This window comes from Euleptes europaea, chromosome 3 (genome assembly GCF_029931775.1).
Source record: "Euleptes europaea isolate rEulEur1 chromosome 3, rEulEur1.hap1, whole genome shotgun sequence".
Taxonomy (NCBI): domain Eukaryota; kingdom Metazoa; phylum Chordata; class Lepidosauria; order Squamata; family Sphaerodactylidae; genus Euleptes; species Euleptes europaea.
Genome location: NC_079314.1, coordinates 27,788,681 through 28,053,923, shown reverse-complemented (window position 1 = coordinate 28,053,923; position 265,243 = coordinate 27,788,681). Strand labels below are relative to the sequence as shown.

The following is a 265,243-nucleotide window of genomic DNA, read 5'->3' as shown; positions in this document are numbered from 1 at the left end:
CACACACAAACACACACCAGTTCCCTTCCCTTCCTCCCTCTTTATTATTATTATTATTAATTTTTTAAAAAATTGGAACTGATGTTTAGGAAGGCTGGTTCAGCCAGAAGTCTGGAAGGAAAGGAGGGCAAGGATTCTGTTGTCTTAGGGGAGAACCTGGTGGGGGTGGGGGCTGCAAAATTCCCACCGCTTTTCAAAACGGTGGCTCCGTTGGGCCTTTCACCGGGCAGCTGCTGCAAGCCAAGCTGATCGTTTTATTGGAAGGTTGGTGATTCCAGAGTGTGTACACACACACACAAACTGTTTGCCACCAAATTTCCTCCTCTACCCACCCACCCCGGCCCACTGTCACATGCTAAGATGCGCATACGCATAGTTCGAGGTGTCCTTTTTTCTCACTGGCAGCTTAAATCCCCCCCAATCCTGTCTGGAATTCTTTCTTAATACCTGTACACTGCTGTAAAGGACGGAAGGGCCCTTCTGGCTTTAGCCAAAATTAATTTCAAAGCTCTCTTTTTTTGTTTGGAAAAAAAAGGCTACTGTTCCTCTCTCCTCTCCCCCTTTCCCTCTATCCATGCTATTTGCCCTCCAAAGACATGGAAAATGAAATGTCCAAATCTGAAAAGAGAACTGTCAACGGAATAGCTGTTACCCTCCCTTCCCCCCTTATCACCTGTTCTCCTCTCCCCAGGTGGAAATCCCCTCCCCTCATCCTTTACCCAGTTAAATGCATTTCACCAGGTTCTCAAATATAAGTTTTGGGTTTTTTTTTTTTTACGTCTCAGTGATAACTTGTAAGTTCAGGCTATTTTTAAAAAGCAGTGAACTGTATATAACGGCAGTTTTGTCCAAGCATCAACTTTCTAAAACCGAGTCTTGTTTTTCTTAAGAAACAAAACAAAACAAAAAAACCTCTGGCTGAAAAATCTCAACAGCTTTGAACAAAACCTCCTTTTGTGTGTGCGTGTGTGTGCGCATTTTGGGGTTTTCTTTTTAGCAGTAACAAAAGTAACAATAAAAGCAGAACATTTAGAGTTCCTCTCGCCATTGTGTCCTTGGTAGTACTGTTCCTGCCTGTAATGAAATTCACTAATGTATTTTTTAAATACAGAAGATTGTGTGAAATAAGTTTGGGTTTTTTTGTATTCCCATCTTTGTTTTCTATTTCTGTACAATCTCTGTCTCTTTCCTCCCACTTCACCCCAACGTTGATAATTTCTGAGCACAGATCCCCTTGTTTAATTTTATATCCTGAGTGAAAAAAATAATTTGAAAGAGAAGGAAGAGTTGGAACTGGGCCATAAATTCTCAAGCAAACATCCTAGATTTTGAAGTCCATTAATTTCCCCCCCTAAGTGTTTTTAATGCTAATTTCCCCCACCCTGGTTCCCCCCTTCTCCCCCCCTTCCCATTGTAGCTGTATGAATATGTAGCTAAATAGCAAACACGCTGTTACTGGTTTTTGACAGCAAATATGGTTTTCTCGGAGTTTAAAAAAAATGTCCCTCACGATTTTTTCTTTTCTAAACCCAACTTTTTTTTTAACGACAGATACGATCCATTTATTGTACGGCTATTAAAAAAAAAGAGAGAAAATTTTTAAAAAGTGGTGTCTTGGTTGCATGTGAGTTTGCCCAGAGTCCTTATACTAATCTGTAATTGAGAAAGCCCCCACAGTAGGTGGGGAATTCCCTCAGAAGTGCAGCTATTTATGTCTGTCAGATTGTTTCTTTATTTTTTTTCCCTTAGAAATTGTGTGAATTAATTTTTTTTCTTCTTCAGGGAATTAATAAGCAAGGGAACTATCCAAACCATCTTGTTGAATTCTTAAATGACAAAAAAAAAACTTTTCGTGGGTTTTCCCTTGATAGAAGTTAACAGACAGATTCCCGTAGAATAAAGCAGTATATTTGTATATGACGGATGAGTTCAGTTTTCTTTCTGCCTGTAGAGCACTGCTTGTTTCCTCTTCACTTGCGGGGGTGGAGGGGGCTGGTGTCTGGTATTTTTAAGAAGCTGAGGTGAGATGAGGGCTCTTACTGAACTGAGAGGGAGAGGCGTGCGGCCCATCTTGTGTCGCTATGGCTTTTTACATTGATTTGCAAGCTATCCGTCCCCTCTGGCAGACTGAAGTCCCCGGAGCAAATGCATAAAGTCAACAATGGCATTTGATAGGCTGAAAAACAAGAGTTTTTCAAATCTAAATCTCATAAAGAAAACTTATTCAGCTCAGGCAATTGTGGTCACGCGGATGAGGGAGAGTTTGATTGTAAGGCATATACTGATGTTTTGTCAATTAAGAAGAAGAGTTGGTTTTTATACCCCTGCTTTTCTCTACCTTTAAGGAGTCTCAAACCAACTTACAATCTCCTTCCCTTCCTCTCCCCACATCAGGCACCTTGTGAGGCATAGGTGGGACTGAGAGAGTTCTGAAAGAACTGTGACTAGCCCAAGTTCACCCAGAAGGCTTCATGTGTAGGAGTGGGGAATCAAACCCAGTTCCCCAGATTAGAATCCACCGCTCTTGTGAAGGAGTGGGGAATCAGACCTGGTTCTCCAGATTAGAGTCTGCCTCTCATGTGGAGGAGTGGGGAAACAAACCCGGTGCTACTGGACTCTTACCCTTTTTGACCGGTTCTCCAGATTAGAGTCCACTGCTCAACCACTACATCACACCGGTAGTGTAGAATGTAACTGCCCTGTTGAATTGGACTGAAGGTACCTTCTAGATTACTGCCTCTTCATGATTATGGGCAGGATGGTTAGGGTACCAGGTAAGGGGCTACCTACGTTCCCAGTTGGTCCTGCCTGCCTGGTGGTGGAAAGTGCTGTCAAGTCATGGCTGACTTATGGCGACCCCGTTAGGGTTTTCAAGGCAAGAGAAGTTCGGAGGTGGTTTGCCATTGCCGGCCTCCACGTGGGCTGAGAGAGTTCTAAGAGAACTGTGACTGGCCCAAGGTCACCCAGCAGGTTTCACGTGGAGGAGTGGGTAATTGAACCTAGTTCACCGCTCTTGACCACACCACCATGCTGGCTCTCACGCTGCCTGCTAGCAAACAGCGTTTTGTTGGAGCTGGCTGGAATGAATTTTATTTTGCTTTTTCTTTAGTTCAAGGGCTTGCAGAAGAAGAATCTTCCCTGGAAAGAAAGGAAGCAGAGTAAAATTGATGAGCTAACAAAATACGTAATTTATATATGTAATAAAGAGACACCCTCCCTCACCGACATCTCTAGAGGATCAACAAGCAAATGTAGACAGAGTTGACCTGATAGACATTGTTCATGCCTGGATTTCCCAAAAGCAGCTGACAAGGTTAACATAAGAACATAAGAAAAGCCATGGTGGATCAGACCAAGGCCCATCAAGTCCAGCAGTCTGTTCGCACAGTGGCCAACCACGTGCCTCTAGGAAGCCCCCAAACAAGACGACTGCAGCAGCATTGTTTTGCCTGTGTTCCACGGCACCTGATATATTAGGCATGCTACTCTGATCCTGGAGAGAATAGGTATGCATCATGACTAGTATCCATTTTGACTAGTAGCTATGTAGTGTCTCACCAAAGGCTTCCAAGTATCCTGGGATAAGATGATGTGTCCTTGTGTAGGTTGGTAATTGGTTAAAAAAAGAGGAAGCAAGCAGAGGGAATAGATTGGTCTGGTGTTCATAGTGGAGGGGAAATGAACAGCAGGGTCCCCCAGGGATCTCTGTTGGGACTGGTGCCATTTAGTTTATTCCCGAGTTACCTGGAATGGGGGGTGAAACCATGAGCAAAATTTGCAGCTGATAACATTGCTCAGAAGGGTGAAATACAAATAGATTGTGAGTAGCTATGAAAGGACCTTTCTAATCGGGGTGAACAGGCAAAAATGGGTGAAATTCATTGTAAGTGCAAAGTGGATCATGCTGGGCCAGAAAGAACCCTCATTACATACACTGATGGGGTCTGAACCGGCAGTGATGGTTTATGCCATGCTGGCGCTCATGTGATGGATGGTGTGTTCTGAAGTCCAGAATAATTCTCGAAGAGAGATGATTGACAAGGGGTTGAATAAAAACGATTAAGGGTTAGAAAGGGCAAATCAGATGCAGTTTGCAGCTTTCCAGCAATTCCTTTCAAATCTGAAAGATCTGAGATACCAATGCTAAGCCTTCCAAAACCTATCAACAGCTTTGTAAAAACCCGGTAACTGCCTCAGTTCATACTAAAACACTAATTTGAGAAACTGATTTTGGTTGAGTGACATTCTTGCTCCCCCCCCCCCCCCAGGCAGGCAAGTCTAGCTTGACGGTGCACCCCTGAAACTGCAGGGACCAAGTGTGTGGTAACTTGGTCCTTGCATAGTGAGCCATAGTGGTGTAGTGGTTAAGAGCGGTGGTTTGGAGTGGTGGCCTCTGATCTGGAGAACCGGGTTTGATTCCCCACTCCTCCCCATGAGTGGCGGAGGCTAATCTGGTGAACCGGGTTGGTTTCCCCACTCCTACACATAAGGCCAGCTGGGTGACCTTGGGCTAGTCACACTCTCTCAGCCCCATCTACCTCACAGGGTGTCTTTTGTGGGGAGGGGAAGGGAAGGTGATTGTAAGCCGGTTTGAGTCTTCCTTAAGTGGTAGAGAAAGTCGGTATATAAAAACCAATCCTCCTCCTTCTAGCTGATAATGTACAAACCAGAGAAAGGTCTGGATTCCGATCCCTTCTTGAGGAGGTAGCTGGCTTGGTCCAGATTCCACATGGTGGTTCCAGAGTCTCCTCATGCTCTGTGGCAGCAAAGCAAATACATCTGCAAAGTAAGATTCGAAAGGATGTTTTTGGCCTACAAGCAGGAATGGCCATGGCTTAGTGGTAGAGCATCCCGGGTTCAATGCTTGGCATCTCCAGTTAAAAGGATCCGGTAGGTCATGTGCAAGACCTCAACCTGAGACCCTGGAGAGCTGCTGCCGGTCTGAGTACATAATACTAACCTTGATAGTCTAGCTCAGTATAAGACAGCTTCATGGGTACAGTAATAACTGTTTCTAACCAGATTTAGTGGAGGCATGCCCTTGAGAGCCAGCGTGGTGTAGTGGTTAAGAGCAGTGGTTTGGAGCAGTGGACTCTGATCTTGAGAACTGGGTTTCATTCCCCACTCCTGCACATGAAGCCAGCTGGGTGACCTTGGGCAGCTCTGTTAGTGCTCTCTCAGCCCCATCTATCTCACAGGGTGTCTTTTGTGGGGAGGGGAAGGGAAGGTGATTGTAAGCCAGTTTGAGTCTCCCTTAAGTGGTAGAGAAAGTCGGCATATAAAAACCAACTCTTCTTGAGGGACTCACAGAGATGTCTGATACAAGATGGCTTCCTTTTTAGGGAAGGAGCCCAATTTGAGGGGTGGACTCCTTAGATGATCTTATCTGCAGTTATAGCTAAGAAAGCATCCAGAATTATATGTCATGGCTGACACACAAAGGCCATGGGTGTGCGTGTGTGAAATGTTCTCAAAGGCGTACATTGGTTGCCAGAGAGATGCAAGATGATTCATTCTCCAGTAAAGCCAGCAAGATCATCAAGGGTATATTTAGCTGGCTTTCAAGCAATCCACATATCAGAAACGAAACTGCCTCCGCATGTGTACCCCCTTTGTCATTCAAAACGGAATGGTTCGGACGGTGTTGGGTTTTAAAAGGGCTCAGCACAAAACCTCTATATGCCAGATGCTGGGTTGGATCCCAGGAATCTATTCTGCAAATGGCACTCCTGGGGCAAGGCGTCACACGCTGCCGCAAGAGGGTTCTGCATTGAGAAAATGGCCTTGGGCGGGGGTAAAGTCATGTTTCAGCCTTCCTCGTCATTCCCAAACAAGGGGTTTGGGGTTGGGACTGACTTTCCATGCATCCCTTTTGAGAGCATGCCTCAACCACTCCTAAGCCTTCGTGGAATCTGCCTTGAATCCTTAGCAGCCATAGCTTCTGCCTGTAGGTTGGTGCTTCGTCAGCATGTGGTCGGCATGTGTGCCTTCCATAAGAATTGGGGGGAGTTCTAATCCCTATCTCTTTCTTCATGCTCACCACATGCTCCCAGATATTTTATGTCTTTGCATAGTTTACTCCAGCTGGTACAGTTTAGATATGGGGTGAAAACGCATGGTCGCTTTATCCTCCTTTAATCCCTGTTTCAGCCAGGATTCAGCCGGGATCGAACACATGTGTTTCGCCTAATTTGCATTCGATCCTGGCTAAAACAGGGATTAAAGGAGGATAAAGCGACCATGCGTTTTCGCCCATGGACGCGTGGAAAAGGCACAGATTTTAAAGCCCTGACGGGGAAAAAAGATGGCTCCCAGAAGTAGCTCCCAGAAATAAAACCCAACACAAGCAACAAGATCAATGCAAAATGATGTCTTAAGAAACAGGTTCTCAACTGAGCTAGATTCAGATTCAGTGGAAGATTACAAGGTTGCCCTCTTAATGGCCCTCGGTGGTGGTAGTTTGGAGGAGGAAGGAAAGGGCCTTTCCACAGGAGACATCCAGGTAGGCGGGGAGGGGACGGTGTACTTGGCTGCAGATTCCTGCCCTTCTTCTGAAGGCCCCTCATTTGGGAATTGGAGTTAGGAGGGTGCTAATCTGGAGAGATCAGAGGGCTTTTTGCTTTCACAAAGCCCCCAAATGGCAGTTTCTGGAAGCCTTAATGGTGTTCTTAGGGCGGGTTGTTCCTCAGGAAGCCAACGGCCACTCATCAAGAGGAGTGGATGCCTCTGACGTTCTGGTGGCAGTAACTTGATGGACCACTGGACTTGATGGACCACTGGTCTGATCCAGCAGGGTTCAAAGAGAGCTCAAAGATACAGGATTCTCCTTTAATGCTTTTATTATCACGACAACCGTGTGAGGCAGAACAAGCCGAAAGAGGTGGCCCGCATAAGCTTCATGGCAGAAGTGTGACTAGAAGATCTGTGTCTAACTGCTATACCACACTGTCTTTCATCTAAACTACTGCAGTAATTTCGCTGGACAGGCAATTCCACAAGTTAATGACACCTTATACGAAGGAAAAAAATTTCCTGCAGAAACTCAATCTACTACCAAGCAGATGATCTGCCCACCCACCCTCTGGTATTATAACAGAGGCAGGCAATTTTCTGTCTAGTTCCAAGGAAGCAGGAGTGTGCCTTTGGCTTGGTTGGATTGCAGATGGATTTTTGTGTGCATCTTGATAGCAAGTCCAATTTAGAGCCTCTTGTGCAAGATCCTGTTTTACTTTTGGGGCGTGGGGGAAGAGTTTTCCTGGCTTTCCAGACTGGCACAAAACCACTAAATCTGCAACAGGAGAAAGCCACATATAAGCTCGCTATATAATGGAAACCTCTCATCTAGCAGGGGTCATTGTGGGTATGGGCTATACTTTCCTGTTCACCCTACCTGTGTTGTTCTGGCATAGGAGGCAGAGTGCCAGATTAGGATCTGGAAGACCCAGGTTTGAATCCCTGCTCTGCCATGGAAGCTTGCTGGTCACTCTCAACCCAGTCTACCTCACAGGGTTGTTGTGATGATAAAATGGGGGCGAGGAGAATTGTTGGTTCTTGTAGGTTATCCGGGCTGTGTAACCGTGGTCTTGGTATTTTCTTTCCTGATGCCAGGAAAGAAAATACCAAGACTACGGTTACACAGCCCGGATAACCTACAAGAACCAATGAACTCTGACCGTGAAAGCCTTCGACAATATTTTGAGGAGAATTGTGTTGGCGGCTTTGGGTCCCCACGGGGGAGAAAGGCAGGGTCCATAAATGAAGTCAATAAATAAAGGTCTCATCAAAGCTTTATTGGGTTTTGTATAGCGGAAGCATGGGAGAGAACAGACTTAAGCAGAGTGCATCTTGGGAGTGTTGCTAAGGTAAATCAAGCACTGAGTATTTCTGTGCAGCGGGTAGGAAAGATTCAACGTCGGTCTTACAAGTGCTGCTCCTCTGACAGAGGGCATAGAGAGACCTGGCTCCCTTTGCACCTTTCATTTTCTAATAGCACCCAGCAGTGCCCCTCCAGCCGTTATTGCAGTTGTCTGAGCGGCAGACAGACCCACCACACCTGGGAAGAAAGAAGATCAAGGGACACCGTTACCATAATGCAGTGATCCCTAACATGGTGCAAGCTAGGGTTACCAACTCTGGCTTGGGAAATTCCTGAAGATTTGGGGGCAGTGTCTGGGGACGGTGGGGTTTTTTTGGGGGGGGGAGGGGGAGACCTCAGCAGGGACATGGTGCCAGAGGTTCCGCCCTCCAAATCAGCCATTTTCTCCAGGGCAACTGATCTCTGTAGTTGGGAAATCAGTTGTAATTCCTGGCAAACCCCAGGCCCCAACTGGAGGCGGGCAATATTTGTGCCTACTGATGGACTTCCTGGTGCCCATTGGTTACTTCAGCAAAACATCACTTTCCTACAGAAAGGAGCCAATCCTGGCTTTTCTCCACCTCACCATAGCAGAAGTCTCTGCAGAAGAGCTCAGAAGACCTCTAGGTCTGCATGGACGGTACCCATTCAGAAAGGTTCCTTCATCATAGGAAGATGCTTGGTTTGCAAATTCCTAATGTTTTGGGCAACATAGCAATGGTTTATGGTTGGCCACAGCCCCCCCCCCCATGGCAGCCATTTTGTGATTAGCCCCAGTGTTCTCATGCCAGCCATCTTGAACACATGTGCAGCCATCTTGAACAAATGAAACTGCCAAATACTGAATCGGACCCTTGGTCCATCAAAGTCAGTATTGTCTACTCAGATCAGCAGTGGGTCTCCAGGGTCTCAGGCAGAGGTCTTTGACATCACCTACTTGCCTGGTCCCTTTAACTGGAGATGGCAGGGATTGAACCTGGGACCTTCTGCACGTCAAGCAGATGCTCTAACACTAAGCCACAGCTCCTCCCCATCTTGCAGTGACGCCTGCTCCGTTCTCAAAATTCCAAATGTGCCCACATGCTCAGCCCCTTCTGGCCTGGAAGTCTTCAGAGGCCTAATTCCACCTCCTTCTTAAGAGAGGCAGATAGGGCTGCCAGGTCCCCCCTCGCCCCCGGTGTGGGATGGGGGTAGGGTTGCCAGATCCTGGTTGGGAAACTCCTGGAAATTTAGGGGGTGGAACCTGGGGAGGACAGGGACCTCAGTGGGGTAGAACACCATAGAGTCCACCCTCCAAAGCATCCATTTTTCTCCAGGGAAACTGATCTCTGTGGTCTGGAGATGAGCTGTAATTCCAGGGGAACCCCCATACCCCACCTGGAAGCTGGCATCCGAAGGGGCAGACATACCAATTGACTGCAAAGTGGCCACGGCACCCCCAGCAGCCACTCCTCCGCCGTTGGCGATGGCAGCTGCCGACATCATCTTTGCAGCTGCCGATCCGGCCAGAATTCCTGCTCCCTTGAAACCCAGTATTCCAACTGCCGCAGGGATCCCAACAGTGGCAACCACTACATTGTAAAAAAAAAAAAAAAAAAACCACCACAGTAGCTCTGCATTACAGAAACCTCAAAAAGCAATCCCTGTGATACTATCCTTTAGATAGGTTGTATTCAGCTGCTTACCCTGATCTGGATGGCCCAGGCTAGCCCGATCTTGTCAGAAGCTAAGCAGGGTTGGCCCTGGTTACTACTTGGATGGGAGATCACAAGAAAGTCCAGGGTTGAACACATGAAACTGCCTTATAGTGAACCGAACTGGAAACTTACCTAGGCCAGCTGCAGCCCCGACACCAATTTTGCCTAAGGAAAGAGAGATTTGTGTTAATAAATGGAGCTCGTGCGAAGCACTTAAGAGTCTGAGCTGGCAAGACAAAAACAGTTACCCTAAGGTAGCTAAAAGCCAGTTTATCTGAAACATACAACTAGGGCTGTTGAACTAAAAAAAATTAGGTATAGTTCGGATTCGGCTGGATTCGGCCCGTTTAGATTCGGGATATGCCGAAGTCCGAACTCCCCCACTTCGGGTCCGTGCAATTCGGCAGGAATTCAAAGTTCAGGGGAAAAAATTCGGCCGAATAAAGCCATTAAAAACACAACCGCGCCTTTCCGCGGCCCTGGGGAGGGGCATTTTTTCAGCAGAGCTTCAAAGGACCCTTCTTGCCAGACCCCCCAAGTTTTGTAAAGATTGGGTCAGGGGGGGCTGAGATATGGGCCCTGAAAGGGGTCTCCCACCTTAATGTGCATCTCTGAGCAGAGCTTGCAGCCCAGGCACAAAGCTCCCAGCCCCGACAAACAGCTGATGAGAGCAAGGGCGGGGCAGGTGCTAAGAAGTTTGCAAAGCAACACAACTGCAAAGGAACACCTTTGCAAACATGCAAAGGGCAGGGCAGGTGCTAAGAAGTTTGCAAAGCAACACAACCCTGCAAAGCAACACCTTTGCAACCGTGCAAAGCATGGAAAGGGACAGAGGCAGCTAGCTATGCATAAGGAGCAGGAGGGGGTGGAATTTCCCCTTTCGCATCGGACTGGGGCCAGGCAAATGCATTCTTTAAGTCACCATTTGAAAACCAGTTTTGAGCAAGTATCAAAATAGACCTAACCGATCTTATGAATGAGGTAAAACCTGAGGACACACTGAAGCCCCCCCCTCAAACCAGGGAGAGAGAGACTCGAGGGGGCACACACACACCCAGGCAGAAGGGGCAAAAGCCCCCTTTGGCTTCCCCACCACCACCTACAGAAACTGCTCCCTCCCCACACACACACAGACTCTGCTTTCCCCCCCACACACACACACAGGAGAAAAAGTATAGATTAAAGCCCCCAAAAGGGGTCTTACTGTGGCTGTCTTCTGTTCCATCAGGAGGGGTGGGAGGAGGACTGGGTAATCCAAGACGATTCCATTTAAGCACGGGACGTTTTGCTCTGGAGATGCATACAGGATCGGGTGATCCATTCATCCCAATAGGGAAAAGGGGAAAGCCCATATCTCGGGACCCCCTGACCCAAAGTCTACAAAACTTGGGGGGTCTCTTAATAAGGCTTGTCTAAAGCTCCGTTGAAAGTTTGGGGTCTGTACCCCCAGAAATGCGCCCCCTGCAGCCACGGAAAGAGAAAAGGGGGGAGCCCATATCTCGGGACCCCCTGACCCAATGTTTACAAAACTTGGGGGGTCTCTTAAGAAGGCTTGTCTGAAGATATCCTGAAGGTTTGGGGGCTGCACCCCCAAAAAAGCACCCCCTGCAGCCATGGAAATGGAAAAGGGGGGAGGGAAAAGGGGGGAGCCCATATCTCGGGACCCCCTGACCCAAAGTCTACAAAGCTTGGGGGGTCTCTTAAGAAGGCTTGTCTAAAGCGCCTCTGAAAGTTTGGGGTCTTTACCCCCAAAAATGCACCCCCTGCAGCCACGGAAAGGAGAGAATGTGCACAAGCACACCCCCCCAACACACACACATGAGGATTTCTCTCACTCTCTCTCCCCGGCCCGACCGCGCATCAGCTGATTCCTCCAGTACTCAATCCTGACTGGGCCAGAAGAAGACCCAGCTTGGCCACCGATTGGCCGGGGGAGGAGAATGCTGCTTACTGACGGTTATGCTGCTTACTGACGGCCCCAAATTTGCCGGATTTATTCATGAACTCCCGAATTCGCTGAATTCGGCTCCCCCGGTTTCCTGCCATTTTTGAGTTCGGTTCGTCCCGAACTAAAAACCGCCGAAACAGGGGAAATTCGGCTGTTTTTCAGTTCGGGACGAACCGAATCGACAGCCCTACATACAACAACTAAGCCAGCCATAACTTTCTATTATTTATATTTTTTTATTATTAAAGGTTAATGAAGATGCAGCAAAAGACATTCAACAGCTGTCAACAATGGCTAAAGGCTGCAATTCTAAGAATGCTTTCCTGGGAGTAAGCACCAGTGAATAAAATAGGGCTGACTTCTCAGTAGACCACATTAGGATGGCTCTTCAAGACATCTACTAAGCTGGTGTACTCAGGTCTATTCAATGACGCTTACTCCCACAAATGGGACCTTAGGATTGCACTGTCAAGAGTCCTGAGGCTAAGATTGTTTGAAGAATAGGATACTTAAGAGATTCCGGGTTACCAGTCAAGGTACAGACTATTTGCTTAGAGGTGAGGTGCTTAGCGTAGTGCCAGTGGTTAAGAGCGGTGGGCTCTAACCTGGAGAACCGGGTTTGATTTCCCACTCCTCCACATGAGTGGCAGACTCTAATCTGGTGAACTGGGTTGGTTTCCCCACTCCTACACATGAAGCCAACCTGGGGCTAGTCACAGTTCTCTGAACTCTTTCACCCCCACCTACCTCACAAGGTGTCTGTTGTGGGGAGAGGAAGGGAAGGAGACTGTAAGCTGGTTAGATTCTCCTTAAAAGGTAGAGAAAGTTGGCATATAAAAACCAACTCTTCTTCTTCTTCTTCATACCTGGATAGCCCCAGCTAGCCTGATCTCATCAGATCTCAGAAGCTAAGCAGGGTCGACCCTGGCAAGTATTTGGATGGGAGACCTCCAAGGAATATCAGGGTCAGGACACAGAGGCAGGCAATGGCAAACCACCTCTGAACGTCTTTTGCCTTGAAAACCCCGCTAGGGGTTGCCATAAGACAGACGTGAGTTGATGTCAAAAAAAATAAGTACCGTATTTTTGCTCCATAAGACGCACTTTTTTTCTCCTCAAAAGTGAGGGGAAATGTCTGTGCGTCTTCTGGAGTGAATGTGCGTCTTATGGACCCTAGGCCGGTCCATCCGGGACTCCCAGAGCCGGGCGGAGGGACCCCCGCCCCTCCCGCCAGCCGGCTGGGTGCGCCAGAAAAACGCGAGCCGGCGTTCCCCGCCCCGATGGCCAGCTGGGAGGTGGGCCGGGCTCACAGAGCTGGGCGCGTCGGGACGGCGAGTTGGGAGGCAAGCGGGGCATACAGAGCTGAGTGCGTGGGGACGGCGCAAGAAGGTACAGAATGTACTGGCTGACCATTTACAGGACCAAACTGGAAACTTACCTAGCCCAGCTGCAGCCCCGACACCCATTTTGCCTAAGGAAAGAAAGACTTTTGTTAATTAATGGACCCCGTGTGAAGCCCTCAAGAGTCTGAGCTGGCAAGACAAAAATAGTTACCCTAAGGCAGGGGTCGGTAAACTCATTAGTCAAAAGAGCCAAATATCAACAGTACAATGATTGAGATTTCTTTTGAGAGCCAAATTTCTCAAACTTAAACTATATAGGTAGGTACACTGTTTATTAACTTAATAAACTTTAATTAAAGTTTTAAGTCTTAATTAAACTATAGTTACACTGAATAAAACTTGATATCTTATTTAATAGTGATCTTATTTATTGATAAAAATTAAATTGTAAGTCCCTGCCATTTCCCCCTCCCCGTCCGGAGACCTCGTCTGGAGGCCTGGTCTACCGCCATAAAAGCCTATCGGTAGACCTGGCCTCCGGAGGCCCATAGAAGCCAATTGGTAGACCTGGCCTCTGAAGGGGGACTTTTCCCCCTCCTCGGAGTCCAGGTCTACCGCCAAGAAAGCCAGTGGGTAGACATGGCCTTTGAGGAGGGAAAAACGTAAGTAAGGTATCCATAAAATTAAATCATGACAATGACTGACAAACACTTAATGTGAACAATGTGAGCAAACTTTTCTCCAGATTCAGACACAGTAAACACATGAGAACATAAGAAGAAAGGCCATGCTGGATCAGGCCAAGGCCCTTCAAGTCCAGCAGTCTGTTCCCACAGTGGCCAACCAGGTGCCTCCAGGAAGCCCACCAGCAAGACCAGTGCAGCATCATTGTCCTGCCTGCATTCCATAGCACCTGATATAATAGGCCTGCTCCTCTGATCCTGGAGAGAATAGGTATGCATCATGACTAGTATCCATTTTGATTAGTAGCCATGGATAGCCCTCTCCTCCATGAACAGGTCCACTCCCCTCTTAAAGCCCTCCAAGTTGGAAGCCATCACCACCTCCTGGGGCAGGGAGTCCCACCACTAAACCACACGTTGTGTGAAGAACTATATAGGTAGGTACACTGTTTATTAACTTAATAAACTTTAATTAAAGTTTTAAGTCTTAATTAAACTATAGGTACACTGAATAAAACTTGATATACTTAATAATGATCTTATTTATTGATAAAAAATAAATTGTAAGTAAGGTATCCATAAAATTAAATCATGACAATGACTGACACTTAATGTGAACAATGGCCTTGCAACTCCCCGAACCCCACTGACTTCTTGGTGGCCGCCCTGGCGCATCCTGGCAGCCTCGGCCTCCCGCGCTCGTCTCTCGGCCTCCTCCTCCTTGCCGCCTGGGCTCTTTACTTCCTTCCCTCCCCGGCCAGCCTGCTGTCCGCCCGTCCACCCCTCCTCAGCGCCTCGGCCTCTGAGGAGGAGGAGGAGGGAGGAGGAGGAAGGCAGAGGGGTGTCCTCCCTCCTCCCCTCTTGCTGGCGTTCTCCAGCAGCGGAATGGAAGGGAAGCATTACAGAAACCTCAAAAAAGCAATCCCTGTGATACTATCCTTTAGATAGGTTGTATTCAGCTGCTTACCCTGATCTGGATGGCCCAGGCTAGCCCGATCTTGTCAGAAGCTAAGCAGGGTTGGCCCTGGTTACTACTTGGATGGGAGACCACAAGAAAGTCCAGGGTTGAACACATGAAACTGCCTTATAGTGAACCGAACTGGAAACTTACCTAGGCCACTGGAGTCTTCATAAGTGGCAGTTCAATTTCTTAAGGGAGAGGGAAGGAACAACAATGCTCCTTGATGCAGAGCTTTGCTATGACTAATAGGTGTGGAGAAATCCCGGAGGCATCAGGGCCCTTCCCGGGATGACGGGACAAAGGGGAGAGGGCGCAAAAAGAGGCAAGAAATGACTGGATAGGAGAGAGCGCAAAAAGAGGCAAAAATGACTGGCTACCCTGCCATTCCAAAGTGGGTGCTCCCTTTTGGTTCTGACTTTAAAAAAACAAAACATGCATGCATCTTTCTGGATAGGAGGCTTGTCTCCAGTTTTAATGAAGGACCAACAGTGTCATGAACCATCTGGGAAGCATGGCGGTGGGCCCACGAGAAGGTACAGAATGTACTGCTGACCATTTACAGGACCGAACTGGAAACTTACCTAGCCCAGCTGCAGCCCCGACACCCATTTTGCCTAAGGAAAGAAAGACTTGTGTTAATAAATGGAGCCCGTGTGAAGCCCTTAAGAGCCTGAGCTGGCATGACAAAAACAGTTACCCTAAGGTAGCTAAAAGCCAGTTTATCTAAAACATAAGACAACTAAGCCAGCTTTCTATTATTTATATTTTTTTATTATTAAAGGTTAATGAAGATGCAGCAAAAGACATTCACAGCTGTCAACAATGGCTAAAGGCTGCAATTCTAAGAATGCTTTCCTGGGAGTAAGCACCAGTGAATAAAATAGGGCTGACTTCTCAGTAGACCACGTTAGGATGGCTCTCCAAGACATCTATTAAGCTGGTGTACTCAGGTCTATTCAATGAGGCTTACAAATGGGACCTTAGGATTGCACTGTCAAGAGTACTGAGGCTAAGATTGGTTGAAGAATAGGATACTTAGAGATTCCGGGTTACCAGTCAAGGTACAGACTATTTGCTTAGAGGTGAGGTGCTTAGCGTAGTGCCAGTGGTTAAGAGCGGTGGGCTCTAACCTGGAGAACCGGGTTTGATTTCCCACTCCTCCACATGAGTGGCAGACTCTAATCTGGGTTGGTTTCCCCACTCCTACACATGAAGCCAACTGGGGGACCTGGGGCTAGTCACAGTTCTCTGAACTCTTTCACCCCCACCTACCTCACAAGGTGTCTGTTGTGGGGAGAGGAAGGGAAGGAGATTGTAAGCTGGTTAGATTCTCCTTAAAAGGTAGAGAAACCTGGCATATAAAAACCCAGCTAGCCTGATCTCATCAGATCTCAGAAGCTAAGCAGGGTCGACCCTGGCAAGTATTTGGATGGGAGACCTCCAAGGAATATCAGGGTCGGGACACAGAGGCAGGCAATGGCAAACCACCTCTGAACGTCTTTTGCCTTGAAAACCCCATTAGGGGTCGCCATAAGACAGACGTGAGTTGATGGCAAAAAAATAAGTACCGTATTTTTCGCTCCATAAGACGCACTTTTTTCCTCCTCAAAAGTGAGGGGAAATGTCTGTGCATCTTCTGGAGTGAATGTGCGTCTTATAGACCCTAGGCCGGTCCATCCGGGACTCCCAGAGCCAGGCGGAGGGACCCCCGCCCCTCCCGCCAGCCGGCTGGGCGCGCCGGAACAACACGAGCCAGCGTTCCCTGCCCCAACGGCCAGCTGTGAGGCGGGCGGGGCGCACAGAGCTGGGCGCATCGGGACGCCGCGTTGGGAGGAGGGCGGGGCGGACAGAGCTGAGAGTGTGGGGACGGCGCAAGCCGGCGTTCCCCACCCTGACGGCCAACTGGGAGGCAGGCGGGGAGCACAGAGCTGGGCGCGTTGGGACGGTGTGCTGGGCGGCGGGTGGGCGCACAGAGCTGGGCGCATGGGGACGGCGCGACCCGGCATTCCATGGCAGCCTCGGCCAGCTGGGGGGTGGCGTCTTATGGTCAGGTGCGTCTTATGGAGCGAAAAATACGGTAATTAGGCTGGGGTCACATCTTTCTAAAAGTTACTGACAGGAGGAGAAGATTGTGCCCTCCCCCCACCCCCACCCAGCAGCCCTATACTGAATCAGACCATCGGTCCATCAAAGTCCCAAGTCTTTCACATCCTCTACTACCTGATATCTTTATTGGAGATGCCAGGTATTGAACCTGGCAAGCCAAGCAGATGCTCTGCGACTAAGCTATGGCCTGTCCCCTCCCCACACTGGAGTCTTCATAAGTGTCAGTTCAATTTCTTAAGGGAGAGGGAGGGAACAACAATGCTCCAGTGCCTCTTGATGCAGCACCTTGCTATGACTCATAGGTGTGGAGAAATCCCGGAGGCATCAGGGCCCTTCCCGGGATGACGGGACAAAGGGGAGAGGGCGCAAAAAGAGGCAAGTGACTGGATAGGAGAGAGCGCAAAAAGAGGCAAAAATGACTGGCTACCCTGCCATTCCAAAGTGGGTGCTCCCTTTTGGTTCTGACTTTAAAAAAACAAAACATGCATGCATCTTTCTGGATAGGAGGCTTGTCTCCAGTTTTAATGAAGGACCAACAGTGTCATGAACCATCTGGGAAGCATGGCGGTGGGCCCACGAGAAGGTACAGAATGTACTGCTGACCATTTACAGGACCGAACTGGAAACTTACCTAGCCCAGCTGCAGCCCCGACACCCATTTTGCCTAAGGAAAGAAAGACTTGTGTTAATAAATGGAGCCCGTGTGAAGCCCTTAAGAGCCTGAGCTGGCATGACAAAAACAGTTACCCTAAGGTAGCTAAAAGCCAGTTTATCTAAAACATACGACAACTAAGCCAGCTTTCTATTATTTATATTTTTTTATTATTAAAGGTTAATGAAGATGCAGCAAAAGACATTCACAGCTGTCAACAATGGCTAAAGGCTGCAATTCTAAGAATGCTTTCCTGGGAGTAAGCACCAGTGAATAAAATAGGGCTGACTTCTCAGTAGACCACGTTAGGATGGCTCTCCAAGACATCTACTAAGCTGGTGTACTCAGGTCTATTCAATGAGGCTTACAAATGGGACCTTAGGATTGCACTGTCAAGAGTACTGAGGCTAAGATTGGTTGAAGAATAGGATACTTAGAGATTCCGGGTTACCAGTCAAGGTACAGACTATTTGCTTAGAGGTGAGGTGCTTAGCGTAGTGCCAGTGGTTAAGAGCGGTGGGCTCTAACCTGGAGAACCGGGTTTGATTTCCCACTCCTCCACATGAGTGGCAGACTCTAATCTGGGTTGGTTTCCCCACTCCTACACATGAAGCCAACTGGGGGACCTGGGGCTAGTCACAGTTCTCTGAACTCTTTCACCCCCACCTACCTCACAAGGTGTCTGTTGTGGGGAGAGGAAGGGAAGGAGATTGTAAGCTGGTTAGATTCTCCTTAAAAGGTAGAGAAACCTGGCATATAAAAACCCAGCTAGCCTGATCTCATCAGATCTCAGAAGCTAAGCAGGGTCGACCCTGGCAAGTATTTGGATGGGAGACCTCCAAGGAATATCAGGGTCGGGACACAGAGGCAGGCAATGGCAAACCACCTCTGAACGTCTTTTGCCTTGAAAACCCCATTAGGGGTCGCCATAAGACAGACGTGAGTTGATGGCAAAAAAATAAGTACCGTATTTTTCGCTCCATAAGACGCACTTTTTTCCTCCTCAAAAGTGAGGGGAAATGTCTGTGCATCTTCTGGAGTGAATGTGTGTCTTATAGACCCTAGGCCGGTCCATCCGGGACTCCCAGAGCCGGGCGGAGGGACCCCCGCCCCTCCCGCCAGCCGGTTGGGCGCGCCGGAACAACACGAGCCAGCGTTCCCTGCCCCAACGGCCAGCTGTGAGGCGGGCGGGGCGCACAGAGCTGGGCGCATCGGGACGCCGCGTTGGGAGGAGGGCGGGGCGGACAGAGCTGAGAGCGTGGGGACGGCGCAAGCCGGCGTTCCCCACCCTGACGGCCAACTGGGAGGCAGGCGGGGAGCACAGAGCTGGGCGCGTCGGGACGGTGTGCTGGGCGGCGGGTGGGCGCACAGAGCTGGGTGCGTGGGGACGGCGCGACCCGGCATTCCATGGCAGCCTCGGCCAGCTGGGGGGTGGCGTCTTATGGTCAGGTGCGTCTTATGGAGCGAAAAATACGGTAATTAGGCTGGGGTCACATCTTTCTAAAAGTTACTGACAGGAGGAGAAGATTGTGCCCTCCCCCCACCCCCACCCAGCAGCCCTATACTGAATCAGACCATCGGTCCATCAAAGTCCCAAGTCTTTCACATCCTCTACTACCTGATATCTTTATTGGAGATGCCAGGTATTGAACCTGGCAAGCCAAGCAGATGCTCTGCGACTAAGCTATGGCCTGTCCCCTCCCCACACTGGAGTCTTCATAAGTGTCAGTTCAATTTCTTAAGGGAGAGGGAGGGAACAACAATGCTCCAGTGCCTCTTGATGCAGCACCTTGCTATGACTCATAGGTGTGGAGAAATCCCGGAGGCATCAGGGCCCTTCCCGGGATGACGGGACAAAGGGGAGAGGGCGCAAAAAGAGGCAAGTGACTGGATAGGAGAGAGCGCAAAAAGAGGCAAAAATGACTGGCTACCCTGCCATTCCAAAGTGGGTGCTCCCTTTTGGTTCTGACTTTAAAAAAACAAAACATGCATGCATCTTTCTGGATAGGAGGCTTGTCTCCAGTTTTAATGAAGGACCAACAGTGTCATGAACCATCTGGGAAGCATGGCGGTGGGCCCACGAGAAGGTACAGAATGTACTGCTGACCATTTACAGGACCGAACTGGAAACTTACCTAGCCCAGCTGCAGCCCCGACACCCATTTTGCCTAAGGAAAGAAAGACTTGTGTTAATAAATGGAGCCCGTGTGAAGCCCTTAAGAGCCTGAGCTGGCATGACAAAAACAGTTACCCTAAGGTAGCTAAAAGCCAGTTTATCTAAAACAGACAACAACTAAGCCAGCTTTCTATTATTTATATTTTTTTATTATTAAAGGTTAATGAAGATGCAGCAAAAGACATTCACAGCTGTCAACAATGGCTAAAGGCTGCAATTCTAAGAATGCTTTCCTGGGAGTAAGCACCAGTGAATAAAATAGGGCTGACTTCTCAGTAGACCACGTTAGGATGGCTCTCCAAGACATCTACTAAGCTGGTGTACTCAGGTCTATTGAACCTGGCAAGCCAAGCAGATGCTCTGCGACTAAACTATGGCCTGTCCCCTCCCCACACTGGAGTCTTCATAAGTGTCAGTTCAATTTCTTAAGGGGGAGGGAGGGAACAACAATGCTCCCTGATGCAGCACCTTGCTATGACTCATAGGTGTGGCAAAATCCCGGAGGCATCAGGGCCCTTCCCGGGATGCCGGGACAAAGGGGAGAGGGCGCAAAAAGAGGCAAGAAATGACTGGATAGGAGAGAGCGCAAAAAGAGGCAAAAATGACTGGCTACCCTGCCATTCCAAAGTGGGTGCTCCCTTTTGGTTCTGACTTTAAAAAAACAAAACATGCATGCATCTTTCTGGATAGGAGGCTTGTCTCCAGTTTTAATGACAGACCAATGGTGTTATAAGCCATCTGTGAAGCTCGGCGGTGGGCCCACGAGAAGGTACAGACAGGCGATCTTACGCAGCATTGTCGCTTTTGTTGTACGAGGCTGTCAGTCGGAGTCGGCTGTGCCTTGTGTGTGCCGCCAAGTCAAACGACCTGCTTAGAGACATCAGAGACGTGGTTAGACTAACCCAGTAGGAACACTGGGCCTACAGCTACACCTGCAACTCCCTGATTTAATTACTCTGCCTGCCATTGCAAAGGGGCAGCCGTGTTCCAGATAGGGTTGCCTGGTCCCACTAGCGGGAGGTTTTGGGGTGCAGCCTGAGGAGGGCGGGGTCTGGGAGAGGGAGGTACTTCATTGCCATAGAGTTCAATTGCCAAAGTGGCCATTTTTCTGCAGGGGAACTGATCTCTATCGGCTGGAGATCAGTTGTAATAGCAGGAGATCTCCAGCTAGTACCTGGAGGTTGGCAACCCTAGTTCCAGAACAATCCTGTGCAGAGTTATTCAGCCCGTTGATTTCACTGAGCTTAGGCTGCACTAACTGTACAGGAGTGAGCAGTTTCTTGCAGAAAATCCAAAAGGCGTCTTATCTTGTAGCACCTTAAAGAGTAACACATTTATATTGGATAGAAGGTTCAGAGGGTAACCGTGCTGGTCTGCAGTAGAACAGCTAGATCTGAGACCAGTAGCACCTTAGAGACCAACAAGATTTTCAGGGTGTAAGCTTTTAAGACCAAGGAATGAAAAGTTGCGAAGAAGCTATATATATAAATGTATATTATCAAAAGTGAATACAAAACCTCTCTGTCTACATAAAATACCAAGACAAATTGGAAATATATGACCAGATGTGTTTCGACCATGACTTCTTCAGTAGTAGGGTTGCCAGGTCCCTCTTTGGCACCGGCGGGAGGTTTTTAGGGCAGAGCCTGAGGGGAGCAGGGTTTGGGGAGGAACTTCAATGCCATAGAGTCCAGTTGCCCAAGCAGCCATTTTCTCCAGGTGAACTGATCTCTACTGGCTGGAGATCAGTTGTAATAGAAGATCTCCAGCTAGTACCTGGAGGTTAGTAAATCCCTAAGGAAATAATCTCAGTACACAGCCACTAATTTTCTTTAACATATGCACCTTTACTAATATACTACTGCAATATGCACACTGTATATGCTTAACACTATATAACTAAATTCTAAATTACAAAAAGCCTGAAATTAATGTCAAATAGGCTTCTATGCATTTACACAGTTTTCTTCTTTATAATACAATCATCCCAGCAATATTTCACCTACTATGATCCCATTTTTGGATACAGAAGTGTTTATTAATACAGAAGGTAAAATAGTTGTACGTGCTTATAGGAAAAATACTGACAAAAGTGCACTTTTGAATTATGGCTCTTTCCATCCTTCTCACTTAAAAAATAGCCTTCCATACAGCCAATTTATCCGTCTCAAAAGAAATTCATCAAGAGAGCAAGACTTTATAACAGCTTCTAAAGAATTAAAGGGCTCATTGATGATCAAGGGATATCCTGAACAAATTGTAGAAAAAGCATTTCATAGGGCCAAAATGACAAACCGGGAGCAGCTTCTACAAGATAAAAAAATCAATAAAAATAAATCAATATCTTTTTCCTTAACATATACACATTTGGCTCCAGCAATAAAAGCCATAATATATAAAAATTGGCACATAATTAGTGACATCTCTGGATGCAATTCTTTACCCAAAATAGGTTTAAAAAAAACTCCAGCAATCAAGGATCATCTTATACGGTCTGACTTTAGTATAAAAAAGCATGTTCAACCAATTATTAAGGGTCATTTTTCATGTGGACATTGTGTCCAATGCCATCTATCATTACCTGTGAAAGAATTTGTTTGCCAACAGACAGGCTTTAGATTTGTGCTCAAATCCTTTACAAATTGTGATTCAAAGGGGACAATTTACATCATTAAATGTGCCTGTAATTTAATTTACATTGGCAAAACTCTTAGGGCATTAAAATATAGAATAGGGGAGCACAGGTCCAGAATTCGGAATAAGGTATTAGAGGCTCCCATGGTTCCCCATTTTATAGAAAAAGGACACAGAGATGTAGATTTACAATTTTTTGCCATCTGGCAAATACAAAAAGGCCCTTATATTAATGCTGAAAGAATTTTATGTCAGCAGGAGGCACGGTTCATTCATTTATTTCAATCAATTCATCCTCAAGGATTAAATTCTGCTTTGGATCTGTCCAGTTATCTATAAATAGCAACAAATATTAAGCATTATTCTTATGTAATTATCCACAGGAATCATGTTTTCAGTATCCTTTTAACACTCTCAAAATTCTTAAAATTCAATAAATTAATTATAAATCTTAAAACTTTTAAAATTCTTAAAAGCATTAACAAAATCTTAAAAATATTTAAAAACAAATTTAAAAATGTATTTATACAAGTATTTAAAAATGTATTTAAAATAATTATAACAAAATAAGTTTATACAGAATACTTACCACAGTAGATTTTAGCATTCACACCTGGTAAAGACTATTTAAAGTCAGGTGAATTGCACTAACAAAAGAAAAAAAAAAAAGTGACTATGGGTCATTCTCATGAACAGCAAGTCTGCAGTCAGGTAGGATAAAATTACTTTGATTTATTATATTAAATGCACAAGGGTGGGTTTCAGAGGAAATTGTATTCCATTGATATGTAATTGTAATGTTGTTAATATTTTAGAGATATTATCGCACAGTCTGAGGAAGCACATTGCACTTTTATGCGAAACAAGGAAATATAACCGGGAACTTGTCATCATTTATGTGCCATATATATCACAACAACCAAAACGCATAGCCATAGAAGCTAGCGTCTAAAATCGGCTCAACCAGCAGTAAAGGGAATAGAATCATCGGATGGTCTACGCGGGATCAGCTGACCGCGATTGAGAACACTTTGAATTTGTATTGCCTGATTCGTGGCGAAGTATAATACATCTTAAGGACTTTGTGGACCTTGCTGCTGGTCGTAAGAAATATTCCCCCTGGGGGCATCATGATCTGGGATGATTGTATTATAAAGAAGAAAACTGTGTAAATGCATAGAAGCCTATTTGACATTAATTTCAGGCTTTTTGTAATTTAGAATTTAGTTATATAGTGTTAAGCATATACAGTGTGCATATTGCAGTAGTATATTAGTAAAGGTGCATATGTTAAAGAAAATTAGTGGTTGTGTACTGAGATTATTTCCTTAGGGATTTACTAACCTTATATCAGTACACCTCCAGTTTATAGTACCTGGAGGTTGGCAACCATATTCAGTGGTCATCAAATATAAACAGTATAGCACAATGAAACTTTACTAGGATCCAAGAAATATGTATTAAGTAAGGAGCCAGGGCTGCCCAGTATAGCTATGCTGCTTCTAAAGCAGGGCCACCATTTGCCTGCTTTTTCCTGAATTGCGTGCAGGGCTTCTTTTGCTATATCTTCAGATCTTTGGAAATCATTCTTCAAAGTGCGCAAGTGTTCCGCTAACGTTTGATATAGGTCTGCGCATGTTATCAAATCTAATTATTTTTCTTGGCAAGCTTGACTCGTGCAGTGAAAATGTTGTAAAATTTCATTCCACACGGTCAACAAGAATACAAACTAATTCTTACATCTTGTTTGCAACATTTTCTGCCTCTCGTATAGTCTCTCCCTTTTGGGATTGGTCTTCAGCTATACTTTCCAATGCATCCACAGTCTTTGAGTAGGACTCTGGAATTGCACTTCTTTGCACATGCCTCCCAGTGAGTATTAGAGATTTCAACACATGATCATTGCCCAAATATGTTTTAAGAACTGCACATCAGTGTGTTGAGGCAGAGAAAAATGTATAAAGTGACTGGACTATTGAAGAAAAGCTTACTGCCACCGGACAACAATTAACAGCACTGCAGCAGACAAGATCAAGAGAAGCGCAGCACATGGTATGAATGTGGCACATTTGTTCTGTTCTAAAACCTTCTTCTGCATCCCGTGATAATGCCCTGACAGGTTGGCAGTGTCGTCATAAGACTGACCTCAGCACTTTGAGAAACTTATTTTGCAAACTTGGCACAGATAATGTAGTTAGGGGATGCCAGCCTCCAGGTAGGACCTGGGTATCAATTACAGCTCATCTTCAGACTACAAGGATCAGTTCCCCTGGAGAAAATGGATGCTTTGGAGGGTGGACTCTATGGCATTGTACCCCACTGAGGTCCCTGTCCTCCCCAGGCTCCATCCTCAAATCTCCAGGAGTTTCCCCAACCTGGATCTGGCAACCATACCCCCCCCCCATCCCCAGCCGGTGGCCAGAGGGGGAACCTGACAACCCTAAATGCGGTAGTTGATTTGCCATTTCTTCATCAGTTTGGCTTTTCAAATTGAGGAATGTTATAAATCGTTCAATTGGTTTTTGTCTGTGGGAGACACCTATCTCAGTACAATACTTGATCAGTGAACGAGCAGGTGCAGAGGTGACAGATAAGCTGAAGTCCTTATGTCATCTACCAGAGCTGAATGAACTTTGTCACTCATTAAACCAATCCATTCATACAGAACTGTTGGTTTTTAAATTAGTATTTCATTGTATTTTGTATATTTTTATTGTATTTTATGATATTTGATGGAGCTGCCCTGAGCCTGGCTTCAGCTGGGATAGAGGGCGGGGTTGAAGTCCAATGAATGAATGAATGAGTCCAGGCGGCAACAAGGTGTCCTTTGGCCATATGAATTCAAAAACAAGGACTGCCACAGTGGCTGGTTCCAAGGAAAACAGACCCTAAAGACTGACTCAGCAAACGTGGCCATCTCGCAGGGCTGCCAACCTCCAGGTGTTGCCTGGAGATCTCCCGGAGTTACAGCTGCTCTCCAGCCTACAGAGATCAGTTCCCTAGACTTAAAACTTTAATTAAAGTTTATTAAGTTAATAAACAGTGTACCTACCTATATAGTTTAAGAAATTTGGCTCTCAAAAGAAATCTCAATCGTTGTACTGTTGATATTTAGCTCTTTTGACTAATGAGTTTGCCGACTCCTGCCCTAGAGAAAGTGGCTGCATGGATCTTCCCCTCCCTTCCCTTCCCTTCGCCTCCCCGCGGCCCTCCCCACGAACAAAAGGAAGGGACGGAGAAGACACACCAACAACTCTCCCAGCTTGCAAGCCCACTTCAGCAGGGAGCTGCCCCCCACCCCGTACATGCACAGCCCCAAAAGCGAGGCGGGGGGGCTCAACAGCCTGGCCCAGTGGGGCTGGAGAGGGGGCTGCTGCTCAGGTCTCCCCTCTCCCTCCCATCGCTGCAAACGCCGTCTTACCTTCAGCTGAGCTGACTCTTCTGCAGCTGCGGGGGCGGGGGAGGAAAGTCTGGGGGGGAGGAAAGTCTGGGGGGGGGGGCAGGCAGCACCAACAGCCAGCAGCCACAGCCAAGAGGACGCCGAGGATGCCGGCTGGCAGCTGTTCAGAGCCCTCCCACCAACATCAGTTTCGATTCTCCGGTTCTCTTTCAGGAAGGTTGGCCAAAGAGGGAGGGATGGGGGGAGGAGGATTGGAGAGGAGGGGGAGGAGAGGGAGAGGGAGAGGGAGAGGGAGGGGGAGGGGGAGGAGGGGAGGGTGGAGGGGGAGGGGAGGAGAGGAGAGGAGGGGGAGGGAGAGGAGAGGAGAGGAGAGGAGGGGAAGGAGGGGGAGAGGGGAGAGGGGGGAGGGGGAGAGGGGGAGAGGGGAGGAGGGGGGAGGAGGAGAGGAGGGGAGAGGAGGGGAGGAGGGGGAGGAGGAGGAGAGGGGGGAGGAGGATTGGAGAGGAGGGGGGAGGGGGAGAGGAGGAGGAGGAGAGGGGAGAGGAGTGGATGGGGGAGGAGAGGAGAGGAGGGGGGAGGAGGATTGGAGAGGAGGGGGAGGGGGGAGAAGGGGGGAGGAGTGGGAGGGGAGGAGAGGAGAGGGGGAGGAGAGGAGGGAGGAGGAGGAAAGGGGGAGGATTGGAGAGGAGGGGGGAGGAGGAGAGGGGAGAGGAGTGGGAGGGGAGAGGGAGAGGGAGAGGAGGGGGGAGGAGAGGAGAGGGGGGAGGAGGATTGGAGAGGAGGGGGAGGGGGAGAGGGAGAAGAGGAGTGGGAGGGGAGAGGGAGAGGAGGAGGGAGGGGAGAGGAGAGTTGGGGGAGAGGAGAAGAGGAAAATCTTCACTATATTTTCCAGGATCTCAGTGTTGGCAGATGGATGCGAACCCTGGCGGACACGCCGAAGGGAAAAGCCGCCATTCCGAAGCTTTCCGACAAGGACCCTTGCTCTAACCGCTACGCCACACAGGTGATGCGGACACATAGACCGGTTTTGCAAGCAAGTTACACGTGTGCGGTATTTTTCAGGCTAGTGCAGATATGTAGATGGATACTAGGATGGATACTTGGACTATTTAGGACTATTAGTACTTTCACTGATATATAATGTTGTGTTACTGTGTATTGTTGTGTTACTCTGTATTGTATAGATGATACTTGTTTGCTGTGTGTGTGTAAAGTGCCTTCAAGTGGCAGCCGACTTAGATGATTTAATGATTATTGTGGTTTCCCAACTTTAAGATGGGACTTTGTTAATCTCATACATATGGGTACTAGTGTTGTCTACTGAGGAGGGGGGAAAAACAGATGATTTTTTAAAAGAAATAAAAAGAAATTTTTTAAAAGAAATAAATACTCTCTAGGCTTTCTCTTGACAGAATACCAAGATTTTGAGTCCGGTAGCCCCGTGGCGCAGAGTGTTAAGCTGCAGTACTGCAGTCCAAAGCTCTGCTCATGACCTGAGTTCGATCCCGACGGAAGTCGGTTTCAGGTAGCCGGCTCAAGGTTGACTCAGCCTTCCATCCTTCCGAGGTGGGTAAAATGAGTACCGAGCTTGGTGGGGGTAAAGGGAAGACGACTGGGGAAGGCACTGGCAAACCACCCCACAAACAAAGTCTGCCTAGAAAACGTCGGGATGTGACATCTCCCCATGGGTCAGGAATGACCCGGTGCTTGCACAGGGGACCTTTACTTTACCTTTAGCATCTTCAACGACAACAAGATTTCCAGAGGATAAGCTTTGGAGAGTCAAAGCTTGACTCATCAGATACAGGGTAAGGGAGTGTCGACTCTCAAAAGCTTATAACCTGTTCTCGAAGGTGCTACTGGGCTTGAATTTTTCTTTTGTACTGCAGACCAACACAGCTGCCTTCCTGAAGCTATCTTGACATAAGAACATAAGAAAGGCCCTGCTGGATCAGACTAAGGGTCCGTCAAGCCCAGCAGCCTGTTCACACCGTGGCCGACCAGGTGCCTCTAGGAAGCCCACAAACAAGACAACCGCAGCAGCAGCACCCTGCCTGTGCTCCACAGCACCCAGTACAATAGGCATTGACAGAATTGTTCCCTCAGAATAAAGCAGTATGTTTCTACAGGATGACTTGAGTTCCGTTTTTTTCTCTCTGCGAAGCACTTCGACAAAGGTTTTTTGTTACCTGCACTGTGTAGTACCTGGTTTAGCCGAGCAATTCAGAGTTCTTCTGGATGTCCAGGGTATCTTTACTGTGCATTTCCCCCCCAAGCTGTGTGTGAAATGTTATATTTGTAATATTAAAGGCGGGGGGGGGGGGAGAAAAAGAAGGCTGGGAAGAGCCCAAAGGGTTATCATCCAGTTGAGAAGAGCTACAAACAAAGTTCTGCGAAGCTTCAGACCCCAATGCAGGGAATTCCATGAGTGGAGTTCCCAGGGTTCCCTCCCCGCTCACCATATAAATAGCAGGTGTGTAGGGGCCTGATTCAGAACAGGACCAGAACCCAAGGGATTTAGCCTTCCCTGCTTGTCACCATTTTTTCTTCCCCAAATTGGCCCAGCAGGTAGGGTTGCCAACATCCAGGTGAGGCCTGGAGTTCTCCTGGAATGACACCTGATCACCTGACCATCATCCCCCCCTCAAGAAATGGCAGTCTCAGGTGGGCTCTGTGACATCACATCTCTGCTGAGCATCCTGCCCTCCCCAAACTCCACCCTCCCCAGGCTCTACCCACAAGCCCACAGCAGTTTCCCCACCTGGAGCTTGCAAGCCTACCCACAGAACTGCTACTTTTGAAATATGATACAGGAATGGAACGAGTAAAGACCAATATGATTAAGTGGATGCAGAATTTTGGAGAAACGATTACAATAGAAAAATGGGAATCTCTATGTACCAAAGAATTAAATGTTTACTTGCCAGCCAGGGTATACGTGAAAATTGGTACAAGATGTTTTATAGATGGCACTTCACTCCAAAAGTGCTACAAAAGATATTTAGTATAAATGAAGCTGTTTGTAGGAAATGTAACGCATTAGATGGATCTGATTTTCATGTATGGTGGACTTGTCCGAAGCTGCAATTGTATTGGAAGAATATACACCATGAACTTCAAAAGATGTTCCAACAACAATTTCCTTGGCTAAGTCCTAGAACTGGACTTGCCACGAAATTTAGTCTCAAGGGAACTTTTGAGGCTACTTTTGAGGTTCCTCGCAAGAATAAAATATCTGTGGAGATCCAGAAGAAGCCAAAATAAGCACTGGTAGTTCCAGCAACATTTCTCAACTGGGAAGCGGGGTGCATACAGGTGCACGGTGACAACCATTGGGAACAAAATTTCAGAAGGCTCAGACACAAACCTCACAGCCGGGGGTGGGGGGCTGTCCCAACCTACTTCAAGATTCTTTTGGCTTCTCTCAAAGTTGTTCGGGTCTTTTCCCCACAAAAAAAACCTTTGGGTTCGCTTCCAATTTTCAATATTGAGCGGAAAGGCTAAGGCCAAGCATGCGTTCCTCTGTGAGTCAGGATTACACGAGAGACCACGAAACTTGGTTACTGGTTCCAGACACAAGAATTGAACGGTATTATGTCTTTGCTTTTTGCAGTGAGAGTTAAACGGAGTAAAAAAATTAAGAGAGAAAAAATTAATCGGTAATCTGTCATAGAGGAGCCCCGTGGCGCAGTGTTAAGCTGCAGTACTGCAGTCCAAGCTCTGCTCAAGGCCTGAGTTCGATCCCAATGGAAGTCAGTTTCAGGTAGCTGGCTCGAGGTTGACTCAGCCTCCCATCCTTCCGAGGTTGGTAAAATGAGTACCCAGCTTGCTGGGGGTAAAGGGAAGATGACTGGGGAAGGCACTGGCAAACCACCCCGTAAACAAAGTCTGCCTAGTAAGCGTCAGGATGTGACGTCACCCCATGGGTCAGGAATGACCTGGTGCTTGCACAGGGGACCTTTACCTTTTAATCTTTCATAGAGGGGAACTAAATTTGGTAAGATGTTTTAGGATGAATTTGCCAAATTAGCAGTCGCAAAAGTGGTAAACATACTCCTGGATACTACTACTTTGAGCTGCAGGATAGTTCACGTGTTTGAATTCCCCGCCCCCCCGAAAACCCCCTGTACACAAATCACGTCAAAGAAAAAGGCCCCCATCTTCTCCACTCATCTTTCTAACACCTGGATCCCTCACATTCAAAAGTTACAATTGGTCCCAACTCGGGTTGCCAACTCAGGGTTGGGAGATTTGGGGATGGATCCTGGGGAGGATCATCAGTGGGTTATAATGCCATAGAGTCACCCTTCAAAGCAGCCGTTTCCTCCAGGGGGACTGATCGCTGTAGTCTGGAGATCAGCTGTAATTCCAGGAGATCTCCAGGCCCCACCTGGAGCCTGGCAACCCTAGTCCCAACTGTCCTGGGACTGGAAGCTTTAAAACTACCCCACAGCCCCAAAGGATGGGGGTGAGGGACTGACATGGGGAGAACGGGGGTTGAAGAGGAAGGAAATGGACAAAGAGGCAGCCACGGTCATTTGTTATCTTTATTGTCCATAAAAGGTTGTTCAGATGTATAATACTGTCACAATGAACACCCAGTGCGACGTTGTCCCAGCCATCACACACACGCAGACACACACACACACACACACGCAGAAACAGCAGCACCCAATAAAAGCACAGTGTGTTGGGCAACGGCAGTCGAGTGGCTTATGGTGCACACGGACACACAAAACTCTCCAGGCATCCTGGCTGAGACAAAACACCGAGAGTTTAAGTTACAGCTCCAGACTCGCCTCCTTTTGCACTGGCTGTAACAGATGCACACGCACGGCCCACGGCTCCGTGCTGAGATCCCGTCTCCCCCCAGCTATGACCCAGCCCACATCTGAAACAAAACAAAAAAGAAAAAGTCCCAAAGGAATCTCCTGTGAACACACGTGGTGAGGGGCAGCGAGGCCCCGCCGGCGATGCTGCTGGCGCAATCCGTGTTAACACTGATCTTTATGTACATTATTCACATCCTTTTATAACCCAGCCAGTTAAATAACTATGCGATTATATAGTCTTGTGGGATGAAGTATGAGTAGGGGTCAGTCTGATAAGGTGCATGTTAAAAAATAATAATACAAACAAGAAAAGAATGAGAGAGAGAATGAGAGAGAGAGAGAGTCTGTGGGGCTGGGCCGTCCCGATCCAGCCTGGCTCCCCGCGCCTCATCGATCCTTGTAGGTGGGGAAGCTGCTGGCTGATCTTCTGGTTGGATGTAAGCCTGCAGTTGGCACATGGTTGCACCCGTCCTTTTGGGGGAGGGAGAGGGGGCATCGTTGCTTACAGAACCTCTGGAAACGGAGGAGAGATTAAAAAATTATCAGAGACATGAAGGCCATTTATGCAGGGTCAATTTTGAAGCTAGCTCAAAGCTCTTTTTTTAAATGCAACCTTTAAAATGACTATTCACTGTCCCGATGTAAAAGGAGAAATTCCACCACCACCCCACTCGCCTGCTCGTTTGCATAGCCATTAGCAATCGCCGGTTGCATAGCTAACGCGCCACTGTGATTTTGAATGTTTCCTTGAGGGGATTCTTCGCTGCTGTGGCGGAGCAAACACAAAAGGTTGCGTTAACGGGGCTCTTAAGAAATGCGAAGCAGGTATGCGCTGGCTTCACAGTCACTTCCTGAATGATGGTTCACCATGAAAAACTCAAAAAAGATATGTGGGGCAATTCAGCCTGGAACACTCTGCTAATTACCAAGCATAAATGGCCAAAGGGCTGCAGATAGAATGAATCTAGACTGTGAAGGAGGTCAGGCTGATAATGTGAATAGTATCCTGCCATGACTAATTTCAGGTGTTAGCCTTAAAAAAAAACACACACACACACACACAAAGACAACTCAGGGCAATGTTTTCCATGGGAACATACTCATAGGAGACCCTCTATTCTTGGAGATCTGTTGGGAAGGCCTTGCCTCTGCTCGAATCAATGCCTGTTACCAAAAATCACACAGGGCTCAGGGCAGGCTCTGCTTGGTGGTGGCACCATGAGCTTTAGAATCAATTTCTTGCCCCCTCACAGGGAGTATTCCAGTGAAGGTTTTTTTTTCATATTGCCTAATTGCATTTTGAAACGGAACTGCTGAAATAACAGGTTTTGCCTTCTATTTATATTTTTTTCCTCTATTGTATGTCTGCCCTGACCTGGATGGCCCAGGCTAGCCTGATCTCGTCAGATCTCAGAAGCTAAGCAGGGTCAGCCCTGGTTAGTATTTGGATGGGAGACTACCAAGGAATACCAGGGTTGCTGTGCAGACGAAGGCACTGGCAAACCACCTCTGTTAGTCTCTTGCCATGAAAACCCCAAAAAGAGGTCGCCATAAGTCGGCTATGACTTGACGGCACTTTACACACACACACACACACACACACACACACACACAGATTGTCTGGTAAATTGTAGAGAAATTGCCTTGGGTGCCCTTTTAGGTCTATAGATGTTTGCCGTTTATGTTATCCTGTTGTGCCATTTCTCTGATTTTGTTCTCCAGTTCTCATTCATTGTTGTATGAATTATACTGTTTATGCAGTTTTTTAGTGTGGTGGCGGAAAGTATCATCAAGTCCCAGCTGACTTAAGGCGATCCCGCAGGGTTTCCAAGGCGAGAGATGAATAGAGGTGGTTTGCCACTGCCTGCCTCTGGTAAGTACCCTGGAATTCCTTGGTGGTCTCCCATCCAAGTCATAACCAGAGCGGACCCTGCTTAGTTTCCGCGGTCTGACGAGATTGGGCTAGCCTGGGCCATCCAGGTCAGGGCAGTTTCTAGTGTACTACTCTCTGATTTTATTGCATAGTTTATGGTGGTCTTTTGCTGCTCCGATTGCATGGCTTTAATCACATAATCCGCCTCAAGTCTCACCGAGAAAGGCAGATAAGAACATAAGAAGAGCCCTGGTCGATCACACCAGTGGTCCGTCTAGTCCAGCATCCTGTCTCACACAGTGGCCAAATAGCTGCCCTGGAGAGCCAACAAACACAAAGGCCAAGGCCTTCCCTTTGACACTGCCTCCTAGCTGACACTGGTATTTCAGAGGTTTGCTGCCTCTGGATATGGAAATTCCCTTTAGTCACCATGGCTGGTACCCATTGAAGGAACCTCCCCTCCATGAATCTGCCTAATCCCCTTTTAAAGCCATCTAAGCTCATAGCCATCTCTGCCCACGGGTAGCAAATTCCAAAATTCAATTAGAAGAAGTGGTGTTGGTTTTTTATATGCCGACTTTCTCTGCCACTTAAGGGAGCCTCAAATTGCCTTACAATCACCTTCCCTTCCCCTCCCCACAACAGACACCATGTGAGGGAGGTGGGGCTGAGAGAATGTGACTGGCCCAAGGTCACCCAGCTGGCTTCGTGTGTAGGAGTGGGGAAACAAACCCAGTTCACCAGATTAGCGTCCGCTGCTCATGTGGAGGAGTGGGGAATCAAACCCGGTTCTCCAGATCAGAGTCCACCGCTCCAAACCACCACTCTTAACCATTACACCACACTGGCTCTCAGTGGCGTAGTGGTTGAGTACTTGTTGAGCAAAGAAGCACCTTCTTTTGTACATTCTGAATTGATTGCCCACCAACTTCATTGAATGACCCCGAGTTCCAATATTCTGGGAGAGGGAGAAAAAAAAAACTCCCTCTATCTACTTTTTCCACCCTATGTATAATTTTATAAACCTCTCTCCCCTTAGCTGTCTTTTTTTTCTAGACGGCAAATGATAAATAAACAAATAAAATAAGCAAACACAGCTTGAACCTGGAGCACCAGTTCATGTGTTGCTGGGACTCCTGATCAGAGGGGACCTGCATGTGTTCAAGCTAGACTACTAGAAGAAGATGAAGAGTTGGTTTTTTATATGCTGACTTTCTCTACCACTTAAGGCAGAATCAAACCGGCTTACAACCACCTTCCCTTCCCCTCCCCACAACAGACATCCTGTGAGGTAGGTGGGGCTGAGAGAGCTCTTAATAGAACTGTGACTGGCTCAAGGTCACCCATCTGGCTTCCTGTATAGGAGTGGGGAAACCAATCTGGTTCACTAGATTTGCGTCTGCCGCTCATGTGGAGGAGTGGGGAACTGAACTCTGTTCTCCAGATCAGAGTCCACTGCTCCCAACCACTGCTCTTAACCACTACACCATGCTGGCTCTCCTAGAACTAGAGACCAGCATCCTCCTAATTGTGGAGACCTGGTGATCCCAAGAAGCTGGTCCCACTGCTTGCTAGACAACGCCACGGTCAGAAGGGAGGGGGATATAGCTTAGCGGCCGAATTCACGCTTTGCATTCAGGTCTTGGAATGGACACGGGGCAGCATCTTACCTGTGACTTGTGGGGCCTTGGCGAGGAAGGGCTCCTTGCCCTTGTTGGCAAAAGGCAGGATGGTCTCTCCAGCCATGCTCAGCCCGGGGCTTGCGGAGTGCTCCCGGCTGCCGGGCTCCTTGGTGGAAGAAAACCCGTTCTCGTGCTTGCTGGTCTGCAGGCCGTTCACCAGGGAGAGAGCAGGGGTCACGGGGGAGCTGCAGGGGAGAAGTGGGAAAAGGGTCTTGTGGTCACATCAATCATGGATGAGAGCTCTGAATTCCAGGCCTGCATCTAAGCAATGAGAAGGCGAGGCTGTGTGAACCTCTGCACGGCAATTTAATGTTCTTCGCCAGTGATGGCGGGTAGTATAAATTTGCCACATTTGCACATAGGATAGAGCAAAGGTGTTGGGAATTCGTCTATGAGTTTTGTCTCTGCCAGGATTAAAAAAAGAGTCCAATGTTTGTGTTTCGTTTACACTGACTCAGGGGGATGGCGCTAGCCACTTGGCAAGTGTCGACTGGTCCGATCAAGAGCTATTGGTCTTGTGATGTTCTGGCACGATCCTAGAAGCTTCAGTTGAACTGCTGTTTTGGTTAAGAAGAGACTTACTTCTTTTCACTTCTTCTTCCTCGAGTAGATAACGTTAACTATATTCTTTACGGTGTTTTAAGCCTTAGAGCCCTTTAGCCATGTGCTGGCATGAGTTTAGGAAACAAATTGTAGATATGAGTTATTAATTTATATTCCAAGTTTATCCTCTTTTTTATATATAGCAAACCTCTATATTTACTGAAAGAAAGCAATGTGTCTTGAACTTTGTGTGTGTCTAATTTATGACCCACAAGATCACGATTTATCGCAATCTATCTCAACAAATGGGCTATGCAAGGTTCTCCTGACCACTCAAAATCTCCACAAACACACATACAAACACACACACTTTCAGGCCTGTCTAAAACCACAGGGACTGGCGACTTGCTTTTCTGAGGACAAAGGACTGAAATCTGTAACCAACATGAAATTCCATGCTTGTGTATAAGAAAAGAAGAGAATAGAGAGTTGGTTTTTTTATACCCTCCTTTTCTCTACCAAAAGGAGTTTCAAAGCGGCTTACAATCGTCTCCCCTCCCCCACCCCATAATAGACACCTTGTGAGGCAGGTGGGGTTGAGAGGGTTCTGAGAGAACTGTGACTAGCCCAAGGTCACCCAGTAGGCCTCACATGGAGGAGTGGGGAAACCAACCCGGTTCTCCGGGTTAGAATCCACCGCTCTTAACTACTACACCACTGGCTTTCAAACAGTCCTGGGGAAAAGGGCCTAAGAAAACCCTACTGATTCCCTTCTGTCTTCTCCTTCCCAAATGAGAGAAAAGCAATCTCCGTTTTTCATCATTTCCAGTCCTAAGCTGAGCAACACCCTTTTAAATCCACTGAGTGGGCTTGCAAATGTTTAACGTTGCTCGGGATTACCCTGTCAATATCCCATTATGCCTTTCTCAATCTTTACGGAGACTCTATACTTTATCCACCTGAAATTGGCCTTGGGTCTTGGGATGCCTGGGAGAAAGGTGGGTATATAAATGTTTTAAATAAATGTTAAATTAAAAACTCATTCCCCCACACACACACTTCTTACGCCTTGAAAAATTACAAGACGACCTCTGAACTGCAGCCCCCATGTCTGCCCATGAGCTCTCAGCAAAGGGACTCATCTCGCCGGCACCTGAAGCCCACCCCACCGCCCTTCCATCATCTATGGGCAGATTCTTCTGCTATAGGAACAGTGCAGCGGCCGTTCCCCTCCGGAGCATCTCCAGAGATCTGGATCTGGGACCTTCGTATTTTCGGGACCACCTCTCCTGGTATGTTCCCCAGATAAACTTACGTTTGCAGAATAACAACTTATTGGTGGTCCCCGGCCCAAGGAGTCCGGCTGGCCTTGACCAGGGCTTTTTCCGTCCTGGCCCCTGCCCGGTGAAATAGCCTCTGGAGTGAGATCAGGGCCCTGAGGGACCTTCAAGAATTCTGCAGGGCCTGTAAGACAGATCTATTCCGCCAGGCTTATGGTTGAGGCCAGCAACGGTTTCTCTCTATACATTCTGGCCTCCCTCATCCTTTTTCCTTCTCCTGCTGCTGAGCCCTTTCCCCCCATACTGGGGGGAGGTCAGTTCCATCTATCGTACTGCAGACAACGTTTTGTGATTTTAGCACCATCGGGGGGAGTACTACTCCCCTATTTATTGAATCTGATATGGGTTATTTTAAATGGATTGAAATTATATTTTAAGGTTTTAGTGATTTTATTTCTGAGTTTGAAAGCTGAGTTTTATTTCTGAGTTTGAAAGCTTCGGGCTGGGGAGGGTGGGGTAAAAATGTCACTGTGTGTGTGTGGGGGGGGGGAGGTAGCTGTGAATGTCCTGCATTGTGCAGGGAGTTGGACTAGATGACCCTGGTGGTCCCTTCCAACTCTATGATTCTATGAAATAAGATCACGGAAACTCAAGAACAGCCAACCTTAACACATGTCAGGAAATGGCAGCTGGAGAGATATAATCATAGACTGAGAGATTTGGAAGGGGCCATACAGGCCATCTAGTCCTACCTTCAGCTCATGCCCCCCCCCCCCCTGCTAATCTTGTTCTGACCCAAGGAGACGGCATGAACTGGCTAAAACAAGGGAGCTGATCCATGACAAGGGTTGAGACTCAAAGCAAGTTGAGCTTTGGTATTTGTTGGGGGATCCTCTTCACCCCCCCAGGACTTTGTGCCACCGACACCAATCCCCCCTCCCCACACACACACCCCTCTCTTGCCTCTGAGGGCCTTTGCTGCACGATCTCCTACCCCACACGATTTGAGCACTCCTACATTATGGGAGTGGTGTGGGAGCGGGCCCTGGCCAAGTGCAGAGCCACGCTGCTCCTGTACCATTTGTGCCATGGCCCCCTTTCCATTTGGAGCAGGCTGTCTCCCCCAGACATGATACCTGTGCAGTGTTCCCTCAGGAGGCGGCACTTTGCGAGTAGCTGGGCTTAAGGCCTGCATTTCTGGCAGCTCTTCTTCCTTGGGGAGGCTTCCGGGCCGCTTTTCACCATCTGAGAACACAGAAAAAGGAGCCTGTCACATGCCATCGAAGACTTCTGCATCCATAGTAGTACCTGTTTTAGGGGGTCTCAGATTCAGCCCCTCCTCTCTGTCCATCTCAGAGTTCTTTGGGGTTTCTCAGAAACACACAGCCTTATAGTCACCTGGGAGGTCACGTCAGGCGAAACTAATTCATTTACGCCATCTATCTCCTATTACCAGAAGTCAGATTTTCGTACCCTTTGAAGAAGAAGAGTTGGTTTTTATATGCTGACTTTCTCCACCACTTAAGGAAGAATCAAACCGGCTTACAATCACCTTCCCCTCCCCCACAACAGACACCCTGTGAGGTAGGTGGGGCTGGGAGAGTGTGACTAGCCCAAGATCACCCAGGTGGCTTCGTGTGTAGGAGGGGGGAAACAAATCCAGTTCACTAGATTAGCCTCCGCCGCTCATGCGGAGGAATGGGGCATCAAACCTGGTTCTCCAGATCAGAGTCCACCGCTCCAAATCACCGCTCCTAACCATTACATCACGCTGGCAGTTTTAGTTTTAAGCAAAAATTTGTCGAAAGAGGTAAATTGGGAGGGGGGGAACAGGTAGCTGTCGCTTCTTCTGTCTGGGATAATGACCCAAGTTGGTGGGGCCTATAGAACCCTGCGGAAACAGCTTCACTCCAAAATACGTACCGCCATCATCCTGCCAGGCCTCGCTCTCCCCCTGCGTTTCCCCGCATTTTGCCCTTGTTTTCAAATTTGAGATAAAACAGGTCTCTGAAAATGAGGGCAAAACGCGGGGAAATGCAGGGGGAGAGCGAGGCGACCTTTGTCGGTCAGAAACGACATGCATAATCAACACAAAGACCCGAAGTCGTGGGAGGGGTGACGGCGAGTGACGCAGCCGTGCATAAAACACCCCAGTGAGCCATGGTTTTGTTTCAAAGATTATTACAATCGATACTGTTGCAAAGAGCAACCAGGTGTGACGGGGCAACCCTTACCTATACTGAGTTCGGCCTCTTGTTTCCCTTCCTTCCCATTCACCAGTTTCTTATCTTCCTTCTTCTGCAAAAAAAACCCCCACAAGCCCCCCATAAGTACATCCACCTGGCAACCAACCCCACAGACCATGGAGGGAGCAGGTTTGGAACTAGCGCATCAGGGAGCTCAGGGCACAGCCTAGCCTGTGCTCGAGAAAGAGGAGGGACCCTGCCTTCCACGCCAGAGGGCTGCCAAGATCTCCAACGCACCACCTCGCCACAAGGCAAGATAAGGCTGTTACCTCAAATTGCATTTTGGGTGCCAATAAAAGTAGCAGTGCGGAAGATTGGCCAATCTGATCCCAGGGCACAACCCACCAGGAAGCACGCCTTAGAGGAATGCCTGGGAACTGCATATAAACACTAGGAAGGTTTGCACCCTGCTACAATTGGTGAGGAGGGGCACCAAAATGCCTTCCACGATGTCAAAACAAACGACTTCAGATGAAGTCCTTTACCACATCTTTGTGGATGCTGCGCTACAGGAACAGAATGGTGATGGGATAAGAACGTAAGAAAGGCCCTGCTGGATCAGACTAAGGGTCCATCAAGTCCAGCAGTCTGTTCACACAGTGGCCAGCCAGGTGCCTCGAGGAAGCCCTCAAACAAGATGACTGCAGCAGCAGCATCCTGCCTGTGGGATGGGGTGGGGAGTCCTCACCTTGGCATCAGCTCCGTCTGCTTTCCGCGTCCTCTTCATGATCTCCTCCAACCGCTGTACAAAGAAGGAAAATTGCCATGTCTAAAGGGCACGCCACATGCAATTGGTACTAGTTTAAGACCTCCAGGAGTAATAACTGGAGGTATATCAAGCCCCAAACTTCAGACTATTTTACCATTATCAAGTTGAACTTGCCAGATGAAGTTCAGCACCACAGTAGCTGTTCTTCAGCAAGTCAATCTATACAAATGGTTGTCCTTGTTCTGCTTCTCTCTGGGCATTGTCTACTTAAACTGGATTATTAATTACTCCCTCTTCACAGGTAATCATGGGAATTTTTGTTCAGGGAAAATGGACAAGAGAAAGAGAGGCTGAGGATCTCTTAAAGATTCCTCAGGACTTCCTCAGACTACACTTCCCAGGATGCTCGGGAGAAGCTATGAGTCAGAAGTGGTATAAACCCAATATAAGTGGGTAGTGAGGCTATACCCAGATGTCTGCCTGGCAACCAGTGGGAGCTTTGAAGGTGGGGATATGGAGGGCCACATCATCTTCTGCACCATGATATTGGGTACTTCTGTGAATTACTAGAAGCTCTATGGTAAAACCACAGAGTTTCCAGTGATGCCTAGAGCTACCCGATATCACTTTTCTATAGATGTGATATTGAAGTGCAGACAACGCCAGCTTTCTAAAAATAATTCTCTCTTGGGCTCTTCTACATTTAATTTGCTGTCTTCCCTCTGCTTCATCTATCCATCCAATAAAAACTCTTCCTGGACTTTTCGGGTTTAACTGCCCACTCCCAGTTCCTCGTATACCAGGGTGACCCAACCCGCTTACCTTCTTCCGCTCGAGCCTCTCTTGCTCCTCCCGCTGGAAATGCTTCTCGCGCTCCACCCGCTGGCGCTCTGCCTCCTCCCGTGCTCGGGCTTCGGCTTCCTCTCTCTGCAAGCAACAGGAGGAGAGATTAATGCTGCAGCTGCATTCAAGGCGCACATCCAGCCCCGGCAGAGCCAGCCAAGAAAAAGTTGCTTCAGGTCCCCTCCAGGATTAGGGACCCTCAAGCTTAAGATTCATTAGTTCCATAGTAGATCCACCACTGCCCACAGGTTCAACAAGATTGGGAACCCTACCCCACCCCCCTCAGAGACCAACAGTTATGCCAGAATAAAGTTTTGTGGCACCTTAAAAGGTTTCACAAAACTCCCGTTTGTTTGAAGGAAATTCAGACACGCACCATTTCCAGCTCAGGAAGCATAACCCATTTCAACCACTGGATGGCAGTGACACCCCATCCTGTCTCCTACCTTCTGGACATTAAGAAGGAACTCATGACCCACATAGGGCTGCCAACGCCAGCTCAGGAAATTCCTGGAGATATGGGGGTAGTACTTGGGGAGGGTGATGCCAAGGGGAGGGGGGGCTGTGGTTCAGTTTGTAGAGCGTCTGCTTGGCATGCAGAAGGTCCCAGGTTCAATCCCCAGCATCTCCAGTTAAAGGGACTAGGCAAGTAGGTGACGTGAAAGACCCCTACCTGAGACCCTGGAGAGCCACTTCTGGTCTGAGTAGACAATACTGACTTTGATGGACCGAGGGTCTGATTCAGTATATGGCAGCTTCATGTGTTCATGAGAGCCAGCGTGGTGTAGTGGTTAAGAGCGGTGGTTTGGAGCAGTGGACTCTAATCTGGAGAACCAGGTTAGATTCCTCACTCCTCCACATGAGTGGCAGATGCTAATCTTGTGAAACAGGTTGGTTTCCCCACTCCTCCACATGAGGCCAGCTGGGTGACCTTGGGCTAGTCACAGCTCTCTTACAGCTCTCTCAGCCCCACCTACCTCACAGGGTGTCTGTTGGGGGAGGTGATTGTAAGCCAGTTTGATGTTCCCTTACGTGGTAGAGAGCATATAAAAACCAACTCTTCTTCTTCATGTGTTCATCTGCCCTCACAAGTTGTCGTTTTCCTCCAGGGGACCTAGCCCCACCTACCTCACAGGGTGTCTGTTGGGGGAGGGGGAGGTGATTGTAAGCCAGTTTGATGTTCCCTTACGTGGTAGAGAGCATATAAAAACCAACTCTTCTTCTTCATGTGTTCATCTGCCCTCACAAGTTGTCGTTTTCCTCCAGGGGACCTATTCTCTGTAGTCTGGAGATCAGTTGTAATCCCAGGAGATCTCCAGGCCCCACTTGAAGGTTGGCAACCCAAACCACCCCCGCGGTCCCTGGAAGGTGCTCCTGGCAGGCCTTCAGACATCCCTGGTGGATGCATTTGGCTTGGCAGACTGTTCATTGTACATTGACAGAAACCCCAACCCAACCCAACACCAATCTTTCCCCCTCTCCCACCAGCCCCTGTGCTTCCGGTCACTCCCTCCCAGCAAACGCACCTGTTTCTGCATCCGCTCTTGCTCTTCCTGCTCCGCTCGGGCCCGCTCCTGGGCTTCGCGCTCCTCTTGCCGGGCACGCTCCTCCTCTTCCCGCCGCCGCTCCTCCTCTAGCCGGGCTAGCTCTGCCTGCTGCTGGAGCCGTTCCTTGGCTTCTTGCTGGGCCTGTTCCTCCGCCAGCCGCCTGCCGAGTAGCAAACAACACCCTTCACACAAACAGCTTCATCCCAAACAGAGGGTGAGAACAGAGGGCACACAGAAGAGTTGGTTATTATACTCCGACTTTCTCTACCACTTAAGGGAGAATCAAACTGACTTACAATCACCTTCCCTTCCTCTCCCCACAACAGACACCCTGGGAGGTAGGTGGGGCTGAGAGAGTATGACTAGCCTAAGGTCACCCAGCTGGCTTCATGTGTAGGAGCGGGGAAACACATCCAGTTCACCAGATTAGCCTCTGCCGATTGTGAGGGGAATCAAACCTGGTTCTCTAGATCAGAGCCCACTGCCCCAAACCACCGCTCTTAACCACTACACCACGCTGGCACCAGCAGGCAAGAGAGATGGGGCTGGTTCCACCGGGGTGGGAGAAATCTGTACCGTGGTAAATCTGCTAAGGAGAAAGCACCCTGACTGTGATGGGCCAGGCTAGCCTGATTTCATCAGATCTCAAAAACTAAGCAGGGTTGGCCCTGGTTAGTACTTGGATGGGAGACCACCAAGGAAGGCCAGAGTTGCTACGCAGAGCCAAAAAAGGGCAAACCACCTCTGTTTCTCTCTTGCCTTGAAAACCCTATGGAGTTGCCATACATCGCCAGAGATTTGACAGCACTTTCCCACCATCTAGGAAGAAGCTGACCAGACAGGGTCTCACCCTCTGCTCTGGAAGCCCTTGGCTCAAGTTCAGAGTCCTGGTTGTGGTTCCTCCACATTGGGAGAATGTCCATTCTGAACATGTACAGAAACACTGTCATCACTTCCTGGGTTTCAGACCCTGAAAGCAGGTTTATGAGCCCGCCTAAGACCAACTTGCTACCCTCGACTCGCTAGCTGCAGTTACTAAAAGCAATCTGAGTTCTCCACCAAAATGTCAGGCCACGTTTTGCAAGTGGAAGCTGTTTGCACTTTTTATTTATTTTTTAAGCAGAGTAAAAATATCATGGTAATATGCAGACATGGTAAGAACCCACAGTTAGTGTTTCGCCATGCAGGAGACACTGAACATGAGTCAGCAGTGTGATGCCGTAGCTAAAAAGGCAAATGCGATCTTGGGCTGCATCAACAGAAGTATAGTGTCCAGATCATGTGAAGTGATGGTATCACTTTGCTCTGGTTAGACCTCACCTAGAGTATTATGTTCAGTTTTGGGCACCACAAGGTTTCCTATCCCCTTTGCCCACACACTTGGTGCCGCCATGAGGACTAGAACCTTGTGGAATCTCCTGCCCGAGGACTCACCGTTCCCGCTCATCCTGCTCCCGGCGTTCTTGTTCCTCTCGTTCCCGCTGCTCCCGTGCTTGGCGCCGTTTCTCAGCAAGGAGCCGGGCGGCCTCTTCTCGGTCCGTGGTGCCTGCCATGGGTTTGCCTGGCGTGGTGACAGGAGCAGCAGGGACGGGACTGGCCGTTCCAGAGGGGCTAGCGGTATCTGCAGTATACCCCAAACATAGAGATTAGACTACCCCACAAAGAAGGAAAGGGGAATCCCAGAAGGTCAGATTCAAACATCCTTTCCGGTATCTTCGATTCCCTCCCAGGATGTAGAAGAAGAAAAGTTGGTTTTTATTCGCTGACTTTCTCTACCCCCTTATGGGAGAATCAAACCAGCTTACAATCACCTTTCCCTCCCCACAACAGGCACCCTGTGAGGGAGGTGGGGCTGAGAGCTGTGACTAGCCCAAGGTCACCCAGCTGGCTTCATGTGGAGGAGTGGGGAAACAAATCCAGTTCACCAGATTAGCCTCCGCCACTCATGTGGAGGAGTGGGGGATCAAACCCGGTTCTCCAGATCAGAGTCCGCCGCTCCAAACCACCGCTCTCAACCACATCACCACGCTGGCTCCTTGGGTAATCCTGGGGTTCTAAGCTATCAGTGATCTCCTTCAGAAAAACACAAAGGCCCCACCCCCTGTAGTCCAAAGGGCCTCACCTGGTGCCACTTCGCTGCCGGCTGTGGCCTTGGGGGTCTCACTTGGAGCAGGAGAGGATACTCTTCGTTCCTTCTCTTCACCCTTTGGGACCTTCGGCTGCCTGTTGTGCTCCTTGCGGGGTCGCACCTTGGGCGAAGAGTGGGCGCTGCGGGTCAGGCCTGGCCGGTGCGGAGAACTGGGGCCTGTGCTAGGCGAGGCTGGGCGCTGCTTGGCAATTGCTGGAGAGGCGGGTCTCGGCCTGGGGCCCGGGCTGCCAGAGGACAAGCACAAAAACGTCAGGAGGAGGGAGAGGAGAAGGGGCCTGGCCTCAAAAGCCAAGCAGCTCTACCCTATTCCAGGCTGCAGCCCAGACCACTAAACATAAGACCAGAAGAAAGATCATGCTGGATCAGACCAAGGTCCATCAAGTCCAGCAGTCTGTTCACACAGTGGCCCAACCAGGTGCCTCTAGGAAGCCCCCAAACAAGACGACTGCAGCAGCAGCATCCTGCCTGTGTTCCACAGCACCCAATATAATAGGCATAGCTCCTCTGATCCTGGAGAGAACGGGTATGCAGCATGACATTATGGGATCTTCAGCATGCAAAGCAGATAATCTATCATTGAGCCATGGCCCCCCCTTCTGGGGGCATATATGAGACTATTTCCAGATTTTCCAAACAGTGGGCTTTGACACCCTCCTTCCAAAGTAGTCACTGGTTGAAATGGTCACTGCTGCTATGGCAGGAAACCTTCTTCGATGTGGGGCAGGAGAGAGGCTGTTTTGCTCTTACCTGCTCTCAGGTGTGCGCAGCTGGCGAGCCTGCCCAGCGGGCATAGACTGGCGTTTGCGTAGGGCAAGGGCACTCTTCTCTTGGGCATTCTCCCGCTCCTTGTCTTTCTTCTCTTTCTTTTTCTGAAGATGAAGTGAGAGGGAGACAAAGGAACTGAAACGGACTTGGCCGCTAAAATGGAACCTCCATGTTCAGAGGCAGCGACGCCACAATATTAGAAAGAGAGCAGTGAGAGAGAGAGACCATAATACCTCTGACCAATAATCACTCTACCTTGGGTCACCTGTCATCTTTTATTTGTCTCTGGCTTGTGTGACCTTTCCTTCCTATTATCGGATATATATTCTAATGATGATTTTGTACTTGCATTTTAATATTTTATGGAAAATATTTGATTCTTCAAATTATGTTAAATTATATTGTCGAAGGCTTTCACGGTCAGAGTTCATTGGTTCTTGTAGGTTATCCGGGCTGTGTAACCGTGGTCTTGGAATTTTCTTTCCTGACGTTTCGCCAGCAGCTGTGGCAGGCATCTTCAGAGTAGTAACACTGAAGGACACTGTCCTTCAGTGTTACTACTCTGAAGATGCCTGCCACAGCTGCTGGCGAAACGTCAGGAAAGAAAATTCCAAGACCACGGTTACACAGCCCGGATAACCTACAAGAACCTATGTTAAATTATGTTACTAATTTTAATGCTATCGATTTTATTTTGACAGAATTTCCACCTCGTTCTGTACTGTTGCTATGGCTTTTTTTGCTAATGCAATAAAGACTTGATAATGATGATGATGATGATGAGAGCAAGGAGAACCTCAAAGAGGGCTGTTCCCATCATGCTCTGCTTGTCAACATCATCATCATCATTCCTTTATTGGCATACAAACACAATTCAAAAGGTTACGAAAGGAATGGAAATGTTAAAAGGCGCCCTTTATAATATGGTTAAAAGGCGGTTACATCTAGAAGTACAGTTTGTTGATACTGCCACCTAATTAGCTGTCTGGTGGGCTTTTAAAACAAACTTTTAAAAACTGTGCCACCGTCTCCAATCTTTGGAGCGAACAATTGTTCAATAAATCGAGAACGTTAAAAGAGTCTGAGACATTCAGTCTATTTACCAACAGGGAGCTTAGGAGCTCATTACGAGATTCTGTGTAGAAACTGCAATAAAATAAAATGTGAGCAACAGTTTCTATACAATTATCGTCACAAGGGCAGAGCCTGTCAGACAGAGGAAGCTCTGCTTGTCAACACTCCAGAAACCTCAGGCAGGAGAGCGTTGGGAACACAGCGGTGAACCGGAGGGCCCTTCAGCTCCTATCCCGATGGGCTTCCCTGGTGTAGAACCTGGATACGGCTGCTGTCATGGAGAAGGAGAGCTCAGAGTCACTTACGGGGGAGGCGTCGGCCTTGCGCCGGGGCGTCACGTCTGGGCTGCTGGTTGCCGGCCGCCGTCGCTCCGAGCAGCGGTGGTGCGGGCGCTGGTTGTTACAGGGGCTGATGGGGGTGGCGGAAGCTGAGCGGGGGCACACAGGCACTGTTGCATGGAGAATGGACAGACAGGGGTTGTCAGCAGGCCAACCAGGGAGCCTGGGCCTTATCTCATCAGGGATGAGGCCCAGGAGCAGACACAACATTTCAGAAGGAAGCCTAACAAGAAAATTAATTTCTCCTCCGGTATTTCTTACCCACTTTTCTCCACAACCCCAACATTACAAATCCCATTTAAATAAACTGAGAACACACAGCATAAAAAGGCAACCATTTGCTGCTGCTGCTGCAGCGGATGAGAAAGGGCACAGCAGGGAGACACAAATCCCCCCCCCCCCCGTTTAGGAAAGTGCCGGCTGAGGTGGCATCTATTGAGGGGGACAGAATGGTACCACTAGAAATTCCACAATGGACATTGTTTCAGAATGGTACCACTAGAAATTCCTGCTCTATGCAGGCACAGAGACCACCAGCATGCTGTACAGAGGCCACGAAGAAGTGAAGCCAGCTCAGTGACCTTGGGCTAGTCACAGCTCTCTTAGAGCTCTCTCAGCCCCACCTACCTCAAAGGATGTCTGTTGTGGGGAGGGGAAGGGAAAGTGATTGTAAGCTGGTTTGATTCTTCCTTAAGTGGTAGAGAAAGTCAGCATATAAAAACCAACTCTTCTTCTATTTCTAAAAGTGGCTCTTTTAGAGAGCCAGCGTGGTGTAGTAGTTAAGAGCAGTGGTTTAGAGCAGTGGACTCTGATCTGGAGAACCGGGTTTGATTCCCCACACCTCCACATGAGCGGCGGAGGCTTATCTGGTGAACTGGATTTGTTTCCCACTCCTACACATGAAGCCAGCTGGGTGACCTTGGGCAAGTCACACTCTCAGCCCCACCTACCTCACAGGGTGTCTGTTATGGGGAAGGGAAGGTGATAATAAGCCACTCTGATTCTTCCTTAAGTGGCAGAGAAAGTCGGCATATAAAAAAAACCAACTCTTCTTTTTCTCCTTTCCCCCCCGCAGTTTAAATACAGGTTTATGTATCAAGGGAGAATTCAGATGTTGGACTCGAGAGTGGCAGAAGAACAAGGATGCCGGTGAAGGTTGAATTGGGTTTGAACACTAAAAGGACTCTGGTTCAAACGCCCATTCAGCCAAGGGGGGGGGGGCTCTCCCCACACGGTTTCAGCCTTTCCACCTCACATACCCTGATCTTTGCCGTTGCCGGCAAGTGTCACGGCGCTCCGACTGCGAGCCAAGAAGGACAGCGTGGGTGTCATGAGCCGGTCAACGATGCTGCTCTCCCAGGGGCTCAGCTGGAGGCTGCGGTCTGGTGATGGAAAAAGAGAGGGGACAGTTCTAATGAGGCAGGTTGCCCAACCGGCCCTCCTTTATCGAGAGTCTCAGAGCTAATTGACATGTTGCTCCCCCACAGTTTTCGAAAGAAATTCCAAAGAAATTTAAGGCATTTAGAGGGGACGTGTTCATAGAGGAAAGGGGTATTCATGGCTACTAGTAAAAATGGATACTAGTCATGATGCATGCCTATTCTCTCCAGGATCAGAGGAGCATGCCTATGGTATTAAATGCTGTGGAACACAGGTAGGACGGTGCTGCTGCACCCATCTTGTTTGTGGGCTTCCTAGAGGCACCTGGTTGGCCACTGTGTGGTCAGATTGCTGGACTTGATGGACCGTGGTCTGATCCAGCATGGCCTTTCTTATGTTCTAAATTCTCCCAGGAACATAAGAAAGGCCATGCTGGATCAGCCCGAGGAGAAGGAGACTAATTTCCAGCCCTATCACCTTTCCATTGCAGAGTTCGTCCACAAGGCATTTTGTCTCCCCCAAACCCGCCAAGGATAGATGTCGAGGAACAAGGGACCTCTCAGGGGAGAAGGGACGTTGGTTGCGTCGGATGCAGAATCTGAGCGTGGTGGTGGAAAGCTCCATCAAGTCACAGCCATCTTATGGCGACCCTTCAAGGGGTTTTCAGGGCAAGAGACCAACAGAGGGGGTTTGTCATTGCCTGCTTCTGAGTGGCAACCCCAGACTTCCTTACTGATCTCCCATCCAAGTACTAATCTAAGGCTGACCCTACTTAGCTTCCTAGACCTGATGAGATCAGGCTAGCCTGGGCCATCCAGGTCAGGGTCCAAGCTCAGATGGCGCTAAAAAGAAGCGGCTTCTTTCCTCCTCAGTTGAGGCCCCAGAAGTGATGGGCCTCTATGGTAGTCTGGAAATGCAACGCTGACTCTCACAGGTCAGCAGACGATCTGGTCAACCGCCTTGATGCATGTCGAGATTGTGGCCCTCGGTTGCCTCAGCAAACTTCACTATGAGGGCGGGAAGCAGCAATAGGGACAGATGCGCCCGGCTCGTGGCGTAGGAGTAAAACCCAGACACTTGAAACATCCGAGGACACAGAGGGGTCAGTCGCTGCCTCACAATGGCAGGATTTCTCCTCTTGGAAGATTTGCCAGGACTAGACCATTTCACGGAAAGAATTCCTCATTTTCAGGAGCTGCCATTTTGCCATTAAAAAGGTAAAGGTCCCCTTTGCAAGCACCGGGTCATTACTGACCCATGGGGTGATGTCACATCCCGATGTTTACTAGGCAGACTTGGTTTACGGGGTGGTTTGCCAGTGGCTTCCCCAGTCATCCTCCCTTTACCCCCAGCAAGCTGGGGACTCATTTTACCAGCCTCAGAAGGATGGAAGGCTGAGACAACCTTGAGCCGGCTACCTGAAACCGACTTCCGTTGGGATCGGACTCGGGACATGAGCAGAGCTTGGACTGCAGTACTGCAGCTTACCACTCTGCGCCACGAGGCTCATAGCATTTTACCATTACCACAATTTTATTACATTTCATAGGTCCTCCCAGGTCTGCTATAAAGCCTTCATTAAAAAAAAAAGAGGATTAGATAACAAAGACAGACAGACATTCTGAACTGTGACTTGGATGACAGGAAATTGGGGGTGTGGGGAGACGGGGACGGGACGCGGCACCAACGTATCCAATCCTCGTATGAACTGTCTTTAGCCGAAATCATCCGGAAAATGTGAATGATTAAAAAAACCACAGAGAGAGAGAGAGTTATTGAGCCTTTGACAGGATGTTCTCCTTTACAAAGCAAAACACACACCCCGCAGGCATGCGCAAGGATGACTGTCGGACTTGACCCTGCCGTGGGGCAACGCCCAATTCCACTCCCATGAACAATCCCCGCTGGGGCCCGTCAGCAGGCTCAGACTCAGGCGGTTCCCTCGGCCTCCTCGGCCGTCTCGTTTAGATGCCCGGGGTATTTTTAATCGTCGCTAAGCAACCGGGAAACAAAAACAGCGACGGGAGGAAATACTATCCTGAGCAGCAGCATGAGAGAGGAGCTGAGAGAGAGATCCGGCATCGCTTGACCCCCTTAGGATGGCCAGGCCCTGAGAGCCCTGGCGGGGGCCGTGGAGAATATGCTTATACATTGGGCTGGGGAGGGGCTGTGGCTCAACGGTAGAGCATCTGCTTGGCATGCAGAAGGTCCCAGGTTCAATCCCCAGCATCTCCAGTTAAAGGGACTAGGCAAGGAGGTGATGTGAAAGACCTCCACCTGAGACTCTGGAGAGCCACTGCCAGTCTGAGTAGACAATACTGACTTTGATGGACCGAGGGTCTGATGCGGTATAAGGATGCTTCATGTGTTCATGTGAGAAGGCACTGCCTGTGAACTTCGGCATTGTAACTGCACATGGGAGGTTCTGGGTTCAATTCCTACCGTTTTCAGTTACAAGGATTGAGGAATGAGGGAGGGGGGGAATCCTCTGCCAGAATATGAGGAAAGGTTGAAGGAGCTGGGTATGTTTAGCCTGGAGAGGGGATATGATAACCAGCTTCAAGTCCTTGAAGGGCTGTCATATGGAGGACGGTGCAGAGTTGTTTTCTGTTGCCCCAGAAGGCCAAACCAGAAACAACGGGTGGAAATTAAATCAAAAGAGTTTCCGTCTAGACATTAGGAAGAACTTTCTAACAGCTAGAGAGGTTCCTCAGTGGAACAGGCTTCCTCGGGAGGTGGTGGGCTCTCCTTCCCTGGAGGTTATTAAAGAAGAGGCTAGATGGCCACCTGTCAGCAATGTGCTGATTCTATGACCTCAGGGAGATCTTGAGAGGGAGGGCGTCTTGGCCATCTTCTGGGCATGGAGTAGGGGTCACTGGGTGTGTGTGTGTGGGGGGGGTAGTTGTGAATTTCCTGCATTGTGCAGGGGGTTGGACTAGATGACCCTGGTGGTCCCTTCCAACTCTATGATTCTATGAATACAGATCTCCAGAGCTAAGGCAGACCATCAGCTTGACTTGACCGAGCACAAGTTTTTATACACATTTATTGCTGTGACCTGCCTCAAACAGGTCTGGAGAGGCACCGTTTTTATTTATTGGTTTATTTTTGCTGTCAAGTCACAGCCAACCTATGCCGCCTCTGTAAAGCAGGGTCCCCAACATTGTGCCAACACCATTCTGGGCATCCACCGAGGGTTTTTAGAAAAAGGGTAGTGCCAGGAGGAGGTCTTGCTCAGAAGGGCTTCCAATTTGCCACTGAAGATCTGATCGGCGATGCAGATTAAAATAACATTGTTTTCAGCGGCAGCTCCCTACCACAGCTTTGGTTTTATTCCCTCTCACCCCTCTTTCCAATGTATTTTGATTACCCTTCTTCTCCCCTGCACCTCGGCTTCCTATGTATGTGTGGCTCCACCTCCTGCGGCAGCCATTTTGTGGTTGGTTCCGCCTTCTGCAGCAGCCATTTTGTGGTTGTGCTCACCGCCCTATATCAGAATTCCTAAGGAATCCACAAGCTCAAAACGTTGGGGATCCCTCTTGTATGGTTTTCAAGGCAAGAGACGTTCAGAGGTGGTTTGCTATCGCCTGCCTCTGCGTAGCAACCCTGGACTTCCTTGGTGGTCCACCATCCAAGTACTAACCAGGGCCAACCCTGCTTAGCTTCCGAGATCTGATGAAATCAGGCTAGCCTGGGCTATCTGAATCAGGGCAGAGAGGCAGTATACGCATTTTCGAAATATATATACAGACAGTAGGGTTGCCAAGCCCGCGATCAGCGCAGGAAATTCCCCACCCCCTGCTCACAGCAGGGAAAAAAAATACGCCAGTTGCGATGTTACATCACTTCTGGCAAAAAAAACCCACAAAAAAACAGGAAGAACGTAGGGTAGCTCTAGGAATTGCTGGTTTCTGGCAATTCCGAGAATGACGTTACCATAGAGTTTAACATAGCAATTCCTAGAGCTACCCTATGTCACTTCCATTTTTTAAAACCGGACGTGATGTGACGAGGCAGCCAGCATCATGTCCCTACCGTATCCCCGTTTAAAGAGCTCCTGCTAGTTGGCAGGCACTGGCAATGATAGCAGAGAGCTCCATCTTGTTAGCATCTGCCCCTTTTGGGGGAGGCATGTCAACACCCCACCCAGCACTGACTCGGTGCCAAAAACCTGCCTGGAGCCCTCCAAACCTTACCCCCAAGAAGAGCAAGCAGAAGAGATTATTCTAGCAACACTGCTTCTATACATTATATAATTGTCAAGTACATTATCCTTCTCCCTTCCCCTAGCTGGAAAGAGGGGGTGCACAGCCAGTTGGATCAGGGCCTCCTGCAACATTTCCCCAGCACTAGCCACACATTCAGCTCTAGGACCCTGCTTTACAGTGGCCTTCATTTCTCTCACCCAAATCAATTCTCATTCTTGCCTGACATGAGATGGTAACACAAATCTGTGCAGAGATGGGTCTCACTTTTTCTGAGACAGCACCTAGCACCCACAGAGCATTTGCGGGTTTTTTAAGCAGTAGAACTTGACTCAGTAGGGGAGGGACGGTGGCTCAGTGGTACAGAATCAGCTTGGCATGCAGAAGGTCCCATGTTCAATCCCCAGCATCTCCAAAAGGGACTAAGCGAGTAGGTGATGTGAAAGGGACCCTGGAGAGCCGCTGCTGGTCTGAGTAGATAATACTGACTTTGATGGACCAAGGGTCGGATTCAGTATAAGGTGGCTTCACGTGTTCATGTGGTATAAAGCAGCTTCACGGGTTGGTAGCAGGAACAGCAGCGGTGCCAACACATGCCTCTCCGGGCAAGAACAGGAAAATGTCATTCCCCTTTAACTGGTTGGGAGTTAACATAAAACCTTCATACACACCTTTTGGGGACCAGGGCGGCTTGGCAGAGGGCACCGAGACTGGGTGTTTGGGCAGCTGCCAAACTTGGAATTAACTATGGGAAGCTGGGAAGGAGCAGAGACCTCTCCCCTGTCTAGGAAAAAGCTGCAAGTGTGGCAAGAATATAAAACTTTAAAGTAGCGTCCAGATAGAGGATATGGGAGCAGCTTGGCACAAGAAGTGTGGGGGAAATCCCTCCTTGGCATCAGGGCCTTTATTCTCTCCCCATAAGTAGAATAGGGGGCTGCGGGAAATGCAGGACTCGACTGTTTGCTCTTTGATGGGGGTTTATTATTTTGGATGTCCAGGGCAGGGGACATCTAAAGCCCTTAAAAAATCCCTCAATCTATCAACTTCATATGTTGCTGCTCACTTTGAGATAATACCAATCCCATCTAGAGGCAGGGATGAAAACCAGATATGAAGACATGCCATTTTAATCAGCTGATATTGAGGCCTGTGGGTATCCCCGCTGCTAAATATCCTACATGAAGATGCCTCAGAATTTGGCAGCATGGTAGTCCAGGTTGATTCATTTGAAATGGGGTGTTGGAGGAGAGTTTTACGGGCCACCGAAAAGACAAATCAAGCCTGAACTCTCCCTAGAAGCTAAAATGACTAAACTAAAGACTATATTACTTTGGTCACATTATGAGAAAACAAGAGTCACTGGAAAAGACAATAAAGCTAGAAGTTGAAGGCAGCAGGAAAAGGAGAACCAACATGAGATGGATTGACAAAACAGAGGAAGCCACGGCTCTCAGTTTGCAAGACCTGAGCTGTTAATGATAGGACATTTTGGAGGACATTAATCCACAGGGTCACCGTAAGTCGGAAGCGACTTGACAGCACTTAACACACAGACACACACACACATACACACACAGTCCAAGTTCCATGTGATGGAAACCAGAGTTTGGCACCATGAACACATGACGCAAATTAAACCAGTCTGCACAGTCTTGCCTGTTTTGCACATTTTATCATATTTCTGCTAGCTATAAAAGGCCCCTCAAAAGCTATGCAGGGGGACGAAGCCCTCCCATTGGGCACTAGAAATCCTACTGAGACTCAGCCCCAAAAACTGCAAACACACTGCCTACACATTTTTAGCCTGTCTCAGCAATCCTAAGAGCTTGAAACCTGTGTGTTTTAAAAATGGGAAACCAACACCCCCAACTGCTGAATGTCAAGTATCTCCTTAGCTTGTATGGAATGGCACCAGGCACACCCGGCCCTAGCTATATCGCATTATATGTATCTTTTAAAATCAGTTTTCTCAATTTTTAAACCAACCTGAGTTTCTCAGGTAGGAAGGGATGTGAATCCAAAATTAGTACTGCCCCCTACCCCACCCTTCTCCTTAACATTGCGGGGTGTCCCCGGGGGGGGGTGTCTCTTACTTCTACTGGGTGAGTTCCAGAGGGTGGCAGAAGATTTGGAGAGGCGCTTGTTGATTATAGAGTCCACGTGTTTGGGGAGATTTACGGCAGAGAGGGAGCACCTGCTTGTACCTACGAGAGGGAAAAGACACATGGGCGTTAAGGGCAGCGGGCCAGGATCCGGCAGACATGTGGGCATGCAGCGGCAAAGGGCAGGAGTCATGCGGTAGAGGGAGAAGCAAAGGGAAACTTGCTGGGGTATTCAGGGGTACAGGTATGCCACTTCCCGCCGGACTGTGTTGTGTCTACACTGAAGTAAAATCGTGCACCCGTACAGGTGCTGATTTATGTCACTACCCTTGCGTGTGCTTGACGGCCATGCAGCGGCTCAGATGTGCTCACGTCGCATCTAAGGCACAGCCAAGTGTGGCGGGTGAGAGCGTGGTGGAGTCACTGGCGCGTTCATCATTTGCAACACAACGCCCAGCTTAGCCAAACATAAAAGAACCCGGCTACCTTTTTTTCCTCCTTCGCCCAAGCAGACCGACAAGCCCAATCCTGTTGCATGATTTACAAAGATGCAAAGCCCACTGATTCAGTGGGGCTTACTCCTAGGGTGAGTGTGCACAAGATCAAAGCTTTAAAAGGAGGTTTTAAAAATACCAAGCTCCTGGAGTCCCTGGACACATTACAAAATGTTTACGATCATGGCAAAGACAAGGCAGAAGAGGGAGAACGGCAGGAAGCAGATTTGTATTTCCTCAAGTGTGTCACCTGTGATGCTCAGAAGCCAGACAAAAAGCCAGCCCTGGACTGTTTTTGTTGAACATAACTCACAAGGGTTTTCCCATACAAAAAATGCAAGATTTGGGGAGTCCATGACAGGGAATCCCATTCCTATTTGCCAACTGTGTGGTTTGGTCCGCTAGGATAAATGGTTGTATCCTTTCCTTTCCAATGAACATTTGTTGGTGCCACATCCATTTATCTATTTATTTCATTTATACCCCCACCTATCTCCCCAATGGGGACCCAAAGCTGCTTACATAATTCTCCATTTTATCCTTACAAGGTAGGTTAGCCTGAGGGTAGGCTGGCTATGTCGGCTGCTATGGGTGGAGACTTTCTTACCCACAGCCATTTGGTAGAGGGTACACAAAGCCCCTTTTATCGTCTCAGGTCCACGAAAGGACCCCTAGAGCATCATAGGCACAAGCGCGCCGTCCCCACACCTGAAACTCTCTGCCCCGTACGTTTTGCCCTCCGTTTACTCAGAAGGCTCTGCTTCTCCCACCAGATGGCCAGCAAAACTGACATTTCCTTCCCGAAGATGGCTCTAGAGCAAAGCTTCTTAAACTGTGGGTCGCGTAACTGAATATGGGGGTTGCGAAAAATTTGGCAACGGTAAAAGGTTTCTTTATAATTTATTATCAGTAAATGTTTGATTTGTATACCTGTTTTATATACCTATATACCTGGGGTCACGTAAAAATTTCTTGGACAAGAAGGGGTCGCGAGTGGAAAAAGTTTAAGAATCCCTGCTCTAGAGTGCCTTCCTAACAACATTGAGCTGTGCAGTCTGAGTATCAAGGACATATTGGAAGAAATTTTTTATGGCTGGCATAGTTATGGAAAGATTTTCGCCTCAAGCTTGAGAGGGTGAACTATTTTAAGTGGCAGTATTTTTCTACCGTATTTTTTAAAAAAACAGATGCTAACAAAGGGGTTGGGTTTGAGCTGAATCATTGTCCTGCAAAAAGTATCAAACCCAACCCCTTTCTGACTACATATTACTCTTCCTACACACTTGACACTGAGAGACACTGTCCTTCAGTGTTACTCCTCTGAAGATGCCTGCCACAGCTGCTGGCGAAACGTAGGGAAAGAAAATACCAAGACCATAGTCACACAGACCGGATAGCCTACAAGAACCAACGAACTCTGACCGTGAAAGCCTTCGACAATAAGTAACAAAAGATTCGTAAGGTTCCCACCATGGCACTTCTGGGCACCATGACGCCTGTGTTGTGTTTTCCTGCCCACTTCTTTCTTCCCTGAAGCAAAGAGCTGATCTTGGCTATCCTCCACCTTGGACTGCCAACTCTGGTTTGGGAAATCCACCTGACTGGACCAGGAGTTGCTTCTGAGGAGCTCAGGAAACATCTCCTTTGGGTCCGCCTGAAGCAGGCCTTTGGAAACAGCTACCTCTGCTCTCCTAAGACTCTGTGACTCCCCTCCCGGGCAGCCTTTTGTGGTATCCTGCACCCTTCTTCTCCCCTGGCAGCCATTTTAAGGTGGCACCCACTACCTGTTCTCAGAATTAACAAATGTCCCATATGCTCAACAAGGTTAGGGATCTCTGCCATCAGCCTATCAGAGGGAAAAAACTAGTCTTGCTCAGCGGTGGACTTTTGTAACCAATGGACACAACATCATTATCAACGTGCGACAGAGAAGAATCTGTGTTCCACATGGAAGGCTGAACAGTCAATGCAAGAGTTGTACAAAAACAGCCACGTTGCACACAATCAAGAGGGACAACGGAGAACAGATATTAATACAACCACATCCAAATCCGGCACCTAACGGGCAAGAGGACCAGCATCGATCTCATTTCCTCTGAGCACAATTGTTTTCTGGACAGGACATGCCGGGCATAGGTCTAGGGAGACCCAGGCTCAAATCCCTGCTCAGCCATGCAGTTCACCAACAAAGGGTATTAAAAAAGATGATCTCTGAGCATTCACGATGGGTTCTTTTATCACCACTGATTCACCAACCCACCCACCAACCCCTACACACACCTAAGACCAGGAGAACTTCCAGGTCAAAGGGCATGTTTCCAAGACATCGGCATAATTTAGGCCCTATCCTTCATTTCACAAATTTGCTGATTTACTCAGAAGCAACCAACGCAGCTACAATATCAAACTACACACACACAAAAAGAGAGAGAACAATTGAATTGTCCTATTAAACCAAAATTTGTTTAACATATCACATGCCTCAGTAGACACTTGGTAGTGAGAGGTTTTTTTCACCATCCCAAGGATCAGGGGTGTTTTGAATTTGGGGCATCCTTAGGAGACCATTCCATTTGCTACAACAAAAACATGGGATGGAGTAACCTCTGAGCCACTATCAGAGGGAGAGACCTTTTATGAGGAGAGGAGCTGTGGCTCAGTCCGTAGAGCATCTGCTTGGCATGCAGAATTCCTGGGTTCAATCCCCGGCATCTCCAGTTAAAGGCAAGGAGGTGATGCAAAAGACCTCTGCCTGAGGCCCTGGAGATCCTCTGCCGGTCTGAGTAGACAATACTGACTTTAATGGACCAAGGATCTGATTCAGTATAAGGCAGCTTCACGTGTTCATGTGAGAGGCACTCCCTGATAGTGAACTAATACCCAAACTGGGGTTCAGGTTCGTCTGCCTGGTGCTGTTTTGAACCCAAACACAACACCCACTTAGTGGAAGGAACATGAAGTTTATTCGTGGCCATGAACAGACTGACGCAAGGGAGTCATCTCCAAAGAAGACAATAGGTGTGTGCATCACATTTTCTACCTTGATGAATTTGCCATTTCATTGGTTTGACGTAACATGTTACATCTCGTTCCCAGCACACCTTTTAGTTGGTCATCAGTTCCGCTTATTTACCTGGTCTCCAATACCTGTGACTTTTCAACTTTGTTACCTGCCTAGCTGACACATTCCCTGTGAAGCACCCATTACAGTAACGGGTACTCATTTCTTCTTGGTCCCTCTCTCAGCTACCTCCTCCTCCTCCTCCTTTTTTTTCTGCTCACACAGAAAAGAATTTTTTCTGCTCACCCTAGCCTGAATATAGTTCTAGGCAATCACTAACCAATTCCATCATATATTAATAAAGCATACCATATATGCCCACAGCATTGATGTTTATAGTAATTCCTACTATTTTACTGCATAATATATATTTTCTCATACTCTCAGGTATAGCGCAGTGGTTAATGTTGTGTCCTTAATGCTAGGCATCAAAATAAAAGAGAAAGCAGAGTTTTAAACAGGAGCATAGTTTACAGTCCAGTTCTTTCTCTGTCTGGAGCTGCAGTAACAACAACTTCATTCCTCTCTGTTCCTGTCCACATCAAATCCTGCAGTGGATTAACGCAGTCTAATACACTGGCACCGATTAAAAGAACGGAGCTGTCAAACCACCGCAGTTAAGAGACCAAGCTAGGAATGAGGAAGTCCCTGGCTCAAATCCTGCATCAGTAGGGTTCCCAGGTCCCTCTTTGCTACCGGCGGGAGGTTTTTGGGGCGGAGCCTGAGGCGGGCGGGGTTTGGGGAGGGACTTCAATGCCATAGAGTCCAATTGCCGAAGTGGCCATTTTCTCCAGGTGAACTGTTGGCTGGAGATCAGTTGTAACAGCAGAAGATCTCCAGCTACTACCTGGAGGTTGGCAACCCTATGCATCAGCCATTCGATTACTCGGCGGCTTTCACGATAGCCACTGTCTCTCAGCCTTACTTCCTCCTTGGTCATATGGAGATAATGCTATTGGCCTACAGTACAGGGTTGTTTTAAGGGTTACAAGAAGATCATTCTGTGAAGTGCTTTGAATGCTGTAAAGTTCTATGCAAATGCTATTATTGTTATAACACACATATCCCTGGCTGTTCAGGGCTTTAGAAGATCAGAACTGATGTGAGTCCTGTAAATAACCCCACAGGAGTTACTAATCCACAAACAGTTTTACTGACATGTCTACTCAGAAATAGATATTTTAGTCATTTGTATTCTACAATTAACCAGGAACAACTTTTGTAAAGTTTCCGTGCTCATTCACCTGGCAGAAAGTGCTATGCACCATAGTTGACTAGGAAAATGGTTCTCTCACCCTTTGATTGCCTTTTGAAGTCCTTTTCCAGCTCCCCTCTAGTTTCTAAGCTTGTATCGGAAACTGCACGCACCCTTCTAAACTTTCCTCCACAATCACGAGGACTAGAAACCCACCCTCCAAAAAACCGGCCATAAAACCAACTTTAGATTATTGGAATGCAAAATTCCACAATGGATACTGAGCTCCTCCACGTTTGCGCAGTAAGTTGCAGATTGCTCACAACCCTACAAACATCCTGGCCTAGCACACGTTGGCAGTGTCTGTGAAGTAAATCAATCTGCCACAACAGCATGACAACTATACCCAACAGGGTCACTCTTTTGCAGATTCCAATCTTATGTGACTAGAGCTACAGACAGAGGAGAAAACAGCTGCAGGAGGTTCTGGGAGCTCACAGGTAGGGAAAGGAAAGCATTGTGGTGAATCACCACACTACAGGATCTACAGCAAAAAAGCCCGCTTACATCAATATACGTGATAAGCAGCCCATCCAGAAGAGAAAGTTACAAAGAGAAGTCCCGCCTTCCCCATGCAAATCGGCTGATCTGTGATTGATCTCCAACCGCCCACCAGGGCACAAAAGGCCCTTGCTCATCCAGGCGCATGCACGTGTTGAATTGCCCAGCAGTGCAAAAGCATTGAGGCCCACCGTGCCCACATGCGTGACTTCCAAGCGCACCTTGGCCTGCATGCGTGTAAATCTCCCCCCAGGCGCACACCCCATAAACACGGCAGACAGCCCATGCAGACATGGTCGCTCACCATCTTTGTGGGAAGGGGAGCCGTGGTGCAGCGCACCAGCCCAGGACCACCGCTGCTGCCGGATTTCCGCCCACGTTTTCTTTGTCGCGCGTTGGATGGCAGCTTCATAGCGCTCCTGACAGAGAAGGGAGGAATCAAGAAGAGGGAGAAAAACATGAGGAGAGACATTCAACCGTTACCGACAGCTCCAGACAAGGATGCAGAAGTTGGGGAAGATTGAGGGTTTAACTTGACTTGAACATCAAGAAGGACAAAAAAAAAATACCCCAGCTGTTTGTTTCAGACTTCTAATTTGCCCTATGGTGAAGTTGGACATCGTGACTAAAAGACCATAATTAAACAAAAACCAACAGAATGAATAATACACCTCCAGAGGTGCTCACAAATTGCCATGTGAGGTGATTTCCTGATTCCCTAGCTTCCAACAACTATATCTAGGGGCTACCTTTCCCACCTCCCACCTGCCATATCTAGGATCTATTCGTTTTCTTTAAATACAGCCCAGCGATAGATCCTTAAAGTTAAATCTGCTCTTACTGTCATGTATATTTATATTTATGCGCATAGTTGCAACTTTTCTCTCCCCCCCCCCAACAATTTGTTCAATATTCTGGCAGATGAGAAATGTTTCGTTCTTATCTTGCCTCCTCGCTGTGATTTTATTTTACTTTAACATGGCAAGTTAACGTCGTTGTTCTTTGTACAATGTTGCTTACACATTTTAGTCAACATGCTCCATGCTTGAAAAAAAAATACTATAGCCAAACTGAATAAAATTAGGACTCACACTAATTATGTACTCTGTACTTTTTAGTGTTACATATCAGTTGGATTGCATGCTCAGAGGCTTAGATCCAAAAGGCTCATCCACTTTGGAGGGAAGAACTGGTTTTCCATTATTCCCCTTCGCACTACAGACCCTCAAACTAGGGTTGCCAACTCTAGATTGGGAAGCTCCTAGGGATTTGGAGGTGGAGCCAGGGGAAGAACCTCAACAGAGTTACAATGCCACAGAGTCCACCCTCCAAAGCAGCTGTTTTTCCCCCCAGGCGAACTGATCTCTGCAGTATGGAGATCAGTGGTCATTCTGGGAGATCTCCAGGCCCCAGCAGGAGGTTGGCAACCCTATTCCCCCAGCACATTGCTCTCCTTGTTTCTGGGGGGAGGGGTCCTCTGACTCCTAGTGGGTGCATTTCCACTGCAAAGCAGAGGGAGATGAGACACAATTTTTTTAATTCACCTCACAGATTTCTTCTATGTGCTACTATGGAACCAAGTGAAAGTGCTGTACAACATATAACTTGCTGTCAGTCCCAAAAGTACCCCAGAAACGATGCCCTGTTTTCCTACCCTCAATCCTCAGTTCTTGATTCTTGCTATATGACTTGGAGGTATGGTTGCCAGGTCCCTCTTCACAACTGGTGGGAGGTTTTTGGGGTGGAACCTGAGAAGGGGTGTGACTTCAATGCCATAGAGTCCAATTGCCAAAGCGCTCATTTTCTCCAGGTGAACTGATCTCTATCGGCTGGAGATCAGTTTTAATAGCAGGAGATCTCCAGCTAGTACCTGGAGATTGGCAACCCTACTTGGAGGCCAAGGCTTAGGGCTTGCTCAGAGGTAACAGCAAGCCCCGGTTTGCAGCTATACAGCTGAGCCTGGGTATCCTGAGCTTGAACCCACCCCCTCCTTGCACTCCACCAGATATTTAGACATTTTCACTTCTGTGACAATATGTTTAAGCCTGCAAATTATAGCTTGCAGTTTCCAAGCATCAAAGGCTATCACATATAGCAAACCAGGATTCCAAACTCAGGTTTAACCATGGCTTGCAAGTAAAGCACAAACCCAAATTTGCCAGTCTGGACCTTAACAGCAAGTAATATGGAAATATCTCTTTATCCAGCTACATGTACCTGGGGGAGGAGCAACCCCTTAGGCTCATTCACATAGCCCCAAAACAAGGTTATGTCTGAACCAAGCTAAATGAAATTTAAACAAACACTAAATTTGAACCCAGATCTTCCAAGAACCTTTTCTCCATAACAGCAAGGCCTAGAAACTTAGCAGTTAAATTTTTTTGATGCTTTTAAATCCATATACCAAGTTCCATGCGAAATTCTCTATCAACAACCCTACACATCTCCCCACCCCCAGCAAATCCATCTCCCAGTGCTTGACCCTGCCTCCCCCATCTGTTCCAGCAACCTATAGCCCACTATCCCCCACCCCATCAGCGTGCCCACTTCCCTCTGCCCACCCACCCATTCTCTCCCGTATCACCCTCTACCCACCTTGTTCTTCTCCAGCTTCTGCCTTTGGCGCTCCTCCAGGGCAGCGCGCCGTTTCTCGGCTCGGACCCGCTGCTCTTCGAGCCGGTGTCGCCTTTCTTCCAGTTGCTTTTCGCGCAGGAGTCGCGCCTTCTCTTCCTTCTCCAGCCACACGGCTCGCTTGGCAGCTGGTGGGAAGAAGGTCAAGGCGAAAAAGTCATACATGGGCAATGGTATAGTGCCTACCCTCCACATATACACACAATCCAGGGGTGCGTGTGTGTATGCCATCATGTCACAAATGACTTAACGGCGACCCCGTAGGGTTTTTCAAACCAAGAGATGTTCAGAGGTGGTTTGCCTTTGCCTGCCTGCCTCTGTGTGGGCTTAGAGAGTTCAAAGAGAACTGTGACTGACCCAAGGTCACCCAGCAGGCTTCATGCGGAGGACTGGGGAAGCGAACCCGGTTCTCCAGATTAGAGTCCGCCACTCTTAACCACACCACGCTGGCTCTCCTGGGGCATATATATATATATATAGGCCAGAGGGATGTGGAATGGTACAGTATAGCCCGATCTCACCAGATCTTGGAAGCTAAGCTGTGTTGGTATTTGGAAGGGAAGCCTCCAAGGAAGGCTCTGCAGAGGAAGGCAATGGGAAACCACCTCTGCTTAATCACTTGCCTTGAAAGCCCCACCAGCGGTTGCTATAAGTCAGCTGCAACTTGATGGCACTTTGCACACACACACACACACACACACACACACACACACACACACACACACGCCAGGAGCTATCACAACATCCATCAATATGAGTCTGCTGTATAGCAATTTTGTTTTAATGTGTCCTTCTTTTTAATTATAAAGTTTTATAATTAATTTTATAATATACAGAAAAAGAGAAGGAGGGTGGGGAAAAGGATTATTTAACACAAATTGTCTCTTCTGAGCCTTAACAAGAATAACATTAACATAGGAAAATTACAGGTTTATCAAAGTTTCAGTTCTTTGGGGCTGCAATGTGGTAGCGGTGGCTCTTGCCCACCCTGAAGGAGCTAAGGACCACCTCTTGCTTGGCCCTGGCAGGGGGACTAGCTGTGCCTGTGGGGCCCCATCCTGGATTTTTGCCTAAAGCCCCAGAATCACTAAAACTGCCCATGCATAGGAGAGTACAATCTACATGGCAGCTTGAGACAGGCAGATGTGTTTCTATTGAGTTTGCAATGCCTTTTCTACATCCTTTGTGACGTTTTAGTATAGTTTGCAATGCCTTTTCTACGTCCTTCGTGGTCTAAACTGGAAAATCTGAGGGTTCTTTTAACAGGAGTGGATTTTAATACTACATTGGCAGTCGCCAAATTTATTTCCCAGTCAATTAAGATTAAAAAAATACCAATTTCCTTATGAGTTATTAAGATAGTTCCTTCTTTTCCTTTTCCTTTTTTATTTTGGTCTCAGTGTGACATTGTTCAGTGCTGAACTGGCCATATGAACAGCGTCATTAAAGTAAAGTATCCGGGGTCAGCAAATTAGGGAGATGCAGGACACAGAATATTTTAAAATGAAGGCATTAAATGTGTCAATAGGATCCTGCCACAAGTGAAACGCTGGGATGGGACAGCCCAGCCTCAGGAGGGAGGGCAGGATGAGGGATGAGTCTGTGTTGCCATTACTGAATCCTCAGCTGACCGTAGGTTGGAGTGGGAGAGATTCAGGGCAGCAACAAGGGGCAGGATGCTAACGGGAAGAAGGGAGGAGAGGGCTACGCTGGGTCAGGCACAAAGGGGAGAGGGAAGCTGGCTTGAAAAATACATTCAGGACAAACAATGGGGGAATGAGGGTGGAAAGTGATTTACGCTGGAGCAGCCGCAGAACATGGGGGGGGGGGCGCAAGGGTATGGGGAGAGGAAGAGCAGGAGAGAGGCCGCAGGAGCAGAGCGCAGCACACCAGGCACTTAGCAGAATTAACGACCCACCGCAGACCTCCCCCCAACCCCAGATTGAGAGAGGGAGGTTCTTCGCCAGGAAATTATCTCACGGGGCAGAAGAATACAGTATAGTGACCCAACTGGACTCAGCTTGGGTCTATTTGTCTCTGTGTGTTAAGTGCCGTCAAGTTACTTCTGACTCATGGCGACCCTATGAATCAAAGTCCTCCAAAATGTCCTATCTTTGACAGCCTTGCTCAGGTCTTGCAAATTGAGGGCTGTGGCTTTCTTTTATTGAGTCCATCCATCTCTTGTTGGGTCTTCCTCTTTTCCTGCTGCCTTCAACTTTTCCTAGCATGACTGTCTTTTCCAGTGACTCTTGTCTTCTCATAATGTGACCAAAATACGATATCTTCAGTTTAGTCATTTTAGCTTCTAGGATCAGTTCAGGCTTGATTTGATCTATAACCCACTGATTTGTTTTTTTGGCAATCCACAGTATCCGTAACAATCTCCTCCAACACCATATTTCAAAGGAATCTGCTTTCTTCCTATCAGCTTTCTTCAGTGTCCAGCTTTCACACTATTTGTCTAGACACTGGGAAAAGTAGTAAGATTTCCCTCCCGTGCCGAGTTTTCTGGATTAACTTTTTCTCAAATCAAAACTGCATCCAATAAAAATAATGTTTCTTTTTTCTTCCTCTTTTAAAAAAAATTACCCTGACTTCCACAGGAAAGGAACGGAAAAGGAGAACCCCACCTGATCTTATCTCACAGAACAGATCACTGGGGAGAAAGCTTCCCTGCCCTCGACCTGCCACTCCCATTTCCTGAAATAATGAGTTTTTTATTTATGCAAAATTGGACTGAGTGTTCCAAACAACAGAAGCCGCAAGAAAGGAGGATCTTGTCTGTGTTGCAAAGTGTTTGCATTTGAGCTGTGGGATACCCATTGAATGCCAAGAAATTGCATGAGCGCAGGGACACTTTAGTGCTGGTTTTGCTGTGAGCTACCATAATTTAGCACAGCACTTTCAAATGTCCAAAGGGCTTGGCATCTATTATCTGGTTCCTTACAACAACCCTGTATTGTTACCCTCATGTTGTAGAGTGCTGCTTGTGGTAGAATGGTGATTTGAACTTGCGACTTCCTGAATCACAGCTCATTCTCTTGACCCTGGCGATGCATTAGCACCCTCTGCGTTGTGCATTTTTGAAAAGGGAGCATAAGCATTTTTAAATGGCTGTCCTCCTCTGTGACACATACTGAAACGGTGGATCCAGAGGGTCTGGTGCCTGTATTCCATGTATTTCACAGACTGCATTGAGAAGAGTCTCTCATTAAGGTAGGGCTTGAAATTTTACTTTTTTAGCTACAGCAGCTCAGGGAAAAACCAAGAGTTGAACCAGAGCATTCCTGATTTGGAACTCTGACTCTTAAGAGAGCTTTTGGGATTTTCAGAAAGGGCAGTGGACAAAATAGCTGCCAAGACACAGGTGAATATAAAATGGCTACTATGGGAGCAGGGCCAGTATTGGGATAATTCAAGTCCAAAAACATAAAGTCTCTGTCTATGGCCAAGCACAAGATGCACAGCTATCAGGGTTGCCAGGCCTCTGCCCTCAACCCCCGGAGCTTTTCGGGGGGGGGCACAGGGAGGGGAAGCATCGACTGATGTCGCGATGACAATTCTGGGTTTTACCTGAAGTAACGTCACAACACTCTAGGAAAAGACTTCCTAGAGCGTTGTGATGTCACTTCAGGTAAAAACTGGAAGTAATATCACAATGACAATCATTGTCTCCTCTTAGGGTTGCCAGCTCTGGGCTGGGAAACACCTGGAGATTTTGGGGGTGGAGCCTGAGAAGGGCGGGGTTTGGGGAAGGGAGGGACTTCAGGGGGTTATATTGCCATAGAGTCCACCTTCCAAAGCGGCCATTTTCTCCAGGTGAACTGATTTGTGACGCCTGGAGATCAGATGTTAATAGCGGGAGATCTCCAGCCACCATCAGATGCGACTCCAGATGGATTCTACACATGTATAGTCATGTATTGGCATTAATTGCATTGGGTCGTTTATATGTTTGTGCTTGTGTTTACATTACACTTTTGGTAACAGCATACTGTGTCTGTATTTTTGCCATAAGTGCCTGTGATTTCCAATAACCACCTGGAGGTCGGCAACCCAATCTCACCCCCTCGATCATTCTTTTGAGTGAACATGGGAGCATCATTTGGAGGTAAATGGGCAGAGAAATGGCTGTGGTGTACCTGCCTCAGATGTCACTTCAGGGACCCCCTGCTCTGTACTAAAATTGGAAGGCTTCAAAATTATGGCAGCATACGTGGCTCAGGTGAGGCTAAGGTATGAAGTCCAAAAGCCAGCGGGAGAAGCCATAGGCAAGCAGAAGTCAGCAAACAACGGAGAGAAAGCTGGGTATGATCTATGAGCCGAGATATGCTGTCTGGCTCCTCAGCTGCCAACCCCAGAGAGACCAGGGTGGTGTGAATGAGCAGCATCTGGGTCCTGGCAGCAGACAGTTTTGAGGAAGGGGGGGCTTTGGGAAGAGGTGCACTAATGCGCCAGCACAGCCCTTCTGTCGGATATCTGGCTGATCGGTGCTATTAAAAATAGCTTTCAAAAATCATTCATTTTTCCCTCACAGGTAAAAACCATGGGCTATCTTTTTGAGCCATACATTAATTAAAAATTTGGTAACGGGTCAGTGAACGTGGTGCCGTACATAATTAATTCCGGGCCTTCCAGTGGCCCATGCCTGGCTCGAGATAATTTGGCAGCAGCAGGTAAGGGAGAGACCTGGCTCGAGATAATTTGGCAGCAGCAGGTAAGGGAGAGACGGGAAAAGCCAAATGGCACTTTCCCAGCATCAAAAAATAATAATAATTAGGAAACCATTAAGGACTAACAATTTCCTGCCCTGCAAAATCTGCGCTTGAGGAAGTCAAGTAGGATAGGCTAGGATCGGCCCAGATGATGGGGCCGGAAAACAGCCCCTCAACAGCACCGTCTCCAGGCACAGCAAGGAAATGCGAGCAGAAGAAGGGCAATGTCAACCTGCCGTTGCTCGTCAGCGTCAACCTTCGTCAAGATGATTTGTGTGGGATGTGGTCTTGAAAGGACTCCCTCAAAGAAACACAGACTGCTGAAAAGGATGGACAAGTGTGGACCGGTACCGCATCAGCATTAGTGCCCACTAGGGTTGCCAACCTCCAAGTACTAGCTGGAGAGCTCCTGCTATTACAACTGATCTCCAGCCGATAGAGATCAGTTCACCTGGAGAAAATGGCCGCCTTAACAATTGGACTCTATGGCAGTGAAGTCCCTCCCCTCCCCAAACCCCACCCTCCTCAGGCTCCATCCCAAAAACCTCCCGCCGGTGGCAAAGAGGGACCTGGCGACCCTAGTGTCCAAGGTCCTGGGATTTTAATCATGCTTCTGGGCCCAGCCACTTCTGTTGTGCCAACCCCCCTGCCTGTTGCATGCACCCAGAGATACACAAGCTTGATCCTCACCCAGATGCTTGGCCCTCTCTTCCCGCCGCTCCCGGGCCAACTTGTGCCGGGCTTGAGCCTTCTGGGTATCTATAACAGAGGGGGAGAGAGAAAAACGTCAAAAAAGCCAGTGTGGTGTAGTGGTTACAGCATCAGGTGGGGATCTTGGAAACCTGGGTTAAAATCTCCACTCTGCCATGGAAGCTTGCTGGGTGACCTTGGGCCAGTCACACACTCTCAGCCTAACCTAACTCACAGCATTGCTGTGAGGATAAAGCAGAGGAGAGGAGAATGATGTAAGCTTCTGTGTGTCCCCATGGGGGGAGAAAAGCAGAGTATAAATGAAGTAATTAAATATGTGTGTTTACCACTGCACAATGTCTATCAGTCTTTTTTTTTTGTGACCGATTTCAGGTTCACTGGGTTTTGCTACTGGGGGATTATACCCTAAACTAAACAAGGTTGAACCTGTGGCTGAGTGGTAGAGCATCTGCTTGGCATGTAGATCCCAGGTTCAATCCCCGGCATCTCCAGTTAAAGGAACTAGGCAAGTAGGTGATATGAAAGACCCCTTCCTGAGCCCCTGCAGAGCCGCTGCGGATCTGAGTAGACAGAACTGACTTTGATGGACCGAGGGTCTGATTCAGTAGAAGGCAGCTTCATGTGTTCATGTGAGAGTTTGTTTAGTTTGGATCAGGACATTAAGTGAAGGAGAAAGCTATAAAGAAGAAACAGTAGGGGGAAAGAGGTGGGAACATAGAGAAGAGGAGAAGAAAAACCAGACAGAGGGAAGGAAAAAAACGAGCACAAGGTTAAACACAAACAAACAAGACTCTTGTGTCATACATCAAGACTAGTGGAGGATAAATTTCAACACTCTGAAATGTATTTGACGAAGGGAGATTTGACTCCCGACAGCTCATACACTAAAAGATCTTGTTGGTCTCTAAGGTGTTACTGGATTCGAATCAAGCTGTTCTACCACAGACCAATACGGCTACCCTCTGAAAGTCTGACATGCAGAGGAGTTTGATTCTCAACCACGGAGTATGCCCACTTCCTCTCCCGCATTCAATTAGCGGATGCCTTGGGACTTTATGTCACACAGCTAGTGGTCGCACACTATGCTTTTATTTTACTTTTTCCATTTTGCCTGCAGAGATTAGATTTGAGATGGTCGACTCTCACAAGGAGATCTACGCCTATTCCAAATCCTCGCCCCTTTCCCCCACACCTAATGAACTACTTAAGAGCCCCGTGGTGCAGAGTGGTAAGCTGCAGTACTGTAGTCCAAGCTCTGCTCACGACCTGAGTTCGATCCCGACGGAAGTTGGTTTCAGGTAGCCGGCTCAAGGTTGACTCAGCCTTCCATCCTTCCGAGGTCAGTAAAATGAGTACCCAGCTTGCTGGGGGTAAAGAGAAGATGACTGGGGAAGGCACTGGCAAACCACCCCGTAAAACAAAGTCTGCCTAGGAAACGTCGGGATGTGACGTCACCCCATGGGTCAGGAAGGACCTGGTGCTTGCACAGGGGACCTTTACCTTTAATGAACTACTTGCTTCCCCCCGCCCCCCCGCAACTTGGAATAAGTGTGCTACGTTTTCCTTTGGTTGAGATACAGTCTGTTCCCCCATCCGGCAGAATGCTAGTGCTGGAATCACACCCAACTCAATCCACTCTTTCTGTACTAGGTGGCTGTTGTTCCCACACTTGGGAAGCAGTCCCCAATTCCCTTCTCCCTGATGTGAAGGAAGGGCTACTCTCTCAGGTCACTGCAGGAGAAACATGTGGAGCAAACTCTGTCAAAACCTTGGCCCTGCTCGCCTGGGGAAGAGGGAGCTCTTTGCCTACTTGGGTTGTGCCAAAACTGCACGGCGATCAGCCCAAGCTCAACTCCCAAAATGTACCCCGTTTTTTAGAAAAAACTGTGGCCAGCCAAGAGTCTGCAAACTGCACACTACATGCACTAACCTAGCAATCAAAATTAAAACATGTGCTTTCAATCCCTTTATCTGACACTGTATATTTATCCTGACTGCCCTAATTTAGAAGGGTCTTTAATTTTGGAGGGTGAGTGTGGAGGAGTACGGGGGGCCTACCCTAGTGTTTGTGATGGAATCATGCTAAAAAACCCAGAAGAGCTGTGGTAATGGGGTTGCCAATATCCAGATAGGGCCTGGAGATCTCCCGGAATTACAACTGATCTCCAGATGACAGAGATCAGTCCCCCAGGAGAAAATGGCTTCTTTGGAGGGTAGACTCTATGGCATTATACCCTGTAGTGGTCCCTTCTTTCCCCAAACCCCATCCTCCACACACTCCAAATGTCTAGGTATTTCCCAACCTAGAGTTGCCAATCCTAGGTGGCAACAGGAGGGAAGGAGGATGTGGGTGAGAAAGTCAGAGCCAACTGCAAATTCCTGGAGATTTGGGGATGGAGCCTGCAAGGGTACTCAGCAGTGATGGGGTGCCATAAAGTCTACCCTCTGAAGCGTCCATTTTCTCCAGGAGAACTGATCTCTGTTGTCTGGAGATAAGTTGTAATTCCAGGAGACCTCCAGTTTCCTGGAGGTTGGCAACTCTAGTTCCAAGCATGACATTCCCTGAGCACTTCTGGTTGATAGGACCAAGGCACATCAACGCATGAAGCTGCCTTATGCTCAATCAGACCATTGGTCCATCATGGTCAATATTGTTTACTCAGACTGGCAGTGGCTCTCCAGGGTCCCAGGAGACGGTCTTACACATCACCTACTACCTGATCCTTTCAACTGGAGATGCTAGGGATTGAACCTGGGATTGACGTTCTGCATGCCAAGCAGAGGGTCTACCACTGCGCCACAGTCCCAGACATGCCAGGGTGACACAAAGACTTTGGAAGATAAGAGTTAGGCCCCAAGCCTCCCTTTGTGGTATTTACAAATACAGGTAGCCAATAGACAGCGCGGTATTACAGGTCAGACACATCAATACCAACTGGTTGAGAACCCGAATGCCAAGACATTCAGCCCAGGTTGGGCTGTGCAAACAGAAGCAGGCTAGATTCAAATAGTAGACTTTCTAGGGGGCTGGAAGCAATCCTAGCCCATCATACCAACAGTTTCCCCCAAACCATGCCTTTTTCATTTTCTCCTACATGAGAAAGTTTTCATCTGCTAAAGGAAGTATTTCCTCACACAACACATAGTTTAATTATGAACTCTGTGCCCCAGGATGTGGTGATGGCTGCCATCTTGGAAGGCTTTAAGAGGGGAGTGAACATGTTCATGGAAGAGAGGGCTATTCATGGCTACTAGTAAAAATGGCTACTAGTCATGATGCATACCTATTCTCTCTAGGATCAAAGGAGCATGCCTTTTATATTAGGTGCTGTGGAACATAGGCAGGACAATGCTGCTGCAGTTGTCTTGTTTTGTGGGCTTCCTAGAGGCACCTGGTTGGCCACGGTGTGAACAGACTGTTGGACTTGATGGACCTTGGTCTGACCCAGCATTTCTTATGTTCGTACTCTGGGGAAAGCAAAAACGCTGCAGCTGGGACAGCCTTGTCCACCCTGAACACTGAAAAGATGGCCCTTACAGGGAGGTGCGGATGGTCACATTTCCTCCACCTGGAAGACTAAGAGCCGCAATATCACATGAGGCATTTTCAAGTGGTCTTTGATCAGGTTTGAGAGTTTGGGGCACCGCACCAGTTCCACAAATGTACCTTGTTTGGTCCGGGGGCTGGAAGGTCCCGTACCAGAGGAAGGCTGTTCGTTCTTTGATGGCGTTCGAGGAGTTCCTGGAAGGTTTGTTTCTTCTGTGGCGGGTGAGGCCTTCGCACCTACCGGTGGGAGACGATCCCTTTTGGGGGGCAGGGTCTCCTCAGCAGGAAGCGCTGGGGCAGGCTGGGAGCCACCCTGGTCGGCTTGAGGGGGGGGCCTTGGTTCAGCTGGGGACACCGCTGCACTCTCAGGGCCCACATGCCCGTTCTGGGTGGGTGTCGTCGCTGCCACAGGAACGGCCACAGAAGGAGGAGGGATGGCGGCTGGCGTGGGGGGAGTGGGAGACTGGTCACTCCGGCAACATCCAGTGTCCCCTGCTGATGCAGGAGAAGGGCTAGTCCGTTCACTTCCAAGAGGCCGTGTTATGTTCTGGAGGCTCTCCTTTGGGGCTGCAATGCAAAAGGAAACAAGAACAATTAGCATGCCCCTTCCACTCGACAGCATCTAGCAGTCTCCCCAGAAAGGGCTCCCTCCCAACCCCGTGCCCCACCTTCAGGTTGAGACGTCAACTACCTCAAAAGGTGTTGGTTTAGATCAGGGGTGTCAACCATAAGACCCGCGGGCTGGATCCAGCCCCTTGAGAGCTCTTATCTGGCCGGCAAGCCAGCCGAGGCAGCCACCCTCTCCCACTCTAACTATGGGCTGGCGAGGCATGGCCCGTCCCATCCCGGTGACATTTATGTCATATCCAGCCCTCATAATAATTAAGTTCAACACCCCTGGTTTAGATATTATACTCCGCTTTTCTCCCCGAGAGGGACCCCAAAGCAGCTTAAAACTTTGTCCTCCCCTTCTTCATTTTATTCTCCCAACAACGACCCTGTGAGGTAGGCTGGGGCACTCAACAGGCCCAAGATCATACAGGGCTTTTCTGCATAGGTTTTTTTTTTTTTTGGTCAGTTCTGGCTCCACACTGCTTGGATTTATTCCCCCCCCCCCATTTCCACACACATTTTTGTGCCTTTAGTTTCCACTTCAGTTTTTTTCTCTTTTCCTCAGTTTTTTTTTTCTGTTTCTTTTGAGACCACTTTTACCCCGATCTTTTTCTGGAAGCCAGATTTAAGTTGCCTTTTTCCTCGTCCATTATGTTTCTGTTGGGTTTCCTGTCCTGTCCACTCCCATGTCCCTCCAGCCCACTTTTCAATGATTGGACTGTCCTCAACAAACCACTCCCTCTCCTTCCCCCTGCCCTGCAGTAGGCTTGCCAGGCCCCATAGCTCCACCAGCAGAAGCTTTGTGGGGCTGTGGCGCACAATGTGCGCATGCACCTGGCGCAGCATGCACACACAACCCGCACTATGCGCCTACGTCACTTCCGGGTTTACCCGGAAGCGACATGGATACTCTAGCAATCTTTAGCAGAGGTTGCCAGAGCGTCCGCGTCGCTTCCAGGTAAACCCAAAAGAGATGTGCGTGCAGTGTGCGTGCACGTGTGCACGCATTGCCCACTGGCCCTCAGCTGGTTGGCGGGCAGCCCGGTGGATTGGCAGGATTTTACCCGCCACCACCGGGCACTTGGCAGCCCTATCCTGGAGACAAGTGGGGTTTTTAAGGCACTAAAATATAGATAGGTTTAGTAGTAGGCTCTCTGAATTCCCAGCTTTCATTTTTTTAAAAAGTAAATCTCTACCCTCTACCCTCATGAAAATATGCCCTTTTTCTTGTATCGCGAAAGCTGGGAATTCAAGAATCTGCTTAACTTATCATTACCAAGAAAAAGCAGGGGAGAATGAGAAGGTACTAAAAATGTCAATTAGACATCCCATAGTCAGATAGTACCTCCTAAAATAAAATATTACAACATAGATAGCTTATAAAAATATAATCTTTTAAATAAGTTCAACATAAGTAGGTTATAACTCACCACGAAATAGTCATCAAAAATATTTCAACACAACTAATATACAAATATAAACATAGCGGATGTAACATACAAAATCCGCTTATATAACAGTGTATGAAATAATCTTACAAATATGTATTCAACAGGTGGTAACTTCTCATTACAACAGTATATCGATATATATCAATATTTTAGTGCCATTTTTTTCAAAAAAATGCAGCTGTGATGTCAGTATATGGATATAAGCATCAGCAAAAAGTAAAAAGGGGGGTTGCTATGATGCCGCCGATAATGCCAGCACCCTCCCTTAAAAATCCGGATTATTAAAGGATCAGCAAAAAGTAAAAAGGGGAGTTGCTATGATGCCGCCAATGACGCCAGCATCCTCCCTTAAAAATCCGGATTATTAAAGGCACATCTGAAAGAAAATAAACTGACCATAACTGTAATAATGCGCAGAAGAACTATGCCCAAACTGGTTCCAATGCTTGTGGATCTACTGCCAAGAAAATCAGGAGTAAGTTAAGCATGCAGAAAAGCCCTAAGTGAGCTTCTGCAGCAAAGTGAAGATTCGAACCTTGGTCTCCCAGATCCTAGTCCGACATATTAACCACTGTAAACCATACTGGAACACACTATGGGTGTTCAGCAGCATGGCTGAGTGATTTGCCAGCTGGGCACAGAGAACTGTTCTCCCTCAGGCATGAACCACTATTTTATTACTTACTTTATTTACTTCATTTATACCCCGCCTTTCTCCCCAGTGGGGACTCAAAGCAGCTTACAACCTCCTCCTCTGTCCATTTTATCCTCACAACAACCCTGCGAGGTAGGTTAGGCTGAGGGCATACGGCTGATCCAAGATCACCTAGCAAGTTTCTGTGGCACTGCAAGCATTCAAATCTGGGCCTCCCGTATCCTAATCTAACACTCCAACCCATGCTGGCTGGAGCGAGGGACGGGGTTGCCAACTTTGTTCCTCACCCTTGCTAGGCTCCCGGGTCTCCATACCGCAGGCCAAAATTCTCATCCTGATCTTGTGAGGTTCTTTGCTTTCACAAGCGCTTCCCAGGAGCCTGTATCAGAATTTCACCACCGAAGAACAGTCATGGAAGGGCTTCAAACAAAGCTGGGCGACCTCCTTTCCCAGCCCACTACATTAATATATTATACATCCGAGACGGCATCTCGGTTATTCCTCCTCCATTATCTCTCTCTGCGTCTCTCCTTCCCCCGGCACACACATACACGCACTCTGCTTCATCACAAAAGGACTTCACGGACAACAAGTTATCTAATGCAGCAAGAATTTCCGGTGTGAGAATCAGGGAGACACCATCTATGATGTCTCACCCCACCTCGGACTGCGGGCGGGCAGGAGGTGCCTTCTTGGATTTCAGTAGGAAGCAAGGCAGCAAGGCAAAACCAAGGGCGAAAACGCATGGTCACTTTATCCTCCTTTAATCCCTGTTTCAGCCAGGATCGAATGCATATTAGGCGAAACGCATGCGTTCGATCCAGGCTGAATCCTGGCTGAAACAGAGATGAAAGGAGGATAAAGCGACCATGCGTTTTTGCCCCAAGTGAGGGAGACGTCCTGAGACCAGGGCAGGAATACTAGGACAGCAAAGGCTGCATCCTGAAAACAAATCTAAACAACCCATTGGGTGGATGGAGAAAGGTGAGGTGTCTAGTTCCTCTGCCTTTGGAAGCTGCCTAAAATAAACATTTTTAAGTAGGGTTGCCAACTCCAAGTTGGGAAATTCCTGGAGATTTGGGGGTGGAGCCTGGGAAGGGTGGGAAAGACCTCAGCGGGCTACAATGCCAGTGTGGTGTAGTGGTTAAGAGCGGTGGTTTGGAGCGGTGGACTCTAATCTGGAGAACCAGGTTTGGTTCCCCTCTCCTCCACATGAGCAGCGGACACTAATCTGGTGATCCAGGTTGGTTTCCCCACTCCTACACACGAAGCCAGCTGGGTGACCTTGGGCTAGTCACCGCCATCTCAGCCCCACCTACCTCACAGGGTGTTTGTTGTGGGGAGGGGAAGGAAAGGTGATTGTAAGTCGGTTTGATTCTTCCTGAAGTGGTAGAGCAAGTTGGCATATAAAAACCAACTCTTCTTCTTTTTCTTCTCCTTCTCCTTCTTAGCAGGATTTAGGAAGGGGGGCGTGGGCAGTGCTTGCAGTGCAACATCACTTCTTGGGAAAACTTGAAGTGATGTCACATTGCTCTAGGAATCACCCGAAACTCTGTGATAAAACCATAGAGTTCCTGGCAATTCCTAGTGCAATGTGACATCACTTTCAGGTTTTCCCTAGAAGTGACATCATGTCACATGTGATGCCAGCATCATTATTATTTTTACTTTCCTCCATCGCCTGAAGGAGCAACGTCGGGAAGAATGGGTTGCTGGCGGGAGTCTCCTGCCATAGTGGGACCTGTCAACCCTGCCCTGGATAAATGTGCGGTTTCAATCACGCGTTCATCTGTACATGGGATTCAATGTAACACGAGAATTACTCGACACATGTAAAAAGAATAACCAAGTGTACACAGTACACGGATGTTATGTGTGTTCACTGTGACTTGTGAACAGGGCTACAGTTGCTTGGAATGCCCTTCCAGAAAACCTGTGAGATGCCAGATGTAGTTCTTCCTTCAAATCCAGTCTCTATTCAGCCTTTGGGTTAAAGGCCCTTGCTCCTTAAACACACGTTATTTGCATTTTCTCAATCTGCCCTTCCCTCCCTCTGCTGTCTTTCCTCACTGCCAACATTATGACACCCCATAATCATCAGTCATTTACTCCCTACCCCCTCTGCGCTGTCATCAATTTTCATTGAGGGCCCTGACTGCTCCTTCAGGCCAACATGGTGGCCCTATGTTTGTGATGAGCACCAGTTGTTAAAATTAATTAATTAATTGATTAGAATTGGAGTTTAGATATTTTAAAGCTTATTGCATAAGGTTTAATTATATTGTATATCGTTGATGATGTGAGTCGCCCTGAGCCCAACTTTGGTCGGAGATGGAGGGCAGGATATAAATCGATAATAAATAAAATCGCAGTACTAGGGTTGCAAAAGCGCCTTGCTGCACGAATACAGAAACAACCAATGAAGAGCTGATCACCTGTCACATGAACGCAGGGATGGAGAAGCTCAGGCCCGGGGGCCATATGCGGCCCCCGAGGACATTTTTTGTGGCCCTCGGGAGCTCCGGGGCCCTGCCACGGAGGCGGGGTGCAGAGCGGCCCTCCCCGAGGGTGTTCCTGGGGCCGTGGCTTACAGAGGTGCTTCATTGCCCTTTGGACCTCCTCTCGCCGACTGTTGGCTGTTGGTTGGCGAGAGGGGAGGGACGCTTTCCCCAAGGCTGCCCCCTACAGTCGCGGCGTGCAGGAACACCGCGGCACATTGTAAGCCCCTCTCGCTGCCTGTCGGCTGTTGAGCAGCGGGGGGGGGGGGGAAGAGGCCGGCGGCTCCCGGCGGCAGAGCATGCATGCGGGAGCTGATTGGGCTTCAGGGGGGGGCTTTTATGGACTCTGGGGGGGAGGGCACGGAGACTGGGGCCCAGTCGCTCGGGGCTCCTTGCGCCGCAGGGTGTATGTGTGTGTGGGCGGGGGAGGTGGGGAGGCTGGGGCCCGGTTGCGCAGGCCAGTGTGCGCGGGTGTGTGTGTGTGTGAGGCTTTTCTCTCTTCCTCTTTTTCTGTCATTCTTTCTCCTTTCTCTCCCTCTCTTTCTCCCTCTTTTTCTGTCTCTTTCTTTGTCTCCCTCCGTCCTTTTCTTTCTTTCCCTCCGCCCTTTTCTTTCTTTCTTTCTTTCTTTCTTTCTTTCTTTCTTTCTTTCTTTCTTTCTCCCCCTCTCTCCATTTCTTTTTCTCTTTCTCCCTCTCTTCCTTCCTTTTCCTCCTTCTGTTTTCCTTCCTCCCTTGCCGATCAACTGCGGGCTGCGTCCCCCGGTGCCTCGTTTGCTGGGGCCCACCGCTGGCTGCCCTCCCGCCGGGGAGAGGGGGCACCCTGCAAGCCTTCTCTGTGTGGCCTCCCCTGGGGTTGCCAACCTCCAGGTGGTGGCTGGAGACCTGGCAACCCTAGCCTCTCCCCCCGCCCCCACCGGGAGAGCTACACCTGGTATGGGCCCTGAATGATGTTATAAATGCGCAAATGGCCCTTGGCAGGAAAAAGGTTCCCCACCCCTGCATGAACACATGAAGCCGCCTTATAATGAATTAGAGACCCTTGGTTCATCAAAGTCAGTATTGTCTACTCAGACCGGCAGCGGCTCTCCAGGGTCTCAGGCAGAGGTCTTTCACATCACCTACTTGCCTAGTCCCTTTAACTGGAGAAGCCGGGGATTGAACCTGGGACCTTCTGCAAGCCAAGCAGACGCTCTACCACTGAGCCACAGCCCCTGTCCTATTGCCTTTGCGGTGATCTCAACCCTTTAAATCTTTCACTGTCTCCTGAATCATATAATTAGCAGGCACACACTGCAGAGTCATCAGTATCGCTCTGTTGGGTAATGATGGATGATGTAGAGGGAAGCGGGAGACAAGAACCTCATAGGAAGCAGGGAGCAGGAAAGACAGAGGAAGGAGTGGCCAATGGTCGGAAGGGCGGAGTCGGCAAGGAGACCTCAGGACCAAGCCCTGAAGCTTCACAGAAACAGACTTCCAAACGGCTGCTCCTTAGCTCTGTTTTTTTGGGGGTGGGGGTAAAGACTTTCTCCTTCATGCCTGACTCAGTTAACAGTGCCATCCCAGAGTGTATAGTGGGATTGTTTAGGTTTTCTGAGCCATGTCAGTTAACCTTCTGGATTTCAGTCCATGCAAACAGGATTCGATATGCCCCATGCTGCATCTACCATCTAGTGGTTTTGGTCTTCCTGGATGTGAGGGCGATCTAGCTGTGACATCTGTCACCCCACTGATCGCCAGGGTTGATTCGGCTGATCTGGCTCGCTAGGCGGGGGTCCCCTACCTCCCTCACCACTCCATGTGCGTCCCTCCCGAAGCTGTGCGCTCGGTGGAAGAGGACGACCATCCCAGATAGACGGAGTGTACCGTTCTTCAGTCAAGGGTATATGATAGCTGCGCTCCCCTGCTAGAACCTCCAAACAAGAACAAGGTTTTGGTCTTCCAGGAGTATTTATTCAACAGATTTTTATCCCTCACTTCCTCCAAAGAGCCCAGGGTTGAGTGAACAATTCCCCCTCAGCCATTTTACAATAACCCTGTAAGGTAGGTTATGTGGAGAGCAGTTATGAGCCAAAGGTCACCCAGTGAACTTTATGGGAGGCGGAAACTTCAAATTTGGGCCTGCTCAGTCCAACACAAAACACACAAACAGCGATGACTGTCTAAAAGCGGTAGGGATGCTCGCCTCCAGGTGGGGGCTGAAGTTCTCCCGGAATTACAACAGATCTCCAGACTATGGAGATCAGTCCCCTTGGAGGAAACGGCAGCTTTGGAGAGAAAGGCTCTATGACATGGCATTCCTGCTGAGCTCCCTCCCCTCTCCGAAGTCCATCCTCCCCAGGCTCTGCAGCCAGATCTCCAGGAATTTCCAACCTGGAGTTGGCAACTCAACTAGCACAGCAAACAGAAAGAGGGTGGGGAGCGTATGAAGCTGCTTCCTTCTCCAACTTTAACTGAATGTCTGTGGGCAGACTGCTTTCAAGATCAAAGTGAAGTCCGTTTGCAAGTCCAAGCAGAGACACTGTGCGTACGTGCATATAGCTGCCATATTCACCCTTCCACACAGCATGGTCTGGTTATATGGTGCCTAAGACTAGGATACACTAGCCACTCTAGTCATGTTAGTGTCTTAATGGTGGATTTTCTACTTGAAGATAAGAATCCCACCATCTCACACACAGTGGTGAAGTTCTGTTATATTTGCTACCCGAATATGGAAATCGTTGTTGCTATGTCAAACAGCTCACTAATTGGACTATTGTACGATTGTGTACTACTGTGATTGTTTCTTTTTTTAAATTATGATTATTGTTATGCTAGCCAATGACTGTATTTAATAAATCTATCCTACCTATCCTATTTAACCAACCTATCCTATCTAACCATCTATCTAACCCACCTATCTAACCACCTATCTATCTAACCACCTATCTATCTATCTATCTATCTATCTATCTATCTATCTATCTATCTATCTACACACACCCTGAAGCACTCACCTATCTGTCCGTCCGTCCAATCCATCCATCCATCCATCCATCCATCCACACACACCCTGAAGCACCCACTTGCAAACCAAACCAAATTAAAAAAACCATTCAAACACATCTCATCCATATAATCTTCAGAAGTTAATCACCATACTTCCTCCCAATTCAGCATGGGTTTCAGAGTATGGGGGTGAAGAGAGGTCAATTTGGAACGTTTCAGTCAACTTGCAGCCAAGGATGGAGACATGGATTTCGGTGAACTGGGGAAAATGTGTGTGTGGGGGGGGAGTTGAAATAGGGGAGGGTCTGATGGCACCATGCTAGAGCATCTGCTTAGCATGCAAAGATCCGAGGTTCAATGCCCATCAACGGCAGCGTTCCTTGATAGATGAACAGCCTTACTCACTGTAAGGCACTTCATGAGTTCATGTGTTCAAAAGGTAAGAAGAGGTTCCAGCAAGGGATGGCCTGAGAACTTCCAGTAGAAGGAGAACAATTTACAGAACAGCAAATGGTCTTCAATCCAGGAGCCGCCTTGGCCTCTGCTGCTTGTTGGAAGGGCCTGCTGCTAGTATCAATGCATAGACAGCATGCTGCCACACCTCCTGCCTCTTTCTGCATGCATCCTGAGAGCAGCACATGAACACATGAAGTTGCCTTATTCTGAATCAAACCATCAGTCCATCACGGTCAGTGTTATCTACTCAGACTGCCAACGGCTCTCCAGTCTCAGGTCCAGTCTTTCACATCCCCTACCACCTGATCCTTGAAGCTGTAGATGCCGGGGATCGAACCTGGGATGTTTAGCATGCCAAACAGATGCTCTATAACTGAGCCCCAGGACCTCCCCAAGGAGGTGGTGAGGTCACTCAGCAGTGGAAAAGATTCCTCCATAGCTCTAACCCTTGATCCTCACTGTTGTACACCTCCTGGTACACTCGTCTCCAACTCTCTTGGTCTGTCCTCTACATTCCTGTCCTCTACACCAATGAGGTCAGTCATCTTCCTCTCCCATGTAGGGTTGCCAGCGGAAGGTGGATGGGGGCGGAGACACATAAGTATGCAGTGTTCCAATGCCATGACACCACATCCAGAACAACCCTGTGTAAGCAATGTTATCTCGTTGGCACGACGTTGTGGGAATCGAAGAGCGTTGAACCAACACTATGACATCACTTTCAGAGTTGCATCAGAAGGAACGTTGTCGCATCCGCATGTCTCCCTCCACCCTCGCAAACTCTACTTACCTATGGTGGGCAACCTGGGCTCCCAGCAGGACATCTCCCATCATTGTGGGAAACCAAACCTAGCAGCCCTACTACCATGGCTCTGTTGTCAAATGATCTTCTGTTCACATGCTTGCAGCTCTCCAATGTGGAGTGATTCCCAGTTCCAGGAAAGTTGAAGAGCACCAGAAACACCAAACTGGTTATTTGTAGAAGAGAGTAAACAGCGCAATGGACCAGGAGAAGGCTCTGCATTGCCAAGTGGTAGGAATAGGGTTGCCAACCTCCAGCCAAGAGAGATCAGTTCACCTGGAGAAAATGGCTGCTTTGGTAATTGGACTCTATGGCGTTGAAGTCCCTCCCCTCTCCAAGCCCCGCCCTTCTCAGGCCTCGCCCCCAAATCTCCAGGTATTTCCCAACCCGGAGCTGGCAACCCTAGGTAGGATGTAGCCCTATTGCTCTAACCACAAGATTCAGTCCGGGGGGGGGGGGGAGAAAATAAAGAAGTGAAAACAAAATTGATAGCTCAGACATTCTCTTAACGTTCTATATTCACCCATCAACCATTCTTATTCTCAAACAGAAACTATTCCTGGTGTTCAAACCTTTTCAGGTTTTCTAGAAGAAGTATAGGGGAAACAACATTTGGTTGTGCTCAGAGGGGGTTTTGTGGACCTAAAATCAGTCACAAGCCAAGCCACAATTCTGCTTTTTTTATCACACCCTCGGGAAAAAAGAAACACACAGAACGGCGCAACCTCCACCAGTACTTTTCCAATGCGCAGCATTCATTAAGAACACCTTTTTCAACAATTGGGGAAAGGCTGGGATACGGAGTTCTTCTCCACCAGTGGCAACCTATTGCTTGCGTTCGAGAAAGGGGCTGTTCTCCATCCATGCACACAAGCACTGTTGCGTTTCTCTACGAGGAGGAAGCTTGCAGGATCCCACAGTTGGCAGCGCTTTTGGCTGGTCACAAGATCTCCCTTTTCTCTGGGTATTTGTTCTGCACCCATGACTCTTTCCAGTTTGCGGAGGGGGAAGGGTGAGGGGAGGCGGAGAATAGGAAAGGGGGGAAAGATGCGAGCAGTTATTCCAAAACACAGGCACACACAGACCGACCGAGGCCAAATGAGCAAGATGGAAAAGGCACAATGGGGGGCGGAGGGGAGAAACCCAGGGAGGGAGGAAAAGGGAATCGCTCGGTGGAAAACTTCAGAGAAGTAATGGGAACGGTGAATGACTGAATTGGGGGAGGGCAGGGTGGATTCGGGAGGGTCTGCCAACATGCTAAAAAAGACTGTGAGTGACAAATGACTGCAACATTTCGGCCCAAAACACAGCCCCCCCCCCCCAAGATTATGTACATACAGATACATGTGTGTATCAACTGCAGGTAAATGCATCCATATCGAAACAAAAAACAAAATCTAATAGCAACGAGTGATACTGTAGAGATGCAAAGGCCTGGAAATATTGGAAATTGGGGGGGAATGCTGGGAAAAAATGCAACCTTTCTCTTTTGCAATGAGCTAAATGCTTTTAAAGACATGGTTTTACGCAAAATATGCAGCATGAAAATATTTATGTAAGACAATCAAGAGTGATCAATAACGCAAATTCCGACACAGGCTATAGAAATATACAAGATGTTTTCAAAGATCTGTTTCTTGCTTAAATGTGACTTATTTTGGCAACAACTGATATACGATGTGTATGATGATAATATACTATTGAAGAATTCAATATTTTTAATGTTAAGAAGTTTAACATAATGTCTGAATTTGCTGCTAGCCCTACTGTCACCGTTTCTGCCCAAATACTATTTTCTTTTCTTTACTACACAATATGGGTTTTCTATTTTCAACTTTTATTTTGTCCTACCAAATGGCAAAAACAAAGTTACATGCACTAAGGCAGCAGTTTGCCTCTCTCTCTCTCTCTCTCTCTCTCTCTCTCTCTCTCTCTCTCTCTCTCTCTCTCTCTCTCTCTTATTGGATGTATTTGCAATTTGGCCTACAGAAAACTAAAGCATTTGCACTTATAAAGTCCATATAGTACACTTTTATATGCCAAGTTATCAATAATGCATGTTATATTTTTAAAGTGGTAATATAAGTTTAGGCTTGACAAGAAAATACTGCATATATTTCCATTTTCCTTTAAAAAAAAAAAGTCTACCCCCAAAACGTTCCCCCCCTAAAGCTTCAAAGTTTTCAGAAATATTGTATCTCTAGCAATACCTTTATCAGAACCAACAAAACAGCACATTACTGTTGCCTATGAACCACAGCAACGAAGAGGTGTGCCAGAGAGACCGGGATACTCCTCAGGGCAGAGACCCAGGTTTTTCCCCCTCATGTTACATTATAATTTATTGGTCATTTAACCCAACTTTCTTCTCAGCAGGATGCTTTTCGCCTAGCAAAAACCTTCAGAGGGGCTCCAGATAAAGAGTGTGTAACTTCCTCAAGGTTATCTATCAATCTTTGTGCCTGACTGGGGGATTCCAGCCTGAATTGCTCCACCCCAAATACAGAAACCATATAATAATGATGATGATGATAATGCCACAATCAATTCATGAAGACATTAGGACCATTGGGATTTCAAAACAAGAGATGAGTAGCAATGATTTGCCATTAACTTCCCTCTGCATAGCAACCCCAGTCTTTCTTGGTGGTCTCCCATCCAAGCACTAACCACAGCCAACCCTGCTTAGCTTCTAAACTCTGACAAGATCAGTGCTGGGGGTTGAACCTGAGACCTTCGGCATGCCAAGCAGATGCTGTGCCCGAGTCACTGGGAGGGGTGGGAAAAAATCACGAACACTGCCCTGAACTCTTTAACAGCCAAGAGCAGGATAAAAATAGAATCCCTCTCCAAAGGGGAAGAAGAAAACGGAAGCCTTTGAAGAATCAGAAGGAGACTGGAGGATGGGTAAGGGTTGGGTCTCCTCTTTTCCCCCAGATTGCCTGCCTTGCTCCATTTTGAGATTCCACCTCACGCATACCCGCACACACTATTTCTCTACACTCACTCGCTTTTCTGCACAAATGCAAGGGGCTAAAGAACATCCTGCAGTTTTTAAAACGAAAGCTCAGATCCTATTCCGGGCCCGACTTGATAGTGGCGCTGCCTGCCGATTCCCCACGAGACCATGTCCAAATCAAAGGTCTGAGTCTTAAAATAGACTCTTCCACTCAGCTCCGCCATGTGGTCCTCATCTGGCAGCAAGCAGAGGCAATTTCCTGAGTGGTGGTACGCTGCTCGAGAAACCCGTCTTTCGTTCATCTCGGGGGTCCCAGGATGGATTTATGAACGGAGACGCCTTCCCTTCTTAATGGGCCTTGGCAACATGGGAATTGCAGCACTTAACTGAACTATTAAAGCAGCCGCAGAAGCATAAAACCCTGCTGCCGGAGACAATATTCCAGGGAACCTAGTCACTAAGGTTCCCATCCTCCAGGGGCAGACTGGAGATCTCCCAGAATTACAACTGAACTCTACAGCAATCAGTTCCCTTGGAGATAATGGCTGCTTTGGAGGGTGGACTCTAGCGTTATACCCTGCTGAGGTCCTCCCCTACCAAAACCCTGCCCTCCCTAGGCTCCACCCCCCCCAGTCTCAAGGAATTTCCCCAATGTAGAGTTGGCAACCCTACTAACCACCCTGGGGCTCATAGAGCTGGATCAGGGTACTTTACTTTCTCATGAGATGGGGAAGGGAGGTAAAATAATTACAACTGTATCTGATTCGTCCTTCTCACATGCTGTGCAAACCCTATGCAAAACAGACAGCCAACAAGGGTAATGGAAAGCCTGAATGGGGAAGGTCTGGGTTAAAATCCCCACTCAGCCATGAAGCTCACTGGGTGACCTTGGGCCAGACATGCTCTCAACCCACCCTACCTCACAAGGTTGTAATGTGGATGGAAATGGGGGATGAGGGGAACACCAAGATTATCCTGAGCTCCTTGGAGGAGCAGGAGGAGGAGGAGGAGGAGGAGGAGGAGGAAGAGAGTTGGTTTTTATACCCTGATTTTCTCTACCTTTTAAGCAGTCTCAAAACTGACTTACAATCACCTTCCCTTCCTCTCCCCACAACAGACACCCTGTGAGGTAGGTGGGGCTGAGAGAGTTCGGAGAGAATTGTGACTAGCCCAAGATCACCCAGCTGGCTTCATGGTTAGGAGTGGGGAAACTAACCCGGTTCTCCAGATTAGAGTCTGCCGCTCATGTGGAGGAGTGGGGGAATCAAACCCCATTCTCCAGATTAGAGTCCGCCGCTCTTAACCACTACACCACACTGGCTGGTGACCTTGTAGGGTTTTCAAGGCAAGAGATGGTGGTTCACCATTGCCTACCTCTACATGGCAGCCCATCCAAGTCTTAACCAGGGGAGACCCTGCTTAAGCCATCACCAAGAACAGATTTTTTAGGCTTCATCTACAACCACAGCAGGTTGAGGCAGCAAAATCTTCAGGCAGTAGAATGGGCTGTGGTCCAGTATTCATGCTTTTGAAGTACTGGGGGCACTGTTTGCACGGCAGAATTGTGAGCATGTTTGGCTGGCCCTCTCTGCAGATTTTCACCGGGGTCTTTCACCTGTGCAAATACGGACAAGTGCTCACACGTATCGAGGCGATTAATTTAGCCAGCAATCACGTTCTTGGGGCATTCCTGTCCTTCTGCAGACTCCTCTGTAGTTCCCTGTCCATTCTTGACAGGCGCAAAACTGTTTTCTAGACTTCGCACCACAATTTGCATGATGGCATGCTTCTCGGCACCACTCCCAAATTCCGTAAGTGACTGACGCAGAAAAAGGGGAGGGGAGCACTAAAATCCACGCCAGTTGTCAGATATAAGATACGCAAACAATTCTGCTGCATCAAGAGATAGTGTGGAGACTTCCCACATGCTTAGGGTTGCCAACCTCCAGGTGGGGCCTCCCAGAACTACAACTGATTTCCAAGCTACAGAGATCACTTGCCTTGGAGAAGAGAATATGGTAGCTTTGGAAGGTAGATGCTATGGCATCCCATCCCTTCTGCACTCCCTCCCCTCCCCAAATTCTGCCATCTATAGGCTCCACCCCTAAATCACCAGGAATTTCCTAATGCAGGACTGGCAACCTTCAAGACAGTGTTGTGTAATGGCTAGAGTGCCAGGCTAGAATCTGGGAGGCCTAGATGATGAAGATGAAGATGATGAAGGAGAGTTGGTTTTTATATGCCGACTTTCTCTACCACCTAAGGAAGAATCAAACCAGCTTACAACCACCTTCCCTTCCCCTCCCCACAACAGACACCCTGGGAGGTAGGTGGGGCTGAGAGAACTCTAAGAGAGCTGTAACTAGCCCAAGGTCACCCCAGCTGGCTTCATGCAGAGGAGTGGGGAAACCAACGTGGTTCACCAGATTAGCCTCCGCTGCTCATGTGGAGGAGTGGGGAATCAAACCTGGTTCTCCAGATCAGACTCCACCGCTCCAAACCACCGCTCTTAACCACTACACCACGCTGGCTCTCAGGACATTGGATCAGACGTTCTGTCCCTGTCAAGGGTATTTCTGAAACCCATAAGACAACCTGAATCAGGTTTTCAGAGACCTTTTTTTGAATTTCTCTACAACAGCAAGGGATATGCTCAAAGAGCTTTGGCCAAGGCTGGAGCAACTGGACTAACTAGTTTTAGAAAAAGGTCCACTCAGTTGCAATGATCCACTTTGATCCAATCTGTCAATATTATCTTGCTAGTGCCTTCGACTACCCAATGACGGGACTTTGTGTCGGAGAAACAAAACACCCTCCAACCACAGAGCAATGCAACCCCAATACTATTCACACATGTCTATGAGTAGTGACAGATACCCAACCACACAGCTCCTCCACTGGAACAGCACTGCCATATGTGGGAAAGGGGCCAATGATTCCTGACCATTTTGCCCCCCATGGTATTCCTGGGGTGTCTGCAGGAACAAAATTTCCATGGCCTCGATAGCTTGTAGCCGGAGGGGATCGCCCAATCTGCAAAGTCCGTGGATGGCTGGATACACAACTCTATGCCCAGGGCGTCATCTAAAACCAATCTCCAGTTTTTTTATTAAGACGATTGCCATGTTTTGCTTCCATTTTTGCTCTCTGCTTAAACAAGGGGCCCTGGAGAGGCATTTGAATAAGTGCTGATCTGTGTTATGTATTCAAAGGCAAAGTGCCCCGAGGCTCCTTCCAGCTTGCTTTGATGCAACCAGAGCAGGGCATATGCCAACTTAACTACTTTGCAAAAAGCAACACGAATCACCAGCCAAAAACTGCCACCCTTTGCAAATCAGCTTCCAGCACACTCTGAACTAGCAACACCTCTTCTTGTGCTTAGTATCCAGTGTGACACAGATTTCTATGAAACCTGCAAGCTGGCTTACTGCTTGGGGACCTTTCTCTGCTCCCCAAACCCTACCGTCCCAAGGCTCAACCCCCCATATTTCTAGGAATTTCCCAACCCTAAACTGTGCACCTATAGAATGCTCTGTTCTAGCTGGGATGGCTGATGCGTCTCTCTCCGTCGACACGGCACAAATTTTGGACTGTTTTTAGAGGCCAGTTCCCTCATGTGTCACTCACAAGGACCTAGGCCAGGGGTGTCGAACTCAATTGTTACGAGGGCTGGGTATGACATAAACGTTACTTGGTCGGGCCGGGCCATGCCTCACCAGCCCAGATCGAGAGGGGGGGGGCCCTGTCTCGGCTGGCTTGCGGGCCAGATAAGAGCTCTCAAGGGGCCAGATTCGGGCCCCGGGCCTTATGTTTGACACCCCTGACCTAGGCCTTCTCACCCTGGATCAGACCAAGGGACATCCACCCCCAAAATTCAGCTCCCAACAGCATGGCGTTTGCCCCCAGCATCTGGTACTTTGAGGTAGACTGCCTCCACGCATGGAGGTATGCATCCCAGCTCACCGCACAGATGGCAAAGCAGAAGGATGCCACTGGGACTGCGATCCTTTCAGGGAATGCAATTAGACATAGTCTGCGTGTTCTGCGAAACACAACAGCAGGTGCCAGGCAACAATTGGGTGTTCGCATCCTGCTGGAATTGGGAAAGCCTCTTCACTGGAACTGTTTTCCTTCCAAAGACTGAACATGCTCCAGTCACACTTGCAGGAAGGAGCTTTTGATAAATAACAGAAGCGCTTCAGTGCTACAGAGCGAGCGTAGGTGTATGTGGAAATGTTCCTCAAAGCAAAAAAAAACTTTCTTTTTTTTGGGGGGGGATTCAATATGCAGCTGACAGCAGCAACCTAAAGAGGAATCAAAAGAAACAAATTATTCCGTCTGGAGATGCAGAGCTTGAAAGGGAGAGGACGACGGCGTCGCTTCAGAAACGCAGTACCGATTCTGGTAAGCTGCCAGGCAAACCTGCCGTCCAGAAAAAAGGGTAACAGGCAGGGGTGTGGGGCAGGAAGACACATACACACATGTGGAAATGGTCTACAGTGCGCTACAGCATTAGAGCACTGTGCTCAGCACACTCTCCTCTCACTGGCAACAGTTTGATTATTCTAACCACACCGCATGCTACACATTGGGCTGGAAACAGCAAGCATCTAACTGGCAAGCTTCCAAGCGCAAAGAGCATTATTTCAGTGTTTTCTCCATTTTCATCCCACCTTTCTCCTCACCTCTTTTTTCATCCATACAACACCTGTATGAGGTAGATTAGGCGGAGAGTGTGTGACTGGCCCAGGGTCACCCAGACTCAAACCGGGGTCTCCCAGATTCCACTAGAAAGCCAGCGTGGTGTAGTGGTTAAGAGCGGTGGTTTGGAGCAGTGGAGTCTGATCTGGAGAACTGGGTTTGATTCCTCCACATGAGAGGCGGAACCTAATCTGGTGAACTGTGTTGGTTTCCCCACTCCTCCGCATGAAGCCAGCTGGGTGACCTTGGGCTAGTCACAGCTCCCTTAGAGCTCTCTCAGCCCCACCTACCTCCCAGGGTGTCTGTTGTGGGGAGGGGGAGGGAAGGCGATTGTAAGCCGGTTTGATTCTTACTTAAGTGGTAGAGAAAGTCAGCATATAAAAACCAACTCTTCTTCTTCTTACACCACCTGTAGGCTCTGTGTTCTCCTTTACTGCCTGCCTGCCTTAAAAGCTGATCTCCTGGATCTGGACCCAGGGTTAGCCTTATTAGGAAGCCTCCCTCAAAACAGAGCTTGTGGGCTAAGGGCTCTGAAGGCCATGCATGGACCACCACAGACTTATACAGCCACCTGTGAAATAGTGCAGAGGAGCTGTTCAAACATCCAGCTTACTTAAAAAAAAAAAAAAACCACTCTGGCAACCAACCCCAAATTCTGGATTTAAAAAACCCAGGGGAAAAATCTGGCAGCTGACCCAGAAGTTGGAAAAAAGGCCCACAAACAAACAGCAGCTGAGTCACTTTTCCCCCCCTACAGTCAACAACACCCATGAGGTGAAGGGTGGCCACCGGAAGAGGAAATCGCAGGCTCTGCTTCCACAGATGCTTTAAAGAGCGCGTTCACAAATTTCAACACACTCTGGCCCATTTATTGCCTCTCACCAGCCTTCCACTGCTGAGTGTAATTAAAAATCAGAAAGGCAGAAGGGCAAACTGTCCTGGCCCTTTTGAGGCATGCTTACAATTAAAACAGGAACCCTAAACCATGTGAACCAGCGACCATACCAACAGAGAATGGTTCCAGATTGAAATCTGCCTTATACTGCCCTTGGTATTTCTTCACACAATGCATACTTAAATTGTGGAACTCCCTGCCCCAGGATGTGGTGATGGCTGCCAACTTGGAAGGCTTTAAGAGGGGAGTGGACATACTCATGGAGGAGGGGGGTGTTCATGGCTACTAGTAAAAATGGATATTAGTCATGCTGCATACCTATCCTTTCCAGGATCAGAGGAGCATGCCGAATATATTAGGTGCTATGGAACACAGGCAGGACAATGCTGCTGCAGTCGTCTTGTTTGGGGGCTTCCTAGAGGCACCTGGTTGGCCCTGTGTGAACCGACTGCAGGACCTGATGGGCCTTGGTCCGATCCAGCATGGCTTTTCTTATGTTCTTAAGATCAGCATTGTCTACTCAGACTAGCAGCAGCTCTCCAGAGTCTCAGGCAGAGAGGTCTTTCACATCACCGACTACTACCTGATCCTTTTAACTGCACAATGCCAGGAATTGAACCTGGGACCTTTTGCATGCAAAGCACTTGGTCTACCACTAAGCTACGCTCTCTCTCTCTCTCCCTAAACCAATGCATTACATAAAGCTGTTTTCAACTGGCCATTGTTGGTCTATCAAGGTCAGTCTTGCCTTCTTTGACTAGCAGTGACTGTCTGAGACCTCAAGTGGAGATCTTTCACATCATCTCCTACCAGACCCTTTTAACTGGAGATGCCAAGGACTGAACCTAGGATCTTCAGCATAGAATGCTGGTCTGCTACCACTGAGCTCTGGCCGACCCCTGATTTTGCACATGTAAAGCAAGAACAGACCAGGTTAAGCATCAGACACAATTTCCACCTAAGTCAGTGACTCTCACATTTTAGGTTGGGATCCAAAAAGGGGTCGCAACTTTCTCACAAGTGGGTAGCAAAACCTAGAGGGAGGAGGAGAGGAAGCTGGGAGGGGAGACCCAGTGACAAATGTGGGTTTGCCTCTGCATAATATGGTAAATGGGCCAAGAAATGCTGTTTACTGCTCAACAGTGCTATCGGTTTATAAATATTAAAAATAAACAACATAAGCCCGATCAGTGTTAAATGAAATAGGATTCTTGCATTTTATGTTGGGAAGAAGAAAACACAGTAATTAATTTTGCAAGTGGATTCTGAGAAGTACAGGAAGCCTAGAAATGGATCAAGTTAGATTAGGCAATCTAGACAGCAGAAGAAGTGATGAAGACTGCTTCTTTTTACTCCAAGCATGTGAAGAGGGAAGAACGTGTATGTGTGTGTTAAGTGCCGTCAAGTCGCTTCAAAGTTAACATGACCCTATGAAATAATGACCTCCAACATGTCCTGTGTTAACAGCCTTTCTCAGGTCTTGCAAACTGAGGCTGTGGCTTCCTTTATTGAGTCAATGAACACATGAAGCTGCCTTATACTGAATCAGACCTTTGGTCCAACAAAGTCAGTATTGTCTACTCAGACTGGCAGCGGCTCTCCAGGGTCCCTTTCGCATCATCTACTTGCCTAGTCCCTTTAACTGGAGCTGCCGGGGATTGAACCTGGGACCTTCTGCAAGCCAAGCAGATGCTCTACCACTGAGCCAGAGCCCCTCCCAGTCAATCCATCTCATGTTAGATCTTCCTCTTTTCCTGCTGCTTTCACCTTTTCCTAGCATTATTGTCTCTTCCAGTGACTCTTGGCTTCTCATAATGTGACCAAAGTACGACAGCCTCAGTTTAGTCATTTTGGCTTCTGGGAGAGTTCAGGCTTGATTTGATCTAGAACCCACTGGTTTGTCTTTTTGGCTGTCCACAGTATCCGTAAAACTCTCCTCCAACACCACATTTCAAACGAATCAACTTTCTTCCTGTCGAGCTTTCTTCATTGTCCAACTTTCCCACCCATAATGAGTAATGGGGAATACTCCCCCCCCCACTTGCTGATCCTCAACCTAAAGATAACAACCCGTCAGCAGAGATTCTGCAAAGCAAGCGGGAAAGAAGGCCAGGCCAAGTTTCTGCTCTCTGTAGTGTCCCCCCTGCCACACCCGTCCCCACCCAGCTGCTGATTACAGGATAGGAGCACCGAGGGCCCCATCATTAGAGGGAGGTTCCAGGAGCTTAACGATGGGGTTTGCACAACCACAACTGGAGCACAAGCAGCCCCTGCCCTGCCTCTTGAATTCCAGCCCACGGAGTCACGTGCGCTGGGCGAATGGGTCAGGCTCTTAGAAGGCTCATCGGGGACTCGATCGCTCAGACCCAGCGGATCCTTCCCCCCTGCCCTGTCCCAGATGTCAAGACTCCTCTGCTGTCGCTCTGAGAGAATGGCAGAGTTTTGCTTCCAGAAAGGAGACTCAGAAAAAGAAAAATTGGCTTTTATATGCCGACTTTACAACTTAAGGAAGAATCAAACCGACTTACAATCGCCTTCCCTTCCACTCTCCACAACAGACACCCTGTGAGGTAGGTGGGGCTGAGAGAGCTCGAAAAGAGCTGTGACTAGCCCACCCAGCTGGCTTCATGTGTAGGATTGGGGAAACCAACCCAATTCACCAGATTAGCCTCCGCCGCTCATGTGGAGGAGTGGGGAATCAAACCCGGTTCTCCAGATTAGAGTCCACCACTCCCAACCACTGCTCTTAACACTACACCACACTGGCCTCGGTTGCTCTGACTCAGCGGATCCTTCCCCCCTGCCGAGCCTCCTTCGTTGTCACTCTGAGAGAATGCCAGAGTTTTGCTTCCAGAAAGGAGACTCAGAGGTTGCACTCACAAAGGGAGACATGTCCACTCAGTTGAGATGCCAAACAGACAGGCCAACCCCCTTACCCAGCCTGCCGTCTGGCCACAGCATGGGGGAGGTACCCCTGGCCACAGTGGGTGGGTGGCCAAGGGAAGCTTGCTCCTGTGATCCCTCCATTGAAAGGGGGTGAGGCAGGGCAGACCCCAACCCACCCATGCCACAGGGGCAAAGACAGCATTGCCTGGACATCAGGAGAGAGGCGGACGGGTGGCATCTTTCCACCTCCCCATAGCTCAGGGGGAGGCAAGGAGGGTAGGTGCCAGAATGCTCCACCACTGGGGGTCACCCCATGCTGGGTGGGGGAACATCTTGGGGTCCTGGGCACCCTTGCCTAGGGCATCCAAAATCTTCAGGTTAGCCCTGGCACTTATGCATCAGTTGCAAGCAGGCACCCATGCCATCCACTTAGAAATGAACCAGAATCCTGCCAAAAGACAGTGACTCCCGTACTCCACGCATATTAGTTGAAAAGGAGCTCGCGGAAATGACCATTTCCATTAAAGGTCTACATTTATAGCATGGCTGATTGGGAGAGGGGCCATAAATCAGTGGGAGGGCCCTAACCTGCATGCAGACAATCCCAGGTTCAGGTTCCTTTGTCAACTCCAGTTAGAGTACCCCAGGGAGTGGGAAAGATCCTTCTCTGTAGAAAAAGATCCTGCAGAGCTGCAGCCAGTGAGAATTGGACACACCATTATCAGTGGTCTGTAGTACACAGCAGTCCCACCGATCCAAGTGTTATTTATCTCGACTATGGCTACATTCAGGCATCACAACAAACCGTGGTTGCAGTTTGGACAAGTAACAAATCCCCATTTGTGTATCAACCACAGTTTAACTCCTTCCCACCTCCTAGCAGTGAGGACATCTTCCCTGCAAGGTCCATTGCTACAGCCAGGAAGCTGTGTTACTCAACGAACTGTGGTTTGAGAATTCAGACATCACAACAAACCACAGTTCAGCTGCGGATAACAAATCAGCAACAAACCCTAGCTTGAAATTCTGGCTTGGTGTCCATTAACAAGTCTGTGTTTGTTGAATCATCTGTTGAATCATCTTGACAATTAACTGGAGTTTGATCAAACCCAGGTTTGTTGTGTCAGAATGCCTTATCTCTTTCTAGCTACTGGAACTCAAAATAAGGGTGGAAAGGGGTCGTCTTATACATGGGGGCGTCTTGGAAAAATATGGGCAGGGAAGAGAGCGGGGCCCATGGAAAGACTTCCCACGGGCCCAGCTCTCTTCCCCACCGGTATTATTCCATGTATAAGACGACTCCCAATTTTAAAGGAAACTTTAAAAGAAAAAAAGGGCGTCTTATACACGGAAAGATACGGTATATACTTATATACACTTGCTCTCCTGACCTTTTAAATCCAGCAGATGCAACCCCTCCCTCATAAACAAGAGACACACTTTTGAGGACCATAGAAGTTAAGGAGAACCAACTGCACACACAAAAATGCTCCCATGCTCTGAGGGGCAGTAGCTGCGCCAGATTTTAAAGCCAAGGCAAATGGGATGACACCCTAATTTCATATTTAGCTTCTACCCCCATTCTTCTCGCAAAAGCGGGGCGAGCAAACTTCTTCCTCCTTTACCCTCCCAACAACCCTATAAGGTCTGTTAAGTTGAACAATAGCAAGTGGCCCTGGGGTATTCAATGAACTTCACAGCAGATTGGGGATTTGAACCCAGATTTCCGCGGCCCTGGTCCTGACATTGTAATCACCACCCCACGATGGCTCGGTCTTACCTCTGGCCCGGGAAACAGCATCTGGCTTACAGAGTGAGTCAGAGAAGACAAAGGGGAAATAGGAAGAGACAGGGAAAGGAAGAAGGGGAGTTCTTAAAGATGGCTTTCAAGCTGAGCTTGTTAATGGTATCCAACCAGCTACCGCTAAGCCCTGAAAGGTGCTAGACTGAAAGAAGCCCCCCCCCCTTTCCCCCCACAGTGCAGAGAATCCAGCCTTGGCAGAGAAACAGTATTGGCTATTTCCAATTTATCTCAGGGTGGCTTCTCCTGTGATCCCCCCCCCCCCGCCCCGGGCTGGTTTTAAGGCCCGTCTCATGATGCAGGCAAAGGCCGCTTCAAAAATTGGCTGGTACCTGTTTTAAGATTAATCAGACAAACATCTGAGTGGTTGTGCATTAGCGTTTTTCTGAAACTCACAGCCTTGCCTCCAGTCATCCCAGATGACACCTTAATCTGAAAGCAGATAAATTTATCCTAGAGCAAAACAATTGCTATAGAGCATAATATAGGATTAGATGAATTCAAAAAGAATGGGTCTACCGGTGAGATCTTAAGGCTGCAATCCCAAGAACGCTTTCCTAGGAGTAAGCCCTACTGAATAGAGTGGGACTGACTTCTGAGCAGACCTGCTTAGGATCGCTTCCTAAGGGAGCCTCCAGGTCCAGACGCAGTATACCTCTGAATACCACCGGGAGGGAGGGCTCACCTTAAGTCATGCTCTGCTGGTTTTCTTGCATGCACATGCATTTTCGTTACTCGGATTAATGCACAGAGCAGCTGATGGCAATTTGCACGTGTGAATGAGGCACAGCAAACAAAAATTAAAACCAACACAGAGTCACTTTCAGAGGACTTATGTGATGCTTCGCTTGATTGCTTGAGGTTCCTCCATGTGCGACGTAGCCTGACAGATTCCACATTAAAGCCACAACGGCTCTGAAAATGCCTCAAGATGACAGTTTGCCAAAGATCACTTGCGTGAAATGCCACTTGAGTTACAAACTGGAGGAAAAACAACGGGAATTGTTCTGGCGTCTGAAGAAACCTCTTCTGCCCTGCCTCACCTGCCTGGGACAGAAACAGTTATCTTGGATTTCCACTGCATCTCTTACACATGAGAAGGCAAAACCATAGAGACGCTCATCATATGAAGTACAGCAAAAGGTTGCAGCAACTGATCTTAGTGCAAGGTACAAACAGAAGCACGGAACTCACCATGGACGTTATTACAAGGCTTTTGGTAAAGAAAACCTTCTATTCAAAATATGTAGTGTAGTGGCTAGAGCGTGAGACTAGGATCCGCAAGTCCCAGGTTCAAATCCCCACTCTAGCATGGAAGCTTGCTGGATGACCTTGGACCAGGTCACAGGCTCCGAGCCTAATCCACCTCATAGGTCACGATGGGTAGCTGTGTTTGTCTGTAACAGTAGATGAGTCCAGTAGCACCTTAAAGACTAACAAAATTTCTGGCAGGGTATGAGCTTTCGTGAGCCACAGCTGAAAAAGTGAGAAATTTGCCAGAAATTTTGTTAAGTCTTTAAGGTGCTACTGGACTCCTGCTCTTTTCTACAACCTCACAGGGTTGTTGTAAGGATAAACTGGAGGAAGGAGGAAATGGCGTATGCCAGCTTGAGCCCATTGGCAGAAGGGCAGTATAAAAACGTATTATATAAAGTAAAATATTGAGTTAGACCCTAGGCTCCAACCGGGGAAGGTCCCTTCTGCCATAAGGAAGACCTCCAGCTAACCCAAGGGTCTGCAAACTGCGGCTCCCAAGCCCCATGTGGCTCTTTGGCCCATTGAGTGCGGCTCTCCAAACTTGGTTCGGAGCCCCTGCTCTCGAGCCCACTCACGCCGGCAGCTGGGCTGCAGAGCCGGCGCGCCTGAGAGAGAGCGAGAGAGAGAGAGCAGGTGCGCTGTCTCTTCCCCCCCCCCCGTTGGAGAATGGCCGGGTCCCCCTTTCCCTTGCCCTCAATGGTTGGGAGGCTAAAGTCTCCCCTCCCCTCTAGCCGCGCGATTGCTGGGCGAGCCGCTCAGCGGTTCCTGCCCCCCCCACCCGCCTATCAGCTGTTGGGCGGGGCGGGCTTCTTTTGGTAGACCTGGCCTCCGGCTGAGTCCCACTGGGAGGCCATGTCTACCCACTGGCTTTCTTGTCGGTAGACCGGGACTCCAAGGAGGGGGGAAAAGTCCCCCTTCAGAAGCCAGGTCTTCCAATTGGCTTCTATGGGCCTCCGGAGGCCAGGTCTACTGCCAAGAAAGCCAGTGGGTAGACCTGGCCTCCCAATGGGACTCAGCCGGAGGCCAGGTCTACCAATAGGCTTTTATGACGGTAGACCAGGCCTCCAGACGAGGACTCCGGACGGGGAGGGGGAAATGCAGGGACTTAAAAATTAAATTGTATCAATAAATAAGATCACTATTAAGTATGATATCAAGTTTTATTCAGTGTACCTATAGTTTAATTAAGACTTAATTAAGTTAATAAACAGTGTACCTACCTATATAGTTTATGGTAAGTTTAAGAAATTTGGCTCTCAAAAGAAATCTCAATCATTGTACTGTTGATATTTGGCTCTTTTAACTAATGAGTTTGCCGACCCCTGGGCTAACTGAATGGACCTGCAGGTTCAATAAAATATTATTTTATTTAATATAAAATAAAAATATTTTTCATATTCATTTTCATATTCATATTTTCATATGTTTCATATTGCCCTTCTGCCAAGGAGCCCAAGCCGGCGCACACCATTTTATGTACCCCAGGTTGCCAACTCCAGGAAAGGACAGGAGGATGGGGTTTGGGGAGGAGAGAGCTCAGCAGGGAAGTGATGCCATAGAACAGTGATGGCGAACCTTTTAGAGACCGAGTGCCCAAACTGCAACCAAAAACCCACTTATTTATTGCCGAGTGCCAATGCGGCAATTTAACCTGAATACCACCCCCAGAGGGGGCCCAGAGGGAGAGGCTAGGGTTGCCAAGTTCCTCTTCGCCATGAGTGGGAGGTTTTTGGGGTGGCGCCTGAGGAGGGCAGGGTTTGGGGAAGGACTTCAGTGCCATAGAGTCCAATTGCCAAAGTGGCAATTTTTTCCAGGGGAACTGATCTCTATTGGTTGGAGATCACCTGTAATAGCAGATCTCCAGCTAGTACCTGGAGATTGGCAACTAGTTCCTTAGTGTTTTCTCTCTACATATCAAGACAAATGGAAAGGTGTTTGGAGGATAGCTTGTGGGCACTTCAAAGGTGGAATAGGACTGCACGCCCCTCCGCCCGCACAGACCCAGAGGGTGCTGGAGAAGCCGCTGGAGGGAAAGAAGGAAGGAAGGAAAGAAGGGAAGGGAGGGGGAAAGGGAAGGAAGGGAGGGAGAGAAAGAAAGAAAGAAAAAGAGAGAGAAAGGGAGAAAGAAATGGAGCAAGGGAGAGAAAGAAAAGGACAGAGGGAGACAAAAAAAGAAAGAGGCCATTTATGCATGGGAGGTTTTGCCTTGGATTTGCCACTCGGTGGGGCGCGGCGGCAGGCTTGTGAGAGGCGAGCAGGGTGGGGCAGAGGGTGCCTCCTTCGCACCCACCGACCAGCCATGCCCCTCCGCCCGCACAGGCCCAGAGGGCGCCGGAGAAACCGCCAGCCATGCCGAGTGTGGGCGCTCGGCTTCTGTTCCCAGCTCTCCCACCCTCCTGGCTGGCCGCGCACGCTCCAGCGGCAGCAATGGCGGCAGCTTCTGTGGGAGAGTCCGGGGGCCACCGCCAATGATGTCGGAGGTTCCCCACCCCTGGGATACAGCCTCCCCCATCCGGGGTGGGGCAGAGCCGGAAAGGCCAGCGGATTGGAGGAACCGTGAGTGCCGGCAGAAAGGGCTACGCGTGCCGGAAGTGGCACCCGTGCCATAGGTTCGCCAACACGGCCATAGAATCTACCACCCTCCAAAGCTGCCATTTTCTCCAAGAGAACTGATTCCTGTGGTCTGTAGATCAGTCGTGATTCTGCGAGAACTCCAGGCCCCCCTTGGAGATTGGCAAGCCTACCCCCAAACCTGGGGACTGCAACCCAATTGTTCCCTGCCTATCTTATCTTTCCTGTTCTCACCATTTACTCTGGAATTATCTCCTCAGCACATGCCTTCCTGGTCTTTCTGACGTCCCTGAAGACCTTCTCTCAAGGTCCTGGGCCGCCATTTTCCAACACCCAAGCATTTCGTTATCACCCCTCTGATCCCTTAGCCTTCGGTTTCTCAGCCTAAACAAGCAAGGCTCTTTCGGCCTTTCTCCCTGGACCTTGGCGTATCAACCAGTTTTTGCTAGCTCAGTGCCTCCTGCCCCCAATGGCCAAGCCCTCACTGATTTACCTTCAGCCCCATTCCAGAAGAGCATGACGCACTCATCTAGACATGCGGCTGTTTGAGAGACTGAGCGACTCAAATGCTCAGTATCCCAAAAGCCGGTGGGGGAAAGGAGAGAGCAGTTTACATGTGTTCACCAAACTTTTACCCCAAACCTATTTTTAATGCTTCTTTGCAAACAGAACACAGAAGCTGAGGGGGCAGAATTGCAGGTCCCTTCACCAAACATGGATTCTCAACCATGTTTCTGCAGAACGAGGGAAGGGTGCTTAACCTTTTTCCTGCCCATCTTTCCCTCACTCTCTCCTTTCAGTTTATTGAATTCACGTGTACTCCACCTTTCTTCTCTGGCGGAGACCCAAGGCCGCTTACATCCTCCTTCTCTCCTCCAGTTTATCCTCACTGCAACCCTGTGAGGTAGGCTCAACATGTGTGACTGGCCCGAGGTCACCCGGCAAGCTTCCACGGCAGAGAGAGGAGATTCGAAGCTGGGTTTCCCAGATCCTGTTCACACCATCTAACAACAGCACCATGTTGCCTCATAAGTATTTGTGGCCTATTAATTTTCACCCAAAACTAGGCTGCAAGATTGGACATAAGTCCACTTTGCGGGGAAAGTTAAGCACCCCCTCCCACCCTCGTACCCTGGAATTCTGCCTCCTGAGTCCATCCTACATTACTTAGCAAACATAAGAACTCATGTTTGCTGAAGTAACCTGTATCTCCCCCACACACTGATGAATTCGTGAGGCAGGTGAGACTTATGCAGGTTAGGCCTGCCAACCTCCAGGTGTGTCCTGGAGTTCTCCTGGAATTACAACTGATCTCCAGACTACAGAGATCAGTTCCCCTGGAGAAAATGGCAGCTTCATAGGGCAGACTCTATGATATACCATAGATTCTAGGCAAAATCCTTCTCCAAATCCCCCTTCACCACCCTCAAATCTCCAAGCTGGAGATGGCAACCCTAGCAAGGGGGGAGCTTTACAGTTCATATTGTTAACAGCTCTGGGCTCAGCCACTGCCACTCCTGACCTCCTCCCTCTTTGGGGGGGACCAGAGAGGCTGGCTTCCTTCAGTGAAGATCCATGCCCAGAATCATGCCTGGTTTACCTGCTTCTCTCTCTAGAGCGCCTTCCCCTGAGGGCAGGCCTGTAGGCTTTGCAATAGCAGGTGTGGTCAACCAGGTGTGAAAAGATACACTTGTCGAGGTAATCTGCAGGAAATCCTCACAGATCCCAGCATTTAATGGGCCATGACGCCTCGCATTTAATGGGCCATGATGACTGTGACTCTTGGATCCCCTGACAGGGACTGTTTCGGACTGGCCAAATGGAAGACACCAAAACTTTGTTTCCAAGATGGACACAGCATAGGGTTGCCAGGTCTCTCTTCAGCACTGGCAGGTGGCTTTTGGGGCAGAGCTTGAGGAGGGCGGGGTTTGAGGAGGGGAAGGAGTTCAATGCCATCGAGTCAAGGACTTCAATGCCATAGAGAGGGGAAGGACTTCAATGCCATAAGTAGGTGATGTGAAAGACCTCTGCCTGAGACCCCGGAGAGCCGCTGCGGGTCTGAGTAGACAGTACTGACTTTGATGGACTGAGGGTCTGATTCAGTATAAAGCAGCTTCAAGTGTTCAAGTCCAATTGCCAAAGTGGCCATTTTTCTCCAGGTGAACTGATCTCTATCCGCTGGAGATCAGTTGTAATAGCAGATCTCCAGCTAGCACCTGGAGGTTGGCAACCTAAAACAGCAACTGCCCTGCTAGGCTGTTCTGTTTATGCTTAGTTCCACAAACTTCATTGTAAGGAGGATGTTGGGTCACTAGGAGGGAATCGAGGTCCCCTTTAGATTTGTCTGCAAAACCACCCTAATACTTAGGTTTCCAGAAAGGAAGTAGACTGGCCTTCACTGCACTTATTTCAAATTCCCTGAAATGGGTTTACATTTTATTTATTAAGCTATTTACACTCTGCTTTCCCCCACCGTCCATTGCTCTGGGTACCAGCTCTTCCAGTGCCATGAAGCTTTTCTCCTCCTTTGACAAACTGGAGAGTAAGGGGAATACTTACTCCATGGGAAAGCACCGGGTGAGAGGTTTGTCAACGCTATCTCCGTTATGAGCTCATCCCCCTATGCCAAATAGACTGCTTCATGGGGCACACACCAAGCAATTAATGCGCATGTGTGAATCAGCCCTTAGTACACTGTGTCAGGACTTCCATAACCTCTCCTCTGCCAAATGCGCAAGGCCACATCCTTCTGTTCTGAAATAACCAATAATTGCCTGGGGCATGGTGGAAAAGCAGGACACAAATATTTTAAAGAAATAAACCCCAGGGTTAAGTGTTCATCATTCAGACATAGGGGGTTACCGCACTTTGTATTCCCAGCAATGTATTAAGAGTTTGAAAATGTTGTAAAAAACATCGCTTTAAAAAGGTTTTTTGGATACCACGGCTTATAAATGGTTGGAAGACGTCTTCACAGCTAAAGGGGCCAAAGTGCGAACAGTATTTTTTATAACGTTTTCAAACTCTTAATACATCGGTGGGAATACCTAGAAAGTGCGAAGGTTTTTTTATAACATTTTCAAACTCTTAATACATCGGTGGGAATACAAGTGCGGTAACAGCCATAGCGCCAAACCACAGTTTGTCCCTGTGCAAAACCAGCCTCAGGCTCCCTTCCCTTTCTCCACTTAGCGCAGCAACCCCTGGTTTGCAAACAAACAGGAAGGGAATGAATCATAACATGCCAAGAGCAGAAGGCAGCATGAGCCCAAGGGATGTTTGCATCAGGGTGGATCTGATTTAAATCAAATAAAATTAAATCATGATTTAAATCACTAGTCAGTAAAACTAGATTTAAATCATTGTTTTCTATGCTCCTTTAAGACCTGCTGCCATTATAGGTTTTCTCCTCCAGGGAGAGAATAATATACACGCAAAGATCCCAAGACTTGTGGAGTGTTCTGCTCAAAAGGTTTCACTTTCATTTTTACTGCTTTCCCCTCCCTCCTCACACTTAGCTCCTTGTGCAGTTCTATTCCAATCCAAACTATCTTCTATTCATTGAATGTCTTGAAACTTAGCATCTGCCTCAAGTATATGAAAGAACGGCAGATTACATAAAGTAAAAAAAAAAAAAACATGCTTGTGTAGACCCCCCCCCCACAACACTGCTGAACTTTTATTAACTGTGTTTTATAAGAGTGAGGCAGGATTTGCCTTCCTTTGCTGACCTGACATTATACACAAGATAGAACATCATCATCAGATCATGGTTCTAAAAGAATTCCTTTCAGCCCGAAGGATCACTTTGTTAAGGAATTAATTTTTTTCTGGCCTATTTGGCAGCTCACTTGAACACATGAAACTTCCTTATACTGAATCAGACCCTTGGTCCATCCAAGTCAGTATTGTCTACTCAGACCTGCAGCAGCAGTTCCAGGGTCTCAGGCAGATAAAGGTCTTTCACATCACCTACTTGATTGGTCCCTTTAACTGGAGATGCCAGGGATTGAACCTGGGGCCTTCTGCATGCCAAGCAGATGCTCTACCACTGAGCCACAACCCCACCCCACTTGATACTAAAATTAATGATAAAATGTTTGCCCGTTTTTGTATGAAGCATGTTGACTCTTCACACACACACACACACACAGGATTTCCTTCTCAAGCTATGAAGTTGATGGCCTCTCTCTGTCTCCAACATCTTTTCATCAGAGATACTGCCTCTGAACATGGAGGTTTCACTTAGCTATCAGGGCTGCCAGCCATTGCTAGACCTATCCCCTCTGGATTTCACCTAAACTTTTACTAAAAGCCATTGATACCAGTGGCCGTCGCTGCATCATGAAGGAATCGCTTGCTCCGTAAAATTGCAGCTTCTTCCGTTTGTCCCAAAGCAACTTCCAAAAATAGCCTTAATTGGATGACTCCAAGAAGTACCATTATGGAAAGAAAAAGTAATGACTCCCCTGCCCCGACTTAAATTCCATGCAAAGTGCATATGCGCACAAAAATGTTTCCAGCCGACAGCACTTCTTTGCGAGAAAAGCATTCAAAAGAGGTACGGAGGGGCAGAATCTAATGTCTCAGAAGAACTCGAAGCGATATCGTTTTGAGACAGTGGTCCCCCCTCAGGAAATCCTGTACAAAACCCCCGAATTTGAGAGTGCCCTGCTACTGAAACGGTCTTTGTGAAGGTGCGCGTGCACACGCACGCACGGTGGAGATAAATTGGTAAAGGACAAAGGGCCTGTGGAGGGTGTGTGTGCATGCGGGCTAGAGCTGCGCTTGCACCTTGGCATGGCTTAGCAAAAGGCTTCGGCTTACATTCTGGCTAAAATATTCATGGGGAGGGGGGAGCCAGCCAAGGTAACCTGAGATGCCCTGCGACGCCTGTCATTCCCGATCGCAGTGATGAGACACTTGTGCAGCTGTATGTGAGCTGAAAGACACGGGGAGCTCAAGGAAGATAGTGCCAGGACACCTGCTACCTCTTCTGCCCTGCCAAAGCCAAGGTTGGGCTAGCTTGAGAAGGATCAGCCCCAATAAGATGCTGCAAGGTGTGCTATAGGCCTACAGCGGGGGCGGGGTTTTTCTGATTGAACACAGACAGGTGTTGGGGACACAGATGTGTTTGGCATCCGTGCCCTTTGAGGTGGAAAGCGACCCACAGGAATCCCCCGAGGTAAGAAGAGCCCTGCTGGATCAGACCAGTGGTCCATCTAGTCCAGCACCCTGTTTCACTCACTGGCCAACCAGTTGCCCTGGAGAACCAACAGGGTAGAGGAGCTGGGTGGCTGATGAAGTCAGGAAGAAGAAGAAGACCCAAGTTGAGTGCATTGCAGTAATCTAATAATTTAATCACTGTAGCTAATAGCCAGCGTGGTGTAGTGGTTAAGAGCAGTGGTTTGGAGCGGTGGAGTCTGATCTGGAGAACCGGGTTTGATTCCCAGCTCCTCCACAGGAGCGGCGGAGGCTAATCTGGTGAACTAGATTTGTTTCCCCACTCCTGCACACGAAGCCAGCTGGGTGACCTTGGGCAAGTTGCAGCTCTATTCAGAGCACTCTCAACCCCACCTACTTCACAGGTTGTCTTGTTGTGGGGAGGGGAAGGGAAGGTGATTGTAAGCCGGTTTGAGTCTCCCTTAAGTGGTAGAGAAAGTCGGCATATAAAAACCAACTCTTCTTCTTCTTCATTGGTGGACCTTTTCTCCATTAATCTATCGAACCCCTTTAGAAGACATCCATGATTGTGGCCATCACCACCTTCACAGGCAGTGAATTCCACTCATTGTATCATGGAGTACAAAAAGCATTCCCCTTTGGAAATGATGTCACACTATAGGCACAACTATATTTTTTTTCCTGCATTTCTCCCCTACTGGACCACTGGGGTGGGGGTGGGGGGTCAGGGGAGTTACAGGCACCCTAGGCCTGGCATCCAGTGCAGCAGAAGTATGTGGGGGAGGGGAACATGATCTCCTCTGTGCATGTGCAGAGGCTTTCTTGATCGGGGCCCACCAATTCATTTGCTGAACTATTATCTTTGATCTGGCAAGCAGAGTGTGGGAGAGGGGGAAGTCACCAAATTCGTGGTCACTTCCACTAAATGCCAGAGGCATGAACCCACACCTCCAGTTGGGGGATGGAAAGCCCTCAGGGGTCACCATAAGTCAGCTGCAGCTTGATGGAACCTTACATACACATACTTGCATTAGAGTGTTCAAAGCACTTCACACAATTCTCTCAGTTTTCCCTACAACAACCCTGTACAGCAGGCCACTATTATAATTCCCCATATTGCAAATGAGCGGCTGAGACAGTAGATTGCTTAAGGCCTCTGGGAGTTTGGAGGCAGAGGCAGCATAACAAACGAACTGTAATGACACAGTTCATAATTTAGACGCAACCACTGCGTAGCACTAGTTTATAGTCATATAGTACCTTTGAAAGAAGACAAACTAAAATGTTTTCTTGTCCACAACAACCTCAAAAGGGGCCTTATGCCCATTTTACAGACTGGGGAAAGAGGCCAGAGCCACTTTCTTCTGTAATTTTTGGGTCTGTACCAAGATGCAGGGAGCCCCGTGGCGCAGAGTGTTAAGCTGCAGTACTGCAGTCAAAGCTCTGCTCATGATCTGAGTTCGACCCCGACAGAAGCCGGTTTCAGGTAGCCGGCTCAAGACTGACTCCGCCTTCCATCCTTCCGAGGTCGGTCAAATGAGTACCCAAACTTGAGGGGTAAAGTGCAGACTGAGTAAATGTTGTGATGTGACATCACCCCACGGGACAGTAACAACCTAGTGCTTGCACAGGGGGACTACCTTTACCAAGAGATGGCTGAGTGGTCATTCTGGCTCTGTTTGAGAAATGCTGGCTTAGACAACTAGCCCAGCTATGACTTGGCAAGATGGCATCGGTAAAGCCCACCAAACATTGGTAAATGGATGCCACCGTGCAAACAGAGAGGGGCTGTGGCTCAGTTTTAGAGCATCTGCTTGGCATGCAGAAGGTCCCAGGTTCAATCCCAGGCATCTCCTGTTAAAGGGACTACGCAAATAGGTGATGTGAAAGACCTCTGCCTGAGACCCTGGAGAGCCGCTGCCGGTCTGAGTAGACAATACTGACATTGGCTGTTACCGCACTAGGTATTCCCAGCGATGTATCAAGAGTTTGGAAATGTTACAAAAAACATCGCTTTAAAAGGGTTTTTGGATGCCACTGTTAAAAAATGGTTGGAAGACGTCTTCACAGCTAAAGGGGCCAAACAAAAAGCGAACAGTATTTTTTTAACATTTCCAAACTCTTAATACATCGCTGGGAAAACCTAGCACGGTAACAGCCATTGATGGACCAAGGGTCCGATTCAGTATAAGGCAGCTTCGTGTGTTCAAAAGCTCCCTCTGCTGTACAAAAGCAATTGCTCTCCCTTGGGCAATTCCATGAAGCCTGCATCGCTCAGGGTGCACAAATTCCAGCCTGTGCCTCCTCATCTGGAGGAGATCAGGAGAGGAAGGAAAGGAATGTCCCGCTCTGCTCTAAACAATGGAAAGCTCAGAACTCTTCATCTGCCTGAGTAACCAGCGAGGGTGCCAGCACAAAGCCTGGGTGGCTTTGCACCATCAAAATAACACTAATGCCCAAACACAGCAGCCTAAGTCCTGCGAAAGATCGCAGAGGTCTCGAGCCTGGGGTGACTCAGCGGCCTCTGCAACCGAAAAGCAGGGAGCTGGGTTAGTCTTTTGATCCCTCCATTCCACATAAGGAGCCACGAAGCCACGCTTAGCCACATCCTGTCTGGCAGAGGAGCCGGGTGGAGCTCGCAAACAAAAGCAAAGTCAGCCTCCGCAAAGCAAAGTCAGCCTCCCCGCGCAAACCTTTGACTGTAAGTGTGTACTTTTTTGGGGGTGGGGGAGAGACCCAAGTACATTATGGCTGCTTCGGTGCCAAGCACGTCACAGGGCCTGACCATAGGCACTGGGGCCAGGGGTTAGGGGCCCTTACACCCGCATTTGCAGGACCCTTTCTTTTTGTAAAAATGAAAACCAGTGAAGGCTCTTAGTGGTTTTTACTTATGGAATGATAAGGAGAACCTCACCAACAGCACGTGACCCATTTGTTTAAAGGACATGAATGTAAACTGGTGGGTTCTTGGGGCCTGTTTTTAATTTTTATTGCAATTCAATAACTGGAAAAGTACCAGAGCATTTGCACCCAGGCGTCTGCTGTTCCACAGGGATTTCACTGCTCTTGCAATGCCTCCCATCTCTACAATTCTGGATACCAGATCAGCAAAGCGCAAGAGAATGAACCCTTCCCTAATGTCAGAATGGTAAAAATCAGCACAGTGTGTTGGCCGGAATACCAAATTAGTACGGAGGAGAGCTGGATCCAAATTTCCACTCTGCCATAAAGCTCACTGAGTCACTCTCTCTTGTACTGACCTACCTAACAGGGATGTTTTTTAAGTTGTTAGAGTACAAAAAAGAGGGTGAAACTGCAGGACTGGATCTTTTTTTTAAGTAATTATTTATTAAACCAAAAAAGGAAATACAAATGGTTAATTGGGAAACTGTTTAGGGCAAGTAAATGCATAATCTAAGTAAAGGGGACTATATGCTAATAAATACAGCAAGGAATAAACTATCTAATTACACCCGAATGTCTAAAAAGACCTAATGGCAATATCTAACTACAAAGCAAAACAAGAACTAATATAACAATAAGCTACAAAGATCTAGCCACAACAACTTGGGAAATAAATGATAGTACACAGTTGCAGGGCTGGATCTTGTGGGGGTCTGGGGAGGGCAAGCACCCCGGGTACAAGAAGTAGGGGGGCGGCAGCACAGGTATGGAGAAGAGGAGCACCGCCGCCGCAGCCTGGGTGCAGTTGCCTGCCCGCAGCCTGGCTGGTGCACGTGCCGCTGCCCAGCATGTAGCCGCCTGCCCTTCCTCGTCACCTGCGCCCATGCTGACAGCAGCTGCGTGCAAGGCCAGGGGGCGGGCGGGTGAGCACATGGTGGCACCACGGTGACCGCCCCTGGGCCACCAGCGCCTGGCTCCAGCGTGCACGTGGCACACACCCCTCCTTCCCTGCCCCACCCAGTCCACTCCTTCCCCCAGCTCCGTGCCTATGAAGTTGTGCATACCACCCTGCACTCCTTAGTGGAATGGATGGGGGTAAATAAATAAATGAACAAGTCATGACCTTAAGCAGATGATGAGAGGGAGGGCATCTAGGCCATCTTCTGGGCATGGAGTAGGGGTCACTGGGGGTGTGGGGGGGAAGGTAGTTGTGAATTTCCTGCATTGTGCAGGGGGTTGGACTAGATGACCCTGGGGCTCCCTTCCAACTCTATGATTCTATGATATACATCTCCAGTGCAGGCAGCCCCACCCCCACCAGGCTAGCGTTCCAAGCAATTCTGGGACACCAGCCCCATTACGATGCCCCAAACTTCTTATGCAAGAATCTGTTTATTTAGTTAGATATTAGTGCCCTGTCTTTTCTTCTCAGTGGGGACCCAAAGCAGCTTACAATAGCATTCACTTTTCCTTCCAGAAAAACAATGAGGGAAATCACTACTGCTGAATAGCCATATGTTGTTAGATCCTGCCCTGTAGCCACTGTGTGTAAATGAGTTGTCACATTCTATACAGGGAAATGCAAGCAGTTACCACTTGAGAGATTCAAAACAGATAAAAGGAAGTATTTCTTAACACAATGCTTAGTTAAATTGTGGAAATCCCTGCCCCAGGATGTGATGATGGCTGCCAACTTGGAAGGCTTTAGGGGAGTGGACATGTTCATGGAGGAGAGGGCTATCCATGGCTACTAGTCAAAATGGATACTAGTCATGATGCATACCTATTCTCTCCAGGAGCGGAGGAGCATGCCTTTTATATTAGGTTCTATGGAACACAGGCAGGATGGTGCTGCTGCAGTCCTCTTGTTTGGGGGCTTCCTAGAGGCACCTGGTTGGCCACTGTGTGAACAGACTGCTGGACTTGATGGGCCTTGGTCCGATCCAGCATGGCCTTTCTTACGTTCTTATGACAGTAGCACAACCTCCAGGTATGTGCGGACGAAGCTCACGAGTTGTATTTTACAGAAATGAATCCGAAGTTGCAAGAGGCAATTTTGCATATGTGGCTGGGAATGGATCTGAACTCTGGTTCAGTTCTGGCACTCTACCCACTTATCAGGCCTCCAAAGCAAACAAAGGGCCTGTTTGGAGAAGTGGGTTGGTAGATGAGGGGCAATCGCAAAACCTGTAACCGGCAGACAGAGGAAAATTGCAACTGGACAGAGGTCAGGACTGGCACAAAGATGAGTTTCGGCCCTCAAAACAAGGAAACCACAAACTCTTGTTAACTGTTTTGTTGGTTATTTTATACTTTGTAGGCATACGCCTAAAACAAACCTTAAGGGCAAGACTGACAAAAAGAGCCTGCAGCTGGATCAACCAGGAAGCTGGGAATCAACCATAGTTTGCTGAGGAGCACACACCCGGAGGAAAAGCTAGGTTAACTACTGTGTAAGTGCCGAAGCCACATTTCACAAAGGAGGAGGGTGGGCCAACAAACAGCAAGACCGTTGCCAGCTTCATATACATCGCCTCTCACCTCTTTCCTCTCAAGAGAATTCCTACTACAGGCATCCCTCGCTTTATTATGCTTTGCTTTATTGTGCTTCGCAAATATTGCATTTTCAAGCAAGTCTATCGCCACCATTTTCCCAAGAGCATGTGCTCACTTCGTGTCTCCCTGTCACGTAGGGTTGCCAGGTCCCTCTTCGTAACCGGCGGGAGGTTTTTGGGGCGGAGCCTGAGGAGGGCGTGGTTTGGGGAGGGGAGGGACTTTAATGCCATAGAGTCCAATTGCCCAAGTGGCCATTTTCTTCAGGTGAACTGATCGCTATCGGCTGGAGATCAGTTGAATTAGCAGGAGATCGCCTGCTGCTGCCTGGAGGTTGGCAACCCTACCATCACGTTTTGGTAATTCTCGCAATACTTCAAACTTTTTCATTAGTATTACAGTACATTTTTTAGACATAATGGTATTGCACCCTTAATAGACTACACAGCATATAAACATAACTTTTATATGCACTGGGAAACCACACAATTTGAGAGGCTCGCTTTATTGCGATATTCGCTTTGTTGAAGTGGTCCTGGAACCGAGCCCGCAATACCTCCGGGGTATGCTTGTATACACTGATAGAGAAGTCTGTGCTGCCCAGAGCATACACATACGTATGAAGGGAAGTCACATAGAGGAGGGTGCTGAGTTGTTTTCTGTTGCCCCAGAAGGTCGGACCAGAACCAACGGGTTGAAATTAAATCAAGAGTTTCCGTTTAGACATTAGGAAGAATTTTCTAACAGAGCGTTTTCTCAGTGGAACAGGCTTCCTCGGGAGGTGGTGAGCTCTCCTTCCCTGGATATTTTTAAGAAGAGGTTAGATGCCCATCCATTAGCAATGCTGATTCTATAACCTTAAGCAGATGATGACAGGGAGGGCATCTTGGCCATCTTCTGGGCATGGAGTACGGGTCACTGGTTGATGGGGGTGGGGGAGGTAGTTGTGAATTTCCTGCATTGTGCAGGAAGTTGGACTAGATGACTCTGGTGGTCCCTTCCGATTCTATGATACAACATCCAGACCAAGAACAGGAGCCCACAGATAGAAAAAGCTGGGGCTGTCAAATGCCGATGAGGTCTCTCCAAGGGCACAGCTGATAGCCTCTGGTACTTGAGAGAATCAAATTAGCTCCAAAAGGTTTGCCTGTCAAACAGCCTCAGGCGAGCCAGAGGAAAAGGCTCCAGGCCTGCTCTCCTAGCCATGACCTCCACATCCCAAACCTTTGCCCATGCGTCCTAACGCCTTGTGAAGGGAGTCACCCGCATGCTGCAGGTCTCCCCTCGAGGGACAAGGGCTGAAAGGTCTCTGCACTGTCAGCATAGTCTGGCCCTGATCCCCAGTGAGCAAGGGAGATTTATAGGATTGCCAGGTCCCTCTTTGCAACCGGCGGGGCCTGAGGAAGGGAGGGACTTCAAAGCCATAGAGTCCAATTGCCAAAGGGGCCATTTTCTCCAGGTGAGCTGATTTCTCTCGGCTGGAGATCAGTTGTAACAGCAGATCTCCAGCTAGTACCTGGAGGTTGGCAACCCTAGAGGTTTAGAACAGAAGACCTCAGTCTGGTGCGGTGTCCTCTTCACAAAGCCCCTCCCATTATACCTCAGAAAAAGGGAACTGACCCCTGTTCCCTCACCCCACACACAACAGAAAACGAGGAACCTACCCGGAGCCTAGAAGATGGAAGCAGGCCTAAACTAAACACCACCACCCATTGCCGATCTCCAGACAAGCCCAATGGCCAAGAACACCCATGCCGAGATTTCTGTGGGCCTGCTTCCTCTCTCTGCCTTGAGTCTTGATCACCTTTATTGATACTGGTACAGCAGCGCAGAAATAAGCTTATTTGCTAGGGGGTGGGGGTCTTTGTAATAAAGCCTCTAGAAGTCGTCTCCATAGATAAACCCATGCATTCAGTGCCAAGAAGACCCAGATGCCTGCTGAGTTCTTCCCCCGCCCCCCATTGCCACCATGTGCTCAAGAGTCACCAGTTCCACCGCAGCCCCCAAAATAAGCTGACTTGCCGGCATGTCCGTGCTGGCCAGGCCCCTGGCTTGTGGTGGAACGGCACCCTCCCCTCCCACTTGCTGATTCCATGATCCCTTCCCCACCCTCCCAGGCCACATTCTCACAGTCGGATTCTCCTCCATAGTTACACCAAAGTAGCATCTTCACTTTGCAAGCAACCCCAGAAGCACAACAACGTTCATCCAAAGGCTAAACCCACCCCAGATTGATTTCTTTTTTAGTACCACCGTTTCTCAACTTCATAAAAAGAATAATAAGAAGAATTTGGGTACTCTCATTCTGCAAAAGAATTTAAAAAAATCTAAGGCCTGTTAACAGAGTCGTCCTCTGGAGTGAAGGATGGTGAAATCCAACCCTAATGAAAGAAGGAGGGGGAGAGAGATTTAATAGCCTCTTGATAAAACACAAAACAAAAGGAAGCATTTTCAACGTGAGCTTGAAAAAGAAACCGTTTGCCTGCCTGCCACAGAAGAATCATGAGATTCTCAACATGGGGGTCCGCTGGTATGATTTTCAAACACCTGTCATGTTGTTTTTTTTTAAGTCCTTCCCACAACTGAGGACAAAGAAAACCCAGAAACCTAAGAGTTTCCACAGGAACTTTCAGTCGGGAGTCCACGAGGCCAGCAAACCGGGCTTTCTAGAGATCTCAAAAACAAAAGCACAGATCCAAAAAGCAATACTGGTGGGAAAAAAAACACACTATGAAATTTTAAATGTCCAAATTTAGAACCACCGCACACACACACACACACACACACCTCTGCCATGCGCAACCAGAGTGTGCAAGAGAATCAGGACTTGACCCTCACCGACAAGCAGAATATTTGTGTCTGGAAGGAAAATTGCCAAAATACACATGCAACTGGAAAGGCAGATAAGATTGGGACAAACTTTACTGGCAGGGACAGCAAAGTCTGGCAGGCTGCAGAAACCTTGGGGTGGGGAGGGGACTGGCGATCACCCCACCCCAGTAGCAGAAGCATGTAGCTCATGGTGGGGTTTGACCCAGCCCCTTTCCTTCGACTCTGTCCTCCCTGGCAAATCCCCAATGGCGTAGAGACGAAAGCGGGGCCAGGCCCGAGTCTCTGGCCCATCCCAAGGGCCGGCCTGGACGTGGCCCACTGTTACAGCAAAGGGGGAGATCTGACCTCACATCTCAGCCAGAAAAGGGAGCTGGGGGTCTTCATGTCTCTGTTGCCCCCACTCCAAAGCAGCTGCTAGAAGATGCCAATCTGGAATTGGGTAGGGTTTGGGAGAGAGGGTTATTTATAACCCCACCCCAAATCCAAATAAATCCAACAAATCCAAACGCCAATAACACCCCCCCCCAAAGTTAAATGCAAGGTCCCTCTTTTGCATCCACAAATCCAAGACTTCCCCCCCACAAGCCCTGTTGGTTCCAACAGCTACCACATCCCCCCCCCCGTCTACCCCACCAGCAACACACAAATGCATGCACAATGACCAAGCGATGAGTTCATACCGGGGGGGGGGGGGGGACAGAATTAAAGAGGTTGCACTTCAACTGGCTTGCCGCAGCAGACATCCCCAAACCCCCCCCCCTTCCCAGATCTGGAGGGAAGCCAGGAGAATCCCCTCCCTTCCTTTTTCTCGCTCTCCCCCCCGCAACAATTTGCAACATCATCCTCTGAAAAGACTCCTTGGCAGCAACAAATATTTACCCCGAAGATCATCCGGCTGTTGCTTCATAGCGGCGGCCTCTTCCCTCTTCTCCATGGCGCTTCCTTAGGGGAGGTGGGGTGGGGTAGGGTGGGGGGCTGTGATTTCTTCTCTCTCGCCGCCTCCTGCTTATGATTCCCCCAACCTCTGCTTTAAAACCAATTAAACTAGATGCATCAAATCTATATAGATCAGATAGATTTTTAAAATATATATAAGCATATACTATGTATCACGGCCTTTCTTCTTTTCCTTGTGGGCTCATTCTTCCGAGTTGAAGATGCTTTCCGTTTCCACGGCGGGGGGAGTCACCAATTTGCTCAGACCGAGAACACGGAGGGAAGCTTCTTCTAAAAACACGACGATGCAATTTTAAAAAATGTTTTTTCCCCCCCTAATCCCCTTCCCCAATTCAAAAATCTTGGGAGGAGGAGAGAGGCCCGCTCCCCTCTAAAAAAAAATCTTCTGTGGTTTTCTCCAGCGCTGTTGCAACCTGGAAGCAGCCAAAACTTTCCAAAGAGGAAAGAAAGAATCGAAGCAATAAATTAAAATTAAAAAAAAAAAAAAAAACCAGCCACACCGAATCATCAATCCATCCACCCCCTCCAGTTGCTTCGTTTGGAGCAGCTGATGCTGCAAAGAGACCGGGGAATCTGAACTATTGTACAGTGCCTGACTACTGGCCTAGCCTCGGAAGAGGAAGAAACCAAAACTGGGAGGGGGGAGGCTGGGATCATCCAAAGACTCCAGCCCGCCTCCCTCGCTAGGCATGAAGGAATAGGTACGATTTGCTGCCGTTGTTTTGAAAGCGCCATTTGTTGTGCAGATCTGTGATAGCGCTTGCCTATCCAAGCTTTCTTGCTTATATATATATATATATATTTACAAAAGGAAGTTTGGGAAAGTCCAGATTGGCAATCTTTCCCCCCCCCCTCTGCTTCTCCCACTTGGTCTCACCCATGGACATGGGGAGGCTATGTAGGGAAAGTTAGATTCTTTGCCTAGCAGCTGAATGGGTGACTCATTTAGCAAAAAAGAAAGGGGGGGGCTTGAACGGCCAGGGAGGAGGGGAGAAGATCCAACCCAGTTTGCTATGTGTGCTTTGCAAGAATTTGGAGGCCGGCATAACACACAGCCTTTGCTCAACGTAGCGCATCAGTTACTGGCGGCGGGGGGGACTCTTTTTCCTTCTCCTCCTCTTCTCAAAGACCCTCCAACAGGCGCTTTCCAGTGCAACAGCTGGCCTCTCCTCCCCCCCCCCCGTGTGCTTCTCTCCCACCCCCTCCGTTTCGCATGCTTCCCTCTTCCTGGTGTGATGAGTAATTTCATTTATTATAAACGCTCCCCACCTTAAAAACAAAAAAGCCCGGGGCAATTTATGACATCATCGTCAAAACACAAATCCATCAGATTTTTGTCAAAAGTTTAAATTTAAAGAAAAATGAGACCAGCCCAGCAGATGCTGTTTGTTTTATTATTATAATTTTAAAGCATTTTAAAAATCCCAGGAAAATGTGGCACAACCAAGAGCAAAAACATAAATAAAATATAGACGCTGTAACAGAATAATACAACACAGGGAAATGAGCTTCTGTGTTTATTAATGGATTTTAGAACATAGCATCTCTGAGCATGATAATAATATCTCTGAGGATATACTGAGTACTCTTGCACACAACCCAGAAGAAGTTTTTCATACCAATTGATGTAAAGCCGACTTTATCTCAACCCTTCACATTTCCCCCCTCCCCAGCAGGGTAAAACAGCTTATATTAATTGTCCACCGGCTGTTTGGTCCAGCAGATCTAGAATTTCTTTTAAATGGGGTCTTGTAGAAAAGGATGCCTTAATGTGGATAACCCAACTTAGCCTGATCTTGTCATATCTCAGTTGCTAAGGAGGATTGGCCCAGCCCCCCCCCCCCCCGCGCTAAATGGCCAGGACAGTTAACCCTAGTGATTGAAGCTGCAGTTTCCTGGAAGGAAGCCCAGTTGAATAAAATGGGACTTATTTCTGAGTAGACCTGTTAGGATTGCTTCCTGAGTCGATTCATCTACCTAATTGTATTTATAGCTTATCCTATCCAAAGACTTTGTGGGCAGTAGCATTGATATTATGAATCCTTTATACCCTATTCTGAATATAAAAAATGCTCTATGGGTTTTAAGTTGAATAACCACATTAAGTAGTGTGTCAATTGCATGGCCAAAAAAAAAAAAAGCGGCATTCTGTGATATTAAATCACAGCAAATCACTTCATAATCCTCATTTTTAGTTTTATTTCAGTTTTTCATTTATTTTGTTTATCCTCACCACTACCCTGTGGGGTAGCCTCTAAGTGTTCCTGTATTACCACAGGGAAACCAACAGTGCAGTCCTACGTAGAGTGAAATCCAAAGGACTTAGAAGGGTATAACTCTGGCACTATTAAGTTACTGCTGGAAGTAAGCCCTATTGAAAATCATGGCACTTACTTCTGAGTAGACCTGCTTAGGCTTGCTCCCTTAGAGAAATCAATTTGCCCAGTTAGTTCACTAGGGTTGCCAACCTCCAGGTAGTAGCTGGCGATCTCCTGCTATTACAACTGATCTCCAGCCGATAGAGATCAGTCCCCCTGGAGAAAATGGCTGCTTTGGCAATTGGACTCTATGGCACTGAAGTCCCTCCCCAAACCCCGCCTTCCTCAGGCTTCGCCCCTAAAACCTCCCTCAGGTAGCGAAGAAGGACCTGGCAACCTATAGTTCACAGAAGAGCTACAGTTGTGAACTAGAAGAGATGAGCCTTAACTCTGGGTGGGTCAGAGCGCAAGAGCTCTGCTGGATCAAAGATTAATGTAGCCCAGCAATCTGTTTCCAGCAATTGCTAATCAGAAGCATTCAACAGCTGTATTGACTGGTAAACTGCCTCCGATTATGGAGGCTCCATTAATCTATCACGGGTAACAGCCACCAAGAGACCTATCCTCCATGCATTCGTCTCACCCCCCTTTATGTATTTGAGCTAGCAGTAGCCAATTCTGTACGTTATTTATACGTTGCGGGAATAATTTTCCTTTCCAATGGCCAAGCAATTTCAGCTGACGATCCCCAGCTCTGTTGTTACGCAAGAAGACAAATATTTCTCACTGTACACACAATCAGCGCATGCTCTAAATACTTGGGGGGGGGGCAGATAGAGCAGGGATGGCAGCTCCAATAATTCATTTTCAGACCCAGAACAACCAGCAAGCCTGATGAGGGGAGATGATGTAAAAACAAGGCATGATGTCTTCTCCCACTCTCAGGAGTAACTTAGTCCTCCTGGAACTGATAATAGCTTCGGTTTTAAGGGGATGTTTATATCCCAGGATTTACACACGCATGCACACATAGCCTAACCTGGCCTAAGATCTGTGATCTCGACAGGAAAATTACTTTCTGCCTCAAGAAGAAAACAAACGCAAACTCTTGGAGGAGCCCAGCAAAACACCTGTGATCCAAAAGGCGCACTTGCTGTTTCCCTTCCCTTCATCCTTTCTCTTTTTTAAAACTGCCCCCCAATTTCCTCCCTTGCAGGAAAAACTGAAGGGTTTTTTTAAAGACACTTAATGTCCCTGCGTAATGGAAGAGAGAACCTCGCAGGACAATGCTTCTGGGGTATGATTAAGGGGGGATGACATGTGCTAGTGGGGCAGATAAGATTGGATAGCTTGCCTGTGCAGGGAACTGCCAGCAGCAGAAGAGGCAAACTCTAGGGCCTAGTTTAAGAAGGGCAGCCAGGAGTTCTGTGGCTGCAAAATAGGGTTGCCAACCTCCAGGTACTAGCTGGAGATCTCCTGCTATTACAACTGATCTCCAGCCGATAGAGATCAGTTCCCATGGAGAAAATGGCTGCCCCAAAACATTCTGCCAGTGGCTTAGAGGGACCTGGCAACCCTACTGCAAAACCCAAGGAGGAGTCTTGTGGCACTGTAAAGAAGAACAGAGTCCTTGTGGCGGATGCTCTTATGGGCTAAGTTAGGCCATAATACATCCATTCGTTTTTGATGTGCCACAAGAGGCCTGTCTTCTGGGTTTCATTTAATAATATCTATCTATAGACAGTTTGCCATATTTTTATCATGCCCTTCTAGAGTTGCTAGATCCCTCCTCTCCTCTGGCGGGAGGTTTTTGGGCACGGATCGTGTGCGCGCAGCCACTCTGATGTGATTGCATCACTTTCAGATTACACCCAGAAGTGCCGCATCATAAGGGGCCTTTTACCATTCAAACTCCCAGTTTGAGTGGTAAAAGGCCCCTCGCGATGCAGCACTTCCAGGTGTAAACGCATCACAATGGGCCTTTTACCACACGAATCGCGTGCGCACGGCCACGCCAACACGATCGTATCACTTCCGGTTTACTCCCAGTTTGAGTGGTAAAAGGCCCCTTGTGATGCGGCGCTTCCAGGGGTAAAGCGGAAGTGACATGCTGCGGTGGGCAGGTGCGTGTGCACGCTTGCCTGCCGACCCTCAGCTCGTCGGTGGGCAAGCAGAAATTTGAACCCAAATCTCCTCAGCGTCAAGCACAACATCCTGTCCGCTACACCACAGTCAGATTCAAGCCTGCCCAAATATCACATCCTCCAATCTGAAAGCCCTAAACAACAATAGCTCTGACCTGGCTGGCCCAGGCTAGCCTGATCTCATCAGATCTCAGAAGTTCAGCAGGGTTGGCCCTGGTCAGTATTTGGATGGGAGACCACCAAGGAGTCGTGACGTGGAGGCAGGCAATGGCAAACCACCTCTGAACGTCCCTTGCCTTGCAAACTCCATGGGTTGCAATAAGTCAGTTGTGACAGAGAAGCACAAAAACCCAAACCAACAATACATTTATATACAACAGGGGAAGTGGGAAGTGGGTGGGGCCAGGTAGGGCTTGTGCCCAGCAAGTCTTCTGATTGGCTGTGCAGGTTTTTGGAAATCTTGCTTTGGCGGCAGCTGCCACCACGGCACAAGGATCTACACTGTGTTACTGAAGTTAAGCTGTGGCAATAATTCTGCGCCTCCGCCTCCTGTGGCAACCCTTTTGTTGCTGCACCCACCATGCTGTGTCAGAATCTCAGATACGTCTACAGGCTCAAAAAGATTGGGGCGGGGGGCTGATGTACAACATTAGTGTTTCAATTAGGTACCTCCAGATGGGGCCTGGAGATCTCCCAGAATTACAACTGATATCCAAGTGACAGAGATCAGTTCCCCTGGAGAAAATGGCTGCTTTAGTGGACTCTATTAGCACGGGAGAATGGGTACAAAAAAGCACGTAGACAGGATACAAAATAGCAATGGTATCATAAGTGACAGTGATGAAAAAGACAAGGACAGGTGTACAACATGAAATCTTATCCACTACGTTGCTAAATATATACAAAAATACAAGGTAAGTGTAAAGCAATTTCTGTGGTGCAAAGTAGAAGGCAAAAGTCCTCTTCTGGATTTCAATAATAACCAGTCTCTTTAGGATATCCAATGGCAGGTATAAATCCTATCATAAGTCTTCACTGTACTCACAGCAATCATGTAAGGTAGGCCAGTACTATTACCCTCATACGGGAGATGGGAGAGCATCTGAAACGGTGAAGGTAGAGGCATGACCAAGGCCACCTGGTGAGTTTGTGGCACAGATGCCCTTTCAAAGAGCATTAGGGTTGCCAACTGCCAGGTAGTAGCAGGAGATCTGCTAATTCATCTGATCTCCAGCTGATAGAGATCAGTTCCCCTGGAGAAAAATGGCTGCTTGGGCAATTGGACTCTATGGCATTGAAGTCCCTCCCCTCCCCAAACCCCGCCCTCATCAGGCTCCGCCCCAAAAATCTCCCGCCGGTGGTGAAGAGGGACCCGGCAACCCTTGCTGGAGATCAGTTGTAACAGCAGGCAATCTCCAGCTAGGACCTGGAGGTTGGCAACCCTAAAGAGCATTATTCCCAATGTGGAAATCTCAGGGGAGTTCTCTGTCAACAGGCACTTCCTCATGGCCTGCTGGGACAATTTCCAAACACGTCAACCAAACAGGTCTTCACTACCTCCAGAAGCGGAGGTGCCCAGAAGTGATTCAGAGGAAAGGCATGGCTGAGCACAGATGAGCTGGCGCACTCTGGGAGTTCCTCTGAGCAGAAGCAGAGAGAAACAAAAAGAGTGTGTCATCCGCATGACACAGATCATTCTCCAGGTACAGAATCCACACCAACTGGGATGGGGCTAGGCAAGGAAGCCCATTTTAGGTGCCCTAGAACAGCAAGGCCTGCCTCTGCATCTCCTAGAGTCACCTGCTTTTGTGAGTAGATCTGATTGGCATATGCTGCTTTCCCTGGCATAGAGTTCAAAGCGATAGGGAAAGCTTTGCCTGTATTCTAGGGTTGCCATCTGGGGAGGGGAGGGACCTCAGTGCGGTATGAGACTAAACAGTCCACCCTCCAAAGAAACCATTTCCTCCAGGGGAACTGATCTCTGTAGTCTGTAGATCATTTGTAATTCCAGGAGATTATGGTTGCCAACCTCCAGATATTAGCTGGAGATCTCCTGCTATTACAATTGATCTCCACCCAATAGAGATCAGTTCATCTGGAGAAAATGGCAGCTTTGGCAATTGGACTCTATGGCAATGAAGTCCCTCCCCTCCCCAAACCCCTCCCTCCTCAGGTCCCACACCATAAACCTCCCGCTGATGGCAAAGAGGTTATCTGACAACCCTACAGGAGATATCCTCATCCCACCTGGAGATTGGCAACCAGACTTTTTTATCTCTGCAGTTTATTGCTTAGGATCCGGGCTACTCTCCAAAAGCTGACTGCAGTGCCTGCCTTTTCTTGGCACCTGAGCTTGAGTCTCTGGCTGTCAGAAGAGCAGCAGCTGGTTTCGGCAGGGTGGCAATAACCCCTCCCTGACTGGTGCCAGCTCACTCTAAATCAAGGCTCAAAAGCTTTGCAGACAGAGGATTTGGTTGCTGTGTAGAGTTGAGGGCTGCCATCAGTTTAGTGGTCCTTCTCTGGTCCCACTGAAATGTATTTTCAAATAAAATCTAGGGGCTAAGGCTTTCCCCATCATCAGGAAAAAGTATCACCTGTTCAATTTATTTGTCTTATGTTCTTGCTAAAGGTAGGAGAGCAGAGGTGAAAAAAAATGTGGCACTAGGGTTGCCAACCTCCAGGTACTATCTGGAGATCTCCTGCTATTACAACTGATCTCCAGCCGATAGAGATCAGTTCACCTGGAGAAAATGGCTGCTTTGGCAATTAGACTCTATGGCATTGAGGTCCCTCCCCTCTCCAAGCTATGACCTCCTCAGGCTCCGCCCCAAATACCTCCCGCCAGTGGCAAAGAGGGACCTGGCATTCCTATGTGGCACCCTACCTATGTACGATGTATCCTATACCCAGCCATGGTATACCCAACTAGAATCCCTAATATTTGGTGCTAGGCTTGTTTATTAGAGCACAAAAACTCCTGAACTGATGAGAAAGCATAAGGAGAGGCACAAAAACGGTTACATAGCTTCCCTCTTTTTTCTTTGCAGGGGTTTTGTATAAGATTGCTCGCTGTTCAGAGGGAAGAAATGTCCTGTCCCTTTAATGGAGGCTGAATGGGATGTTATTCACTAGGTGAGGTTAGTGACTTTGGTGCCCTGAAAAGCTTCAGCTGTCCATTTCCACACATTAAGTCTGTATTCAAGAGACAGGACTTTTTCTTTCTCCAGGCCTGTTGGCAACCCTACTTTGTGCCTTTAACATTTGTGTGCACTGCACAGGTGCGATTCTAAAGGTCTGCATGCACCTCTTGCGTTTTGGGGGTCAAACAATTCAAACAGTCAGTCTGCCCGGTTCCTGCTCACAGGTCGCAGGAGTCCTTCCCAATCGATGTGTGCTTTGGAGCAAAGATTTCCCGTGAAATTTTATCCGGTCTGTCTGCTTGCCTGACTCAGTGCCAGGAGAATGTTGTAGGCAGAGAAGCAGGTCAGAGTGAAACCCAATTACCCTGAAATAGATGGGCCCTACTCTACTCAGCGCACAGGTGAAAGGGATCTGTACCATTTTAAGGAGATGGGGGGAGCTCCTGACCAAAAAAAAGTCTACCCATGTTGATGGTTTCTTTTTTGGGGTTTTTTTTTTTTTTTTGCTGTGTTGCTTTGATAATGGGACTTCTCCCACATACATCCAGAGAGCAGTTTGACCCCACTGAAATTTATGTTCTAAATCCTCTTTTTAAATTACATTTATCCAAAATCTCACTACCTAAGCTCATAACATGCTAAATTCCTTACCAGCTGAATTGGTCATGTCTTAAAACCTTGTTGTGTATCAGAATGTACAACAGTTGTGTTAAAATTTAAATAAAAGGTACTCGATGTCTAGTAAAAACTTTCAATTTTTTCTGTCTCCCCCCCTTCACACAAATATAGTTGGTTATTTCACCCAATGAAGTAAGCATATTCCAGCACTTTGCCTAGCTCCTTCCTGACATCTGGAATTTTCATCTGTCTCCAATATCCAACACATACACAGTGGTTCCCTGGTATGAGTTTCACGATTCTTCAAAGTAGAAGTCTATAGCTGAAGAGCTGATTTGTTCCATGCAATGAGTGGAATTTTTCTTCTCTCTCTGTCCCCTTCCTGGCCTGGTTACCCATTTGGGATATCAAGGTCACAGTGCTTGCAAGGAGAGATGGAACTATGAACTAGCAAAGTTCCCTCACCACCGTCTAGCCTCTTGATCTGGTACCCATGTGGCCTCAGCGCCTCCATCTCTTCTCCAGCCCCTTTCTTCCTTCCCACCATGCATGGTTGGTTCCTGTTCTCTCAAAGCTCTTGATCAGTGGTTCTTTAGCTGTGGGTCGGGACCCAAAATGTGGGTCAGAGGTTGCTAGCTCTGGGTGGGGAAATACCTGGAGATTTTGGGGGGTGGAGCCTGGGGAGAGCTGGGTTTGAGGAGGGACCTCAGCAGGGTACAATGCCATAGTCTACCCTCCAAAGCAGCCATTTTCTCCAGGGGGACTAATCTGCAGAGATGAGTTGTAATACTGGGAGATCTCCAGGCACCACCTAGAGGTTGGCAACCCTAGAACCTTTTCACAGGTGGGTCGCGAGGCCAGGAGAGAGGAAAAGAGTGAAGAGAATCTGGGAGGCTTTATGGAAAGTTTGGCTTTGCCAGGGCATAAGTAGGTTGTTCAGTGTTGCTCAGTAATACTATATATAATGCTAATACAGAAAAATAAAATACAAAGTACAGTGGATTTAGAAGAGGGTCACACTTCAAGAAGTACAAGAACTAGTCCCCTAAGTGTAATTTTGCCTTATCTTCTTTCTTGGCTATTACTCCATGGAGGTCCCAGTAGTTTAACTCTCCAGGGTTTTCAGCAGAGGTCTCTCACATCAACTACTACCTGATCTGGAGATGCCAGGAATTGAACCTAGGACCTTCTATGTGCAAAGCAGATATTCTGCCATTGAGCCATGGCCACTCCCTGACTGTTGGGGAAGAGGACAGTGGGAAAACCTGCAACCATCGCCATTTTCTTCTGATGGATCACTGGATCCAACCCTTTGCATTAAAAATTGGCATCGGACTAGCCAGTAGAAATTGGTGTGTGTGTGTGATAAAACATTGTTTTCAACTTTGTATAGCTCCAGATTCTACACATTTCTCAACCTTAATGGGGTCAGTTGATCTGTGATGTGTCTCTCCCTCCCCTTGTAAATTTCTATTTAAATCAGTAGGTAGATTCTAATGGTGTTCGGGTCATTTACACCCCAACTGCATTGAATGGGAAACTGAAATGAACATACAGTACAGGGTGAAAAAGACAAAATTACATTTTCTCTCTGGTTCTATCCTTTTACTGTCAAAACGAAATACTTAATAAAGGGTTGACTTTTTTCTGTGTTATCCAGTGTCATGCTGAATGCAACTCTCAGGGCTTTCAAAAAAATTTCTTTGAGGTAAATTGGGGTCCAGTAAAGTATTTTATTTTTGGTTTGGGCAAGAGTTTAAAAATAGGGCTGTAGTAATGTTTGTGGAATTTTAAGCAGAGGTGGCATTATTCATTATATACAGTTTAGAACGCTTTGTTCTTAACTTTATAAACTGGCGTCATTGTGTTTGTTCATTGCCCTTATTGGCTTTGCTTTTAATTGTGTAATCTGCCTTTTAATTACATTATACCGCCCTTATTGCACTGTTGGTCATGGGGTAATCTGCCTTGAATCTTAGAAAGGTGGATTGTAAATAAAGCAAATAAAAAAAAACAAACATTACGACAACTAACTCCCCCAATAATATATTGAACGCCACGTACCCTGTATGCCTCTAATTGTACAGCCCATTCCTGACTTTGAGGGCTGAAAGTCTTTAGGAGGAGCGCAGGGGGCCGCGCCGGCATCCGTGCCCCTTGCGCCGGCAAGACTGGCACAGACGCCGGCGTCAGGCCTCTAACACCGCCCTCCCTGTGCTGCCCTGGGACACCAGCTCAGCCTCCTGATGGCGTCCTGATGGCGCACTCCCATGCACCATTTTCCCAGGGGGCATTTCCGGGGTGGTCTAGAAGAGGAGCCCCCTTTAGGCGGCCTCCTAAGCCGTTTCAGGCCAGGAATACCCCCTTTGCCCTCACCTTGATGTGAGGCCCTCACCAGGTCCCTCTTCACCACCGGCGGGATGTTTTTGGGGTGGAGCCTGAGGAGGGTGGGGCTTGGGGAGGGACTTCAATGCCATAGAGTCTAATTGCCAAAGCAGCCATTTTCTCCAGGCGAACTGATCTCTATCGGCTGGAGATCAGTTGTAATAGCAGGAGATCTCCAGCTACTACCTGGAGGTTGGCAACCCTAGAGGAGACTGAATCCACCAGCTCAGCCCTTCCCCTCAGGAATGGGCTGAATGTATTTCATTTAGAGAATGCTGCCAGACACACGTTCCCCTATCGCAGAGCTAAGGTGAAGTAAGAATCTACATCTGGTAAAATTCAGCGCAGCCCTTAAATGCGTTGGGGCTCTTCCTGGTTACGGTTTCTGGCCACCCTCGCTCCTGCATACCGTGCAGTATGGCTCACACACACAGGACCTGCACATTAACTTCCCACATCTCAGGCTGGGCTGACCTTGCCTCATAGCCCTGGCTCTGCCTCTCACGTGATGTCCTGGAGCTATATCATAATTAACTCATAGATTTTTCCATAAGACTCAGGAGGGCAATCGCTTCCGAGATGAGGCAGGGCAGGAACTCAATCTACAGGGGGGAAAAGAACTATTGATCAGTTCTCTGGTCATTGTATAAATCCCGTCCACCGGCTGCTTCCGGGCACTGTCCTGACACAGCCGGTGGTCATCCTACCGGTAGCTTTGACACAGACAGTGGGGGCTTGTGTGACGATTCTCTCTCTGTTTCTGCTGCTTTTAAAGGCACAGGATCAGGACTGGCTAAAAAAAAATGTGCCTTAATAGAAATCATACACTTCCCTGTTACAACATGTGCCTGGATGTGCTGAGACCCAATCAGGGCCAAAGTAGGTTGAATGACAGATGGCCCTCAAGGACATTCCCTGGCTTTAAAAAAAAAGCTAATTAGTAGCTCCATCTAGAGTGGAAACCTCCTGGTGGGGTCTGGAGATCTCCCAGAACTACATTTTGATCACCAGACTATGGAGGTCAGTTCCCCTGGAGAAAATGGTTGGTTTGAAGGGTGGACTTTATGGCATTACATCCTGCTGAGGTCCCTTCCCTCCCCAAACCTCACCCTCTTCAGGCTCCCCCCAAATCTCTAAGAACTTCGTCACTCGGACTTGGGAACCCTAGCTCCACATTTTAATAAATCCTATCAAGATCCTATTGCTGGAATTTTTTGTTTCTCCTCTAGCTTGGCCCTACAACCAGCCCCTCAGCCGAGGGGGCTGAAGAAATATCAGACTCCTCATCACAGCACTAGCAATAGGCTTTGTGCCTTACCTTGGCCAATACTAGACCACTTATTGAAGGAAATATATTTGTGGTTGCCAGCTTTCTTTCTTTCTTTCTTTCTTTCTTTCTTTCTTTCTTTCTTTCTTTCTTTCTTTCTTTCTTTCTTTCTTTCTTTCTTTCTTTCTTTCTTTCTGCATTTGCCTTTGTGCTTTTGACAGCAGCCTGACAGAAATTTAGTAGCGGGAAGATTTTCCTAGTGGGAAAAGTGTCACCTTCTAAACTGTCTGGCTATCAAGGCTGTCATTAAAGATGCATTAAATTTACGCTGTGAATTCCAGGGAAGATGTTTTATGCATACACAACTCCTTCCTAGTGGATACAGTCCACTACGCGAAACGACTGAATTCCGGGGTGTCATCTTCAGCTTGTGACCTTCACCTTCAATTCTATCTCCAATTTTCAATCAGGATCGTTGCAACCAGTGTCTTTTCACGCACGTTGGACTTGAATTAGACTATATATATGAAGGATTCATGGAGTATTCTATGTGGTTTTGAATGGCATCTGTAATGTTAACCTTAGTAGAATTTTTATAAAGTTGTGCACTGATATTTTGGGATTGCATTTTAGAATTGTTATTTAGGTTCTTCTGTATACTTGGTGGCCTCGTGGTGGTTATTTCTTTGCATTAAAGATGCAGGAGCAGAAAGGAGTAGAATCAGGACCAGTTTGTTTTTTAAGCGGCATGGAAGCTGGACATATAGAACAATAACTACCCTATGTCCAGACAGAATAATGACTAGTGACTGTGAGACGGAGACATAATTGATCCATGTGTTCCTCAACAGCATTTAGGTTGGCTCTGGTGTGTCATTTAGGGTTACCAACAGGCCTGGAGAAAAATGTCCTGACCCTTGAATGGTAGTTTAATGTGTGGAAATGGGCAGCTAAACCTTTTCTGGACATGTTCCAGCTTGTCTACATCTTTCTTAAATTGTGGTGCCCAAAACTGAGGTCTAACCAGAGCAGAGTAAAGCGATACCATCACTTCACTCACATACACACCCGTCAGCACAAAGCGCATTTTGCTAGATCATCATAATCCCTGGGGTCATGCCGCTGCCCGCACTGCGACGTCATCTCTCTTTCCACTGCTGGAGGCAAAGGTTTCTTCCCAAGGTGGTGTCTTGCATGATCCAACCTGCAAGCTCCTTGACACACACCTATCTGAGGTGAGATTCAGCCCTGAGCGTGCCCATCTTTTTGCAGCAGCACATCAATTTTCCCCTGATTCTGCATCATTATGCCCAAGCCATTATGGGAGATCGGTTGCTGTGGTGGAAACAGCTGAGCCTGACTAGACTTGGGCTGAAGAGGGAAGTTGCCTGCTCTCTCTTCCCTCCCCATCAAACCCTAATGCCATACAAAACTGGAAATCAAACTATTGCAGTCATAGCTATGACCTGTATTGGCTTTTGTCTTTGAGCAAATCCAAGGCTTTACTGTGGCTGCCTGACACCCAGGGGGTATGCAAGTTGGTGTCCTAAATTCTGCCATGGCTGTCTAGAGACAGATGCCACCACAGAAATCATTCGGGTACAGTTTTCAGTTGTATATTGCTTTTATGTGTGTGAGAAAGAGAGACAGACAGATTCTGACCTGGATAGCTCAGGCTGGCCTGATCTCATCAGATCTCAGAAGCTAAGCAGGCTGGACCCTGGTAAGTATTTGGATAGGAGACCTACGAAGAATCCCAGGGTCGTGACGCAGAGATAGGCAATGGCAAACCACCTCGAAACGTCTCTTGAAACGCCTTGAAAACCCCACCACGGGTTTCCATAAGTCAGATGTGACTTGGCGGTGGGAGGGAGAGAGGGGGAGAGAGAGAAGGAGGGAGAGAGGGAGAGGTGGACAAATCTCTCAGATTATAATAATAATAACAATAATGACTATGGTTCTTGTAGGTTATCCGGGCTGTGTGACCGTGGTCTTGGTATTTTCTTTCCTGACGTTTTGCCAGCAGCTGTGGCAGGCATCTTCAGAGGAGTAACACTGAAGGACAGTGTCTCTCAGTGTCAAGTGTGTAGGAAGAGTAATATATAGTCAGAAAGGGGTTGGGTTTGAGTTGAGTCATTGTCAGCTCAAACCCAACCCCTTTCTGACTATATATTACACTTCCTACACACTTGACACTGAGAGACACTGTCCTTCAGTGTTGCTCCTCTGAAGATGCCTGCCACAGCTGCTGGTGAAACGTCAGGAAAGAAAATACCAAGACCACGGTCACACAGCCCGGATAACCTACAAGAACCAATGAACTCTGACCGTGAAAGCCTTCGACAATAATGACTATATCTAATAGTAAAGTAGGTGGCTCATGCTGATTATGGGAACAGCAAAAAACAACAACAGGCAACCCACAGATAAGGTAGGGGTGTCTACATAATGCAAAGGGATCCAAAGTATGTGGCAAATGTGATTTTCATACATTAACTGGAAAGAATCCTCTCCCCCTTTAAAAAAGAAAATCCGATGAGGACCAATCATTCTCCAGAAGAAACAGGTTGAGTGCCACAGCAAGCAAGCAAGAATCTGTTATTAAGTTCCCAAAAACCTATAGTATCCTGGGGTTAGGTCCAATAGTTTATTTATATCCTCCTTTACCTTGCTGAAATCTTTGCAGGTGTCGTGTGTGTGATATTTCTACGACAGAATGTTGGAAAGGGCCACGTGCCCAATGCAGAACTGGATCATTCGTTGTGACATTCCTTTTGTTGTACATGGCATTTATTTATCTGCTTACAATTTGTCAACCTTAATAGCGATCTCACTATCTATTAGGGGCCTCTGGCTATTGCAGAAGCAGTATTCTGGGTGGCAGCCACCAAAATGTGGCACCTCCTACCCACCACGTTACCAGAATCAGGACTCAGGCTCTTTTCATACAGGCTTCAAAGATTTATTTGAACAAGCTTCATGTTGCAAGTGTGTTTCCGGTTTTAGTTAGTTTTGGCTGCAGCATGATTTTGACTTCTTTTTTTTTTTTTAATGGGTTTGTTCTAAGTGCATTTGGCATTAAGAATCTTAGTACTGAAAAGCAAGCTATTCATAAAAGTTAATTGGATGGTTTTCATTTACTCCATTAATCATTCTAATTTCTGCTTGTGTGTTCTCCAATATCTGGCAAAAAGCCTCATCTAGCTGCTATTAGTACATTTAAAGAATGTTGGTAAACATCCTGCCCATACTCAATTTTTAATATAATTAAGAAAATTCACCATAGTCAAATGCATCTGATGGGAGTGCTGATGCAGTAAAGCTTACTCTGGCATACATTTTGTAGTCTTTAAGGTGCCACTGGAGTCCTGTTTTATTTCATCGGCTTTAAAGGAAACAGACTATGAAACATTTCATTCATTCATTGTTGTAGAAATCTGACACTACTTTTTTTTGCTTAGGTATCTCTGCAGCCTATGAATGAGACCCTCCACCCCCTTATCCTCATCACAGAACAAATGCTTGCCGTCTACCTTTTATGAAGTTTGAATGGAGTGAAGTACTCTAAGGCTTGGCTGCTACAAGCAAACCAGAGGTGATAGAATCATGGAGTCGGAAGGGGTCATACAGGCCATCTAGTCCAACCCCCTGCTCAAGGCAGGATCAGCCTAGAGAGCATCCCTGACAAGTGATTGTCCAGCCTCTCCTTAAAGACTGCCAGTGAGGGAGAGCTCACCACCTCCCTAGGCAGTTGATTCCACTGTCAAACAACTCTTACCATAAAAACCCTTTTCCTAATATCCAGTCGGTACCTTTCCTCCCTCTGTTTAAACCCATTATCGCGAGCCCTATCCTCTGCTGCCAACAAGAACAGCTCCCTATCCTCCTGTAAGTGACAGCCCTTCAAATACTTAAAGAGAGCAATCATGTCCCCCCTCAGCCTCCTCTTCTCCAGACTAAACATTCCCAACTCCCTCAGCCTTTCCTCGTAGGGCTTGGTCTCCAGGCCCCTGATCATCCTCGTCGCTCTCCTCTGCACCCGCTCCATTCTGTCCACATCTTTTTTTAATTGAGGCCTCCAGAACTGCACCCAATACTCCAGGTGAGGCCTGTATGACATCTTGTGATTTGGATGTTATGCTCTGTTGATGCACCCCAATAGCTCTGACATCCTGCAAAATGTTGTGGCATGCTTGTCAGCATGCCCTTTGGTTGCTTGGGAGAGCAGGGTGGCCCTGATTCCTTTAGGGAAGCACCATGAAAATCCTTGCAAAATACACACACCTTCTCTAGCACCAACATGCCCATTTACCTGTCACGTTCTGCTCTCCTCGCCTTATTTCTTAGGATCTCCCAACCATAAGAAAATGCGGCCATTATTTCGTTCATTACTCTCGAGGGAACCCCAGCCCCTTTTCTCTTGATTTGGGGAAGATGAAAAGAGCCCCACTCCACTCAGAATACTTCCTGGTCTTGGTTATGCCCAGTAGCCTGGAGAGTTAAGATATTGTTTCCTCCAGCCTCACTTTATCCGATTTAACTGGGAGGATCAACTGATCTCTAGCATGGTGTAGTGGCCAGACTGTTGGACTAGGATCTGGGAGACTAGGGTGTTCTAGCCCCCATCTGCCACGGAAGATTGCTAGGTGACCTTGGGGCAGTCGTACACTCAGCCTACCAGGGGTCGGCAAACTCATTAGTCAAAAGAGCCAAACATCAACAGTACAACGATTGATATTTCTTTTGAGAGCCAAATTTCTTAAACTTAAACTATATAAGTAGGTACACTGTTTATTAACTTAATAAACTTTAATTAAAGCTTTAAGTCTTAATTAAACTATAGGTACACTGAATAAAACTTGATATCATACTTAATAGTGATCTTATTTATTGATAAAAATTAAATTGTAAGTTCCTGCCATTTCCCCCTCCCCGACCGGAGTCCTCGTCTGGAGGCCTGGTCTACCGCCATAAAAGCCTATTGGTAGACCTGGCCTCCGGCTGAGCCACTTTGGGAGGCCAGGTCTACCCATTGGCTTTCTTGGCAGTAGACCTGGCCTCCGGAGGCCCATAGAAGCCAACTGGTAGACCAGGCCTCTGAAGGGGGACTTTTTCCCCTCCTCGGAGTCCAGGTCTACCGACAAGAAAGCCAGTGGGTAGACATGGCCTCTGAGGAGGGAAAAAAGTAAGTAAGGTATCCATAAAATTAAATCATGACAATGACTGACAAACACTGTACATTTTCCCCATCTGCATTCTCAAAACTCTGCAGGGGGGCTTATTGTTGAGTTGTGCATCTGAGTGGCAAATCCAAGGTAAAACCTCCCATTCACAAATGGCCAATAACCCCCATGCAGAGTTTTGAGAATCTGGATGGGGAAAATGTGCATCTGAGTGGCAAATCCAAGGCAAAATCTCCCATTCACTGGCAGGGCGAAGGTCTCGCCTGTCCGCACCGACCCCCGAACCACGGCCCCTCCCAAGAAGCCGGCTCCGCTATCTCTCCCCCACCCCCCGGTCAGCCAAACGTCCACCCACGCTCAGCCAGGGATGAGGATTTTGTCCCGAGTCGGCAGACTTACCTGCCGACGCGGGACGACAAACCGACGACTCAGCCGACTCTTCTACCCCTTGCAGACGAGGGGAGCGGGCTCCCAGCTGAACAGCAGTCCGGGAAAGAGGCGCGGGCAGCCGGGGAAGCAGGAGGCGGGGCAGGGAAACAGCCTGGCACACCCCGCCTAACAGCTGGGCAGGTGGAGCCCCACCAGCCTCGAGACGGCCCATCGCGAGGCGGAGCCTGCCTCTCCCCCCCTTGCAGCAGCAGCCTGGGCGGGCGGCCGCCGCCTCTCCCCGCCACCTCTGATCCCTCCCCGCCGGGGGGGGGGAGAGAGAGAGAGAGAGAGAGAGAGAGAGAGAGAGAGAGGAGGTGAGGCTGGGGGAGGGGGCGCCGCCTCCCGCTCGCCTGCTGGCTCCTCCCGCCTGGGGCACGCTGAGCCCGGCGGGAGCGCAGCGCCTCTGCCTGGCTGGGCGCAGGGATGCGGAGGAGCCGCACTCAATGGGCCAAAGAGCCGCATGCGGCTCGGGAGCCGCGGTTTGCCGACCACTGGCCTAGACTACCTCACAGGGTTGTTGTGAGGATAAAATGGAAACGTGGGAAATGTAAACCACTTTGGGTCCTCACTGGGGAGAAAAATGGAGTATAAGTGAAGTAAATAAGCACATTTAATGCGGTTGCGGGGTTAATAACCAAGTAATCCTACATTCCTGAGGCAGAGCAAACTGTTCCCCCCCACACACACATTGTGACCTCCCCCAATGCAAAAAGATTGAAAATGAGATCTGGCCAATGTTGTGGGCAGGACATTTTGTGGATTTGATTCTCCACCCATGCCCTTCTTTGTCAGAGGGATCCTTCAGCAAAAAAAACCCAAAAAGTGTGTACATGTGGGAAGGTTGTAAGCATGTAGGGATAAGGCAGAAGGGTTGGGAGAAGGGCTCCTCCTTGTGAATACAAGCAAGCACTGCAAGGATATCTCACATGAACACATGAAACTGCCTTATACTGAATCAGACCCTTGGTCCATCAAAGTCAGTATTGTCTACTCAGACCGGCAGCGGCTCTCCAGGGTCTCAGGCAGAGGTCTTTCACATCACCCACTTGCCTAGTCCCTTTAACTGGAGATGCCAGAGATTGAGCCTGGGACCTTCTGAATGCATGCCAAGCAAATGCTCTACCACTGAGCCACGGCCCCTCTAACCACAAAACAGTGACAAGAGCCACCTTATATTCTTCATGGCCCTTTCCATCACCTGGGTTGAATCTACCTGGGCTCCCTCCCCTGGAAGGAGGGCTGTGGAAGCAGACGTGAGAACAATGGGGGTGGTGGTTCAGATGTGGTCTAATGCACAGTGATTTAGGAGAGCAGTCAAACTCAAAACTTCACTGCAAACTGGTATGTTTTATTTCAGTTCCTCTGGCACAACTTTCCACAAAGAATCTTGGGAACAAGAGCTTTGCAAGGCTGCTGTGCTTCTGTGTTGGGGATCTCGCTGCCATACCCCTTTCTGTCCAGCAATGGGAAAATGAATTTTGGCTGCCTTGTAGATACAGGTCGTGCCTCCAGGTACAAGCAAATCCACCCTCCTCTTTCAAGAACTCTCTTCTCACAACTACGTGAACCTTTTATTTAAAATTAAATTTTGTTAAAAGCAATCAAAGGCACGAAGAGTTTTTCAAAAATAACCCAGGTATGAATATTTCTTATCTTGGAAAACAATCTTTAATTCTCCCTGAGCCTTCTTGCCCACGTCAGGGGCAAGGATCCCAGATTCAATGACTTCTGGACCCTGCCATGACACAAACCACTGACTTTCACACTGCTCGCTTGGCCCCAAAACAAACGAACAAAAACAGCCTGAAAGCATAGATGAACGAACAGGTCCTGGAATTTGTAATGTTTCACAGTATATCTGCTTCTTCCCACGCAAAGATATCCCTGTGCTTTGCGTAATCCGAATACTTGTTTTGTACTTTTTGTTGGCCAGATGAGATACCCGACAGAATGCTCCTCCTCAGTCCCAGTTACTAGCACTGGCTGGTTCCCCGAGCGCTCCCGGATACGATAAAACTAGCTTGCAGGACGTTAGAAGAGGCAGAGGTTTCCTGGAAGGGTTGCTGCCCCCCGGCAAACAGGGTGAAGGTGCCAGGCTCCACCAGCCACTGGCCGGACCACACTGCTCTCTGCTGGTAAGATAAATGGAAGGGCACCTTCACCGCACGTCCCACTGGCACTGCCACCCGGTGAAAACCAACCAGCTGCCAGCGAGGCACCGGTACGGACGCCTTCCCCCAGCAAAGGTAGAGCTGCACCACCTGGAGAGAGAAGGAGATGTTAAGGGGGAGAAAAGGTCAAGACTCGCCTTCCTGCTTGTCTCCATGTGGCAGCCATGGCGCTATTTGGAAACCATGCCCCCTTTCTACCGGATATTAAGAATACCAAAGCCGCAGGAGGCACCACCCTTTCTAAACCCTCGCAACCAGTTCCAAAATGGCCACACCCCTTACCTTTTCCTGGCTGACCTTTTCCTTGCCCCCTCTCTGGCTTGGATCAGATGGATTTCTTATTAGTGAGGGGATAAGACTTTGCTTTGTGATGCATAAAGCGGACCCAATTACTTTTTTTACCTTTCCCAGAAGCCTTGTGGATTCTGTCAGAGCCAGTAGTGATGGAGGTGAGAACTGTGCGAGTCTTTAAATTTAGCAAATAAACGGCCTAGTTTTACCACTGCCCCATCATCCCTACCTTGTTTTTAAACCTCTATCACAGGGGTGCCAAACATAAGGGCCAAGGGCTGGATCCAGCCCCTAGAGAGCTCTTATGCAGCCCGAGAGCCAGCCACCTCTCCCACTCTCAATCTGGGCCGGCGAGGCATGGCCCGGCCCGACAAAGTGACATTTATGTCATATCTGGCCCTTGTAACGATTGAGTTTGACACTCCTGCTCTATCGGGTGTTTGGTTACATCCTGGTCTGTGTGCATTCCCTGTATGTGCTTTAAAAAAATAAATATTACAATTCTGTACACAGGAACCCATATAAATTATGCCAAATATGCCCCAAATCTCTTACTTTGCATTATTTATTCTACTTTTACTTGTCATAAAGAGAGAAAAAGGGCATGGAAACCCCTGTGCTGATTCTTGCAAGTTATATTCAGTCATCAGGTCTGTGAGTTCCTGGTATTTCACTAGGAATTACTCATTCACTTTCCAAAAGGTCTTGGTACCCATCAGAGCCAGAAGCTTATTTTTCAAAAAATAAAACAAAACAACATCAATGCTGAATTTTCCGGAAAGCTGAGTTATGGATTCAATACTGCAGTCATTGATTTAGCCACACTTGAGTAGAACAGTGGTACACAAACACACACACACACAGCCGGAGCTATCAGTGTCCTGAAACTATGTTAAAAAAAACTGAAGAATGCGAAGTTTTTGTAAGAACAGGTGGAAATTCTGACCAGTTCTCTCCTCCCACTTTAGAATCCCACCATGTTGCAAAACTAAATTTTTTGGGATCTCTGTGGGCTGGAGCTGTCGAGGGAAATCAGCAAAACTCACTGCGCACCTCCTAAGAAACTAAAGAGTACTTCAGTTTCTTGATTTTATCGACAGATACAGGCTAGTCCCCAGCTCCCTCTGCCCTCAACTGTCAAACTCTGATCTGGGTTCTGTTCCTCACTGCAGCTGTTCCCAGCATGGTGCAATGGTTAGCGTTGGACTAGGATCCGGGAGACCCAGGTTCAAATCTTTACTCTGCCGTGGATGCTTGCTGGGAGACTTGGGCCTGTCACACACTCTCAGCCTAACCTACCCCACAGGATTAAACGGAAGAGGGGAGACCGATGTTGTAAGCCCCTCTGGGTCCCCATTGCGGGGAGAAAATCAGGGGGTAAATATCTAGATGAATAAATCCCACCAATCCTGCTGTAGGTATGTATGCAAACCACCTCTGATGCCTCACCTCGTCGCCATCTCTGGTGCCGACATTTTCCACTACCACGGAGACGCTGAGGTTGCCGCAAACAGGCACAACATCGGCATCTGTGACCAGATTGCTGTAGCGGAAGTTGGTAAATGACAACCCGTAGCCGAAGGGGTACAGCGGAGCCTCATTCCCGTAGTAGCGATATGTCCGGCCAGCCATTGTGTAGTTTTCAATTGGGGGCACCTGCAGGTGGGCGTGAAAAGGTGAATGTAAGAGGCAGAGGAGAGGCCCTGGCAGGCAGGAGGGGCATGATGGGAAGGGTGCAAGATCCAGGCAACAGCCAGACCAAATCTTAAGAGCCAAACAAGAAAATACAGCGGCTCTGGGGATGCCCCACGATGTTGTAGCACTGTGGAAGACTGATCCTGGTTGGCGCCACCACAGGGCAGAGAGAGGAAGGACTCTCCCTTGTCCGTCCCCCCTCCATTTTTCCCATCCAAAACAGACCTGGGGGGCGTTCCTGTCCTATACACCCTCCCACAGGTCCGTGTCATCATTCCTACAAAATGGCAGGGCTTCCCTGGGGCCGCTGTATTGTCTAATTCAGTCCTCAGGTCTTCTGTGAAGACCCATAAATGGCGCTGTGTTTGGAGATTGGCACTGTTCCCCTCACCACTATCCCTCCCAACACAAAAGAGAAGATGGTATCGATGACCAGCCCTACTACGCCAGTGGCTTGCCCCTCATCTCCCAAAAGAAAGTGCTACACAAGAGCACGAGCTCAGGAAAGGACTCCTTCTTCGGCAAAGAATTTTTTACAGGGGGCATCTTTGAACCAAGTGTCACACTTGTGCTCAACAGCGCCTCAGGAGGCAGGGGCAACTGAGCCAGCTTGGTGTAGTGGTTAAGAGCGGTGGTTTGGAGTGGTGTAGTCTGATCTGGAGAACCGGATTTGATTCCCCACTCCTCCACATGAACGGTGGAGGCTAATCTGGTGAATCGGGTTGGTTTCCCCTCTCCTACACACGAAGCCAGCTGGGTGACCTTGGGCTAGTCACACTCTCTCAGCCCCACCAACCTCACAGGGTGTCTGTTGTGGGGGGGGGAGGGGAGGTGATTGTAAGCCGGTTTGAGTCTCCCTAAAGTGGTAGAGAAAGTCAGCATATAAAGACCAACTCTTCTTCTTCTTCTTACACACCCTTGTCATTAGCTGCTGCAAGCCCTTAATTCTTCCTTACATACATCGAGAGCTAAAGAGGTTCGGAGCCTAGTTGGTGGTCCGGCCTCACCCAGCATGCAGTTCTGCAGGCCCCTGCTCTCAGCTGCCTGGCCCTCTTGGCCTCCAGGGCCTGTCCGCTCCTTCAGAGCTGTCTCTGCTCCCCACCCTGCCCCCCGCATGAGCTGCTGGCCCATTCGCCCTTCCCTGGCAGCCCCCTTTCCTTGCCATCCTTCCTCTCCTCTCCCAGCTGGGCCCGCCTTTTTATCAGGCTCCAACCTGGGGGAGGGGAAGCTGCCCCGCCCTGCTGCAATCCTGCCCCACCCCTTCACCAGCTGTTTTAAAGCTCAGCCTGGCCAGCAACAGTGCAGGGCTCTCGTGGCCCTCCTTCCTGTCGTGGGGAGAGGCCATGACTCAGTGGTTACAGCATCTGCTTTGCACACCGGAAGCCCCCTGCCACCTTCTCTTAAAAGGACCAGGCAGTAAGGAGGTGGAACGTCAAATTAGTATTTAGCATTTGAAGCTTGTAGTCATAGTTTAATTGATACAGAAATGTGTATCTTGAAACATTATTCGATCATTAAGTGCTTCAAACCTGTTTGCTTTTTAGTGTGTAAAGAAGATTGTTAAATCAATAATTAGCATTAGAAACTAGCAATACAAGTTTAACGCTGATGAAGGATGCATGTATTATACTACTGAAACTTGGACACAGACATATTTTTTCTTCCGATTCCCCCCCTTCTTTCTTTTTTCTGTATCCCATTATATAAAAATAAAATATAATAAAATATAATAATAATAAGGACCAGGCAGCAGGTGATGTGAGAGACCTCTACCTGAAACCTTGGACAGCCATTGCTAGTCAGAGTACACAAGACTGACGTTCATGGACAAATGGTCTGACTCTGCAGAAGACAGCTAGAAAGGGGCCGTGGCTCAGGGGCAAAACATCTGGTTCACATGCAGAAGGTCCCAAGTTCAATCCTTGGTGCCTTCAGTTAGGAGTAAGAGGTGATATGAAAGACCTCTGGCCTTAGAGCCACTGCCAGTCAGAGTAGACAAGACTGACTTGGATGGACCAAGGGTTGGACTCAACAGAAAACAGCTTCATGTTTATGTGTGTGTATGTATTTGCAGAAATACATGTGTGTGTGTGTGTGTTAAGTGCCATCAAGTCGCTTCCGACTCATCGCGACCCTATGAATCAATGTCCTCCAAAACGTCCTATCTTTAACAGCCTTGCTTAGGTCAATTTGCAAAACCTAAGCAAGGCTGTTAAAGGTAGGATGTTTTGGAGGACATTGATTCATAGGGTCACCATGAGTCAGAAGCAACTTGATGTCACTTCACACACATACACACACACACACAAACACACACACACACACGTGTATTTGCAAGGGAGCAGATGGAGCTGAACGCTTTTTAACCCGTTCCCTGTTAGCTCTCCAGCTAGAAACAAAGGCCTTCTCAAAGCCCTTCCCTTATCAAGCACTTCAGCTGTTTATCTCTGATAGCCAATTTATACATCCAGAAAATTAAATGGCAAACCCTTTCCTGGCCTGCCATCCCAGCCTTACCTGATGTAGACTTGCTGGCCACGTGGCAGGGAGTCTGCCAGCCGGGTTGGCACCCTCTGCTCCCACCAGCACCTTGGCAATAGCCAAGCCAGTGGCCTGGCCAGGAAAGGAACAGGCCAAGATGGCCCCCACACCATCATGGGACTTGGCCCAGCTGATATCAAGTGGGCACCCATTGAATAGGAGCAGAATCACAGGATGTCCAGCGGCTGGAATGGAAGGAACAGAAGGCCTTTTATAAACAGTCTAGCCTTTGAAAATACTCCAGAATTGTCATTAGTTTGCTTGTTATCCCAACATTTCCCCCCACCAAAAAAATGACATTAAATATTTGTCATGAAACACTAGCATGGCAGCCAAAGAAGCATGGAGTTCAGAAGGTATGGATTGGGTACTGTATCTGGGACAGCAAGGTGGGATAAAGGGCATACCTGAGTGAACAGGTCCACATTACTAGGTTCCATAATTTCACAAATTACCTATCAGCAGGAGGCAGCTGTGAAGCAAAGCATACTGGGATTTCAGGTTCGAACCTGAAACCCTGGGTGAGAAGCTCCACCGCTCTGCTCTGCATGCTCCCTGCCTGCAGGGAGAACAATCGGCTCAGTCACTTCTGCCCCACAGCGCCATCCTGGAGATGGCCGGCAGAGGAACTGCACTCCCTGGAAGAGCCAATGAGCGCAGAGGAAATCAGCTGACTAAAGAGGCCAATGAGATTTGCCCCGGAGGTATAAAGCTGACACCTCCAGGCTGCCCTGGTCAGTCGTGGGAGGAATAGGCTACTTCCATTTGAGCCTGACACATGACCCCCGCCACCATTTGACCTTGCAAATGTGTTACAGCTTCTGTCTCCCTGTTTGACCTCAACACGTCCTCCAGACCAGTCATCAGTTTCCAGTCCTCTGGATACCTGAGCTCTGGCCTGGCTCTACTGTGTTTGAGCCACCTTGGAACATTGTGGTTGTGTTACTTTTTGCTAGAGCCCTTCTGAAAGCTATGTTGCTTACCCAGCGCTAGAACTCAGGGGACCAGAGCAACCAAAGGTCCTTGCCACCTGGCCCTTCCCCACCACTGAAAAACACATCTGAAGAAAAAAGGGAACAAAGAAACTCAACCTCAAAGTCAAAGGAAACCAAAGGGGTTGAGCTAAACACTATCTAATATAACAACCAATACATCTATTTTTATTACGTTTTGTGCACAATCGTATTTAAAAACATGGGGTCTAAAATACAGGCTTCTTAAAAAGCACAAACATAGTTACATATATTACCAACACATAACGGTTGATGTTATTACATAAAATGACCAAAATCTGACCAGACGCGTTTCGGCCTTTTACAGGCATTTGTTGATGTTACACACATCTTGAAATGCTGGACACCATATACAAGGAGTGAGCCGTAAGCCATGTCTTAAGGCACGTGGACTGACTATTTTAACCTAAAGCCCCACAGAATAAAAGGCTTTTATACATTTTTTTTTACCTTGTACGACATTTGTGTATATGTCAGGATGTGTATTGAAACATTGTGTATGTTTGGCCACTGAGGAAGGCCAGTAAAATAAACATAGATGTATTGGTTGTTGTATTAGATAGTGTTTAGCTCAACCCCTTTGGTTTCCCCTTCCCCATCTCTGCCTTCAACTCTGACACTGCTGGTCATAAAAACTGTCCCTGGTTAACAACAGCCTCACCCAAGGCCACGGCGTCTTGCAGAAGCTGAAGCTGGTGCCCAGGCAGGGCCAAGTCCTTCCGGTCATTGGCTTCCATCTCCAGGCCAGTGCCTAAGCAGAAAGAAGCACAGTGTCATACAGAGGTCCTTCCGTAACTTCCTTCCTTCTCTCTGGACAGCCTCCCTTTGCAAGCTGAAGAAAAACCTAAAGGAAGTTTCCTGGAAGGATGGAAAGTTGTCCACCAGTCTCACTAAGAAAGGAGAAGAAGAGTTGGTTTTTATATGCCGACTTTCTCTACCACTTAAGGGAGACTCAAACTGGCTTACAATCACCTTCCCTTCCCCACAACAGACACCCTGTGAGGTAGGCGGGGCTGAGAGAGCTCTAACAGAGCTGTGACTGGCCCAAGACCTCATGTGTAGGAGAGGGGAAACAAATCCAGTTCACCAGATTAGCCTCCACAGCACCAAACCGCTGCTCTTAACCACTACACCACGCTGGCTCTAAATGAGGAAGTGGTTCAAGTCTGACAACAGCCCCTGAACAGTCTTATATGGGCAAATGTCTATGCAAGGTAGGAAATCTCTGTAAGTTCTCTGTTACTCACCCTGCCCACAAAAGAGAAGAAGAAGAAGAGCTGGTTTTTATATGCCGACGTTCTCTACCACTTAAGGGAGACTCAAACCGGCTTACAATCACCTTCCCTTCCCCTCCCCTCAACAGACACCCTGTGAGGTAGGTGGGGCTGAGAGAGCTGTTACTAGCCCAAGGTCACCCAGCTGGCTTCATGTGGAGTGGGGAAACCAACCCGGTTCACCAGATGAGTCTCCGCCACTCATGTGGAGGAGTAGGGAATCAAACCTGGTTCTCCAGATCAGAGTCCACCGCTCCAAACCACCGCTCTTAACCACTACATCACACTGGCACTCAGAGAAAGAGACAGACCAAGAGGGGGGGAGACTGACTGACCCACCCATGAGGGTCTTGCTCTGTGTTTTCCTTTGTTTATCGTGTTCTCCATACTGCTCTGAGATGAACAAAACTAGGTTACCTAGGTCCTCGAGTACCCAATCCCTTTCTTTAAGCCCAGGGCTGGAACCTGGATATACACTAACAGTCAGACATCAAGAAACCTTGAGTCCGTCCATGCATGATTTGGGCTACCTGCTGGTAGCTTTCCACACTGCCACCTGGTCTCTGTTCTGTGTCAAATTGCATATTGCTTCTCAACTTTCAGACCAGGCCCTGTGGGAGGCAAAGTCTCTGACTCCAGAGAAAACTATGAGTCATTACAGACAGCCTGCATGGTATAGTGGTCAGAGCATCAGACTAGGATCTGGGAGAACAAGATTCAAATCCCCACTCAGCCACGGCAACTTGGTGGGTGGCCTTCAGCCAGTCACACTCCCTCAGCCTAACCTACCTCACAAGGTTCTTGTTGCTATGAGGCTGAAGGGAGAGTGATGTTTGTAAGCTGATTTGGATCTTCACTGGGGAGAAAAGTGGGGAATAAATAAATAAATAGAGACGTATTTGGGAAGGAATAACTTCAGGCATGTCGAAATAAATAGAACGCAGCATTTTAACGCATTGCAGTTCTTTGCATCACAGTACTTTTTCTTCTTAAAAGATCAAAATATTTCCTACCTTAAAGGTTAAAGAATTAATGTCATTTCATTTTAAGCAGAGCAAAAAGGCCTTCCAGCCCAGACTAGGCTGCTTGCTACAAACATGATATGACAAGACATTGCAATCCCTCCAGGAGCAAAGCCAACTACTTTTGAAATCTTCGCTTAATGGTGGAGCGAGAATATTCCAGGAAAGCGAAATTATATTTGAAGGACCTTTCCCCCCACAAATTAGGCAGTGCAACCATGGCTAGTGACTGTGATGGTTCTAGCAGGAACGTTCAAGCAATTGAAAGGCAAATGCACAGAACGGGTGCAAATCTTTTCAACGTTTATCAAGATCATCTCCTCTGAATGGAAGTGACTCTCCACAGTCTCAGGTAGAATTTTGCAGCACCTATTACCTAACCCTTTCAACTGGAGACAGTGGGGATTGAATCTGGGACCTTTGGGATGCAAAGAAGATGCTCTACTGCTGAGCCACAGGTCCCCTTAAAGCAAAAGGTATCATTTGTACACATTAAGTTGCCTTATACCGAGTCAGACCTGACTCAGTATAAGGTGGAGGTCTTTTGAACACATAAAGCTGCCTTATACTGAATCAGACCCTTGGTCCATCAAAGTCAGTATTGTCTACTCAGACCAGCAGCGGCTCTTCAGGGTCTCAGGCGTAGGTCTTTCACAGCACATACATGCCTGGTCCCTTTAACTGGAGATGCCGGGGATTGAACCTGGGACCTTCTGCATGCCAAGCAGAAGCTCTACAAGCTGAGCCACAGCCCCTTTTATATTACTTTCCCTTTTATATAACTGTCCGACCCCTTTAACTCAAGGTCCTGAGGGAATACCACGAGATTCTTCTAACAGACATGAGGGAGGGAAACCAGGACCCCTCACCTGTGCCTAAGCACACTACCACAATGTCCGCTCCCTCAACTGCAGATTTCACCTCGGCGAGGGAGTAGTGGTCGCATTCAGGGTAGACACATCCAGCGGCAAAGTTGACGTGAGCTGAGATTGTTGCTAGACCTCTCCTGTACCAGACAAAGACAAGAACAACTCTTAGGGAATAATCCTAAACTGGTTTACTCAGCAGTAAGTTCCATTTTATTCAATATTCTTAGGATCGCAGCCTTACTTTCTGAAGGGTGAAAGTCAGGAGTGTGTGTATTCTGAGCCAAAAGGCTCTATTACATCTGGCCCACGCAAAAGGACCCAGTAAGTCGAATGCATCCACCAGCCACGGATTGTGGCTTGTCCAATGTTGGACAAGGCTCACACAATACTAGATGCACATTATAAAGGTAAAGGTAGTCCCCTGTGAAAGCACCGGGTCATTCCTGACCCATGGGGTGACATCACATCCCGACATTTACTGGGCAGACTATGTTTACAGGATGGTTTGCCATTGCCTTCCCCAGTCATCTACACTTTACCCCCACCAAGCTGGGTACTCATTTAACCGACTTCGGAAGGATGGAAGGCTGAGTCAACCTTGAGTTGGCTACCTGAAACCAACTTCCGTCGGGATCAAACTCAGGTCGTGAGCAGAGCTTTTGACTGCAGTACTGCGGCTTATCACTCTGTGCTAAGGGGCTCCTTGTACGTCTGTGTATTTGCAAAGCCTGGGTCCCAGAAGATCTTCCCATGTTATATTCTGTTCTGCCTTGCGTACACAGAGCCCAGAAATAAATTTATCACTGAGATCCCCCCACTTATCCATCTATTAAAATTATTTGGGGGACTGTCTGCTCTGCAGGGCCTTCAGCGGCTGCTATAATCTGATTGTGTGCCATCTGTTGTAATCTAATATTATTGTACGTTTTAAGTGTTTGATGGTTGAAATCTCCTAGTGCTCCGTGAAGAGATTGGAAAGACAAATACTACTGTCATTCGGTTTAGTATACAGGCGCTAGGTGAAAATTAGTGCTCCATGATGAATTTCTCTCCTGAAAAGTGCTCCATGACTCAAAAAGCTTGGGAACCTCTGGTTTAAATTATTGTATGTTTTCAGAGTTTTAATGGTTAAATACTGTTGTTTTATTGTATCATTGTGATTGACTGTTATTACCCACCCTGAGCCTGGCCTTGGCTGGGGATTGAGGGCGAGATAGAAATCCAAATAAATAATAACAACAATAATCTTAAAAGGTATAGATTCTTCTTCTGCGGCAGAGAAACTAACTTTCCTGCTCTCGGATTCGGACCACCATGTTTCTTATAGTGTGGCCAAGAAAATACAGATCAGAGCTGTGTCTAAAGGCTGACATTGTTTATTCGTACATAGGGAAGGTGCTTATGTGTTTTTAAAAGAGTTTTTATATGCGTGTAACTTTATAACATTAGCCCTGACCTGGATGGCCCAGGCTAGCCTGATCTCGTCAGATCTCAGAAACTAAGCAGGGTCAGCCCTGGTTAGTATCTGGATGGGAGACCACTAAGGAATACCAGGGTTGCTGTGCAGAGGAAGGCACTGGGAAACAACCTCTGTTGGTCTCTTGCCATGAAAACCACCCCAAAAGGGCTGCGACTTGACGGCACTTTACACACACACACAACTTTATAACGTTACTGTTTTTCCTAAAGAAGTGAGCTGTGGCTCACAAAAGTTCATACCCTGCCAGAAATTTTGTTAGTCTTTTAAGGTGCTGCTGGACTCTTGCTCTTTTCTACTGCTTTTGCTGTGGTTTGTCTATTTTCACTTTTGTGCACAGAATAAATGCCACCTACCTATCTACTAGATGCACACACGTACACTATACTTTTGCAGAGGGCCTTCTCATGCTATCTTGCAGGACAATGCAATGGACACTTTTGAAGAGTGGCAGACAGGGCGTCTGGCGGTCTCTTCAGCCCACAGCCTTCCAGATCAGATCTTTTACAAGCTGCTCCAGAGGCTGGGTGCCAAGAAAAGCACGATTCAGTACACCCAGGCCAAGCCTGAGTGATACTTGGACCAAAATACCTCAACAGCACCAAGACTGGCTCTACACACAGTTTCCAAGCCTGGAGAAGGTCTTACACCTTTGGGTATAAATGCCTTACCTTGGGGTATAAACACCTTACATTGGGGTATAAACACCTTACCTTGGGGTATAAATGTACTGGGGTTCCGGGGCTGGAGAATAGTCCCCGAAGAGTATCATATCGTTGTCTGCAAAAGGCCCGACCACCTGCCGAGAAGAAATTAGGGATCACAGGAGGATTCAAGCTCAGTGGCCCCATGATGTCATGATGCATACCTATTCTCTCCAGGATCAGAGGAGCACGCCTATTATGTTAGGTGCTCTCGAACCCAGGCAGGACAATGCTGCTGCAGTCGTCTTGTTTGTGGGCTTCTTAGAGGCACCTGGTTGGCCACTGTGTGAACAGACTGCTGGACTTGATGGGCCTTGGTTCGATCCAGAATGGCCTTCCTTATGTTCTTATGTACACCACGCTGGCTCTCTATAAACCAATATGGTTCACCTGTTCTTAAAGTGGCAGAAGTTTCATCCACTAGTCTGCCATCAATTGCTGGCAGGCTCCTTGCAATTCAAGAGTTTACCAACAGATAGACTAACTCATCTATTAGTCCAGCCAGCTACAGTTTTTTCTGACAGCAATTCCTCAAAGTTACAGGCCCAGGTCTCCCTTAGCCCTGTTACCTGATACCCTTTCATGGAGATGCCAAAGATTGAACTAGACAGTTTCACCATACCAACCATGTACATACCGCCGACCTAGGGGCACATTTGCTACTTATCCCACCTCTGGAAGAAACAGTCACACTGTGGGTTAGAGCTCCCAAACTCAACCTTTGGAAGTTCCTTGAGGTTTTGGGTTAGTGCTTGGGGAAGGGGGCATTTGGGAGGGTTATGTTGCCGTAGAGTCCACCCTCCAAAGCTGCCGTTTCCTCCAGGGGAAATGATCTCTGCAGTCTGGAGATCTTTTGTAATTCCAGGAGAACTCCAGGCACTGCTGAGAAGCTGGCAACCTTGTTTACAACTGGAGCATCTTCAACAGGTCCCCTTTTGAGGCTTTCTCCAAGGAAAGAAGAGTTGGTTTTTATATGCCGATTTTCTCTAACTTTTAAGGAGAACCAAATCGGCTTGCAATCTCCTTCCTTTTCTCTCCCCACAACAGACACCTTGTGAGATAGGTGAGGCTGAGAGAGCTATAAAAGAACTGTGATTGGCCTAAGGGAGGGACTGTGGCTCAGTGGTAGAGCATCTGCTCGGCATGCAGAAGGTCCCAGGTTCAATCCCCAGCATATCCAGTTAAAGGGACTAGGCAAGTAGGTGACGTAAAAGACCTCTGCCTGAGACTCTGGAGAGCAGCTGCCAGTCTGAGTAGACAATACTGACTTTGATGGACCAAGGGTCTGATTGAGTATAAAGCAGCTTCATGTGTTCATGTGTTCAAGGTCACCCAGCAGGCTTCATATGTAGCAGTGGGGAAACAACCCGGTTCTCCAGATTAGAGTCTACCACACTTAACCACTACACCACGCTGGCTCTCCAAAGCAATGGCTCTGCCCCACTTAGATGTTGGCAATGCTACTGTGGTCCCGATGCTATGGGGGGAACTGTTCTCTACATGCCTTGATCACCCTGTTAAAGTGTCACCCGCAGCGAATGCCCCAACCCTGCCAGAGTCAAGGAAACCCTATCAAGAATGAAGTACCCTTCCTATCTCCCCATCCTTTGCCAAACGCTTACCGCAACCTTCTTTCCAAAGACTTCCTTGGCGTTAAGGGGCAGAGTCCCGTGGTTGTTTTTTAGCAGGACGAAGGACTGGATGGCAGCATCAAGGGCCACCTGGCGGTGGGCCTCAGTCTGAACGTCTTTAAGACTCAGGGCGTTGTAAGGGTTCATAGCCGGCGGGTCAAACTCGCCCAGACGCATCCGGGTGAGAAAGAGTGGGCGGACGCTGTCTTTGACTGTCTGTAGAGGGGGGCAAGAAGAAGGAGCACAGTTAGCTGGCAAAACCACCATGGGATCAGAAAGGGGAATCAAGTTCTCACAACCATTTAGAGCGTTTAGGGACTCTCCTAGGTGATGCCTATGGCATCTGGATCACAACATGTCAACTGATTCCCCCTCTTCTGTAGCCTGCTGGGCTATATCCCAGCCAAGGGGATACCATGTTTGCCCCAAAGTTGGCAATGAGCAGAACACTGCCCCACAGAGATGAGCAAAACTCTCCCAGAGGACTCTGGGATGCCTCTCTCTGTGTTTGCTTGACCTAAACAGGAAGAGAGTTGACAGCCTTATACTTTCCCAACTCAAGGTGTCAAATGGCCAGAGGAAGGATGGCAGTCCCTTGGCCTCACCAAAAGGTGACTTTAAGTAGCAATTCCTGGCACGGGTGTTCCTATCCACACCGCCCAACGTCTCTGCCCAACTTCTCCGGAGTCCGGAGAAGGCAGGCAGCGTGCATGTGGCTCAGCCAGCAGGTAAGTAAGCCGGGAGGGAAGGGGGGGGGGAACGGCAGCGGGGCCAAAGTAGCCTGAATAATGCTGAATAAATTTGGCATTATTCTGGCCTGCTTTTTCACCTCCCATTTATATTTATTTTTTGTTAGTAAAAAAAAATCCAAAATATACTGAAAAGGTATTTTTTGGGGTTTTGAAAAATTCAGAATATTGATATGCCCTCTCCTGTTTTTGGGTATAAATACAGGTCCTTTTTGGACTGAGGTGTGTGTGTCGAACCCAAAAGCACACCCCCACCTTGTGCGATGGGCAAGCTCTGCTTTCTCTCTCACTCGGCATCGCTTTCTTGGAAACGTCATTGCTCTAAGATTGGTAAATATCACCCACCCTTAACTTTTATACAACTTCAACTCTATTCTTTAAGCTCTTGTATGAACTCTCTCTGTGTGTGTGTCTGTGTGTTTACCAGTGTGCATAAAATTATCCCCTTATAATAAAAACACCTTTTGGTTTTAAAGGTAAAAGGTAAAGATCCCCTGTGCAAACACCGGGGTCATTCCTGACCCATGGGGTGACGTCACATCCCGACATTTACTAGCTAGACTTTGTTTACGGGGATAATTTGCCAGTGCCTTCCCCAGTCGTCTTCCTCCCTTTGCCCCCAGCAAGCTGGGTACTCATTTTTCCGACCTCGGAAGGGAGGGTGGAAGGCTGAGTCAACCTCGAGCTGGCTACGTGAAACTGACTTCTGTTGGGATTGAACTCAGGTCGTTAGCAGAGCTTGGACTGCAGTACTGCAGCTTACCACTCTGCGCCACGGGGCTCTTCCTTTTGGTTTTAATAGTCTCTTTATTGGAGAGTTTCCCTTCAAGATTATCCTGATATACACAGATCAAACAATCCTTTGTGTTATCCCTTCTTTTTTGCCTTTTGACTCCAGAGCTAACATTCCCCAACTATTAATTGGAGACTGCACCCCTAGGGTGATTAGGATAACACACCCACCATGAAATAATGGTCTTGTGGTTTTAGTTCCTGTGCTTGGTAGGTGGGTGTATATTAACTTAAAAACAAAACAGATTCACTCTCATGTGCATCCTGACTCTCTCATTTGCTAAACCTCTCCCACCTTTTGACAGGGATATAAGGGCTCATAGATCTCCATTCCTACTTGTATCTGATGAAGGGAACTCTGACTCTCAAAAGCTTACTCCCTGGAAAACTTGATGGTCTTTAAAGGTGCTACCGGACTCTAATCTTGCTAGTCTTCTGCATTGTCACTCAAATACAACTCAAAAGAAAAATGGACTCTTCAAATGTTTATTTAATCACTGTGCTTTCTCAAACTATTTTAGGGGCAAAGAAGGTAAGCGCTAGCCTGAAACAAGATGAAAAGCAGAAATGAATGAAGCACAGACATATGGGGGGTGGGGAAGAGAGGATATTTCAAAACTAGACGTTATAAAAACCAAACTGAAGTCTTACTGCACCCAATGACCCAACTGTACCAGTTCTTCCTTCCTCCGGGAAGAAGGGCAGCTTACCTCCAAGGTTATGTTCCCCTTGGCAATGGCCTCAGGTATGTGAGCGAACACATTCTTCCGAATCCCGTAGGATAGTTCCAGGTTACATCCAGCATTCACAGAAACTGCACATAGGAGGGTGAAAGTCATGAGTACAACTTCGTGAGGGAAAATCCCAAATAAAATCTGTGAACTGACCTATCGATTGAGTACATTTTACCCCATCCTTCCCCCAAAGAGCTCAGGGTGAAGAAAAAGAAGTAGGTTGAGCCAGTCTAAGGTGTCAATCTATGGTCACCCAGTGAGCACCAACGCTGAGTGAAGACTGGAACCCTGGTCTGCCAAATCCTAGTGTGACAACCTACCTACTACACTATCCTGGCTCAAGCAGCCTGTGAGCATTGGACTGGGCCACACACACATTCCTAATGGCACCACAAAGCCTACAAAGGCAGCACAGCTGTTACTGGACCATATGAGTCAACCTCAAAGGGGAGATATTTGCATGGCTGAACATTTGCCTGCGGAAAAGGTTTCCCTACCCGTACAAAATCAGTGTGTCAGGAATACAGCCAGGCAACATATGTTTCTGATTCACACAGCTGATACCAGCAGTCTTATTCTCTATTCCTCGTCTAATTATGGGCAGCATGGAATTTGCCTTTTTTACAGCAGATGCACACTGGGCTGACATCTTCATCAAGTGATCCAGTACCACCCCAAGATCCCTTTCTTGGTTGAGAATCGCATGGTTAGTGTGAAAAATTCCAGTTTTACCCTCTCATCTGCTCCTTGTAGGAAGGCAAAGGGGTGAGGAGAAACACCCTGCAGATCCTTATTACCTCCAGTGGACTTTTCCTACAACAAGGGTGTGGAGGAAGTTCCTGGATCACCAATGGGGACTCTTGACCAAAGGACTGGCTTGAATGACACCAGAAAGGGTCACAAGGAACTGAACTGGTGATGTGGGTGCATTAAGGGGACCTGCCATCACTTGGCCAAGGACTACCTTTTCTGCTCTGCCTTGCCCTGCTCACCTATAGCAGTCTCCAGGAAGCTGTGGGTGTAGAGATGTCCCACCATGATCAGCTCCACAGCTCCCTCGTCGCTCACCACATAGCCACGGAAGCCCCATTCTTTGCGCAGGATGTCCGTCAAAAGCTTCTTGTTGGCGCAAGACGGGATTCCATTAATCCTGGGAGGGAACAAGTGAGTCCTTCAGCAGTCCTCAATGTGTCTTGCAGCTGCTGCCAGCATCTTCCAGTTACCTGCTCTACCCCCTAGGGGTAATTCTTACTATAACCATGTGAGGTAGGCCAGCTATTACAAAGACATTATCCTATGTCCTTAATTGATGGTACCTGAGTATCCAGCTACAAAACAACAGCAAGATTTGAGTCCAGTAACACCATAGAGACCAACAAGGTTTTGGAAATATAAATTTTCAAGAGTCAAAGCTCCCTTCATCAAATATGTAGAAGAAGAAGAGTTGGTTTTTATATGCCGATTTTCTCTACCACTCAAGGGAGAATCAAATCAGCTTACAATCACCTTCCCTTCCCCTCCCCACAACAGACACCCTGGGAGGTAGGTGTGGCTGAGAGAGCTGTGACTAGCCCAAGGTCACCCAGCTGGCTTCATGCGTAGGGGTGGGGAAATCAACCCGGTTCACCAGATTAGTGTCCGCCGCTCATGTGGAGGAGTGGGGAATCAAACCCAGTTCTCCAGATTAAGAGTCCACCACTGCAAACCACCGCTCTTAACCACTACACCACGCTGGCTCTCATATTATTCTCCTTTCCCCATTTTATCGTCATGAAAACCCTGTGAAGTAGGTTGAGCCAGTCTAAGATATCAATCCATGGTCACCCAGTGGAGGAGTGAGGAATCAAACCCGGTTCTCCTGATTAGAGTCCATTACTCCAAGCCACCGCACTTAACCACTACAACACGCTGGCTCTCTGAAAAAGGGAGCTTTGACTCTTGAAAGTTTATACTCCAAAAACCTTATTAGTCTCTATGGTGGTACAGGACTGAAATGTAGCTTTTCCACTGCAGCCCAACATGGCTAGCCTCCAGAAACTGGCTACAAATGGAAAACTGATAAAGGGAATACAACCCAATGCAGAAGCCTCAACTCTTGAGTTTTACTCATGCTGTAAGCCCCTGGATGGGGCCAATTCCTAGTCCCTGAGAACTGAGTTGCCCAGGCTACCAGTCTATACTGCAAGCAGTCAGACCATTCCTCCCGCTAAGGGGTGCCATGAAGGCATGAGGGCCAACGACCAGCATAAGAGCAAGACACTGCTCCCCACAAAACGGATGCCTCTCGGAGGGTTCTTGGATCATTCTTGTGTGTCAAGCCTGGGCAGGAAGGCAGTTGGCCGCTGAACTTTTCCCCTGGCCCTAAGGGGTGCCTGGCTGGACAATGGGACTAGCTAATCCCCCCTGTGTCACCCTAAAATGATTTAATCAGCGCTGTGAGCAGACCATCACTTACCTTATCTGCACCCATCCCACCAATCAATCAGTATTCAAGAGAATAGTTCGGGCATTTTCTTGGGTCCTGATGACTCATCAAGCCTCTCCTATCATTTTGTTCAAACCCCAAAAGAGCAATAAATTCTTCGTCTCTGGCTTTCCTGTCAGCTTACCTCATACTACCTCAGGACCCATTTTTGGATAAATATTGGTCCTTTGGCAATTCCTAATGTGGGTGTTCTAGATCCGTGCACATACCCCCACTTGTGTGCGGGCCTTTCTCCTTTGCTCCTGGAAATGCTGTTCGTCTTTTTCCTCTGAGCGGCTTTTGCTGGACATCCCTTCAAGACTGGTAACTACTGCCCACCCCTGAAACCCTATCCAACTTCCTCCCTATTCTCCTAGTCAGCTATTATATGCTTTGTGTGCCAATAGTTCATTGCTTAAAGTATATTTTTGTTCTACTATTTTTATTCTTTAATAAAGCAATATTTTATTTATATAACTGCCTGCCCATTTTAGAGTTTTTACCCAGGACTATCCTGGTATACATAGGTTATCGATCCCAGTTACCCCCCTCTCGCTTTCTGTCTCCAGCTAATTCCCTCAACTAAAGTGAAGACTGCTTACTTAGGATAACACTACTAGACTCTCTACCCAAGAGAAGTCGGGTCAGGAGATCCACAATTAACTCTTCCACTCCCCACAGAAAAAAGAGGGGCCTATAAGCTTGCTCTCATCCACTAAATCCCCATACCCCCTCCCAAACGTATTGAAAGGATACAGAAACACATACCTGTTGTAGCTGCACATGAAGCTAAATGTTCCAGCACGTACGCAGGCCTCAAACTGGGGCAGAAAGGTCATGCGCCAGTCGTGTTCTGCCACCTGCCACAGAAACACAGAAATCAATCTCTTCTGGCACACATGGTAATGCAGGGTCCTATGGAAAAATAGCATCCCCTGGAAATCTGCAGGACAGCAGATCACTTCTGGCTTCTAACTCTTTTGTGTTGATGCACAAGAAACCTGAAATGTTCTTCCCTGGCCCAGCATAAGACACCCCTTTGGGGCAGGTGGGATGATGTTATACGTGTTTTCTATGACTTTGCCCTCAGGAGCTTCAAGAAGGCATTAGCCAAGCACCAAGAGGGAGAGAAAGGAAGAGCCACTCTATGAACGCAGACTCGAGCAGAAACAGGAAGAAGATACACACAAGATTTCTGCACACTAGAAGATGCCTCCTCCTTTGGCCCTCAGCACAACACACGCAAGAACAGCCCAGCTGCTTCAAATCAATGGTCTCTCCAGTCCAGCATCCCGTCTTATACAGTGGCCACCCAATTACTCTAGAAGGTCAACAACTAGGGCAGAGAGACTGAGGCCTTCCCTGATGTTGCCACCTGGAACTATATTCAGAGGTTGACTGCCTCTGAACATGGAGGTTAGGGGCTAGAAGCCATTGACAGACCTCTCCTCCATGAATTTGCCTAATCCCCTTTTATACCTGTGGCCATCACTACATCTTCTGGCAGCAATTTCCATATTTTAATCCCTCATTGAGTAAAGAGGTATTTCCTTTCGTCCATCCTGAATCTACCGCCCGTGACTCTCTCTTGTGCCCCGGAGTTCTAGTATTGTGGGAGAGGGAGAAAAAGTCCCACTCTGCCCACCCTGTGCATATTTTTATGAACCTCTATAGTTTCCCCATGCTCACCTTGGCATCAAAGGAAAGCCGGGACACAGGGATGTTCTCAGGGCCCCCATGGACATCAAAGTGTTTGCAGCCAGCGCTGGCCTTGACATAACGAGGATGATCGCCCTGTAACCCAGTCACAAAAGCCACGCCAAGCTGGGATGTTAGGAACGGATCCTCCCCGTAGGTTTCCTAAGGAAGAAATGGACAGGCAAACATGGGTCATCCCCCCTCTGCTCGGAGAGGGGGCTGTCTATCTCTTGGTTCTGTCACAGATCCATCTACCTAGTAACACTAGTGAGAGAGATACAGGATTCAGCACCAAGCTAGGTTTTGGCTGCTTAAGATTACTAAAAAAAGCTCAGCACCCCCCTCCCCGAGCAGCTGAGGCTTCAGAATTGCTGCAGCTTAAGCAGGTGTAGATTTGATCCATCCATCAGACGGTAGACTATGATGTTACAGCAGAATAATTAAAAAAAAACTTATTTGAACACACATGAACACATGAAGCTGCCTTATACTGAATCAGACCCTTGGTCCATCAAAGTCAGTATTGTCTACTCAGACCGGCAGCGGCTCTCCAGGATCTCAGGCAGAGGTCTTTCACATCACCTACTTGCCTAGTCCCTTTAACTGGCGATGCCGGGGATTGAACCTGGGACCTTCTGCATGCATGCCAAGCAGATGCTCTACCACTGAGCCACAGCACCCTCCCCTTCAAATCCACAGTAGCAAATAAGCTTCCAGGTGCTGCCATCTGGCAATCTGAAAGCAGACAACCTCCCCAGTCTGAAAGTTTCTGCCAAGCCATATGCTGGCCCTCAACCAGAAATGCTGGGGTGGGTGGAGAGGGGGAGGAAGGGGAAATCAATGCAGAACAGGAAATACAAGTTAATATGGATAAATGAAAGCTGTGTATTTTTAAACTCTGAAGCAAATTATTGCCCTCACCTGAATGGCCCAGCCTAGACCATTCTCCTCAGATCCTGGAAACTAAGGAGGGGCAACACTGGTTAGTACTTGGATACAACTGGCCCAAGGTTGCTGAGTGAGCTTTCATGGCAGGGTGGGGATTCGAACTCAGTCCCGCACCCTAACCCCTACACCACACTGGCAAAATACATGCAGGATTCAGATTTTTATCTCCTCACGTTCAAAAAAGTATGGTAAATTCCTTTAAAATGCATCATGTACTGCCATGTGTTTCAAGATGACCTTCACTGGTTTGAGATTATATCAGAAAAATTCTATTATGAGGCCTAAGGGACAAACCACAGGGGCCACTGTTACCTGGAGCCCTTCTCAAAAGTTTACATCAAATGAACGTACAATCCAGGTAAAGAGTACATTTGATTTTTCCTTATATGTGAGTTGAGTAATTTTCATATTGCATCCAACGTATTCCATGTTTCCCCACAGGGATCGCTCCCACCCACCCACCCCCGGCATTTTTGCATCACGGTACCTGGTTCCTGCCCCACAGCGGGTGCCTCATGATGTTTAACACAGGGCTGAAGCAGCTGAGGCCTGTATGGTCCCCATAGTAACCGAGGGAGACAAAATGGTTGTGTTTGGCTCGAACTTCTGTGGCAGTGGCATTGGCCACACGATGGATGAGTTCAGGGCTGTCAGAAGAGAAAACGAGACGAGCTGAGGGGAAAGGAAGAAAAAAGGCTCTCCAGGTCTGAAGAGAACAGTTGCCTAGGCTACGACCACATTGCTGGATGTTGCACTTAAGAAATCATTCCCTACAGGATTGGCTTGTCCACACAGGAAAATCCCATTATTAATTATTGCTATATTGCAATGGTAGCACAAGACCCAATAACGTGTGGATGTAGTTTGTACTGAAGTGGTAAACATGTGGAACTGCTAGGGTGTAAAATTTCTGGAAATTCTGCAGTTGTAAGGAGGAAAAAAAAAAACACATTTCAGCCCCCGGGGTGGGGGGGAAAGAGAATTTGAGGAAAACCCCCTATATGCATACTTTTTTTACCAACTCTAAACTTACTGTTTTAACACAAAATCCATCAATTACGTGCGTGGCTAACAAATAAAATTGTATCATTTGGCATATTTATGCAGGTTAAAATGACAAATGCCTAGTTTTCTATAAGCAAGAGTAAAATATATGTTCAATAAGAGAGAGAGCCTTTCTAACACTTTTATCATAGCTGTGGTGATCTGGAATGCAGGAAAAAATGATAAAAAGGGGGGGGAACAATTTTTGTAGTAAATAAATGCAAGTATATTATTTGGACAGAAATACTCTCATGCATTCACTTTAGGCCAGTGGTTCTCAACTTTTTTTGCTCCATTCCCCTCTATCACCATTGTTCAGAATATAATTCCCCCCTTCCCAAGATAGTCTAACTCAAAAAAATCACAATTTTACAGATTGTACATAATCTATAGGACATCACACTTTGCTGAATAGTGGTCCCAATCCCCCCCCCCGAACCCTAAAATCCCCCCCGGGGGGGGGAATTCCCCCTTGTTGAGAACTCATGCTCTAGGGCTAGCAGCATATTTCGATATCAGGGGAAATTTTATAACACACCCTTCTACAGTTGTATTACCCCGATACACATTATAGCGTATTAACTGTGGACAAAACTAATCCACATTTAAACAATACATACGATATATATTTGAAAATACATTGGGTACGACGACAGTACATGCAACAATTATCATTCTCTAATGCTGTAATTTGCCCTGACCTGGACGGCCCAGGCTAGCCTGATCTTGTCAGATCTCAGAAGCTAAGCAGGGTCAGCCCGGGTTAGTATTTGGATGGGAGACCACCAAGGAATACCAGGGTTGCTGTGCAGAGGAAGGCACTGGCAAACCACCTCTGTTAGTCTCTTGCCATGAAAACCCACAAAAAAGGGGTCGCCATAAGTCAGCTGCGACTTGAAGGCACTTTACACACACACACAATGCTGTAATTGTCTTAAAGATCTTTATGCTGCACATTTTGAATGAATAAAAACCTCATCTCAAAAAGCATTTCACTCATTCCGAATGAGAACATATTTCACTGGAGTATTTTTCAGCGCTTCTTAAAATTTCCAATCTCTCCACTGGAAAAACTGGGGGAGGGAGTCTTGGGGGTTTCTTTTCTGAAAATGTCCAGACCTTCACATCCCTAGAAGAGTAACAACCCCTAGACCAGTAATACTCAGTGGCTAGGGAGCCACAGATGGCTCTTTGACATGCCACCGGTGGCTCCTCTGACCACGGTTCCCCAATATGGCACCCACCTCATGTTTCAGGAAGCAAGCGTGGTATAGTGGATAGGAGGGGTGGACTCTAATCTGGAGAACCGGATTTGATTCCCCACTCCTCCACATGAGCGGCGGACTCTAATCTGGAGAACTGGGTTTATTTCCCCACTCCTCCACATGAAGCCTGCTGGGTGACCTTGGGCTAGTCACAGCTCTCTCAGAACTGTCAGCCCCACCCACCTCACAAGATGTCTGTTGTGGGAAGAGGAAGGGAAGGTGATTGTACGCCGGTCTGAGACTCCTTAAAGGTAGAGAAAATCGGGGTGTAAAACACCAACTCTTCTTCTTCTAAGGAAGGCCCTTGCCTGATGGGGCTTGCAGTTGGCAGCAGGTTCCCACCTTGAAACAGCCACTGATGGACACACAGGTAAGCTGCAAACACCCCCAAGGTACAGGCCTCATGCCAGGGAATGAAAGTAAATTTGGCTCTTTTGGTCGAGGGTAATTCCAAATGCGGCTCTCCACAATCCGCGAAGTGAGTACCACTGCTAGAGAAACACTGTGAGCCAGGGACGGAATGCTGTCCCACAGATAAAAATAGGTTGTAGCCTAGCCTTGTTCCTGACAGAACACTCTACATACAGGGGACTTTTCCATACAGAAGTATCTCCAAAATACACAGCCTTCATCAGAACTCTTAAAGCTCAGGCACAGATTTACCACCTCAGTGAAAACTAGACCAGAAAATAGGTTTTTGGAGAATTGGCCATGGCTTGAAGGAACCAATGCTGCTTTCCATGGCATATGCACATACACCCTTCTGTTTCCTATGACCAAGCAGACCTTTGAAACTATACCCATGTGAAAATGCAAGAAGTATGCACAACAGCAGCAACAGCAGTTCTGTGGCTCAGTGATAAGAGTATTTGACTGGCATGCAGAAGGTTCCAGTTTCAATTTCCAGTGTCTCCAGGTAAGGATTATGTAGTAAGTGATGGGAAAAACCTTTGCCTGCAACCCTGAACACATGAAGCTGCCTTCTACTGAATCAGACCCTTGATCCATCAAAGTCAGTATTGTGTGCTCAGACCGGCAGCGGCTCTCCAGGGTCTCAGGCGGAGGTCTTTTACATCACCTTCTTGTCTAGTCCCTTTAACTGGAGATGCCGGGGATTGAACCTGGGACCTTCTGCATGCCAGGCAGATGCTCTACCTCTAAGCCACAGCCCCTCCCCCTGGGAAGCTGCTGCCAGTCACAGTAGACAAGACTGCCCTTGACAGACCAAGGAACTGGTTCAGTATAAGACAGCTTCGCATGAGAGTGAAGGAACAGTATAATCAGTCTCCAGCCATAGTTATTTAAAATAGCTCAAAGAAAGGGATAATTCCTGCCACTTTTTGTTTTCTTAGCTGGGTTCCAGTGCCTTTTTCAAAAAAGCTAGAATTCAGCCAGGGTAGTTTTTCCCAGCATAAAAAAGGCAAAGGCAAAGGTCCCCTGTGCAAGCACTGGGTCATTCCTGACCCATGGGGTGACGTCACATCCCGACGTTTACTAGGCAGCCTTTGTTTACGGGGTGGTTTGCCAGTGCCTTCCCCAGTCATCTTCCCTTTACCCCCAGCAAGCTGGGTACTCAACAACAATAAACCTTTCATGGCATATCCAATGTTACAAAGAGGAAAAAACAGTATAAATACTAAAGCTGGGTACTCATTTTACCGACCTCGGAAGGATGGAAGGCTGAGTCGACCTTGAGCCGGCTACCTGAAACCAACTTCCGTTGGGATCGAACTCAGGTCGTGAGCAGAGCTTGGACTGCAGTACTGCAGCTTACCACTCTGCGCCACGGGGTTCCTTTTTTTCCTTTTCCCCAGCATAGCGATGGGGGAAATGTTCAATTTCAGTCTATCATGAAGACAATCAAACAAACAAAAAGATAGCAGCTCTTAGAGAAACTGCAGCCATGAGGAGGTTGGGGCAACAAAACAGAACAGATCTGCTGGGAACCATTCCGTGGGGAGATCAGAAAAGGGAGAGGCTGAATCCAGTTTGATTTGCCCTGGAGGGTAGAGGGCCAGGGTGGTGTCATGGTTAAGAGTGGTGGTTTGGAGCAGTGGACTCTAATCTGGAGAACCAGGTTTGATTCCCAGCTCCTCCACATGAGCGGCGGACGTTAATCTGGCGAACCGGGTTGGTTTCCCCACTCCTCCACATGAAGCCTGCTGGCTCACCTTGGGCTAGTCACAGCTCTCTCAGCCCCACCTACCTCACAGGGTGTCTGTTGAGGGGTGGGGAAGGGGATTGTAAGCTGGTTTGATTCTCCCTTAAGCGGTAGAGAAAGTCGGCATATAAAAACCCAACTCTTCTTCTTCTTCCATCTCACCCCGCCCCAGAAGCTGTCTTATTCTGAATCAGACCATTGGCCAAAGTCAATACTGTCTACTCAAGATTTGCTAGAACTCTCCAGGGTCTTAAACCCAGGTCTTCCACATCACATGCTGCTTTGTCCTTTTAACTAAAGATGCTGGGGATTGAACCTTGCAGCCTTCTGCAGGCAAAGCAGAAGCTCTTCCACAGAGCCATGGCCCCTCTCCGAAGGACATACCTGAAAGACGCGGCCAAGCCTAAGGCCTGGGGGAAGGCTGTCGCCCAGCCAAAGGCCAGCCCATCCCCATGCAGGCACTCAGTGTTCCAGTTGTAGGGCCCGATGCCCAGCCGCTCAATGGGGGGTGCTGGGCCATTGTTCTTGGCACCTCCTCGGGACATCTGGAGGAACAGAGATACCAAGGCTTCAGGGTATGAATGGGGCGGCCCCTCTGCACTCCAGACAGCAAGGAAATAGCATTCACTGCACAGAAGCTCCCCCTCCTCAAAAAGGTAAAGGTAGCACCCTGTGCAAGTACCGGGTCATTCCTGACCCATGGGGTGACGTCACATCCTGACATTTACTAGGCAGACTACATTTATGGGGTGGTTTGCCAGTGCCTTCCCCAGTTGTCTACACTTTACCCCCAGCAAGCTGGGTACTCATTTTACCAACCTCGGAAGGATGGAAGGCTGAGTTGAACTTGAGCCGGCTACCTGAAACCAACTTCCGTAGGGATCAAAATCAGGTCGTGAGCAGAGCTTGGACTGCAGTATAGTAGCTTACCACTCTGCACCACAGGGCTCAAAGGGGGGATTATTTCCACCCTCCAACCCTTCGCTATACAGCAGCCATTTTCCCTGTCCCTGAGGCCGCCAACCCTTGTCACACAAGCATACACCTGCTAGTGTGCGGCTGCTGTGAAATAGGCAAACTCCATGCTGGCCATAATTAGATGAGATATAGAGAATAAAACTGCTGCTATCGTACTGCCCTTGTACAAATCTATGGTGAGACTACACTTGGAATACTGCGTACAGTTCTGGTCACCACACCTAAAAAAGGATATTGCTGAGCTTGAGAAGGTGCAGAAAAGAGCAACCAAAATGATCAGGGGCTAAGCATCTGCCCTATGAGGAGCAGTTAAAATGCTTAGGGCTGTTTAGCTTGGAAAGAAGGCTGTTAAGGGGAGACATGATAGAGGTCGATAAAATTATGCATGGTATGGAGAGAGTGGACAGGGAGAAGCTTTTCTCCCTCTCATATAATACTAGAACACGGGGCCATCTGAAGCTGGAGGGTGAGAGATTCTAAACAGATAAAAGGAAGTATTTCTTCACACAACGCATAGTTCAATTGTGGAACTCCCTGCCCCAGGATGTGGTGATGGCTACCAACTTGGAAGTGGAGGGGAGTGGACATGTTCATGGAGGTGAGGGGTATTCATGGCTACTGGTAAAAATGTACACTAATCATGATGCATACCTATTATCTCCAGGATCAGAGGAGCATGCTTATTATATTAGGTGCTGTGTGACACAGGCAGATTGGTGCTGCTGCAGTCGTCTTGTTTGTGGGCTTCCTAGAGGCACCTGGTTGGCCACTGTGTGAACAGACTGCTGGACTTGATGGGCCTTGGTCTAATCCACCATGGCCTTTCTTATGTTCTTATGCCTGCCAGCAGAGGCTTTTTTGTTTTTTAACCAGCAATTGGGATATTGATATAATAGAGCAGAATGAGCATCAAAAGCACAGGACAACACCTCCCCCCCAAAAAAAAATTAGACAAGGGTGGTGAAGAACAGCTCAGGCACAATTTGGACCAACAGGGAGCAGTTTCCAGGATGCTGCAGAGGCCCAATTCCAAGCTCACCTACTTGGCCACTTCAGTGTACAGTTTCAATGCCTTCTCCAGGGCGATCTTCAGTCTAGGGTTGCCAGCCTCCAGGCGGGGCCTGGAGATCTCCTGGAATTACAACTGATCTCCAGACAACAGAGATGTTTATTTATTTAATGTCAAGAGTCAGAAGGGACCACCAGGGTCATCTAGTCCAGTCACCTGCTACTGCAGGAAGTATAGGTATAATATCCCGGATGAGGAGGCATCCAATCGATGCTTACAAACCTTCCTCTCCTCAATTCAGCTGGAGGAAATGGCTTCATGGCATTATACCTGCTGAGGTCTCTCCCCTCCCCAAACCTCTCCCTCTCCCTCCCCCACCCCACACCCCCAAGTCTCCAGGAATTTCCCAACCCAGAGTTGGCAACCCTACCTCAGTGCCACCCAGTGCCTGCCCGCTTGGCTGAATTGCCTTTTCCTACCTGTAAGACCATCTCTTCCAGCGTCAGCCGGTTCACCAGGTCATCCAGCCGCTTCTCCCAAGGCAAGGTTGGGTCCCTGAAGGGGAAATCCTCCCCTCTGCTCAGCCCAGCCAATAGAAAAAGGGCAGCGATCCGGAGGAGAGCCATGACTTCTGGTGCATCAGAGAGAAGAGGGAATGAGGTTTGTTATGCAAGGCAATGCATCTCCACCAGAGAACAATGTCCCACCCACCCAATTGTGGACCCCCCTTCTTTATTATTTTATTTTAGACATTTATATCCCACTTCTCTTTGCAATGGGGATGCAAAAGGGCTTGCAAAAGCATCCTCGCTTCCTCCTTTTTAATCTCACAACACTCTGAGGTAGGCTAAACTGTGTGCCCGGTCCGAGGTCATCCGGCAAGCTTCGAAAGAAGAGTGAGGATTTCGAAATTGGTGCTCCCAGATCCTAGTCTAACTCGAAATGCTGTACCACACTGGCTCTCCATCAGAATGGCATCTTGGTTGGCAAACAAAGAGGGTCACCTGAGGATGATTCATACAACCTTTGCTCTCCATTTCCATCCATGTGTTGCTGGACAAAATACCTCTTCTCACAGTACATGCCGCCAATTTGTATGCCCCATAATACAGTCCTTTCCCTGTCCACACAAGAAATATTTTGCTGTGGGTGGGGTACTTGCAGGGTTTGCCACATCAATGACTTCCAAAACTGCCACAAGAATTACATTAATTAAAGGCCAGGGCATTCATCCACCACCACCCTGCATTGCCTGTTGCATCTCTGCATGGGTCTCTCTTCTGGCCTTGGCTCCTTCCAATCATCTTCAACTCAGGGCAGGCTAATTTTGACCTGTCTGTCCACTGTGAGAGCCAGCGTGGTGTAGTGGTTAAGAGCGGTGGAGTCTGATCTGGAGAACCGGGTTCGATTCCCCACTCCTCCACAGGAGAGGCAGACATTAATCTGGTGTCAAAAAGGGCAAGAGTCCAGTAGCACCTTAAAGACTAACAAAAATATTTTCTGGTAGGGTATGAGCTTTCATGAGCCACAGCTCACTTCTTCAGATACAGCTAGAATGTGAATCCATTGGTCTTTAAGTAGAAGAACAGTATGTAAATGTGAATAGCAGGCTTGATGGGATTAGGTGTGATATGTAGAAGAGTCTGTGAGAGATGGGTGTGGAGAAATCAGCATTGGTAATGGGCCATGAATGCAAGGTCTTTATTCAGCCCAGGTAAATGCATTGACTTTACTTTGAATATCAACTGTAATGCAGCAGTTTCTCTTTCCAATCTCTCTTTAAAATTCCTTTGTAAGAGAACTGCTACTCTTAAATCTGCAACAGAATGTCCTGGAAGGTTGAAATGTTCTCCCACTGGTTTTTTAATATTGTGGTTTCTGATGTCAGACTTATGTCCATTTAATCTTTGTCTAAGAGACTGACCTGTTTGTCCAATGTAGATTGTGGAAGGGCATTGCTGGCATGTGATGGCATAAATCACATTAGAGGATGAGCAGGAATATGAACCTGAGATAGTATGGCTGACATTGGTGGGTCCAGAGATGGTGTTCCTAGAATCTACGGCAAACAGACTAACACGGCTACCCACTGTGAATTAATCTGGTGAACTGGATTTGTTTCCCCACTCCTCCACATGAAGCCAGCTGGGTGACCTTGGCCAAGTCACATTCTCTCAGCCTCACCCACTTCACAGGGTGTCTGTTGTGGGGAGGGGAAAGGAAGGTGATTGTAAGCAGGTTTGAGTCTCCCTTAAGTGGTAGAGGAAGTCGGCATATAAAAACCAACTCTTCTTCTTCTTCTGTGTGGCAATTCAAATCTCAAATGTGGAAGAATTGTCTGGCCTCAGAAGAGGCCGACTGCGTGACCACCATTTTTCGAAGTGTTTTAGCCAAACAGCTGGCCTTCTGCCCACACCTCAGAGGACCTATAGTCCTGTGCGTGCAAAGTCAGAGGTAGACCCATTTTTTTTGGGGGGGGGGCAGCTTCCAAAAAGTCAGTGTCCACCTGTGAAGATATTGGCGAGCCAGCAAACAAAATGGGGGTGGGGTGGGGATGAGGGTCGTGAAGCCAAGTCCCAGCAGTGCCTCCACAATCTCAGCATTTGCCTTGGACAGCTGGGGGCTGTGCTGTTCCAGGAGGTGACCACGGGCATAAGCCATTCCCTTTCCCACCCTGCTGGCCTCACCACGATGCCAGTGCCTCAGTTGCTTGGGCGGAGATCCGGCCCTGGACGTCAAGCAAAACCATCTCTTCCCACCGCTTAGGGCTGCCAGCTTTTAAAGAAGGTTCCTCTACCTGTTCCTTATCAGGTGGTTTTATTTTGCTTCATGCCAGGAAAAGTTTCTGTGACAAATGGGAGACTGTCCTGCCCTTGAAGGGGAAACCCTTTGAGCAGAAAACCCCACAGGTTTTGGGATCTTTGTGTGTACAGCCTGAGATTTATCATATTATTCTCTCCCTGGAGGAGGAGACCTATCACGGCAGCAGGCCGTAAAAGAATGGTAGGAAACCGTGATTTAAATCCAGTCTTACTGACTAGTGATTTAAATGGTGATTTAAAATCCATTTGATTTAAATCAAATCTACCCTGGTTGGTAATATGTCTTTCTGGAAGACTGAGTTCTAAACATAGTCTGATTTTTCTCACAAACGGGCTCAAGGGGTTAATTTCATAGGAAGGTGCTCAGATAATGGGGCACGCCACCCACAGTTGTAACCTTTGGGAGTTGGTTTTCCCTCTGAGAAGGCAACTAGTTCAACCTGCCTGTAGGTTGCCGTTTCGTCTTTGGAGAAGGAGGGCGGCAGGTTTGGATCCAGCCAGTTTTTCCACTCTCATCTAATTCCCCTCCTTATTGCAGCCCTCCTCCCTCTACCTGCCAACAGCTTTTCCCTACTTAAATCCCACAATTCCCAGCATAGTAGGGTTGCCAGCCTCTAGGTACTGGGGGAGAAACAGGAGCGAAAAACATTTACAAACAAGGCGCAATTTTTATATAAGCTACTGAGATTCCTATAAACATACAACGTACAAATACAAGTAACCACACTATAACCAACACATAGTATGTACAAACTATAAAGGAGCAAAAAAATCTTTCAAAGGTCTCAGCAGAGTACCAAGTCTGTATGAGTTTAAGTATGTATAACTTGAACTTATACATACTTGGTACTCTGCTGAGACCTTTGAAAGATTTTTTTGCTCCTTTATTGTATATTTTGTACATAATATGTGTTGGTTATAGTGTGGTTACTTGTATTTGTACATTGTATGTTTATAGGAATCTCAGTAGCTTATATAAAAACTGCACCTTGTTTGTAAATGTTTTTTGCTCCTATACTGTTTTCCTAGCCTCCAGGTACTAGCTGGAGATCTCCTGCTATTACAACCCATCTCCAGCTGACAGACAGCAGTTCCCCTGGAGAAAGTGGCCGCTTTGGCAATTGGACTCTATGGCATTGAAGTCCCTCCCCTCCCCAAACCCCGCCCTCCTCAGGCTCCGCCCCAAAAACCTCCCACCGGTGCCGAAGAGGGACCTGGCAACCCTACAGCATAGGTATTTTGGTGATCCAAGGGGACTCTTGCTTCGCTTTTCCACCAGGGATAAAACTGGCTGGGTGCAACCCCAAATCTGTTGCCTATGCTTTCGAATACAGCTGCATCCCTTCCCTTTCAAGACAGTCCTTAAACCTGACAGGCAGCTTTCCCATTATTAGGAGGAGAACACCCTGCAGGGAGAGTCCCATAGGCTAAGCTTGTGGTATGAAAATGTAGAAGTTTTGAAGGTGCCACAAGAATCTGTTTGTTTGTTTTCTGCAACAGACTTAATATAACATAGCTACCGCTCTGAAACTATGGTTGTTACCGCACTAGGTATTCCCAGCGATGGATCAAGAGTTTGGAAATGTTTTAAAAAACATCGCTTTAAAAGGGTTTTTGGATGCCACGGCTAAAAAATGGTTGGAAGACGTCTTCACAGCTAAAGGGGCCAAACAAAGTGCGAACAGTATTTTTTATAACAGTTTCAAACCCTTAATACATTGGTGGGAATACATAGGGGGTGACCACATTTGTATTCCCAGCGATGTATCAAGAGTTTGAAAATGTTATAAAAAATACTGTTTGCACTTTCTATGTATTCCCACCGATGTATTAAGAGTTTGAAAACGCTATAAAAAATACTGTTCGCACTTTGTTTGGCCCCTTTAGCTGTGAAGACGTCTTCCAACCATTTATAAGCAGTGGTATCCAAAAACCCTTTTAAAGCGATGTTTTTTTACAACATTTTCAAACTCTTAATACATCACTGGGAATACAAAGTGCGATAACCCCCATAGAAAGTGCGAACAGTATTTTTTATGACAGTTTCAAACTCTTAATACGTCGGTGGGAATACATAGAAAGTGCGAACAGTATTCTTTATAACATTTCCAAACTCTTAATACATCGGTGGGAATACCTAGTGCGGTAACAGCCTATGACAGGTTAGGGGGAGGGGGTAATCTGTTCTTTGTTGCAACTCGGGGGTACTGCTTAGGGATACTAACCTCCAGGTAGGGCAAAGGGATCCCCTGGAATTATAAGTCATCTTCAGACTACAGAGATCAATTCCCCTGGAGAAAACGGATGCTTTGAAGGGTGGATTCTCTGGCTTTCAACCCCACTGAAGTCCCTGCCTTCCCCAGGCTCCACCCCCAAATCTCCAGGCGTTTCCCAACCTGTAGCTGGCAACCCCCACCCCCTCCCCCGTGGCCAGGGGGAGAGCTGGCAGCCCCTAGCACTGCTACCTCCAGCCATAAATTCCCTAACTTTCCCTTTTATCTCTACTTAACTTACCTCTTTCTAAGTACATGGAAATCAAAACTCCAAAGAACAGGCAATTCAGATTTTAGAAAATATACATATATTTTTTTCTCTTGCAAGGGACAATAAAAGGAAGCCTGTGCAACTCAAATTTCCTCCAGCCCAAGCCTCTCCATGAATGCACGACTTTATGATTTTAACCATTTGAGACCCGAATGAGTCCAGCTATTTGAATTTATTTTCTAAGTCTCATGCAAGATTTCAGCAAAGCAAAATATATTTATCTAGTCTATTTCAATTTGCAGTTTGCAAGATCTGAGCCAGGCTGTCAAAGATAGGACATTTTGGAGGACTTCGATTCATAGAGTCGCCATGAGTCGGAAGCGACTTGACGGCACTTAACACACACACAGTGTATTTCAATTGTGGATTTTTTTAAAAATCACTAAAATTGCTTCCAGCTTCATAAATGAGTACATTGCTGGAAATACTTCTCAGAATTTTAAATCAAACAGAATAAATATTGCATTGGAAACATGCGGAAGATTATTGTATTGCGAGGAATTTAGGTTGACACGTCTCATTTCCCCATATTCTATCTGTAAAGAATGCTGATTTATTAAGCATAGTTTGTTTTCTTTCCTCTTTATGAAACAGGAGCACTGTGTACCAGGTGTAATCTTAGATGTATTAGGCTTCTACGTTGTGAACCATTACGTTCGCTCAAGAGTCAGGTGATAAGCATGATCGGAAGGTATCTGGCCTGAGTGATAAAAACCCAAGGTCAAAAACCTGAAAGTGGGAGCTTCAACACAGATCCGGATCCGGATGCTGTGTAACCTGACTGTACTCGGAGCTCCTAGCAGCGGAAGGGGAGATAAGCTCTTGTAAGGTATAAATATTATTGTGTATGCCTGCTGAATGCTTTGTTTTGTGAACAAAGCATTGCTTTTCCTTCACCTACCGGTGTATTTATTGCCCCCAAATCCAAAAGAACCCCTGCCTTGGCAGAACAAATATAGAACAAAAAACCCAGACTAAACATTCCTACAATCTCTAAAATTAAAAGAAATTAATGATCGGGGGGGGGGGGACAGTACTTAACTTTATACCACTATTCCATACCTGGTCAAATTCTGCTCACTTTTAACATGGGTTAAAAGGTTTGCGAAATTAGGTAGACAAAAATGGATTGGTTCGGAGGGGCCCAAATAGGGGATCAAATGTTTTTTAGGATCATCTAACCACAACCTGTTGTGCAGGATTTTATATATCCCTGAAATCTTCCTTAGCCCGAACATTTAACAAAAAAACAAGAAATGGTGGAAGGAAGAAAAAAAATCTGCAGCTGGTAGAGTGTATATTTTTAGTAAGATCACAGAATCAAAATGAAAACCAGCTTGGAGGTAGACAGCCAGGGAGCAACCCAGAACAAACCCATGAAGTTCCTACCCCACAGAGTGAGTTACCTCATGTAATTTTTCTAAAGGCATTTCAGTTTGTGGCACGACAACTTCTTCCAGTTAATGAACACTTCTTTTTAGAATCATACAATATTCTGATGAAAAGGCAAAACAAAGCAAAACAGCGGCGCCCCTCTCCAAACCAGCAGGGATCCAAAACCCAAATATGAAAGTTGGCCAGCCAAAATCACCTCTGGTTCAGGGTAAATTTTTCCCAGGCTCATGATGTCTACATCTGATAAATTGGGCTATTTAACTCACCAAACGTTACGCTAAATCCGCTAAACTTCAAGATGCCCTAAGACTGTAATCTGGCCAATTGAAGACTAACAGGACAATCCTGAGAACATATTCCTGGGTGTAAACTCCACCGAATAGACCAGAGAAGCATTCTGAGTTAGACCTGTTTAGGATTGCTTTCCCAAACCCTTTGAGCTTGACTACAGGGTAAAAGAAACTGGAGCTCTGTGGCATTTCAAAGCGTAGCAAGTTTTGGCAAAACTGGTTCCTTTTTTTCCAACAGATCAGCATGGCTACTTCTCTGGGATTACTGTCACGGACGTTATGAGGAAAAGGTTACACAGTGACAGAGGGGAGTGAGAATCATAGAATTGGAAGGGATCACCAGGGTCATCTAGTCCTAAAGCTTTTTAAACTGTGGGTCGCAACCCCATGAATGTGGGGGTCGCGAAAAATTTGGCAACAGTATGCAAATTTGCTTTTATCTTTAATAAATGGCACAATTATATGTATACCAAATAATTATTTTAAAATAAATTTCCTTATGATTTATTATCAGTAAATGTTTGGTTTGTATGCCTATTTTATATACCTATATACCCGGGGTAATGTAAAAATTTCTCGGACGAGAAGGGGTCACGAGTGGAGAAAGTTTAAGAAGCCCTGATCTAGTCCAACCCGCTGCACAATGCAGGAAATTCAGAACTACCTCCCCCACCCCCACCGGTTCCTTCTCCATTCCCAGAAGATGGAGAAAAAACCCTCCAGGATCTCTGGCCAATCTGGCCTGGAGGAAAATTGCCTCCTGACACCAAGGTGGGGATCGGCATTTCCCTGGGCATGTAAGAAAGGGCCACGAGAGCCAAAGTCTGAAGCAACCCTTCCTGCCCTTTCTCACATAATCTCATGATGAAGGTCACATCCAGCCCGAAGAAGAGCTCTGGTGAATTCGCAAGCTTGCTCACTATTTTGTAAAGCGAGTAGTTGGACCTGATAACAGGGTTCCTCTGAGGTTGATTCTGTTGGTTATACAGAAATCGTCACCGTTTCAGCTGTGTTGGGTCACGGGGTGGGGGGTGGGGGGAGGGAAATCTAAAAGCCGTAGACAGAAAATAAACTACTATTACTCAAGCTAACCATGAACACATGAAGCTGCCTTCTAATGAATCAGACCTTTGGTCCATCCAAATCAGTATTGTCTACTCAGACCAGCAGCGGCTCTCCAGGGTCTCAGGCAGGGGTCTTTCACATCACCTACTTGCCTAGTCCCTTTAACTGGAGATGCCAGAGATTGAACCTGGCACCTTCTGCATGCCAAGCAGATGCTCAACCACTGAGCCACAGCCCCTCCCCAAAACGTTCAGGCTTCTGAGTTCCTGAGAACTCTTCTTGAGGATAGATGTAATCAATCAGCCATTAAAAAGAAAAGAAATCCAGGATGGGGAGGAAAGGCAGAGAAAATTTTTGGATGCAGCAACAAGCCCTGATCTGCAGCCTACGGCTTTCTTCAGAGGGAGCGGCAATGCAGATGAGAACAAGTATGCAAAAAACATTTCAAGTCATGGCCTGAAACATAAATCACACATTTAAATTACTTTCACACCTAGCAAAAAATAGGTAGCCGAGTTTGTCTGTATCAGTAGCTGCGACTCACGAAAGATCATACCCCACCAAAAATCTTGTTTAGCCTTTTAAGGGGCTACTGGACTTTTGCTCTTTTCCACACCTAGCACGGGCACCGCAGCACACTTCCCCTCTTCCATCTTAAAACTGTGACAACCCGCAGACTCAGCACCCAGGAGCTCTGCTCCTCCCGCCCCATCCCTCGCGAAAAAGAGCCCTGTTGCATCCAAAAGCTTGCTCCCTCTTTTATGACATTGGTCATAACAACCATTGCTATTATACTCCCCACACACAGAGGCGGACCGGCCAGGGCGTCACCTTGCCGGATGGCAAGTGGGCCCTGTGGGCCCCTTAAACATTAGACGACATGTGAAAAATGTTCATGACCTTTGAGTAGCTTGAAAACATAGTTGAAGTTCCAATACTATCACTGCACGCAACTAAAATTTTAATTGCACCATTTTTCCACATATGTATTTTTTGAAACTTTTATTCTTTTCTTATAAAAATTAAATAACAGCCTTACAGTTGTGGGTGCCCCCCCCCTTTGTCTCCTGGCAAGCAATATTTCTAGACCCAGTCCACCACATGCACACACAGTGGGTAGCCGTGTTAGCCTGTCTGCAGTAGTAGAAAAGGGCCAGAGTCCAGTAGCACCTGAAAGACTAACAAAAATATTTCCTGGCAGGGTGTGAGCTTTTGTGAGCCACCGCTCCCTTCTTCAGATACAGCTAGAATGTGAATCCATCTGTCTTTAAGTAGAGGAGAGTGAATTCAGACAAGCATGTTAACTGTTACGGCTATTCACATTTACATACTGTTAACATTTACAGACTAACGCTTGTCTGAATTCACTCTCCTCTACTTAAAGACAGATGGATTCACATTCTAGCTGTATCTGAAGAAGTGAGCGGTGGCTCATGAAAGCTCACACCCTGCCAGGAAATATTCTTGTTAGTCTTTCAGGTGCTACTGGACTCTTGCCCTTTTCTACTAAAGTGAGCTGAAGAAGTGAGCTGTGGCTCACGAAAGCTCACACCCTGCCAGGAAATATTTTTGTTAGTCTTTCAGGTGCTACTGGACTCTTGCCCTTTTCTACGAAAGTGAGCTGAAGAAGTGAGCGGTGGCTCACGAAAGCTCACACCCTGCCAGGAAATATTCTTGTTAGTCTTTCAGGTGCCACTGGGCTCTTGCCCTTTTCTACGAAAGTGAGCTGAAGAAGTGAGCTGTGGCTCACGAAAGCTCACACCCTGCCAGGAAATATTTTTGTTAGTCTTTCAGGTGCTACTGGACTCTTGCCCTTTTCTACGAAAGTGAGCTGAAGAAGTGAGCGGTGGCTCACGAAAGCTCACACCCTGCCAGGAAATATTCTTGTTAGTCTTTCAGGTGCCACTGGGCTCTTGCCCTTTTCTACGAAAGTGAGCTGAAGAAGTGAGCTGTGGCTCACGAAAGCTCACACCCTGCCAGGAAATATTCTTGTTAGTCTTTCAGGTGCCACTGGGCTCTTGCCCTTTTCTACGAAAGTGAGCTGAAGAAGTGAGCTGTGGCTCACGAAAGCTCACACCCTGCCAGGAAATATTCTTGTTAGTCTTTCAGGTGCCACTGGACTCTTGCCCTTTTCTACGAAAGTGAGCTGAAGAAGTGAGCGGTGGCTCACGAAAGCTCACACCCTGCCAGGAAATATTCGTGTTAGTCTTTCAGGTGCCACTGGGCTCTTGCCCTTTTCTACATCCAAGCACATTCATTGCAACCCCACCGGGAAACCCCCGACGGGAAGTGGGGCGGGGGTCCCCGTGCAAAGGTTGAGCCGCTCCTCCTGGCCCCCCCCCCCGCCTACCTTCTCCAGTCCAGCTCTAGGGCGCAATCGAGGAGCCGCCGCCGCGCCCGGCTGCGTCTGCTGGTGCCTGGGTCGCGCGGCGCAGCGGCTGGGTTGGGACGCGGCGATCACGCGGCTGCCTCCCCCGCAGGCTGCCAGGCTGCCGCGCAGCCCACGCGAGGCGGGATCAGCCGGCGGAAGAGCGTCGGCGCGGCCCCGCTCCGGCCTTGGAGAGCCGCCGCCCTCCGCCGCCGCGCGCTTGGACGCCCCGCGTGGCCCTCTTCCCTTGCCTGGTCTCGGGAAGCGGGGCGAAGAGATTGGGATGGGCCGGGGCTCAGTGGCAGAGCATCTGCTCGGCATGCCGAAGGGCCCCAGGTTCAATCCCCGGCATCTCCAGTTAAAGGGACCAGGCAAGTAGGTGATGGGAAAGACCTCCGCCTGAGACCCTGGAGAGCCGCTGCTGGTCTGAGTAGACAAGACGGACTTGGATGGTCTGGTTCAGTAGAAGGCAGCTTCATGTGTTTAAGGGAAGAGCCATAGTTCAGTGGTAGAGCATCTGCTCGGCATGCAGAAGGGCCCCAGGTTCAATCCCCGGCATCTCCAGTTAAAGGGACCAGGCAAGTAGGTGATGGGAAAGACCTCCGCCTGAGACCCTGGAGAGCCGCTGCTGGTCTGAGTAGACAAGACGGACTTGGATGGTCTGGTTCAGTAGAAGGCAGCTTCATGTGTTTAAGGGAAGGGCCATAGTTCAGTGGTAGAGCATCTGCTCGGCATGCAGAAGGGCCCCAGGTTCAATCCCCGGCATCTCCAGTTAAAGGGACCAGGCAAGTAGGTGATGGGAAAGACCTCCGCCTGAGACCCTGGAGAGCCGCTGCCGGTCTGAGTAGACAAGACTGACTTTGATGGACCAAGGATTCAGTGTAAGGCTGCTTCATATGTTTAAGGGAAGGGGCGTAGTTCAGTGGTAGAGCATCTGCTCGGCATGCAGAAGGGCCCCGGGTTCAATCCCCGGCATCTCCAGTTAAAGGGACCAGGCAAGTAGGTGATGGGAAAGACCTCCGCCTGAGACCCTGGAGAGCCGCTGCTGGTCTGAGTAGACAAGACTGACTTGGATGGTCTGGTTCAGTAGAAGGCAGCTTCATGTGTTTAAGGGAAGAGCCATAGTTCAGTGGTAGAGCATCTGCTCGGCATGCAGAAGGGCCCCAGGTTCAATCCCCGGCATCTCCAGTTAAAGGGACCAGGCAAGTAGGTGATGGGAAAGACCTCCGCCTGAGACCCTGGAGAGCCGCTGCTGGTCTGAGTAGACAAGACGGACTTGGATGGTCTGGTTCAGTAGAAGGCAGCTTCATGTGTTTAAGGGAAGGGCCATAGTTCAGTGGTAGAGCATCTGCTCGGCATGCAGAAGGGCCCCAGGTTCAATCCCCGGCATCTAAAGTTAAAGGGACCAGGCAAGTAGGTGATGGGAAAGACCTCCGCCTGAGACCCTGGAGAGCCGCTGCCGGTCTGAGTAGACAAGACTGACTTTGATGGACCAAGGATTCAGTGTAAGGCTGCTTCATATGTTTAAGGGAAGGGGCGTAGTTCAGTGGTAGAGCATCTGCTCGGCATGCAGAAGGGCCCCGGGTTCAATCCCCGGCATCTCCAGTTAAAGGGACCAGGCAAGTAGGTGATGGGAAAGACCTCCGCCTGAGACCCTGGAGAGCCGCTGCTGTTCTGAGTAGACAAGACTGACTTGGATGGTCTGGTTCAGTAGAAGGCAGCTTCATGTGTTTAAGGGAAGAGCCATAGTTCAGTGGTAGAGCATCTGCTCGGCATGCAGAAGGGCCCCAGGTTCAATCCCCGGCATCTCCAGTTAAAGGGACCAGGCAAGTAGGTGATGGGAAAGACCTCCGCCTGAGACCCTGGAGAGCCGCTGCTGGTCTGAGTAGACAAGACGGACTTGGATGGACTGGTTCAGTAGAAGGCAGCTTCATGTGTTTAAGGGAAGGGCCATAGTTCAGTGGTAGAGCATCTGCTCGGCATGCAGAAGGGCCCCAGGTTCAATCCCCGGCATCTCCAGTTAAAGGGACCAGGCAAGTAGGTGATGGGAAAGACCTCCGCCTGAGACCCTGGAGAGCCGCTGCCGGTCTGAGTAGACAAGACTGACTTTGATGGACCAAGGATTCAGTGTAAGGCTGCTTCATATGTTTAAGGGAAGGGGCGTAGTTCAGTGGTAGAGCATCTGCTCGGCATGCAGAAGGGCCCCGGGTTCAATCCCCGGCATCTCCAGTTAAAGGGACCAGGCAAGTAGGTGATGGGAAAGACCTCCGCCTGAGACCCTGGAGAGCCGCTGCTGGTCTGAGTAGACAAGACTGACTTGGATGGTCTGGTTCAGTAGAAGGCAGCTTCATGTGTTTAAGGGAAGAGCCATAGTTCAGTGGTAGAGCATCTGCTCGGCATGCAGAAGGGCCCCAGGTTCAATCCCCGGCATCTCCAGTTAAAGGGACCAGGCAAGTAGGTGATGGGAAAGACCTCCGCCTGAGACCCTGGAGAGCCGCTGCTGGTCTGAGTAGACAAGACTGACTTGGATGGTCTGGTTCAGTAGAAGGCAGCTTCATGTGTTTAAGGGAAGGGCCATAGTTCAGTGGTAGAGCATCTGCTCGGCATGCAGAAGGGCCCCAGGTTCAATCCCCGGCATCTCCAGTTAAAGGGACCAGGCAAGTAGGTGATGGGAAAGACCTCCGCCTGAGACCCTGGAGAGCCGCTGCCGGTCTGAGTAGACAAGACTGACTTTGATGGACCAAGGATTCAGTGTAAGGCTGCTTCATATGTTTAAGGGAAGGGGCGTAGTTCAGTGGTAGAGCATCTGCTCGGCATGCAGAAGGGCCCCGGGTTCAATCCCCGGCATCTCCAGTTAAAGGGACCAGGCAAGTAGGTGATGGGAAAGACCTCCGCCTGAGACCCTGGAGAGCCGCTGCTGGTCTGAGTAGACAAGACTGACTTGGATGGTCTGGTTCAGTAGAAGGCAGCTTCATGTGTTTAAGGGAAGAGCCATAGTTCAGTGGTAGAGCATCTGCTCGGCATGCAGAAGGGCCCCAGGTTCAATCCCCGGCATCTCCAGTTAAAGGGACCAGGCAAGTAGGTGATGGGAAAGACCTCCGCCTGAGACCCTGGAGAGCCGCTGCTGGTCTGAGTAGACAAGACTGACTTGGATGGTCTGGTTCAGTAGAAGGCAGCTTCATGTGTTTAAGGGAAGGGCCATAGTTCAGTGGTAGAGCATCTGCTCGGCATGCAGAAGGGCCCCAGGTTCAATCCCCGGCATCTCCAGTTAAAGGGACCAGGCAAGTAGGTGATGGGAAAGACCTCCGCCTGAGACCCTGGAGAGCCGCTGCCGGTCTGAGTAGACAAGACTGACTTTGATGGACCAAGGATTCAGTGTAAGGCTGCTTCATATGTTTAAGGGAAGGGGCGTAGTTCAGTGGTAGAGCATCTGCTCGGCATGCAGAAGGGCCCCGGGTTCAATCCCCGGCATCTCCAGTTAAAGGGACCAGGCAAGTAGGTGATGGGAAAGACCTCCGCCTGAGACCCTGGAGAGCCGCTGCTGGTCTGAGTAGACAAGACTGACTTGGATGGTCTGGTTCAGTAGAAGGCAGCTTCATGTGTTTAAGGGAAGAGCCATAGTTCAGTGGTAGAGCATCTGCTCGGCATGCAGAAGGGCCCCAGGTTCAATCCCCGGCATCTCCAGTTAAAGGGACCAGGCAAGTAGGTGATGGGAAAGACCTCCGCCTGAGACCCTGGAGAGCCGCTGCTGGTCTGAGTAGACAAGACTGACTTGGATGGTCTGGTTCAGTAGAAGGCAGCTTCATGTGTTTAAGGGAAGGGCCATAGTTCAGTGGTAGAGCATCTGCTCGGCATGCAGAAGGGCCCCAGGTTCAATCCCCGGCATCTCCAGTTAAAGGGACCAGGCAAGTAGGTGATGGGAAAGACCTCCGCCTGAGACCCTGGAGAGCCGCTGCCGGTCTGAGTAGACAAGACTGACTTTGATGGACCAAGGATTCAGTGTAAGGCTGCTTCATATGTTTAAGGGAAGGGGCGTAGTTCAGTGGTAGAGCATCTGCTCGGCATGCAGAAGGGCCCCGGGTTCAATCCCCGGCATCTCCAGTTAAAGGGACCAGGCAAGTAGGTGATGGGAAAGACCTCCGCCTGAGACCCTGGAGAGCCGCTGCTGGTCTGAGTAGACAAGACTGACTTGGATGGTCTGGTTCAGTAGAAGGCAGCTTCATGTGTTTAAGGGAAGGGCCATAGTTCAGTGGTAGAGCATCTGCTCGGCATGCAGAAGGGCCCCGGGTTCAATCTCCGGCATCTCCCAGTTAAAGGGACCAGGCAAGTAGGTGATGGGAAAGACCTCCGCCTGAGACCCTGGAGAGCCGCTGCTGGTCTGAGTAGACAAGACTGACTTGGATGGTCTGGTTCAGTAGAAGGCAGCTTCATGTGTTTAAGGGAAGAGCCATAGTTCAGTGGTAGAGCATCTGCTCGGCATGCAGAAGGGCCCCAGGTTCAATCCCCGGCACCTCCAGTTAAAGGGACCAGGCAAGTAGGTGATGGGAAAGACCTCCGCCTGAGACCCTGGAGAGCCGCTGCTGGTCTGAGTAGACAAGACGGACTTGGATGGTCTGGTTCAGTAGAAGGCAGCTTCATGTGTTTAAGGGAAGGGCCATAGTTCAGTGGTAGAGCATCTGCTCGGCATGCAGAAGGGCCCCAGGTTCAATCCCCGGCACCTCCAGTTAAAGGGACCAGGCAAGTAGGTGATGGGAAAGACCTCCGCCTGAGACCCTGGAGAGCCGCTGCTGGTCTGAGTAGACAAGACTGACTTGGATGGTCTGGTTCAGTAGAAGGCAGCTTCATGTGTTTAAGGGAAGGGCCATAGTTCAGTGGTAGAGCATCTGCTCGGCATGCAGAAGGGCCCCAGGTTCAATCCCCGGCACCTCCAGTTAAAGGGACCAGGCAAGTAGGTGATGGGAAAGACCTCCGCCTGAGACCCTGGAGAGCCGCTGCTGGTCTGAGTAGACAAGACTGACTTGGATGGTCTGGTTCAGTAGAAGGCAGCTTCATGTGTTTAAGGGAAGGGCCATAGTTCAGTGGTAGAGCATCTGCTCGGCATGCAGAAGGGCCCCAGGTTCAATCCCCGGCACCTCCAGTTAAAGGGACCAGGCAAGTAGGTGATGGGAAAGACCTCCGCCTGAGACCCTGGAGAGCCGCTGCTGGTCTGAGTAGACAAGACTGACTTGGATGGTCTGGTTCAGTAGAAGGCAGCTTCATGTGTTTAAGGGAAGGGCCATAGTTCAGTGGTAGAGCATCTGCTCGGCATGCAGAAGGGCCCCGGGTTCAATCCCCGGCATCTCCAGTTAAAGGGACCAGGCAAGTAGGTGATGGGAAAGACCTCCGCCTGAGACCCTGGAGAGCCGCTGCCGGTCTGAGTAGACAAGACTGACTTTGATGGACCAAGGATTCAGTGTAAGGCTGCTTCATATGTTTAAGGGAAGGGGCGTAGTTCAGTGGTAGAGCATCTGCTCGGCATGCAGAAGGGCCCCAGGTTCAATCCCCGGCATCTCCAGTTAAAGGGACCAGGCAAGTAGGTGATGGGAAAGACCTCCTCCTGAGACCCTGGAGAGCCGCTGCTGGTCTGAGTAGACAATACTGACTTTGAGGGACCGAGGGTCTGGTTCAGTATAAGGCAGCTTCATGTGTTCATGTGTTTGGGGAGGGGCTGTGGCTCAGTGGTAGAGCATCTGCTTGGCATGCAGAAGGTCCCAGGTTCAATCCCCGGCATCTCCAGTTAAAGGAATAGGCAAGCAGATGACATGAAAGACCTTTCTCTGCCTGAGACCCTGGAGAGCTGCTGCCAGTCTGAGTAGACAATACTGACTTTGAGGGACCGAGGGTCTGGTTCAGTATAAGGCAGCTTCATGTGTTCATGTGTTTGGGGAGGGGCTGTGGCTCAGTGGTAGAGCATCTGCTTGGCATGCAGAAGGTCCCAGGTTCAGTGGCGTAGCTGGGTTGTCAGCACCCGGGGCAAGGCAAGTAATTTGCGCCCCCTGACCCGTGGATTTTAGCACTCGAGTCTCTTCCACTAGATTAGTTAAAGAAACCCTTACCCCCTAAGCACATGTATTGTTTGTTATGAAAATACTGATGTAATTAAAGTAAAATGCATCTAAATACAAGTTTATTTTCAAACACTTTATTGAGTGCGAACATGCATTACACATTCTCCACATTTTCAGCAGGTCTATGAATACAAATCTACAAATGTAGTAACCTAGCATGGGCCATGCTATTATATGTCGTCTCACAACCATCGTAAACGACAACAGTGTGTTCAGCAAGTATGCATACAGCTTCATGCTTTGAACTCCATCTTGTGTTACACGATCGCTTTACACGAATTGGTACATGTTTCTTAAGGATATCCCACCTGTGGGTGGAGCTTGAGAAAAATGCATACACCTTTTCCACAGTGCCAAAGAAAGTAACAGCCTTTGTCCCAACACCAACTGCATGCATCCCAGCAAGATTGAGCGAGTGATTGTTACATGGCACAAACATTGCTTTGGGATTCATATCCAAAATACGTTTTTGTACACCACTAATGTGTCCAGCCATAGTCGCAGCATTGTCGTATCCCTGGCTGTAGCAATGCTCTAGTTTAAGGCCATCAGCTTGCAACTTGTCACAAATTTGTTTTGTAATGACATCAGCTGATTTCCCATATAACTGAATAAAGTCAATGAAAGACTCTGTCACATGGACTCCTGAATCTTCAATATGCACATATCGAATCACTTGGGACATTTGGTCAGTGTGTGAAATATCAGGAGTGCTATCAAACATTATAGCAAAATACTTGGCCTTTATGATATTTTGAAAGATGACTGTTCGAATGTGATCGCCGAGCAGACTAATAAACTCATTCTGGCTCTGTGGAGAGAGATAGGACACAATGTAACCATCTGTGCGTTGTACTCTGTGAAGATGTTGTTTGCAACGGTCATATTTGGCGAGTAACTTGAAAGTTTCTAAGAAATTTCCACAGTTACCATCTGTATTTAAATCTTCAGAGTGACCACGTAAGGGTAAGGTTTGCCTGGCTAGATACAGAACACAATCAAGTATTCTGACTAAGATTGCCTTCCATTTTTCAAATGACCTCTGTTGTGCAAGCTGGGCAGCAGCATCAATAGTCTCCTGTTTATGCAGCCGCATTTCTAATTCTTTCCACATTGTAAATGCACTCAAGTGATATGAACTGCGCTCATGCTCTAGTAATCTAGGGCTTAACTTTCTCCATGCATTAAATCCACCTGACTTTCCAAATGAACTTTTCCCTTTAGCCTTCTGAAAAAGCATGCAAGGAAAGCAATATGCAGCATTGTTTACAGGAGAAAACACCAACCATGTCCTTAACATAGTCTCACCATTCTCCAAATGTATGTAGAACCAATCCTTGGAAAATGACCTGCCATTACTGTCTCTTGGAAACCATGCATCCTTATTCTGCAGTTCCTCTATCCTTCGCCTGACAAGTTCAGTTTTCAAGGTTTCATCCATGGTTTCAGGCCAATAGCCAATATCAGTATAAACTTTTTGGTCAATATTTTCTGGCAGATTTGGCTGAGTATAAACATCCTTAGATGAAACTGTCTCTGCTTCTAATGCAGGAACAGGAATGTCCACCGACACAGGATCAGGATTATGAGTCTCCTGTGGTGCTGCTGATGGTCCTGCTGTAATTTCAGCAGTACTCACCAAAAACCGGTGAAGGCTTCCAGCTAACTTAGCTTGTTGCTCTGTCTCTATTTTTCTCCTTTTCCTGCCTTGTGCACCAGATTCTTTTTTGTATGGCATGATATAGGTGTAGTATTCTGCTAAAATTCTAAAAAAAGAAAAAAAAGAAAATCACTTTCTTGCCTTGCTGCACTTTTAGCACCCCTTCATTGTATAACCATTTCTTTACTCTTAACATAATGTTTATTCACCTTCATACCTATTGCCTTACTCTTTCAGCAAAAAAAATTAATAAATTAAAGGTTGCTAGACCCACTGGCTTACATCAACTTATGTTGAGCTGGAGCAGCTACATATGGATCGAAATCTGTCTCGTCACTGTTGAACCAACCAAACTTACCTGCAGCGGCGGCTTCTACTCAGTTCCCCACGTCTCCTCGAGTCCTCCCGCCTCCTGGTCGGCAGCTCAGCCAATTGCATGCTGGTTCTCTCCCGCGCTCAGCGCTGCGCTGGGCGGCTGCTGCACTGTCCCTCCCCCAGATAGTCCCTCGCTCTCTCTCTGCACCGCACCGCACGCCTGGCACGCACCCCCCCTCCACAGTGGGCGGCGACCCGGCGGCTCGGATCGGATTCGCACAGCCAGCACTGCAGTGAGAGAGAGTGAGTGAGCGAGCCAGGCAGGGGCAGAGAGCTGCGAGTGCGAGCGCGCCCCCCCAGATGTTGCGCCCTGTGCGGCAGGCCCCCCCTGCACCCCCCACGCTACGCCATTGCCCAGGTTCAGTCCTTGGCATCTCCAGTTAAAGGGACTAGGCAAGGAGGGGATGTGAAAGACCTCCACCTGAGACCCTGGAGACCCTGGAGAGCCGCTGCCAGCCTGAGGAGACAATACTGACTTCGATGGACCAAGGGTCTGATTCATAGGGTTGCCAGGTCCCTCTTTGCCACCAGCTGGAAGTTTTTGGGGCGGGGCCTGAGGAGGGCGGGGTTTGTGGAGGGACTTCAATGCCGTAGAGTCCAATTGCCAAAGTGGCCATTGTCTCCAGGTGAACTGATCTGGAGATCAGTTCAAATATCAGGAGATCTCCAGCTAGTACCTGGAGGTTGGTAACCCTACTGATTCAGTATAAGGCGACTTCATGTGATCATAAAGGGCATTATGCTGTGCGTTCTGTTGCTGTTCTTTTCCTTTTGCCTTCAGCTATAACTGCTAGGTGTGAGAATAATTTATGGAGCTTAATAAATGTCGTTTTTAATTCCACAGTGCGGTCGTCTTTCAGAGGACTTTTGATTGGCGATGAAGGTGGGATGCTCCTGAGACATACACGAGTTTTCTTGTGTGGACTAAGAAAGTGTGGAAGTGGGCGGAAGTTATTGTTTGGACTGCGTGGAAACTACTTTAGAATATCTGTGGGTCAAGTTGGCAACCCAGGGGGTAAGGCGACCCAGGGACGGTTGGATGAATTTAATCCTGCGTGCCTCAGCAAGTGGGGAAATGATGTACCCTGGCACAGTGCGGATGAAGGCCCTGGCACGCAACTCTGTGTGGTGGCCCAAGATAGGGAAGTGGAAGATTGGGTCAAGAGGTGTGATGAGTATCAGGCCTCAGAGCCAGCTCCACCACCTGCTCCAGTGCATCTGTGGGGATCAACAAAACCCCTGTGGTCACGGCTTCATATCGATTTTGCTGGCCCAGTTCCTGCGTTGTTATTAAAGCTTTACGCCAACTTTTTGTAACACATGGGCCATTTATGCAGGGTCAATTTTGATGCTCGCTCAAAGCTCTTTTTTTTAAAATGCAACCTTTAAAATGCCTATTCATGGCTCAATGCAAAAGGAGAAGTTCCACACATACTCCACTCGCCTGCTCCTCCGCTCCTTCATTTGCATAGCCATTGGCAAAGGTCGTTTGCATAGCTAAGCCTCGTTTGTGGTTTTTCATGGTTCCTTCAGTAAATGCTTTGGTGTGGGGGCGGAGCAAATACAAAAGGTCACGTTAAAGGGGCTCTTAAGAAATGCGAAGCAGGTATGTGTCGGCTTCGCAGTCACTTCCTGAATGACTGTTCAGCATGAAAAACTCAAAAAAATATGCGGGGTTCTTCATCCTGGAACATGCTAATTACCAAGCATAAATGGCCATGGATTGCCAGATGCTGTCGTCTCTGATAATGGTGCCCAGTTTACATCAGAGGAATTTCGTACATTTCTTGTGAATTGATTAATCCGTGATATTACTTCAGCCCCTTTCCATCCAGCAACAAATGTCCAGGCCGACAGAATGGTTAGGACAACTAAAAATGCATTGAAATTGTTGAGGGTGACTGGGATCTTCGCTTAGCAAGTTTCCTCTTGACGTAACATATTACACCATGTATGACTACAGGCAGGAGTCCTGCTGAGTTGCTAATGAACAGGCGGCTGACAACTCTTAGATCTTATGCATCCTGATCTTATTGAGGATTAGCCAAAAGATGCTGGCAGTGATGTTTCTTTTTTTAATTTTTTATTGCTTTTTATGAATAAACAAAAAACAAAAGAAAAACAAAATAAAAACAAAATCATAATACAATATATATATATATATATAATACAAATACAAAATACAAAATCACACATAGAGCACTATGACATCCATTGCTAATAAATTATAAACTATCCTTTATAAGAAAAAGGATAGTGCCTAAACCTCCACCACCCTCCTATTGTGCCCACCACCCTTGGACTTCTGGAGTGGTGTTATGACAGTATTTAAAAATTTTATTATAGTCATTTATTAACATCATCTTAATCTATAATTCAGTAACTATACCTGTAAAATCCGTTTTTGCCCATTTATCCCAATATGCGGCGGCCTTAGACCATATTTTTTAAAATTCATCCATATCTTTAGCATGTAAAGAATCTGTAAATTTAGCCATCCGCATATACATCCATAGCTTTTCTCTCCACTCTTTAATTGAAGGTTTATTTGTTTGCTTCCAGTTCTTAGCAATTATAATTCTAGCTGCAGCAAAGCTATATTGGCATATGACTCTATCAGCATTATCTAAATTCCTTTTAGGAATACCCAATAAACAAAAGGCAGGATCTTTTGTTATTTTTAAGTTAATCAAATTGTTAGTTTCCTTTAAAACACCTCCAAAATCTCTTAATTTTTTTACAAAACCACCAAACATGCATAAATGTACCTATTTCCGTTCCACACTTCCAACAAAAACCCTCATCTTCTTTTTTCATTTTACTTAGTAATAGTGGGGTTATATACCATCTATAAAACATTTTATATAAATTGTCTCTTATTTCATTAGTAACAGTGAATTTAGATTCCTTCTTCCACAAATTTTCCCATACTTCCAAATCTATATTATAACCTAATTCCCTCATCCATTTCAACATCACTGGTTTAGTTCTTTCCTGTTCTAAATTCATTTCTATCAATAATTTATAAATTCTTCCTATCATTCCTTTATTCCCCTTAGTTAATATAATTTCTAATTTAAATTTGGTTTGGTTAAAACCCGTCCTGTTATCCTTGTTAAATATATCCCTTAATTTATAGTACATAAACCAACCTTTAATTTGAAGCTCTTCTCTAGTTTTCAAGATCCATATCCCCTCCTTATATTGTATCAATTCTCTCTCTATATTACTATCCAAATTTAGATGTACACCCCTTCTCATATGAGCTTCTATAGGATTAATCCAGCCAGGGGATTTACCGTATTTTTCGCTCTATAAGACGCACCTGACCATAAGACGCACCTATTTTTTAGAGGAGGAAAAAGAAGAAAAAATATATTTTTCTTCTTTTTTCCTCCTCTTTCCCCACCACCTCCCTTCCCAACCAACTATTTTTAACTGATGTAAAGCAAATACTTAAAAAAAAAAACCATGAAGGCTACCTACTATCTGCAGGGGGTGGGGAGGCCCCTGTGAGCTGCCGAGCGCAGCGGGGCCGGGCCCCCCCGGGAGCCAGCCAAAACTCCTTCTGGGGAGGGGGAAGCGGAGCAGGAGGTTTCCAGCGCCAGCGGCCCTTTGTCATTCCAGGCGCACGCGCGCCCTCGCTCTCTCCCTCTCCCTCCTTCACTGGCGCGGCGCCTGGATTCTGTGACTGCGACTCCAGGTGTCTAATTTAGCCCTACAAAGAGCCATGGGGGCCGGGGGCCACCGTCAACTGGAATCCTGATGCGGGGGAAGAAGGGTTTTAAACTTCTCCATCTAACATTCACTCATCATGCTTGACAACAGTTGTCTCCAAATAGTGATACTTTTAAAATAATATTCTGCTAAGAGACTGTCCATCCCTGGCAAATTCTTGTTGGATATATTTTGAATAGTTTCCCACAGTTCTATTGCTGTAATTGTGGCTTCCAGTTTTTCTGCCTCTCCCAGTGATAGTTTTGGGATAGTGGTTCTTGCTAAAAACCTATTTATATCTGTAACTTGTGGAAAGGATTACTTTTGGGGAGGGGGATCTTGAAACTGTTCTATTTTTCCCCACATAATTTAGTGCACATCCAAATAGTGTTTTTACTGGAACAATCCTGTTTTTCTGTTCTCATGCTAATAACCTGTGAAAATAATGTTCTGAACTTATTGCTTACCTCAAAATAATTTTGCTTGGCACAGTCATAAATTTGTGCCGTCTGAACTTTGCCCTTATGAGTTCCAGTCATTCCCAAGAACATCTAAACTTATCATAAATCAAATCATCCAGGGTTCTCTTATGCCATATGGTGTGCCTCCCAATAGATTATCTGTGTTAATAATATTTCTTCTTCCTTTTCTTGTTGTCTTTTCATTTCATGTGTTCTCAGAAGGAATGCCCCTCTAATTGCTGCCTTCTCAGCATTCTGAGTTTTGCCCCAGCTTATTTTATAAGTGGTGTTATGGAAATACCAGTCGAATTAATTATATAGATCAGTGATGGCGAACCTTTTAGAGACCGAGTGCCCAAACTGCAACCCAAAACCCACTTATTTATCGCGAAGTGCCAACACGGCAATTTAACCTGAAGAATCCCCCTGAAGGAACCATGCAAAAAAACAGCGGCGGGTTAGCTATGCACATACTAATGGCTATGCAAACTGGAACAAAGGAGCAGGCGAGTGGGAGGGGTGGAATTTCTCCTTTTGCTTCGAGACCGTGAATAGGCAGTTTTAAAGTTGCATTTTTAAAAAGAGCTTTGAGTGAGCATCAAAACTGACCATGCATAAATGGCCAGGGTGTCTGTTGTGGGGAGGGGAAGGTGATAGAAAGCCGCTTTGATTCTTCCTTAAGTGGTAGAGAAAGTCGGCATATAAAAGCCAACTCTTTTTTTTTCAAAGTGAAACTTTATATTTGATTGGGGGGGGGGACACCTGGCAACCCTGAGGCAAAAAGCAAAACCTGGTCTATGTTCAGAGGGTTCTGTCCGAAAAGAGGGGTATGATTTTGTCCCGAGTCCACGGCTTGGGACGGGCCCTCGGGACTACTCCCCAATCTCGACACCGAGCCCTACCCTCCAGGAGACCATCGACCCCAGGAGGAGAAGCCTCACATACCTGGCTGGGAGGAGGAAGAGACGGAGGCGACCCTGCCCGCAGGTGGCGCCTCCGAAGCCGGGAAAGTTTGAGGAGGCACGGAGACGCCAAGCGCCGACATTGCCCCCCAAGAGCTTGCCATCGCGTGGCGGCAGCCCCTGCCACCGGGGACGAAGCAGGGATGCCCACACATGAGGCGGCAAGCTCCTCGGGACCCGGGGACACGGCAGAGGCCGGGATTCGGTGCCACGTCCCTGCGGGAGGGGGAGGGAACAGCGCGGGGGGAGACAGCACCCGAAACGCTCGGCTGGAGCAAGAGGGGAGGGGGAGGAAGGTGGCAGCTGCAGGAAGGAGGGAGACGGGAGTCCGCTGGGCCAGACTGGGCGAGGAGCAGCTCCACACCGGAGCGGAGGAGCGAGCTGCGCAGAGCCACCCGACGCTGGCAGGAACATTGAGTGGGAGGGGCCATCCCCAGGCGGGATGGGGCGGTCGGGTGCGGCAGCGAGACTGCGGGAACAGGAGAGGCGAGAGTCTGATGGCCCAGGGAAGGTGGGGCCCAGAGGGCTTAAGGGGGTGGAAAGCCCATAATAAAGACGGAAGCGGAGTCAGAGGAGGAATGAGACAGTTGGGTGTGCCAGGCGAAAGCCATAACACCCTCTGCTGGGAGGAAAAGCGGAGGAGAGCGTCCTATGGAGACGCGAAGGCTCCGCGCTTGCCGGCAGAGAGGGCTACGCGTGCCGAGTCGGGCACGCGTGCCATAGGTTCGCCAACATGGATATAAATAGAAGAAGAGTTGGTTTTTATATGCCGACTTTCTCTGTCACTTAAAGAAGAATCAAACCGGCTTACAATCACCTTCCCTTCCCCTCCCCGTAACAGACACCCTGTGAGCTAGGTGGGGCTGGGAGAGCTGTGACTAGCCTAAGGTGACCCACCTAGTTTCATGTGGAGGAGTGGAGAAACAAATTCAGTTCACCAGATTAGCCTCCACGGCTCATGTGGAGGAGAGAGGAATCAAACCCGGTTCTCCAGATCAGACTCACCGCTCCAACCCACCGCTGTTAACCACTACACAACGCTGGCTCTATGCCTCAGCATCTTCTTCCTTCTTCTGTTTTTCTAGTAGTATGGGAAAGTCCCAGTGCCTACCAGGAGTGGGAGTCCTTCTTGTTTGCACCATTAGCATGAGGGGCCTCTCCTTTGAAGCGGGAAAATCCAGGTTTGGGGAGGGGGCTGGGTAAGAGGACAGTTACTCACCTTTTCGCTCCATCCCTCCTAGTCTCCTTTTCATGCTGGTAGGTTTTATTAGTGGACCCAGCAATATCGCACGGTGTCAGAAGTGGAGAATAAAGAGTTCGCTAGATTAAATTTACAACTATTTCCTTGCTTAGACAGGGCACTTTACAAGCCACACCCAAAGAAAGCAAGGAAGCCTATGGAAGTACTGCTGACCACGAGGATCTTTGTAAATATCGCTATATTACTACAACCACTAACAAGACTGCAGTTCTAAGGGGATTTTGGATCAGGTCTAGGCAATCTCGTTGGGCCAAGTGCTGAAAAGAAATGCAAGATGTAAAGATTTTTACGTGCCAGCAAACAAAATGTATATGCATGCAAAAAGCAGATCAGTATGTTGCAAAACCAGGAAAGTTCAGTGAAATGTTGGGATTTGGTAACCCGAAAGAGCTTCTGATAAGGGATAGAGATGTCTCTGGCATCAGAGTCAAGGTCCTTGAAGAATAGCTGCTAAATGAAGATTTATCCTTAGAAAAACTCTTCAGACATTTACCGTATATACCCATGTATAAGCCGACCCGCGTATAAGCCGAGGTGCCTAATTTCTCCCCAAAAATGGGGAAAAATTAGGCACCCGCGTATAAGCCGAGGGTCGGCTTATAACCCCTCCCCCCCCGCGCAGGCTTACCTGACGGGCTCCCGGTGAAGGCGGTGGCGGCGGCGGTGGGCCCCCCGCAGGAGGCTTCCAGGGCGGGGGGAGCCAGGCGCGCCCGGCAGCCGGCTTCCCCCGGCCCTTCCAGGGCGGGAGGAGCCAGGTGCGCCTGGCGGCGGCCACGCAGCCTAGAGCGGCCGCAGCAGGCTTCCCCCAGCCCTTCCAGGGCGGGGGGAGCCAGGCGCGCCCGGCGGCGGCGGCCGCATGGCCTAGAGCGGCCGCAGCAGGCTTCCCCCAGCCCTTCCAGGGCGGGGGGAGCCCGGTGCGCCCGGCGGCGGCGGCCGCAGGAGGCCCTCACAGGGCGCTCCTGGCCAGGCGAAGCCGCATGGGCCCAGCAGCGGCGGCGATGGCGGTGATGGTAAGTTGCCTCCTCCCCCCTCCCCTACCGTATTGACCCGCGTATAAGCCGAGGCCGGCTTTTTCAGCCCTTTTTTTGGGCTGAAAAACTCGGCTTATACGCGAGTATATACGGTATAGGAGACACTGCTTCTAGGGAAGGGGTGAAACTATACAGTGCTATCTATAGACTTAATTCCATGGGCACAGACTGAGAAAGAGCTGCTCAATATTCTGTATGCATGTGAAAGATTTAATCAAGAAATTTATAGACAGACAATAGCTGAGGAAACAGGTCATAAGATTTTCATAATTTTATTTATCAAATCACCAAATGGCTGTACGTTACAAATCCAAAGAATGACGATCAAGCTACACAATATGATTTGGCTTTGACCCATACACCAAGGAAACTGCCGTCCACTGCTGAAGCACTTTCCAGAGTAGTTCCCCCCCACTGAGGCAGCAGAAAAGAATTTGGAGAATGAAAGCTTTTTTGGACATAATTATGATTCATTTCCAGAGGCAAATAAACAGTTGTAGCATATTAAAAGAGACAAAGAGAGTTGTGAACGGCCGAGGGCCAGAAACGAAAGAAAGCGATCTGATAATCAGACTATTAGAATTGTAGTCATGAACTCACAATGATAGATGAAGTGATCTTTAATGGGAGCAAAGTAGTACCCTCCACTGAGAAACACTGCAGAGTCCATATGGGCCATTTAGGCATTGGAAAGTGCAAAAAAAAAAAAAAAAAAAAGAGCTTGAGAACTGATATATTGGCCCAGAATTAATCAGGTCATATCAAATATGGCAAAAAGCTGTTTCGTCTGCCTAAAATATTGTTTGTTTATTTAAAACATTTATTAGTCGCCTTTCTACCTTGCAGCATTGAAGGCAGCTTAAAGTAAGCCACAACAACAACCGGAGTCCAGATACAGTTCCCCATAGGGCATACCAGAAAGTAAACGTGTGCAAGCACCGGGTCATTACTGACCCATGGGATGACTTCACATCCCGACGTTTACTAGGCAGACTATGTTTACAGGGTGGTTTGCCAGTGCCTTCTCCAGTCATCTTCCCTTTACCCCCAGCAGCAAGCTGGGTCCTCATTTTACCAACCTCGGAAGGATGGAAGGCTGAGTCAACCTTGAGCCGGCTACCTGAAACCGACTTCCATCGGGATCAAACTCAGGTGCAGCCACTGATTTATCTACATGAAAATCCAAGGATTCTTTTAATAGTCACAGACTATGATACTTTATATCTAGAAATACGTGTACTGACAAGTAACTACCAGGAACTCACTGAATGCCAGCTAGAAAGGAATATTTGCATGACATGGTATTCCAGAGGCAGTTTTTAGTGACAACACCCCACTTTTTTCAAATAAACTTGTTGAAAGATCTACCCAAAAATCTGATAAATATTTTGATAGTAGTGGTAATTTGGGTAAATAACTGACCGCAGCAGCCTGTCCATAGAGAAGGCTTGGTCCTCTACTCAGCTTTTAAATGGGAAGTGCATTATAGCTAATCTGTCTGTAACTGACGATTTACTGAAGTATAATAATGAGTGTCAGAAGGATGAAGGGAATTCAGAAGCTGAAATGAAAAATATTACTTTGACAGGAGAGCCTCTGACTTTCCAGATCTAAACCAGGGGCCAAGTTTGCATCAGATATCAACCGCTTGTATGAAGAAGAAGAGTTAGTTTTTATATGCCAACTTTCTCTACCACTTAAGGAAGAATCAAACCAGCTTATAATCACCTCCCCTTCCCCTTTCCACAACGGACACCCTGTGAGGTAGGTGAGGCTGAGAGAGCTCTAAGAGAGCTGTGACTAGCCCAAGGTCACCCAGCTGTGTAGGAGTGGGGAAACAAATCCACCAGATTAGCCTCCACCGCTCATGTGGAGGAGTGGGAAATCAAACCCTGTACTCTGGATCAGAGTCCACCACTCCAAACCACCGCTCTTAATCACTACACCACGTTGGCTCTCTATGTGGAATAAAGAAAAAAAAAAGGACAGTTCTAGACCAGCTATCCAAGGTCTTAGTAGTTGATTCTGACTGCCAACAGATATCGCTGGCTCATGACCAACCCATCCTGAGGCATTCCACTAGAAAGACCAAACTTCCAGATTGTTTTATAAGCATATATTATAAGGTAAAGGTCCCCTGTGCAAGCACCGGGTCATTCCTGACCCATGGGATGTGTAATTTATGATATTAACTGGAAATAACCATGTTTAAAGATATAAGTATGAAATTTAAATATGTATGATTTTATTTTTATTGCCTATATATTATCTTAATGTATAATAATTGTGGGGATAATTTATAATTTAGAGACATTCCCTTTAATGAATAGTTTTAGGGAACTGGTGGTTTAAGGACTTGCCCTAAGATCACATAACCTTAGTTCTGGAACAGAACTACCCGTGCAGTCCTAAACAGAGTTACAGTTTTCTATTGAAGTTGAAGGACTTAGAAGGATGTAACTGTGTTTAGCATAGTATTGCTAGAGACAGTTATACAAGGTATTGTAGTTGCTGAAGATATGTGCCTCTATCTACTAGCCTAGCAGTCTATCTGTGGCCCTGGAAATATTAAAACATTAAAATTCAAATGTCTTGCAACTTCCTCAGTTCCCAGTGCCCGGTTTGAAATCCGAAAGTGTTACTAATGGAAACCAAAATTATTGTCACTTGCTGGATCCAGCTAAGATCCAGAGCCCGTTTGATTGTCGCGCTGCTTAGTTGTTGTTGCTTTTTCAGATTGAACGCTTGATGGACAACTGAGATAAAAGGAGCTTTGACTCTTGAATGCTGATGCCCTGGAAATCTTGATGGTCTTTAAGGTGTCGCTGGACTCAAACCCTGCTGTTCCACTTCAGACCAACACAGCTACCTACCTGAAACAGAGTTAAAGGCTGCTGCCACAACGCAAGGATTCACTGTGGATAAGGTTGCCAACCTCCTGGTAGTAGCTAGAGATCTCCTGCCAATAGAGATCAGATCACCTGGAGAATATGGCTGCTTTTGCAAGTGGACTCGATGGAATGGATGTCCCTTCCCTCCCCAAACCCTGCTGTCTTCAGGCTCCACCCCAAAAACCTCCCGCTGGTGGCAAAAAGGGACTTGGCAACCCTAACTGTGGAACTCTTGTCCCTGTTGCAAATGCAGAAGCATTTGCTGTGGCAACGAAGCACAGAAGATGTCCTGCTTGGCCCGTCCTCTGGCATTGGAGCACTGGCCAGACTTTACCCAGACGTTGGTCATCCTTATCTCTACAAGCATAAATATATGCTAATTCCCCCCCCAGTGGGGAAACAAAGTTGAGCCACTTTAAATCTGTGTCTTGTGTTTACGCAGTGCAATGTGGGGTTCTGACGCTTGCCCTGTGCTAGCCCCCACCCCCGGCAGTCACCAACATGAACTGCAATCACTTTCATTAGGCCAGCACATCCCCTAACGGGTCACGAACATTTGAAGAGAGCTGCAAAGCCGCATAAAGGTGCTTGCTGAATTTGTTGGTGCCTGCCAGTCACGCGGCAGCCCGTGAGCAGGTCCTTTATTCCTCTCTGAAATCCACAGGGCGGATCATCATGACCGTCATCTTGAGACTGTAGTTCGGGCCCTTCCAGTAATGCCACTTGATACCGTTCATCCGGTTGCTGGTCGGGTTGGGCAGGTGATAAAGGCCATTCAAGTTAGAGGGCCCACACGCATCAAACCACCAGCCTGGAATGGGGGACCAAAAGAAGAACCCAAGGTAGGAAACAACAATATAAAAAGAATTGATAAAAACAACTGGTATTTTAAAAAGATGACATTCTAAAAATATCTTAAAACGTAAAGGTCCCCTGTGCAAGCACCGAGTCATTCCTGACCCATGGGGTGACGTCACATCCCGACATTTCCTAGGCAGACTTTGTTTACGGGGTGGTTTGCCAGTGCCTTCCTCAGTCATTTTCCCTTTACCCCCAGCAAGCTGGGTACTCATTTGACCGACCTCGGAAGGATGGAAGGCTGAGTCAACCTTGAGTTGGCTACCTGAAACCAACTTCCGTTGGGATCGAACTCAGGTAGTGAGCAGAGCTTGGACTGCAGTACTGCAGCTTGCCACTCTGCGCCACTGGGCTCCTTCTTATGCTCCACGGGGTTCCTTCTTAAATATCTTATGCTCCCACAAATAGGGTAGAAGAAGAAGAAGAATAGTTGGTTTTTATATGCCGACTTTCTCTACCACTTAAGGAAGAATCAAACCATCTTAGATTCACCTTCCCTTCCCCTCCCCACCACAGACACCCTGTGAGGTAGGTGGGGCTGAGAGAGAGTGACTAGCCCAAGGTCACTCAGCTAGCTTCGTGTGTAGGAGTGGGGAAACAAATCCAGTTCACCAGATTAGCCTCCGCCACTCATGCGGAGGAGTGGGGAATCAAACCCGGCTCTCCAGATCAGACTCCACTGCTCCAAAATGCTAGTTGTTCAGACCTTTGATGTACAAGAATTTATGTAAGGACTCTAACTGTCCCATAGAATGTCAGTTATAAATGATTAGTTGTGGATTTTATATATTCCTTTTAAACTCTAATATCTTTCTGTATTTGTATATATTCTGTCTGGTTGCTGACCGTTTTAATAAACTGACTGGCTCCAAACTACCACTTTTAACCACTACACCACGCTGGCTCTTATAGACCAATGTCTTGTAGTTGAGGCCTCACAGCCACTTACTTAGGGCTCACTTACAACTTCCCAGGGTACAGAAGTGGACCTGGATCACAGGCTATACACATTTGCAATACAATAACAGAGTTGCATATGCCTCACTGTCCTGCTTCAGTTCGTTACCTCCACTCAGCAACTGCGCACACTTGCAGAGACAGTTGTCGTTGTCAACGTCCTTGGTGCTGAAATCCATCCCTGAGAGACTAAGGCTGCTTGTGCGTCCAGCCGTGCCGCTGTACCTCAGCACATAAAGCCTGGAGAGAGTGGGGCAAGCACAGGATCAGCTGTTGGCTACAATCCTCTGGCAATTGCTTCTCCTCTGTCACTTGGAAGTGAGTGGGGAGGGGGAGGGGGTGTGGCTCAGTTTGCAGAACATCTACTTGGCTTGCAGAAGGTTCCAGGTTCAATCCCCGGCATCTCCAGTTAAAGGGACTAGGGAAGCAGGTGATGGGAAAGACCCCTGCCTGAGACCCTGGAGAGCTGCTACCATTCTGTGTAGACAATACTGACTTTGATGGACCAAGGCTCTGATTCAGTTTAAGGCAGCTTCATGTGTTCATGAGTACACTTGTCTGACTGCAGAAGGAGTAAATGCTCACTGTGTTGCAGAGGCAAAGGGACAAACCACTTGCTTAGGAACTGGGTGGCACACCTTATCATAGCATTTATGGCATGGATCCTACTACTGTTCCCAACGGGATACTCCAAGTAACTGCCTTGGAGTATCCCATTGGGATGAGTCAAATTGTTCAAACTATCTGTACAACTGTGTATTGAAAATGATGTATCCTGTATTGGAACTTCAATATTGAATGTTACACACAGTTTGTATCCTTTTCTCCAATGTGAGATCGGACTGGATTTGGGAACTTATATGTGCATATATAGAAAACTTATACTAAATGGAACTGATGAAGAAATAGAAACGATCGTCTTCCTATTTAAATGACTTCTACATGAAGAACATCTTCCTTCCTTGCTCTGAAACTAGCATTTTGTACTTTGGACTTTGAAAGAGTTTTGTATATTATTCCTCGTTTGTTATATGTTTATTTGAGCACTATTATATACTTTGTTACACCACTATGTTGTCCGTCTACAATTAGTTCTTCCTGCATTTCCTTCCTTACCTGCGGTATTAGTGCAGTGGTGTTTATTTTGGCTGCTCAGGTCCCCCACTATAGCAGGAGATCTCCTCAGCCCCTGCCACCACTCAGTAGGCCAGTGGGGGGAGAATAAAGACAAAAAAATCACAATCCTGTTGTCGGCGTGTCATCACTCCGGGGTCAACCCGAAAGTGACGTCACACCACTCTAGGATTCGGTGGAAACCAAACCATGGAGCTTCCTTCCACTGAATCCTAGAGTGGCGTGATGTCACTTCCGGGTTTGCCCCGAAAATGGCATCATGCCATCAATGTGACAGTGGTCCGCCGCATTCCCCCACCGGTCTCCTACAAGGCCCCAATTGCTTCCTATACTTACGGTTTTATTGTCAGACAAATGCTATCATTTTAGCATATCTAAATTAATATTAACAGATCTGCATGCTCTTGGCCTGTGACAGACCAGGGAACAGTAGGATGCACTCAGACTCTCTTCCCCAAGTTGCTCTTTCCCCATGCTGTGCTGGGATTTTAGACCTTTCCACGGTAACTGCCCCGTCTTCTCTTTGCCCATGGATGGTGCTGACATTCTGAAAACCCTGGTGGTTGGCAACAACCAACTTGCTCCTGGAAGTTTCTAAAGAAGCAACTTGGTGGCTGCTAAGCATCCAATGCTTCCACATACCCGGGGTGATTTTGTGTGTTTTCTGTCCCATTTGATAATGGCTGAGCTTTACAAAATGGTATCACAGGAGGCTGAATTGTGGACCCAACAAATTGGTACAACAACCAATCTCCAAACAGCTTGCCTTAGGTTTTGTCATTTCTCCCAGAACTGCTTCCCTCCACGCATCCCCTCATGGAACATTTTGGTTCCTACTATCTTCATACTTGTATATATTTGGGCAGTAATTGGGATACAAGATGTTTGTGAGTGTTTCTGAGTCGAGGCCAGATTTATCACTTCTCCTGTTTAGAATTTCTGGAATTTAGAATTCCTTGTCTCCCTCTAAACAAGCAACAACCATTTGGAAGCTCTCTGTACGTTCTGTTTGTCTCTTCGGTGGTGGTGGCTTGGCCCTGCAGCATAGGGAAATGGGGTGACCGCCTGGAGGCTGACATTCGTTTAAACAAGGGGACCATGCAAGTTTGTCAAGGAAGACTCACCGGTAGTTCTGTTTCTCAGGGCCTAGGGAGAAATGGTCATATAGGGAATAGACCTCGTTGCTTTCCCAGTCTTGGAGTCTGATATGGAGTGAATAAGAACCCTGAGTCGTGAGCAAATGGACAAATTCATTGCCCAGCCAATATTCTCCATGTGGAGACCCAAAGCCCTGCATGTACAAAAACGTCACAAAAATGAGCATGAAGACATTTCATAGATCCTTGTTGGAACATGTGGCAGAAACTGGTATGCCACTACAGAGTCTGCCTGGAGGTGCAGCAAACTAAGACAATTGACTTCTATATTTACTTCATTTATACCCTGCCTTTCTCCCCAATGGAGACCCAAAGCTGCTTACATCATTCCCCTCTCCTCCATGTTATCCTCACAACAACCTTGTGAAATAGGCTAGGCTGAGAGTGTGACTGGCCCAGGTCACCCAGCTAGTTTCCCAGCTTGTAAGCTGGAAGATGTCCCCCGCGACTGTCTTGTGTTTGTATGTGGGTGCTTCTTTGTTCAAAGGCCTGGCTTTAATGACAAAATGTACTCCACCTTTAGAGGCAGTGATTATAATCCGGTCTGATTCTTCCTTAAGTGGTAGAGAAAGTCGGCATATAAAAACCAACTCTTCTTCTTCTGGGACAATGTGGTGTGAACGCTCATTCCCCCCACCAAAAAAAATTACTGGCCTCCCCATCCCTCCCCCTCACTCTTGACATATGTGGGGGGTGGGGGTTTGACCTGCTGAAATCCTGTCACACGGTGGCACCTGGGAAATTTTAAGGCCACCTGCTTATAGTTGTATTATGATGCTTTATTGCGTTTTTATTGATGTTGCTGATGTTTTATTTTTGTTGATGGTTATGTATTTTAATGGTTGTTACCCGCCCCGAGCCTGGCTTGCTGGGAATTTCAAAATTTCAATTATACATTTGAAAATAAATAAATTTTGCTGAAACAAAACGTCCGTGTGGAAGTATTATAAAACGTAGTGCATTATGAGGATTTTTTAATGCTGAGTAATAATGGTAGTACAGAGTGGGAAGCTGCAGTCCTGCAGTCCAAGCTCTGCTCACGACCTGAGTTCGATCCTAACAGAATTTGGTTTCAGGTAGCCGGCTCAAGGTTGACTCAGCCTTCCATCCTTCCAAGGTTGGTAAAATGAGGACCCAGCTTGCTGGGGGTGAAGGGACGATGACTGGGGAAGGCACTGGCACGCCACCCCATAAACAAAGTCTGCCTCGTAAATGTCGGGATGTGACATCACCCCATAGGTCAGGAATGACCTGGTGCTTGCACAGGGGACCTTTACCTTTAATAATGGTAGCAACACATGATGACAGATCAGTCACTCTTTTATGTTTTGCAAGCAAAGAGGGATTTTTAAAAATAGGCCAACCTAAGACACCTGGGAGCTTGCAGAACCAGAAATATAGGTAAGAGAAACAATTGCATCTGGTCTGTGGAACTCAGGAGTGGAATGTTAATCTCTGCATGCGAGTCTCATTGAGGTCTCCCCCGGTGCACCCTCCAGAGATAGGGCTCAGTTTGGCAAACTAAACAATCCTTTTGGTGTACAGTTGAAATCTAAAAACTGATTTAAGACAAGGAAGCATGGCTAGTGTGCCAGCTGTGACTAAGCATCACTGTCTCTGCACTCGAGGTCAGCCAAGTCCCTGCTCCCCCACCCTATGATTTGCAAAGTGTTTGCTTTTTAACAAGTTGGGAGGGAAACAAAGGAGCATGCCTGTTATATTAGGTGCTGTGAAGCACAGGCAGGATAATGCTGCTGCAGTCATCTTGTTCGTGGGCTGTTCGATGGACCTTGTTTGGGGGCTGTTCGATGGACCTTGTTTGGGGGCTTCCTGGAGGCACTTGGTTGGCCACTGTGTGAACAGACTGCTGGACTTGATGGGCCTTGGTCTGATCCAGCATGGCCTTTCTTATGTTCTTATGTAAGGCTTTAAGAGGGGAGTGGACGTGTTCATGGCTGAGAGGGCTATCCATGGCTACTAGTCAAAATGGCTACTAGTCATGATGCATACCTATTCTCTCCAGGATCAGAGGAGCGTGCCTATTATATTAGGTGCTGTGGAACACAGGCAGGATGCTGCTGCTGCAGTTGTCTTGTTTGTGAGCTTCCTCGAGGCACCTGGTTGGGCCACTGTGTGAACAGACTGCTGGACTGGATGGACCTTGGTCTGATCCAGCATGGCCTTTCTTACGTTCTTATGTTCTAAACAGGAGTAGCAGCACAAGACAGGTTTACCTGGCCTCTGTCTGCAAGGTGCCTGAAGGCACTCCAACAGCAGCCACTAGTCAGCAGAAATGGAACTGGTGAGGCAGGGCTGAAGCAACAGCGCAGGGGAGACAGTCTGCGCCTTGTTCCCTGAGGGAATGTATGCCCGAGGCTTGCCTGTTTCTTGGGAGTGCATATACATGAACAGATGAAGCTCTCTTATCCTGAATCAGGCCCTTGGTCCATCAAGATCAGTCTTGGCTACTCTGACTGGCAGCAGCTCTGGAGGCTCTCGGATGGAAGTTTTTCACAGCACCTACTACCTGATCCTTAACTGGAGATGCTGAGGATTGAACCTGGGACCTTCTGCTCTACCTCTGAGCTACAGCCTCTCCCTTAATGTCAGTCAGCCATTCAGTAATCTGCACCAGTAATTTGCAAGTCCAGACGTATGGAAAAAACACAAAGTTGGCTTCAGCAGGGCAGTCTGTGTGGTTTGTTTTCTCCTTCAACTTCAGGGGTTTCCCAGGAGAAAATTAAGGCTATTGTGCACTAACAGATGGGGCAGGGGAAGAAACATCTGCTGGACTTGGGAAGTTCTCCTGCTAGAGTTGCCAGGCCACCCCTTCCACTGATGGGAGGTTTTAGGGGTGGAGCCTAAGGAGGCCGGGGTTTGGGGAGGGGAGGGACTTCCATGCCATAGAGTCCAATCGCCAAAGTGGCCATTTTCTCCAGGTGAACTGATCTCTATTGGCTGGAGATCAGTTGTAATAGCAAGAGATCTCCAGCTACTACCTGGAGGATGGTAACACTATCTCCTGAGCAAGTCCCAGTGATATGATTTCATTTGCACAAGATAACTGCCTAGTAGGTTTTGTCCCAAACATACATTCTGCCTAGATGGGTGCGGATCTCATTATTTAGAAGAAGAGTTGGTTTTTATATGCCGACTTTCTTTACCACGTAAGGAAGAATCAAACCAGCTTACAATCACCTTCCCTTCTCCTCCCCACAACTAGGGCTGTTGAAAAAATAAAAATAAATTCGGTAAAATTCGGATTTGGCAAAATTTGGCCCATTTTTATTCAGGAAACGCCGAAATCCGAATTCCCCCGAATTTGGATCCAGCAGTACTGCAGCTTAACACTGCGCCACGGGGGTTTTTAAGCAGAGGCTAAATGGCCATCTGTTAGCAATGCTGATTCTATGACCTTAGGCAGATCATGGGAGGGGGGGCACCTTGGCCACCTTCTGGGCACTGGGGGTGTGGTGGGGGGAGGTAGTTGTGAATTTCCTGCACTGTGCAGGGGGTTGGACTAGGTAACCCTGGTGGTCCCTTCCAACTCCATGATTTTCTGTCTAGCCCCACCACAAGCAGCCATCACAAACAATCCCACGCCTCTGCCGCATCCCCGCCAGGAAGTGAGTATTTTTCCTGCTCGGGTGGAGGAGGCAGCAGGTCTTTCCACACCGATCCTCTTTTGTTGCCCTGCGAGGGGAGGAAGGGATGCAAAGGTGGATTCCTGTGCACTTACCATTTTATATTCCTTCCAGTTGCGTTGGAAATCCACAGAGCCGTCCTTCCGGTGCTGGATCACCGTCCAGCCTCCTCCACTGGTCTCCATGTCACAAAATGCCTGGAATAACAGCAGCCCGTTAAATCAAGACATAGCTCTGTGTCCTAGGAACAGCTCTTGGTACAGGTGGACTCTGTCTTCAAGAGGTAACTCCCCTACCGTACACCATCCAATAGTTTACGTTAGGGTTGCCAACCTCCGGGTACTAGCTGGAGATCTCGTGCTATTACAACTGATCACCAGCCGATAGAGATCAGTTCACCTGGAGAAAATGGTCGCTTTGGCAATTATACTCTATGGCATTGAAGTTCCTCCCCTCCCCAAACCCCGCCCTCCCCAGGCTTCACCCCAAAAACCTCCCACCCGTGGTGAAGAGGGACCTGACAACCCTAGTCTACATTCATGGCTGTACACAGAGCCCTGAAGTTCTGACTTCGCAGCCTATGGGCTTAATGACACATTATGGGTCTACTCTGTGTCTGCTCTGGGTCCTGTCAGACAGATGTGCACTGGGAGTCCCCTGTTGAATCTCTGGAACATGCAGTCCTGATTTAAACTGGGTCCATAACATGTGGGGGTGGGCTTAAAGCTTTCCCCCCTGCACTGTTTTCCCAATGTGTGTGTGTTAAGTGCTGTCAAGTCGCTTCCGACTCATGGCTACCCTATGAATCAATGTCCACCAAAATGCCCTATCTTTGACAGCCTTGCTCAGATCTTTCAAATTGAGGGCTGTGGCTTCCTTTATGGAGTCAACCCATCTCTTGTTGGGTCTTCCTCTTTTCCTGCTGCCTTCAACTTTTCCTAGCACGATTGTCTTTTCCAGTGACTCTTGTCTTCTCATAATGTGACCGAAGTACAATAGCCTCAGTTTAGTCAGTTTTCCCAATAGGGAACCCCTATTCATCCCATTGGGGGAAACGTTAAGTGTAGCCCATCAGTACATGTAACTTTCAGTTTGTTTGTTTATTATTTTATTTATTGTCTTAGATTTATATATCCCGCCCTCCCCAGCCGAAGCCAGGCTCAGGGCAAACAGTGGCTCCTTGGTGCTATTTCATGAGGGGTAAATGGTGCAGGCCCTGACTTGAATAGCCCAGGCTAGCCTGATCTTGGAATCTAAGCAGGGTCAGCCTTTGTTACTATTTGGATGGGAGACCGCCAAGGAAGCCCAGGGTTGCTATAGAGAGGCAGGCAATGGGAAACCACCTCTGAACGTCTCTTGCCTTGAAAGCCCTATAGGGTTGCCATAAGTCAGCTGTGAATTGATGGCAAAAAAATGGTGCCGGGGGGTGGTGGTGGGAGAATGCTCAAGCCCCCTCTCCCTAGATGCCAGGGTCCCAATCTGAATCAGCTCTCATATATCTGAGAATCCAAATTTGAACAGGCATCCTGCCAATGCATGCCTGCGTGAGAAGACCCAAGGCAGACAATTGATCCCCCACATCTGTTCTTTCTTTATGATTGGGGCAGTCTTGAAATGTAAGCATATGGAATTGGTCTATCTACTTTGGCCTTAACAGTGTATTCCTGAGACTGAGGGGCGAATCACCTTAGGAGGCGATGTGACCCCTAAGCCAGTGCCTGCACCACTTGCGCAGGTCAAACTGGCACGGACACCGACCCCCCTGGATGGTCATGGCAGCGCGGTGCTCAGACACCGGCTCGGCCTCCCACCATCATCCTGCCAGCACAAGTCCTCATGCTGGCATCCCTGAAGGCATTCCTGGGGCATTCTGGGGGGCAGAGCTGCTGGTAGGCAACTTCCCTTTCAGCCCAGGAATGCCCCGTTAAGCAACAGCGGTGCTGCACCAGCTTTTTGTTGGTGCAGCATCGCCATTTTCAAAGGGGCTTTCCCCCACCACCACCACCACTGCGGCTCTCAGGAATGGGCTGTAAGTCAGGAGGGAGTCTGAGGATATAAGACAGGAGAGGATTTTTGGTCACTGGCCACATTCCTCATTGGTTCGGCTCTGGGACCTGATGCAGAGGTGTTTTGCCCTCCAATTTTTCTGAGAGAATCCTTCCCAGCCGCCACCTGCTGTGAATGGTATGAATGGGGCAGGCACATCCTTCTGGATCATATCCTGGAACTGGGGACCATCTTTGGCTGCCAAAGGAACAGCTAAGGCGCCTCCCCAGACAAGTCTCCAAACCATCTTAAGGACATCCACTACTCGTACCCTGGAATACGAATTTACTGACAAGACATCAATCTGTCCAGAAAGATGAAGAGTGGTTTGCACTCACTCACTTTAGCGGTGATGGTGGTATTGGGAAGCTGTAGTACGTAGACTCCGCTGGAAGTGAAACCTGATTTGTAGGCAGTCGCACAATCCTTGAAGACCTTCTGCTCCTCTGGGGGCACATGGGGAATATCTGTGAGGGTCAGACCAAGAGGAATTTAACCTGTTAACTCAATTTGTGTGGGGTTTATTTCCGTAATTGCTTATTCTTTTTATTTATAGTCCACCTTTCTTGCAGCGACTCAAGGTGATGTATGTATGTAGTATGTATGTATGAATGAATGTGTGTATGTATGTATGTATGTATGTATGTATGTATGTATGTATGTTATTTCTACTTACGGTTGCACTGGGACCTCAAGCCCGTCAGGTGCTTCACGGTCTCTACCAGCGAAGTCTGCTGCTTCTGCAGGGCCGTGTTGTTGAGCAAGGCCATGCCCAGTCGCTGCTCCAGATCCCCAATGAAGTCCATTTGCTTGGACAGCAGCTGCTGCATCTCCAGTTTCTCAGACTGGAGTCCCTGAAGTTCTCCTTCATGTTTCCCCTCCATAGCCAGGATCCTCTTTTCTAGAAAGCTAGAAAAGGAAGCGAGGGGAATGGTGAAGTATTCCGTACAAAGAGGAAAGGCAATACTAGAAGAAGGAGGAGGAGGAGGAGGAGGAATTGGTTTTTATATGCCAATTTTCTCTACCACTTAAGGGAGAATCAAACCGGCTTACAATCACCTTCCCTTCCCCTCCCCACAACAGACACCCTTGTGGTAGGTGGGGCTGAGAGAGTGTGACTAGCCCAAGGTCACCCAGCTGGCTTCATGTGTAGGAGTGGGGAAACAAATCCAGTTCACCAGATTTGCCTCCGCTGCTCATGTGGAGGAGTGGAGAATCAAACCCAGTTCTCCAAATCAGACCCCACCACTCCACTTAACCATTACACCACGCTGGAGTCCCTAACCTGCAGGCACCTTTGGAATTCTGAGGTGGGGTGGCCAACACCACAACAAAATGGCTGCCAGAGGAGGCGGAGCCAAGCACACATACACGCACAAGAGGAAGGGGGGGGAAGGAGAATATAAACATACACGCAGTAGAAGACCAAGGGAAGATAACAGGCACACAGAAGACGGCAGCCAATGGGGAAAAGGATGAGCTGTGTTTGCTAGCCCCCATAACCTCACAGTTGATCTGTGGGTCCTGTTTACAGGATTTTGGATCTTTCTCCAGTAAGCATGGAGAGTATCCAAGTGAAAGTCTCCTTTATTTGTATGAAGCCAGCCAGTCACTGGTTCTACCTTCACAATGGCCCCACCTACAACAAGATTATTAAGCAACAAGATTATTAAGTCATAATAGTATAAAATCTTGTTGGGGTCTTCTTGTCTGTAAGCGGGCATATCATTATGTTTTGGTTTAGACAGGCATGACTGAAAGGAGTCAATCCTCTGACAAAGAAGGTGTTAATATTCTTTTTTAATGGCTGTGGGTGATTTTTACTCAGTGACTGCTAATCGTAAGAACAAGGGCTAGCAACCTTTTATAACCAAAGTGTCAAACTATGTCAAAATTCAGAGCCAGAGGTCAAGAAAGAGCCACTATCAAAAAGCCTATTTACATAAATGAAAGTCTACTATCTAACATTACTAATTGACATGTTGCTTAATAATCCATAAAGGTTTCTGCAGCCCAAACACTTGTTGTTGCAAGTCCTTTATTGGAAAGCAGCAACCCATGAGGACTAGCAATAAGTAATAAACATACACAGGAGCGCCCTGGGCAACTGTTTTAGTGCATGGGTATAAATCTCTGCATGGCTCATGCTTGGATTCCTGGCAACTGTTCACCCAGATATCAAGTTTAATGAATTTTTGACTTGGTTAAATACATGCTCGAATATTAAATTTACAGGTAATTCCCATCCCCAGCAAATACCGTTTCTTGACACATTAGTGTATCACACGCATAACAACAAATTAGCTGTTAAGTTATATAAAAAATCCACGAATAGAAATGCCTTACTGCATTTTAATTCATTTCATCCCAAACACTTAAGACACAATTTGCCATATGGGCAATTGGTTAGAATCAGACGCAATACCACCACTCAACAGGACTTTCAGTCAGCTGCCACATCCTTATCAACAGCATTATTAAACTGGGGATATCCTTCTAAAATCATACTTAAGGCTCAAGATAGAATCCTAACTAAAGACCGCCAAGATTTACTTTACAAAAAGTCAAATAATAAAAATGTGGATGAATCTCTAACCTTTGCTCTTCAATATACACACCTTTCTGGCCAGATTACACAGATCATTAAGAAGCATTGGCACTTGCTATCCGATATACCCGGCTGTAACAACGTACGGTACCTAGGATTGGCTATAGGAAAACTTCTTCTATTAAAGACAAACTTGTACTTTCTGATATATTCAAGGAGGCTAATAGTAGAACTATCAATGGACATTTTAATGTCATAAGTGCTTAGCGTGCAATTTATGCTTAGAAGTCAAAGAATTTATAAGGACAGACTCAAATTTTTACTAATTGTGACACCAAATTTTGCGTTTATTGTTTATTATGCCCCTGTGGAAAAATTTATGTAGGATCGAGCATTAGACCCATCAAAAATCGCATTTTAGAACATAGATCAAGAATACGTGCACGTGTGACTTCCGCTCCTGTTGTAGATCATTTTCTCCAGTTCCGGCATAGCGAAAACGACTTGTGTTATTTTGTTATCTGGCGCTTAAATAAGAAAAGATTTGACAGGCAAGATAGTGAAAAGTTATTGAGGCAAAAGAATCATACTTTATTCATTTACTGAACACCATTACGCCTTATGGTTTGAATTTAGCAAACGACTTGACTTGCTTTTTGTAACCAAATTTGAGCAGTGTCCCTTTAAGAAAGATCGACTGTGTGTCAGTACTGCAACAGATGCATATGGTCAACTGGCTTAGAGCACACACCGGTTAGCTATTTAGCAATGAGAGGCTCTCTTTGAGTTATCTGCTACACTATGGATCCTTACCCTGACGGGGATGTGTGATATAATCTACAATTTATTGATGAATGTATACAAATATAAGAAGACCATTGCTTGTAAGTATAGTTATGTGCTGTTATTGTAAAATAGCATAGAGTGTATATATTACTTGTCAAATGTTGTAAGATATTAGCTGTTTATAATTATGCAAATATATTTTGTACTTATTTAATTACATAGGAAGGACTGATGAAGAATTATTAATTAAGAATTTGAAATGGCCATATCCTCATCAAGACTTTGGCTTCAACAAGACTACATGATATTGCATTTCAAGGATACTTACTGTACTCTGTTAAGAGACAATTTTGAAACTTTCATATGCACTGCACAATAGTCACTTTATTTGTTTGTTATATTGTAGGTCATGTCTATGTATGTTACCTTGTCTGTGTAAATGTATGTAATTAAGTAGTTTATAAAATCACTTTTTGCACTTTTGTTTATTAGCATCTAGCTCCTGTACTAATTTTCTAATCTGTTGATACCAGTACAGTGGTGCCTATTTTCTCCCCAACCTACAGGTACTAGCTGGAGATCTTCTGCTATTACAACTGATCTCCAGCCGATAGTTCCCCTGGAGCAAATGGCCGCTTTAGCAATTGGACTCTATGGCATTGAGGTCCCTCCCCTCTCCAAACCCTGCCCTCTTCAGGCTCTGCCCCAAAAACCTCCCGCCAGTGGTGAAGAGGGACCTAGTAACCCTAAATAAACAGGAGAGGAGAAATCCTCACTTAAGGCTATCAGCTGAGACCTGGGCCAGCTAGATACATTCCACATTCCACATTGGTTAGGAATGGGGGTGGAGCCTGGGGAGGCTGGGGTTTGGGGTGGGGAGGGACCTAGGGGTACCTTGAGCTTATTTGGAGGTTCTAGCAGGGGAGCGCAGCTATAGTACACCCTTGACCAAAGAATCGTACACTCCTTCTTTCTGGGATGTTCGTCCTCTTCCACCAAACGAGCAGCTTCCGGAGGGATGCCCATGGAGTGGTGAGGGAGGTAGGGGACACTCCCCTAGCTAGCCAGATCAGCCGAATCAATGCAGACAATCAATGGGGTGACAGATGTCACAACCAGATCACCCTCACATCCACCTAGGGGTGCCAGCTCTGGGCTAGAAAATACCTGGAGATTTTTGGGGCGGAGCATGAGGAGGATGGGGTTTGGAGAAGGACTTCAATGGAGTATAATGCTATAAAACCCACCTTCCAAAGTAGCCATTTTCTCCAGGTGAACTGATATGTATGGGCTGGAGATCTGTTGTAATCCCAGGAGATCTCCAGCTAATAGCTGGAGATTGGCAACACTAGAGGGACCTCCATTGGGTATAATGCCACGGAGTCCACCTTCCAAAGCAGCCATTCCTCCAGGGGAACTGTTCTCCGTAGTCTGGAGACCTGTAGTCATTCTAGGAGATTTCCACCTGGAGACTGGCAACCCTACCACTGGTACAAAACTAGATGCTCTCTGGGCCCATTCTACCACAAACCCAGGAGTACATATATGGTTTTTCCTGACAGGTCAAATAGCATGCCCCGGGGGACTTGCAAGTTGGGAAAACAGCACAGGAGAGAAAGCTGAACCCCTTCTGCATGCTTGCCAGTTACAATCTGCATCAGGCACCACTTTTATGAAAATTTGAAGTCTCATAAGAACATAAGTGTGATGTTCCACTGCCAGACGCCTCTTGGAAGAATGTGTAGGAGCCCTCAGCTATTAATCCAAACAGCTTTATTCACATAGACATTCACTCACGACTGGGGAGGCAGACATATCATCTAAATTGCCAAGAAGGACTCCCGCCCTCCACACTCTAAGGAGCTAAATACATCCCCATCGGATGGGAAGCAAACTCCTTAAAGATATACACTCATGACAATAAGAAAGGCCCTGCTGGATCAGACCAAGGCCCATCAAGTCTAGCAGTCTGTTCACACAGTGGCCAACCAGGTGCCTCTAGGAAGCCACTAACAAGACGAGTGCAGCAGCACCATCCTGCCTGTGTTCCACTGCACTCAAAATAATAGGCATGCTCCTCTGATACTAGAGAGAATAGGTATGCAGCATGACTAGTATCCATTCTAACTAACAGCCATGAATACCCCTCTCCTCCATGAATATGTCCACTCCCCTCTTAAAGCCCTCCAAGCTGGCAGCCATCACCACATCCTGGGGCAGGGAGTTCCACAATTTAACTATGTGTTGTGTGAAAAAACGTGTGACTCTTACACACAGGACGCAGGGTGGGGAACCTGGACCCAATGTGGATATTCTGTAATGTGTGAAGAGGGAGATCTGCGACCATATTTCCCTGTAGGTTTGTTTTGTGTGTGCGTTAAGTGCTGTCAAGTCGCTTCTGACTCATGGCGACCCTATGAATCAATGTCCTCTAATACGTCCTGTCTTTAACAGCCTTGTTCAGGTTTGGCAAATTGAGGGCTGAGGCTTCCTTTATAGCACTGGTTCCCAACCAGGGGTCCGTGGACCCCCAGGGGTCCGCGAGAACTAAATTAAGGTCCGCGAAACAAAGTTATAAACCCATAATAAATTAATATTTTCAATTAAAAGTTCTCTATTAGAAAAATATATATTCAAATATTATTCTAAGCTTAATGTTTAACTAACAGTTATGATTAAAGTTTATTTTCAAATTCTCAGAATTTTTATTTTGAACCTTGGGGTCCCTGCACCGAACAAAAAAGTCCTAGTGGTCCCTGGTCAAAAAAATGTTGGGAACCACTGCTTTATAGAGTCAATCCATCTCTTGTTGGGTCTTCCTCTTTTCCTGCTGCCTTCAACTTTTCCTAGCACGATTGTCTTTTCCAGTGACTCGTCTTCTCATAATGTGACCAAAGTATGACAGCCTCAGTTTAGTCATTTTAGCTTCTAGGGTCAGTTCAGGCTTGATTTGATCTATAACCCATTGACTTGTTTTTTTTGGCAGTCCACGGTATCTGTAACACTCTCCTCCAACACCACGTTTCAAAGGAATCTACTTTCTTCCTATCAGCTTTCTCCATTGTCCAGCTTTCACACCCATACATAGTAATAGGGAATACGATGGCATGCATTAACTTGATCTTAGTTTGTTTTAGCTACAAACATTTGTGGATTCCCCCAAATTATAGCGAGGCCATTATGCTGGGGAGGGAGAGCTAACTCTTACGTTTTCCCCCACTTGAGAGAATAAGAACTCCAGAAAATGGGGCAAACTGCATCAGGAAAACAAGTGAAATGTGATCCGACCCTGTGGTCTTGGTCCAGGGCACCCCCCCATACACACGCACACACACTGCTTTTGGCTGAAAACAAACAAACAAACAAACAGGGAAATCTTATCACACTTTTCCATATATCTTACTGATGTAAGTGGTACAGAAGGTCTCTATAATGGACAAAACCAAGCACCAGATGGCCATCATAGCTGACCTACTGGCTGCCATGAAAGGCTTTTGCCCTGAAAAAAGTCCATGATTTTACAACGAGGCAAGTGAAATTAAGCGAAAATTAATGGAAAGCATCTCCACAGTGCATCGCCAACCTGTTCCTCTCTTGGAATCTGCTTATCTCTTGCATTTGCAACATCATCTGTTTCTCGAGCTTGTTGGTGGACAGAGAATTCTCCAGCACTTGGATTTCCAGCCGGGAGGTCTGATTGAGAACCTGGTGGTAGGAAAAAGGAGACCTGACTGTAGAAAAGACAGGGGGCACCCTTGGTTCACTGCGGCCAAAACAACCTATGATTTGTCGATCGGCAGAACTCAGCAGGTCCCCCCACCGAAACCATGGTTTGGAGTTTGTTCATGGGCAGCCCATTCCTGAAGGGGGGGCAGTTAGGCTTTGGCCGGAAGGCGAGAGCAGCGCAGCCACTCTGCTTCCTCAGAGGCTTCCCTGCTGCAAAATAATATTAAAGGGGAGAAAATTAAAAACCTGTGTAACTCCTCCATGGAGTTACACGGGGCTATGCCAGCAAAATACCTGGCGTAGCAACGCCGCAGCAAGAAGGGGCGTTCCCAGGGCGAAAGAGGTCTGGAAGATGATTGTCAGCTCTGCCCCTAGGAATGTCCCGGGAATGCTCCCCCCATGCCGGCGTAGGCTTTCCCTTCCATGATTTCCCTGCCAGTGTGGTAGCACCGGCAGCAGAGGCTTGCGCTCCATGGCTCCCTGGCGCCGGCGTGTTTGCCCCTGTTCTGCCCGTGGTCAAGTGGCATGGACGCTGGTGCAAGGGTCACGCCGGCTCCTGTGGAGCTTCACCCCCCCTTTCAGGAATGCACAGTAAGACTGGTTTCACATAATGCAGGAATCTTGGCTTGCTCTCCAGAGTTGCTTTACGTACTCCCCAACTATAGGGATACCTTGCTGGAGCCACATGAAGCCTGAATATTTCCCCTCAACCAGGGGGGAAAGTAATTCCAGAAAGTAGGGCAATTTTCATCAGGAAAATACCCCACCTTTCATTTCCTTTTGCATGTAGTCTCCTAGACCACTCAGTTTCTAGAACACCCAGCAACAGCCAAGTATTCGCTCTTCCCTTGCCTTCACCCACTCTAATGCTCAGGGAGTGTGGCACACCCCTTCCATACACAGATAGGAAGGGGGAGAAGTAACACCAAAGGATCCATGGCTTATTTACAGTTATTACATGTATTTAGAATACTTATATACCTTGTTCTCCCAGGAAATCCTAAGCAGTGTGACACTGGGAGGGGCCGTGGCTCAGTGGTAGAGCAACTGCTTGGCATGCAGAAGGCCTCAGTTCAATCCCTGACATCTCCAGTTAAAAAGGTCACGTTATAGGGATGCCAGCTCTGGGTTGTGAAATCCTGGAAATTTGGGGGGTAGAGCCTGGGGAGGGCAGGGTTTGGGGAGGGGAGGGACCTCAGCAGGGTATAATGCCATGGAGCCCACCCTCCAAAGCAGCCATTTTCTCTAGGGAAAAGGATCTTGGTCATCTGGAGATCAATTGTAAATAGCGAGAGATGGCCAGTTAATTCTGGTAGTAGGTGACGCGAAAAACCTGGTGCTCTGGAGAGCCACTGCCAGCCTGAGTAGCAACAGTGACCTTGACGGATCAAGGGTCTGATTCAGTACAAGGCAGATTCATTTATTCATGTATATGCTCTTCTAGGTCCATGGACTTCATCTGACTTAGAAGGGTGTGACTCTGCCTAGGAATATTCATTTAATCATGTGTGCACCAGTTATTTGCACAGGAAATTTCTGTACCCCCTCTGTATGTCCATTGTGTGTGTGTACATTGCCCCACTCTGTCATACCCAAATGGTGCCCCTCCTTACCTGCATCTCTACACCCGTCAGCTTGCGGGCCTGCTCGGCTGTTTGGTTCAGGAGGCTGGTGCCAATTTCCAACATGGCCACAGTGTGGTTTTGCACAGCACTCAGGTGGGCGTCGGACATCTCTGCTCTCACGCTCTCCTGGAGGTAGCTCTCCAGCTGGTTATCGGATGCATTGAAAGCAGGGAGAAAGCACAGAAGATGTCACTTTAAAGAGTTAATTACCCCCGCCCCAATAATGTCTGGAATCCCTCCAACCCCCAGACTGCACCTTCTGTCTAAAAATATTGAAAACTTAAACTCTGCATATACACGTCAGCTTTCATCCAGCCATGAGGTTCCGAAGACATAAGGGTATTTACATTTTTGGAATAGGGGTAATCATTTCTTTCACTTCCCCTTTCCCACTGTAGCCCATGTTTCTCCTCAAAATTTAATTTCTAGGGTTCAGCAGGCCCTCACAAACAGTATAGGGGCAAGGTGGGGGAGGTCAGTAGTGGGAGCGGGAAATGTAGAAATTGCTGCCCCATCTTCCAAAAACCAAAGTGCCCCTCAGACTTCCCAATTTGTGGCTGGATACAGATTGTTATCCAGATTCAGAAGTTCAAGCTGCAATTTAAACTGAATTTTCAAGCTCTCCCATCCTTATTTTTGCCCTTGTTGTTTGGAGACGCCCATATACCTTTGTTTCAAATTAGACATGCGCAAAGGAAACCCTAAAACCTTACTAGGTCAAGAGTGCCACCTGCCAGTGTCTGCAATCCTGGACCTAGGGTTGCCAACCACCAGGTACTAGTTGGAGATCTCCTGCTATTACAACTGAACTCCAGCTGATAGAGATCAGTTCACCTGGAGAAAATAGCCACTTTGGCAATTGGACTCTATGGCATTGAAGTCCCTCCCAATTACTGGTTTCTGTCTTTTGACCACCCTACAAACACTAACTTAAAAAAAAAAAGGCATTATGGCACCTGGAACTCTGTTCCTTATTGCAGACTACATTGGTTATCTCTTACCCCCAAATAAAAATGGCTTTTGTGTGTGCATATAGTAGTGTGAGCTCATGAACATGAAAATACTCTTTTATTTTTATCAACTGGTATTTGACTTTAAAAAAGACTTTTCCATCCATAGAGGGTGAGAAGTGTGTATGCTTTCATCTCCCACAAGCTGTTTGGATAATATTTGTCATTTCCTCATTGTTTATGCAGATGATTCAACCAACACATGTACAAACATGATCACCATAGCAGGCTGCTGCTGGACTTCCTATGATTGTTAATTTCTCTATCTGCTTTCTTTGGACCTTGTATCATATATCCAACACTGAACATGACTATGTGTGTGTGTGTGTAAAGTGCCGTCAAGTCGCAGCCGACTTATGGTGACCCCTTTTGGGGTTTTTATGGCAAGAGACTAACAGAGGTGGTTTGCCAGTGCCTTCCTCTGCACAGCAACCCTGGTATTCCTTGGGGGTCTCCCATCCAAATACTAACCAGGGCTGACCCTGCTTAGCTTGAGATCTGACGAGATCAGGCTAGCCTGGGCCATCCAGGTCAGGGCGAATAGATGCATATTAAATCTGCAGATCAGGGCCAAGTACAGAGAAGGGAGATGTTTCAATCAGCTTGGGGGAACTCCCAGGTTTTCAGGAAAATCTTAAATTATAAAACAAGAGGGGAGTGAATTAGGGTTGCCAACCTCCAGCTACTACCTGGAGATCTCCTGCTATTACAACTTGCCGTGGCCCAAGATTCTGGCTCGTCTGAAGAAGAACCGGAACGAGTATTAGCCCCTCCAGAGACTGCAGTGGCAGAACCTCCTGAAACATCAGATGATGGGAGAGTGCCGATGGAAACAACAAAGCAGACAGAAGGGCTGCAGGGCCCCTCGGGAGGCCAGCAAACAGAGGAATGCTCTCCGGGAGAACAAAGACTAAGAAAGATGAGGAGAAATGTCTGTGCGTCTTATGGAGCGAATGTGTGTGAATCCAGCCCCGGGGAGAAGGGCAAAGCTGCCCAGGCAGCGCAGTTTAACCTCCCCCCGCGCTTCCCGGTCCCAAGGCTCAGCTGTTGGGTGGGGACCCGCCCAACAGCTGAGCCTCGGGACCGGGAAGCGCGGGGGGGGGGTGCAGAGGTTAAACTGCTCTGCACTGCCTGCCCAGGCAGCGCAGAGCAGTTTAAACCCCCACCACCCCCCTTCCTGGGAGTCCCAGGAATGGGGGCAGTGGGTCTTTAAACTGCTCTGCGCTGCCTGCCCAGGCAGCGCGGAGCACTTCCCCCCCCCCTTCCCGGTCCGATGCTCAGCTGTTGGGCGGGACCTCCCCTAAAAACTAGGTGCGTCTTATGGTCAGGTGCGTACTATGGAGCAAAAAATACGGTAATAAAGATATGGGTCTATATGAGGCAACATTCTGTGGATCTTTGTTGAATTTAAGTATTGCTATTATAGTGGCATCTGCCTAATTTAGTTGATGGTTGTGGTTCCTAATAAGCCAGGAGCCAGTTATTTACAACATGCAGCACAAAATTCTGGACAATAGCAATTGGGACCTGGGGGCTTATTTGCTTTCACCTCAGATATTACATTATTAATTGCCTTCAGCCCAACTAGCATGTCTAATAGTTCTTTATGTTCAAGACTGATTTGAGGCAGTCCTTAAGATGTGCTGTATATAGGGTTGCCAGGTCCCTCTTCGCAACTGGCAGGAGGTTTTTGGGGCAGAGCCTGAGGAGGGCAGGGTTTGGGGAGGGACTCCAATGCCATAGAGTCCAATTGCCAAAGAGGCCATTTTCTCCAGGTGAACTGATCTCTATCGGCTGGAGAACAATTGTAATAGCAGGAGATCTCCAGCTAGTACCTGGAGGTTAAACAAACAAAGTAAAGCACTGAAAGCACACTGTGTATGTACAGAAAACCCTTTTATCTATGTAATAATAATGATAACTTGCAATTCAACCCGACTCTCTGTAACGTTTACAGAACATATGCAATTAGCAAGGCGGCTGTAGTGTGGAGGCAGGCATACACAGTGTGCTTTCAGTGCTTTACTTTGTTTGTTTAACTTCCTACTTAAGTACCTGGAGGTTAGCAACAAGTAGACACTTCTGTGTACTCAGTAATTCTTCCAAATTCACACAGAAACAATAAGTTCAAACAATCTCAATCTATTCCAAAAGGGATCCATACAAAATCCAACTACTGGTATCCTAATACAGTTTCACAACATTAAAGTTACAAGGTAAGATTTCACCAAATATATATATATACTTCAATATTTGGTATCTTTATAATATTTCTTTCTTTATATTCTCTCATCAGATGTCAGCCAGGCGAGGAAGACGGCCGTTTCGTTCTTCATCAGTTCCTCAACCTATCATCAATAAAAATTCATATCTTGAACTACCCTCCTCTTTCTGACTTTTATTTTTAATTGAAAATATGTGTATATTTACTACCTTAGTCTCTTCAGTTGAGATATATTCATTAAAGTCTTACAAATTCAATTTTACATTTCCCCATGGGTAGAGAACTGATCCTGTATTAAAATATATACATACATATAAAATATGTTCCAAAACAATCCCATATATAATGCCCTTAAATTAATACACATATTTAATCATACCTTCTGCCTAATTAGGCTAGTATCTTCAGTTCAACTTCTGAGGTTCCCTGTTAGGATACCTAAAATAACTCAGTTACTAGGTGTATTTTATGTCTGCTTCTAATGGATCCCTCCCCAGGTGTATTCTAATTCAGCCATACATTTTTAAAGGTATATACCTATTTAGATCAAATAAAACAGGATTGGTCATTCTCCATATTTAACCCTGAGGGTTCCATTGTTTGGAATAAATGTATGAAGTATGCTTCTTTTTGCTTTAAGATCCTGTCCATATGTACCTTATCATACATTTTTGACTGAAGATGCCAAATCACAAAGTATCGAATATCATTTTCAGTATGTTTACAGTTCCAAAAATGCTCCACTAGGAGGGCCTCTGGAACTTTTCCTCTTATTCTGGATCGATGCTGTAATATTCTATTTTTGACCACTTTATTACTCGCCCCGATATAAATTCTATTGCATGGACTTAAGACACAAGAAATAATTCTCTGTGTGTTGCAGTTAGTAAAGCTAGTCAATTGAAATTTGAAACTGGAATCAGCCTTCTGAAATTCTTTTACTTCGAAGCATAATGCGCAAGCTGCGCAGTTATTGCACCGGAAATGGCCCCATGGTCTACTGTCTGATGTTCTTATTCTAAAATCAGCCTGTACCCACTGGTCCCGTAATGATCGTGCTCTTTTTAAACCTACAGTAGGCGGGAGTTGGCATCCCAGAATGTCCTCTAAAAGGTGCCAATATTTCCTAATAATACGAATGGTTTGGTGGGACATATGGGAGTATTGAAGGGCAAAATTTATTCCCCCTTTCCGTTCTTGTTTTTTAAAAAGAGTCTCTATTAACTTCCTCTACTCTGTGCAGCGCATGTGTAATCGCCTCTCTTGGGTAGCCTCTGTCTCTTAAAGAGACAGTCAATTCAGTAGCAGCTTGTCTGTAATGCTTTTCTTCCATGGAGTTTCTTTTGAGACGTATAAACTGTCCGTAAGGCAACTTCATCCTAAGGTGGGTAGGATGATATGATCCAAAGTATAGTAACAAATTTCTATATGCGGGTATAATGCCATAGAGTCCAATTAGCAAAGCAGCCATTTTCTCCAGGGAAACTGATCTCTATAGGCTGGAGATCAGTTGTAATAGCAGGAGATCTCCAGCTAGTACCTGGAGGCTGGCAACCCTAATCACCATGGAATGCTTTTCCTCTTGACTGACATCATGTGGGATGTGTAAGATTTTAATTAATTTAATTCTAGCATATTAGAAAAATGTTATTTTTCTATTATATTTGTAAGCTGTGGTTATTTATATAAGTCAGTAGAAAATAGTCCTGTCTAACTTAAACTGAACAAAGCAGGTGATTTTTCGTATCTGGTACAGGATATCACCAAATAACAGATGAGATCATATACATGTGACCACAAAGATGAGATCAGAGTTAGGGTGGATTTGAGAGGAGGAGATATTCAAATCCTCTTAGAACAAAGAACTCTGGAAAAGTATAAATATGAGGACTAGACGGAGTCTGTTAGGAGACTTTCACTTTTGAACCCGAAAAGGGCTGAAATGTCTTCCTCTTTTGCCTGGCAAAATAAAAAAAGCTTTTTTCTCCCTTTGCTTCTTAAACCTGGCGTCGTCTCTACTTTGTGATAATAAATCTGGTCACAGAGTGTATATTTACATCCAACAGATTTCTGGCACCCCCGAGGGACATCTGGTTGTCAACTGCTCACAGATGACTGGTGTCGAAGTTTTGTAGGACAGGTGCACCCGGCGATTTCGCTGGTCCTCAAGCTTGGCAGACACAGCATCTGGGGGTGAGTGCAATTGCAGAGTCCCACTTTTAAACCGACCCAGGAGAAGCAACGGGCTGGAGGTAAGGAACCGCGGAAAGGAATTACGGGACCCTAAATGGTGGGGCAGTTCTTAGAGGTAAGCCCTTCTAAGAGGAGAAGGCAGAAGCAACGCCACCATGGATAAGGGGCTCAGTGGGACGCCACTGAGTTGGAATGGTAACGGGGGCTGTAACAGAGGGTTCAGCCAATGGTATATTATCAATGAAAAAAAAGCAGTAGCAAGAGCAGGGATTGTAAAATCCTGTGCTGATCCGGAATTTTTCCAGTTGCCTCCAGGGCACTGGAAGAGGTAAATGCCTAGAAAAGGGGAACGTATTTTTGTGTTTTGTCTTGTCCAGCGTGATTTGTTATATGTCCTCTCTTTCTGTGAAGTATTTTATAAAGGGTTATGTGATCATTTGACAAATGTTAACGTGTTTATTTTTTATGGGGCCAGCCTGGGATACTGGACGGCGTCGGCCAAAAAGGAGTTTTTCTCCTCCCTTCGTTCTCTTTCTTTTCCTTTTTAGAGTTGGAGTGTAAAAAAGAAACTGTGTTGCCGAAAGGAAATCAAATTGTTTGAGTAGTCTGGTTTTGTTGTGTGTGTTGTTGTTGTTTTCTGTTGAAAATCTGTTCTTTGCTGGGAGAAAAGTAATCTGGTTGTCTTCTTTCTGAGGAAGAGACTGGAAGAGAAAAATCCTCCATGCCCCTCCTTTCTCCGCTTCAAAGTGTTTCTGTTCTTCTCTCTATCAGACTGGTCGTAAATCAAGGCAGCAATACTGTTTTGTTAACAGAAGATCCTTTCTTTCTCTGAAGTTTAAAATGTGAAACAAAATTTTTTTTAAAAAAGGAATTTTAAGTTAACTCTGACTGAACCAGCCCTCTTGCTAAACGCAGGAGGAGGGGCCAAGTCAAAGTATTTGGAATTTGGAAAGCAGAGTCTTGTGAACTGTATCAAACTTTATAAGAAGAAGAAAAAACAGACTGGAAATGCTTACAAGGTGGGAAGGCAATGTGTATTAATATGAGGGAATAAGTAAGTTATGAGAAAGTTAGAGCATGTTTTGAGTGTGTTGTGAAGGGGCAAGTGTTTTGGCTTAAGAGGGCTGAGGAAAGGTGTTATGTATGGTTGGGAAAGACTTTAAGAGAGGAAAGCAGAAGGGTTTATAAAGAGAGAGGATAGTTATGGTTATTCAATGAGATGGATATTGGTGATGCTGGGTGCCTGTTTTCTCCAGGGACGGAGAAATCATGTTAATATATTAAGTGTTTTAAAACACAGTCAAAATAAAGCCGGGGTATTATTGAAGGCTTTCACGGTCAAAGTTCATTGGTTCTCATAGGTTATCTGGGCTGTGTAACCGTGGTCTTGGAATTTTCTTTCCTGACGTTTCGCCAGCGGCTGTGGCGGGCATCTTCAAAGGAGTAACACTGAAGGACAGTGTCTTTTTATTTTATGTTTTTCTGTTTTTATGTTGTTATAACATAAAAGTGGCATCATTAATAAAAAAAAAGTATATATATTATTTGTAAACGAATGCTGTAAGTGCAAGATGACAATGCAGGCCAGTTGAACATTTCACCCATACAGGTAACCTTTGACTGGGAGCGTAAATGCCAGTTAAAATTACCAGTAGTACAGCAGTTGCTGACAAATGGGAGACAACATCCCTATTCTGGCATTGCCAAAGCCAGGTAGAAAAGGAAAAAGAAAAGGATAAAAATTAGTTGAGGATTTAAAGGAAATCAATGAGATTGTTCAACATGGGTATCCAGTGGTGTCAGATCCTCACACTTTCCTGTACACCCCATCAGGACACCATGTATGGTTTAGTGTGACAGATTTGAAAAATGCCTTTTTAGCATTCCACTGGATGCCAACTCTAAGGACCTGTTTCTCCTGGGGTGAAAGAATCCAGATAATCTCTGCAAAAACAGGGAAGCTGGTGTTAGAGGGAACGATCTCATTGCTGAATTTCTTAGGACAGAAAGAATATAGGGTCTCAAAAGAAAAAACTCCAAGTAGCCCAAAAGGGAAGTAATTTATTTGGGACACAAAATAACACCGGGAAGACTATTTATCGCATGCCACTCCCTCAAACTAAGAAACAGCTAAGGTCCTTCTTGGGAATATTGAAATTTTGTCGTGAGTGGATAAAAGAATATAGTAAACTAACCAGAGACTTTATAAAAATATGCCATGATGAGGAACCAGAAGTATTGTAGTGGGAACCTGAAAATGCACATAAGTAAAAAGAGCTGAAGCAAGCTTTGATGACAGCACCAGCTCTGGGTATCCCTGACCTGCAAAAAGAGGGTTGCATGGCGGGGGTCCTTACACAAACTTGTGGGCTAACTGAAAGACCTGTAGCTTATTTATCAAAACAGCTGGATCCAGTGGCACAAGAGTGGCCTCCATGCTTGAGGGCAGTAGCTGCAACTGCCCTGGCTGTGAAGGAAGCAAAGAAATTGACTATTGAACATCCAATCAGAGTGTTTTGCCCTCATGCAGTGACTATTTTGTTACAACAGAAAGGAGCCAAGTGGCTTACAAAAATCCTGCTAGTCTGCTGCCTGTAACAACTAACCTGGAGGAATATCATGACTGTCTACAGACTGTAGATATGTGCACCATGGCACGGGTAGATGAGCCTATCCACAACGCAGATCTCGAAATTTGGATTGATGGATCTTCTCGAGTGGTGAGTGGAAAAAGGCAGAGTGAATACAGCCTGGTGACTGAGTGCAAAGTGCTTAAAGCAAAGCCATTACCAGCGTCATTTTCAGCACAAGCAGCCAAATTATATGCATTGAACCAGGCCTTACTTAAAGCAGCAGGTAAGACTGTGAACATTTATACTGACAGCAAAGATGCTTTTGGAGTTGTACAAGCATATAAATACATCTGAAAAGAACGAGGAGTCCTGACAGCTAGTGGGAAGCTGTAAAGCATGGAAATTTAATTTTACAGGTTTTGGACAATATTTAGTTACAGGTGACAATAACATCAAACTGGACATACCAAGAAGGCCAAAGGAAATTGCAGAGCTGATGAAATGGCAAAAGTGACTACAGCAAAATCAACATCCTGTGATATGGTAATGACTTTAACCCCAGTTTTTACACTACCACCTACAGGGCCCTGCACTGAAGAAGAAAAGGAACTGGATGGCAAAAGTAGGGACTACAGAAACAAGAGGGGGGTGGTTGAAAAAAAACCTAAGGGTACACATCACACACATCCTCACACAATTACACTAAAATAGTCATCTGGGGAACAGGGTTAACAAAAATATTCTTGCAATTATACAATGGAAAGGGCATTTATCAAACAGCAGAACAAATAACCAAAACATGTGGCATATCAAAGGGTATATGTAGACAGAGGGGGTTATTTGTTAGGGAAGTTATAAAACAGTTTAAAAAAAAATGAAAATAAAATATAGTATTTACATGGCTTGGCGATCCCAGTTATCAGGGACAGTAAAAAAATGAATCAGACCCTAAAAAGAGATGTTAATTAAAATTTGTGTAAAAAAAAAAAACTAATTTAAAATGGTCAGATGTATTGCCTATCACACTGACACGCATCCGTATATTAGCCCGGGGGCCACACAAGTTGTTGTCCTTTGAGGCTCTGTATGAATGTCTCTTTTAGCATTTTTAAAATCAGGGAACACCCAATAAAGAGGTTGGAAACAGATATATGAAAAACTATATAAAAACTTTAAGTGCAGCTTTGAAGGAAACCCAAAAACTGGCTTGTGTTGTACAACCTCTCCCCCTAAACTCTGTTGTCCATTCTTTTTTTAATAGGAGACTGGGTGTTTGTAAAATCTTAAAAGCATACTACTCTCCAGCTCAGGTAGACGGGTCCGTTCCAAATTCTTTTCACCACAGATGTCGCAGTAAAGGTAAATGGAAAGGGAGGCTGGGTCCATTAGTCCAGATGCAAGAAAGTGCTACCACCGTGTGAGGTCGAGACCAGAAGGGCAGTAGATGACGTCGTGGCAGCCAACGCCATAGCAACTGGCGAGAGTCCAAGTGCAAGAGGCTCGAAGTGGTCGGTCGAACCTGCAGGCGAACTTAATTTTTTATTCAAAAATCAACAAGACTTATGATTGAAAACTTGGAAACCAGAGCACAATTGTTAGCTAAAGAACAAGAGTAGATGTTTGAGACTCTTTTAGAAAGCCATTTTGATGTATTATTTGGTCCTTTGGGTTAAAAAAAAAGTGGCTAGGGAAACATTGTGTCTACATTATTGTTTTAAAATTGCAAGTTAATATAATAGAATGATCAAGATTCAAAATAATTTTGATTTTGATCATGAGGGGGGACTGTGGGATGTGTAAGATTTTAATTAATTTAATTCTAGCATATTAGAAAAATGTTATTTTTCTATTATATTTGTAAGCTGTGGTTATTTATATAAGTCAGTAGAAAATAGTCCTGTCTAACTTAAACTGAACAAAGCAGGTGATTTTTCGTATCTGGTACAGGATATCACCAAATAACAGATGAGATCATATACATGTGACCACAAAGATGAGATCAGAGTTAGGGTGGATTTGAGAGGAGGAGATATTCAAATCCTCTTAGAACAAAGAACTCTGGAAAAGTATAAATATGAGGACTAGGCGGAGTCTGTTAGGAGACTTTCACTTTTGAACCCGAAAAGGGCTGAAATGTCTTCCTCTTTTGCCTGGCAAAATAAAAAAAGTTTTTTTCTCCCTTTGCTTCTTAAACCTGGCGTCGTCTCTACTTTGTGATAATAAATCTGGTCACAGAGGAGAGTGTATATTTACATCCAACAATCAGGCAGGCCCATATCCTTGCTGGCTGTCTAGTATCTAATCAAAATGTGGCTTCTCCCCCCCCCCCCCGAAAGTGTTTCCCAATTGTTCCATCCAGCTAGAGTTAGTTTCTTTTGGCAATGTTTTTAAGCCGTTTCCAGTTTTAAATTGTGCTTTTAGATTTTATAGCGTTTTTAAAGTACTGGTATCTGTTTCAATGCAATTGTGCCTCACTTTGAGCACCATATGTATGACAGATGTGTTACATTACTTTTACATACATTACATAAATGGGGGACTATACGGTGGCCATCTTATAACAGAGATCCAGATTTCACAGGGCCCAGACTGGTGCCAAAATGAGAGCCAAAGTTATATTCTGGGTGGCCTGGGCACTGTTTCTCAAAAGATATGAAACCCCAGCTGGCCTTGACATCTTTATTTATGTATTAAGTTGAAATAGATTGAACTGGCTCCATATTAAGGCCCCACTTTTGGACAGGTTGTGAGGCAATGTCTATCACCCAGCCCTGTGAGGCACTGCCAATTCTTTTGAGAAAGAGAACCAAATGTTTGTCTGCTTGTACATCCTACAGAATGACTGCCAGTGATTAAATGTTAGGATTCCCGTTTTACTTTGCTGAATGATGGAAATTACAGTTCAGACATAAATATTTGTTTTTTTCCTTATCAACTACACTGCCTGCCAGCAATTCAGCGACAGCTTTTGTGCACGGAGTTGCTAACTCTGGGTTGGGAATTTTCTGGAGATTTGGTCAGGGGAACTGACCTTTGTAGTCTGGAGATCAGTTGTTATTCTGGGAGATCTCCAGACCCTACCTAGAGGTTTGTATACCATGACCTGTCTGGATGTGATCACAAACAGCTACATGCAGACCTGGTAGGGATGCCATGCTGTGCTCTCTGGGAGCTGTTTGGGGGTGGGGCCTAGGAAGGTAAGGTGTCACTGAAGACCCAGAAGTGATGTCATGTTCCGCCCTCAATGGCAGTGACACTCCAACAATCCTCAAAACTCTATGGTAAATACCATAGAGATTTGGTCAGTTCCTAGAGTGACATTGGGCAGAAGTGATGTCGATATGTCAGAAGCATTGTTCCCCTCCCCGGATTTCCTCCCGCTGCTCAACAGAACAAGGGCAGGCAGCAGAGGTCAATTTCCCCACCATCAGTGGGTACCTGGCAACCCTAAGACCTGATCTGACTATTGTCATACGTGCCTTGGGAACAGCCAGTGGTATTTCCACATGGACATTTTGCTCCAGTTCCATGTCTAAACTTTTGGTTGCATCCCTTAACCATCCACTTTCCATCTTTTCTCCCATCTAAACCTAGTTTGGTACAATTGTTTCGAAACTATCACAATCAAAGCACCTTTGCACACTGTGTGAATGGAAAGGTGTGCATTTTTGCAAGTCCTGACCACATCAGCCTGTAAGAAATATTCTGTTTTAGTATTTCCTTTAAGAAGACATCCTCTGTCTCCAGGTGCCTAATAATGCTAGGAAGCCTTCCCGAGGAGGAGGAAGGATTTTCCAGTAAACCCCAGGAAAGGATCCTTTTAATGTAAAAAAAAAAAAAAGGCAATAACCTTGTACTAACAGTGCAGTCATAATTTTTTTAAGGAGTTGAATAACGGAGCTGCTAAGGCCCTCTGTTTCTCTCCCTCTGGGAATGTGTCCTATAGTTATATGTTTCAGAAGGCAACTGGAGGGCCTCTGGCATTCCATTCCAGACTGATGTCAGCTAAGGGGGTAGGAATTACAGAACAGAGAGATTGTTTTGTGGGAGCACCACACGGTGCCATACAATAAAAACAGAACAGGAAGCAGAGTCCTTGGGGGGGGGGGAACAAAGCCCAACAAAACCATCAAGACATGTCATTAAAGAGCATGTTTGGCGCCATAGGTTGGGAGAGGAGAGTATCTGGGCCAGGAACTGCAAAGCGTACTACTGACCAACAGACAACACTACCATTTTAGCAACCTTTTGGGTCCAACCAGATTGGAGAGTGGCGACGAAATAGCAATACACTTTCTTAAGCACTAATCTTAAGGTCTGAACAAAGCTGTCAAAGGTAGGACGTTTTGGAGGACTTTCATTCATAGGGTCGCCATGAGTCGGAAGCGACTTGACGGCACTTAACACATACACAATCTTAAGGTAGTGGAAACCTATCTTCAGCTACCAGGGGGCTCCCATCTGGAATAGTAAAACATCCTGAACTTTGTTAACAGAAAACCCCCACAAGGGATCTGTTTGGGGTTGCCAGGCTCCAGGTACTAGCTGGAGATCTCCTGCTATTACAACTGATCTCCAGCTGATAGAGATCAGTTCCCCTGGAGAAAATGGCCACTTTGGCAATTGCACTCTATGGCACTGAAGTCTCTCCCCTCCCAAATCCCACCCTCCTCAGGCTCCACCCCAAAAACCTCCCACTGGTGGCAAAGAGGGACCTGGCAACCTTACTGGCAACCCTAGATCTGCTGTCTTGAAGGTACCAAGTACACACATCACCAGGTGCCTTCTGTGGGAAGCGAAGGACTGTGCAATGTCTCTTCATACTCCAGAGTGAGCAGTAGAGCTAAGAAGCTAGATAGGTGAGGTTCCTCTGGACCCTTCTTTGTTTCTGCTCTGCTGCTGCCTCCATTGCTGTTTCTGCTCTGTTGCTGTGTTTATCCAAATTGCTACTCTCAGAGATTTCCTTCCTTCCAGCTACCCTCCTATTTTTGCTGCTTCTTTCTGTAACCACCATGAGTGGAAGATGTACTGTTGGCAATCTCTCTCCATCTTAGCCTAGATAGATAGCTGGAATGCTTTCTCTTCTTTTCCTATACTACGGTAATATGTAGTTCAATAAAGGACTTCCATTTCTTTCCTAAAGTAACAAGACTTGTGGACTTTATTGAGGGTTGCCACTTGCCAACTCTGGCATGTTAAAGTCTTGGAAATTTGTACTAGGGTTGCCAACCTCCAGGCAAGGCCTGGGGATCTCCTGGACTACAGAGATCAGTTCCCCTGGAGTAAATGGCTCCTTTGGAGGGTGGACTGTATGCCATTATACCCCACTGATGTCCCTCCCCTCCTCAGGCTGCACTCCCAAATCTCCAGGAATTTGTCATCCTGGAGTTGGCAACCCCAGGGGCAGCATCTGGGCAGGGCAGTTTGGGGAGGTATGGAAATCAGTAGATGTGATGTCACCTCTGAAGTGGCTATTTCCTCCAGGGGAACTGGTCTTTGTCGTGTGAAGATCTCAGTTGTAATTTCAAGAGAACTTCAAGCCCCACCTTGAGGTTGGTAACCCTCTTTGTTGCTCAGGTGGTGCTCCCAACTTTTACTGTGCACAGACAAGATCTAAGCTAACACCTTTACCACAAAGTACTCATAAGGTTGTAGAGCAATCTTACATCACTTCTAGTTTTTTGTCGGAAGTCATGTAGCACCATATGTGATGCTGCCAGGATCCCCCTACCCCACTGGGGGTTCGGCAGCCCTATAGTACTGTCATCTCACTTATAGTGCACTGTATCCCATTTACCTTGCAGCACCCAGTGCTCAACAGCCTGTAATCTAAGGTTGCCAGGTCCCTCTTTGCCATCGGCAGGATATTTTGGGGGTGGAGCTTGAGGAGGGCAGGGTTTGGGGAGGGGAGGGAGTTCAATTACATAGAGTCCAATTGCCAAAGGGGCCATTTTCTCCAGGTGAACTGATCTCTATCGGCTGGACAGCAGTTGTAATAGCGGGAGATCTCCAGCTACTACCTGGCGGCTGGCAACCTTACTGTAATCTCAATCCTTAAAACTTCAGAATTGATTTCATTGCGCAAAAAAAAGTTTACATCCTTATTTTACCTAAAAATCTAATTCCTTTGGTGGAAGAATGAGTGCGCGCACATGCACAAACATCATGCATACCTTTTAACATTTGGCAGCTGTAGATGGGCCTGTGTAGAAGCATGTACACTTGAATTTCTCCCCACTACTTTGTGCTTTTCTCTGCCTGTGCCATGCTGAATTCATTTACTTTCAGCCTCTTCTGAAATAGGACATCCCAGTAAACCGACTGCAACAGTTTCCTCCTTTCAAAATTTGGAAATTTTATATCTCACAATGGATCTGGCTGTGCTTATTATAGAACGTCTACAGTTTAAGAACAGCCTGGGGAAGGTCACAATTTGGATTGGGCTGCACTGTCAGCAGAAGAAAGGATAACTCTCCCCAACACTTAGCACCGTTTCCCTGATAGAAATCACACAACCCCACCAGCTACTCTTAGGGGCAAAAATGCACCGAGATCCCTCCCTCCAATGCTTCTTTGCCCTCACCTTCTGCCCCTTTCAGTCCTAAATCATTGTCAGGTGTGGCAAATCAAAACTGCAAAATGAAGTATGCTGTTTCCTTTCCTCCCCTCAGAGACCAATATGAATCCTCCTTTTATAAAATAGTACAATGGTAAATAAGTGTTTATATTAGTTGTTTATTTTGGTTGGAAACCACCCCGAGCCTGACCTTGGTCAGGGAGGAGTGGGGTGAGGGTTACTAGGTCCCTCTTTGCCACTGGTGGGAGGTTTTGGGGGCAGAGCATGAGCAGGGTGGGGTTTGGGGAGGGGAAGGACTTCAGTGCCATAGAGTCCAATTGCCAAAGCTGCCATTTTCTCCAGGTGAACTGATCTCTATTGGCTGGAGATCAGTTGTAATAGCAGGAGCTCTCCAAATAGTACCTGGGGGTTGGCAACCCTAGGTGAGATATAAAAAAATAGTAGAAGCAATGCATTCCCAAAAATATCACTCTCTTTGGTTCTGCTTCCATCAGTCTTCCTCCACCCCAACCGTCATTATTCCTCCTCTGCTTAACATGATAAACCAGTTAAGAACAGGAACAGCAATTTTTAAAAGTGGCATGTTTGTAGAGACCCGAGCACACTCGTTGCGGAGAAACGGCCTAGTTGTTGCTTAATCATTGAAGTGCGGGCTGAGATAAAAGGCAGAAGAGTCACTGTGGTCATTGTACTTTGTGTTCCTGAGTCACATCCGCTACTGTTTGAGATTAGGGTTGCCTATGGACCCGCCAGGGTGGGGGAGGAACCAGCCTGCCCTTTTATTCTGCAGAAATCAGCAGGTCAAATTTTTCTCAGCATCGAGATAAACCTTATAATGCTGGAAGATCATGCTGGTACTAATGCGCAGGGTTGCCTGGTCCCTCTTCGCCACCGGTGGGAGGTTTTGGGGGCGGAGCCTGAGGAGAGCGGGGTTTGGGGGAGGGGAGGGATTTCAAGGCCATAGAGTCCCATTGCCAAAGCGGCCATTTTCTTCAGGTGAACTGATCTCTATCGGCTGGAGATCAGTTGAAATAGTAGGAGATCTCCAGCAATTACCTGGAGGTTGGCAACCCTACTAATGCGGCAGCAGCAAGGATTCATAAAAAAACGTTATCAAGGCCTTTTGGGATGGGAATAGCCACAGGGATCTTCTACAGAGGACAGGGCTGTTATCACAGCCCAGAAGATGGCGGGTTCTGATACACACTCTTATTTTACATTAACTTATTCTTGGGAAGAGAGCCAGTGTGGTATAGTGGTTATGGTGTCTAGGACCTGGAAAACCCACGTTCAAATCCCCACTGGAGCCACGGAAGCTTGCTGGGTGACTTTGGTCCAGTCACACACTCTCAGCCCTGACCGTGGCTAGTATTTGGATGGGAGACCTCCAAGGAATACCAGGGTTGTGATGTGGAGGCAGGCAATGGCAAACCACCTCTGAACGTCTCTGGCTTTGTCACCATGGCTGGTGGTAGAACAGCGGGGGGTGGAAATTATGTCATGCGACGTGCTGACGTCACATACAGCTGAAGCCTTAGATGTGATGTCAGCCGATGCTCTGGAAACTGTAGAATTTCCTGAATCTGTTAATGCACTGAAGACACCCTCCAGGTCTTTGGCCCGAAGTGACATTTACATGTTGTACAACATCCCCTCTGTCTGTCCCTTACCCCACCAAAGCTCCCAAGGCTATCAAACAGTGGCCTGGCATTCCTAGTGCCAGGCCATGACACTAAGATTGCCAACAACTTGGAGAGAAATGTCCTGTCCCTTGAATAAAGGTTTAATGTGTAGAAATGGGCAGCTGAAGCTTTTCATGGCATGGAGGTAAATAACATCCCCATAGCAAATATTTTCACATTAAACCTTTATTCAAGGGACAGGACTTTTTTTTTCTGCAGGCATTTGGCAACACTGCAATGATTCAGGCCCAAAGAAGGAGGATGAATGAAACCATAATGCCAGGGAAGAAAATTGTTGAACTCCATGATATGTTTCTTCTAGCTGAAAGGTGCTCATTGCAATGCAGAGAGACTAGAGGCAATAATTTGAACAGTGGAGCTTAGAAGCACATTGAGCCCTCAAAAATGTAGAGTTAGTCTGGCATGAGGAATGTTTTTTCCAGACCTATGAACTGGGCCCACATAGCTCTCAGACTGGCTTCTGCACTAATGGTACCACTAGCGAAACTAACCACCAAGGACAATGTGGGAAGCTGCCAGCAAGAATAGGGAGTGGGGGCCAAGTCCCTGGCCTTGTTGGCAGGCCTGGAAATAGGTGTGCTATTTCTGGGCACTTGAGTCCAGGCTGGCTTCCCACCCATCATATTAATACAGAAAGGGATCACTGTGAAACCCAAATGGACCTGTGGAGCCTGCGTAGATAGCTTTCTGTGCTTCTTTCGAGGCACAACAGGATTGCAACAACTTGTATTTAAAATGCTGGCATCTCAAGCAGAATGCTTTTGACCACGTGCGGAACACCTTTTGCCTCTTTTTTTTGAAGTAGAGACTTGAAGGTGAAATGTCTAATCATCGTAGCATATTTTTGTTTGTCATGGGAAAAAGTGGTGTAGCAGTTAGCCTAGGATCTAGCAGATGCCAGTTCAAATCCCCACTTTGCTATCAAAGCTTATTGGGTGATAGGGTTGCCAGACCAGCACTGGCAACCAGCAGAAGACTGGGGCGTGGAGACTCTGTGAAAAGGCACCACTGCAACGTCAATTCCAGCTTCATAACAGAAGTGATGGTACTATGTTGTAGCTCTAGGATTTCCCCAAAACTCTATGGCAAAAACCACAGAGATCAGGGGAATTCCTAGAGTCCCGTGCAACACACCAATATCACTTCTGGGTTTCTAGCCAGAAGCCACATTGCAGCATCGCAGGATACTATTCTCCCCTTCATTTGTCCTCCCAACATTGCTCTGAGCACTGGCAGGGACATGGAGCACCAGCAGGAGATCCCAGCAGGCATATGGCAACCCTAGGGCCAGTCACACACTTCCAGCCTAACCTACCAGACAAGGATTGTTATGAGAGGGGAGAATTATGTACGTATGTTGCTTTGGTCCCCATGGGGGAGAAAGGCATAGTATAAATGTTAATTAATTAATTAGTCTCTGGGTTTTTTTTAATGGACCTGCACCTCTGAACACACTGGATGCAGAAGCAACGTCTTGAAGAAATTATTGCACAGACAGGTACCCTCCTCTGAAAACTATAATATCCTGTTTATTTCCTTGCTTTCAATTAGATGCATTTTAAAAAGGGAAAAACACCACTGTAAAGTTTTCACTCTTTCTTTGCTACCCCTTTATGCATAACCTCTGCAAAGTAAAACCTCTGTAGTATTCTGAGGTGATGTGTGTTATGCTGTCTCCTTTCCTTCCTTGGCGTTCTCTGCTTATTTTCGCTGCCACCAAAGGATCTTTGCCTTAGAATTCTTAGTTGGACTTAAAGAACAGGATGGCTTAGGTAAAACTGGTAGAATGACAAAACAGTCAGCACATGGCAGTGGCTTTGAGGTAAACGGGGATCCTTAACTCTAAACGAAACAGTTGTTTCTCTTAAACATTTATAGAGTTTATAAGTATAACAGTGTAATGGTTTCCGGATGGTTAATAAGCTGAATGGTTTCAGACAGGTACGTAAGCGTAATGGTTTCAGATAGGTGTACAGTTCTTGTTTCTCTAAAGTATCTTAAACAGACCTAACTACAAAGGTTTATTTCCTTGCTTGCCACTTAGGCTAATAACGTCCACAAAACGTTATTTCCTAACTTGCCAGTAGGGTTGCTAGCCTCCAGGTACTAGCTGGAGATCTCCTGTTATTACAACTGATCTCCAGCCAGTAGAGATCAGTTCACCTGGAGAAAATGGCCACTTTGGCAATTGGACTCTATGGTGTTGAAGTCCCTCCTCTCCCCAAGCCCCGCCCTTCTTAGGCTCTGCCCCCAAAACCTCCCACCGGTGACAAAGAGGGACCTGGCAACCCTACTTGCCAGTTAGGCTAAGAACTTCCACGCAGGCTTATTTTCCTCACTCCCCACTTAGGTTCATAACTTCCACACAGAACACAGATTTCTCTAACGCTCCACAGAACACTTCACTCACGTCAACTGTCTTCTCTTACATATTCCCCCAGCTGTCTCTCCCCCACAAAACCTCTTGAACAAAAGAGTCAACTCGGCCCCCTAGGGCACAGCTACCATCCCATCATAACACACTTCACTCACCTACACGTTCTTTCTTAACTCTACAGGCCTGCATTTCAAACCACAGTAACATAATATAAAACTCCACATTAAAACAGAGAAATAAAACCTTTCTGAGTCCATGGAAATCAACGTGCTTTAAAGGGTACAACCCTGCTTAGGATGGCACTGTAAGTCTATAACTAAGGGAGGGGCTGTGGCTCAGTGGTAGAGCATCTGCTTGGCATGCAGAAGGTGCCAGGTTCAATCCCCGGCATCTCCAGTTAAAGGGACTAGGCAAGTAGGTGATGTGAAAGACCTCCGCCTGAGACCCTGGAGAGCCACTGCCGGCCTGAGTAGACAATACTGACTTTGATGGACCTTGATGGTCTGATTCAGTATAAGGCAGCTTCATGTGTTCATGTGATTTCTAGGTCACTTTTGGAATTCTGTAGCTTCAATAGCCCAGCTTACACACAAAATATTTACGTATCAAAACACCACAACCACTCATTATTCTAGTTCCACGCCCTTCTGTTCTGGCACATAAGAGGCCCGTAAAAACTTGGCTGGTTAGCTCCTGCTTTTCCGGTGCTCCTTGTTCCTACCCTACAGCTACAGCACAAGATCAGCAGCATCAGAACCCATCCAGCTGAACTCACTTAAAGATGCCCAGCGTCAGGATGCAACAAATCAGCTCACACAAAAGAACTAACTCATACCAAATAACAAATGTCAGATGGTGTTGACGGAATTATGGCACTGATTGTTGTTTGCCCTTTTATTGCACGTTCATTGTACTGCATTGCATTTTATACTGTTTCATTGCATTGTTTGTTGAATGTGCTATAGTGTTTTATTGTGCTGTTATTAATTTTGTAATCTGCCTTCAGTCTCAGCAAGAAAGGTGGACTATAAATGAGGTAAATAAATGAATAAAAATTGCCCGGGGGGGAGGGGGATGTTCACATTCTTTTGGAGAGATATGACAGGCAAGAAAAGATTCTTTGGGCAGAATGCCAAAGAAGAAAAACGTGGCATCAAATCGCAGGCATACATGGGGCATTCCAGGGAAAGAAGAGGGGGGGGGTGGTTTGCTGTTGCCTTCCTCTACATAGCAACCCCAGGATTCCTCAGCGGTCTCCTACTCAAGTACTGAGCAAGGCCAACCATACCTAGCTCCCAATTTCTGACAAGCCTGGGCTAAGCTGGGCTATTGAAGCTACAGAATTCCAAAAGTGACCTAGAAATCACATGAACGCATGAAGCTGCCTTATACTGAATCAGACCCTTGGTCCATCAAAGTCAGTACTGTCTACTCAGGCTGGCAGCGGCTCTCCAGGGTCTCAGGTAGAGGTCTTTCACATCACCTACTTGCCTAGTCCCTTTAACTGGAGATGCCAGAGATTGAACCTGGCACCTTCTGCATGCCAAGCAGATGCTCTACCACTGAGCCACAGCCCCTCCTTTACTTACAGACTTACAGTGCCATCCTAAGGAGAGTTGTACCCTTTTAAGCATGTTGATTTCCATGGACTCAGAAAGGTATAACTTAGTTTAGGAATGCACTGTTAATGTTTCACCCTCACTGCTAGTTTCTGCATAAAATTTATTATCACACCCCGGCTGCTATATGTATATATTGTTTTTTTATTAATGTTTGGGTTATGGGGGGCATAGTATATATTCAGCATTTTGTTTTGCAATTAGTCCTGTAAAATGTCCACCATAAATACAGCCCACTAAAATGCCTTTAAGATTTCTTGTTAAGTTCAGTTATCAAAGTTTTTTGGAATATGTAAGAACATTCAGAAATGTTAATTTTAGCAGGAATCTGAAACTGCCTATCAGCAGAATACAAAAGATCTACCATTTGAAGAGAGTTTGAGATGAGTCTGAAATATGTTACTGCTGATAAAACGTCTCATAAGATAAAGAAAAGAGACAAACAATAAGAGATTTTAAGAATAATTGGAAAATTTTTCTTTCCTTTTGGAACAGGAAATGCAGTCAAAATATTCCAAAGGGTATTTTCTTCTACTGACAGATTAAAGTATCCTGCTTTTAATCATATGAAAATTGCATTCGGTATTTGTTGGTGGTTTATTCTTTGTTTTAGTTTACATTTGTTCACAGTTATATAAGTGTGACATAATTCCTGGATTTCTTTGCTGGTTGTTTTTGATATATAATAAAAGAGATCAGAAAAATATTCATCCTGATAATGGGCAGGGGTCTATCATCTTACCAAGAGAAGGGAGACCCCCCAAAAACCTGTTTGGTAAGAGATCTTCAGCAAAATAAATAAATAAATCATTCAGTTCAAGTGAGTGAGCTGTTCACTTGCTCTGATAAGTTAATTCCTAGCCTCATTCTGAAAACAAGCTATTTATTAATAACATGTTTATCCTGTCCTTGTTCCAAGGAGCTCAGAGCATCACATATGGCTCTTTCCTCCTTCGTTTTATTCTTACAACAGCCCTGAAAGGTAAGCTAGGTTGAGTGAGAATGGGTTGTTAATACTCATGGAGCATGTATATAGCACCTGCATCTGGCAAAAACAAACCTGCAAAGGTGGGTCAATCCCCATGTTGCAAATGAGGGGCAGAGGACGAGAAGAAGTGTCCTGCCCGAGGCTACTGAGTTGATGGCAGAAACAAAATTCAAGCTTAAGTCTCTTTGCTGTTACGCTACACCAACACCACGATGCCCGAGACATAGCCATGCTGTCTGTCCGAGACCTTCAATCTTATGCACCATCTGCTGTTACCATTGTGCTCTCATTAAATTTCCTTTCATTCCAATGAGTGTTGTGTGCCTTTCCCAAAGGCATATGTTTTTTCAGGGTCTCTGTGTCCACATAACTGATACAGAGTCTCCCAAACGCTGCATCGGGAGTGGGGGGGCAAAAACTGGCCGATTAAAGTGGTACTTTTACCTGCAGGTCCTATTCCATAGACTTCTACCTTAGTGACAGAACTTAAGTAGATCATGAGAGGGAGGGCATCTTGGTCATCTTCTGGTCATTGAGTAGGGGCACACTGGGTGTGTGTGTGTGTGTGGGGAGGTTGTTGTAAATTTCCTGCATTGTACAGGGGGTTGGATCAGATGACCCTGGTGGTCCCTTACAATTCTATGATCTATGACAGCTTAGTGACCGGAAGGATCCTCCCACCCCTGGTAGACAAGACCCAGGCCTTACCTTCTGCAGCCACTGGGTGTTGTTCTCCAGGATGCTTTCCAGCTGTTGAAGCCTCTTCGCTGTCCACTTAGCCTCAGCTAGGGATGGAGCGTCCCTCTGGAGCGAGTTCGAGACCTGGTACTCGGCAGCAGGAGGACGGCAGCTCCCAATCTCAGGCAGCAGGAACGTGTAGGTGCAGGAGCCATGTTGCACCAGGTGCTGGACCCTTTCTGGAGCATCCTTCCCTTTCGTGTGGGATCCTAGCCCTAATGCTGCTGGATCCATTGCCGTCCATGCTGCCAACAAGAGGTATGCCAAATCTCCCCGACGCCTCATAGTTCAGCCCTGGCTAGTCTATTTTCAGAACTTCTGTCCCACACAGTGACCCGTAGCTCCCTCTGCCAACGTGTGGTTTCACGCAGTTCTTGAACTGGGACGTAAAGCTTCCAGGAATTCTGTATCTGCGCACACCAAATCCCCTTCCAGTGTTTTCCCCATCTCTGGCTCGTGTCCTCCTGACAACTGCAGGAAGTTTTATGATTATTATGATTTTTAAACCCTCCCACCACCTACTCCGCCTGTCCCCCCCTCCTCGACAAGCCCTCCCCCTCTCTGCCCCATGCAGGTTTTTGGAACAAAGCCCAGCTTCCTTTCAAGATGCTTCGTCTCTTTGCTGACTGAGTCAAGCACTGCTTCTGATGAGATAATTAGGCCTCAAGAATGCGCACTCCACACTCAAGAGTGTCGTGGTCTTTCTGCCTCCCTCCGGCACGATCCTTGTGTTTGGAGGGCCGGATGGCAGGAGAAGGAAACGGAGTTTCTGTTCCCAGAGTCGGCACTTGCGGGATGTGGCTGCAGGGGAACGTCCCGAGGTTTCGCTTCAGTGCTGAAGAAGCAATGTGGGAAGAAATCCCAGGAGAAGCGGGAATGAGCTTCTGCACTGTGTCATAAAAGAATTAAACAACATTTAGCACTGATGTACAGGAAGTGTTCTGTTAAGTACTAACCATCCACATACACACACCCTAAAACTTCTGTGCCTCGGCAATCCAAATTCTGCCTGGGGGGTGGGAAACAGAATTCTACCACCTGTGTAAACTGGTGATTGACTTTAGATACATTCTCTTCTTTTTGCACTGTGCATCGGGCAACTTTCAGTCCTTTTCATAGCTTATTCAGGTTTACCTAGTCATGAAGAAGGGCAAAGAGCTACGCAGTGTGGTGAAGCTCTGCTGCCAGGCCACTGGAAGTCTCATTCGGCCACCTTTCTGGCTTCTGATAGTTCAGCAGGCATTGTCCACAGATCTTCCCAGTCATAAGGGCTAGAAACTTTTTTTCTTTAATTGAAAGGTGAAATTCTCAGCTAGCTTTATTCTTTCTGTACTTTGTCAGTGCTCCTGAGAAACTGCAACATATACACAGGACTGTCCTGTTTATAGAGTACATATCACAGCAATTGATGTACATTAACTCAGTACTTGCCTTCAGTTGAGGGCAGCAGGAAAAGAGGAAGACCCAACAAGAGATGGATTGACTCCATAAAGGAAGCCACAGCCCTCAATTTGCAAGACCTGAGCAAGGCTGTTAAAGATAGCATGCTACCTCTCAACACTTCTCGTTAAAAGGTTAAACTTGTCTTAAGTGCATATATATATAAATTACCCAAACATGTTTTAAAACAGAACAGAACATTGTATCAGAAAAATACTCTGTTCTGTCCTGGAAAGGTCATTCCGAGCATACTTGTTCCAGTAAATATTTATGGCAGTGTTCCATGGAATCCCAAACTGGGGCTTTATTTTCTGTTCTCTTTTATTTATTCATTTTTGATGGGTCATCTCTATACTCCTGCAAGTTACTAATTCCTTCAGTTCTTATTAGTTTCTTCTGCATGTCACTAACAAAACCTGAACATTAATGTTTTGGGGATTCCCATATGTGTATTTGCTCCTATAAATCTCAAACTCCTGCACTGAAAAGAAGTCACAGGACTCAACGTTGCCAACTCCTGGTTGGGATTTACCTAGATATTTTGGGGGTGGAGCCTAGGGAGGGCAGGGTTTGGAAAATCCACTTAGCTCTTTTCAAGCTCTCTTCAAACTTTCAAATACTTGTTGGAGTATATTGGGCAGCTAGAGAAACTCTTTGAGGCTGATGAAGCCTTAGGTGAAATGCATTGAATACCATGGCTCTGCGTTCCTTCTTTTTGATCCAGTTCTGAACACTTTTGATGGTCCCCACCGGACAATTGGCATTACCCTTTTAAGGGAATTTCAAGACACAGACGAAGCCGGGTGTACTTCTTTGAGCTTACGGACATCCTTTCCCTATTTGGCTTTATATGTTCTTCTGGTGGTGACTACTCATGATAATTGTTGTATATATTGTACATAGTATGCACTTTTTGTTCAATTCTGTTGTCTTTTTGCAGTCTTGGTATGTAGTGTGTTGTCACTTGAATATATTTGATGTTGTCTGAATTATATTGAGCCTTTCGTTGTATGTTATTTTGAACCTTCAGGTACTAGCTGGAGATCTCCTGCTATTACAAATGATCTCCAGCCGAGAGAGATCAGTTCACCAGGAGAAAATGGCCGCTTTGGCCATTGGACGCTATGGCATTGAAGTCCCTCCCCTACCCAAACCCCGCCCTCCTCAGGCTCCGTCCCAAAAACCTCCCGCCCGTGGCGAAAAGGGATCTTGCAACTCTATGCTATATACCCCAGTGAGGACCCTTACATGTACTGATGGCTCCACACAAGTTCCTCATAGCAGAGCAAACAGCTGTTTCCAAGCACTGAAAATGTGGGAGGGGGGTCTTACACCCCCTCTCCCCATAGTCCTGATCCAAATTGGGCCTGTGTCCAGCTGGGAATTAAGCTCCAGGCACAGAACTCCCAGAGCATATCTGTGGACCAGATCTGTGGGGGACCGAGGACTTTACAATGTGTGGATGAGTCTGTCATACCCGAGACAGCTTCGACATCCCCGGCTAGTAGAGTTGCCGACCTCCAGGTGGGGCCTGAAGATCTCCCTGAATGAAAATTGATCAGTTCCCCAAGCTTCACTCCCAAATCTCCAGGAATTTCACAAACTGGAGTTGGCAAGCGTGCTGGCTGGACACACAGCCCACATCACTGGCTGGCAGCTGTGCTGTTGCAGGATGGGACAGATGACAAGAAAATGGTCGGCCGCCATCTCCTCTTCTGAAAACCTCTCATTTTGCTGTCCCCTGTTCTCTTTCAACAATTTTCACTAAAACAAACAAACAAACAAAAACTCATACTTTCTTTCTTTCCAGAATCTCTGGACTCGTATCCTGGGTCCAAAAATGTTTTCTTCGGGGAGGTAGTTGTGAATTTCCTGCACTGTGCAGGGGGTTGGACTAGATGACCCTGGTGGTCCCTTCCAACTCTATGATTCTTGCACAGATCCAGTGGAAGGCTACAATTTAGTTATTCCGTCTTTCATGGAGACTTTCTCAGTTCTGGGTGTAGACGAGATCGTCCTTGCAAAATTAGTCTTTTTCTTGTGTGGAGATCTTCTGGAATTGCAACTGATCTTCAGCTGACAGAGATCATTTCCCCTGGAGAAAATCGCTGCTTTGGAGGGTGGGCTCAATGGAATTATACCCCACCAAGGTCCCTCCCAAAATCCCTCCCTCCACAAGCTCCACCACCCAAATCTCCAGGAACTTCTGAACTCGGAGTTGGCAACCCTAGGCAGACAAACCTCCATGTGTAGTTTGAGGCCCCTGGTATTATCCTCTGTACCCATCATCGTATCTATTATTATTATTGCAAGCTGGTGACCTGTAAAGCATCACAGGAGGGAAGGAACAATTTGGAAATCTCAATCCAACCCCCCCTCAAAATCCTCTCCTTAAGAATTCTATAAACCCTCATGGGTCTGCGGCATTTCCCCTCTACCCCACCCTTTTTTCCACCTTTAGCTGACTCTTAGCTGCTCTTAACTTTCTGTACTTCCAGACAGGGTTGCCAACCTCCAGGAGATCTCCTGCTATTACAACTGATCTCCAGCCAATACAGAGCAGTGGGCCGCTTTGGCAATTGGACCTTTATGGCATTGAAGTCTCTCCCCGCCCCAAACCCCACCCTCCTCAAGCTCCGCCCCAAAAATCTACCGCAGGTTGCGAAGAGGGACCTGGCAACCCTACATCCAGAGCATACTTAGTTCTCAGGCTGAGTTTTTCTTTTCTTTTGGATGGAATTATTGTAATACCCACATTCTTCATAGGAAAACACAGACTAGAGATTGTTGGTATAAGACCAGCTGACATCATGTTTCAAACAATAATTATAGCTTCTTCAGGAACAATATTGTGTGGCTGAAAGAAAGGGAATTTGGCAGAGACTGTGGGACCTTCTGAATAAACCCCAGTGTCTGGATTCAAGTCACCTTCTAATTGATAATAAACTCCTGTCTCTTTCTGTTTCAGTGTGTTGCGTTGGGGACTGGCTGGGGACTGTTTGGCACTAGAATAAACTAACATAGTGAATATGTTAGGATTTCAGCAGGAAGGGAGCCTGGTTTGATTTTCACCACTATCTTCTTCTAGTCTCAGAGACTGGAAATTCTTTTCTTGGTCCTCAGCCCAGGTGAGATCATTCCTCACAAACAGACGTTTCTTTTACTCCCACAGAAACGCAGATCCTAAACAGATCTCAAGAGCGTTCGCGGCCAACGGCAAAAGCAAATCTGCCACCTTCCCTGGAGCCAATAATAGTTGCTCTGGAAATCCATACTTTAAATCACTTCAGCACATGCCTGGGAAATGTTCTAGGCTGCAAAGGCCAAACACGTTTCAAGACTGGTAAGAACAGACAGAAATGGCATATTAAATGTAATCAGGGATGCTTATACGCTGTGATCCTTTAGCGTTGCCCCAGAATAGCCTTTCCACAGTTGTCTGGAAGTGGAATACAAATGGTGGTTTGCCAACCTCCAGGTGGGGTCTGGTAGGGTTGCCAGCACTGGGTTGGGAAATACCTGGAGATTATTGGGGCAGAGCCTGAGGAGGGGAGAGACTTCAATGACACAGAGTCCAATTGCCAAAGCAGCTATTTTCCCCTGGTGAACTGATCTCTATCGGCTGGAGATCAGTAGTAAGAGCAGGAAATAGGGAGGAGGGCGGGGTTTGGGGAGGGGAGGGACTTCAATGTCGTAGAGTCCAATTGCCAAAGCGGCCATTTTCTCCAGGTGAACTGATCTCTATCGGGTGTAGATAGGGTTGCCAGGTCCCTCTTTGCCATTGGCGGGAGGTTTTCGGGGTGGAGCCTGAAAAGGGCGGGGGTTGGGGAGGGGAGGGACTTTCATAGAGTCCAATTGCCAAAGCGGCCATTTTCTCCAGGGGAACTGATCTCTATCAGCTGGAGATCAGTTGTAATAGCAGGAGATCTCCAGCCATTACCTGGAGGTTGGCAACCCTAGGTGGAGAGCAGTCGTAATAGCGGGAGATCTTCAGCTAGTACCTTGAGGTTGGCAACCGTAATTATGAGGATAAAATGGAAGACAGCTTTGGATCTCCACTGGGGGAAAAGGCACAGTATAAATGAAGCAAACAAATCAATAATCAAGCTGCTGCAAGCGGCTTCAAATTGAGAGGACGACCAGCAGGAGGGGAAAAGGCAGGGAGAATTTTGCCGTTTCCCCAATTTTGTTGTTTACAGTGATTGAGAAAACTGCCCTTAATGGTGTTCTCCTTTTTGTTTAACTTGCAAGGATACAGGAGATACAAGGCTTAAGCAGCTCCGGGAACTGGACCAGCTAGGACTGAAGATATTTCTAAATGAGGTCTGTTCTACCCCAGCCAGTCATGACATTTTGTTTTTTACATCAGCTGTAAATCCAGGCTAGATAAAGAAGTCATCTACTTTAAATTATTCTGGTGCTGGATAGAAATATTACTCCAGTGACCTCTAAATCCAAAGTGATTAAGTTGGCCAAAACATTTGCATTTCAGGGATATTAATGAGTACAGCCAAGTACAAGTATCTTGCAAAATTTAAAATATGCAGGGAGCAATGGTCTGGATGGAATGAGCTATTTTGCAAGACATTTCACACAGTGTGGGAGGGGACGGTGCTGTTTAAAATTGACACAAATGCAAGAATTCTTAGATAATTATCGGTTTACCTTTTAATTCAACACCATTGAAATGAACTGATTGTAATTAAAGTCCCATTTTAGAGTTAATAAAGGAAATGCAAGACATTACCTATTCAGTTTTTTTAATCTATCCTTTTTTAGAAGGAAAAGCCATTTTAAATATACATTTTTCAATCTCTAATACAATTTACAGGGTTGCCAACTCAGGGTTAGGGAATTCCTGGAAATTTGGGAGCGGAACATGGGGAGGGAGGAGTTTGGGGAAGGAAGGACCTCAACAGATATGGGATGCCATTAGGGTTGCCAACCTCCAGGTGGGGGCAGGAGATCTCCTGCAATTACAACTGATCTCCAGCCAATAGCGATCAGTTCACCTGGAGAAAATGGCCGCTTTGGCAATTGGACTCAGGCACTGAAGTCTCTCCCCTCACCAAACCCTGCCCTCCTTAGGCTCCACCCCAAAAAGTTCCCGCCAGAGGCGAAGAGGGACCTGGCAACCCTAGATGCCATACAATCCACCTTCCAAAACTGCTATAACTGATCTCTGTAGTCTGAGATCAGTTGTAATTCTAGAAGAACTCCAGGCCCCACCTGGAGGCTAGCAACAGTAATTACAAATCCTCAAATCACAAATCCTTCACTCAGCAGCAACAGCAGCTATGCAGAGAATAGTTGCCACATGGAAGCATCCTAGGGCTCTTGAGCAAATGATTCTCAACAGTAGCTCAAAACTGTGTGTGTAAAGTGCCGTCAAGTCGCAGCCAACTTATGGCGACCCTTTATGGGGTTTTCATGGCAAGAGACTAACAGAGGTGGTTTGCTAGTGCCTTCCTCTGTATAGCAACCCTGGACTTCCTTGGTGGTCTCCCATCCAAATACTAACCAGGGCTGACCCTGCCTAGCTTCTGAGATCTGACGAAATCAGGCTAGCCTGGGCCATCCAGGTCAGGGTAGCTCAAAACTACAGGCCCCTAAAGTCCTTGGAGGAAAGCAAAAAGCATTTAAATGGGTTTCAGTATGGTCAAAGGTAGCATGTATGGGTATGTGTCTGTATGCTAGGGTTTTTCCCTCCCCTCTTTAAAAAGATTAAAGGGCATATCCTCTCGTACTGAGGATATGCCTCAGAGGGGAGGGGGGCTTCTTGTAGTGGGGGATTCAATCCTTAGGAATGTAGATAGCTGGGTTTCTGGAGGGTGCATGGACGGCACGGTGACTTGCCTGACTGGTGCGAAGGTTGCAGATATTACCCATCATATAGGTAGTCTGGTAAAGAGTGCTGGGGAGGAGCCAGTGGTTGTGGTGCATGTTGGCACCAACGACGTGGGGAAATGTAGTCCGGAGGTCTTGGAATCCAAATTTAGGAAAGTGACTGGGAAATCTCACACAATTATCTTTGACTTTAAAAAAGGGAACCTCTCTAAAATGAGAAAACTGGTAAAGAGGAAGTCGAAAGGAACAGTTAGGAGGGTTAAATCTCTTGAAAAGGCTTGGGGGTTACTCAAGTCCACATTACTAGAGGTTCAGCTAGCTTGTATACCACATGTCAGGAAAGGTAGCAATAAGTCCAAGAGGTCAATACCATGGCTAACGGGTAAGATGAAGGAAGCAATTAGAGAAAAAAGTCTTCCTTCAGAGACTGGAAGGTTTGCCCAAAAGAGGCGAACAGAAGCAAACACAAACTTGCACAAAGGAAATGCAAGCAGATAATTAGAGATGCAAAAAAAAGATTTTGAGTGGCATATTGCTAAACGCATCAAAACAAACTATAAGAAATTCTTTAAGTATATTAGGAGTAGGAAACCAGCTAGGGAAGCGGTTGGACCATTGGATGACAATGGGAGTAAAGGAACTCTAAGGGAGGATAAAGCGATTGCTGAAAAACTAAATGAATTCTTCTCATCTGTCTTCACTGTTGAAGATACAGGGCAGATTTCTTCTCCTGAACAGAGATTTTGGAGAGGGGTAAAAGTCCTAGAACGTCTAGACAAACTGCAAACTAACAAGTCACAGGGACCAGACGGTATTCATCCTAGAGTTCTTCAAGAACTCAAATGGGAAATTGCTGAACATCTAACAAAGATATGTAATATGTCCCTTCAATCAGCCTCTATACCAGAGGACTGGAGAATGGCCAATGTAACACCCATTTATAAAAAAGGTTCTAGGGGGGGGACCCAGGAAATTACAGGCCAGTTAGCTTGACATCTGTACCGGGTAAATTGGTGGAGAGCATTATTAAAGATAGAATTGTCAAGCATATAGGAGGGCAAGGTCTGCTGGGCAAAACCCAACATGGCTTCTGTAAAGGTAGGTCCTGTCTCACTAACCTATTAGAGTTTTTTGAAAGCGTCAATAAGCATGTGGGCAGGAATGAGCCTGTAGATATTGTGTATTTGGATTTCCAACAAGCTTTTGACAAAGTCCCCCACCAAAGACTGCTAAGAAAACTTCATAGTCATGGGATAAGAGGACAAGTCCTCTTATGGATTGAGAGCTGGCTGAAAAATAGGAAGCAGAGAGTAGGAATAAATGGTCAGTTCTCACAATGGCAGGATGTGAGCAGTGGGGTGCCTCAGGGATCTGTGTTGGGACCGGTGCTTTTCAACCTGTTCATCAATGACCTGGAGTTGGGGTTAAACAGTGAAGTAGCCAAGTTTGCAGATGACACCAAATTATTTCGGGTGGTTAAAACAAAACCGGACTGTGAAGAGCTCCAGAAGGATCACTACATTCTGGAAGAATGGGCATTAAAATGGCAAATGAGATTCGATGTAAGTGTAAAGTGATGCATATTGGGGCAAAAAATCCCAACTTCACATATACACTGATGGGATCTGTGCTGGCAGGACGGACCAAGAAAGGGATCTTGGGGTGGTAGTGGATAGCTCAATGAAGATGTCAACCCAGTGTGCAGCTGCTGTAAAAAAGGCAAGTTCCATGCTGGCCATAATTAGCGAGATATAGAGAATAAAACTGCTGATATCCTACTGCCCTTGTACAAATCTACGGTGAGACCACACTTGGAATACTATGTAAAGTTCTGGTCACTACACCTAAAAAAGGATATTACAGAGCTTGAGAAGGTGCAGAAAAGAGCAACCAAAATGATTAGGGGACTAGAGCAACTGTCCTATTGGGAGTGGTTAAGATGCTTAGGGCTGTTTAGCTTGGAAAGAAGGCGGCTAAGGGGAGACATGATAAAAGTCTATAAAATTATGCATGGTTTGGAGAGAGTGGACAGGGAGAAGTTTTTCTCCCTCTCCCATAATACTAGAACACGGGGTCATCTGCTGAAGCTGGAGGGTGAGAGATTCAAAACAGATAAAAGGAAGTACCGGTATTTTTTCACACAACGCATAGTTAAATTGTGGAACTCCCTGCCCCAGGATGTGATGATGGCTGCCAGCTTGGAGGGCTTTAAGAGGGGAGTGGGCATATTCATGGAGGAAAGGGGTATTCTATTAGTTAGAATGGATACTAGTCGTACTCCTCTCTAGTATCAGAGGAGCATGCCTATTATATTGGGTGCGGTGGAACACAGGCAGGATGGTGCTGCTGCAGTCGTCTTGTTTGTGACTTCCTAGAGGCACCTGGTTGGCCACTGTGTGAACAGACTGCTGGACTTGATGGGCCTTGGTCTGATCCAGCAGGGCCTTTCTTATGTTCTTATGTTCATATTCATTTTCTGGACCCTCACTTGTTTTCCTGTGGCCACCTCTTGTCAATCAGCTTTTGGAGGCTTTTGTTGTGTTTCGAAGCTCTGAAAACCTGGAATGACAGTGGGGCTATGCACTATGAACACTGATGGTTCTGTGATTCTACTTTCAGTGGTGTGTGTGGGGAGAACCTGCTGCCTACAGCCCCCATTTCCCATTCCAAACACAAAGCAAATAATGCTTTTCTCTCTTTCACCTTTGTCAAATGCCAATTCTCCTCCTAATAGTCTTTAACCTCCAGACCTATAGATTACCATCTCTAACAAACTCAACACATTGCAATTGGTAGTCTGTGGACCAGAATAGCACTGACTTTTACCACTAGGGCAGGAAAAAATTAAAGTCCTGGTGCTTGAAAATTGAAACTGTGATTGTCAACTTGGGGAATTATGCCATGTACATTAAACATATATTCTATACAGTCTGGCTCCCACTCTTAGTTTGGAAAGGGACCCAAGTTATGAGTAACTGATTCTGGCTAAAATACATGACCAAATTTCGATATATCTTTGGCATGTCCGCTTGGTTTTCCAGTAGACGCCGTGTTCAAAACAGCTAGCATTTGCTGTACTGACTGTATTTCTACATAAATATAATTTTGGAGGGTGCTGCTAGCAATACATTCACTTTTAGGAAAAGAATGGTAATGTTCTTACTGTACTTGAACTTTAAGCCACTACATCTATAAGGCACATAAATAACCACCTCTCAGGGAGGGAAGGCAGCATGGTATAACCTGAGCTTGGAAATTAAGCAGAGTCGCTACTAGGGTGGGAGACCATCATGGAAGGCTCTGCAGAGTAAGAAAATGGCAAGCCAACTCTGCTTTTCACTTGCCTTGAAAACCCCTTGATGGGGTCGCCATAAGTTGGTTGCAACTTTGACAGCACATACATACGTAATCACCTTTTTAAAAATGGCTAGATTTACATTTAGCTAGCTGGCATGCATTTGGCAGCACTGAAACTAGGCCTGTGATCAGGGGAAGTTACATTTCTTCTTTCTTTGTTTCCCCCTGTTCTTAGACCAAGGTCTTGAACAACAAAACCATAAAGCTTATTAAGACCCATCTCTAAAAACATCTCCCTTCGACTGTTCTCTGCAGCCTCCAAAAAACGGGTAACAAAATAAGTACACTGAGGGTCAGAGTCCTCTAAGAGGAACTGGACCTTTTGCTCCAAAGTTCCTTGAGAAAATGCAGACCATTTGTTAAAACATGGTATAATCCATTTTAGCCTAAGTTGGTACACGTAAGGACAATGCAAAAGGATATGTACCAAGGAGTCCACTGACTGAAGAGGGCAGGGACCCAGTCGGTCTGAAAAGGGGTTCCTTAGCATTACAGCCCAGCAAAACCCTTGAAAAAGGGCAATTAAATCTTCAGTTCGTAAAGATTCTACATAATTTTGGACTAACCAGAGAAACCAGATAGGAAGGAAGATTACCCTTAGATAACAGGCCCAGGAGGGCATGCTGAGAACATGTCCTCCGAGCATCAAAATGAGTGTAACTCTTATCTCTAGCATAGATCAATTTGGCCACGTTTTTTACATTGATCTACAGAAGAGCAAAGGTCTTCCACCTTCAAATTTACAAATGATAGCTTTTGTTCAAAATGCTGGAGCCAGGGAGCCTATTAAATCTCTTCAAAGCGAGGGTTTTCCCCATCCACACATTGGGTTGGGTGCTAAAGTTTCCTTCTGCTCATAGAAAGAATCTTCCCTTCGAAGAACTGAGGAATGCAAGGGCACCTTTGGATTCACCCACAGAGGTAAATCATAGTGGGCTGGATCTAACCAGCTCTTCAGCTGGTTTTTGACCACCCAAACGTATGCTGGGGATCCTGGGACCTTCTCAGGCAAAAGCCATGTGGGACATAAACTGTAGTAAGGAGAGGGTATTGGCCAAGATTAAGTGAAAAAGCTGGATCCAACCCATTGCCTGCCACAGTTCTTGCTCTAGATTCACACACCGTTGGCTTGCATGCAAGGAATGTGTAACCAAAACAAAGGAGGGCAGATTCCACTTGTACCTTTGAACAGTTGTTAGAAGAGAGTATAAAGTTTTTTTGGCCCAACGTCACAAGCTCAACTTCCAGCACTCCTCTTTTTCTACACAACTATGAAAGGCATGGGAGTCCAGAGACTTTTGTTCTACCAGCACCCTCTTGGGGCCTAGCAAGCTTCGGCCTGATTCAGAAAATGCTGTGAGTCCAAGAGGCACGTAATAATAATCACTGAGAGAAAAGCACGGGTGATTGGGGCATACAGAAGTCTCTGTTTTTGTGCTCGGGGGCCTGCGAGGATGTTCACCAAATACCAGTTTGTCTAGCTGAAGTGTGTCTGCAGATGGACACTGGCTTTGCAACTGGGATGAAATCCAGATCATCCCTCAATTCTGGTTGAAAGCCAGCTGGGTCGGATTGGGTCTGACACCTCTGCAGTTCATGGCCTTCTGCTTTTCCTCTATGCCAGACAACAGGAATGAAGATGAAGTAATGGATAGATGAAAAACAGCAAACTAAGAACTTCACAGTATGCACATAGTCAATATTGCTTGGCCTGCTCTCAGTGTAATGTAAGTGGCTATTTACTCTTGGCTTGCCTGTGGGTGTGATAGGAAGTTTTAATGGAGGGGAAAAAACAACAAGAATTATCTTGAGAAGCTGATGGGGATGGAAGGTGACGAGTGGGTAAAGATACATGGAACAAACAAAAAGTCCCAGTGTATGCCACAGCCAAAGGATGAGTCTGCCTTTGCAGCTGAAATGACCAATGTGTGTGTGTGTGTGTGTGTGTGTGTGTGTGTTAAGTACATCAAGTCATTTCCGACTCATGGTGACCCTATGAATCAATGTCCTCCAAAATGTCCTATCTTTAACAGCCTTGCTCAGGTCTTGCAAATTGAGGGCTGTGGCTTCCTTTATGGAGTCAATCCATCTCTTGTTGGGTCTTCCTCTTTTCCGGCTGTCTTCAAATTTTCCTAGCATGATTGTCTTTTCCAGTGACTCTTGTCTTCTCATAATGTGACCAAAGTATGACAGCCTCCGTTTAGTCATTCTAGCTTCTAGGGTCAGTTCAGGCTTGATTTGATCTATAACCCACTGCTTTGTTTTTTTGGCAGTCCATGGTATCCATAACACTCTCCTCCAACACCACATTTCAAAGGAATCTACTTTCTTCCTATCAGCTTTCTTCATTGTCCAATGTACATGTCAACAAATTGAATGCTGCCTCATCAGTAGCCAGGCATTTCCCCCCATGTTTCATATGGGCTGCTGACCTTTAATTTTTAAAAGCACTAGATTCATGTGTGTGTTCCCCCCCAACACTCATTCATACATCATTGGAGATATTCCTTTAAGCTTTAAGGAGTGTATGGAATTCTTAGTGACAGCAGTTGTGTGTGTGAGGGGGAGCCAAATCAGTACTGTATGTAGCCCGCTTCTACCTCAAGCAGAGCACCAGCTGCGTATTTATACTCCCTGGAAAGGAACACACATAGGAGGGCCTATACACTGGCCAGATGTGCAGCCCTACCATCTGCCATATTAGAAGGGAGATTTAAGAAGATCCCCAGGGTAGAGAGACTTTGCCTGTGTAACAAAGGGGAGCTGGAAACCATTGAGCATGTGTTTTTTAGATGTCCCCTCTACAAGTCAGCCCACTTCAATATTACTGACCCTTTGATTAGGGAAATGGGCTCTGTTGATGAGGATGAATGGACCAAAAGGTTTCTGCTGGGAGACCGCTCACCAATCACCACCCAGGTTGCAAAATATTGTGCCGTAGCAATGAAGCTACGTCGTCGCAATGTTCTCTAATCTGTGGAAGTGTAAAATTGGGTGATTCCTAACTTTGTTGGCCTTGGTTGTAAACATCTACTCTGTATGGTCAGTTTGTTAGCTGCAAATAAAATGTATTTATTTATTTACCTCAAGCAGAGTTGAGGCTCAGTGGTAGAGCACTTGATTTGCACATACAAGGTCCCAGGTTCTACAATTTAAAAGGTCTCACACAGAGAGAATTGGGGAAGAACTTTATTGCCTGAGACCCTGGAGATTCAGTCTGGAAACAGACAAAGTAGGTTTGGACTGAACACAGTAAAAGCACGCTTCCAGATCGACCCCTACTGTTAACATCAATTTTTTTCTGAAAAGACTGATGTGCTTCAGTGGGATTGTGAAGAAGGGAGATGGCACCAAAGCACTGGTCTATGAATCACCATACAACTCTCACATTAGGTCTTGCCCAGGTTGCAGGGAGGACAGGTATTTTTGCTTCTCTTAAATAGTCCTCCTTTTTTTGCCATCATGGACAATACAGTGTAATGACGAAGCACTTAAAAATACATTTAAAAATCTATTTTATTTTTTTACTGAGACAGAAAAAAAGAGACTCAAACTATGATTACTTACAACACAATACCTTGAGCTAAAAGATGGAGACAGGTCCGTCCGTCCCACCCACCCCCATGACCAAACAAATTGTTAACAGTTCAAAGCATAAATCAGTCCGGAATATTTGACTAAATAGATGGAGATAAATGAAAACCAAGATGACTTTTGCTGGGAGTTTGATTTGCCTTTCAACAAACATGGGGCACGTTGCTTCAAAAAGTGCTCTGTGCCTCTTCTTTCCTGCTTGTGATAACAGTTTGTCTATTTTCAAATTCTTTCAAGCTGTTACTGAACCAGTGGAAGCTTCATGCATTCCATCCAGCTGAACTCTCATAGTATTTAAGGGGAAAAGTTCATCCTCATTACTGGGATTTGATATTAATTCATGCAAAGGAGGCCCCTTTCTGGGTCCATCAACAATTTGTATCCAGCAGTCATGTCTATATGGAATGGGATCTTTGCCCAATACATCTACATTTTCAGGCTTCTTCACCAGATACGGAAACACTTTCAAAAAGTTGTCTGTCCTATCAGCCATACACCAGTGCTACAAGGGGCTGCCCTGGAAGATGATCAGGTGGTTCAAAACACATCAGCTCATCTGTTATATGGGGCTTGTTGAAGAGACCATGTTCCTTCTATTCTGAGGTCCTTTCACTGGCTGCTGATTATATTCTGGGTCCAATTCAAGGGGTTGGTGCTCACCTTCAAAACCCTTCATGACCTGGGTCCACATACTTGAAGGGCCACCTCTGTCTGTGTGCTTCTCCATGGCAGTTCATGTCTTCCCATCAATGTCTATTTAGTCCTCCCCCACCCCCGCCATTCTGCTGTAGTGGCTTTCAGTGGGTGCTAGGGTTGCCAGGTCTGCCACCGGTGGGAGGTGTTTGGAGCGGAACCTGAGGAGGTTTTGGGGGGGGACCTCAATGCCATAGAGTCCAATGGCCAAAGCAGCCATTTTCTCCAGGCGAACTGATCTCTATCAGCTGGAGATCAGTTGTAATAGCAGGAGATCTCCAGTGAGTACCTGGAGGTTGGCAACTTAGTGGGTGCTCCATGACTGTGGAACAGCCTCGCAAAAGAGGACAAGGGGTTCCAACCCTCCCAGCTGTCCAGCAAGGCTACAAAGCAGAGATGTTCCAGAGAGTATTTGGGGCACCCTGAGCCTAGACAAAGGGGGAATTATCTCGCTGGTCAGGGCATACGTTATTCTGTTTTGAATGTTGGTTTTATTAAATTATTTACATTGTTTTTACATTGCTATTTCCTGATTAGAGTCTCAGGTTACCTGGCAGAAAGATGGGTATAAAAACAATATTTTAAATAAATAAATTCTAACATAACAGATCATGGTCTGAGAAATCTGCCTTCTATCCTTATGTATATTTGTGGACTTTAACATACAGTCCGATGGAGAGCTCTGGTGAGCTCAAAAGCTTGTGCAATGTTTTGCGACAATTTGGTCAGTTCTCATAAAAGGCATTAACGCTGATTTCATTCTTGTTTCAGGCATGACAATCATGAACAGTACAGAAAGTGGATTATGAAAGGAAGAAAACAGTGCAGCAAAAGCAAGACGATACATACAATAGATATTGCAACAGACAACAATCCTATTCCCTTATACGAAATCTGGGTTTGCTGGATTATTGCATTATAGAACAGAGGTTCCCAAACTGTGCTCTGTGGAGCACTTGGTGCTCCGCGAAACATCGCCTAGCGGTCCATGAAGAGATTGGAAAGAAAAATACTACTGTCGTTCAGTTTAGCATATAGGCGCTAGGTGAAAATTAGTGCTCTGTGACAAATTCCTCTCCTGAAAAGTGCTCCATGCCCCAAAAGGTTTGGGAACCTCTGCTATAGAACATGCTGACACCCTGCCGCAGCCTTCTGCTGCTAATGTATTCTGGTATCCTGTTTCCTTGCTTGGAAGCATGCATGATAGGTCTCATGCAGGGTTATCACCACAGTGGGATGAATGTGCAACCTCTCACCACTGCGCCTTATTAATAGAGGCAGCTTCCCCTCTCCTATCTTTAAGAACCACTCAGGCCAAATGGCTGTCACGGAAGATTATGGCATGTGTCACCCGTCAAAATTCTTTGTGATAGCTTTCCTTGAAAACGCAGGGGGGTGTTGCATGCACGCTCTTTGGCTATGCAAAACAGCCCATCACAACTTAAATTTTCTGTATAGCCTGGCTCTGAGCGATGGATGATACATTCAGCCTACAATGGCTGGCGGCTATACCAAGCAACTGGCATGTGTGCCCCATCACACCACATACACCTGGGCTGGGAGGAGGCTGAAAAGGGAAAAAAAGTGTTTGGAGTTTGAATGTGACTGAGTATAGAAATAATCTGACTGTGGAGCTTACTGTAAAAGGCTTGTTGCTGCTGGGAAACATTCCTAAAATGTTGGGAAACTGAAATATTGCTTTTGCAATAGTATTGCCTGTGTATGTGCTTCTGATCTCCTCAACGTGTACCCTTTATTAATAAACAGATACTACAAAATCCTGTTTTGTAGGTTTCCTGGGTTCTCATCACAAAAGGAAACAGCCCTGTTTGGGAACTTCTACTACTCAAGGAAGTGTGGAATGTAAAACAGACTGAAGAATTCTGTATCTCTGTCATTTAGCAATCCGGTGAAACATCTTTTCACCCTAAGCACATTGATCCTCCTAAAATATTCCCCATTTATACAGCTGTGCCTTGCATGGAAAAATATCTATTAAACAGGTACAACAGAGAATTGCAAAGAGGTTAAAAACACTGTTAAAACAGCCTTGTTAAAACTCTGGAATAACAAGGTTCTCACCAAAAGCCGAACAAGTGGGTAGATATAATCTCATGGATGCTATTGCAGGGAGAGAGTTATCTCTGAAATTGCTGATGTTTGTCTCTCTTTCTCCATATATACCCCACCTTTCTCTCCAGTGGGGACCTCAAAGGGGCTTCCATCATTTTCCTCTCTTCAAAAAAACAACCTTTTAAAGTAGGTGAGGCTGAGAGTGACTGGCCCATGGTCACCTAGCAAGCTGCCATGGTGGGGGCTTCACACCTTCATCTCCCAGAGTGGGGGTTCACACCTTCGTCTCCCAGACCCTAGCCTGACACTCTAACACAGAGGTGTCAAACATGTGGCCTGCAGGCCAGGTCCAGCACCCGGAGCACTTTTCTCCAGCCTTCAAGCCGAGGCAGCCAGCCCCCACTCCCTTTATGGGTTTCCAGGGGCTGTGGCGGCCCCGCTTGCCCAGCCAGCAACTTCCTCCCCATCATTTCTGGGCGCAATGAGGCCGCTCGGGCCTTGGTCACCCAGCCAGCCACCTCCCCCCATCATTTCCGGGCACAGCGATGCCGCTGGGGCCTCGCACGCCCAGCCAGCCACCTTCCCCCTCATTTCCGGGCACAATGATGCTGCTTGGGCCTCGCACGCCCAGCCAGCGACCTCCCCCTGTATCTTTCTGTGTACAGTGAGGCCGCTTGGGCCTCGCTCGCCAAGCCAGCCACCATCCCCCATCATTTCCATCTCTCTAGTACTTCCCTCTCTCTAGTACAGGGGTGGGGAACCTTTTTTCTGCCAAGGGCCATTTGGATATTTATAACATCATTCGTGGGCCATACAAAATTATCAACTTAAATATTAGCCGACCAAGCCGGCAGCTGCCCCAGATGACCACCCCCCCGGCACGGGTAAGCAGGCAGGCATCCAACCTGTGGCACACTCGCCCACCTGGTGGCACAGGATGGTCTGTTGCACCAGCAGGACGTAGCCGTCCAGCTTCACACCGGAGTTGCTCCTGCTCTGCATGGTGGGGGCCAGATTCTACAGCCGTGAGGATACACTGGCTAAGAACTCACCCCCCCCTGCATTCTGACCCTGCCCCCTTTAATCCCTCCACTGTCGCCACTTCCGCCCCCAGCCCTCTTGTAGTACAGAAAAATATGTTTCTCCATGGCCCGGGTGGAAAAGGGTTAACACAGTTTCTTGGGCGGTCCTAGCAGCTCCATAGCTAACGACTTTTGTGCAAGGGGGGGGAAAGGTTCCTTTTCTCGGCAAAACAAACGCACATCCGCCTTGAATAGATGCTATTCCTGTTCGCAAGAGGGGGCGGATCACCAGTGTTAGATCCTTCTGAGCTAGAGATCTGCCAGTACCCACAAAGGGCCAGACCAAATGATTTCGCGGGCCTTAAACGGCCCCTGGGCCTGACGTTCCCCACCCCTGCTCTACTGTGAGAGGGAACATGCTCTGAGGAACCTGCCACAATCTAGGTGACGTGCATAGCCTAGTTAGTTCAACTCCCATGACCAAGAGACATTTCCGGGCTGGATTTTACCTGAAGTGGTGGCAGCAACAAGAGAGGGAGCCAAACAGTGGCTAGTCTTGCCCCACAACGTGACAGAGACCATGGCAGGCTCTTAAATGCGTCAGCAAATGTCAACTAGACCCCATCAACAATGTCCTACAATTATGGAACAACCTTCCCAGGGAGGTGCACTTTGGCCCCTTTAGTTTCTGCCTTGAGGAGGAAGTTGTAGGTACACTTTTGTTTAGGACGGCATTTGACTAATTTTATTTTTTAATTTATTGGGAGTCCTAATTGAGATTTAAAATTGTAGTAGTTTATGTATTTTTATTACTGTTATTTTAGTTATATTGAAACAGCCCTGAGTTCTGCAAGATAGAACGGCGGCTAACAAATAAACGTCCTTCAAGACTTCCCCCTTCCCAACCAGCATTACCTCTGTTTTGCCAGGATTAAGTTTCAACTTGTTCATCTTTAACCACAACAACAGCTATAAGGCAATGGTCTGGGATCTCTATAGTACTGTCAACCAATCTGGATAAAGAAATTAAAGAGCTGGGTGTCATCGGCTTATTGATGATAGCCTACTCCAAATCCACGAATAATTTCTCCTAAAAGCTTTACACTGAGATTGAATAGCACAGGGCATAAGACTGAGCCCTGAGGAACCTGACAAGTCCAGTCCCACACTAATGACAGCGTGTCTCCAGCTGCAGTCTTCTAAGGCTTGCCATAATCAATCCAGGACAGAATTCTTATTCCCGACATCTACCTCCAAATGTCTCCACAAAATGGCATGGCCCAGTGTTGAATGCTGTTGATAGATAACAGAGGTATAGCTGTTCTCCATATTCTAGAAGAGACAGACTAAAACCACCAGCGCCTTTTCCTTAGCCCAGCCTAAAGCCAGATGGAATGGGCTAGTGCTGATGAGTCATCCAGGAAGACCTGGAATTGTTCTATCACTGCTCTTTCAATTGCTTCAGGCGATAATTGGTCACATTATTTTTCTCCAACAAAGTTTTCTACTTAGTAGTTGGATGAACACCTATGAGGGGCTGGGAAGCAACTCCTAACACCTAAATGCATGTTTCTCATGTCACAGTTTGCCCACAGCATGTCTCCCTTAGGACCTGTTGCTGGTTTCTCCCCTTTGCACGTTTTCTTGGGAAACAGCTCCCACCTCTGGACTAAAACTACTCTTGCTTTACAACTACTTTACAGGGCATGCTGGGAGTTGGAGTCTTAAGAGGAGTTTGTCATACAGACGCAAAAACTCGAATTCAGGTTATTTCAGCCCCCGTCATTTGAGGGTCAAGAACAAACTACACAGCAAGAAGCCCCAAACAGAGTTCCCTGCCCTACTTTTTTTGAGCATCTGCTCCCCTCAAAAACCTTCAACGCAGAACTGGAAGTTTATATGAATTTCGCTTGAGCCTTTTGCGGTAAGAAGAGGATGCCGGAAGTTGTAGTTCTGCAGCTCAGGAGCACCAATACAGAAATCCCAAACATGCTAGCCGACAAAGATGAGTGGGGGAGGGCGAAGCGCATGCGCACTACAGCAGTAGCTATTAGCCTAACAGATTAACGGGTTTTTCCACACTAAACTACCCACGCCAAACATAGAGAGGCTTCACCATAGAGATGCATAAAGATAGACCCTGGTGGGCCCTTCCAACGCTATGATTCTACAGCGGCGCCGGAGAATATTCAGGCCAATGGCGCCTTAAGCGGAAGTTCAAGCTGGGAGACTCTCGAGGCATTTCCCGTCTTTTTGTTTTCTCGACCAGTGAGGGACGACGAACGTTCTTCTCGCTCCCGGCATGCTCGGCGGCTTACCTGCTCCGCGCGGTGCATCCTGGGGGTTGTAGTGCCTGCGTCCTGACGGGAGGCGGAGCAGCAGCAGCCTAGCAGGGCCTCCTGCTCGTCCGAGGTTTTTTTCCCCCCGCTCCACCCACAGGGCTGTTTTCCGCTGCCGCCAGGCTGAGGAAGCAGTCGACAGGGCAGCCGGCAGGATGGCGCGGCAGGGTAGTCGTGGGGGCGGCGAGAGCAAGAAAATGGTAACGGCGGCCGAGGAGGATAGAGGAATGGAGGGTGGGGGGCTCGAGGTGGCGGCGGCTCCTTCTAGGCCGGGGGATTAATCTATAAAGAGAGTGTTAGGTTGACTTGCTGGGACGGGGGGGGAGGGGCTGGGCGGGGCTAGTTGAGTGGCGGTTGACGGGAGTCGGTTGGGATGGGGCGGTTTAAACGGTTTAAGGGGAGGGGCCAGAGGAGGTGGGTGGGGCTTGGAGGGAGGTTGAGTGGGTGTGGGTGGGGCGGGGCAATAGGGAGGGGGGAGTTCAGGGGCGGGGCTTGCTAAGTGGTCTGAGGCAAAGCTGCTTAAACTGTGGGTCGTGAATTGTGGAGGTCACGGGAAAAATCAATTTTAAAATCAATTTCTTTATAACTTATCAGTAAATGTTTGATTTGTATATAGGGTTGCCAGGTCCCTCTTCGCCACCAGCAGGAGGTTTCTGGGGGGGAGCCTGAGGAGGGCGGGGTTTGGGAAGGGGAAGGACTTCAATACCATAGAGTCCAATTGCCAAAGTGCCCATTTTCTCCAGGTGAACCGATCTTTTTTTTAAAATTTTTTTTATTATTTTCGCCAAAATCTTTCAACAAGTTTAAAAGTCCATTATCATCACAATTATTACAATAACAGAGAAACATAACTTTGTTGATACGTTATAACATTAAATTTAAGTTGCATTTGGCCTCCCTCCACCTCCTTCCATCTAGAAATAAAATTATTTCTCTTTTGTAAATGGTTACCAATCTTACATATCATTACATTCACTAATAAATTACTCAGGTGAACCAATCAGCTGGAGATCAGTTGTAATAGCAGGAGATCTCCAGCTGCTGCCTGGAGGTTGGCAACCCTTTTTATACATTTATTTTATATACCTATATACCCAGGGTCACGTAAACATTTCTAGGGCAAAAAGGGGTCATGAGTGGAAAAAGTTTAAGAAGCCCTGGTCTGAGGTATATTCCAAAGGAAGAGCTGGAGGGCGTTCTGGGTTATCTATAAACTTCTGTGGGGTTTTATACACCTACCAAGCATCCCCCCCCCCTTGATTCTCTTCAGGTGCAATTGATGATCTACTATATTGCATTTGCACAAGTGGGTTGCAGCTGGGGTTGCTGACTCTAGGTTGCAAAATCCCTGGAGATGTAGAGGTGGAGCCTGGGGAGTGGGGTTATGGCAAGCCCTCAGGGTGGGTATAGTGTAGGATTGCCAACTTCCAGGTACTAGCTGGAGATCTCCTGCTGTTATATCTGATCTCCAGCTGATAGAGATCAGTTCACTTGGAGAAAATGGCTGCTTTGGCAATTGGACTCTATGGCATTGAAGTCCCTCCCCAAACCCCACCCTCCTCAGGCTCTGCCCCCAAAACCTCCCGCCAGTGGTGAGGAGGAACCTGGCAACCCTTGTATAGTGCCATATAGTCCACCCTCCAAAGCACATGGAGCATATTCCATAGGCTCAATTGTAATTATGGAAGTGTCCAGGTCCCACCTGGAGTTTGGCAACCTTCATTGTAGGCCTCAAAAAGTTTTAGCCAGTATAAAATGGGCTTTGAGCTTAAGTCACTACCACTCACCAGTTGTGCAGTATTGTCATCAAATGCCCCCCCCCCAAGTCATAAAGGGGGAAAAATGAGATAAAGACAATGATCCAGAGGAGAGAGTTTTATTTATATAAAATATAGTTATGAAATGCATACACAACATGGATCTTAGAAATATGTGATCCTTGTGCCTTATGGCTGTCAACCAATTCAGTGTTAGGTTTGGTTCCCATTTCTTGTATTTCCCCACTACTACTACTTTTTTCCTTTTTCTTTTTTTGGCCTCCTGGCACCCAGGGAAGAAATCAGATTTTATCTTCAGGTTGGGGGTGAGCAATATAAGGCAACTCTCCTCTAGAGGTTGTCAGAAGAAATTACAAATGGGGAGATGGGGCTGTCTAGAATACGGAATGCCCCCTTATTTATACCCCAGAGTTCTGAATGTATTTGACAATTTATAGATTGTCCCTGTGACCCTGTTAAGAATCCCTGGAATAGTATTATGGTTCAGTCATTAAGGTGCCCCCTAGATTCCTGTTCATTTTTGTAGCAACACACTTAGCACAGCTATCTCTATGGAATTAATTCCAATTCTTGGTGCTGTCTGACTTGAGAGTGGAGCAGATGTGGTCATGAGTAACTAACAGGATGTACAGTCGAGAGATAGTGCCACAGACTGGTTAGGCATCCTGGTAGTTTTTGCCTTGTAATAGGCACAACAATCTGTGTGGGTATCACATGTTTTGTATTTGTACATCTTGAGTTTAACCTACCGTAGTTCTGTGTTACCAGTACAGTGAAAATAAGGCAGAGGAGACGAGTGTAGCAGTCACAAAACATATTAACTTCCTTCCATCTGTGTTCAGCTTTGCCTTCATCAGGCTTAGTCCTGCAAATATCCAGTATGTTTACATTACTATAGGCTTTTCTCCCTTGGTTATCTGCTGGGGTCATGCATGTTGGTGAAACCTGTTTTTCAGTTTGCTTGTGCTAATGTAGTTCAGTTGTGGTCACTTCAGTCCTTTGGTGTAGGGGTGAGGTACCACTTCAGTTGATGCATCTTAAGTGTCCATGTGTTGCTCTATCCCCCCCCCCTCAGTAATAGGATTAGGGTATTAGTGGCTAGAAGGTCAGGCTGGCATGCAGGAAAAGCTTTGCTCATTTGAGGAGGGAGTGTTAACTGTAATAGCCAACCAGCTTGAACGCTTTATACATTTCAGGCATTCTGTTTTTAACAGACAGAAATGCTTGGAAGAGGTTTCTGCTGATCTGGTTCAAAAGTTCTTTTCTAACTAGCATCTCTTTTTGTAACATAGCAGATAATTAAACAATAGCTTTGATCCAGAACAGCAAATGCACGTATAGAATTTATTTTTCCTTTCCTAATAGCTAATGACAGGGGAAACCTGAGAATTTACAGCATTTAATCGGTGTGCTTTGCACTAGTATTAACCAGGCATTCTCCCTTCATATACTGTTCTGTTCAACAGACTTATCAATGAATTCACTGAAATGACATTGATTCTTTACCTACTAATCAATTAAATCCTTTCTGTGGATGTGTCTGCCTGTTAACTTCCTTCCCCATAGGTGGACTAGCTGGGGTGAAAGTAATCTTTTGACATGTTGGTTTTCAAGCTACTTAACTCATCTGATTTCAGCCTTGGGGCTGCAGACAGTTTCCTTTCTCTTTCTGAAATGAAACCAAAGCAGCATCTTTTAGCTTTCTAAGGGATCAGCTGATAGCTGGCCTGATCACTTGCTGCTGGGTTTGATCAGCATCCTGAGATCCTATACAACATCTAACAAGCCTTAATTCCAAATGTGATGCAAGACACTCTCTGCTGCAGTTTGGCTTTGTAGGAGCTTGTGAGAATGTGGTATAATCTCTGTTGTCTCACTAAATTCTGATGTTTGTCTTTTTCCCCCTTCCTCTTTCTGCTTGCCTGTTGCTTTCATTCTCTAGTATTGGTATTTGCCATTCATTTCACCTTCTGCATCTATGCATCTCATGGTAGGTGATAGGTTTCTTAATCTGATACAAGCTATTTCTGCTGTATAAATGAAACTTGAGTAAAACTTTGAGCAGTGGCCTGCTCATTTTATATAGTTGATATCTATTTCATATACATTTACATCTCGACAGTTTTCAATCTTTAACAGAAGGGCATAAATTCAACAACATTTCTGTCAACTGCTGGTAATACAGGAGGGAAAACAGTATTTGATCCCCTGCTGAATTTGCCCGTTTGCCCTCTGACGAAGAAATGACCAGTCCATAATTTTAATGGTAGGTCTATTGTAGCTGTGAGAGACAGAATAACAACAGGAAAACCCCCAGAAACCCAGAAGACAAAAGTCAGAGATTGATGTGCATTATAATGAGTGAAATAAGTATTTGATCCCGTATCAACCAGCCAGATTTGATCCCCTATCAACAAGCCAGAAGTCAGACTACCTGGTATCTTCACTGTATGTAACGAGCTGAGATTAGAAGCACCTGCTGTAAGGGAGAGGTCTTACCTATAATCCCAGCTCGTTACAGTACCTGTACAAAAGACACCTGTCGACAGAAGCAATCAATCTATCAGATTCCAAACTAGCCACCATGACCAAGACCAAAGAGCTGTCCAAGGATGTCAGGGACAAGATTGTAGACCTGCACAAGGCTGGACTGGGCTACAAGACTATTGCCAAGCAGCTTGGTGAGAAGGTGACAACAGTTGGTGCAATAATTCGCAAATGGAAGAAACACAAAATAACAATGATCATGAGAATGGTGATGAAGCAGCCCAGAACTACACTGGGGGAACTTGTCAATGATCTCAGGGCAGCTGGGACCATAGTCACCATGAAAACAGTTGGTAACACACTACGTCGTGAATGACTGAGATCTTGCAGAGCCCGCAAGGTCCCCTTGCTCAAGACAGCACATGTACAGGCCCGTCTGCAGTTTGCCAATGTACATCTGAATGACCCAGAGGAGAACTGGGTGAAAGTGTTGTGGTCAGATGAGACCAAAATCGAGCTGTTTGGCATCAGCTCAACTCGCCGTGTTTGGAGGAGGAGGAATGCTGCCTACGACCCCAAGAACACCATCCCCACCGTCAAACATGGAGGGGGACATATTATGCTTTGGGGGTGTTTTTCTGCTAAGGGGACAGGACACCTTCACCTCATCGAAGGGACGATGGACGGGACCATGTATCGTCAAATCTTGGGTGAGCACCTCCTTCCCTCAGCCAGGGCATTGAAAATGGGTCGAGGATGGGTATTCCAGCATGACAATGACCCAAACCACACGGCCAAGGCAACAAAGGAGTGGCTCAAGAAGAAGCACATTAAGGTCCTGGAGTGGCCTAGCCAGTCTCCAGACCTTAATCCCATCGAAACTCTGTGGAGGGAACTGAAGGTTCGAGTAGCTACACATCAGCCTCGAACTCTTACTGACTTGGAGAGGATCTGCAAAGAGGAGTGGGACAAAATACCTCGTGAGATGCAAACCTGGTGGTCACCTATAAGAAATGTCTGACCTCTGTAATTGCCAACAAGGGTTTTGCCATCAAGTACTAAGTCATCTTTTGCAAAGGGATCAAATACTTATTTCACTCATTATAATGCACATCAATCTCTGATTTTTGTCTTCTGGGTTTCTGGAGTTTTTCCTGTTATTCTGTCTCTCACAGCTACAATAGACCTACCATTAAAATTATGGACTGGTCATTTCTTCGTCAGAGGGCAAACGGGCAAATTCAGCAGGGGATCAAATTTTTTTTTTCCCCTCACTGTATATTTCAGGCTAGCCCAGACTCATCAGATCTCGGAAGCTAAGTAGGGTCAGCCCTGGTCAGTATTTGGATGGGAGACTACTAAGGAATACCAGGGTTGCTACACAGAGGCAGGCAATGGCAAACCACCTCTGAACGTCTCTTGCCTTGAAAATGCTACAGGGTTACCATAAGTCACCTGGGACTTGATGGTTAAAAAAAATTCAGAAGCTCCAGGTGTGGAAAATGTGATGGAGGCATAGCAGCCCCCCCCCCCCCCATGATAGGGACAGAACTGCTGCATGCTCATCCTGATGCCAAAGATGCTTTTTCTCTTTTTTCCTCAGAGCTCTTAAGTAGAAGACTATAAATTCTCTTAAGTAGAATAGTATGCTCAATGATGCATGTAGAAAAACTAATAAACAGTTGGCAATTGTCTGGTTTCATTTCCGTCACAAAGACTTTCCAAGTCCAGAGCAAGAAACTAGATATTGGGGGGGGGGGACACAGTGTACCCCTCTAACAGATAACCTGTAAAGCCTCGATAGTCTGGACCTTTTCTGTTCAGAAAGAAGATGACCAATGGAGGGACATTATAGAGCTTTATAAAATTATGCAGTGGGTGGAGAAAGTGGATAAGGAGAACTCTTTTCTCCCTGTCCCATGACGCTAGTACTTGGGGGCACCCAATGAAGTTGATGGGCAATAGATTCAGTAACTACAAAAGGAAGTACTTCTTTACTCAATAAGTAATCACTTTGTGGTATTCACAGCCAGTGGACGTAGCGATGACCACAAGCAATGGATGGCTTTATAGGGGACTAGACATATTCATGGAGGGGCAGCCCTTCAGTGGCTACTAGCCATGGTAACTAAAGGGAAGCTGCATGTTCAGAGGCAGCAAATCTCTGAAACCCAGTGCTAATAGGCAATGTCAGAGGAGGGCTTTGGCCTCTGTGTCCTGTTAGTTGGCCTCCAGGGCAGCTGATGGGCTGCTGTGTGACACAGGATGCTGCACTAAGACCACTGGTCTGATCCAGCACAGGGCTCCACTTATGTTCTTATTCTTTGGAGTACTTTTTCAAAGTAGAAGAGGTTATTCTTTGGCAAGTGATGGGACAGGATTTGGAGTATAAGAGAATGACATTATGGCTCCAAAGCAAACCTAGTCTTCCCAAACTAAATACTAAGCTGAATGTATGGGGAGAGGCAAGAGGAGCGTAGAGCACACTTGGTCATGAGCCCATTTGGGACTTGTTCAGGAGCACCCCGAATTGCTGCTTGCAGCATATCTGCCTTAGGTCAGCTACCTCTGTCAGAAGGAATAGTTTTTATTGCTAGAGTTCATGGATAATAGTTTCCAATTTGTGCCCAGTGTAGCCAGCTATGAGTGGAATGTGATTTAAGTAATTGAGACATGTGACAAACTGAAAAGCTATAGTTGGGATGAATATAGAGGGGGGGTGCCTTCACTTTCACCAGCTAAAATTGAATTCATGTTGCCTGGAATATAAGGACTTTATTGCAATATAAGGCAGCTATTCACAAAAAGGATAAGAAGGCTATTCCAGCTCTTAGCCAAACCAGTTTGGTTATGATGTAGGAGCAGGTGATGAACCAACAATGCCATGAACAGGCTTTTATGGACTGAACAACCTGTAGGTGGCTGCTTTCCTCAAGTTGTGGCTGAGGTCCTGAGGAGAAGGGAAATGGAAGCTACCTATGCCGATCAAAGTACCCTTTCTTTCCTGTGGCAGTCAGCTGACACCTGTGGGCAGAACTGTTTGATGTCTTTCTTTTCCCCAATGAGCCGAATGGAATTTCCCCCCTCTTTAAAGTGTGGAGCTGGGAGGTACCTGCAAAATTTGCAGCATAGCATGTTCCTTTTGAGGCAGAAGCTTTCTTGCCCCTTTCTCCTTCAGGCCAACTCATACTAGCCCTGGGAGATAACAGTCCGTTATGCATTCACAGACTTTCCCTGTCTGGCCGATGCTAAATGCATTTTGAATTTGTCTAGAGCTCGGAGCTCTTCACGCTGACTTACGGGGCGCTGGTCACTCAGCTCTGTAAAGACTACGAGAACGACGAAGATGTGAACAAGCAGCTTGATAAAATGTAAGGAACAAGCGGTTGGCAAGCACTGATTTGGCCCGGGTGGGGGCCTGGGGGGGTGTTCCCTTTCCGCTGGACACTTAGTGGGTACTGTTAATCCAATAATTCTGTGTTATTTTTAATAAAAGAGAGAGAACGCAAGTGTATGAGCATTCTCTCATCCCCCCCCTCCCGTATTTAGAATGTTCTTCCTCAAGGTTGAGATCACTTGTGCTGTCAGGCTTTATCGCTTGGTGCTGTCTGACTCTCTCAACAGGGGCTACAACATAGGTGTTCGACTTATAGAAGACTTCCTGGCTCGATCCAACGTGGGGAGGTGCCACGACTTCCGAGAAACTGCAGATGTCATTGCAAAGGTAACACCCTATCTTGATTGTGTTCCTTTGTGCCCAGTATGTTCTACTGTTTTATTTTAAAATAAGTTTGGGATTTCTATTGTGAATGTAAAATTTCTTTAGTAAACATTTTGGACATCAAGTTAAAATCCAATTCCTACTGCCAGGTATTTTGTTATGTGATATTTCCTATCGTATAACTGGTTTTATAAAGTACAGTAGAAACTCCTTGTTGAATGTGTGCAGTGCAATCCAGGCGCATGCATGGTGTGCCTAACTCATGTTATGTATCAGTACTAGCACTATTTGCAGTCGAGCCCTGGACTCCATAGGCGTTTACAAGGAGTTTGATGTGGGAGCTGTTGATGGCACACATATGCCAAAGCAGTTTCCCTTATTTCCTGCCACCCCTGTAAGCTTCCCAAATTGTAGTTCTCACACAAAATCATAAAACTACTTTTTGAAGTTGGATTTTACAGCTGGGAGCTGCTACTAGGGAAGTAACTCTTATGCCAAATGCCTGTGGAGTCAGGTAACAATCAGTATAGCATTCACCTTAAAGGGAAGTTAGCTTTGGCCTTGACTCCTGTTGGGTCCATCTTACAAGTCTGGGTGCAGGCTTTTCCAACGAGTACTTTAAAAAGCAGTTGTTTGTGCACCCCCTTACAAGTGGAAAATTGGGATGAGAGGTGACATGAATCTGGGCATATTAGCCTTGTGAACAGAGACCATGTTCATAATCCTCACCAACCACGGACTTGTCCAACTCCACTGTTATACATCAGCTGCTTCTGGCAGTTTGAATGGCTTACGGTCCCACATAAATGTTAACTGTGACTTCTGGTTTGTTGGTAACATGAAAAGAGATGTGGCCCAACTGAGTTTTAATTCCTAGAGACTGGAGAGCCCAGCTCTCATCAGATGTTTCCTGTTAACCTATTAAAGCGGCAGCTGAGATAAATAAAAATTGCTTCTAGTGAGACACCACATGACTCCAATGTTCTTGAACCATTTTCAAGAGACGTTATTGTGTCTGGTGTACATGACTACTTCCTATCAGATGCGTCCCTTGTTGTCTTAACATTGTAGACCAGGGGTCCCCAACCTTTTTGAGCCTGTGGTCACCTTTGGAATTCTGACACAGGGTGGAGGATAGAAACACAAAATGGCTGTTGCAGGAGGCAAGGCCTACCACAAAATGCCTGCCATAGGAGGTGGAGCAACCACCACATGTCAGGGAGTGAGATTGTGCATAACCCAATTAGTAAACCTTCAGCATTTCAGGCAGAAGCTCTGTTTAACAGGATGCCTTGTAAAACATACTTGTAAACATACTGTTTAAAAATATTTTCTTGCATACACACAGCTTAACTTCAGCCATGCAGTGAAGATTCTTGCGCTGTGTCAGCAACTGCTGCCAAAGTAAGGTTTTTAAAAATCTGCTCAGCCAATCAGAAGCCCCTGCCCACTTCCTAAAAACACTTGGCGGGCGCTGTGCTGGGGACCCCTGATATAGACAGCGATTTGCATCAGTTTTAGTTTGGATAGTTGCTGCTAAGCTTCTTTTGCTGGGCATTCAACAGTTTGTCAGGCAGCAGCATGCTAAACACGGCACTGTCGGAGTCCAGTCCTTGCCTCATATGTGTCTTGCTTGACAGGTGGCCTTTAAAATGTACTTGGGCATTACCCCGAGCATCACAAACTGGAGCCCGGCAGGTGACGAGTTCTCCCTCATCCTTGAAAACAATCCCCTGGTGGACTTTGTGGAGCTGCCCGATAACCACTCGTCTCTTATTTATTCTAACCTCTTGTGTGGGGTCCTGCGGGGAGCCCTGGAAATGGTGAGGAGGAGGAGATGGTGGAGGAGGTGGTGGCTGTAGTTCTTTCTGTGCGGGGAAGGATGTGTTGGAATGAATGAATAGCAGTATGTGTGTCCTCTGTATCCTGTCAAAATGTCCACACTGTGTTAACATCACTTACATATACAAACCTTGGGAGACTTTATCTCTTTTCAACATTATGGATTGGTTTTATAAAAATATTTATAGAATGGTATCTGGAGGAGGAAGAAGGGAGGGCACAGTGATCAGGGTTAGAATAATCATCCATGATAGCCAGATGAGAAGGAGATCACAGGAACGCAGTCCCTTGATCAGCAGAAACATGCTCACCTGAAGTTAGTCCTCTGGCATTCACTATACAGTTTCCTTACATGATCTGGTCTGCTGACCTTGCTGCTTTATCTTTTTATTTGTTTTAATGGCAGCCAAGATTCCTCAGGCTGGTAAAGCCTACCCTATTCTGTGCTTGCCAACAGCTGGTGACTGTGAAGTGTACACTCAGCTCTTGTGTTCTTGCGCAAGGTTTTTGCAACTGATGTGCATGTCTTTCTGGAATGGGCAGTATTGGCTCTACACTTTTCTGGAATGGAAGCGTGGAGCAGAGGATGGGGAGGAGGGCATTAATTTCTGTCTCCTTGTTCATGTCTGGCCACATGAACTGTAATCCCAGTATGATATTGTTACACTTGGCAGAAGTAACAATATTGTACTTGGATTACAGTTAATCAGGAATGGGCAGAGTGTTCCTATAGTTGTGAAAAATACATTAACACTTCCTGTTCTGTACTACTTGAATGGTAAATGGTAAGGGTGGTAAAGAGAGGGGGTAACCAGGGACCCTTTTGTGCAGTAATATAGGGGGGAATTTCCCTTGCCCTCCATCCTCAGTGCAGTTTCCAGATGTGCTAGGCAGTCTTCTGGGGCATTCTAGTTGCGTGTCTCAGAAGCACGGGGTTTCTGTTTCTTTTTTACACTGCAGGTTCAGATGGCCGTGGATGTCAAATTTGTGCAAGACACATTGAAAGGAGATGGAGTCACAGAAATCAGGATGAAATTTATCAAGCGGATTGAAGACAATCTCCCTGCGGGAGAGGAGTGAGTCCAAGGGCAGCCTCCCTGTTAAACTGGACAGTATGAACCGTCCACCTGGGATTTGTAGGCACATCATGCCTTCTATTCTGTTCAGACGCCCAGTTTGGTTCATTAAGATGTTGTTCTACATTATTTCCTTAGGAAGCAACTCTTTGACTTGTCCTGTTTTATTTCCACAAGATTTGTATCAAAGACCTTCGTAGCCTACAGAATATTTTTTGTACTCCTCAGAGAAAATGAGTACCCATTTGTAGCTTCTGTGTTTTGGCTCCACACCAATAGGCAGGACTGTTAAAACCTTACGATTTTGACCCTCAGCACTGAAGTCAGATACTACTCATTTTGTGGTACAAGAAGCTTATCAGTACATTCTCCCCCCAACCTTCCTGCCCATAGGTGTGTGAGCAGAACCCACATATATCTATGGGAAGGAGGAAGCCACTTCTCGATTGCAAGGAGTTCAGTTTATAACTTGAAGTAAGCTGGGTTGCTAGGGGGACACATTCAGTGCTGCTTCTTTAGTCGTGCTGCCTAGGAAGAAATGATCTGTTACTTTAGGTGTATCCTTTCTGTTTCCAACACTGAAACAAAATAAGAGTCCTGTATTCATGCAGAAGAGTCCTAGTGGCATCCTTGGGCGAATGATCTTTCTGTGGGTGTTCTCCAGTGTCGGACAAAATGGTGCTTGAAAGCTGCTGTTGTCTTCAGCCCGTCTTTTCTAATTGGCTGGAGACCCTCAAGGAGGTTTGTAACGTCATGCGGTCTTTGCAGTTTACTTTTCAAATGCTGGAAGAGTCTTTCAAGGCATAATCATCTGAGCAGAGAAGTTCAAGAGAGAGGTTTTTTTTAACCTCGGAGCTGGGTAGTGGCTTCTGAATGGTTGTGTTTGGCTTTTCAGTGGTGAGAAGCTTTACTGGGGTGTCTTTGGGGGGTTTGGTGGGGGTGGAACAGCAGTCTGGAGGTCAGAGTTCTCTTCCAAATTTTTATGGAAAGAAGCTCTTGATCTGATTGATTCACATGGGGCTATTCTAATGCTTGTGTGGGGGGTTGGTACAGAGAGCACTTAAAATTTGTTAGGACAGGGACAGTCAAAATGAATTTCACTAGTGAATGTCAGTGAATGAAATTGTGTGTGTTTATAGAGGAGATTGTCCTTCATGCATCATGAGGTTCTAAAATTCGGGCAAGGTATTTACTGTTTTCCCACTAAATGCAGCAGTCTCGTGTGGCTCAAGAGTGTCATAAGAGAACTTTTAGGCTAAAATAGGAATGTCCACCTTCCTTTACGAAGCGCAATGCGCTCCATGATCCTGGTCCCTATCCGAAGTTCCCAAAACGCGACCAACAGAAGCTGATACTTGTAGTCTGCAGCACGCAGAGTATAAAACTGTAAGAGCAATTAATTGGAAATGTGTGGAGAAAGGATTGCAGGATTTGCACACGCTCCCGTCGGGCATCTTGTTAGACACTGTAGGCCATCCACACTGACTGTGCGGCAACTCGGTCCCAGTGAAGATGGCTTGGATTAATTTGTGCTCTGTGAAAGAACAAAGCAACTTGTATAGGATGTGGGAGAACAAGACATGGGCTGATATTTCAGTGGAATAGTGAAGTGTTCTCTAAACAGCTTGATATCCCATGTTGATGATTGTTTCCTCCTGCTTCTTACGCACTAGAATTTGACCACGGAGGAGCAAATCCTGCTCTTCTGACCTGGATTGGCTTTTGTCGTATTAATGGTGTGGGTTACTGAAGAGGTGGTCAAACAGGAGTTTTTTGAGATAAGTAGAAAATGTTGCCCTCACCCTGTAATATTTAAACCTTGTATCTGCTTAATGCAAACCCAACATTTCTGGTTTCTAAAGGCATTCCTGCAGTGAGAGGAAAGATCCAGCGTCCCCTAAATTAACATCCCATCCTGATTCCTTTTGTGGTGCTTTGAATCTTATTTGAAAACAGTTGCAGTGAGTGATACCCAGCAGGTGAATGGGTATTATTGAGTGTACATAATAAAACATTTTTTGTTATGTAAGGGGTTATTCATGCATTTTCCATTTGTAAAGCTTTTAAAGGCAACATTTTAAAAAAACAATTGCATTAAAATAAATTATAACTGTCTTCTTAATCGTCTTGCTGAGGAGCATGGACTTTGGCAGGGGACTCTGGGGAGGGTGCGTGGTGGGTATCCCTAACCCATGAAAATAGCAAAATGTTCTAGCTGTTGCTGCCTGAGCTGCTGAGACCACATGACATACTCGGGAATGTTTGATATCTTGCGCCATAGAGTAAAAAGTCCGAGCTGAGCAAAGAGCAGCTACTACCACTGAGCTGGTAGCTAGTTCACCCATTGTACAGGCAGGTTTATGTTTGATACCTTGCGCCATAGAGTAAAAAGTCCGAGCTGAGCAAAGAGCAGCTACTACCACTGAGCTGGTAGCTAGTTCACCCGTTGTACAGGCAGGTTTATGTTGCATAATAGCGCACAGTAATTAATATAAAACAATAGAGGTGTTTCTAATTTGGATTATTTGTTTTCCAGATTTAGCTTCCAATTGTTGATTTTATTTTTTTGGCCAAGTTGCATAGACTTCTTCGTGTCTCTTTTTCACATCTAGGAACTGTATGGTTGCTTTGTACATTGAAACAACAAAATGTGACCTCCCATTAGCCAGCGAGTTCCCTGTGCAAAAATTTCACAAAAAGAAGCCTAGCTTCTAGATTGGATCTCTCCTGGACCCTGTATTGTTGAGTGGTGCTTGGGGAGTTGCATTATGTTGCTGCTGTTTGGGACCATATTGTCGTTTCCATGCGGAATGGGAGGAGGTTTCCCATTCCAGCCAAAGCATGGTTCCACACACACAACCACTAACTGCTGGAAGATTATTGTTTTAAGGGAGCACTGGTGGTTAGCAGCTACCAAATACATCCCATCTGCATAGCGTCAGTGGTGCAGAGAACACTTGCCAAGGCAAAGTCTGAATTTTTCTGCTGGAGGAGCTAGGTGGAGCTCCTAGGGCTGGTATTTGCTTTTAGGGCAACTGGTGTCATTTCAAAGGCTAGCACTACATATCTAGTTGCCTGCTTGCTTTCCATGCTTAGTTTGTTTACCTTCTGGGGCAGTCTGGGGGATTGCCCAGGGCCCCCTCCTTGAGGGAGCCCGATGGACAGTGGGGGGACTAATCCATCACCTAGTGTGTAGAATAAAAAACCTGATAGTGTTTTCCTCTGCTTTAGTTTGCTCTGGGAGCAGCCCTCCCGCACCAAAAACTAGTTCCAGATGCCTACCTGCCCGTCCAAAATGGTCTATTCCACTCACAGTGATGGGTGGTATTATTTTAAACGACACACATGTATGATCGCTCTAGCTGTTGCTATCTGTCAGTCATAATTGTTTTTTTCAAAAACAATGTACCCAAACGTCACCAATCCAGCCAAAATTATGTTACAGGCTCCATAGGCAAAGTTATCCTAAATAAATGAAACAAAATTATCCAAGGAGGACAGAAAAATGAAAAAGGGTAAAAGCAGAGAAGAAATTACATGAAAATTTACAAGAAATACTAGTTTCTTTAAAAGTGAAAACAAGAATTAAGCAGAAGCACCAGCAGCAGTACCAAGTGGGTTGATTAGGAATGGTGGGGGGCATACTTGATGTTTGCCCGGGGCCCCAGAATCGGTAAGACCACCACTGTATGCACTTAAATTTAAAAAACAAACCACAAGTCACCAGATTTCTCTGTGTGTCGGCAAACTGATCCTGTAAATGGCTTTCCTTGGTCCTTCCTACCACATGTGGGTGGGAGAGTAAAATAATTTCATAACCACCCCCACCTCCCCCGCGTTTTCTTTTTTGTTGATGTTGGAATGAACTACAGAAGCCACCACATGCTGGTTTTCAGGTATGTTTCTCTTTCTGGCTGGGAAAGTTGTGAAAGAGCCCCCCTTTAGGCATCTGTGGTTTCGTACACATGGCAGGAGAACCATGGCCAGACAAAAAAAATCTGGAGAGGTGGAAGGCTGGTGGGGCCCCCCACCAGCTAAGCGACTACAGAGAAGCAGGTAATGTTCCTGACATCAAAGCTAACATGATCGATCCGTTTGCCTTTCATCAAAGTTGGTTAACTTAAAAAAAAAATGGGGGGCAACTGTCCTGTGCTGCAGTTGGGCAGGACTTTCTAAAGTAGATTATTTACAGTTTGGGTTTGGGAGGTGAAGGTGGGTGGTGTGGCTTGAAAAGGCTGGCTGAAGCTCTCGTCTTCCAACCCCACCCCCCATCACCTCACCCTTATCAAGATGGTGAGGGGTCTGGAGACCAGTTCCTATGAGGAAAGGTTGAAGGAGCTGGGTATATTTAGCCTGAAGAGGAGAAGACCGAGAGGGGTTTCCCCACTCCTACACCTGAAGCCAGATGGGTGGCCTTGGACTAGTCACAGAGCTCTCTCAGCCCCACCTACCTCACAGGGTGTCTGTTGTGGGGAGGGGAAGGGAAGGAGATTGTAAGCTGGTTTGATTCTCCCTTAAGTGGTAGAGAAAGTCGGCATATAAAACCCAACTCTTCTTCCTCTTCCTCCTCCCCCCAGGTGTGCCATCTAAAAAGGGAAGGGGTCATCTTAAATTCACATACGAGTTATACATGTCCAGAAATTTAAAAAATGTATAACTTTTTTGCGGGGGAGTCATCTTACATTCAGAGTTATCTTCCATTACACCTGTGAGTGTTCTACAATGCCCAGCCATTCTTTGTTTTGCTGGAACATTCAGAAAGAAAGGGGGGAAATGTGCTTTCCCTGTTCTAAAATGCATGTTGTTCCACACAAAGGCACAAGGGGGCACCACTAGAACAGCATGGCAAGGTGATGCTAGCTTTCCAATGGAAGCCACAGCATCTCATGTGCGTTGCAATTTGCTTCCATCTAACTGTCTCTTTAAAGTTTTGCTTGAGCACTAACAATATTTCTGGGTCATCTAGTTCAAAATTGACAGCTCTGGAGAAGCATCCTGCAAATCAGAGGGTTGCAAGCTTATTTGGTGCGTTTAACATTTTGTAAAAATCTCAGTCACCATTAGGGTTGCTAACAACCTGGAGGAAAAAGTGCCCCTTTAGTAGATTTTATAGATTTTTTTATAGATTTTAATGTTCACCTCCATGCAAGGAAAGGCTTCAACTGCCCATTTTTACACATTTAAGCCTCTGGTAAAGGGACAGGACATGGTTCTCCGGTCTTGTTGGTAACCCTACTTATCATTATCTTTGTGTGGCTGGTAGGTCACTGGGTGTAGCTGGGCAGAAATTTTAACCTACTGTTCTGGGCCCAGCGGCTTCCACTGAAGATTCCACTAAAACATTAGTTAAAGTCTGAAGACGGACGAATGTGTTGAAGAAGGAGGTTTGGAATAGGCTCATATGCCCAAGTGTAGGGTAGATTTTTGTCACACTGCTGCTTCTAATCAACTGGCCTTTGCATGTTTTTAAATCCCACAAAACTGTACCAAACAGGTCACCAAGGGTGGCGGTGGGGGGGAGGGGGGAAGGATCATGGAGACCACAAGCATCAGTCTTGCTTTCAAATGGCCTTCAGCTCTCTGAAGAAACTTCCTGTTCTGAGGCTGGGCCTTCCCCCCTCTGTTTATTTCAAAAGGTTTGAATGCTACCTTTCTCACCCTATGGGCACGCAATGTGGCGCACGATGAAAAAAATATAAAACAATCCATGAAAATTCATGAAATTTCAATACGCAATTGTAGCAGTTGAATAATGCTAACAGCATCAACATTTAAATATATTGCTGAATGAGCATAGTTTACATAAAACACGGAAACCACAGTCCCAGACAAAAAGACTTGAATAAACAGGTGTATTTTGCCCTGCAGCTGGAAAGAAGACAAAGGTGGTACAAGGTGAACATCCTTATGGCAGGGGATGTATGCAGCTACACACACACACCACACTCTTTAACTGATACATCCATCTTTATTGATTTATAAACTACAAATTCATGCTCGTATAACCTCGATTTGCCTTGTGAGAGGGGGCTTAACCCTTCAACTGCCATTAATTTTTTCCCCTATGAAAACCAGGTGCCCTGCTTTGTTGTTACTGTTTTAAAGGGAAAAAATGTGTTTAAAGGATGTGTATTTTCCTTTTAAAATGCTAAGACACAGTTTCAAACAGCAGAGCTGAGTTCAGATCGAAGAGTTAAACACCCCCTAAAGTTTCCTGTGTGCCCCAAGGCAAACTGAGGCTGCACAAGCCTGTGATTTGCATTTTATAGATGGGACCAAACCACATGATATTCAACTCTGTTTTGAGATTCCTGACTAACTTCCAAATGCAGATGTTCCCAGAGGCAAGCCTCCAATGACTGTCCCAGCTGCCAAGACAGGTTTGTAAGGGAAGCTCAGGAAGGAGAATAGCGGGCTGTAGCATTTTTTGTGGTGGAATGAAGACCCTTTTGTACCTTAGAGAGCCAGCATGGTGTAGTGGTTAAGAGCATTGGTTCGGAGCGGTGGACTCTAATCTGGAGAACCGGGTTTGATTCCTCACTCCTCCACATGAGCGACGGACGCTAATCTGGTGAACTGGATTTGTTTCCCCACTCCTACACATGAAGCCAGCTGGGTGATCTTGGGCAAGTCACTCTCAGCCCACCTACCTCACAAGGTGTCTGTTGTGGGGAGGGGAAGGGAAGGTGGTTGTAAGCCGGTTTGATTCTTCCTTAAGTGGTAGAGAAAGTCGGCATATAAAAGCCAACTCTTCTTAGTTCAAAAGGCAAGGCAACTTCTTTGTTGACATGGAACTTTGAGCGATATTCATCAGAGGCCGTGGACAGAAAAATGGCACTCCCTCTTGACTCTGCTGCCTGGAGCAATGGCTCCATGTGGCATTGGTGTAAGGCCAGCTCTGAGTTTGGGGGGGCTGGGGGAGAGAATCAGCTTTGCTGAGTCAGGCTGGGTGGCAAGCAGGCTCCTACTCAGGCCTCAGAAGCTTCCAGGAAATCCACTCCATCACAGCTGTGGACTGGAGCGATAAAGCCCTTCAGATATTTGGCTCTGTTTCGGAGTCACCTCCTAAATCACCAGCCCTGCTTCCTGCTGGCTGCTATGTGGTTTGCCTTGGCCGTCTTCCCACCTGCCTTATCAGAGCAGCCGAGGGAGGGATCCTGCTTATACTGGAATAGGTTTGTCAGTGCAAACCCCAGCAACTTCTTCCCTGCCCTCTTGTCCTTTTTGTGGCTGCTTCAGCCCTTGCTGGACCAAGGTCTGTGATGTCTGGGTTTCCGAGAGGCCATGGCTGGCAGCCCTGGGAATTCTTCCCCAAGGCCTTCGTTTTTCAGATGCCCCTGACTGTGCCACACAAAGCATATGCCGAGGGCCAAAGATGTTTGAAAGTCACAAGTTCTAGCTGAGCATTAGATTAGCAGGCACTCTTATCGTGCTCCTCGTGAGTTAGGTACACTGGTCCTATTTTGAATCTGGCCCCTGCCACAAACTCACTAGATTGGTGGTACTCACTCTGAACATTATGGAGAACCACATCTGCAATTCTCATCAACAAAGAGAGCCACATTCTTGCGCACTGCCCCAAACATGCACAAGTAACAGTGTATAATATAACCCTTCTAATTACAAGAGTACCTCTGAGCATCTAGAGTTATCTTTCCCCACTACTACAAATGTTTTCTAGTGGGCTA

At 47.1% G+C, this 265,243-nt stretch overlaps 4 protein-coding genes and 1 non-coding gene across 5 annotated transcripts; 1 reads left to right on the top strand and 4 right to left on the bottom strand.

Annotated features, from left to right (window-relative positions):
• Positions 1–30,690: 30,690 nt before the first annotated feature.
• On the bottom strand, positions 30,691–110,855 carry MAP7D1 (MAP7 domain containing 1). The gene is made up of 18 exons (XM_056846229.1): positions 110,823–110,855; positions 70,059–70,505; positions 66,371–66,439; positions 60,930–61,093; positions 58,639–58,753; positions 53,015–53,125; positions 46,596–46,718; positions 45,304–45,446; positions 43,907–44,028; positions 43,133–43,383; positions 42,445–42,631; positions 40,990–41,170; positions 39,443–39,547; positions 38,600–38,653; positions 37,900–37,963; positions 36,802–36,910; positions 33,831–34,027; positions 30,691–30,800 (listed from the first exon to the last, which is right to left on the bottom strand). The coding sequence occupies exons 1-18, from the start codon at positions 110,848–110,850 to the stop codon at positions 30,790–30,792; spliced, it is 2,481 nt and encodes an 826-aa protein (XP_056702207.1). The 5' UTR covers positions 110,851–110,855; the 3' UTR covers positions 30,691–30,789.
• Positions 100,465–100,536, bottom strand: TRNAA-GGC (transfer RNA alanine (anticodon GGC)). The gene has a single exon. It is a non-coding gene; the product is annotated as a tRNA-Ala (tRNA).
• A 19,426-nt stretch (positions 110,856–130,281) lies between the features above and the next one.
• Positions 130,282–163,302, bottom strand: LOC130475165 (uncharacterized). The gene is made up of 15 exons (XM_056846903.1): positions 163,283–163,302; positions 157,334–157,485; positions 155,252–155,412; positions 150,885–151,044; positions 149,441–149,611; positions 148,520–148,611; positions 146,280–146,437; positions 145,264–145,367; positions 143,004–143,228; positions 141,391–141,476; positions 139,201–139,337; positions 136,697–136,786; positions 134,999–135,207; positions 132,236–132,442; positions 130,282–130,585 (listed from the first exon to the last, which is right to left on the bottom strand). Exons 2-15 carry the CDS (start codon positions 157,478–157,480, stop codon positions 130,298–130,300), a joined length of 2,235 nt encoding a protein of 744 aa, XP_056702881.1. The 5' UTR covers positions 157,481–157,485; positions 163,283–163,302; the 3' UTR covers positions 130,282–130,297.
• Positions 163,303–186,432: 23,130 nt separating this feature from the next.
• On the bottom strand, positions 186,433–226,571 carry LOC130474540 (angiopoietin-2-like). The gene is made up of 9 exons (XM_056846204.1): positions 226,257–226,571; positions 204,273–204,428; positions 202,517–202,638; positions 196,276–196,508; positions 195,942–196,066; positions 193,649–193,750; positions 189,877–190,043; positions 187,728–187,858; positions 186,433–186,614 (listed from the first exon to the last, which is right to left on the bottom strand). Exons 1-9 carry the CDS (start codon positions 226,569–226,571, stop codon positions 186,445–186,447), a joined length of 1,521 nt encoding a protein of 506 aa, XP_056702182.1. The 3' UTR covers positions 186,433–186,444.
• A 20,171-nt stretch (positions 226,572–246,742) lies between these two features.
• On the top strand, positions 246,743–257,627 carry TRAPPC3 (trafficking protein particle complex subunit 3). Its single transcript, XM_056846895.1, has 5 exons — positions 246,743–246,851; positions 254,190–254,287; positions 254,541–254,640; positions 256,278–256,460; positions 257,440–257,627. The coding sequence occupies exons 1-5, from the start codon at positions 246,807–246,809 to the stop codon at positions 257,557–257,559; spliced, it is 546 nt and encodes a 181-aa protein (XP_056702873.1). The 5' UTR covers positions 246,743–246,806; the 3' UTR covers positions 257,560–257,627.
• The last annotated feature ends 7,616 nt before the right edge of the window (positions 257,628–265,243 follow it).

Excerpts from the sequence above, each read along its gene's own strand:
- TRAPPC3 (XM_056846895.1), top strand. The coding sequence starts at position 246,807 with ATGGCGCGGCAGGGTAGTCGTGGGGGCGGCGAGAGCAAGAAAATG. Across the intron at positions 246,852-254,189 it reads GCGGCGAGAGCAAGAAAATG|AGCTCGGAGCTCTTCACGCT; the intron begins GTAACGGCGGCC and ends GAATTTGTCTAG. Across the intron at positions 254,641-256,277 it reads CTGCAGATGTCATTGCAAAG|GTGGCCTTTAAAATGTACTT; the intron begins GTAACACCCTAT and ends CTTGCTTGACAG.
- LOC130475165 (XM_056846903.1), bottom strand. The coding sequence starts at position 157,480 with ATGGCTCTCCTCCGGATCGCTGCCCTTTTTCTATTGGCTGGGCTGAGC. Across the intron at positions 146,438-148,519 it reads TTCATGTGCAGCTACAACAG|GATTAATGGAATCCCGTCTT; the intron begins GTATGTGTTTCT and ends GTTCCCTCCCAG. Across the intron at positions 132,443-134,998 it reads GGCCAGCAAGTCTACATCAG|GTGCCCCCAATTGAAAACTA; the intron begins GTAAGGCTGGGA and ends GCCCACCTGCAG.
- LOC130474540 (XM_056846204.1), bottom strand. The coding sequence starts at position 226,571 with ATGAGGCGTCGGGGAGATTTGGCATACCTCTTGTTGGCAGCATGGACG. Across the intron at positions 193,751-195,941 it reads ATACCACCATCACCGCTAAA|GCATTTTGTGACATGGAGAC; the intron begins GTGAGTGAGTGC and ends CTGTTATTCCAG. Across the intron at positions 186,615-187,727 it reads TGCGCAGTTGCTGAGTGGAG|GCTGGTGGTTTGATGCGTGT; the intron begins GTAACGAACTGA and ends CCCCCATTCCAG.
- MAP7D1 (XM_056846229.1), bottom strand. The coding sequence starts at position 110,850 with ATGAAGCAACAGCCGGATGATCTTCGGG. Across the intron at positions 70,506-110,822 it reads ACAGCCGGATGATCTTCGGG|CCCCAAAGGAGAGCCTCCAG; the intron begins GTAAATATTTGT and ends TTTGCATTGCAG. Across the intron at positions 39,548-40,989 it reads AAGAGCGGATGCAGAAACAG|AGAGAGGAAGCCGAAGCCCG; the intron begins GTGCGTTTGCTG and ends TGTTGCTTGCAG.